The sequence below is a fragment of the Diadema setosum genome, chromosome 1, assembly GCF_964275005.1.
Source record: "Diadema setosum chromosome 1, eeDiaSeto1, whole genome shotgun sequence".
Taxonomy (NCBI): domain Eukaryota; kingdom Metazoa; phylum Echinodermata; class Echinoidea; order Diadematoida; family Diadematidae; genus Diadema; species Diadema setosum.
The window spans coordinates 3889327-4169453 of NC_092685.1; the positions used below are offsets into that span (position 1 = coordinate 3889327).

The window sequence follows — 280127 nt, forward strand, 5'->3', positions numbered from 1 at the left end:
CAGGGCCCTCATTGAAAGCAGTTTTATAACTGACGAGGCTACCCTGGTTAAATAAAACTGGAAATAAATAAAACTGGAAATATGTTGACAATTCCGTGTACGAAATAAGACCATGCAATCGACCTTTTATGCTGATACACTTTGTACAGCACTACATGTAGTACTGTAAATCATTGCACGGAGTGTGCGATGCGTGATTGGCTGCTGGGCCATCGGTTCAGTCATGTGGGGTCATAGAGCTGTATTTACATAGAGCTCTATGTGTGGGGTACACACACTACCAGTATGTAAATGCCTTGGCTGTGTTTCTGGACGAGAGATCGCTGTCATGCGCTGTGCATGCCTTCATAATAATACGAGGGTAGTCTGTATTGACGAGTGTGTGGTGAAGTATACAATGTATACACGGTACGGTACAAAATACATTCTCTATTATAGCGAGCGCAGCTGCTTCGTTCGGCTAGCTGCGGTAGATACTCTTGTCATCTGGGATCATAACAACATCTCGAACCTCCAGGACGTGGGAATGATATGTTTGTTGCTCTAGGCCGATTAAATCATGTATCCCGTACGTGTACGCTCTCTAAATTTTACATTTCGCCATGGCCAGCAGAAACAAACGACCTGTGAAATACATTTCTAAACGGGTTTGTCAAGAACAGTTTGCTTGCGACGGTGCAAACGCTTGTTTCGAGTGTCTGAATTGTGGAACTCGCCAATGCGTTGACTGTGAGAAGCTGCTTCACAAAGCAGAAAGACCAAAATTTTCTTCACACTCTAGGCGCAAAATTGAGCAACTTCCATGCGCTGTAGAGTGTGCCCTGTGTCCTTACAAGCCAGCAGAATATTCCTGTCTTGAATGCAAAACTGTGATTTGTCGAGATTGTAACAAAGAGTATCATCGAGGGAAACTAACGGGTCACCATCGCACACTTCTACCAAAACAAAAACAAGAGGTTAGCGAAGAGAGTGGTGAGCACGAGTCAAATGTACACGTGCCAGTACCAGTGGATCCACAAGCACAAGTAGTAGTCGACATGAATCCATCAAGGCCCCAAGAAGATTGTTTGCCACCCTCTCCTTTCATGGATTCTCTCAGTGAACCAACTCCATGTGAGATCAAGGAGAGGCAAACGACTTTTCTTACAGGCGACATCTCTTCTTCTGCGGCTGATCTCGGTCTGAATTTTATTGGAAGTGAATTGGAGTTTCACAGTTTGTCTCCTTTGGATGTAAGCAAAGATTCGCTCTCATCGCCTGCAAACTTGGACATAGAAAGGGATGATTTCGTGTCTTTTGAAAGCGAGGTTCAAGGTGGACCAGCCTCTCTAGAGTTTCTTTCAGGACATTTTGATAGTTTGGATAAACACCATGTTGCGCAATCCAGTGCAATCGCAGTACCTGCGCCTACAAAGAACAACAGCAAGGAGAGCAGTAGTCATGGGCGTATGACCGTGACGCATCGGGTTACCCGTGCAAGTGGTATACCCGGAAGTACCACAGAAGTAAACAAAGCAGTTGTACGGAGGAGTCAGCAGCAGAGCGAATATGGTCTTGGAGGGCATGGTTTACTCCAAAGCCAAGGGGGATCCCCAGTCAGGGGTGATGAACAAATACTTGAGGAACAATCAAAGGAACATTTCAGTTCTAGCAACACTGAAACTGTGAGCCTACGGGACAGATCTAGGTCAAACTCAACAGATTCAACTCACTCAAACCATTCCATTCTGTCTGCACACAGTTTGGAGAGTTCTGGAAAGAGAAGAATGGAGGCTATTGTCAAACCAGTGAGTAGTGTTAGAGCTGTGCCATTATCTTCAAGGGACAGAGTTCCTGTAGATGAGCCCAAAAAGATGACTGCAGCAAATGCTATGGATGAGGGATGTTACGGTACTCCGCATTGTGGTGGCATTCTGCTGGTGAATGATGCAGAGGTCCTTCAGGTAAAATATGCTGAAGAAGAAAGTAAATATTTCTGCAATTTATGTGTCACATAGATTTTTGCCCTTTTTTTGTTGTATCTTCCCTGAGCTGTAGAGTTTTTGTTTTTGTGGGTTTATTTTTTTAAACTTGCATCTTTGAGTGTGATTGGAGCCATGAAGTTTGCACATTGTGAATTCTCAACAACATTTATACTTTTATTGTCTCAGAACTGTTTACACTGTATGCATACATTCCTTCTTTTATGGCATTTGCTCCGAAGAGCATGTTTTTGCAAAGCTACAATTAATGTACTTGCATGCTTGCCCAGGGTAACTAAAACTCTGTTGTGAAAGTTAAAATTTAGGTATTTGCCCACTGGTCTTATTGGACACTTATAATGCCCATATGAGTAAATGGGGGAAATACTGTACACACCATACACACTGTACTAAGTATATTTTGTTGGCATACAAAATGTATACCATAATATTTCGCAAATTGGAACTTGCGAGACAATTTTAAGAGTCATTCTTGAATTCATGATCAAGAACCAAGAAAATATTCAAAGTATTCTCTGATGGTTAAAAGTTGTAAAATGGAGACAAAGTGTGGATTGTGAATGGGACATAAAAGATACCAACAATTGAAAAAACCTTTTGCATACATGTGCTGTTTTAGTGACTACATTGTAGCTTTGTATGCTTCCATATTGCAGGTCAAAACAGCCAAGGCATTCGTTGAGAAGCTTCAGTGCCAGGGCAAGCCACCCATCAAAGTCATTTCCATCTTTGGAAACACAGGGGACGGGAAGTCACACACATTAAACCACACTTTCTTTCATGGGCAAGAAGTGTTTCACACCTCCCCAACTCAAGAGTCATGCACGATTGGAGTCTGGGCAGCCTATGATGAGAAGACCAACATTGTTGTCTTAGATACAGAAGGCCTTCTTGGGGTATCTGCCAATGAGAACAAGAGGACAAGGCTGTTGCTGAAGGTGATTGCCATCTCTGATGTCATCATATACCGTACAAGAGCTGACCGGCTTCACAGGGACCTGTTCCAGTTCCTAGGGGATGCATCCAAGGCATACCTGAAGCACTTCACGCCAGAGCTGAAGCTTACCCTGGAGAAATGTAACATAAAGGGACCAGTTTCAACTCTAGGGCCTGCTGTTATTGTATTTCATGAGACAACACACACCCTACCCCTTGGAGCAGGTACAGTATGAACATTTCAAATATTACTCAGAACCAAAGTACAAGCAGTTCAGCATGTAGGTACAGTGTATGTTTTGTCATATTTCTGTTGTAAGTAGGAAAATCTGGCATAGACTGAAATAAGATGCAAAAAGTCATTGCTTACATTTCTTTAAACATTAGGATACATAAAAATCTTTGAGTTGGCCTTTTATCACATCTAGATGAGTCATGATAGGTATATTATGAATTATAATTCAGATGTAGTGTGTATTACATGTAGAGTCAAAACTGTCATACACGTAAGTGCTCAAAACTGGAAATATGACTAAAATTCTGTGTTTAACCTTACATGTTTGTGTTGATATTCAACTGGCATCCATGCATATTCATAACAGGTGAAGTCAGAATATTATTGGGAATCTTGAAATCAACTTACATCATTATTTTTAAAAAAAAAGTCCTCTTGAAATGTAGATTACTAGCCGTTTATAATAAATCTGTAAAGGAAGGTCATGTAATGTAGATAGCTACCAACACACACTGTTTATGCAATGCTTATTTGATTTGAACGAGTGATGATGCAACATTGTGTTACTGAAAACAGGAGATGAAACTTTTTGAAATGAAAACAAGACTTGCCTTATTATTTTGCGTAGCAGCTGCAACTCATGCTTCTGGGAGTAGGACAACGTCGGCAGACACTCTGCTACAAGAGCGCTTCAAGGAGCATGGCTGTCACATGGATGCCTTCAGCTGTGTACAGTACATTGGGGTTCAGACTATTGAAGGACCAACCAATTTCAGTACCCTCAGAACAGCCATTCTCAACCACGTCAACAATAGCTCTGTTCGGTCACCCCGACCTCCAGAAGTAGTATTTTGTGCATTAAAGGTTGGTACTATGACTGTCTGGATCTGATGTTTTTGGTAAAACCCGTTTCATTATACGTGTAAGATTGCAGTGTGAGCTATCAAAATAGTCAAAACACAAAATTCAAGATTTATGATACTTTCAGTATCAGTTATACCCCAGACACATAGAAAGCATTCCAAGTAAAGGGGTAATGATGCAATAATATCCTTGATGGTTGAATTCTTGTCAGTTGAAGCTAATTTTCATAGGTATTTATTTGTATCAATATCTCTTGAAATTGTAATTCTACAGTGATGTGCAGAACTGTATCAAAACTAGAATATTTTTTTTTTTCATTTACATGTAAAACATTCAAAATTACTTAAGTTTGATAATATGTATATGTTATCCAAACAACATTTCTACCCATGTATTCTTGATTTAAGGTAGTCTTGTTGCATGAAAAGAGAGCAACTGAATTAAAGATTCTCAAGAGTCATGAAAATATATCGTCTGTGTAGTTTACTTTTAAAATACTTTTCAAGTCATATTTCCTGTTTTTGGCCACTCCTTTAAAAGAACAAAGAAAGAACAAAAAGAAAGATGATACAGATTATGCCACTTTAAGGTATTAGGAACTAATATTACTGTACAAAGTGCCATAACAAGTTTGTAGTTATTTTTGGTTGTATTTATGTTCTGCTGCACTGTAGGGACTGAATGACAAGTTCAGTGGTGCCATTGATGGTATTGTCCCTTCACCCTTCCCTGATGAGTACTTCACCTGTTCAACACGATGTCTGTCATGTGACGCTCGCTGCACAAATACAATGAATCATTGCCAAGACAATGTTTGCCATGAGGCCCCATCCCGCTGCAAATATCAGCACCAATTTGACAACAGGGTCTACATCTGCAAGGTGAGACATCCCAAACATCTTCACTTAAATCATGATACTAAATTTATCACCAGTATGCATACTTTGCCTGATGTGTGAAGTATAGTATTATTTATTGTGGATAGCCTGATTTTAGGATTGTCCTGACTTTTGGGACCTCTTTGATAGACAAGGCACACAACATATTTCAATTTTTCTTGCTGAAATTTGTAGTGCTATGTGAATTTGATTCTTGATTTTAACTGCATGATGCACATGTAACAAGGTATTGTGTTCATGTCATACACACAAGTCACTGGGCAGCATGCATTTTTTTTTTTTGTTTTTTGATCAATAAGACTTGTAAAATCCTGTCATAGAGTAAGTGAACATATCTTGGACACAGTACATGGCACTTAGTAGCATCTGTTGGCATCCCACTTTTGATGTAAATGGCAAAATGCCTACAAGGTAAGATGTGTACTTATAGACACAGATGTTTTATCAAATGTGTACCTGATCATCACTTCTCAAAACAAACTTCATTGGTCTGGGATTTAAAGATTTAATGCTGGTTTGAAATAAGGGGATCTGTTCAGTTTTGGAGCTTCCTAAATGCCTGTGAATTAGCAGCTGTGTGATAAGAGTTGACTGAATTCTTTAGTTTGTACCATCTTAGAGAGGTTGAATCCAAGCAAAACCACAAAATAACAAAACAAAAAAAATGGTCCACCGTCCAAACTTAACCACAATATGGCAAATGCATTGGCGTACTGCAATGTCAGTAAATTTCTGTACACAGAAAGATCTATGTTATCAGGTCAGTGCTGTATTCCAAAGGTTACATGTGTTTACAATTGTGCAAACAGAGGGTCTTCACTGAGTCTTCTCTGTTGTCCTTGTGATAGTTTTCTTTTTGTTTGTTTTTTCTCTCTTTTTTTGTGTACTAAGTCCCCTTTGGGGTCAGTTTTATTCATTCTTAACAGTGTCCCAAAAGGGTTTATATCTGGTAGAGATACAAAGAGATAAATGTATTTAAACAGTGATTAAATATAAATTATGCAAACTAGGTGGCAATGATGGAGCAATGTAAACATGAAATCATGTATAGAGTGAGTTTAGGATCTGGTTTGGGAATGAAGTGTGTACAAATGTACTGTATGTTTCTATATGACATAGCCAGATATGAAAATGGTTATGATCATTACTTAGATATTTATAAAAAGCAGTGTCTGTAAGATTCCAATGAAAGAGAACTGATTAAAATGGCTACTTAGAGCTAAGAAACAATTTTCTCATATAATGTAGTCTAAGGGCTGTAGGAAAATTTGTGTTGTATTGCATGGTATTGTATGCATGAGAGGGGACATCTAGGTGGAATCAGTCTGTGAATATCACTCTAGATTCACCACAGCAGTTTGGAGAGTGTCATGTACAGACTTGACTAACGTGCTTACTCACACATTATTGGTCAGATAGATGGTTACAGTGTCCTGTGTTTCTGTCAAGTCTTGCAGGTTTTCACTATTGAACATTAGAGTGGAACACGACATGACTCCCTGGATGACTGTGTGTTGTATTTATTTCAAATGAGAGCTTCTTAATGTTATGCAGTGTATGCAATTTCATTTTGATTTTTTTTTTTTTTTTGGGGGGGGGGGAGGGGGAAGGGTTACAATATTTTTATTCATTTCTTCTTTCTGTTGACTTATCAGAAGGGTGTGTTGTGCGCATAGTCAGTCAGATATTTGGTCTCTTTGTATGTGAGCTTTTGACATTTGTGTTTGTATTTGTTACTTAAGAAATTAAATGACGCTTTATTAATTTCTTTATTATTTTTTTTTTTTTTTTTACAGTCCTGCTATCAGGGTGGAGAAGAGGTACTGGTTGTGCCCAAGATGTGCTCAGCATCAGACAACTCCTGGATGGGAATGATCAAGTATGCTGTGTCAGGGTGAGTACTTTCTTACTTTCTCAATATACAAGGAGAAGGGGGGGGGGGGGACAATTCCAAGTCAAAACTCCCACTTGAGTGGTTCTCTATAGAAGAGTGCCATTTAGCATCATTTTCTTTATACCTGGTTTACTATAATCATGCACTTATAGGCTTGGAACCAGAGATTAATTTCTTCAAATATAATTTTACACATTGTTGTTTGCATTGTGGTATTTTGAGAAGTAGTATTCAGTCATTTCACAAATTTATTTGCATTTATTAGCAAGGATGACTGTGTGTGTATTCATGCCAATCTAGTTTGAGAGGTCTAAAAGAAGGGCCTATGGCACTTGCATCTCACCATGCTGCGAATGTTGTGTTCATATTAACCAGATTTGTGCTGGAGTGCCCACACTGTGGCGTTATTTACCGCAGCCGTCAGTATTGGTATGGCAACCAGGAACCAGAGATGGAGGCAGTGCGGACGGAGATCAGACATGTCTGGCCAGGGGTTGGTTCTCTCATTGCTTGACCTGTATTTCATTGAAACTAATACAAATGATGGTCAGCTTGGATTTGATGGGGCGAGATGAATTCATAAAATATCCTGTCATTGTTGTACATTAAACTGTGTGTAATTTTGTAACTGATAATTTTGTTGTTTCGGACTCGGGTGTTAATTTAATGTTAGTTATTTTCTTCCCAGTTCTCATGTTTTGTACATGTATTTTTCTTGAAGTGCCATGAACGGCAAAAGGTGGACCTGTGAGCTATACAAGTAGCCACTGTTACTATTGTTATTAGACAATAAGGTTACAAAAAGATTATTATGTGACATCTTTAGTATATAAAATTCTGGAACAAAGAAAACTACACAAATTACTGCCAGAGAGATAGTCTAACATTTGTGCATTCATTCTCCTTTGCCCTTGAGATACATTCAGACTAATAAAAAAAAAAACAGTCTTTAGATTGTTAATAAACCTATGCTTGACTCCCTGCCCAAAGACCATCCCAAGTCCCTTGTAGTTTTGCAAACTATCCTCATGAGTACACCTGCTTTGTTTGTAGGGAAGCACCGTGCTGCAGGGAACACACAATGCTGGAAGACGTTTGTTGGATGGTATTCAACAGGTTGTGGGCGTGGTCAGTAGTGTCAGTGCCAAACCCACCAAGATGATGTCACAATGGATGATGGACCAAATAGCCCCTCCCTACTGGAGACCAAATGCAGAGATCACTGTGAGTTAATCTCCTGAAGTTAATCTAGAATTTGTTAACATTTCCCAAGTTGTTTGTTTGTTTGTTTTTTGCTTGTTTGTTTTTTTGCTTTTTTGTTTGTTGTTGTTTTCTTCACTTTTCCCTTTAATTCAACCTCATGTTAAAGTTGTAAAATCCTGTATAAGTTTTAACTTAGTCTTTAAGATAGACTTTACTTCCATACCAAGCCAGTCTCCACAGCATGGTTGGCATACGGTTATGACTACAGTTGGAAATAAGACCCAATGGATTGTTGCAAAACCCAAAACATGGTGTCGTTATTGTGATTGATACAAATAGAAACATTTTTATCTCAACGTTCCATGCTGCTTAAGATTTTATTCTTGCATGAAAATAAGTTCAAACCAAGGAGGTATACCTCCTTGTTCGAACATAACCTCCTTGATTTTGTTTTCACCTCTTCTGTGTTATATTCTTTTTAAAGTTGATATGCTTGATTAGTGTAGAAATTGGTGCATTTTTAAAATTGATATCAGTCATGCAGTGCAGTAGAATTATCAGGAAGCTTTCTCCCAGGAGTACATTGTGCTCGTTTTCTCACCACCCTTTGAGTATGACTTTATATGTATGGATACACTTTGAAATGTATATGATTAAGATTGTTAATTTGGAATGACAGACAGAACACCAATATCATAGATCCCATGGTTATTTTTTCCTCAGATGTATTGTGTGTGTGTGTGTGTGTGTGTGTGTGTGTGTGTGTGAGTTTGATCTGCTGTACAATGTATTGCCATCATTACAAGGCACTCATTTCAAGAACAGCTACCCCATATCTTTATGCTTGTTTTTCATGATCATTTAAACAGGCTTGCAAGCTGTGTCATCTGAAATTTGACACTGATGAAAGCATCCACCACTGCAGGGCCTGTGGGGAGGGGTTCTGTGATGCCTGCTCCCAACACCAACTACCGGTTCCAGAGAGAGGGTGGGGTCCAAAGCCTGTCAGAGTCTGTGATACATGTTTCAGCCAGAAAACAGAAGGTACTGTGAATTTAACAGTTACCCATCAGAGGACAAATATGTGTTGGTTTGTGTCTGTTTCTACCATGTAGGAAAGTTTTTGTGTGATCCAAATAAAGAAGGTGAAGAAGGAGAAAAAGGGAAGGGAAGAGGAAGATGAGGGGAAGAAGAGGAGGAAAAGATGAAGGAAAAGATGAAGGAAAAGAAGGAGAGAAAGAAGAATGAGAACTTTTTCTACAAAGTTACTACAAAGTTACTGTGTGTGATCAGCACTTTCATAGTCCCATTATTTTGATGTTGGATGATTATACTTCATGATATAACCCATATGTACATCATTGCACAGCACATTTTAACTTTCCAAGTATGGTCAAACTACCACAGTGCAAGCACAAGTGTGCATTAGATGACTGTTGTGTGGCTTGAGGAGTGAAATCATATCATGTGGGACAGTAGGCTTAAAGCCTGACCAAGGACTGAAGAACTTTCAGAACTGGGAATCATTTTCACTAAGTTTTGTCTTGTAGTGTAGATGTGCGGAGTGTAGTTTCAGTATTAAAATCCTTTTTATCAATCTTCCGTCATTCTCCCCACAGATGTTGGTGGAGGCAAGATGCCCATCGACCTGGAAGCTGAGATTGAGAGTGCTATGAGTGAAGAGCCCCAACCAGTGATGGCCAGGAAAGTTGGGGAGGTGCTGCAGACAACCCTAGGGGTACTGGGCTCAGCTGTGAATTACCCAGCTGGTAAGTTATGAGTATAGCATCACACACCACTGGACAGATCTTGAATGAAATGAAAACATCCAACTTCACAATGAGGGAAATATAAATGATATAAGAAGACAATGAACCTACACTGTTTCGGGATGTGTATAGAAGAGGGTCAAATTATGTGTAGTTTATAGATGACACTTCTAAAGTGTCGTACTATAGTAGACCAACACAGTTTTATTACAAATCATGCTTATGTCTTAAGTACTAAATGTATGTATACAATTTTAATACCGTAAAAGCGGAAATCTTTGAGGTGTTGAAATTTTCGCGCATTTTGCGCAACCAGAAACTAGCCGGAAAATAAAAGCATGTGAATATTTTTGTTTGCCATATGTTCAAGTAGTTGATGTCTTGATTCCGCAGAATTAAAAACACGCGAAACTCTTCTTATCCGGCCGAGCGCGAAAAATTAGTCGCGCGAAAATATCCACTTTTACAGTACTTGAGGGATGTAAATATATTGTATTCAATGTGAAGTTCCAGAAATTGTAACGTATGATGTTTTTGCATTCAGTATACTGTAAAACGAATGTTTGCGTGCATTTTAATTTTGCGAATTTCGCGAGAGCAGAGTTTCATGAAATTAAAATACACGCTAAAGATCTTGTCTACACTATATGCACTGAATGTTAGAGACAACTCGCGAAAATTTCATGCCACAAAAATATTGTGCTTTACAGTAAGTGTTCAAATTACACAAAAAGCAGGGCTTACTTGTGTCATTTATAATCTGTTAAAGGGTGTGTACAGTTCTGGTCGAGGTGAGGATTTAGCTTTTAACGTTTTGCGAGATATTCAGAAACCACTCTATGAGATGTCAAAGAGCATGTAATTCTAAGGGGGTATCAAAAGTTTATTTGATGAAAATCGGTTTTGAAATGGCTGAGATATCCAAAAACAAGGTGAAACAAAGAGATCCTAATAAAGTTGGGGCCTGTCGCCTTTTATTATTGTCACTTTTTTGGATATCTCAGCCATTTGAAAACCAATTTTCATCAAATAAACGTTGAATCCTTCTTAAAATTACATGCTCTTTCACATTTCATAAAAGGTTTCTCATTATCTCACTTGAGAATGTTCAAAACATGAATCCCCACCTCAACCAGTACTGTACAGTCCCTTTAATGTTCTGATAGAGAAACACTCTAAAGAGTCAGTAGTTTAATAAGTTTACCAGGATTTGTTGCATACCATGTAACAGCATTATTTACAAACCTCATTGTTTATTTCTTTGCTCTAAATTTGGTTTTCTTAGGAATGCTGATAGAGGCAGCAAGGCCAGCCTACTGGATTCCTGACAGTGAGATCACAGAGTGTATCGCATGCAGGGAGCCGTTTACCCCAAAGCTAAAGATCCACCACTGCAGGGCATGTGGGCAGGGAGTGTGTGCAGACTGCTCCCCAGTCTGCAGGCCAGTCCCCTCCAGGGGGTGGGACATACCAGTCAGAGTGTGCCGCCTGTGTGATGCAAAGGAGGGACAGCTGTAGAGAGGTTGTGGAATGAGGCCAGGAGGTGAAGAATACCATCATGCTCTCTTCCTGGTCACATGATTTAGGAAGTGACAGTATGAAAGAGGAGAATGATGTGATGGTCTCTCAAGAATCCGTCTTCTCAAGATGGTATGGGGTTTTCTTATTTCAGGAAAGTGAGAAGAGCTCCGGAAGGTCACTATTCGTCAGGCAATGCCCCTCATGTATGTCCATCTTATTGTGTTACCATTTATGACTGATGGAATAGGTTCATTCAGCTCCATTTTTGATGGACGGCATCTAGCGAGGTTGTCTTATAAATGCAGAGTAGAATGGAGTTGTAGACGAGGGTTGAGTTTTAACTGCTGACATGGTGGGGTCAGATAAATGGAGTCTGCTGGACTGATTTGATGGAACTTTATCTTCTGTTGAGATTGTAACTATGTGTAAATGCAACTCAATTTCTATCTGGTAAATTGTATGTGTCCACTGAGAGATGTTCACTAGTTAATATTTCATCGGTGTCAACATAACTTTGTGGAAAACGCATTGAAGGATTGAGTTGGCATCTACATCTACTGGCTCTAGATGTGTACATACGCTCACAAACATGGGCTTACAAATTCTTCAAATATTCACACCTTCAAATCTACACACCTTGGCCCGAATTCACGAAGGTGGTACAAACAAAACCATGGTCTAAACCATGGACAAAAACCATGGAGCGCCAAGTGTCAAACAGAATATTTCGTTACGAAATTGGTCATTTCGTCGACAAAATGACTGTTTCGTTAACGAAATTATCATTTCGTGGACGAAATGTTCATTTAGTTACAAAATGTTGTCATTTCTTTACAAAATAATCATTTCATTGACGAAATGACCGATTTCGTAGCGAAATATCGCATGCGACACTTGGCATTCCATGGTTTTAGTCCATGGTTTAAACCATGGTTTCATTTGTACCACCTTCGTGAATTCGGGCCCTTGTGTACATACCAAGTACAACAAAGTCATGATGATGACCTTCTACTCATTTCATGTGGCATCATGGATATTACCATACACTTTTTTTTCCTCCTTTTTTTTTTTTTGCTATATACTTATGTATGAAAGTTCTTGTGTGAAGTCCATGTATATCCTCTCTGCATACGAACTAGTTTACAGGTGATTATTATCACTTATGTGTGATGTACTAACACCATCTGAATACACAGTACTCAGAACTCCTGTGTATGTCCATGGAAGGGTAAAGTGATGTGTGATATTTGTGTGATAAATTGTTCCTTGTTGTACAGCTGCATCATATGTGGTACAGAATGAACAGCTGGCTGATTAGCATTGATTGCTTGATTATGCTAGTGTATTCTTTGTCATGGAACAAGAAAGTTCAACCAAACACACACACACACACACACACACACACACACACACACACACACACACACACAAAAAAACTTAATGGAGGTAAAGTATTCTAGCAATTGCAAGCTGATATGGAAAAGTAAAACAACAGAGGAGCTACGGTACATGTATGGCTTGAGAATGAAATTGATATGCTTCTGGCTGTTTGTGCATAAAGAACAAACATGACACAAATTATGGACATTACTTACTTCAGCAGTAATGACATGTAAATTTCACCTTTAGTAAAGTGCAATATCTGTAGCTGATGCAACACCTGTGCCCTGTTGCATGAAACCCTTACCGCTGGACTTACCGCTCCTTTCTAGCGGTAAGTCTTCAAATTAGCGGTAAAGCTTATAATCCTTGATGCTGATTGGCTGTGACGCCTAATTTTTACGGTAGTTACCATTGAAATTCAACGGTAAGTTTTATGCAATGGGCCACAGATGTATTGTAAAGAATTAGCAAGACCTTGACATTTCAAAAGAAACAAGCAATTTTGATTGGACATGATTTTACGGTCCACTACAACAAAATTTCAGACTCGAAATAAAAAAAAAAGGAGAAAACCATTAAAGCAAGGAACCAAGGTATTAAAATGTAAATAAAAATTAAAGCAATAGGATCAGTGGAAAGTTTGGCTGAGTAGGACAAATGAGGAGAAGGCTACCATCCCTAGTTTACTGCATTTCTGTTGGCTAACAAGATGTCCTATTTACTCATCAACATAACGGTAAACCTCTCGATTTTGCAATAGCAGTACTACTCATTTTCTGTTTTCAGGAAATTTTTATTACAAGTAATTCAATCGTGTCAGAATAGAAATGTCACAACTCTGCATGAAACTGATGAAAGGAAATCATGCCTGTATCTGTCTTCACAGATTAACCTCCTGCTTGGTATACACTCACTGTGTAGTTAGAATGCGTTTTGTCTTCAAAAAGAGTTTTTTGAACTTAAAATTGGCATGTACATTGTAACACTAGTGTTGTATGAATGCCTGTTGTTAAATGACTGATATTCACACTGTCATAACTTCAGTATTGGTTGTCTGATATCAGTCATATTTGCATTGATCAGCAGTGCATTACCTGCTTTCATTTCAAATTATATTCTGTTTGAGAAAATGTCATTCTAACTGATATACCTTTTCATGTTGACATTTTACATCAGTTCCTTTTGGATTTTGGATTGTAATAGAAATAACTATATAGGTTTGTGTATGAAAATAAAAGTGCAATACTACATCATGATCATCGTGAGAAATAGAATGAAACAAAACAAACAAAATGAACTAGATGGTGGATATTAAAGTGTCCCATGTTTTGATGCATCAGTGATTCAAGCTAAATCAGGCCGAAGTCAAACTGAAAGAAGCAGGCTAATTTTCTTCTTCCCCATTTGCAGATTATTATATGGATATATTATATCTTGCCAACAGGGAATCTCTCATTGCCCAATAGATTGTACAATTTGTAACTGTATTTTGTATGTATGATAAGTGAGCAACAGTGTCAGCAGTATACAGATGATAAAGAACATTATCCATGTAAATAGTAAATTAATATATTCATTGTACATTTTCCATGTTTTAATCTGCATTGCTGATGTATGGTTATAAGATTATGTCCACTACTGATTTTTTCCCCTTTGTATAGATACATGTTGAAGTGAATATGATGTGTAACATTGTTCATCAGTGGGATTTCCACACACAGAAAGAAAGAAAAAAAGAACATATGACCAATGAAATATCATTACAGACGTAAACATTTGTCCAAGCACTTTTGCCTATTAACATCTCATGAAGAAATAACACATGTGAAACCAGTTTGTTTGTTGTCACTAATTCTTTTTTTTTTTTGGGGGGGGGGGGGCAATGTGCAAAACTATCAAAGTTTCAGGGTGTCAAAAGTTCCCTGCTGTACACAGGGAAAGTTATTGTGATTACAAGGTCTGTTGGGCCACACTTAGATTGCTAGTCGGCAAGAAAGTATGTTTGTACGCAACTTGGATACATGGTGTTGGATGACAAGTTCTCTGCCCAATGGTATGTTGAGAAAAAGGCAAAAAAGTTCCTTTCTGTAGACTCTGAATGTTCTGGTGACAGCATTTGCTGTTCTTAGAGCTTAGAGTGTGAACATGTTTAAAGAGTACACTTGCCCCCAGTCACCTCACTGGAGCACATTCTTTTCAGTGTTCTCTCTGGTTAAATGCTATTTGCTTACAAGAAATATTCTGACTTCTGTTTATGGATTTTTGTAAGTGTTAGTTTTTATTAAGGGAAAGAATGGGCAAGTGTAATATAGTAACATTATGACAGAACATTGTGATCCCCATGGTATTGCACACACCTAGTACATTGTACACTTACCAGTGTGGACATGCCCAGTACACAGAAGTGTTTTCAAGCCATGTAATGTCTACCTGGTACTTAGCTAAGTTCACACTCACACTACACTCCAATCTATACATCCCAACACACTGATCTAGTCACTCCAACACACTGGTCCATGCACCCCAACATATATGAATGTGTAACCTTATACAGTCTGAGAGCAAAAGCTGTATGCTTGCTTTCAAAATATTCCATAATGCGGTATGTATTTTAGATACAAGTCATTTTATCTGTATGGTCAAGTGTTTTTGGTTCTTTCTTCTTTGTTAATATGTCATTGGCTGTCTAGATGCGAAAATACAAATACAATGTATGCTGTTATATGGTGTAATTCTTTCCCCATTGTTACATTGAAATTGACATTGTTTGGTGGTTGGCAACAGGGTACTGCTTGTGAAGAAGAAGAAGAAAAAAAGTGACTGTCCCTGGGCCATAATAGGGGTCTTCTGTTCAATTATAATGACAGTGCACACTGCTGTGTAAGTGACATGATACAGTGTAGCATAATAGAGGTACATGTATATCAAGTGTGACAATTTTGGAGAAGTGACTACACTGAATAAGTGTGTAGTTCAGCTCTTTTTGGTGCATGTCACAGCCTGTTCAGAATTTAATGCAGCTCTCGACTGGCTTGGGTTCAGTATGTTTTATGCTGTATTGCACATACAATATCCTTTGCATTATACTTTCATTATCAAAAAGGTATATGCAGGAAAAATTGGCTTAATCCTCGCCTTGGGTGTTCAGAAGAGTTATGAACAGGTCTGTCCTTTTTATTATTATCACGGACAGAAAACTGGTACAGAGTACATCTATGTACCCAAAGAATTGTCAACTGTACTATTTTAGATCCTTGCAAATATTTGCATGATGTGATATGGATAGTGTTTGGCTTCCTGTCAATCCTCTGTCACAGTAATAATGTATTCACAAAGAGAAAGTTTTCTATATTCATACAAGTGTGTTGATTGTGACTTATGTAAGTCACTCACTGCTGATATTTCCAGTCATGTGCATTGCACCAACAGCCTTTTGAATGATACAGAGTATAAACTGAATCAAAGTCAAAAGGAAGGCCTACTGGTATTATGTTTTAGCACAATTCTTTTCAATTATAGTGGTTATCAAGTATTGCAGTGTGTAACTGTAGGTTTGGTATCATACATCAAAAGTTGTACATGTACTTATACCATATTGAAATTATTGTGTTGTGTCCATTTTATATTACACTGCTTGAAAATTAATCAATTGGAACTGTACCAACATGTTAAGCAATTTTTCCTTGATATGTTTTGGTGCCAGAAAAATACTTGCTCGTGAAGTTATGTCACTGTAATCAATGGAACTTTGCTAATTAAGGCTGATACTGGGAATTTTGGTGTTGGCTGTGGCTACCTGTATTTGCTTTGCTTTGAACACGCTATTCACAACATTAAGAGGACTGTTGTTTACAAACTCCCACAATATAGGGAAAATGAGAAGATGCTTCAGTATCAAAATTTTGACAAGTTCAGTTTACATAACAAAGAAAATAATTGTTTGCACAGAAACACATTTAGTTTTAATGAGTCTTTTTGTGTGTTTTAGCAGGCCATTCATCACACGTCACTGTATCTGTTTGCTGATAAATTTTGCTAAATTTCCACTCCCTGAACCTATAGCCGAGACATTGCTCAGTAAGAGGTCAGAACATTTGTATACTTTGATGTTAGCTGTGCTTTCATCCCAGTTTATCATTTTCATCAATCATATGTAGTCTTGCAAGAGTTGATCTTGAGATCCAAGAGAGGCAACAGTTGCTTCTATTATGATGATTTTACCTCTGCCTAAAGGTACACTATGTCAGACAAGTAACTGAGTATGCCATGTCCAGTCAGTAACACTACATAACTACTGTATTTTCATATCAAAGTTGATGGACTAATACAGAAAACTAGTGCATGAACACTAATAGTACAGGAGAGCACAGTTCAGTTTGTTTAGTTCTCCTTGGGGGAAAATGAAGTAAATGACAAGCCAAACTTTGTAAATACATGATGCCCAAAGAATTGGTATTGCATTATGCTAACTCACATGAAACTGCATCATTGTAGTAAGAATTGATACTGCAGCATTTGGACTTGTTTAAAGGGAACACAAACCCAAAGAGCAATGTGGATCAAGTAAAAGCAGTAACATTAGTAGAACACATCAGTGAAAGTTTGAGGAAAATCGGACAATCGATGCAAAAGTTATGAATTTGTAAAGTTTTGGTGTTGGAACCGCTGGATGAGGAGACTACAAGAGGTTATGACGTATGAGTGGACAACAATATAGAGAAAATGTAAAAGGAATTCCACAAAAATTCACTTTTATAGCAAAATGAAAGAGTACTTGACTGGCCGCTCTTAGAAAGCAGGGGGAATAAGTGCTACCCCTAACATATGTCAGTATCAAGTTGATGGAATATGTAATTTTCATGAAAAATGAATTTTTTTATTGAATTCCCTTTATATTTTCTTTATATTGTAGTCCACTCATACGTCATAACCTCTAGTAGTCTCCTTACCCAGCAGTTCCAACACCAAAACTTTAAAAATTCATAACTTTTGCATCTATTGCCCAATTTTCCTCAAACTTTCACTGATGTGTTCTACTAATATTACTGCTTTCACTCAATCCACATTGCTCTTTGGGTTTACGTTCCCTTTAAGTATGTCTTGTATTGATGTAGGCTTCCTATGAGCTGAATCCCTCAAAGATTGATCTTAACTCATTGAGGACGGACTGATTTTGCTACAACACGCATTTCCCTTAGACACCTGCCCGAGTATTCTCGGGACTCATCTTCAACGGGTTAATTTGCACTGACTTAAACAGGATTGAACTTTAAATAACATGGATGAATATGTCATCACGATGCACAGTAATCCTCACCAGATGAATAAGATAGATGTCACAAACACACAAAGGTGATAGAGTCAACTTTTAAGACTGTATTTACTTGTTACAATTTACATGTTGTTGTAAGCTAAAATTTTTGCATGTCATTCTGATACTAATATTATTCACAGAAAAAAAAAAAAAGTAGAGGAATTTCTTGATCTAGGGGAGAAACCTTCCATCCTCAACTTATACCGGCAATGTACAATGCACACTATATCAGTGAATATATAAGCGAATAAACTGCTCTGTAGCCCACTTTGATGTCTCTGAAATATTCTTTGTCTAAAATGTGTATTTTGTTGTATGGAGTCAAAATGGGCCTGCTTTCGATCCTGGCAGAATCTTCGTTAGAGGTAAAATGACAAACAGGCAGGGAAAGCAGTCACATATAAGGACTACACGTCCACAATAAGAATAGTCAGGGGAGGGCTGGGGACAAAGAACAGATAAAACTATGGATAAGCAATTTTCAGCAGCTTTTTTTTTTGCAACATTTTGTTGTAGTACCAAGGCATCTAAGGTGTACATAGAATCATAGGGTGCGTTCGAGCGCTCTCCTAAAGTGAACTGTACCGTACCGTACCGCGCCAGGGGAGCGTTCGAACGCTCCTAAAGTGTACCGTACCGTACTGTACCGAGCCAAAAGTGGACCACTTCCCGATGTGCTCCAAAAGCGTACCAAAGCGTACCAAAAGTTCATTGTAAAGCATGCGCGTATTATGCGCATACGTCACAATGCAAAAACATCATTCTCTTTGTTCGGGACAGCTGTAAGTAGGTTAAGCGCAAGGTGAATGACCTTCTTGCTACAAACAAGCGTGACCTTTTCTAAAAATAACTCGAGAGGTACGCTTTCTCAACAGAGCATTCAAACGCTCCCAAACTAGCACAGTACGGTACGGTACGCTTTAGTTCAGTTCGCTTTGGTTCGCTTTAGAGCGTTCGAACGCACCCAAAGTCATTTGTGATCCTGCATCACAAAACCACAAAAAGTCACCAGAAAGGGAAAGATTGGTTCAGCATTATATATTGTACCTCTTACTATAACAAAATAATGGACATTAATGTTCATATGTTATACAGGTACAGGTACTAATATCATAATGGCATTTATGGATTTGTAGACCAGGCTGTCGTCATCATGGCTCCAGTCATATCATGATGACAGCCTGTCAACAAGGCCATAAATGCTAGTGAGCCCTCTCTTGTTCATATTGAGGGAACACCTGTAGTCACTTCAACTACTCCTAAAAGAAGGGAAATGTATCTCTCTTATCAAAAAACAAAACAAAAACAAAAAGACAATGTGAGCAATTGAGATTGCAATTGAATGACCCTCTGCTTGCTTCTCTTGAAATGTAAACTGGGAGTCAGAAGGGGCTTTAGCTTTCGATCCTAGCAGAATCTTTGTCAGAGGCAGGAAATGCAATCACATTATAAGGACTGCACACAATAACAGTCATGGGCAGGGAGCCCAACAAGGGAGGGGGATTAAAGCAGGAGGGTGGACAGACAATAGGCAGAGGTGGGTCAGTGATGATCCTAAGGATCCTAGGGGGCAACCTAAATTGTAGAGACAGAGTCTTTGACAGAGGCTACTGAAATTATGAATACATGTACACAATTCTCCCTATCGTATATAACTGTAAAAACTCAAACAGCGGGAGGGGATATTTGATTTTCATAGCAATGACGCGTTAACATGGCTATGCCAATGCACAGCACGAGCTCTATTTGATTGTACATGAAAAACATGGAGCACTACCTCTATCTCCAAACTGATAAAATTTTGTAGATTTTCTCGGCAGTTGATACATGCTGTGAAAAGAAACATGAAGTTATAAGCTCTGAAAATGCATTTCTATTATAAAGTGACATGCTTTAGTTATAAAAAAAAAAGGGGGGGGGGGGGGAAATAGATGCAATAACTGCATATATGCTCTGCCATGCCTGCTGTGCAGTAACTTTGCATTACTGTACTTGAAGTGCGCAAGCTAACACCTAAAGTGTGGGCACACTTGACATCCGTGTGTTGCACATGGGTGCGTAAGATCACCTCATTCATTTGCACCAGGAATGTGTACCTCCCTTTTAGCATGTAGCGTACAGACCAGGGGCGGATCCAGGAATTCTGTAAAGGGGGGGGGGGGGGGGGGGGAGGGGGGGGGGAGCAACTAATATTTCTGGTGTCACTTCCGGGTTTCATTTCATTTTTTTCTTTTCATTTCTTTTGTTTTTAACGACAAATAAAGGGGGGGGGGGGGGCATGCGCCGATTGCGCCCCCCCTCTGGATCCGCCACTGCAGACATTGAATGCATTTTCATTTACATGTGCGATAGGGAGAATCATACTCTTTTTCACACTTCACTGTACTGGAAGCCAGTCACACATGCCCTCTGTCAGTCGGCTAAAAGACAGAATTTTGCATTGCATCTCATGCATCCAGCCACTGACTTGTGAACTTCTCACATACAAAGATAAGCCTGCATACACACACCACTCATTCATACATCATCTGAAACAACAGAAAAAGGAATACACAGAATACACTGGGAATACTGTTGTTGGTTTTTTTTTTTTGTACAAAATCCGCCATCTTGCCAAACTCCACATTGGTTTTAATGTCATTATTTCAATACCAGTTTTCGTTTGTTGCTTTACTCTTGCTCATCTGAACAAATCATCAAATATATCTATACGTTGATATCAATTGATAATAAAATGACCGGAATGACATACATGTGAGGTTGATGATAATACATATATATATATATATATTTATAGATATATAGATATGTTACAAACAAAAACAAATATACATAAAGTTGTAAAAAAACCAACACACTGTACAGGATATAGTACCAACTTTTTTTTTTTTCTAATAAAACAATATCTATTCATGGTATGGAGCGAAATTATACATCAACATATGAACTCACACTGTACTGATAATCTATCATCTTTTCCTTCTCATTTGGTAATGTTGTCGCATCGCTATGCAACATGCAGAGTACTACGTCATACTTCACTTTCATACAAAGACAAAGTATTAATATTGCATGAATAACATGATTCTGTTGCTTGATAAAAATAAAAAAAACAAACAAACTGAAATGCCAAATGGAGAGTGGACCAGGTTAGACAGATGCTGAAAATGGTGAAATATGACCACTTTTGGTGAACATCACACATAACTGGAAAGAACTACCATGTCCCAACAGTGATGATCGATACCCACAGTAAAGCAATGTGATGCATATGAAATAACAGAAAATAAAGTCATGCATTGTATATATGCATGTCATCATTAGGCCTTATCATGGGAGCCCAGTGAGATTCGGTGTAAGTTAAGTTCTGAGAACTCAGCACACAAATTGGAAATAACGCTCACACAAACTAACAGGTATACGAAAGTTTAGGATTTCATGTAGCTGCTCCAGGATGAGGAAGTGCAAAATTGGCACAAAATTATCTCTGTATAAATATGGCTTTGCTCTTTAAATTTATGAACTATTAGTTTGTATGCCTTGCTCAATCCCTACAAAAATTTAGGTTAAAAAACAAAAAACAATCACTTGCCAAAACAAGTTGTTTGAACCTCTTTCTTTCTTTTGAGCATTTTGTGCGTTAATACAGCCATAATATAAAAGTGCTGGTCCGAAGCCAGGAAAAATACCCCTTTCAGTATACTAATAATAGTGCGACACAGCAACTTAAAGTCTAAATATTTAACAGTAGTTTTTCTTTTTGTTACTTTGTTTTTTTTTTTTAAAGAGCAGCACAAACATATCTCTAAAGAACAGTTCTTTGATGCCACTAAAACTAGGCAACACTACAAAGAAGGATAACAAATATGCAAATAGTCAGTGTGAATTCACACAGCTATGAGTATAATGTCTTTGTGTACAGTGGCTCATCAGAATGCAGCTTTTCATTTTATCACACTTTTGTAGAAATCAGTGGCACTATGAAATGGTGTGCATGAACTCAGAACTAAACAGGCTTCACTGAACATGTCTACAAAAAAAAAATGATAATAATAGCAAGAGAAAATAAACAGCAAATATACACTGTGCAATAAAAATGGACATGAGTGTAATACCTAGTGACCAGGGCAGGAATACCACGATAAATGTCATAACTTGTAAATTGAGCATATCTGTTGATCAAGAGGGTATCTGCCACTGACAAGTTATATTTCACAATGAAATAGCTCTTCGAAGGTAATGACCTAGTGGTTTATAGAATCACATTCTATATATTCATTTTTATGTACTTATTTCTTTTTATTTATTTATTTATTTATTTTTATTTATTTATTTTTTTTTTTGGGGGGGGGGGGGGGGGAGGGAACCACTGAACTCTCTTAAATGCTCAATGTTCTGAATAGAATGTACCAGGTTGCCAGTGTCGGTATTATTGAAATGGAATGTCACAAAGAATCCAAATACAAAGCTTGACATTAGCATAAAGACAGGAGTGGAACCCAATAAATAATTCCTTCCCATCCTCGCTAAAATCCATCCCACCTTCCCCTAAACATTATCCAAAGTGTAGATGAAAGACTACCATTAACATCAACTCTACCACAATGATAAAACAACAACAGAAAAAAAATAAAAAATCAAGAATTGACATAATATTTCATAAATACTTTCATATTACACACTTCATGAATACAAATCACAGTATAGATCAAGAGTACGGGTATAGTTACAGTATAACATTCATTTTCTGAATGGCCAGCATCATTTACCACAGGGATTAATGCTCTAAGTCTCACGTGGCAAAAGAATGCCTACTCTCAAGAAATGTTGAAGGAGTTACAGTCCTTCTCATTCTGACCTCACAATTTCTTTATCGTCTTTATTGTCTGAATTTCATGGTTTTACTGGATAACTCACACAGTACTATCTGGGGTTGTGCTCATACACTGCAGACAAGAAGGCCAATTTCTTTTTATAAGCAACAGATGTGCAGAAAATTATCAACATCAAAGCCTATGGAACCAACAGAGTGGCTACAAGTAAAACCATACTTGGCAATCATATATTATGAAGATACTACTTTGTAAAGCAATGAACACGTTCAACACTAAACATCAGCTCATATTATTTGTTCTTAGTATATAGTTGGCTGGAAAATATATCAAGATGAAGCTTACCCAGACAAAAATCACACACTGGTTATGTAAAGCATGGGAATGAAAAGAACAACATGAAATACAGTGCTCTACTTGTTTCATCATCTCATAGCAAAAATAAATCAGATATTGATGGCTACAAAATCCGACTATGGCATGGTGGAATTTTCTGAGAACACATTTATCCCATTGTTCATATACAAATCCCTCTCTTTCTTTGCCAAAAGATGACTACTGTTGGTGGCCGATAAACCATTATGAAAAAAGAAATTGAGATGTGAACTCCATGAGAAACAGACAGCCTTTCAGCAGATAGGACATAAATCCTCACACCACTCGCTCTCTGGCAACTTTCATTTTGGGGCTAGAAGGACGTGAGGCCGAAAGGAGGTGGGGGAAGGAGAGGGGTGCGAGACTTCACCACAGGAGAGCACACAAACAGGAACAGGAAATAAATACATTCTTATGGAAGGAGAACTACCAATTGAACAAGTAAACCCTAGGGACACCCTCTACAGTCCCTTTCGGTGGACCTTGGTTTGAATAAGCCAACATTTCAGCTACACCCTCCTCTGCAAAGTCAATGGACGACCCAAAATAGACAACCTGTGTGATGTAATTAAATGATTGCCATCTCATCATTTTCCCCATCCTGTTACACAACAGGTGCAACAGATAGAAGAAAATGGCGCCCCCTCCTTTCACTCAGTCCCTGCACACTAACTACAAACATGTACTGTATGTACCTAATTGCAAAGGTGCTTGATATCATGTGGAAGTGAATAGACTGGTTTACTGCCATATTCATTGTCTATGCATATCATCCAGAGACCCTGTATTGGGATTGCCTAACATAGCAATGAGAAGTACATGCAAACTGGTTTCTATGCATTGTGAATTTGACAGAATCTAGTAAATTATAAACCACTTAGTGGACAACATAGCGATAAAAAATTCAAGCAAACCGATGTCCAAGTGTTGTCTTAAATTTGGTTGGAGCGAAGTAAATAGACCGCTCTTAACTGACATAGAAATGATTGGTATACCTGTGTTACTGAGGGCACTATTGACATCCACAAGACTTGCCTAAGGCTAGCCTGACATAGCAATATCTGATATCTTGTGTGCAAGCACACACTTGTAGGTATTAAAATGTATTCAATAGACATGGGAACCACATGATTGTTTGTTAGTAAACACTCAAGGAAAATATCCATAAATTTGGATGCATATGTAAAGCAGCCCATTCAGTGGCTCATTTCTGTGTTCTCACAAGAAGCATTAGCAAACCGGCCAAACCTGCTGCTTACCAGCCACTGTCCAACATTATTACCTGTCACTGCCCTAAATGGGAAGGAAAACAAATCCCCCAACATGAGCCTCCACAAAGAGATATCGCGATGTTATCATGTTGAAGCATATTCTAAGGCCAAGCACCATTAAACAAATATCTACACCTGATGTTGATATACTTGCCTAAGTTCCAACATTCCTCTGAGCTACAGGCAAGGTTACCTCTCTGCTTCATGCATGGACAGTGATATGAATGAGACACAAGGTGTGTACTGCTACCTGAACAAGTCAATAATACACTAACAACCCTCACTTTCTCTCAACGTACAAAATAAATATCTAATTTCCACTTGACTTGTGTTCTTGACATGAAACCAGTTCCAATATCGTCATCAAACGAACAAATTTTAAACGCCAGCGACAAAACTGGACTCGTATGGAGGGTATGCAGATAAGTATTTCTTCTGAAAGAGGCACAGGCATCCCAGACAATATGGCCTGAGGAATCCAGAATGATTTACTGAACTTATACAAGGTTAACTACAAAGAAACAAAGACCCCAACAGACACAAGGAGAAGAGTAACATATTCATGATTAGCAGCCAACACACCACATAAATTGGCAGATATAAAAGATATTCAGGATTCCTAGAGCATTTTCGGGATATATGCATTCACACAACTCCAAAATATAATTTGATCAACTCTATTCTTCTTTCTTTTGCAATATATACAAACAAACATCGATAACTCTTAAAAAAAAAAAGAATGGTCACATCTGGTTGATTAGGATTCAAAAAATAAAAGCTGGAATGCAAAGTGGAATTGTATTCACTGGGAATAGAGCGTGACTGGGAAGTCAATAACTTACACATCAAGTGGCCACAATCTTCTGAAAGAATGCTGCACTAAAAATTACATTACAATACATTACATTACATTACATGAATACATCAGTGAATTCTAACAAACAAGTCACCTCAGTGACTTCTATGGTGACTTCTTTAATATATCACATATGGGAATCAACAGGTAGCATCAAATCATGCACATCAGACAATTTTGTTACTATTAATTCCTCTTGCCTACTGATAAATAAGCTCCAGGTATGGATAAAATTAGCTATGTTTGAAGCATTTGTTACTTGTGGATATCACATACAACACTTTAAAGGCTGAAATGGGACTTGGCACATGAGTCAATACTGTTGCTTACAACCTTTTGGAGTTTGAGTGGCAGAATCACAAGCATGAGCTATGACATTCTACTGTGGTTGGTTAAAAAAACAAAAAACAAACATCATACTATCTGAACATGAACATGGATATTTGAATGTCATCAACCACACTAAAGATCAAACTACTGACTGGATTTGTGAGGAGAGATAAAAGATATGTTTGATATATGCTTTAAAAAAATTAACTGACAGTTTTTGCTAAAATTTAAAGATAAACTAGAACATAAACTCTTAAGACAGCGAGACAGCAGTTTTGAATTGGGTGTCACCAATTTTACACAAGAAAGGGGTTCAAAATTCAAGATTCTGCAAAGTTATTTCTCTTTAAAAGCCTTATGCACAAGGGTTAAAACGCTTAAAGGGAAAGACATCAACATGATATCTGAGCCAGTGATCAGTAAAGATCTGCCAGATGAACACCTAACCATGGGAGAAGCCACAGAAAAGAGATAGACCATGGGGTATTTCTCTCCTGGACACTGGTAGTGACACTTTTCTCACTATCTTTTGTTACAAAATTGTTTGTTGAAATCCGCTAAAATCCTCCCCTACAAATGTTAATGTTTGTTTCAGAATCTTCTATAATAGGGGACATTAACTTTCTGCTTTGCTCTTAGGTTTCACCAATTTCACTCAGGATGAAAAAAAAAATGTGCAGGGGGGGGGGGGGAAGGGTTTAAAACTAAGTCTACAAAGAAGCTTTAAATACAATCTTCATAAAAGGGATCATGGGATCTTTGTCCAGTTGTGTTCTCTATCCTTCTTCTTTAAAAATCTATCACCCAGCTGATTTTTCATGGACTACATTATGAAGAGAAATAGTCACAGAATCATGAAATAAATACATAATCTATGAATAATCAGTTTTGCATGCATTCTAGTACATTAGGTCCAAAACATATGATTGCAAAGGTGAGCAAAATAGGTGATGCGTTCTACAAGACACATTACTAAATCATAGCCTGCATAGAACAAACAAGAGCTAACTCAGTGCCTAGAAGTAAGGCATGCTGCAAAACAATTTCGATGACACACAAACTCTGTATAAATACACCAATGCACACCACAGTCACATTCTAGACAGAAACAGAGATTCCTTTCTTTCAAACATGAGTCTGGAAGCCTTAGAAATGCCAAAACAATCCAAAATAAATGCACCATTTGATGAACACAAGTGTTTGAATGCAATTCATAAAATCAACTGAAACTATGTCAGCGGCAGCAGCAGCAAAAGAACAATTTTCATTCTGAAAGCAAAAATTACTCAGTGCAAGACAAATGGCATATTTCAAACTCTGCAGAGCTGCAGCCAAGACAACACACAAACACACACACACACACACACACACACACAGACACACAAACTTGCTCCTAAATAACGTAAATTCATTCATTGACAGTTGTGCAAATATGGCATTAATACGAGTACATATGCTCCTTATCTCCTCACTGTATTCATATTGTAGACAAGCTGCCCCTGAGGTACACGGTACATGGTATGCTTGTTAGTCTGCAGCTCTGAGCATTTTAACATCAAATTAATATCATCATTATCATATTTTTTCCTTTTCTTTTTTTTTTTTTTGAAACAGATGCATGAATATTCACATGATTGTAACTCGACTATACCACACTGATGCACCAGGATATCCAGGGATAGTCCCGACTGCACTCTGACTACTGAAGACATAAGGGGAATATTCTATTCATCAACATTTCAGTATCCAGTTTTGTCGCTTCATTCAATCTACATTGTACATTCTCTCACAATTGCCATTGTATGACGGCATCTATTCTCACCAACAGCATTACATTCACAAGACCAGCCTGGTTTCTTTGTAGCAATTGGGAACTGTCATGAAAAACTGAACTATTTTGAATGCAGTCCGACTCTGTTGCCTTTCGATAGCTTACATCAACTCACAACTACACAACTGTTCCAAGCATATAGTCCTGCATCGCTTCTAATCCCACCTTCTACATGCCACCAATAACCAGACTGATTCCCCTGCAGCACAGTGGACATGAAGCCTCCAACTTCTCAACTCATCACTGTACTCTACCACAAGAATGACCCTTCATATATATTTAAATGAAGTTCATTGACCTTGATACTTGAAACTGACCTCTAACCCTCCTTGCATGGGGGAAAATTTCACAATCTATTTGCATCTAACAGACCAAATTGCATTCCCACTAGACTAGTGATTCTGGCATTTGTATGAGGAAAGGTATAAAAATGAAGCCACTGATGATCCTACATTTGCTTTCTTGTAACTAATGATATCACGCAGAAAAAAGCTGCTAAAAATTGCTAATGCAATAATAGCGAGCAAGTGGAGTAAAACCGAGTCCAAAGGAGCCACTGGAAAAAGTGAAAAGTGTGAGTCTACAACTGTATGTTTGCCATTTTACCCCTGACGAAGATAAAAGCGCTAGGATCGGAAGCTTGGGCCCTCTTTGATTTAATGACATCAAATCCGAATTCTGTCAGGACAACCCTGTACAAATATGACTCTGACTTTTCAACAGAGTCATTTTGGGAATGCTGAACGACAACGAAAATCAAAATGGAGAGTTTTCAACATTACTTTCTCTTTACTGTTATAAAGCATATTAACCTTTTGGCCATTGCCACAAAATCACTGTGGTCATCAATTCCCTGTTTCTTGGACTTTTATTGTCCATCTTCTGGTTTGTGATGCATTACTGTTGCTGTGCAAACTTGCTTGTGAAACAGTACCTGGGGTCTGCTTGATACTGTTGTACATGATTTTGCCAGTCTCAGTTAGTTACTCTTGTGCTATGATAACACTGACACGGATGACTAGGAATGGGGCTGAAATATCTGGCAGCTCGTGTCTGATCAAATTATTTTGCGTTTTTATGAAATTATGCCACACGCTTACAAGGAATAAGATGATAAAAGATAGATAATGTACTCATATACCCTATATCACATAAATCAAACAACTGATTGATCAAGGACGTACAAGGAATGACTAGAACTGCTTTCATCTGACTTTTATGTAAGATAATGATTGTCAAGATATTCTGTTGGGGTAAAATATCTAAGTTGATAGCATCCTTTTCAATGAGCATAAAATAAACAGTTGGTGAATCATAAGTAATAATGTTCCAGATGGTGAAAGAGTTGATGAAAGAAATGCTTCTAAACTTCAACATCCAATGCAACTCCCCCTTAGTAAGGTCTACTTTCACTTAAAAAAAAATATTGAATTAAAAAAATTAAAAGCTTCCAACAAGGATATGGGCATATTGAATGAAGACATGATTTACATCCATTTTCTCTTCACTCACTAAAAACTACAAGTTTGTAATCTTGAGTTTTCTAGTACATTATTATCACTAAGGCTTTGGTCATTCTGCAATATTTTTCAAAATCCTACCATCACATATGATGTTTTCCCTGGGAAATCATGACATATAAAGGGGAATGTTGAAAAGATTTAGGGCTGTTTAAAGTGCATAATATTGAATACTAAAACTCTTATTAAGAATAGAGTTACAAAAATTGGTCTACTCTTATATCCATATATCAAAATCACTTGTAAAGGGTATGCATTTTCTGTACTTTCTTTTCTCTACATCTCTCTCTCTCTCTCTTTCTCTCTCTCTCTCTCTCTCTCTCTTGCTTACTATGTGAAAGATAGATACTGGAATCAAAAAGCATTGATTTGGCCTCAGTACTGAAAATTTCACAAAAAAAAAGAAGAAAAGAAAAAACAGCTCTTGATCAGTATTGAATACATGAAGTACTGATGGCGGTGAATCATTTTCACTAGAATACTATACTGTGCAATACATTGGCATTTACTAACACACTAGCTGCATATAACAATTTCACTACTCATTAGGAACAATAACAAAAACAAACTTGTTTTCATGACACAATGCAGCACCTTTGTAGTGATTCTCGTAATGCAGGTTTTAAAAAAAAGAGAACTAATCAAACAAACCAAAAAGTAATGTCACAAAGTTCAGTGACTGAATGGGACTTTGTGTATGACTGATACATACTCGCATTTAAGCAACTGTTGACCTAGAAGGCTATTACACACACCATGTTTTATGACTCTGGGAATAAGAAATAAGATGGCAGCACCAAATAAAACACAAAACGTCACCGAGAGCAGATTTTGAATGCTGGCATCTTTCATATTGAATGCTTCGATGTTTCTCACCAAAAGGTCTCCCATCCCATCGAAGGAGTGTGTCATATTCTAAGATGTGTTTCTTTGCAGCACTACACTACTATTACTATTACACAAAAGTTTAAGCCTTAATCATAAGAACTCTTGAATGAGTGCATTGATCGACGCCTTGGCCTCTGCTTTTGAGGGTGGGGCCTGCTTGACTGGAAGGGTGCGAGTCGGGTCTCTCTTTTGACCCTCAGTCTCCTGGTCCAGCAGGGAGGTATTGACCACCTGGTGTTGCTGCTGCTGCTGGTGATGTAGGGATGTTGGCTGGTGGTGATGGTAGCTGTACACTGACTGCTGCTGGTGTTGGGAGTGTGGCTGGTGTTGGGAGTGTGGCTGGTGTTGTGGGTGTGGTTGGTGTTGGTGCTGTTGGTGCGGCTGCTGGAAGTGATGTTGGTACAACTGCAGCTGCTGCTGGGTCTGCGGCTGGGACAGGGAGTGGTGGAAAGGGATGTGGTGCGGTGTGGTAGTAGACAGTGGCGGAGAAGTGGCACCAGATGTGTTGCTGCTGCTGTAGCTGCTGTAACTGGCTGTGGAGGAGTCGGCATGGTAACTGTGGCGTGGTGTGGTGTTTGCTGATGAAGAGACTCTTCCTGCAAATCAAAATGTAAATGACTTGTATTTAAAAACCAGTGCCACATAGAGCAGTGAAGCTCTACACACAGGAAAACAGCTGTCAACTCCAACATGAAAAAATAATAAATTCCATACCATATAAACATAATAAACTTTGCATATTGAACAGGTATTATGAGACATTATGATGATAACATCCAATACAGCAAATTAAAACTTAAATCACTGAACAGTTTAATCATTTCAATTTCTTTTCCCTCTCACAAGTGTGATCCTTTGGTTTTATCAGGAAAATCAGGTTGCATAAATATCATGCATACTGACATTGGATTACATGCAGGTTGATATTGTACCATATTGCACAATTCAGATGTAGAACATGCTACTTTTCAAGCACATTGATGTACATGTTTGCAAGCTCCACATCAAATTTTATCACAAATAGCAACCCATCCCCTCTGCAAAGAAGCAATGTGACTACGTATACATGTCATTATGGGGTAAATAAAGGGATGCACAATCATGGAAACACTTAGGCAAGCTCTGTGTGAAGGTCACTGTTTTCTCACAAAAGGCAGTAAGTATAGAGTTTGTCCATTTCCACATGAAACACAAATCACTGTCTTGTAAAGTTAATATGAAATAAACTGTGGGTTAAAACATAAGGCGATACATGTCAGCATCTACATGAAAGTTTTACATCCAAGCGATATATCTATATATTTGCATATCTGATCTGCACATTCAATCACTTTAATGATATCAAGTGTATTCCACTGCAGAAATAACACCCAGTGTTAGTCTCGATGTGGCATGACTATACTGCAATATACAGAATATATAATTGTGGTATACCATGTGATGGAGAATGTCATATACTGAAAACACCTGATTTTATAACATCCTGAAATCATTTTATAGCATGAATTTAAATGGCAAAAATGCCTTGGCAATTATTCATATGCACCAAATACTGGTATATCAACAAAAAAATAATGGCAAAAAAAAACCCCCCTCCTCCACCATCACTGTCAAACATAGAAGCTTAGCCAACGTATATCTGAAAATGACTTATATGGTTTTGTTAGAAGTAGTAAGAAATAGAGAGAAAGTGATTCTCTGTATGTGCACTGTTTAATTCCTTATATTTATATCTATGTTGGTAGTTTTGATATCACATCGCATACACTAATCAGCACATTTTTGAAACTTTGGGGAAAAAGGAAATCTCTTGAAGAAAACTTAAGTTACCAGAACTTTCTTGGGTTGGGTTTCACAACACAATTCATCAGGTACATGCATGATATCTTTAATAACCAACTCACTTGCAAGCCATCGTCATTTGACTCGAAATGCCCAAAATGAATTGATACTGAGCAAGAGACAGGTTGCATTACGACAAGTGTGCTCTTACCCTTCTATTGTCTTAACTAGTGCTTGCATTGCTGTGACACACTGAAAGTGTCATGTATTACACTGATGATATCAAGGGAGTAGCAAGTAACAATGGCCCGAATTCATGAAGGTGGTACAAACTTGTCCATGGTTTAAACCACGGACAAAGACCATGGGGCGCCAAGTGTCGCATGGAGTATTTTGTTATGAAATCAGTCATTTCGTCGACCAAATGATTATTTTGCAACAAAATGACTGATCTTGTAACGAAATATTCCATGCAACACTTGGCGCCCCATGGTCTTTGTCCATGGTTTAAACCATGGACGAGATTGTACCACCTTCATGAATTCGGACCAATGGGGTACAAACTCTATGCCACCTTGAAAGCACAGCAGTCACGGGACAAGACGCAGCAGGGAATGTATTCACACTTTTAAAATTCCAACCATGTTGTGAGATACAAAATATACATGGATTATGAAAAGTATCCTCTTAGCCTTAGCCCCCTGTTTAATAACTAACTAAAAATATAATGCACATCTAGAAGAGTATTCCATCATGATAATCTAAGATGTCTCCCACAAGGCCAGTTTTGTTGTTGAATTCACCGGGTACCAAACATATAACTGTCTCTCTACCAAGAAAGAAAATATTACTGTAAGGTAAATGATCTTAAAAATGAGAGTTTATTAAAATCACCCAGCCCTGCCCCAGAAATATTAACACCTTGAAAATTAATCACCAAGCTGTGTTTCTGTTAACACAAACAACACTCTTCATTTGGGTATCCAATAATACACACAGCAAAGCCAGAATACAAAAAGATGACAAAATGAAAATCAAGTGTATGGAATGCTGAGGAGACAAGGAAAGACAAGAATTCATATAATAAGCAGAGGAGGTATAGACAAGAAAACATAAATATTATGGAAAGCTGTGTGTAATACACTGAGAATGCTGTGAAAAATGAACAGGAATGGTGGGTGGTGCAACGCATGACACACAAACCGTGAAGATGAATACGACAACCAAACACCCCAATGCTCTTTGTGTGGTAATTCCCTTTACACTGCAGATGTTAGGACTGGCATGTCATCTTTTTAAAAAAGAATTATCATTTTGTTTTCATGCTTTCAGTGTGGCTGCTGTCTTTGTGCTAAAGGCTCTTAGAATTTGATCACAGTGCAAATATTAGAAGCTTACTATATGCACAGCAACAACATTTCATGGGAAACATCTTTTTCTTTCTCCAAAATATTCAACCACCTACCCTCAATCTTTTTTTAAAAGCCATGCATTACCCTTATGTACAGAAAATACTAAAATATTAGATGTCTTCAAAACCCATCAAGCTAATCACTGTTTAGAATATGTTTTGTCTAAAAACCAAAAAGAATCCACCCTGAATTTCATATATACTGAATACAAACTATTCTCTGCAGAGTTTTTATTGTCATAATTTTCGACCAATATTCCTGAAATTAGCAACTTTAAAAAGTATTGCCTCCTGTAACACAAACATGGTGTTCATCATCTCCATGCTAGGAAATCTATAACTTTTCTTCTAACTTAGAATAATACCTATTTCCCCTTTTGTCACTGTGGTTCTCAATTGTGAATTCAAACACTAGCAACATTGTCTTACAAATCCCAGCTAACAAAAATTTACACTCAGGATATATCTGGTGCAAACAGTAATTCATGAATGACTTAAAGATGTAAACTTCTGTACTGTTCTTGAACAGTTCTTCAAATTATACAACTATGTTTCTTTCTTCCTTTTTTTTTTATTATTATTTGGGAGAAACCATATCCTAAAATTGTTGACAAGATCTACTATTGAGAATTATAAGAGATCTGAGAGTGTTGATTTTACAAATACAGATATGATGAATACTCATCATATGAGCAAATATCACTTATGATAAATGGTCCCATAAACTCAAGCCTTTGTTTACAGCACACTATCGATTGCAATGCCCATAGCAAGTTTTCTTGTTTTAGGTCACCTCTGGATGTTGTACCAACACTTATAGTTAGGGAACTGCATAATCAGTCACTATGAAACAACAGTTTCAAAGCGAACTTCATGTTTAATTTTAGTCTACATTTCAGCAAGGGAAAGATTCACAAAACATGGCAATGTGTAATGAATGTTTAAATATAGCATAAAGAGAAACATCTAAACAAATTACACTATAGGGGCGCTTGCCATCTTATATCTTTACCAGTGTGACTGACTCTTATTCTTCACTAAGCCTGTTTAGTAATCTCACACATATTTAATTACAATATTATTTTATATTTTGCCTTACACAATTAGTGACACAGTGAACTAATGCTCACGACTAGAGGAGAGAGGTAATTTATGAACATGATGGCTGATAACAATTCATACTGAATTACTTTGTTCCGAGTTGCAGGTATCACTGTCATCTAATTACTGCTTTACTCAGGTAGTTTCAATCAGTTTTGTTGCCTTCAGCTTACTTCTAGCAGTAAACAAACCACATCCTTAAATTGTTATTTTCCCCCCCCCTCCAGAATTAGATATAAACTTTTTGTTTGAACATGTTTGCTGTTGCTCACTCTCAGCATTCCAATGAAATAACTGAAATTTGCATGCCTTGAAGTCAGAAGCATAATGTGCAGTATATCATACACCAAATGCAAAATGAAATGAGGGATCTACAGATATATATAGCTGTGACTGTGCATGAAATGAAACCACTGAAGTGTGTAACTTAAAAGCCATTTTGGGGTGTTGTTTCTTTTTTGAACAAAAATTCAATCATTCTTTTTTTTTTATAGATAAAATATTTGAGTGTCTTTGAAAGCTAAAGGTCGTGCACTGGGTAGAGAAAATGGAACAAGAATCAATTTCAAACAATCTGGCACATCTGTGCATTTTTATTAGAGGTCAAAAAGAAAAAAGAAGGAAACCTAAAAATTCAGAAAACGGGAGAAACTGTTCCTGTTCTCTATTTTCTCTTCTTCAGGGAGTGGTTTTGTTTGTGGAAAACTCACGATGAGGTGATTCATTTGCAGACTGGTTCTGTGGCGTGAGGTATACTCTGGAGTGAGGGCGGGGTCGGGCGCAGATGTCGAGTGAGGAGGGTCTCTCCATCAGCGTGTCTCCCACTGCACGACAGAGACAACACACACGCACACACGTCAGGACTCGGGCACGCCATGTGGTGCTCATGTTGGCTGAGCACCCCTTGAAATAGGTCGCTCCCTTACGCAAGGGGAGGCTTGTGGTCTCATAGGGGTATGACAGACTGTTCAGTCATTGTCTATCTGACCGGTTAACACCAATGTACCAGTGGCATAACAAACTTGTAGATGAAGTTTCTTGGGTCACATACCAGTAATTAGGGATACTCAGTAGTCCTTGATTCCAGAAGCCATTTTCCCTGCACAAAGTTCTCTGTCTATGCCCTTTAAAAAGTCCTCTTCTCTTCCTAATGTAGGTCCTCCCCTCCCCTCTCTGTCTGGGGTAGCTATTAGTGATCTGTCAACACATTTAGTGCATGGAGTGCCTCCGAGGAAAAGCACCTTTTACTACTTTCCATCTTAAAAAGGTGGAACAATGAAATGATGACTGTGGTACTACCATGTTCACACAATGTTGTGGGGCAATGCTGTGTGATGGAGGCTAATGAATGCCAATTGTGGATGCTTTACCTCTGATGTGCATGTCTCACACACACACACAGGAGGAGATGGAGCTAGTTTAATCTACTGTCACACTACAGGCTGAAATGACAAACCACTCAAAATCTGGCCAGGGTTATCAACATGCTACACTGTCCAGGCATGCCTCAAAGATATGAATAAATCTGTAAAACTCGAAACATTTATGGCTAACAGTTAAATTTCTAGGACTAAATAGATTGGACCCTATCCAACTAATGCACTTGGAAAAAACAGCTAGAAATAGGATTACCTTGTTTTCATTCTTTCAAATGCATAACTGAAATCACTTTGTTAGAAATTAAAATGACTTTTCTTTCCTCTCCATACTGATCAAAGGCAGCTGGAACAGCAAACACTCCTAGTTCCATCACTAGTAATCAAATTATTCCCTCTTTTGTCTCTGCCTATACTGAAGTCATTGCTTGCTATTGACAGCTTTTTCTTAACCCTAACTTACCTGGGCTATTTAGCGAGCTTGAATTCCTGGGGTGGGGGGGGGGGCATTATGGCCCCCCCTTCAGATCTCGGCCGTTGATCGCGCGATCGCCGCAAAATTTTGCATGAACATAAAGCCGGATGTAATCTACAAGACTGTTCAGTTAAATTTTCAAAAAATTTGCATTTTCTATTTTAAATCAATTACTTATGCAAATATATGCAAAAAAAACCTCATTTTTGTCTGTAATTGGCTTATAAAAGCTTATGGAATGCTGATTTTTGGTGTAAATATTCGTAGTGACATTCCGAACATTTGTGCGTAAAAAAAATTTCAGTATCAAAATTAATTTCTTATGTTTTTTTATTGTTTTATCAATTCTTTATGTATTTCTGTTTTTTGAACTTTTGTTTTTGTTGTTTTTTCAGCAGAATTTGTCACACACATTTTTTTGAGCATAATTATACTAAAATAAATTGATTTCAGCCATTGAAATTAAAAATATTAATCTATATATGAATTAATTGAAAAAACACAATTTGTATTGACTTTGTACACAAAATCACGTTTTTGAGCAATTTTGGGGTTGACGAAAGTTTTCTGAAGGGGTGTGGCTTCGGAACGGTATGCCTGGGCGCGACAAATTTGGTCTCAAAAGTTGCGCGAGACTTGAAATTAAAAAGTCAGCGAACAGCGCGGTCAAAAGATTTCGCGCGCCGGAATGGTCGCGGAATTCATCGAAGGGGGGGGGGGCGCCATTATGCCCCCCCAGGTAAGTTAGGGTTAATAGGCAGCTCATATGGTGTCTCATATATTGAAGGGTTATTGTCAGGTGATAATTCCTTAGTGATTTGAGAGATTTGTGCTTTTCTAATACTCCCCCCCCCCCCAATATCTGGATATCTGTTGGTACCTTTACTACCTGTTCAGCATGGATGTCTTCCGTACAAGTCGAGAGGAGGAGGATGTGAATACTGAAACATACAGTGTGTACTACAATTGGGTCAAAGTCTCTGCTGGCTTGCACAATCACTGATATGATTCATGAATGGCTTGCCCACACCTTGGCAGACTGTCTGAATTTGATGCACAACAAATCTGCCTGGCTAGTGAGTAACAAATGAGATGATATCTACTGGACATAACACATCTGAATATGGTCAGAAAAGTGTCTCACATTCTCAGGTAAGGATAAAGCTAACTTTCCATCACTTCATATTTCTACCTGAATTGTGGTGTGATGTAAGCATTCAATTGAAAATGAATACAGGAATGCATCAACATGAAGAAAGGGCTGTTGAACAGTGGGAAAAGACAGATTGAATCTCCTCCTGACTTAAATGATAGCAATGATTCACTTCTTGATATTCAAGAACTATATCTGCTGTAATCAAAGTTATAACAGCTGAACATTTGAGAAATACCTAATATAAAGGAATTCCTATGCTAGTTATGCTCTTCAACATGAGACTAATATGATAGTAAAAATTGCCTCCCAATTGCTACAGAACATTCAACTTTCTAGAATTTCTCCAGGAAAGAAAAATCGCATTTCACGTACCCACAACCCTTAGACCCGACACTCATCAGGGTGGGGCCACTGACATGAAGCACTTACCAAAGCTGGTCCGGCGTGGGGGCACCAAGGGTGCATTGCGGAATGGTGAGGACAAGTCTGATCCGGGGCTGCTCGCACTGTCCCAGCGCGTGTTGGAGGCACAGGACGGCGTAGAGCTATCTGACGGGGTTCTAGTCCTTCGCATACTACTCAGATTATCATCGGCAGACGCCGTACGCCGGTGCGTGCGCACCGAGGGGGAGGGTTGATGGTTGTTGGGCAGGGAGTCTCTGTGGTCCATGAATGCTGGGTTCTGCTTCACAGTCAGGTGGGTCTGGAGAGGTAAGTGGGGGTTACCATTGTTTGTGTCATCCCACATGCTGGTGGAGGCGGGGGCCGCCACCCAGTTCTTGGTCAGATTCGACGTCGAGCTGATGGAGATGTAGTCCTCATCCTCCAGACCGTTGATCTCGTTTTCGCTCGTCTGCGTGCTCACCTCGTCCAGGGACGACTGCTTGGCGTACTCCTTCCTCCGCTGCTCCAGCTCACCGCTCTGGTAGATGGCCAGGTTGGTTGTGCGCACGTCGTAGCCCAGGGCAACGGAGGCCAGGATGGCTGCCGCCCCATAGAGTCCCATTTCAGCCATGCCTGGTTTGCTGGGTTTGCGTCTTAGTGAATCACGCTTTGCATCGTGGTTTTCTTCAGCCCCAGGATCCAGCTGGGGGCCCACATCCGGCCAGTAGGGTTTGGGGTTGGCTAGGCTTACCTGCCAGTTCCCATCTAGTAACAGATAGATAACACATACAAATGCATGTACATCATATTACAAAGAGACAAAAAATGTAATTGACTACATTTGAAATTATGAGTGGTGTTGATAATGTCACAATGACTTTAAAACTGCATCTCCCATAAAAATGCTTTGAGACATATAGGCCTAAGGGTCACCTACCTTTTCACTCATAAAACATAGAGGTAAACTCTAACACAGCACAGCTGCTGTTCACCAACAGGACGAAATGAAGAAAGACTAATCTTTCCTTGTACTACTGACATTGCTATGTGATCCTCCTGTTCCATAAGAGTTGAAGAAAATTTCCTGCAACATTCTGGAATCATTCTGTGTCTAGTGTGTCACTGCCAATTAGAAAAACCATACCATAGAACATACCCTCAGCCAATATTCTTGGAAATGTTTTTCATCAACAGTAAATTCCTTTCAGCTTAAATCACACATCTGACAATTATTTCATTAAACAAAAAGAAAGCTTTCATTTTGCAAAATATTGAATGCACTCAGTGAAATCATAATGCAGATGTCATAAGGGGGAGTTTTTTTTTTTTTTTATATAAACAAAAATGCATCTGGAAATGGATTTTCAAGTCATTCTCAAGATGAACTCAGTTTAGACTCATTTCTGTTCACGTTATTACCCGAATCCTGAGGAATAGAAGTGTATGTATATATAGCAAAATATGTAGACTATATGGCCACAATATTGCAAGATCCACAACCTCCAATATAATACATGATTTGGTAGAAAAAATTTAAAATGATTTGGTAGAAAATTCTTAAAGGATCTAATCTTATCATCATTTCATATGAACAAGATGAAGGGAAATGAAGGTCTAGGTATGACTGTAGTGACATTAATATGCGTGCTGAGACTTCTCTTTACCATTACTGGCTCTTGTTATTCCTCTTCCTGCAATTTTTGTTTTTTGCCCCCCATCCCAAATACTGAGGGAAAAATAACAGGCATTTTCATGTTATAATGATGTGATTTATTGGGGTGATCCATCAATTCTATATGCTGATTCATTCCTATGGAATAAACTCTCTTACAAAATACTCCTAATCTGTCCTTTGTTAAAAGTAGCTTTAAGATTTAACTACAAACCTTTTTATTTAGACAAACATTTTTGCAAATATTTCCTTCATCCCTTTTCTCATATCTCTCTTCATAGATATTTTCTTTCTGCCTGTCTCTGCACCATGAGAATCTTTTCATGAAGGATACCTGCACATTACAAGTGTTATTATTATTATTTTTATTATTATTATTATTATCATTATCATTATCATTATTATTATTATTATTATTATTATTATTATTATTATTATTATTATTATTATTATTATTATCATCATCATCATCATCATTATTATCATCATCATCATTATTATTATTATTATCATCATCATTATTATCATCATTATTAATGTGAGTCCGCATTTGGGACCATGAGCACTCTACCAAGCATGGGTGACAATGGAGACATTGTGTGGATGAGATTGGGGGCACTGGTGAACTTCTTGGCCGTGGCCTCGGACAAGGTGTGCGGTCTGAACGTCTTCTGTCTCTGCTTCCGCTGCATTGTGCTTGGTCCCCATGTCTTGCCCTTGGGTTGACCTTTTGGAACTATGTCACCAAACAGGAGCAACCAGAAAAAGAGGAACATTCATCGATGATTGGCTATTTCAACAGTAGCCCTTTGAAATTTAGGTATTAAACCATATAATGTGAAAGAAACTCTCCTTCCTGTTTGGTGGTCACTTATTTCAAAATATCCACTTGGATGTATTTTTCTACATGACAGATGTATTGATTTTGGTTGAAAATTCTATCAATGTAAATAAAGTTGTATTACTGTAATTAACTGGCTGCATCTTGTATGGTACAACATTCTGTTTTGATCATATCAAATATACAAAAGGAAAATGGTTCACATTATTTAGAGAAACAGACATACAAGTGACATTTCTAGCTACATGTAGTTGCAGTTTCTGTAACATGCTAGCCTGCTAGTTGCAGCGTCTCAGTTCTGTAACATGCTTAGCCTGCTAGTTGCAGTTTAACTGTAACATGCTTTAATAGCCTGCTAGTTGCAGTTTCTGTAACATGTTTAGCCTGCTAGTTGCAGTTTCTGTAACATGCTAGCCTGTTTTTAAAAACACAGCACAGGTCTTGAGATACCTCATTTCAAAACCTACTGGCAGCATCAAACTCAAAGGGAAAGATTCTTATGTTTTATGCCATTCTATCCTATTCACAAATCATTGTCCTGACCTGTTTGGGTACTGTAAAGCAGGAAATATTTGCAAACTGACGCTGCCAGCCATTTTTGTGGCATGAAATTTTTGTGAATTACCACTGGCATCAATGCATACAGTGTAGACAAGTACTTTTGCATGCATTTTCACTTTGCAAATCCTGGCTCTCGCAAAATACTCGAAATTGAAATGCACATGAAAAATTTTGGTTTTACAGTACTCTTAATGATGCAAACAAAACGAATAGCTATTCATATGAAACTGCAAAAAGGTACTTACACTGTTATAGTTAATAATGCTACTAAGCATATGTTTCTAATATGTTTTGTGTTGGCACAACAGATGAGATTAGTTCCATTTAAAACATATGGCTGAATATGTGCTTTAATTGTAAGCAACGTTTTAAGGAGTAGTTAATAATCCCAGCACTTCAAAACTCTGAGAAATTTGCAGGAAAAAGATCCTGTAATGATGGCAGCTTGTAAAGTTCATAGGAAGTGTATCTGATCCACAAGATTGGAGAAATAGAAGAAGCAAAATCTCTCCTCTATATTCCATTCTCTAATCATCAAAGAAGTTTCTTCCAACATAAATGGGGATTAAGTCAAAATCAGTGATGAATTAAAACAATTTTGTTTCATTCTTCCTACACAAACTTTATTGTACGTCACAGCAGTAAAATTATGTTGAGAAAATATCAGTGGAAGTTCACACAAGTTCAAATTTGTAGCACTTGACAGAGGGCTTAACTCCGCCTTATGCCTCAGTAATAAGTTGAGAAATGGTGTAATTTTCCTATAAAAATGGAAACTTGAGAAATTCTCATTAACTTTTTTTTTCCCATTGTTGTACTACTTTCACATTACAAGTAGCTAGCAGGGTATCCCACTAGACAGGGCCCAATTCATCTCTTGAAACAGCTTACCCAATTTTCTCAAATTTTCACTGAATGTGATACTCGTCTAAAGGCAATTGGGAGGAACTTCCCCTTTAACCCCCCCCCCCCCCCAATTCATCTATTCCTCACCCTTCTGCCTTTACACTTTCACTGGTCTTAGAGGTACTCACGTGCAAAGACCCGTAACCTGGGGATGGGACTCTTTGGGGGGCTCTCTTCTGGACTGAGTGGGGAGCGAGGGTCTCTCCTCTCAAATGACGGATCAGCCTTTACTGTCAGCTTGTGGTGGAAGTCTGAAAGGCAGGCAAAATGGCAGGATTAATAATAATAATAATAATAATAGTAATAGTAGTAGTAGTAGTAGTAGTAGTAGTAGTAGTAATAATAATAATAATAATAATAATAATAATAATAATGATAATAATAACAATAATAATAATAATAATACAGTGTAATGATAATAATAATAATAATGTCTTATTTACCCAGGGTAGCCTCTTCAGTGTTGCCACTGATCTACCAGAGGGTCCCTGCTATCATTATACAAATGACGCACAGGTCTGAGTGCGTCAGTCGGAATTGTGTGCATAAGGTAACTATGGAATGCTTAACCCACGAGGCGAAGCCGAGTGGGTTTAGGCTAAATTCCATAGTTACCGCATGCACACTATATTCCGACTGACGCACGAAAAGACATGTGCGTCATTTGATTTATAGAATGGGTAATTTTCTTGTCAAAAACCCAGTTTTCTATCGTGTTACCCGATGACAAAATTACTGGATGCATTTCCTTTTGGCTTTCCGTAAAGGGCATGCATACCCGTACTTACCGTTTTTACTGGATGCATGGCCAGCCATGCATAAGTTTTTACTGGATGCATGGCCAAGCTGAATGCGCGAACGCTTGCTTTAGTGCGCGAACCTTTGCTACACAGGCGCGGTGGAGCACCCTAATTATCTCGCAGAAATCCATCGGCAGCCGAGCCTCATTTGCATAAAGTAAACAACATGTACTCGCGTAGTTGAGAAAAAGTAAACAACTTCTCAAGCTAATAACAATTTAAGGAAACCTATTTTCGGATTAAAATTGAGTTAGTTTGAATTTGAAAACATGTCCAAATATGCACATATAACATATTAAAGGATTTGACAATGATAAAATGTGAAATTTTAGCGAAAACCTGGCGAGCAAAATTACCAAAAATATACCTCGAAAATCATCCTAAAATTCACGAAGTGTGATTGCGGAACCAAAGCGCCATTCGAACAAAGTACACCGAAATTTATTTATCTGCTTGCATTTTAAATGTCATACCGTAATATTCCCGGCCATGGTTGCGTCGGAAAAAAACAGAAGGTGATGTTAAAAATGACACGAACGCAAAGTGTACAGGTCGGTCCCATGTATATATAATCGCGTGACTGTTACATAGCGTTGCATGTCACAGCACACACAATGCTTTGCTGCATGGAGCGTGCGCAGCAGCAGCTCAGCAGCAAAGAATCTCTTTGCTCAGCAGTCACCGCCGTGCGACTCTCAGCAAAATTGACTGCGTCACAATCATGCAAACCAACAATGAGCACGAAATCCTGAATCTCACGTACCACGCATGCCCAATATTACGGGAAAAGAAATGACGTCATTTTCAATTGTTTCGCTTACTACAATTTTCTATTCCAAACCTTGTAGAAACATGTTGATTTCTCAAAAAGTACAGGTGGAACCAAGCGAAAACTTTCACCATATATGGATTGAGGCCTGATAAACTTATGTTGCCAATTTCGGACACATTGGAGCCCGGCCATAGTCCAGTCGGAAAAAAACAGAGAGCATGTTTTGCGAGAGGTGATTTTCAAAACGCTTTAATATCTCAAGTTCTAGTGCAGCAAATTTCATAATTTTTTCATCAAAAGGAAGGTTTTTAAAAACTTAGATAGTGTGGGAAGTTTGAGTTTACTAGCGGCACGTGGATGCCCGTTGGAAATTCAAATAGAACGGGGCGATAATGAGATGCAAATTGGGGTGTTCCACCGCGCCTGTACAAGTACGCGTACTCTTGCTAAGTGCGCGATAACATGTTTACCACTGTGACTCAGCGTGCGGCCAGTAAAAATGAACACATAGCTCTCGACCAATCAGATCGCAGGATTCTCGCTACCCATTCTATAATATTACCCTAGCATTGCCAGGTACCCATTTATACACCTGGGTTGAGAGGGAGTGGGTAAAAACATCCTGTCCAAGGACGTAAGCACTGGGCAGGATTCGAACTTGGGTCCTCCGATTGGGAGTCAGGAGTCCTATCCACTATGCCACAGCGCTCCAACAATCACAGGATTAGATGCATTTTAGTTGGTATATCAATTACATGACATCTATTAGCACCTATTTGAATTTCCCGAAAAAATACTGGGTGTAGATGGTGACTAAATATCCCAATCATGTATTGAAGACAGCTTGTGGGGGTAGGATATGATAAAGTGTTTCACATGGTCTATGAATGATCATAATATCCACAAGACGGTTCAAAAAGTATGTTATTGTAATGATGCATTTATCACAATAATGTCACAAAATGGGACTGAATCAATGTTCACATTTTGCTAATAATAGTAAGAGAAAAGGGCAGATAAAAGACCAGATCATGCCAGTGAATATACGTTTCCTGGAATTATGCCGGACTTGACTTATATCCACCGACTGGAATTTATGCAAGGATGTAACAGACAGGTCTGTCCATTATTAAAGTGAATATAAATCATTCAGGACAGAGAAATCTTATCTCTGCTCTGACAGCAATGGGTCATAGGAAAAAAAAAATCCAGTCATGTGATCTGATCTCGGGTTCAACCTCAAAAAATGCCACAAAACCTCAACTTATAATATGATAGACAATAGCTGCTGGTTAGAGTTGTGGTTATACATTTCCAGGAACTGCAGAGATTAACCTGCCCACAGATGAGGTCAAATGTTCAGTTCCTTTTGATGTCTTTTTTTTTCTCCTGATTTTTTTTTAAATTACTATAGTGTATGAATGAATAAATTCTTGCAATATATATTAAAAAAAATGAAATGTCTACATGATTGGAAACTTATTTAAAATGCACTTCTCGGCCCATGTAGAAAATTGCCCTGCAAACACTGTTTGGGTGGGTGTATACTGAACAAATCTGGGCAGTCTTTGTCACTTGTACAGTCCCACATATTTGCTAGAGTAGCGATGTAGTCCCAGTGCAAACATTTGTGAGCAGTTGGTTGTATTCCAGATCCAGGGGCATTTAAGCAGGGGAACTGGGATGTTTGAGGTTAGCAAATTGAAATACTGCATGGGCTGGGTTGTGCAAGAAAAAGAACTGTCACAAGTATTTACAAGGAAAATCTTATGGTGCAGGAAATTAACACAAGGAGCATACACCTGTAAACATTGGTGTGACATGCTCACAATGAAATAATATACAATCTACAATGTCTGCTGGCCAACCGCCTCAAGCCATTAATCCCTGGATTATTTCATTCAGGTACCAGAGCTGCCAACTTTTGTAAAAGCCTTTCAGTACTATGATGGCTGAAAATCAGTAATTTGCACCTTTTTTGAGTGAAAATCAGTAATCCTTAACAGTGTTATAGAATTTATCACAGACAATGATTTCTGAAATCAGTAATTTGCTTGTAACCTTCAGTATTCTTGTCCAATTTCAGTAGAAATTACTGAAAATCAGTACTAGTTGGCAGCTCTGAGGTACCCATCTACGCTAAAAACTCTGAATATCTACTAACACACACACACATACACACAAATGTGGGTCAAATGCTTCCATGGACTTTCTTGTCGATATCATTAAAGCAGAATGACACCCAAATATATGAGTACACATAGATTGAGTGAATGCAGCAACATTAGTAAAGCACATTGATCAGTGAAGTTTGAAGAAAATCAAACAATCCATTAAAAGATCATGAATGATTCAGTGTCGCAGTCGCTGGATGAGAACACTTACAACAGTTCATGATATTTCCACAGGACAGCGATATAAAGAAAATATAAAGTGAATTCACCATATCTTGATTCTTATCCTAAATCACATATCAACTACAGGATGCCCACTTTTTACTGGAAATAAGAATACTAATATAGACAAAATGCAAACTTTTCACAGCTACACTTGTGTAATATGGAGATATATTTGTAGTCACTATTGGAAAATTTGCTGACATGGAGTGGACAAAATATTTTGAAACACACTTTATATCCTTAGCATTAGGCTTACATGAAAATTATTTGAAATTCAATCAGAATTTAGGCTCTGTTTGCATGCAATTAATGGACTCAAAATACAAAGAAGAGTATTCACAAGCTCTGTGGATTTTATTTGTTGTTTTACTGAAAATCAAAACCAAAGTTGCATCGCAATGCATTAATTGACATGAAAATCAGCAAAATCTTCATGCACATTGTGGTTTGACCTTCATGATATCATCAGATATTTCAACCATGACAAACAACTGCAGCCCAAATGACAACAGACCTGATGAGATCGTACTGCTGGCGTACCATAAATCACTCTTAAAGTATGTGAGTTTGGAGTCTCTGCTGAAGTAATGTCATATGAAAGACACATTTTTCCTGCATTTTGATGCATTTATGGGAGGATGAGTCATACACGGAGTGATGTCACAGCTAATGCATCAAAACTAGAGAGAAGTGGAATGAGTCAATCTTTAACATCTACATTTTGGGGGGGGGGGGGACGGGGGGGGGGTGGGGACTGCTGATGTATTTTGCCTATATGTGTTTTTTCTCTTTTTTTTTGTCTGTATACAGGTTTAGATGGTATAAAACGACACAACAACATTTCCTGAAGTATGCACCGCAGGGGAAATTAAGGGCACCACGCTGGTCAGTTACAACCCAAGCATTCCTTCCTTCTTCTAGACATGCACAAGTAAGTGTAACAAGGGATTTCAGCTTTGTAAACAGCATTGCAGTATGCTGAGGGTTGAAAACTGTGTTTTTAAGAGAAAAATGTTAATTTTACTTTCCTGTAATACTAATATACATGTTTGGTGAAACAATTTGGAAAAACAATATGTTCCATAAAATCTGCAGTATTTTTGGTATAAAACAGTACTAAATACTGCATTACAAAAAGTCTACACGCGAACGGTGACAAACAGATATGAGCTATGACGTAGATCCGTCATTTGCATACCACCTATCACAGTGCGTTGAGCGTTAAAGAATAATACATATTCATGATGCATTCATGCACTAATTAATGAAATCTAAATAGTAATAAAGACGCGCGCACCTATTGTCACATCACGAATTTGCATACGCGCTAAGTCATGATCACGCATTGACCCGATGCGACCTTGTAAGGCCAATGACATTTAGCCAATCAGCGTAGCATATTCAAGTGAGAAGCACGCAATTGCTTTAGTGTATGAACATATTGGTGGGTTATTCACTCAGGGCTAAACTGACATGGTTTACGAATATTGAAAAGGTACCGATGGCGAAGTTTCACCAAATTCCTCCAAACTCAGTATGAACAAGGAGGTATACCTCCTTGGTATGAATACACGTGAGTATTTGCTGCAACTTACTAGGCAGGTGCATTGTACAAATAAAACAGGTATGGCAGTAAAATAACCCTCTCAAAATGACCTTCAGGCTCACAGTTGGCACACTGCGCCATCAATGTAAAATTGCGTGTTGTCGTAGAGCTGATTGTGTTTGAGTAAGAAATGACACCTCATTTTCAACTCAAAAGATACCGATGTAATATTTTCACAAAATTCTACAAATGAGGTATGTAGAGCAAGCTTGAAATCTAGATTTTCATAAAAACCAGGTGCATTTAAGCAAAAAGACATATTCTGGCAGGTATGAGTTCGTAAAGTCGAGAGTCCGTGTAAATGTTCTATACCTGATTGTGCGCTCTGCGCAGTGCACTTAAAAACGCTCGTTTCCTATGGAGGATTTCACTGCACTTTTTGTAATGGCAAAAAAAAGTAACAGCTGGCATCTCTGTGTAACTCTTTCTCTTGCATAAAAATGGCTTAAACTGTATTTTACAAAGTCTACTATCTTTCCATATGTATTTGCATTTTTGACTGTGTTTTTGTAACGGAAATAATTGATGAGAATCTGAAGTGATACATATACTATATAAACATCAAGTTTACAAAGCATTAAAGAATGATACAAGACAGTATCTTCAGATTTCCAGTAAGGATACGAATCAAATTGATACAACAAGCATGGGAATTAAATTTAGTGTCACTGTATACAAAACACCTAATATGATATTACAAAGTGGAGAAACAATATTATGCAAGAATTTTTCATTCAGATATGTGCCAAAATGTGCATTTATGTGTGTGTGTTTATGTGTGCATGTCCGTGGGAGGGTGGAAGTCTATGAGCAATGTGTTAATCTGTGAAAGAGTTGTTTGTACAAAGTTCATGCAAGGTAAAGGGCAAATTCATTGAAAATTATGATTTTTTTTTCTTTCACACAAATTATGTAGGCAAATATGACTTTCAATGAGATATTCCAACATGGCTGACTGACTTCAATTCACAAGGAACAATGATTTGAAGAAGGAACCTCCCATACATTTCACTGCTCTGTAGTCCACACACTGTACATACTCTACATGCTTAGCACACCATAGCACACTCACTTTTCCATGCTAGTATATTAAACTTCATAAAATGTTAAACATTCCACCAGCTAATGCAGGATGTAATATTATATGCTCGCATGAGATGCTCATTCAATTCTAATGAAATTTAATGGCAATTTCCACTTCTCTCATTCATTTCAGGTAAAGTTGTTAGATGGAAGAAAAAGGGGGGGGGGGACCTCCCATTTTTTTCTTTTTGGTCACAAGCCTTGAAATATTGTTGATATATACTTTCAATGACAATGCATAGATTTAATGTCTAGTAACTGTTAGCAACTTGTTACATATACACAATGTCACGATGGCATTCAAGAGGTTTGGTAGATGAGAGGGATACACAAGATAAGGGAGTGTACAAAGAAGATGGGTGACACAAGTGACCAGCCACAGTTGCACACAAGACTTACACTATAGAATGTCCTCATTTGTTAATGACATGTCGTGACACTAGTAGTACAACCACATTACACCTTTCACTTTCAATCCATTTCCTTCACCCAACAACATCACTTTCAATAGCTCTTGCAATCTAATGAACCAGATCTTTGCTTCTGGTACTGAAAACCGCAGCTGTAGAAGATCCACGACAAAACTACATCCAATGAAAAAATAGATTAATTATTGTGAGTTTGCTGTATACAAAAAATAGAACAGGTAATCTTAAATCACTTCACCTATTGCAGATTCTGAGAAAATATTTTGGTCATTTGTTTTGTTTTTTTATTTCTTCTTTTGCAATGAAAGAAAGATTTTTCGATTGCATCATGAACAATTTTTTTTTCTTCAAAACTAGGCCATGACTGAGATATAAATCTTGGATTCTACAATGCTGTGGCTGCCAGCACACCATTGTACCAAACCCTGCCAAATAAAAAAAAAAAAAAAAAAAAAAAAAAAAAAAAAAAAAAAAAAATATATATATATATATATATATATATATATATATATATATGTGCTATGATAACAGTGGATGAGGTATTTCAATATGTATGTCAATGTCCATGTATGTATGTCAGGTATGTCAATATCAATTCTTGTCAGTTAACATGTTTGAAGGAAAACCATTCGGGAAGGCACTTTATGCAATGACGCATAAATCTACTTGTTTACCACACCTTAGATAGATTGTTCTCTTGAACAACTGCATGCAGGAAATGTTCTCTAGAGCAAATGCTTGCTGAATTGAGGTACAAAGTCGCTGTTCACACAATTTCTATGATGTGATTACAATTGTAAGATGATATGTATAGATGTTGGGGAGAAAAATAAGCATAGAAATGATGCTAATTATACCAGGTGCTGGTATGAAGTATTTACAATTGAATTCAACATTACATCTAAATTTATGTATTAAACTCTACAAAGGGGATAACATTTAACTCAAGCCTATAGCTTTCTATGTGAACTCTCTATCACATTTTATACTGTAAATATTATGTTTTTATAATTATCAATGAAGTGAAATGAATGAAGGAAACATTTAAACTTGCATTCAGTTCCCCTCAGAAGTCTGAAAAGAATAGCAGGCATCAATTGACTGATGATACAATGGATGATAATTTAATGTGGGAGAGGACCAGCCTAGGTCAATACTGGTAAACTAACCCCCAGTAGAGCTGGTGGACTACTCCTGAGAGGTACTGGTGACAGACTCAGTAGGGGTGCTGATGGGACTTTTCTCTTCAGCAGGTACTAATGGGATGACCCTGTGGGGTGCTAGCAGAGGGTTAGGGAGGACTGAATTTTGGAGATGCTAATGGACTAACCTCAGAAGGTATAAGAGAGCCAACCTTTCAGGGTGAAGGTGTTAATGGACAAACCTCGTAAGGTTACCGGTGGAACATGCCTACCCAGTGCCAGCAGACAATCTATATGACGGTGTCTGTGAGTTGAAATGTAGAGTGTGTTGATAGACAAACTCTATGAGGATACTTGTGGACTTACACCTGGGGTGCTGGTTACCTTATGAAAAGGTAGTGGTGGGCTAACCTGTGGGACCAGTGGACTGACTGCATGATGGTTCTAGTGGACAAAGCTTATGGTGCCAATGCGCTAACAATGGACTAACCTTGTGGGGTGCTGATACTCCTGTTGCTCCGGCGCAGCTTGTTGGACTTCATCTTGCCATGACGCTTCTTGGGCACCGGCTTCTCTTCCTGCTGCTGCTGGGTGATGAGGAGGTTCAATTCTCGCTCCAGGAGCTCAATTTCCCTCTCCGCCAGGTCCTGTTCCCGCCGCTTGAGGAGAGCAGCATGAAGCTTCTGTTGGATGACTGCTTGGGACAGTTCTTCTTCCCTTGTCCGCAGCTCCTGTCATTTGGGAAAATCAGAGTGGCTCATGGTTCAACTACATTGTAACTTATGGTTTATTCAAATCTTCCTATATCTTTGATTGGTTTGATCTACAGCATGAATGATTTTCAACTCTGAACAATTTGTAAAACATGCTCACAGTGTTTTAAAGACCTATACAAGTGACCTCTTATAGTAAAGGGGGGAGGGGGTGAGGAAAACTTGTATCGAAATGGCATTCATTCATCTTGATAGCTTGCTTTCTAGTACTGCAATTGAAGGGGCTCTGTATGAGCAAAAACATTGAAAAAAAAATTCAAATATCTTGCTTTCACATCTTCCTGTCAAATCTTCCCTACACCAGATGAATCTGCTTTGGGAAGACAACATATGGCTGATATAGCACAAACACTTAAAATTTGTTCCAATTAGTTTCTGAAGTCAAAAGATAATGTTTATACGACAGGATAACTGTTTCAAGAGTCTTCCTGGCAACACATGTAGTGATACAAGAAGGCTGCTCCAAACCTTTTCCTTGAGCCGTAGCTCGTCAAACATCTCCTGGATTTCCTGCTTCCAGTCCTGCTGCATGATGTGGAAGGAATCCTGTGGCGTGTTGATGAACGGCGAGTCGGCGATCACCTTGAGCTGCTGCATGATGTCTGTAAACGTCGGCCGTTCGTGAGGCTCGTAGTTCCAGCAATCTGTAAGCGGAGAGGAAGACATAATTGAGGATTTTTACTGCTGACTGACTTCTATGCTCATTCACCTCCATTGCCTACATCTGAGCACAGGAAAGACGATTATGTCTTCAAAGACATCAAGTGTTTTTCGTTGTCTGAATCAAAATATAAAACTGACACTGTGATTCATTCAACGTAAGATCAAAGTTCTTTTCATTGATGATGATGATGCAGAGAATAAGACTACATAAGCTAACTGTTGAGAGTTCCATGCAATTATTTCACAGGAACATTTTCCAGAATTGACTTGGCATGAACTGGCTATCCCATCCCCTCACCATTTTCTTTTCCTTCTACACAGAAAATATTACACATTTGAATGACAAAATTGCACCGAAAGTTTGTCAGGATTTTTGTACCTGTGGTTAAGTCCCCAAAATGCCGACAGATCGAATCATTGATCAAACATTGAAGAACGCTGCATGATACATTGGACAACACTCTAATAGACTCAAGCCAACAGGCATTACAATCATTCTGCATCAATGTCATCAAGAGTCCAGCTGGCCCTACTGACAGCAAGGGTCTAGCATAATGTAGGTGAGATCAACTCATCCATCACCGAGAACTCAGAGAGAGAGAGACGAGGGAATGCTATGGCCTGATTGTACCCCTTGTGATGGATTGCAGTCATTGACTAAATGGTTGCAGCAATAAATGTTGCTTGGTGTCATGCTTGTAACACAAATAATCACTTCCTGAAAAGCTACATCACCACTTGAATGCCGTGGGGCAGGAAAGAACGCAAGGCTCCACTGCCAACAAAATCTCCTTTTCAATGTATTCTCTCACATATTTTCACCCCCACTGCTTAAGCCATAAAACATTAACAACAACCTAAATGAGCATCTCAATTGGAAGCTAGGCATAATAGAGTAAAGAAATGCCACCCTATCATTTGAATCTTGAAGTTTCAAACTGTATTCTGTTGCACTCACAACACAGAGGTGATGCTACACACATGATAGCTCCAATCTCTCTCTGTTACCACTTGCAATCAGCTTGAATTTATCTACTCTTGCCCTTTACCTACTCCAAAGGCAAGTGCCTTGCCTCTCTTTTCTCTTCCTGCCTCTTTCTATCCACAATCCTCCAATTTGCTCTTCTGCACACTAAATTGCCGATTGAATAGTAACGCACATATAGTACGTGTATCAGTGGTAACACAATGTATGGGGCTGAATTGCTGCTAAATTGGACAGTTGAATGCATGTGACATATTGCGCTTGAGTTCCCACAGGAATTCTGAAGCACCTCACAGGGCAGGTAAAAGGAATAAGGGACTCGTAGCGTGAAATATCACCCATAATCTCCCAGCTCTGTGATTGGAATATTGAAGGTAAGGTAAGATGAACATGACAGATATTGAGATAGAAGATAGACAAGAGACACAACCCACGGGGGAATTGGAAGAATATATAGGCACTATCCTGTCCACACATCAACTTGAATAAATCTGAGACTTAAAGGAATCTGATCATAGCAAAGGAGTGTCAGTGTACAAACCTGTGGACAGAAATGGCACATTTTTATATTAATCTTGCCCATGAAAGAAAATTATCAGATTACAGCATAAAGAAATTGAATTGATACATTTTTTTCACTAAATATAGTCTATAGAGAAAGTTCTCTCTCAAACTTATTGTAGCAGCATTAAATCTGAAACAAAATGTCTTGGAGCACTCTTGGACAAATCATAGCTCTGTGGATATCAGCACCGGTGAGTCATCTGTTCATGAGGTACATATCTTGTGTTTAAACATGCAGTCATTACTATGTTGTCTGTACTTATTATGTCATTACATTGACTTAAAGCACAATATTTCCAATTTGTAAGATCCAACTTCAGAAAAAATATCATAAACATTTCATTTTGTAATGTATCCTTCTTCATAGGGGTAGTTGCATCCTTAATGGGAGCAAAATTACAGCTTTAGTAGTTGTCATTTCTTGAGAAATGGATTAAAGAAGACAGTGATATCACATTACACAATCTTGTGACCAAAATGTCTAGCTCAAGGTTAGCCTACACATGTCATGTGGGATGATGCAAATTGAATTTTTTATTTATTTATTTTTTTTTTTTTTTTTGGGGGGGAGGGGTAACAACTTTTGTTTCATTCCATAAAAAAGTACTTTTCTCCAGGTCATAAAACTTATTTTGCGTAAAAAAGAAGTACTCACAGCTATCATCAAATGTTCTGAAAACTGTAGATTTTGTCGGCCACAAATTTTCATTTTCCTGCCGCCATATCATTCAGTGAACAAAGTTCTGTTAATCATCAATCTTTTGGTAATAAATTGACAAGAGGTATCTTCTTCTTTCCATCCCAATGGCATGAGGAATCAATTCTCTCCCACATCTCCACATCATGCAGGAACTTAAAGCCTGAAACACAATGTCTCTAGGGTTACACAAATGTCATGTGTACATCCCATGTGTTTATGGTGTGAAATAACCTCTTTTTCTCCTAAAAAAATGTTTCAAATCTAACATAATTCTATTGAGCTTTATGAAATCATACTGCTCATGGGTTTTAACAACATACTACTAATCTGTTTTTAACTGGAATCGCATCCATCATAGCCCTTTCAAACCACGCTGCCACTTTGTCACACTACTGCTAAATACCAAACTATTGCTCACTATTGTTCAAAATCAAACAGATCATACCTATTTTGTACACCTCGTATAGAGGAGAGATTAATGACTGACGGAGAAATTATACTTATTTTTATTTCAATACACTAAGCATCTTCGTTTTTTGTTTAACATTGCCATTAATGGCTTTGACTTTCCCTTTAAATTTCCCCTTCCAGCAGCTCTTCTGAATCCTGTTCATCCAAAGGCACCGTTCACTGGTGACCTTTGAAGACACTAGAGACAGCTGACTGTAGCTGGTGGCCCACATTCCAATGTAAAGTGCCGATGAACAGGTGGCAAAAGGACTGAGCGGAAGAACAGCTCTCTGTGAAGAAGAGCTGTGGGTGTTAGTTTCCTCATGTGGGACTTCATGGACTGCTCCATAGAGAGTCACAACAATCCCTTGGCCGCAAACAATGCCAAACAATGCTCATGTACCAACCCCAAAGTATGCCAAATATGCAAACACTTGAAACCTGACTGTGTTTAAAAGTGACACAGAAACGGATCAAATCATTACACACCTATCTACACTGACATACATAAACATTACAGACTGAGCATATTCTACAATATTCTTGTATACTGTAGATGCTGAATATTTTGTGAATTTCGAGAGTCAAACAAATTTGTGAATAGAATTGAACAATCCACCAACATATATCGCCCTTTTGTTACACGAGCACCAGGTAGGTAATGTAACACAGGCAGGCGACAGCTGGCACAGAGATGCATAGCCTACTAAATGTATGTGTGCAAGTACAATGAGCTCAAGCCAGCAGTATGATGTTTGTATAAATATCCTATATGGTAGATCAGCGATTGCTTGGTGTAGCTGCTACCTAGTGGTGTCAGCCGGCCATCTGTGTAGCTAGCTGTAGCTGTGCATTATGTGTGTGTTCATTTTACAACAAAAATACTGTGAAACCTTTCTGCACAGATCTCTCATTCACATAATCATAATTTTTTATTTTATTTTTAGAATTAACCAGACATGTGTCAAAATGCTGCATCAAATCATGTTTTAGTGATGGGGACTTCCCTTATCAGCAGCACTGCATTGCATAAGGTAAGCCCTTGGTTCACAGGGTTTGCTTCTTTCTTCTTGCTGCATACAGTCATTTTTATTCTGGAAGTGCAGAAAAGGGTGTGGATCAGTAAGGGCTGATTGGAGCACAATATCAACATGATGTAGGATGACATAGTTTATCTTTACAGGTCTATGAGAGTTTTAGCATACAGCATATTTTGGGTTGATAATGCACCCTTAAATTTGCTGCAGATGTGCATGTTAAAAAGTGTCAAGATAGATGACTGTATATATTATCAGCTTTCCATTATGCAATCATGAAAGATTTGTAAGAATATTTGTCATTCAAATACATGCCAACTTTTTGACATTAAAAAAAATAAATAAATGGGATATCCTTAAAAAAAAAAGAAGGTAAATCAGATTGTCAGAAAATCTTGACACCACCACCAGCCCCTTGGCCATGGGCCAGTAAAATGAAAGAAAAAAAAAAATGTTTACTCTGGTAAGATAGGGCAAGTAAAATGTTGTTTCTTCATCAACATTGATAAGAAAATTGTAAAGCATCAGCATATTTCCCACCTATTTAGGCTTGTATTTTAATGTGTTTGAAGGGGTTGCAGTAATTTTGTGCCAGTAATACATCTTTCTATGTGATGAAGCAGTTTTCTGTAGTTTATACTGACTTCATCTTTTTTCTATTTGAAAGACAAAAAGTCATACTTTCAAGAGACAATATCATATTAATGTATTTCACTCTGTTTATCATACTAAATATTATAAAATCATATTGGTTGGCATCTCTGCATCCACCACAATTTTCTTGCTTATCCTACTTGGGAATATGTACCATCTGACTTTTTATAATTACTTTAAAATAGAAGGACTCCGAAAATATTTTAATCATTATTCTCACTAAAAAGGGGAACTTTTTTTTTTTTTTTTTAGTGGTATGGGGTGAGTTTTTCATTTCTTTTTGAAAAACTCTTGAGATGTATTACCCATAGATTGCATACACGATGTTGGGAGACATTATCCTTGAACAAAACAAAACTTTGTGGTGTTTGCAAAAGGGATAATATATGACCTTTAATGTGGAAATCAACTAAATGTTCAAGTCAACTTCTATAAACAGCATAAAATCATGCAAACATAACACTGAAAGCTTTTGTTTATTTAAATTTGGTTTTAAAGAAAGGAAATTAGTGGAACTTGAGAATTTCACAAATATTTTTCTTCTTGTATGAACCTCTCTCAGGTAGTTTCATTTTACTGTGCATCTCCTTGAGGAACACCCAAGATGCTAGGTAAACAAATATACAGGACAACCATGTAACAAGTTCTAAAACACCACAAAATTTGATCTAGAAGCTGGCATATTGTGGATCTGGTGATCAAGAATTGTTGAGCAATATATTCCAGTGGTACTGTTTTCAATGTCAAATGCATTAATATTTCATTTGCTGCACTGCATTTGGGAATAGAAGTTGCCTTGACAAGGTTCAACGTGCTAACATTCTGAATTAAGTCAATTTCAACATAGAGTGGAGTTTCCTTTAAGACTTATGACAAGGCGACAAGGTGGGAGCTACTCCTCTGCACTGTGTGTCATAGGAGGAATTTCACCTTCCTGGCTGAATACACAAGCCACTTTTGATTACTTCCTGAATGTTGCTACTTGTGTCACTTCATATTTGTCATTACTAAATACAGGATATCCTTTCAAAAATACAGAGCTCATAATCACTTCCTTGGAAAAATTATTCGTAGTTTGGTTTGTTCTTATATTTCTCCATTCATAATACACAGCATGTTAAAACAGATTCGACTACACACACATCATGCTCATCAATCAGAGTGTTGTTGTAATTTTCTCCCTTTTATTTTTGGCATGGAAATTTAAAAAAAAAAAAATTCTTGTTGATATCTATCCTTGCAAAATATACATTGTTATTAAAACACTGTTAACATTGTTAACACTGTTAACATTGTTAACACTCATCAGTTAAGGTATCGTAGTACAGTACTTTTCTCACTTTAAATTTCTATGCCCCCCCAAAAAAAAGGAAAAAAAAAGGAGATTGTACAATTTCCATTTTTCAACTGTTGCCAATTAAATTACACTAAAATTCTTCAACATACAATGTCATTGTTTTTTGCTGGAATTCCCATCTCTGAGTTTTCCTCTACAAACATTCATTCCAATGGTTTCTACCCTCGATACCTCTTTAAGAAACTTCCTGGACATCAGTTCAGTTAATTGCATAACTTTAAGGGTGCATTTATCTTAAAATTTCTGACACATTTTTAATAGAAACACCTATTTGAAATGCCATTTAAAGGGTGTTTTGAAATGCGTTTGAGACCACAATCGTCTTTCTGAGAGTAAATAAATGCCATGCCATTTTGAAATGCATTCATATCTCCGAGCTGCCAAAGTCAACTTCCATGCAGTATGCAACCCACAGATTACAACACGGGCCTTAGTTGACCTCTACTTCTCGGGGCGAACTGCGCAAAGCAGCTACGCAGTGACAACACTCGAATTGCGATTCGATGATGGTTAGATAAATGCAGCACAAGAATCGCATTACAAACCACGTTCGCAAATGCCATTCCAAACGTGTTTAGCAATGTGATTCTCTCTCGAGTTAGATAAATGCAGCCTAAATACTTCAGGTTTGTCCATTTATGGTTTTCCTTTGCCCAATTACACCTCAGTGTCTACTTTATTAGATCTGAAGAAGCAGATCATGTGATGATCTTCACAAATGTGATAGTAATCAAACTTACTGTGAACTCTTTTAGCACCACTATTTTCTACCAACCAATGAAAGAGCAGGAGGCTGATCTTGATTATAAATACATTGCCATAGAAACCTATACTCTGCTCTATTTTTTTTTCTTCAAGTATAGATACAGTAAAACCCTTTTTTCAGGAGGTTGTTGGTAAACTCAGCTTCTAAAGTGCTACTGCTACTTATTACTTGTGGTTTTGCGTGCGGGTGATATACATCAGAGACTTTGGTATACTGAGATACGACTCAGAAGGAAATATCCGCTTGCAGTTTCGCTGGAAACTTGACAAGTTTCTCATAAAAACTCATCACTGCACGCTGCTTGGTGCTTGTATACAATACACACATACTTTATGAGCAAACCCAAGATAGCTCGGAAACTTTTTTGGGGGTGTATTTGCTCTAATGCAAAGACTTTAGGAAATCAGGAAATCTTAAATCAGCCTTGTGTTAAAAAAAAAATAATAATAAATAAATAAAAAATTCATGTTAAATGCAAAACCAGAAAAATTCACAGCGTGGAACTTCGTAAATTTGGGCCGATAGCTGTTATCGCAGGTGGAAACTTTTGCAAATTGTGACTGGCATTCAGTGCATTGTGTGGACAAAACTTTCATGCCGAGTTTTGTTTTTTTTTTTAAATCTTGGCTCCTCACAAAATTTGTTAATGTTTTATGCACATGAAAATTTCTGGTTTTACAGTATTCATGGCCTTCAAGTCATCTGACTAAAGCATGCCTTATAATCATTTTCATCCCATGTCTTACTAACATTCTTTGCATTATAATGAATGTATTATATCTTTATCTCAAGGCAACATCATCCTATGACATAATGGCCTAACAATGAAAACAACAACTTCAAATTTACATTTACAGCTTCTAATTTAATACTGGTCTGATTCCTCAATTTTCCTTTTAAGGACAAGAAAGGTTCATTAATACTCATTTTGTCCGAGCATGCAGGCACAGCAACATTTTGTGGCCGAGAAGTCCTGTGAAAGGCAAGTGGTATAGTAAATGCCTTTCTCCGTCTTCAAGGCAAGGCTCATCAATTTGCCTGTAAGTTTACCCCATGTGTTCTCTCCCTCTCCGTGCCCCAATGCTCAATTCATCATCCATGAAAGTAAAGCAAGCAAACAACTCTCTGCTATGTGTCATCAGGACCAAATCATCTCCTCATTTCAATTCCCTTCATCAGCATTTTCACTTTTTTTTTTCTCTCATTCACATATAATTTTTCCACTGCTCTCTGCGCATGCTTCCTGCCTTGCTACGTTCGCGTGAAGACGAGAAAATATCACCCAATTTGAGGTAGCATTCATCTATGGCAGGACACCCATGCCTATTTTTGATCATCCTGATGCACTTGTCGCATCACGGCCCCACCCTATGACTCACTGTCTTGTTGAACATTGGATTTATCATGCAAGAAGCAGGCTAGGGGAACATCTTCAGCTGGCCCCAGGGATACCTCTTGTGCTTTGTCTATTTGGCTGTCTACATCCTGTACTCACAATAAAACTCATAGGATGGTCCCTTTCTCTCATTACTATCCTCACCTCCATTCAGCCAGTTCTCAACGGGGAGGGGATGAGGAGGTACTAATTTTCATTAAGATTTTTGGGAAACCTGATAAGAATTAATCAATATTCTTGCTGTTTTGTTCACTGATTAGCACACATGCTGGAGTGCTTTCTTTGCTGATTGGTACAGATGTCTGGAAACTACGTTATATCTGTCAGTGATTACAGATTACCTAATTCACCTAATCCCTTTTGTGTCACAATGGCTTTAATGATTCTCCTTGGACTGAGGCACATTGCTACACCTCAATGAGCTTACTAATCTACAACTAGGTCAAGTTTGCATGGATTACTAAATGCTCATGGGCAAACTTGGTATTGTACCCAGGCACATTAAGGGTTGAAGAACAATTAACTCACTGAGGACTGTTTGATTTGCTATAATATACATTTCCCATAGACACCTGCTCGAGTATTTTCGGGACTCGTCCTCAACGAGTTAAAAGCACGTGACTTTGGAGAATGCATGATGGAAAAGAAATAAGACATAGGAGAAAAGGGTATTGTTTGTGATTGATTATTGTTTAAGTTCAATTAATATGAAGTGAAGTAACAGAGGAATGTAGAATTGTATCTTCAAATGTAATCAACTGTCAACTGACAAAAAGCATCTGTTTTGTCCCCTAATATCTTCCTACAATTCTCTCTCTCTCACTTTCTTTCTCATCTGTCTTGTTGGCCATCATTCTTGTTTCTTGTTTCCTGATGCATCCCTGTCCCATCCAAGGATGAAATATTCATCCTTGGACGACACCCACGAGGGCATCTGATGTCTGGATGATGGGAGATTCTGGGATGAGCTCCTCCGCTCATCCCACGGTGGAAGAAAACAGGGGAGATGATGATGACTTGTGATAGGTGTTTGCCTGCTACTCTCACCTTAATTTGGGATGCACACACAACAGCAGGAAGCGTTGGCCTGATTAGTGCAAGGCTCACCACTGGAAGTCATACGGCCCCGGTTTGATTCCTTTTGACAGCAAGCATACCACACTGAAGTGGCTAATGCAGGCCCTCCCTGCTTTCACAAAACTCGGCCACACAAAAAAACAAGCACCTAATGTGCTTTTGAATCACGACACACCCAGAACTTGCCCTTGTCAAAACACCATCTCTCCTGCTCACCATGCTGCCTTCATGTTGTCTTCAAATCCTACTCACATTTTTAACACAGAAGTTACTCTTGATGAGCTTGAAGAAGGGAAGCCTACTGTAAAAGTGAAAATTTTTGCGCATTTCACGCAGCCAGAAGCTAAGGCAGAAATAAAAGCACATATTGCTCGGCATATGTTCCAGTAATTAATGTCTTGATTCCGCAGGATTGAAAACATTCAAAACTCTTCTTTCCCGGCTGAGCACCAAAAATTACTGATGCAAAAATATTCGCTCCTACAGTAATACAAAGACATCTGGTAAATGCCAGTATATTTCAAAATCCTTGAGGGAAGAACCCCACTTTAAAACTAGACAAAAGGTGTCAAATTACTAAAGACCAAGAATGTCAGGATGGAACATCTATGTGTCATACATTATGAAATTGTGTATACTCTACATTTCACTTCCTTCAATGGCAGCATCCAAACAGTTTGCTCAATTAATCCTCACTGTGCACTCAGTAACTGGCATGGCATTCCTGTTGGACTGTGGCACATTGCTACACCTGAGTGGGTTTGCTAACTTGACAACTAAATCATAGGTCAAGTTTGGATGGATTACTGACAGCTGATAAAAAACCTTGACAAGTTACGCTAAATGCCTGGGCACATAAGAGATGACTTTAAAATTTCACTATGAGATCTATTTGTTATGAAAACATGCATGAATTTACAAAATGCAGCTAGTAACCAATGGTTTTTGCCCAGATCTCTAAATGAAAATAATTATTTGTATTTTTCCCCATACCATTTCACCTGTTATTTCCCAGCATTTTGCCCCCTCTCCAGCTTCCATCTCTATCTACTCACCATCCAGCATCTTTGAGAAGACTTCAGGGCATGTGGAAGGGATGGGCAGCGTGAGCTTGTTGACTGCGATTCCATAGGCAACTGCCAGCGTGTCGATTCCTTTGTAGGGCACCTCACCAGTAAGGAGTTCCCACAGCAAGACGCCAAAGCTAGCGAGACATAAGAACAATAGTAATTCGAGGAGGTTATTGTAATACGAGAACAAATTGAATTCTGTAATGCTTCATTCTCCATAATTTTACACCTTACGCATCACGCAATGGATAAAACCTGCCAGCAATTGAGAGTGGTGTCTCTATTCAATGTAATTGTAATCACCACAAACACGCTTTGTTACTGTCACACTTTTTAAATGCAAACTTTTGTATGATTAATATCTTTACACAGCACCACTTTTACTGAACTTCATTTCAATAAATTTAAAGGACTGTACATCTTTTTCTACTTTTAAAACATTTGTGTGTTGTTATTCTCATCATGCTGGGCCAGTAAAGGGCAAAATTCCTACACCTTGACATCATATTCTACATCTATAGTATCTGAGAGCAACTTCCAACCCACACCCCCTCCCCCTCCCCCCCCCCCCCCCCAAAAAAAAAGATGTTTATGCTGTGGGCAATGATATGAATAACACTGGCTGATGTTTGACATGCACTACCCCAATTATGATATTTCATAATTACACTGATAAATATGCCAGTAATCTTATGGCTGAACTATCAAAGCTTGATAGCTAGATTATTACAATTTCATAACCTGTCATCCCTGTTTCTTAATTGATTTCCAAGGCCAAATTACCCCATCAGGGAAAACAAAGCAGACTGAAAAGGTACTGTTTTATCAACATCATCTTGAATGGGTAATTCATACTTTTCTTTGACAAGTGCATCTTTCCATTTACTTTTTTATTCAACTTAATTATAACCTCTGAAGCTTCAAAAAAGGTTTTGATAGGGCTCTAATATTCACATGAAAAATGTTGGCAGTATTCTACATAAGTTACTTAAACTTTCCCTCATTTTCCAGAAAGAGAAAATTATAACAACATACAGCGCACAACATGATGTACTTTCCATTGCTATCCAGATGTTTTCCTACCACTAGAGAGCAACTTGATATTCTGCTTCACACTCACAATCTAATGGAAACCCATTCTTTGCATACATTCAAAGCAAAACCTGATGTGCAAACACAAATGAAATGTTTTGTTAAAGAGAAACTGTTCAAATTGTGTTCTGAAATGGTTTGTAACACACATTCTCTTATATGTTCTAAGTCAATAGAACATGCAGAAACAGCATAATCCCCAAGCTTTTTGCTACTTAAAAACTACCAATATAATGGTCCCCAAAATACACAAAAGCGATCTACCTTTGTATAAGACCATAAAAACATTCAATCATACAGTGATTTTTACTTTCAAACCTTAGCTACCCAAATGTTACATGATGCCTTCTTTTACTGCTAAATGTGGCAAAATATAATTCATGCCTTGATTTTCTAGAATACATCAGAGACATCAATGAGGAACAACAGTGGGCAGTATATTCTAGTTGTAAAGCTGGTCAATTCATCTTGCTAACAAGTATGGACATTTCTGTACAAAAAAAAAAAAGGTCACTGCTATCTTATGAACACCTTACATACTTGTCTAGTTTCAATTGAATAGTAGGTATGCTGCTCATAAGCATGAACATGTACAGAGATGCATTATCAAGATAAATCCTTACAATAAAGTTGTCAGATCAAATGCCAGCATAGAGAATGAATTGCGGTGCCCTGAAGAACTGGAACAGGCAAACAGAAAACATTGACACCGGCACTCAAGAAATACTTGCACCAGCAGCAGCAACCAAGAGATGCAGAATCATTTACTGGAAGTGCATTGACCAGGTCACATCACAAATCCCTCCCTTACTCTTTTTTTCCCCTTACCCACATCCATTCCTCCCTCCCATCTCCGTCCCCTTTCTCCTGCCGACCATCCTCCATCCGTTTGATTGAAATGTTTACAGTAAGCTATTCTGCAATGCCTTCCAGCAGCGACTCTTTTTTTCTTCTCGGATTCAAATTAGGTTTGTGTGTGTGTGTGTGTACATGGTGCTTGCACTGCACTACCATGTCCACTCTCTTGCCATGCTTCTTGGTTTACATAGGCATATCTGCACATATGATCAGTAAGCTACTGGACAGAAGTATATCAAACATGCTTGTGAAGCAAATGATGAATTCTTGTCCTTTCGACTGCATATGAAGTGGCCATAAAAACAATAAAAGAATCATATGTGACGGAAAATCAAACCTCCCTGTGCATTTTAAAGATTCATTCATACGCCACACAAAGATTTGTTTTGCACAAAAGTGATATATCAGTGAAAAAATGATCGAAACACAGCAAGAACACATACATGGATGCTCAAAATAGCTGTCTTGGTCATGTGGCTTTGGTATCACATGAGTAGTCCATATATATATATATATATATATATATATATATATATATATATAATATAACCATACACACGTATATACATGTATAGGCCTACATGCTGTAAAACGAGAAGTTTTTGCATGCATTTTAATTTGGTGAATTTCGTGAGAGACAAGATTCACTAAATTTTAAATTAAAATGCACACAAAAGTTCTTGTCTACACTACATGGATGGAATGCCAGTACATGAAAATTTCAAGCCTCTAAAAAAAGGCCACCAGCTCCATTTTGCGAAAATTTCATGCCGCGAAAATTTCATGCTCTACAGTACATTTTTTTCTTTTTCAAAGCAATATACAGTTTACTTCACTTCCCATCAAATTTATAAAAGTATTTTATTTGAACTTGAGTTGCCTTCCTACTATTAAAGTTCATATGAAATCACCAAGGCTTACTCAGGAGAATTTATCTATGGTGCTGTTGTTTTATTTAGATAATGCAAGCATGTAACATCTATCCTCATTTTTATACTTAACAAATTTTTCAGTATCACTAAAATTTAGAGGAATTGCCTTCACAAGTTTAGGGAATATTAAACACAAATGTAGAGGGGAGTGATGGGCACAGCTCTGGACAATAACAACTCATTTCAGTGTTTGCAAAACTGTATCACACACACACACACACACACACACACACACACACACACACACACACACACACAAAGTTTTATATTTAAAAGCAAAAACCTCCGCATTTTCTTTTTCAAAGCCAGTCCAATTTGTATAAATCCTTTTGATATATCAGAATGTGATACTAATATGACACACAAGGCTGTCATAAATTGTATTTAAGTAGCGTAGCAAGGCACGTAGACAGTGCTGGCTGGCTGTAAACATACTGCATGGGGCCAGGCTCAACACTGTGGAATTGAATTACGTTTCGTACTTAATCTAATCATGATTAATTTGCGACAAGCCAGTAATCAGAGCATGATTCCATAAATTCATGAGCTTCATACCAGGTACAAGGTGCTTTATCCAACATGGAGTTCTGCAACTCTTCAGCAATTGCGAGAAGTAAGAGAAGACAAGGCTGAAGTGGAAAGTCCTACAATGCAAATTAGGAAGCTTACACGCTAGCAAAGGGTAACGGAATGCTCTTTTTTTTCCTCACTAGCACATACACGTAATGATATGTGCACTACTTAGTACTAAAGCCATTTTTGCACTAATCAGGGAAATTTCAACCAAATACAATTTGAACTTTTCGATCGAAGTGATGAACAGCATACAAAAAATGATTTTGAATATGTGTAGTATGAACGCCCACTTTTGTTATGTATCCAATCATTGCCTTGTTGAGGGGAAAATGAAAAACAATAACATAAATACATCCTATAAGATGCATATATTCAATTTTGTCTTTAAAAAGTACTGGAAATGGTTGGTGAATGATGAAACTATTCATGATAAGCATTTGGACAGTATCTTTAATATAAGATGTAGCTAATCCACAGATATAGATAAGTCGTTATTCTTTAGACATGCACATTATCTTCACTACAATCCTATACAAACTCTTGACATACATGCACAGTTGTCCAAAAATGAATTCTGTAAACTGCAACTCTACTTCCCAAACAACAGTATTTCTGGGGAAAAACCTGCAAGTTACCCAGTATTTTGCATATTAATGCACAATGCATGAAGTCCACAGGTGCATTCACACATGCTGAACCAAGCAGCCTTATACATATTCATGAGTGCATGTAAGCAAGCACTTTGAAATGCAAGTGAAGTTCCTCTCTGAATAATTCATGAGGTCACCTGTCAAAGTGAGGTAAATGCACCTGGGACTGATAGAGCCCTATGGTAAAACACTGACAAACTCACAGTATGAGTCTATGCACGAATCTCTCTTCTCGCTTTACTCAAGTAGTCTAAGTTCAAGGCACTAAAGTACTTTCAATTTTGTCTAGATTTCCATACCTTGCAAATAGCTTTTCTTTTCTTGTTTAATAGGCCTATATACTTTGATATGAGTCACATGGAAGAATTATATTAAGGCATGAATCGCTGATGTATCAATTTAGATATACATTGATGACACATTAATGACAAACACATTCTGTGAGCACCTAGGTGCTCATTTACTGGTAACCCTAATACTTACAACTAATACTGTACATTCCATGCGGAAGGTCAACATTGTCCCCAAATAACTGAAGAATATATAATTCGAACACAAACATAACAAAGCCATACACACTCACAATTTGTGATTCAAAACATCTGCATTCACGTGAATGAACAAAAGCTAAGAGTTCATTATCAGTTTCTAGGGATTTGTTTACCTATCACTATTGATCAACCCTATCATATTATATTGTGAGGTATGTTCATTGAAGTACCATGAGCAACTAAATTTGGCACTTTCTTTGCAAATTAAATGAAAAATAAATGATTAGATATTAATAGTGGAAATTAGGTTGCAGTCACACAGAAATAGAAAATGTATGGAGACAAGACTAAATCTGTATGACTTTTTGCTGTAAGGAGCTGGAGGATGGACAGAGTGGTTTCTCCTGCTACGAGCAATGCATCACTGCAATCTGAAGTATCCCAAGGGGGACAGTGGCTGTCATCTCATCCTAAGTAAAGTTTTCAGCACTGACCTATAAAAGCGATATCTACACTTGCAAAGGGTCAATGATATATTAATCTCTGTGTGGGGACTAAAGATCTTCTTTTCTTTTCTTTTCTTTCCTTTTTAAACCCTGCCCATCAAAATGCTGTTAATATCTTTTGGCTCAAATAAAGAATCGGCAAACAAATTGTTTTAATGATTACTTTCCTATTTGCATGTAGCATTTTGTTTGGTAATTGCTCTGAATATGAACTGTGCAATGTAAAATAAAATGCAAAAAACAGCCATATCATAAACTACAATATATCGAGCTTGGACCCTCCTACTGTTGAAAGCACCGATATCAATGTCACTACACACAACATGCAATCGTAACTGGCGATATTGAAAGTGTTGGGACTGTCCTGCCCTATTCTGTCAAACCTTTTGATTTTTATGTGCTCTTTAGAGATTTTTATCATGAACAGATTTTTTGAAAAACAATCATGCCACAGAATGGGCTGGCATCAAGCCTCTAAAATGGCTAGAGCTATCTATCATGAGCTTTGTCAGGTTGTCCAAATAAAGTCTTCTCCACAACAGACTGTATTCCAACATCTTTCTGTAAAAAAAAAAATAATAATAATAATTAAAAATAACAACTGGTATGCTTATCATTATAGAATGTCAATGAGACAAGGATGATGATCAAGGTCTATATACAGTGTAAACATCCTTCTGTACACTGACATTCCAATTTTAAGTATTTAATCAATCACTGATGAGGTATATTTTTTACTATACTCTTTACCTGGCACATTAAATTGCATTTCAATCAACACATTACTGCTTGACATTAATCATCCATCAGTGTCTTCCCTTACATTGCTGACTTTCATTTCCATTGTGATGTTCAACAAATATAAGCCAAGTGCTGATATAACACCAAATGCATGCCACTGGCTTTGTAAAGTTCCATGAGAAATCTACAGTGTCTTTAGCTCTGCTGCTGGGAATAAACATCCTATATTGATGAACTTTCTTGATTACGGAACTGATCCTCACCTCTAGGTGTGCCACAGTGTAAACACCCTGTGTGCCACATTATTCATAGACCACACACCCATGAGTGCTTTTGGAAAGCATTCTGTTTTTTAAAGCCATGTAACATTTCATAAAAACATCTATGCTAGACAGAAAGTTGCAGAGAAAATGTCAAGTTTTACTGGATGAAATTTCATGTGAATTTTATGACAAAGCTGTGCTGTGAGTGAAGTTTTTGTCATATTTAAATGGCATTTGGTAATTAACTGATTGGTTTAGGCTGTTTTCATGTAAGGCCTATGTACTATATCAACTCCCTATTGCCAGATGTTGAACTGGAATCACATTGCGATACATTTATACAACTATTATCAGGAAGTTTGATACCAATTACACCGGCCAAATATATGTTAAATTGCACATTTGCCAACTTGAGGAATGTGCATTTCTTGATAATGCAGTGATTTGCCATACACAATGAAATAATTCACCCAGGACTTCCTTGTAAACCCTTTCATGAACAACAAATCCTTCCGACAATAGCACTCTGCACAACAGGCACGTTGTCAATACAGATTGGGTAACAGCCATGCCATACCCATACACACATGTTTACATGCTGTACTGCTACGATAGAAAGCTTTCTCTGAACTCATTCTAGAGTTGGTACGCCCATGGATTGGATGTGCATAGTAAATACATAGCGCAATGGTTATTTCCCAAATGATTTTGACTAACTCTGTAATGACCACTACAAATTGGTGCATAAGGTCATTGACATTGGTTTTCTTGATAGCATTTTACAAACTCTGTGTACACTATGACCATCACAAATTTGTAAACAATGTCAATGACACTTTGTTTAATATTAATTGACTACATGTTACTCTGTAATGACCGACACCAATCCGTAATTTTTATAATCCTGAAAGAGTTAATAAAAATGTTTCCTTTCAACCTCATTCTCTTTACTATGACACAGCAAGTTAATAATTCAATCACAGAAAATAATGCATTAGTCAATTTTTCTTAAATCTATTTTTTCCCCTATTCTTATTATGATTTACATAATTCAAAGAAGAACTCATTTTTTTTCCCTATCTGCAGACAAGATCGTTCACGCACACAACATTAAAAGAAAAGACCTACCACCGAGGAGACTCCAAGCCTAAAATAACAACAACATAAAAAAGAGACAGAGATGACTCAAGATGCAGTAAATAGTCACAGTCAGTTTCTTTAATGACTAGATCATCTCCTACTCTTATATTGGCCCCTTGACAGGGAATGCACCTTGTTTTTTCAGCAAATTATTGTCATTAATGACCAGTTGGGCCCACACACGGTTAGCTTTAATTGACTGGTATGCACTGGGCATGAATTTTATATACCGGCTTTGCCTCCTGTAAACCTGCCCTTCTGCCATAAGTAGATTCCTCGAAGGCGGGGTGAACACTGGCACGGTCAATACTGTGACCTTGAGATGGTGCCACATACAGTCCATCGAAAATAAATCTATCGCGTGATTCAAGTCAACTCAGTGTGCATTTGATACCACGTTAGCTGGATTTAAAGTCTATCCATGGCAGATTGGCTGCCCACATCTTCTGTGCATTGCCAATCCATTGCATTATCACATGGGGAAATTTTCATATATTCTCTAACAATTTCAAAGAGTAGTTAGGCCCATATCAGCAGTAGTTAATAGTAGTGAAAAGGAAACAGTAGACAGTAGTATAGTTTGGTAACAGATATACACGTGTGTAATTCAAGTGAAACAAGCAAAAATACTTTCGACAATTAATAACATGATAGTAGCCATCAATCCCAACACTATAAGTGTGTGATCAGTAGACTAAAGGGGCTGGCAACTGAAACAGATTGCTCTTTAAAAAAAAAAAAAATGCTACCAAACCAACCACATGAACATGACAAAATTTTGACATCAGGAAAAGATGTGTGGGAGGACAGAGTATGGGGGTGAATTTGTTTTGTTTTTAATCTTAATACAGTTAAACTCGCATAAGTCGATCTTCTCGGGACTGAGCAAAACACATCGACTTAGGCGAGTTTCGACTTGTACGTAAGTCGAAAAAAATCGACTTAAAGTTACACCACACGTACATATGTATAATGTACATGTATGTTGTCTACTCTGGAGCCGAGAGCTGGAGCGGTGTGCCCGATATTTGCCCTTCAGCAAGACACTTTATCCACATTGATGCAGGCCAGGGCTCCACACTAACTTTTATTTTGGTGGCCCCAAAATGATTGATTTTTATTTTTTGGTGGCCCGAACAAAAAAAAAAAAAAAAAAAAAAAGCAAAACTAAATCGGTCCTACGTTCGGTCCGAAAGTTACCGTTATTTATTTCTGATTGTAAAAGCAATCATCCACCATTTACAAGTATTTTAACACCTTCCGGAGCCGAATGTTGCCGTTAATCATTTTCAAATGTAAAAACAAGCAACCGACATTCATTCTAGGATCTTACGGAGCTGAATATCATCCTCATTCATTTCCGAACGTGAAAGCAAACATCCGCTTCTTATTTCATCATCTAAATGAGCCGATTGATACCGTTAATCATTTCCAAATGTAAAAGAAACAATCTGTTACTTATTTTAGCATCGTACGGAGCAGAATATTACCGTTATTCGATCTCCAAATTCAAAAGCAAACACCCGACATTTATTTTATGATCGTAAGGAGCCGAATGTTACTGCTGTTCACTTCCGAAAGTGAAATGAATCATCTGACATTTATTTTGGCATCTTCAGGAGTCGAATGTTACATGCTATTTACTTTCGAACGTAAAAGCGAATTTTCGGCAATTATTTCATCATCGTACTGAGTTGAATACTATAGTTATTCATTTCCGAACGCCAAAGCAAACATTCAACATTTATTTTAGCATCTTCCGGAGCTGAATGTTATTGCTATTTACTTTCGAACATAAAAGCAAACATAAGACATTCATTTTATCATCGGACGGAGTTGAATACTATTGTTATTCATTAATAATGTCAAATATAAATAATATCAAACATTAACTTTACCATCAAACGCAGCTAAATGTTACTGTTATTCATTTCGAAATTTAAAAGCAAACATCCGACAGTTATTTAGCATCGTATGGAGAAGAATATTACTGCTATTCACTTCCGAACGTAAAAACAATCATCTGACATTTATTTTAGCATCTTCTGGAGCCGAATGTTATTGCTATTTACTTTCGAACGTAAAAGCAAACACCCGACATTTATCTCATCGTCGTATTATTGTTATTCATTTCCGAACGTCAAAGGGATAATTCGACATTTACTTTAGCATCTTCCGGAGCTGAATGTTAATGTTATTTACTTTCGAATGTAAAAGTAAACATCCGACATTTATTTCATCATCGTACGAAGTTGATTATTATTGTTATTCCTTTCCGAACCTCAAAGGGATAATTCGACATTTACTTTAGCATCTTCCGGAGCTGAATGTAATTGTTATTTACTTTCGAACGTAAGAGTAAACATCCGGCATTTATTTTATCATCGTATGGAGTTGAATATCATTATTTTTCATATCCGAACGTCAAAGCAAACATTCGACATTTATTTCAGCATCTTCCGGATACTTTTTTTTTATCCTTATTCATTTCCGAACGCAAAATCAAATCCCTGACATTCCATAAGTATAAGCAAACATCCGACATTTATTTTAGTATTATAAGGAATCGAATATTACCGTTATTCATTTCCAAAATTAAAAGAGCAAACATCTGACATTTATTCAGCATCTTATGGAACCGATTGTTACCGCTTCATTTCCAAAACTGAAGGCAAACATTCGGCTTTTTTGGTGGCCCGGCGTGCGTTTTTGGTGACCCCGGTCGCAAATTAACCATTCGCGAAATCGTGATTCGATTCGCGAAAAGACTCCGCTAAATATAAGGCATAGATCGCTACACTCGGCAGGGGCTACGTCGTCCTTTCACCAGGTCTCGTTACAAAACCAAAATCTCGCGTGAGTTCTTGCGTTAACTATCGTTAATGTTAACGAAACATCGTTAATTTGCGCTAGGGGTCGTTACTCATCGTTGCTACAAACGTTAATTTTCCCGATCGTTAGTTTGCGTTACTAATGATTCAGGTGAAACCGCTTGCGTGAATGAAACGTTAATCATGTTTATTTACGCAGTTTCTTTTGGTATACTAGTAATATATGGTAGCCCTACTACATATCGACCACCCTTATTGAAACCGACCGCGTATAATTCGCGCACTGAACACTTAGTACGCACTTCTCTGCGCGCATAAAACATAAAAATGGATTGGCTTTGAATGTAGATTAGGATGGTGTGGGAAAACGCGATAATTCCCTGTTCATTAATGGTTTTAATCAAGGACAAAATTTCGAATGAATATTTTCACCGAATCGTAATGACAGCACAATATAATGTCTATGGAAGTTTCTAAAAGGCTTCTAAAAAGCTTCGTACAACACGGTGTTCAATACGACTCGGTTTACGTGCATTGTCAATGCAAAATCAGCGGTCGATCCTAAAACGCGATTTACCGCGGGGAGCTGAAACGAGGCCACGCAAGTTCGTCGGCGATATTTTTGCACTGAAACTTCGAATCGAAAAGAGAACAACGGCATTTGATAGAGCTGGATTTTCTCAATCACGTAGGTCAAGTTTTTTACGTGAATTTCAGTGTTAAATATTCTTATCAAGCAAATAAACATTAGGCGGTCGATTAGTAGTAGGTCCAACCCTACTGTATGTAAACAAAAACTGGCGTCTCGTGATTTTGACAGTGATTTATTACACAATAAAATCTTATTCGACTTAGGCACAGTGAATTCAATGGCTTTTCCGTGAAAGTGTTCTTGGAATTTCATCGACTTAAGCGAGTATTCGACTTAAAAAATTCGACTTATGAGTGAATTAATACACGTAAGTCAATGGGGAAAAATCGGGACTTTTTAAAATTATCGACTTGCGCGATTATTCGACATATGCGATGTCGACTTAGGCGAGTTTAACTGTATTTCTGATCACTGACATATTTATTTTCTGTAGTTTGTTTGTTTGTTTGTCTGCTGAATCTTTGATATCACTGGCATGTTAAGTGTCTGCCCAAAATAATTATGATTGAAAGGAAATATTCATGTTGTGTCAAGTTTTTCGATGGTTTCTCTAAACAGCACACAGGCTGTAGAATGGCATATTGATCATGACATCCCCTTCATACAAATTGACTGTGGACCTGCGTCACACAAGGGACTCTGGGTGAAAAATGAAGACCATAGATTCGTGCATCAAACCTGTAGAATGCTAATTCTACCCATAAAATGATTAGTATTTTATGCTCTCCCCTAACTGCCTATCATAATGATCGCAAATGAAATTTTGTGCATCATCCTTCTGTATCCCAGTGCATGGTAAAATGGCATGCCAACCTACATGTATGCTATGCTTCCACACTAGACAACAATCTCTCTAGAAAAAAATTCTCTGAAATTATGGCTCTTTAAGAGTGAGCAAAATTAAGGGCATTGTACTTACAAGTAGGAAGTGCTTTTTCATTTTGGTGTGAATGTAATACACTGCAATACGTTGATGCCAGATTTACTTTTGACACATGATCTTATGAGGTCTGACTATCTCAGGAGTTGGAAAGTGCAACATCAGTTATCACATGTGCTACAATTTATTGCACTACTTTTCTTCACTTCTCTACTACAGACTCTACAGTGTTAAACAGGCAAAGCACAGTGACAAGTTGAAGGTTATGTACTTCCCCTTGCCCAAGCCAGAAATGGGCACACTTGGCGGACAATGAAATCATGCAGTCACCAAGAACGGTTTCATTGGTAACTCACAAACTGCTGTTATTTTAGGTGGCCAGCAAGAATATCTCACTTAATTTGTCAGCTATTTACATATGAACATGTTCCGCAAATGTGTGGATGTCACTGATTCCACTACTTCTGTGTACATAACAGCATGCCACACTTGTCATTTGGTACATAACCAGTAATATGCTATTTGCCACTGATGATATATTTCAGTCTACAATAAAGGAATGCAATCCACATTTCAAAATAATCTACAGTCTGCCATGACAAAGTGTAAGAAAGTTGGAATGTAACTTCTATCCAGCACAACTATTTGCTCATGAAAGCACTTGCCCCATGAAAATGTAGGGTTCTTAAAGAATGAAACAAAAAACAAAAACAAAAAACAAAACAAAACTAGAAAGGCACTCAGAGAGCGCAGACCTCTGCTGACAATTTTCCAATTTCCAAAAGAAGTCTTTTGCTTAAATGTCATTAGCTTTCAGCAGCGCAGTATCTCATCGGAGCAGAATACGCGCTTCAGTGTGCGTATGCAAACCTTGAATATGTTCAGCTTGAACTCCTAAGTTCATTGACCCTATATTGTATCTGTCAGAAGATGAAAAATCCTTCAAAAATTCATAAAAAATCCCAGACCACTACCAAAATTCAATCATCTGTTGTTTGTGTCATTATCAACTTTTCCCGCAAGTTTCATCCATATCTTTTCACAACTGTTTTGAGTTATTTTGCACACAGACAAAGACGAGAACATAACCTCCTTGATGTGGAGGTAATAATCAAATATTTTTACCACGCAAAAAGACATAATAACAAGGAAAAGTAGAAATTACGCGGTGCGTAATATATGTCCCCGCCGAAGTAGCATTTAGTAGCAAAATGTACAATATAGGTAAAAAGATCAAGGTCAAAGGTCAAAGAAGTCAAAGGTCAAAATTCTATGTAGAAGTTTTGAAGCCCTCACCTAGTGCCATCACATAAAGCAAACGGAATCAAAATCGGGTTAGAAATGGCGAAGGAGTAGCATTTTGTAGCCAATGTACAATATAGGTAAAAAATCAAGGTCAAAGGTCAAAGAAGTCAAAGGTCAAAATTCTGTGTAGAAGTTTTGAAGCCCTCACCTAGTGCCATCACATAAAGCAAACGGAATCGAAATCGGGTTAGAAATGGCGAAGGAGTAGCATTTGGTAGCAAAATGTACAATACAGGTCAAAAATCAAGGTCAGAGGTCAAAGAAGTCCAAGGTCAAAATTCTGTGTAGAAGTTTTGAAACCCTCACCTAGTGCCATCACTTAAAGCAAACGGAATTGAAATCGGGTTACAAATGGCGAAGGAGTAGCATTTTGTAGCAAAATGTACAATATAGGTCAAAAATCAAGGTCAAAGGTCAAAGAAGTCAAAGGTCAAAATTCTGTGTAGAAGTTTTGAAGCCCTCACCTAGTGCCATCACATAAAGCAAACGGAATCAAAATCGGGTTAGAAATGGCGAAGGAGTAGCATTTTGTAGGCAATGTACAATATAGGTCAAAAATCAAGGTCAAAGGTCAAAATTCTGTGTAGAAGTTTTGAAGCCCTCACCTAGTGCCATCATATAAAGCAAACGGAATCAAAATCGGGTTAGAAATGGCGAAGGAGTAGCATTTTGAAGCAAAATTTTTAAATCTTTTTAAAAGTTATTTGAGTAATCGTAAGCAGTTTGTATCAATTGATAAGAATGTTTCTGAATATAAAAACATAAGATGTGGAGTGCCCCAGGGATCGATCCTTGGGCCTATTTTATTTCTTTTATATATAAATGATTTGCCGAATGTTTCTAATATTTTACAATGCATTTTATTTGCCGATGACACAAGTATATTTTTGTCTCATGATAATATGGATTCTTTACAAGAGGTTTTTAATAAGGAATTGCAATATGTTACAAGTTGGCTGCGAATGAACAAATTATTAATCAATATAACAAAAACTAATTTTATGACATTTACAAAGAAAAAAATTAACATTGATACTGTATCTATTAATATGTGTGGTTCTCAAATCATGCAAGTTTCCTCACTGAAATTTCTTGGAGTTTTTATAGACACTAAGTTGAATTGGTCAAATCATATTAATTATATTTGTAATAAATTATCAAAAAATATTGGTGTAATGTACAAACTTAGTTTTCTCCCGAATTCTGTTTTGAAATCAATTTATAGTGCTATAATTTTACCTTATTTGTATTATGGAATAATTGTTTGGGGTAATGCTCATGAATGTCATATTCAAAGACTATTACTACTTCAAAAACGTGCAATACGAATCATTGCCCATGCCTCTTATCTTGCCCATACCCCACCACTCTTTTTATCCCTGAAAATATTGCAGTTGAATGATATGTATAAATACCAAGTGGGGATTTTTATGTATTTATGTAAGAACTTTATATTACCAAAAACTCTTTTGGACTTTTTCACATACAATAATCAAATTCATAATTACAATACGCGAACCGCGAGTGATTTTCACCTACCTCTATCTCGTACATCTTTTTATCAACGATCTATTCTTTACAGTGGTCCTATTCTGTGGAATTCTCTCCCCTTTGAAATACGCAATGCTAACTCATTGAATATATTTAAGTCTGGTTATAAAAAAATTCTCTTCAATAATTACAACCAAATTCATTTAAGTTAGATTATCAGTTTTTACCCTTTACGTTTTGAGACATCAGGTGTTTGTTATTGTCGTTGTGTGTTGATTGTTATGTCTTAGTCTTGTCTTGTTCTTATGTTTTACTAGTCTTGCTTCGAACACATTGGTAACAGAAATTTAACGAGTGTTTTTAGGTCAGCTGAAAATAAGGGACATTTCCTTTCTGGCTGCTGCCTACCACAGCAATTCCTTTTACACTGTTTAACTGATATTTTGTAATTGTATTCTAATGTTGTTGTATGTGTTTGTTTGTTTTTATATCTTCTTTGCTTGGTAAAATAAAGAAACTTGAATCAGTTTTAATATCAAAAAAAAATGTACAATATAGGTCAAAGGTCAAGGTCAAAGGTCACAACTGAAATTCTGTAGAGAAGTTTCAAAGCTCCCATGTAGTGCTATCATATAAAGCAAACAGAATCAAAATCGGGTTAGAAATGGCGAAGGAGTAGCATTTTGAACATTTTGATCACACACGGACGCACAGACAGACGGACAGACGGACACACGGACACACACACGTACGGAGCCCGTTTCATAGTCCCCTGCTCGAACTCGTTCGGCGGGGACAACAAAACACTGACCGATACACTTATTGTACATTGTACTGTATATATCATTTTTCTCTGGGCAAGTATTTTCTTTTTTCTATCTTGCTACTAACACACTGTCAGCCACTTCCTCAACATCTACTTACTTTTCCTATCTGTTAAAATGATGGACGCTCCATACAGACTGTAGGTAAAAACACCTACGAATTTATGCACATCTACAAACATCTGTCATTACTACATCACTACACCACCTTCAAAGGTATGCAGACAAACATGCATAGGACTCTATGTACAAGCACCCTGTTGCAAAGCCACCCCACTTTGCACTCTGCCACCTATTGTTTGCTTTGTTGCCCAACCAGTGGGCAGATTCTGACTTTCTAGCCTGGATGAGAAAAGATTTGACGTCATTAAAAAAAATCCACTTGCTCTGAACCGCCCTCAACAGAGGCGTACGTTTGGTATTTTTTCCAAGTCAGAGCTTGATAATACACTTTGCTTCTCACAAGTACAGGTCTTATATGCCCTGTTACAAGAGCTTTTTCAATTTCAGTCACAAATGTCAGAGTGAAGATGATATATAAGATAAAAAAAAGGTGATTGAACTACAGAGTATTCACATACAACGCCCATACACATTGTAAAATGATTGGTGCTTGTGTATTGCTTGAATTGTATTATTCAATCGGTTCAAAGTCTTTTCTAAGATGTTTGATACAGAAACTGCTTGTCGTGTAATGCTATTTTCAGTAGATAGATAGCTCTGTAAATGAAATAATTCCTTGTGTAATTAATACTGTACAAACCTCCTACTCAAACAGATAAATATCTCAGTCGCATTTCCTAGCGGCAACACAACAGTATGTACATAAAGTGCCTAGTTATCATTATTTAGGAAGTGATGCCCAAACATAAAATATACACAAAACATTAATTAATGAACTCTGGAAATAAAAATACAGTTGACAGGAGTAGCAAAACAAAGAAGGCAATTTACTCTTGAATATGTGATATATTAAGGAGCTTCTTTAAATGAGAGAATGTCTGTCATTACATGACATGATGCTACAGTTGTATGTCAATCTTGAAGATTTCTTTCATATTGTCAATCAAGCTTTTGTATGGGGTAGGGTAATGAAGAAATTGTTAATTATTGCTAGGCAGGATAATGGCTAAAAGAAAATAATCTGCTAAAGTGTTCCTAAACTTGTGCATGTTAGGACAACCATAAGAAATTTTACCTTTTATGTAGTGATATTTTGACAAAAGTTAGACATTTTCAACATTTTTGGGGCAGAATTGCATTTTTTTTTAAAATAAAATAAATCAGACATACCTACTGTGCATTTGCAGAAACTTTCACAACAGCCATTCTTTCAAATGAATATATATCATATTTGCTTCTTGTTTGTTGGTTCTCATAATCCCAAATGTACAGAAAAAGTGATGCTTTGCAGAAAATATTTTAGGGAATTACCCCTTCTGTTATTTCTTTTGAAACAAATTTACAATAGCTATAATGCGCTCTTTGCAGATGTAATGTGTTCACTGAACTTACCTACACTTAGTTACATTCCTCACATAGCTCTTAATTCATAGTAGTACCAAAGGTTCATTATTTGCAAATATCGGGCAGGCATTTGAACTTGCAAAATAAGAAACTTGTCACCACCCCCTCCCCCCACATACACACACACACACACAGGGGTCTCCTAAATGTGAATTAATGAGGACTTTGAGCTGAACCGTGACCAATAATAAATAACCTTACAATATGTTTCAATGACCACAAAAATCATTGCTGCTCTTCCATAAGAATACTTTGCTAACAAGGAACCTGATTGTTTTCTGGCTGTGAACCAGTTAGTGTGTGATCCATCACTGAAAAACTTGCAGAAACTATCATCTTTTATTATTGTTGTTGTTTTTGCTCCACGGCATTGTGTGTGTGTGTGTGTGTGTGTGTACCCATGCTTGCCATTGTGGCGAAAAATATCATGACATTTCACTAGCCTGACACTAAAAGCAAATTTTATTACTGCAAGACAGTACACCTACTCTTTAGCAGGCTACTACTACTGAAATAATCTATCAATCTAGAACATCTTTGATACTCCAACTGCTATGATAAATGAATATCTGGGCTGAAAGTGTGTAACGCAAAACAAACAGGAATATCTGGGATATTGATTCTCACTTTCAACAGCAAAAAAAAAAAAAAAAAAAAAAAAAAAATTGATGTCATTTATTTATATAATACAGCAAGTTGTATGATTACTGGAATGAAATTTTCAGCTACCAGTACAAAAAGGGAATCAATGCATCCGATACTTTTGAAAATAATTTTTCTTTTTTTGCATAAAATTACACACTAATTTGTGGATTCTTCACATTTGTGTCATATAAAACTTAATATACTTAACAAACATGATTATCATGTATCCTTTTTAGAACGACCAAATATGAACTATCATTTATATAGATATAACACAAGATCAAAAATTCTTGTATGTCCTTAGAACAACTAATTATCAAAGAAAACATAAATGTAACATAACAATCAATGTACTAAAAATGCCACATATGGAACAAATAGCACCCAGCTTCAGCCTATTTGAAAATGAACAAATGCTTAATACTGTATACGCCATATATTTAGCGAGTCTAAATTTTTGCGAATCGGGACTCTCCGACAATTTCGCAAGTGGTAAAATTCACGGTCGTGGAGTACTGTACTGAACGGGGAAATGTATCATGTGTGTGTCACATTCATATCTGGATCAGAGTCATTATTTTTGCGTGTCTTTAATTTTGCGAATAGCACCCGACTCTGAAATTAGCGAAAATAAAAACCTCGCGAAATATTTGTCATATACAGTATATGATGATGTTGTATTTTTGACAAATATTACAAGGTTGTAACTACATAAATAACTAGAAAAGCACTCTGAGAGCGCAGACCTCCGTCAAGCAGCTACTTTCCACTGATCTTGCTCTTCCATAGAGATCAGTGATTTCCACCCATACGTATGCATGCTGAAAAATCACCCTATTTCCCAATATAGAAGTCTTTGTTACATCATAAACCCTCAGCTGCGCGGCGCACCTCGCCCTAGCAGAAACTAGAGCATGCACTTCAGTGCGCGTACGAAAACCTCAAAAAAGCGCAGCTTGAACTCCCAAGTTCATTGACCCTACCTGCCAAAATATTGAAAATCCTTCAAAAAAAATCCATAAGAATTTCCAGATCACTACCAAAATGTTATTATCTGTTCCTTGTGTCATTCTAAACCTTCCCTGCAAGTTTCATCCAAATCTGTGCACAACTTTTTGAGTTATTTTGCACACGGAAAAACGAAACAAACTAACTAGCAAACCAAAGGTAATGAAAACATAACCTCCTCCCTTGGCGGAGGTAACAACCTTTCTTTATTAAGCTGTGTTTTTACATAGCTGTGCTTCAATGTAGCAATGACAATTTGTTCTGTTTACGTATTATCCCTACCTACCTTATACTCCCTACATTAATGAGCTTTGCTTCCACACCCTTACTTTCAAAGTGGATGGAGCCCTCCATTACTTACACAAACATGATCTGAATTCTTTCTGCCTCATTGTTGGAAGCTGTGATCAGCGTGAAGTACCCAAATCTACTTTCATAAGTGACTCCATACCCACTTATGTTTGCCCATCAGCACTTGATACTGGCATTAGGCTGATGAGCAGAGGAGGGCTGTAGCCAAGAAAATGTCAAGGCAGAATTATCACCTACCTCACACTGAGGGGAAGGGGTGGGGCAACACAACTCTGAAAGAGCTTGTTCAAATCACCATGAAGTATTCTTATCACCTGCTACGTTAAAGGAGCATGAATGCACATCATGTAGGATAGAGGATAGTCTTAACTTCTGTGCCACAACTCCTGGGCTTCTAGCTATCATCAGATTAGAGTTTATCTGTGAAGCAGGAGATGGCTGAATCAAGAGGCACACATGATCCCTGTGTGCCACGTTTGCATTATGCCACACTGAATGTCACAAGTGGTAACATCTATGGCTTTCATGAAAATAGAATTGATCTGGAGTTAAATCATGAATGACATAATGATAACACAGAAGATCAAAACAATCTGCCAATGCACAAATTAGAAGAGAAGAGCCAACTCCACTCTACCATTCCCCATAAGACTAAGAAAAGCCTTACAGAGGAACACTGCTTTTACTTCGACCTCAATTATGTTCATTTACTTGTATACTGGAGATCTCAGTATGGTGTGTACATTGAACTGGTAATTATAAGTATGTTCATGGTTTCTGCTCTTCACCAAAATCATTTGCATTCTGACCAAAAGGTGCCAAGCCAATGAAGACATCCCTACGAGAGACACTGAAGCAACCAATTACACGGATCACAACCCACTCACTGGCCAAGGAAAAGTTGGCCACCTTAAATCACACCCGAGTTTTTCACATACCTCCACACGTCACTGCTCTTCGAGAACAGCGACATCTTGATTACTTCGGGAGCCATCCAGGCATACGTCCCTGCAGCGCTCATCCGCGTTGTTTTGTACATTTCCCGCGCCAGGCCAAAGTCGGTGATTTTCAGCTGGATGTTGTACATGTTGCTATGCTCGACCTTCTGGTCAAGGAGAACTGTGAGGGAAAGAGACAACAGAAAAATAAAAGTGAGATGATGCTATGGCTTGGCACTTTGGCATTTCATCCTCTAATTCTTGGATCAGTCCAATGGATTACAGGTACAAGGTGTCATCACTATACAACGGATACCAAGATGTTATCCAACAAACTGAAAATCACAAAACATGTAGTGGAAATTGTTGGATTGTATCGTCTGAAATGTATGGATAGTGTTACAAAGTCACAAAATATGGGAGTAGCAGTAGAAAAGAAGAATTCCTTGTTATACGTTCCAGAAACATTTTCTCAGCATCAGAGCAGTCCCTAAATTTGTGATGTGACTGACAAAGAGAAAAAAAAAAAAAAAATTGGCGAAGTAATGAGCCAGTGATCAGTAACATCAGAATTAGGATTATACAGGTCAGAATTTCATGAAGGCTTGAATTATTGTTTGCACCCCTCTCCTATTCATTGTCACTCTCATCAACTTTGAGTAAGTAAACAGCCCTTTAACTGAGAGCTCTACACCAGTCCTGACTGTTCCCCAAATCAATAAATAGTGTGCAGATATGTGAGATTCCTCTCGTAATCAGTACAGTTGACTTGTACATGATTACCTTTATAAACAAAATGTTTTGCATCAAAACTTATCAAACTTGAGGGAGTTGAGAGGAATTTGAAAATGCAGTTGACAAGGGAAATCAGTTGATCGCACACTTTCATCCCTGTTGCAGAAGCAATCATTTCTAGTCATTTCATTTTTTTTGGACAAAATAAATCAAAACCCCCATAAAACCATCCACCAGGAGATTCCAAAGTGACAGCATAAATAGTAGTATTGGTATACAAACAACACAACAAGGCACAAAGGGCATTCGGCTTCAGATGAAAAAAAAAAAAAAAGCACCAAGAAATGACCTCAAAATGCCTTTGATCACTGTTTGCCACAGAGGCACAATGCCATTGTTGTTGCACTTGCAAAATTCCTGGATCACACAAAAACACACCCTCTACACTGGCTGGAATGTCAATTGTACTGCAAACTGTATGTGTATGTATGAAATGCATGGTATTCTTCTGCACAGCAGTGCATGAAGATACGTGGTGCCTTATATCATTCACACTGCAAATCTTCCCTAAAAATGTTGCACATTACAAGGCAATTATTATAAAATGACCCCCCCACCAAAAAAAAACAAAAAACACCCAACAACAAAAAACAAATCCCAACTGCTGCCTTGCAATTATGTAAAATGCAACTCTCAATAGTAAATTGTGCAGTCAGTTCCAGTGTTTCAATTCATAACATATTTTGTATTACGAATGACATTTACATGACATGTGAAACAACATGGCAGGACTATTGACATATCACCCATTAAAGATATGTTTTCAGCTGGGAAGCAGAGGGTCTTTAAACACTATACAAAAATATATATATTATATACACTGTATATGGAGCCATCTCCCTTCTTTTCCTCAATTTATCAGAGTTTGTGTTACCATGACATTTGCTCCTGTGACAATTGCTCCCATACAAGGCGTGTCTTCATCAGCCCGAAGTTTCAAGATAGCGCGCTATCTTGCGGTTACCAAACTAGTCCGATGTCAAAATAGCGCGCTATCTGTGTAGTGAAGACGCAGATAGCGCGCTATTTGATCGGGAAAATTTCCCAAAAAATCTTGGTCTAGTTCGTCAACTAGAGCGCTAATTCGTGAAATAGCGCGCTATCTTGGGTGCGTCTCCATCAGCCCAAAATTTTCTCGATCCCTCCACGCTTCTGGTTCGCCAGCTGGCAATGGAAAGCGCATGTACAAGCAGCTAGTGATTGTGTATAGTACATTACACGCACGGTGTATTCAAGGATCACATGTGTGTACTATAGGCCTACTGTTGTTGTCATCTTTAAAACCAGGGAGGTTATTTCTCTCACCTCCCTATTAAAACTCAGTGCCTTGCATGCTAGCTGGTTGTTTTTTTTTTTTTTTTTGGTAAACTTCTTCTTCTGGTCCACTCTATTCATACCTTAGCTGAAGATTCTTGCAGATTGTGTGCATTTTGGATTTGTTTAAACATTGCAATTCGTTAATTTCATATAAGATGCCTCACTGGACAGAAGAAAGAGTAGCGTTATTAATATCCCTTTGGAGAGAATTTACTGTACTGCTCACCTCCCTGGTTGTAGAATCGTACATACGGTGATATAGGAGATTTTGAGCGGGGAAATCCACTTTCGAACCGCGAGCCAGGCAGAGTAATATTGCAAAGTGCGCATGCGTCAATTTTCGGACTAATTTCCCGAAGCAGGCTGTTCGAGCTGATGAAGACGCACATTCGCTGTATCGGGCTATTTTCTAAGACCGCAAAATGTCCCGCTAGTTTGAACTTTGGGCTGATGAAGACACGCCTAAAATATCTGCAAGCTAAGATAAACATAAATTACACCCATAAACAAAACACTATCCCTAATCCTAATCCTCACATCAAACCAAACCTAAAACCCTATCACAACCCTAACCCTAACCCTAAGTCCTTGCAGGAAATAAGATCGGAGCAACTACGTCAAGAGCAAATGTCGTGTCACCAAATTTATGCATCATTATGCAACAAGTCTTTTGTTTTTGAAAAACAAAACTTGTTACTGACCCTATTCTACTTAGCTCTTTGAATGTATCAATACACTGTACATAATCCATTCTTCTATTTTGTTGCATATCTGTCAAAAAGCTTGGATAATGGCTAGCATATACGTGTATGTAATCATGAATTCATGTGTATGTGGATTACATTCCTAGTTATTCATAGAATCTAGAATGCAATTTTGACTGCACTTTACTGATCATTTGTGTCTTGGAACAAGCAATTTATAAGTCGTAGGACTCCATGGACGAGAAAGAAGAAGGTTAAAGGCATACCATGAATGGCATATTGACTTCAACAACTGGCCTTGAATAATACATATTTGCCCGCAGTTTTCATAAACTAATCAGCCGCATAAACATACCATACTCCACACATTTCCATCGATTATTCTATCTTCCTTTCTTTCTTTTAGGCACAAAAATTCCATAAATTCTGCAGCCAGACAAATAAACAAAGGATCCCAATTTACCATTGGAAGATATCACCCATCACCCTGTGTAGTGTACCTGTACCTTGGACTTTGCTTTTAACTGCTCCAATGACCTTTGAAGCTATGCCTTCAAAGACAGATTGAGTGGGCACGAATTGAATGGGGCTGTTATATCAAACCGTAATATCTTCTCCGTTATTCTCTGGTTCTTTTTTCCCATCATGCGGCAGCTCAATTTCATGCATCAGTTTTATAAGGGAGGCTATTGAGGGGGAGGAAGCGTACTTGAATGCATGCATGTGGGTAGGGGAACGCGAACAGAGGATAATATTCAGACAGTACTTTTAAATTCCCTCCCCCCCCCCCAAAAAAAAAAAAAAAAATAGAAAGAAAGACAGACCAAAGATCAAAATCAACTTTGAAATATGACACTGCAATGCTGTGTGACCACAATCGCTATGGAATAACAAATACTGTCAGCATGGGCATAGACTGATGCTAATTACAACTTCCATACATTAAAGGTTAAAAACTTTGAGCTACTGCTCAGTTTCAGAATGATACACAATGTCATTTGTAGATTTATGCAAAAGGCATTACTAATGGTGCTAAATCAGAACTTGGAGTCTTAGAGGAATTTTTTTTTTTTTAATTTTTATGACATAATTTTATGTTGGTGGAAAAATTTCTCTTCACAGAGAGCTAGCTAAAGTTTGCTTGAAACAGTCAATGACATGACATCTGGTGTACAAACATATTCTTTATTATACTGATAGGGATAATTAAACAGAGATGTCCCGATACAACAGTTGTTTTATATCTAAAATTAATGTAAAAGTTTGTGTTTACACGACATGCATTGAATACCAGTGGTATAAGTGATATTTTGCAAAAAATTCATGCACGAAAAAAGCCATCGGTTCCGATTCACAAAAATTTCAAATTCATATATCTTGCGTTACAGTGTTGTATTGATACCCAAATTTCAACAAACTCAACATAAAACATCCTGACACAGGTTGATATTCACACATGGAGACATTCATATGCATACATAAATATCTAGTCCTAAAGCTATATGGTCCTAAAAAGGAACTCATGTGCAATATGGGAGAAACCCAGCGCAGGTGGAGAGAAATCAATGCAAATCACGTTTTCTCCCGTAGTCTGCTATGTTTTGACTTAATACGCACTGCCCAATCAACCCTGAACATATGCCCTCCGTGGGGGGTATCTGTACACTCTCTCCCTGAATCCCACGATGCATCAGTCCACGCATGATACCAGTACATGGCACCTGAAAATTACAATGTGGGTACCGGTATACGAGTGGAGATGGTGCAGCGGTGCGCAGCAGCAGCTGTAAGCCAGCAGGCAGTTCCAACAAGGAGGTACTAGTACCTCCTTGGTTCCAATGTATTAACGACATGGCATAATTCACATGTGGAATATCATTGTGAATTTTTTGCAGTTTACACTAGACTACAGCACAAAGATGTAAATAATATATAACTTGAATGTATGATTAGTTAGAAAAGGCTTACTCTCCCTTTAAGAACAACAACAAAAATGCATATATATGATAAATCTTCTCGGAATTGTGGGGAAAAATTGGAAGTTGAAATCACCAGCATATATGCATCTCAAGTGAGAGTACTTCCCGAGTTTGTAAGGACATACTGTCATTTCAGATGATTGACAGAAATATAAACTTCACTTTTCTCCCGTTTTGCAAAATTTTCCAAGTGTTGTCAAGTCTTTTTGATACCGGTAGCACAAATGATGAAGATGATGAGCAGCATCTCCAGAAGAAGCAAAACCAGTGATATAACCTGATGATGCACCTTGGTGGGAGGAGGTCTCCATTTCAGACCAAGTCCACCACAGAAGTGTACAACTCTTTATAAATGCCACTGACTGGGTAAACCCTCCTTCCGTGGATGGGTAATTATAGCGGACTCTTGGTTCTTACTTCTCTCCCCCTGGAGATCAGACTCGCCTATCACTCCAGCTCATGGTAGTGGGCGTATCCATGTACATGATGCACAGGCTGGTCTCTTTTCAATACGGATGCTCTGAATCTATGATATGGCATGGTATGGTTTAATAGATAAAAATGTTCTTGCAGCCAAACACCTGAATTGCAGCATTTGCTCACAAAAATATGATACAAATTCAATTGAAAACAGAGTATTTACACATTTCAAATTATTCAGCACTATCAAAAAATTATCAGCTAATATAATTTACAATCATTATTCATTATTGAATCTACTGTATTACATTCACTACATTCAACACAACATGACGCATAGACACAAACTGAATAAAATTAATCTTTACGGTACAACTACTGTATAGCTCTTCTCTGGCAAGCCTTTCCAATTTCTGCTGGATAGCATCTGAGCAATAGCATGTAATGTCAAAACAGTGCATTATAGCATAATGGGCCTCTCTTTGCTATAGCCCATAGGCCAATATTCACAAAAGTGGTTTAAATCAAAACCATGGTATGAATTTAGTCAATGGACTAAAATAAGCGTGAAATAAATGTACCCTACACATGTGAGTACCAATGCGCAGTTATCATTGGAAGTCTCCTGGCGGGCACACTGTCACATGCATTAATGCAGAAGAAATTTGAATAAACCATGGACTAATTTAAGCCATCTTTGTATACGGGCCATAGGGGTGAGAAATGAAAGCACTGTTCAAACGACCCTTTTCCAATTTGTACGAAAGCACTGTGGCATTTCCCTATAACGTAAAGGTTACTTTGCGAAGAAATGCACCTTTGATTTGAAAGCTGTGATAAAAATAGCACAGAAATGTCCTTTGAAGCCTCTGCACAATAAGTCAAATCTGTGTAGGACATCTCCACCCTTATATGCAAATGACGGCTGCTACCTCTAACCTACAGGTTTTCAGACACAGTGCACTGATTGTCCTCAATGTTTGGGTGGAGGGTTCAGGTTAGGCTAAGCCTCCATTTTGTGTGCATGGAGGATTTACTGAAGATTATGCACCTGGTCTGTTTGCTTTTATTGGTGGTTTTGTTTATCTCAGGTGTTAAGAGTTCTAGTCTACCTGCTATTATTTCACAAAGGGGATTTTTTTTTTCCTGTCACACCAATGACACATTCAGAAGCAGCATGTTCAGAAATGTTATGCATCAATGTTTCCTGCCATTTCAAAATAATGAGATTGGGGCTTTACCTTATTATGCGATTCTGAATTCCTAAATACTGCATGTGATGACAAAATCTATAGAACACAAGAGGCCACATACAGACATTTTTTGCATTGGGATAAAGTTTGTAACTTCCTTCTTTCTTTACCTTGCTCCCTCAAAGCTTGCTTTCCTGAGTATCACTATTACTGGTATTTGTTCCACAATGGAGGCATGCACTAAAATTAAAATATAGTAACAACCTTTTCCTTATTCAATTTCTTTGATTCCAGCAACTCATCACACAAGAGCTCAATAGAAGATTCCAATGAATAACCAATTTGGGAAATAACATCTTTTAGACAATTATCACATACTGTACATACATTATGTCAGTTATTTTTGCAAATTTTGCGAATCGGGTGATATTTGCCTATTAAACAACACATGAAAATATCAACTCTGATCTCTACATGATTGTGATTTGCATGCATTCATGTTTATATTCATTTCTGTGCTCCATGATTGTGAATTTAACCACTCGCAATATTACCAGAAAGTCCTGATTCGCAAAAAATCATAGTGTAAATATCATGTGAAATCTGAATATATGGCATATAGTAATTACAAGATTTTAGTTTGCATCAACTGCTGTATCAAAAATAAATGATTAACAAATAACTACATCATGAATGTAGTCAAACAGAGAATAGCTGCCTAAACACTGCTATTCATTCTAATCCAAAATTTGCACTTGTACTGAACTTGTACTGTGCCTGGAGTGACTTGTGATATGTGCTCTTCCAGAACCAATGCCTTGAGATATCAACAATCATTCACAACATGTATCTCTTCAATACCCATCGTTTCATTGTGAGCCTAGGAATTCCAACAGATCAGACAGTTGAACTGGCTTTGCTTCATCCAACCACAGAGACTGAGCAAAAGGGGGGTATCAAACCTTTGACCCCTTACAGTACTTGTTTGCCCCTTCCCCTTCTTCAAATATTGTAAAATATTCAACAGATGGTAATGGTGTGATGCACAGCTGATTGTCTCTTTACAAAGGTCAAACATTTTCAGCTAGTGCAATTCTTGACAAGTTTATACTCTACCCTATCAATAAGATCTACATTAAATTTTTTTTCTAACTGCTTTGTTTACATATTCCTATAAAATTTCAACAAATCTTGTTTAATATACACTAGTGTAAAGAATATCTTGCTCTGTAACTAATGTATCAGTTGTATAAGCACGTTATTGTATTTTGATTGAAATTAATGATTGTTGAACTGTATTGAATTGAATGAGAATAGAAAATCTGTATACACAGTGGCAGATCCAGTTGAGGGCGCACTGGGCATGTGCCCCCTTTAATTTTTGTTAAAACAAAAGAAATTTTAAAAAATGGGGCACACCCCCTATAATTTTGTAAAGGTGCCCCTCCTTCATGGATTCCAGGATCTGCCCCATATATTCCCCGCGTTCACATTGGTCCCCGCGACATGGGGAAAGTCCCGAGCTGTGGGACTTTCTCCTCAAAAACCATAATGTGAACGCTCGCTGGGACTTGTCCCCTCATCCCCGCGAAGCAAGTCGGGTACGGGGACAAGATTTGGAGGGGAGAGTGACCTTGGCGCGCAATTGATAGCGTCCAGCTGTGGTCATCAAATGTGCGCATGCGCTATGCCTGGATTCAAGTGGCAGAGCTCACTCCAAGCCCCAAAATGCCCCCACAGCTCGGGGACAGATGAGATACCAATGTGAACGGTCAGTAGTAAAAACGATAAGATCTCTTGTGGCTGTCCCCGCGTCGCGGGGATCAATGTGAACGCGGGGACAGAGTGTCAAAAATATTCTCAGATGCAGAAAACACAAACTGCCATTGTGTGCGTCCACTGTTGGAAAAAAAGAAATATGAGGCACAATTATTCTTTAATATTCTTTTTAAAAAAAAGAGGAGATTTTGAAGGATCCACACTTTCTACCTGAACATATTTAACTTATATAGTATCAATGAACAACACCAGTCACTGTGAAACTGCAGCCACTTGCACTCATCTTGATCATCATACCACAGTGTGACAATGCTGTCCCCAGCCCTGAACACAACTCCTAAGATTATGAAATTATGAAATTCAGCGAGGATCTGGAGCAAGATAAGCTGGAGATTCCCTGCAGCTTGAAATAGATACCAGTACATGGCATGCAGTGACAGTGGAAGATTGGGGGACAGACGGGAAGGGACAGAGACACTTGGCAAAGGGACTGAGAGAAAGAGCACCTCACTGGGATTACTTCCAGAATGCATGCAATATCGCAGCTCGGTTTGAGGCAGTTCTGTGGTCCAATAATGAGTCAGTGTGGTGTGTAAGGTATCCAGACACTGCAAATCAATTTTGCCATTTTTATCTCTCTCTACAACGTGTACCCACATAGACAATAACATGAACCTTCAAATAAGATTTAGTTCAATTCTCTTCAGTGAAACCATACTTGTAAGTAGGGTCATTCTTAAAAAGAGCACTGTAGAAATGCTGAACATTTACAAAATCGTGCAATTGGTAATAATCTGACTTTCCACTGCTTTTATATGCTCATTATCATTTTTGCAGACATCATTGCATCAGTTTGCCCTGCTTTGGTACTCTGTGAGTACTACTAAACGCTTGTGTGTGTGTGTGTGTGTGTGTGTGTGTGTGTGCACCACAACCACATGATACTAATGAGATTACTGGTTTCTCAGAATCCAGTTAGCACTCGTTATTGTACCACCGCATGGTAGTCTACTGCATTGACAGTGTACAATGAATTGGAAAGCAACATTATCACTTGTAATCATCTGATGAATGACAGTAAATGTGGAAATATTTTTTGCAAATAACTTTTTGCACTTGGCAGAGTAAGATGAATTCCTGTATGTGTTTTCAATTCTGCAACATTATTAAGACATATAAATTATTAATGTAGTCTGGGGGAATACAGGAAAGCGTAACTGACAAATTGCAGGTTCTCCAAAACCATTCTCTAAGAATTATCTTGCATGTTGACTCTATGTTTCCTACAAACGACTTGTATGACACTCTACATCTTGATTGTTTGTTTGCAGGTCTAAACAATTAAGCTCACTCTCTCTGCAGAGCTGTCAGGCAGATTGGTCCCCAACGCATCATTGAACTCTTTATTTCTTGTGACACTAGTTACAATACACGATCTGGCTATTCTCAACTGAAACTTCCTAAACCCAAAACCAATTATTGCAAGCGTAGGTTCGCATATGGAGGCACTAACTGTGGAACAAGATTGAAAGATCGGTAACTCCGTCCATGTCATTTGAGGCATTTAGGCGATATGTAAATACACCGACTGAAGATGTTTTATTGCTTCATAACTTTGTTTGATTCATTGCATTTGTATTTTATGACTGCTCCATTGCTAAACTGAAATTTTGTTTTTATTATTTTGTTTTATTTTATTTACATTAATTTAGTGTCTTGCTTTTTGAAAATTTGTTTTCTGTTGTTGTGTACTCTTTGCATGGCTTTTACTTATTGTTGTTTGATGTACTGGTAAATCTATAATCGTGTAATGATGTGCAGTGTATCATACTTGTATATAGGGATTGTAATGGAATCAACATTTTTTAAATCTATTTGAAGGTGTAACTGCCATAATTAGTTGCTATAGCTGTGTTACATGTATCTTACTTCTGAATTTAAGTTTGTTCCATGTGTCTTGTATCGTTCTATATGTATTGTTGTGTTTTCATGATAATTATTTGTTTTATTCAAGATGTATGCATTTTTTGCATTTTACTGTAATTTTGTTTGTATGTGGACCCCGATGGAAACCAGCTCTGCTGATCAGGGTGTTCCACCCATGAAGTGGCAATAAATTCAATCAATCAATCAATTTTGCTTTCATAGCACAGGTCTAATATATAGTTTCAATTATTATACATTAACACACAAGCAAAATGGATCTTGCAACTCATCTGACACAATCAATTCATAGTTGTAGTTATGGGATTGGGGCTACATGGGAATCAATTAGTACACGGACGAAGCATGCAGTAATTGACTATAATAGCACTTCATGTGCTATTGATTCTCCTATGTGAGATAAACCAGTCTGCTTGTAGATATAATGTAGCACAGACTCCAGTGTAACATGCATCAGCTTCCTACACTGTTCTACAGGGACACTTTGATTAATCAGTCCATGCTCAGTACGAATACACCTACTGTAACCTCTAAGGCAGGGCACAGTGCTCTTTTTGATGTATTTTCCCCTTTCCATTTTCCCCCAATTTTTCTCCTTCTCTCCCACGGTACGCATGGTGGTCAATTAGTTCACACTTTATCACTTCAGCCAGTGCATTGGCCCAAGGCTCTAAAATAAGATTAGCACAACAGCAACACAAGCAGGAATAGACCGATGTTCCACATTGAAACTGACCTGGCCAGAGGAGCTATTTCTCTCCTGATTCTGGAGTAGCATTTTCCTTGTGATCCAATATGCACCAAAAACTAATTTCCTGCTCACATAGATATATTTGTATCTACATGATACACTGATAATATGCACTCATATTGATACAATATGTGTATCATATCATATAGGCCTACAGTCGTACGCTGTAAGTGGTAATATGATTTATACATACATTGTATAAAATGGTGTGAACATGTCTGCAAAGTGTTTTACACAATGTTTATGTACTTACACAGAATTACACATATATGGAACATTACAGAAAGAAAGAAATTACACTTGTAATTTGCCATTTGGTAAGTTACTTTAAATATAATATGATGTACCACAAACCAGAAGAATAATGTAATCAATTTGCTCTTTTCTGATACTTTTAATTTCATCTCCTAGCCTCTGTATTATGTTAAAAGTTACAGGGAACTTTGGAAAATCCACACACACACACATATGCGTCTATGGTAGAAACTGAGGACCTGTTTTACCCACAAGAATTTTACCACATAACTGAGGACCTGTGTGTGAGTAGGACTCTTGTCAACCGAGGACTCATTCCTATATTACCATATAACCAAGGACTTATTACAATAATGCTAATCGAGGACATACAAACATGTACCCCTACATGCAAAAGCAGACCGTTTGGAGTGGTCTGCGAACCGAGGACTTCCTCGGTTCTCTGTGTGTACTCACTTTAAATGTAAAGTTTGTGTGTGTGTCCTCGTTTTCCACCATGGGTAAGTGTGCACACACACACACACACACACACACACACAACAACAACGACAACAACAACATGATCTACAAACAAGCTACAGTACTATCTGCATGCTTCATCAACCACGTCCATCAAGAACATTTGAGTTTCTTACAGTTTTAAATCTAATAGGCAAAATCATTGATATTGCAGACATAAAGGCTCATGACTTCTGTCAACCTAGAATCTAATACATGCTGTACTGCAGCAAATCAGTTTTATTTCCTGGTTGTCTCCCAAGGATATAATGTGCATTAAAATGTTTTAAATGTTGTGAGGTATACAATGTAATTTCAGGGGATATCATTCTAAAGATAAATGTGCCATTAACATCATTTGAAGTATGGGTCAAGATTATAACAGGACCTTTGCGTGGATAAATTGCCAGCCTAGAAAACTTTACTTATAGTGCATAAAGCAAATCACATGGGAATGGATGGGAAACTACAATGTATTGTGTAGTCTGCATTCTCCATAGATCTATTGATGATACATGGTTGTAACATCGAACTGACTTACAATTGGATCTGGCAGACCTCCTTAAGTCAGATTATTAGTCTGCTTCAATGTCTAATTCTTCATAAAGGTGTAGATAATGAACCACCATTATTGCATACATCACATTTCCACTTGCTTTTCAGGCCTCATTGCATGAATATTCCCTACATACAACTCCACAGGAATATGATAGCCACTTGTTCAGTCCTTTGACACATTCACACAATACACGACTACACACACACACACACACACACACACGTGTATATATATATATATATATATATATATTATATATATATATATATATATATATATATATATATATATATATACATATATATATATATATATATATATATATATATATATATATATATATATATATACATACATATATATATATATATATATATATATATATATATATATATATATATATATATTCCACCCCATCCCCTTCTCTTTCTTTTAGGGGGGGGGGGGATCATATCACCGATATTCATGTATGGAATTTATGCATTCAAGAATGCATACAGTTTGCCTTTGACCTGAAAAGGGAGAAAGAAAAAAAAAAAAAAGAAGGAAAATGCTTCATGACTCTCCCTAATGGGCACTGGCAATTATGCATCATTCCATGATGCTCACTTAATAAGGCTACAGCCGTCTTTCATGTACCGCCCCGCTCTCTCTGTGTGTCGTTGTTGTTGTTGTCTTTTTTTTTTCAGAAGCCTGCCATGTCCATGAATTTACAAAGTACACTGCATCTACCATACATCATTGCCATCCCATGAGAATGTACTTTGCATCTTGCTGTAGTATGCCATGTTTAATAAATAGCAAAGTAGCCATGCACACTGACACCTCTTGGCTTTTCATTATAGTAATATACAAGTGTAGTTGTGCAGAAATTTACGGGTTCATACAGGTACAACAATCACTAATAAAGCAATGGCATATATTCCATACAGGTACTTTAAAGACACTAGTAAAAGTATTGCAAAGCTTTTCCCCAATGCAATGGTGGATTTGAAAGATTGATGATTCATTTTGATAAATGATTTTAAATACTTTTTTTTTTCCATTGAAAGTGATTGCTTCTTTGAGAATTTATCATTTATTTATGCTGGTAAAAGATTGTAATTCTAGCCCAAATGTGTGTGGGCTGAAATTTGCATATTATCATGATAATAAATATCATCTATCAACTACTGAGTATTCATTTTTGGAAATGTACATTCTTATTGAAAGAGAAGGAATCAGAGAAGAACAAGAAAAACAAGACCTTGGAAATGTTTTAAGATTTTTACAGCTAATACTGAAGACACATTATACTCTTGTGTGATCCTAATTCATGAAGATGTAAAAATGTTTCAAATGATGTTACAATATGTACAAAAATTATATCATATCATTGATCAATACATGGGTCAAATGTTTAGCCATCACAGTTGTTTCTTTATTTTTTCTTTCTGCCTTGCTCCACACTATCCATGCAAAGCATCATTATTACCCTGTAAGTGTAATGTACATTATATTCCACATACTAAGAATCTTGCTTTAGGATTGGTCAAGAGCTGATCACGTGATAAAGCGTAGTTTTGCCATCACATCACCTGAGAATAAAAGTTCGTTACACTCTAGATGATGATAGTCATTTTGTTTCGCTGATCTCTTAGTCCACACAGTCCTAACGTGTGATATAACTTACAATTTTGAGTACGCGCGAAATAAAAGTGCGTTGCACTGTGGTCTATCATTTGACCTGGGTCAAGTGATAGACCACAGTGCAACGGGGTGCGAAGCAAATTCGTTGTTTTGTCATCAACGCACATGCTATACGTCTAAAGCAAAGTAAACTATATGTAGCCTAAGCCCTGAGGATACCCTAAGACAGCTAAAATGGTTTCAGATGTGGAATAAAATGGGAATATCTAGGACCCTAGATGTGGAATATAAAGCAAATAATCAACTTTTAGTTTCAGGCAGTGAGACAAACTATCACTTCCTCTGCGATCTGAATGTGTACGCTATCTTTCTTCAGCTGCGCTTCAGGAAGATAGCTACATCCAGATCGCCTCAGAAGTGATAGTTTGTCCCATCACCTTCACCAACATTGATTATTTGCTTATTAATGGGCTTATTCATGACATCACATTTTATTGACATGCTATAACCTGGTTCAAGATTACTAAAATAACAGTGATAACTGTGTTACTGTACAGTATGTCCAAAAAAAAATTTACAATCAGATTTTCGCATTGATAATGTCACCCAGTATGATTAAATTGTCTAAATGCTACTTCAGGGTCTTAAAATATAACATTTTAGCTCTATTTTGCAGAAAACCCCCTTCGATTTGGTTAAGCGGTCACAGAGAAATGTGGATTGTTGTAAAGCATGTCATGAATCTGATTCTTCCAAGTTTAGCACTTCGATGATCTTGTGTGTGAATACAATAGACAGAACTTGGAGGGAAGGGATTCCCGACATCCTCTACAAAATTCCTCATTTCTCTTTGACCACTGAAGCAAATTGAATGGGGTTTTCTGTAAGATGTGGGCAATGAGTTATAGTTTCATACCCTGAATTTGTATTTAGACTGATTCAATATTTTTAAAGATATCATTGCAGAGGGTCCTGTTATAATTTTTTTTGGGACATACGGTATGATAAATGCGAGAAATGATTTTACATGTACTAGATCTGTTATTTTGTTGCAATGCCATAATGATAACTTGAATGTTAAGCACCACAACCTTTTGTCTTTAAATATGAGTGGAATACTGTACGAGCTGAAATTTTCGCGGTGGTTCTATTTTCGTAAATTTCGCGAATCGCCTTCGAACCGCGAAAATAACAACGCGCGATTAACTAAGTTCAGTTAGACCCTCGTAACCGCGAAATAAACAACAAGCGAAAATGTCCTCCAAGTAGCAATTCGCGAAAATATCTGTACGCGAAGATTTCAGCTCGTACAGTATTAAATTTTATTAATTCTTTTTTGGGGGGGCGAGTTCTCAAACATTTGATAACATACTGTCATGCCCATACTGAAAGGATGACACATGACTATCCATTCTTGTTTGATAGAAGTTTAGGTGAATGAACTGTTCCTTTGTTTTAATAGTGACATACATGAGGACACCAAGTAGGTCATGATGGTACAGATCAATGTGTTTGCTTGTTTTTGTTTTTTTCTCTATGAGCTCTAATACTTTATTCCAATAAACGATGTAGTTTCCCTTTGGCTGGATTATTGGGAATACATTCATGAATCTAAATGTCACACTTATCTGTAGCAGCCTTTCCTATCCTGTAAAACTAATATTTGCCATTCTACTAAACATTCTGAGACCACATTTGGCCAACACTTTACTGAAATATATCTTCAAAGTCCAGTAATATAAGATTGTCTTTCCATTATTGTATCCTTACGACAAACATCTAGCAAGGACATCGACTTCACACATTTTCCTGGGATTTATTCAAACTTTCATTACACCTCTTCACATTTGTCATTTTTATTTCACATTTTATTTCACATTTTTACATTTTATTCACTGAAAAAAATGAAGGCCTATCATAGATCTATACATATGTGCACATGAAATTACACATACTCGTAAAAACTGTCTATGTACAAAGTAATATCATTGTAAATGTACTACAGACAGATTCACCACAGCAGTATGCGATACAAAGCTACAACTCCCACTCCACTTCTAAGGTCACAGTATATGCAGCAGTTGCATTTCATACCCTTTACCATAGTGTATGCACAATAGATTTCATGCAGGCTTTTCTTATCAAATGCATCTGAGCCAGAAGGCATACATGTCCAATAAATCACATAACATAACTGCATCCAACTGTCAAGAAATCCTATCCTGACTGCAGGTTCTCGCACAACGGAGCATCCATCTGCTTTAGAGCTGCGTGGGAGACCGGCAGTCTACATGTAATATGCGATTGCATAAATCAACATACCGTATATCTCCTGTTCTATCGAGGCTTACTGAACACTTGACTTGCATCAGCCTAACATGGGTCAACAAGCAATAAATATACATCAAACATCCTTTGGCAATGTGTTCTTTCCAACACAGTTTCGTGATGGAACTCTTCAGAGAAAAGCCCAGGGCCGTGTATTTGATTCACTATTAAGCAGTCATTAGTCAAATAGTGTCCTCACTCTGATGAGAGAGACGTACAAAGAACAAATTTTATTCTCTGGCACTTCAATAGAAAGTATGACTATATCTCCAAATCATTACTGTATACAATTGTATGTCACACAACTTCCATGCATATAACAGTATATCATGTTTTATACATTGTAGTTCCAATAAAATTCTGTTAAGTTCAGCATTAAATGGAAATATCCCCTGTAGGGTATAAAAGAATCATAGGAAGTAATTGGGACTCGGAGCAGCTGTGACATACTGTAAGTCCAGTGCAAGATTTCAGTCGCACTTTGTATCATACCTTTGGCTGTATACACACGACTGTAGTAACACACAAGAACAAGCATTGTTTTTCTAATGAAAGTGTGAACAAAACAATTCTCAGGAACTTTTCTAATCATTCATCAAGATGTGAACTCCAAGACTGAGCATTCCTATTCCCTTGTATTCTTGCGATACAACAAATGTCAGCAAACTTGGCAATGATGTCGGCCACAAGCTGTGGTAATGTGCAGAGTTGTGTCTTTTATACATATGTATAGAGATATGCATAACATACCCTGCTTTAAATCTAATATGGCGCCTAATGTTGCCCAGAAAATAGTCTCACTGAAACTAAAAGCTTTGTGATATAACACCATTTTACTACTTATACAGTTCATATAAAGACAATACAATTGTACATATGTAGCTACATTGTATAGGCACACCTCCGTGTATGGCTTAAATTTCACCACAGGCTGCTGAGGGCAAGTAATGCATTTTCAATGTTCCTTCTCTTTCCTATTGGGTCACTACTCATATTTTCCTTTTGAGGATTTGTAATTGTAATGGCTAAGGGCAGCAGAGGCAATTCAAATTCTGACATGCTTTATACCCTCACTCTAAACCTTGAGACAGGAATGTTTGTAGCATTTCTTCATTCAGTTTTTGTAATTTTCCTGTCTGCTGGAATTCTGTTGTGCACAAAGCACCTTTCAAAGAAGCTGTAGGTGTACAGGCAACTGGATGGTATTATCAATTGACATTCGAACATATGCAGGTTTTTCACCTGACATAATGCACTGTGCTTTATAATAAAGGGGATGGCTAGTAACAGATCAGTGGGAATGCTGGGGGATGATTGTTCCAATTCTTGTGGGATTCATTTAAGAGTACATTATAAATCTATTGTTGTGTGAAAATTATTTGCTTCAAAACTGTCTCATATTCAAGTAATGTGCAGTTTAATGCCCCGTCACTGTACAGGCATGGTAACCTGGAAACATTAAACTGCACATTACTTGAATACTAGCAGCACCCGTGGAAATCTACGGGTCAGAGGGCTTTTTTTTTTTTCCACATTTTTAATGATGAAATAAAACAAACACTTTCCCATTCCTTCATGAAAGTGTGCTCCTCTCGTCTACCTGCCAGGTAATTGCTTTATTTATCACAGAACTTGAGTTTGGAGGGGTTAGCAGCACCCATTGAAATCCAACGGTATTGTCTTGTTTTCCCTCACCTCCCCGCTCAATATGCACACACACACACACACACACAAAATATCCACTCCCGCATAAAATAAACAAAACCAAAAACAACTTGAAAATTCAGGGAAAACTACTAAAAATGCGTTGTTATAACATTCCCAGAAAATTCTGCCAAAAGATTCTTCCTGTCGAAATGAGATTTTTACTTTGAAATTACCCACCCCCATCCCTGCGCACGTGCCTCCATAGCAGGCACCTGTGGAAATCCATGGCTCTCAGGGCCTTGTACAGCATATATTTGTTTTGTTTTGTTTTGGGTTTTTTAGGTGATCCGAGTATCCTCTCGGATCACCTTCTGTATCTGTACGGATTCTTTGTTTTTCTTCTTCTTTATTTCTCCTCAAAAGTTGTGCAGAGGTTAGCTCAGAAAGTGCAATGCCTATCAATTTCAAAATTATACCATGTATGCATCATGTCCCAAAGACGACAAATCTAATGTATCACTGTGATCAGTCGACCGTGACGTCACTATGACGTCATTATATGAAAACACATTCTCAATCATATCTCATTAATGGAAAAGAATTTTTCAATGAAATTTACGTCACATATATTTCAAGTTATGCTAATTCTGCTCATGTTCTCAAAATTCATATTTTCTCTTAAAACGTGCGCGTACGCGCGCGTTAAAATATTTGTATGCTCCAATCGAGCTCAAATTTTTTTTGCACACGTTTCAGACCATTTGGAGCATTTTTTGAAAAATTGAAAAAATCGGACGGACGCGTACGCGCGCGCACATATGCGCACACACAGCTCATATGCAATTGAAATTTCCCGTTTTTTCACACGGATCGGATGTCTGAAATGTCAAGGAATATTTATACCAAGTTTCAAGTCAATCCGACTCAATATGACGTCATACGGGCCCGTCAAAGTTGAAATTCCGCGCGCGCGTCAATGGCGATATACAGTGCAACTATGCCAAAAAACTGCCAATTTTAAATCCGATTTTACTCGTCAGGATGGACGGTGACCCCCCATTTTCTTTACATATTTTGAAAGCTGATGAGTTGTACATGTCATTTCATGGGGTGGTAATGCTGACAAAATGATTAAAAGATAGCAAATTTCTTAATAAAGTAAAAAAAGTGAATTTTCAAAATGACGTCATCAAATTTCAAGTTTATTCGAGCATATCTCACTAGTCCTTTGTCAATTTTCACCCAGATTTCAGTATGTTGTAGCTTATTTAATGTTCTTACAAACATAAAATAACAAAAATTTGATTGGATAACGGTATCACCTCGTAAAAATGGATTGAAAGTAATCTTGTCAAATTTGACCAGTTTACGTGTTATCTCTATGGGAGTGCAGTTTTTCTGGAAATGAAAATTGACATGACTATCTTTATCGAGCACTAGCTCATTTACCCTTCGATAAATTTCTCCCAGATTTTAATATGTTGTAGCTGAGACTTTACGCTACCGTAAGTGTGCCCTTCATTTTTTCATACGCTGTCGGGATCACGTCAAAATTTTTGGTTGAAATTCAGGCTTATCTTCGATGTGTTGAGATATTTCTTTCTTTCTGCAACTTTCTTTGCAATAACTCAAGAAAAACGGCCTCTATCACTTCCATATTTTGGACATGTTAAGTTCATGTCACGTAAATCATTTCATAAAATAACAACTACTTGATCAGACATCATCTTGGGTATGTAAATTAGGGTCAAAGGTCATAAGTGTTTCATCCTGTATCTTAGTGAATACATGTTCTATCTTTCCCATATTTTGCACACGCAAAGACCGTATTACAAGGATCATTTCACAAAATAACTACTTTTTACTCAGATGCCATCTTGTCTGTGCAAATTGAGGTCAAAGGTCATATGTACTTCTTTTTGTATCTTCGTTATGACGTGTTATCTCTATGGGAGGGAATTTTTTTAAATGTGAAAATTGACATGATTGTCTTTATCGAGCACTAGCTCACTTGACCTTCGGTGAATTTCTCCCAGATTTTAATATGTTGTAGCTGAGACTTTACGCTACCGATAATGTGCCCTTCGTTTTTTCATACGTTGTCGGCATCACGATAAAAAACTTGGTTGAAATTAACGCTTATCTTCTATGTATTGAGGTATTTCTTTCTTTCTGCAACTTTCTTTGCAATAACTCAAGAAAAACACGCCCTATCACCCCCATATTTTGCACATGTTTAGTTCATGTCACGTACATTATTTGATGAAATAACAACTACTAGATCGGACATCATCTTGGATATGTAAATTAGGGTCAAAGGTCATAAATGTTTCATCTTGTATCTTGGTGAATACCTGCCTTATCTTTCCCATATTTTACACACGTATAGACGATGTCGCGAGAATCATTTCACAAAATAACCACTATTTCATCAGATGCAATCTTGGGAGTGCAAAGGTGGGTCAAAGGTCATATGTACTTGTTGCTGTTTCTTCGTTATAGTGTATGCAGAATTTGGTACCAAACATGGCAGATATGACTCCCTTTGCTAAATGAGAATGCAAACATCACACGGCCAATGTCTCTAAACACAGATGGAACTTGTATGGTCATGCCTATTGCAATAAGGACTCGAATCATTGATTAAAAAAAATCGGATCACCTTAATTTGTCAGTGATGACAAATTACAATCTCTAGTTTTTCATTGATATTTCTTTTCCTGCGCATTAGAATAGAACAAATCAAATATTTTCGCCTTCGTTTGCTCCCTCCTTTTTGCTTGTTTTTTCCACCCAACTTTGTGTAATGGATCATAGAACCATCCATGTTTCTGCTTCAGACTGTTCATTATTATCATTATCTCTCTTATTGTTATTGTGATTAATATCATTAAATATAAATCACCTTTATTGTTATCTGTTATTATTATCATTTGGGGAGGGGGAGATCATTGTCATTGGGTGTTTGGACGCATTGATAAAGGGAAAAAACGGGGAAGGAAAAAAGATAAGGATTGTGAATATATTTTTTCATTCATGTAAGAGGTACTCTTCACTTAAGAGGTTCAAATAGCTTTTGATACATTTATTCTTAAACATTGAAAAAAATCGACCCGTAATATAGTGCCTCTTCCACCAAGAGGACTTTTTATCATGGGGGGGGGGGGGGGGTAGAGTCATTTAGAGTTTGGGACACAGTAATATCTACTGTATATACATATATTTAGCGATGAATCAAGGGGGAATTTGTTAATTCGGTAAGGATTGTAAAATACAGCTCGCGCCAGCTCGTAGGCTCAGGTCGCACACACAGAACTCTATACAATCTGTGGTAGCACAGTGGGCATTCTCGCTCACCCAGCTGATCGTTCGCGGAGACATGATACACGCACTATGAGTACGGGCAATATATCGCGGAGAGTGGTGAGGTGGTGTGTATGCATTGAGCCTGTTGCTGTGTTGCATTGCATATCATGATGTGTTCTCGGTACACGGGAAGCTACGAATGCCGTATTTATTTCACGAAACTACAGGATCCTCTGTATCTCGGCTAGATTGGGGAGGGGGAGATCATAGTCATTAGGTTTAATAAGCAGGCACCCGTGGGAATCCATGGGTCTCAGGGCCTCGTATTTTTTCTTTAATATTTCTTTTCCCACGTTATGGGAGAAAGAAGAATATTTTTGTCATCATTTGCTCCCTCTTTTTTATTTTTATCACCAAAACTTGGTTTGATGCACCATAGAACCACACATTTGATGTCCACTTGTAACTTCAAAAATTGGCGGTCAGCAAAGAGAGGGTTTCCTCTACGTCCGCTCGTCTTATGAATATTCATGTTTACAGCAGCCATGCAGTAAACGAATGGACAGCAGCGCGTGTAAGCTGAAATGGAAGGGCACGATCGGCAAGGATAAATATCTAAGTGGATATTTAGCCGTCCTAAACAGTCTGACTACAATGATACCCGACGTGAGAGCAAACTAAATGACGTACCTGAGCTGCATAGTATCCTGCAGTTGTTCAAAATAAAATAAAATAACAGCATTCGTTGTTTTCATTTGGGCACGCCAATGGCAAACTGAACGTAAATGCCCTTGTATGACCGCGCCGTGTATTACCATATGAGAGCCCGCAAGGAGATAGTGTTTCGTGTAACCATCGTCAATACAGGCCTGTATATCTGATATGGAAGGGCACGATCGGCAAGGACAAAATTTAAGTGGATATTTAGCCGTCGAGATCACTGCTAAACAGTCTGAGTACAATGACGTAGCTGAGCTGCACAGGATCCTGTAGTTTCGCGAAATAAAATACGGCATTCGTAGCTTCCCGTGTACCGAGAACGCATCATGATATGCAATGCATCACAGCGACAGGCTCAATGCATACACACCACCACTCTCCGCGATATATTGCCCGTACCCATTTAGTGCGTGTATCATGTCTCCGCGAACTATCAGCTGGGCGAGCGAGAATGCCCACTGTGCTACCACAGATTGTTTAGAGTTCTGTGTGTGCGACCTGAGCCTGCGAGCTGGCACGAGCTGTATATATAACCCGTATACATCGTGTGCGTGTGTGTGCAAGAACGATGATAGAGCTTTCGCCACTGAAGCGGGAGTCCAGCGCGCCAGCGCGCAAACGCTGCATGTTGTTGTCTTTTGTTTTTGTTTGTTTTTTGTACCGCTCTCGACGTCGACACGGAGGAGGAGCGCGGCCGAAACCCGGCCGACCGAATAGAAGAGACCCCCCCCCCCTGCCGACAACACCGGTCTGGGGGGCCCGGAGCCGACGGCTTCGGAGGAGATAGCTCTACAAAAAAACAGCTCTCTCGATTATAATATTAGATGAGACAATTCTGAAGCAAACAATTTGCACACAACAATGTACTTTAAATGAATCCCACAAGGATTGGAACAATCATCCCCCAGCATTCCCACTGATTCCCACTGATCAGTTACTAGCCATCCCCTTTAAAAAGATTTCCAGCTCAAGATGTCCAGCTCAAGCCATCAAACAAGTTTTACTCACAAAATTATCAAAAGTACAAAGGGCCAGCTAGGTCACTTCAAGCTTAGTCTGTCCATGGTGACACACTATTGAAAGGATGATCAGGTACAATAGCAACATGAATTTAAGATGATGGTCCTTATAAAGCCCTAGTCACACATAAACATGGATCCTCAAGGATCTACACGATGATCTAGGGAGTTCCAGGGTAGTTTCTTCCTGGATGGAGCATCGACGAGCGTTGATGACTGCGCACACCGTATCAACAGGCAGCTACACGGCATCTACTCGGCGCTTACACGGACCATACCGGACCCACCTGGCAACTACATGGTCCATGCCGGAAGAGCACGGCGTCTACAAGGATCAACACGGCAGCTACACGGCAGCCACACGGACCATCCTGGATTGCTTGGCCAACACAGCAGTCCCAGGATGACCCCAGATGTTTCTGACCTCCAAAAGTTGCCGTGTTGGCCTCCCGGTTGTCTACGGATGTCCAAGGTGTCAACACGGATCTCTCCCCAGATCACCCCAGATCAGATCTGGGGTGATCCGGCATGTCTATGTGACTGGGGCTTTAGGAGGGTTAAGTGCATGGCACGTAATTCCTAGAGAGGTCCGACATCTCCCTAGGGTATCATGTCATAATTTGACAATTCAACATGCTAAACATTATCAACGTTTTCTCAATCTGTTTTTCCCATGGGCCCTACTTTTTCAGATTTCTTACCAATTGAGTTACCCTACAGGCTATAATGATAAACAGTGTCCTCTGAGCAAGTTGTCATTTTGAAGACAGTAATTAAACATGCGGGCCACAAAACTTTAAAGATCTGCATCACAAACAGTCTATTTTTTTTTTTTCAGTGAGATCTCAAAGAATGTGGTTGTAGTAGTGTCTGATTTGAAGGCAAACTGAGTTGAAGGGCAATGACCCACCAACCTCCCCCTCCCTATGTACTTTCACACATTGTGACAGTATTGGTAAACAAAAATCCTTGAACAATTCTGATAAACAAGAAATCCAATGGATCACCAGTATTGTAAGTTGTATGCAAAGAAAAAACAAAATGAAACATAAAATTTAATCCCTTTCTGTATATGACTGTATTAAAGTTTTATCTCTTAGGATCTATTAGGGTCTATCATATCAAGGAGGTAGCTCGCCTAGTACCTCCTTGATCATACATACATGTACACTCTATTTAGCATTATGAGTCGCAATGTTAATGGGACTATCTGAGTAAAAGCTTTGACTCGGGTAATATATGGCTTGCAAAACGTGATACCGGTAATCAACAGTAACAATTTGGTCTGAGAATATCCACGTTCCGCTTAATTGTTTGTGTGCTTTGAGTGTAGATTGGTTTAGTAAACTGGCATTGTATACAGAGGCTAAAGTAGAGTTGACTTTCTACAATTATTCGATCTCTATTTTCTTTTCTTTGTTTTGTTTTGTTTTTGTTTTTGTTTTTTTTCAAGATCATGACATTCCATTTTTGGTCAGATGTGGGGTAAATCTCACTGAAGCATTCATAGAAATCTGGCAGACCTGAAGCAGAATATTGACTGTGACAGGAGCCTCTGCTTTACTCTCCTTTTGAAACTGCCTTCCTGGCACCAACCAAAAAGACAGACAGAAAGCAGAATCTGATGCTAATGATGAACATAGGAACATAAATCATTCTTTTACCTTAAAACACAGTGCAAACTGTAAATAAGGCCTACTCTGTGCTATTATGACAGAGAATTCACACAAAGAAAATGATTTGTCAAGATATTATTTGTATGTACTTTTACTTACAAAATCTTTTAAGAATAATCACATATATCATAGAAGTCAAGTATTGGCTAAAAAAAAAAAATCATGTTTAAATGTCAAACAATCTTGTACAAAACTATAAATTGCAATGTCTCACTGATGTTAAATTTCAATAGCATCTGCACACTCACATGAACTGTGGCAAGCTCCTTTTGTATGGTGAACCTGAAAATTGACACTTAACAGCAGGCGCGGTGGAGCACCCCAATTATCTCGCAGAAATCCATCGGCAGCCGAGCCTCATTTGCATAAAGTAAACAACATGTACTCGCGTAGTTGAGAAAAAGTAAACAACTTCTCAAGCTAATAACAATTTCAGGAAACCTATTTTCGGATTAAAATTGAGTTAGTTTGAATTTGAAAACATGTCCGAATATGCACATATAACATATTAAAGGATTTGACAATGATAAAATGTGAAATTTTAGCAAAAACCTGGCGAGCAAAATTACCAAAAATATGCCTCGAAAATCATCCTAAAATTCACGAAGTGTGATTGCGGAACAAAAGCGCCATTCAAACAAAGTACACCGAAATTTATTTATCTGCTTGCATTTTAAATTTCATACCATAATATTCCCGGCCATGGTTGTGTCGGAAAAAAACAGAAGGTGATGTCAAAAATGACACGAACGCAAAGCGTACAGGTCGGTCCCATGTATAATTAATCGCGTCACTGTGGCGTTGCATGTCACAGCACACACAACGCATTGCTGCATGCAGCGTGCGCGGCAGCAGCTCAGCAATCACCGCCGTGCGACACTCAGCAAAATTGACTGCGTCACATGCAAACCAACAATGAGCACGAAATCCTGAATCTCACGTACCACGCATGCCCAATATTACGGGAAAAGAAATGACGTCATTTTCAATTGTTTCGCCGACTACAATTTTCTATTCCAAACCCTAGTTGATTTCTCAAAAAGTACAGGTGGTACAAAGCGAAAACTTTCACCATATATGGATTGAGGCCTGATGAACTTATGTTGCCAGTTTCGGACACATTGGAGCCCGGCCATAGTCCAGTCGGAAAAAAACAGAGAGCATGTTTTGCGAGAGGTGATTTTCAAAACGCTTTAATATCTCAAGTTCTAGTGCAGCAAATTTCACAATTTTTTCATCAAAAGGAAGGTTTTTAAAAACTTAGATAGTGTGGGAAGTTTGAGTTTACTAGCGGCATGCATAGCGGCACGCATAGCGGCACAAGGAGAAGGTAAAGATTTGACTTTTTCATGCACACAGTTTCGGGCAGCCGTGGATGCCCGTTGGAAATTCAAATAGAATGGGGCGATAATGAGATGCAAATTGGGGTGCTCTACCGCGCCTGAACAGGTAGTGTACATGCCATGAATTTAATTTGAGATAATAGTACAATTTGCAATACAGTTGTAGGTTAAACTTGTGATCAAGAACCATGTGACAACATGAGAAAATACATTATCCTTTCTTGCAAATATCAGTTGACTGACAAAGTTTGGAAAAATAGATTATACCATGAACCATGTTTACATGAATTGCTAAGTTTTTTGTATGCAGTGGCTGTGGTGATGTATGATGTGCAATATCTTGTACATGCTGCAGTGTGTACACTGATAGCGCAATCCTTGATATTATGCAGATTGTAAACAGAATGACTGTAGGGCCTAATGATCTTTTCCATTCCCATTTCAACCCTTTTCACGCCAACATGTCACTGATTATAAAGCTAGTTAGAACATAAATGCCACTCACTGTTCTCATTTACATGGCAAAATCTTCTATGGGGACTTTAGATCTAAGACTGAAAAACCAAATAATGCTCAGAAATAAGGCAAACAAACATAGAGATCAAACAAGTCATGACCCATGATGCAGAAGTCATGAACTAGTTTGAACACATACCGTTGGTACAGCTGTACATATAGTCATGAACTGCTAAATGCTTGGGCCACTCGCTTGAGGCCGTGTCACACCAGCCTTGCGTGCGACTTGCAAAGAACAATTTTGACTACCCGGAGGTCCCCGTAGATGATCCGCACATGACAGTACCTAGCATGTATCTCAAAAGTAGTCGCCCGGAGGTGCGCACACATATTTTTTTTACCAGCAACCGTGTTTAGGCCCTGTCACACCTTTCCGGGCAAGGTACGCGGGCTTGTTATGTGTAGGGATTTTCTAGCATACCGAACATTCCTGAGGGCGGAAAAGGATTTGTGCGAGTCAGCACATGTGTCTTACTTGCTGGACGCGTTATACTTGCGAGTATACTGTGTGACCTTTGTACCAGTCGCGTGGGGGCCGACAACTCAGTGAAGGAATTCCTCTAATGGAATGGCTGAAATCTCACTGAATTTCATTATCTTGGCTGCATACGGGACTGCGAAGTACCTGCGTGGGAGTTGCCTGGGAAGTACTGCCGCTACGCGCTAGATACTGTCAGGTGCGGACCTCTCCCCCGCAAGTCAAGCCGCAGAAGTTCCCCCGTACGGTATGACAAGGCATGAATGAAAATTGCAAACATTCTTGTTCGCCCGCTGAAAATCTTCTATGTGCTGGAAACTACCTCCTCGCCACAAGCCCGTGTAGCTGGTGTGACACGGCCTTTAGTCTTGTTTTTCTTGATGTGACTCCTTTGGACTTTCATTCTCTACCAAACACTTGGATTTGGATTTGGATTTGGATTTGGATTTAAAAAAATAAACAAACATGTAACTCCCCCTTCCCCAGTACATCTTAAATATTATATCCCTTTCATCAAACCCAATTGTGTAGACAATTTCTGCATTACTTGGTTGTACAGTTGGAGCAGGATCAGAGTACTCTGTGCACTATATTTCCACTGCTATTATCTGCATAATATCCGCATCATGGCCATACTTGTAGTTTCACAATTCCAAAAGAAATGTGGATTACATCCAAGGTGCAGCCAAAAGGTCACCTCCCCTTCCCCATCATCATGGGGGTGTGTGCAGTTACCATGATGATTACACATGTTTTAAAGGTAGGGAATCCCATTTGCATGCCTTAAATGAAGAGTTGTATAAATACAGTGGTATGTTGAAGAGAGTATCATTTTAGAAACTCCCATAAAGTATTGAAAGTGGAAGGTAACACTTAGTACATTTTTATTGACCGTTATATTTTGAATTGAATTTTTTTCGGGGCTCGCCGTAAATTCCAGTACATTACTAGGCTACCTTTGCAGACCCATGCACTGCATGTGTGTCCATCATGTATATTTTGTGAAGAAAGTTCATCAAAATTTACAAACATTTTTATATACATTCTTGCCACACACTCTATATGTTATTACATCAGCTCTTATACTTTTAGATTTGTGTTTATAGATAAAAAATACAGAAGACTGCAACAAAAAGGCTTAAGTGTGGCTGACACACAGAACTACTGAGTAGTTGAGTTTTGTGCATTATTCAAGTTGTAGATAACTGTTGACTTCCAAATTTCTCAGCAGTGGCCTAAACAAGTCCCCTGAGGTTCATATTTAATGTTTTGCTGCATTTTGGGAGGTCTGTAAAAGGTATCCCCTACCTTTAAAGGATTTTTTTTTTTTTTTCAGGGGGGGGGGGGGGATAAAAAAAAAGTGTGGATTATTTTCAGAGTTTGTGAATGCAGTCTTTATTGAATTGTCTGCATTGCTCTATAATATGTGGATAGTTGGGGAATACATTTATGAAAGGTGTATAAGAGGAAAAAGAAAGCAGCACATACAAAATGCACCAAGCATACTACTCAGCAACAGCTTTACAACAAGGTTGACGTACATCGACTCTATAGGTTAGTGTGGTACATACAAAATGCACCATGTTGTTGTTGTTGTTTTAAAGAACGAAAGGAGAGAGAGAGAGAGAGAGAAAATGGGGCCCTACACAAATAATTTGCCCCAGACAGCACTTAACAGAAAACAAACATTATAAATCTTATAGACATATAAACAAGAATATTAAATATATACCAAGTCTCCACGAGGGAGCTCATATTGTCTCCACGAGGGAGCTCATATTATCTCCACAAAGGAGCTCATTAATGCACCATGCATACCACTCAGCGACAGCTTTACAACAAGGTTGTACATCGACTCTATAGGTTAGTGTGGGAGCAGAGCTCTCCTCACTCAACATCAGCTGTTTCCAATCAGCCACCTACGCGTAATCATACCAGCATGTATGACATCCTAGATGGTGGTTGGCTGTAACACATAGGCAGCTTGCTTGAATGGTGTAGGTTTGTAATTTGACCAACTGAATACCAGTGCTGTGCCAGGTCAGTCTTCATTCCTTGTTATGGAGGGAGAGGTTCATTGATAATCATCGCTAGGTTTACCAAACATGTAAGATAATTATGTATTGTTAACCTTGTCTTCAAGAAGTCAAATCTATTTGAACTGAAGAAATAGTTTTGACTTAGAGAAAAATTCTACTAAAAAGAGATTAAAATCAACAGATTATAAAGAGAACAAAACTTGAAAAGACCTTTTGACTTCTAAGGCGATTATTTGACTTCTTTTTAATACACAAGGTTGACTTCAGCAAGGTTGACTGTATGTGAGTGTGTGTGTGTGTGTGTGTGTGTGTGTGTGTGTTTTTGTTTCTGTTTCGGTTGCATCAATGTTGAGTGAGTGTATTAGTTCCCCTTTCTTTTCTTTTCTTTTTTGCAAGAGTAGCCATTTACATGTACGTCTACTATCAACTAGAAATTTGGATGCAACGGTTTGACATAATTTTAGCGACTAATACACTAATTACCAAGCTGAGCGAGAGCAAATTGTGTTCTCACCTGAATGAATTAACATTCAAAAGATCATGTATTTTCTCCTCTACAGCAAGTGGCAACTTTATTTCTTTTTCTTTACAGTGATCTAACTTCAAAATTACTTTCACTGAAAATGTATGCCATTCTCTCTGAAACACTGCAGACATATAATTTTGATATCATGCAAAGAAAGAGGCATACAATATACCATTGTCACCAAGACACTGTGGGAGTCATGATAAAGGTTTTCAGAGACAAGCACATCTGGGTCATTCAGACGGTTAACTGTTCTACAACACCATCAAAGAAAAAAGAAAAAACAATGTGAGCTGATCTACAACAACAACAACACAATTAAAAAAAGGATCAGTACTTCTGAACACAGCAAACAGTAAATAAGGCCAAGTTCTTCCTTATTCCCTAGCAGTTGCATAGAACTACTATACCAACAATGTAGCTTGCCAATCAGCAGTGGCAAGATGTGAACAATTTCTAAAACAAAGTTAGGTTTAAAAAAAGGTGCAAAAACCCTTAAAGGTATCTTAGGCCAGTGTTACTATTAAACTGCTCTGTGCATATTGTAGTTTTCTGGAATTAATGCTTTTCATTTGAGCACCTGTAGAGTCATACCAGCTCTAAGGTGATTGGGTACAAGTGACCTATTATTCCAACTCATGATACAAGTGAGACATTATATTGATTGTAACACATACAAGCAACACATTATTGAATCTAACAGGAGTACAACTGCTACATAGTACCGTATGTGCATTCATTTCACAACCATCACACATTCTCAGTTTTGGACACTAGTTGGCCAATATCACAACTGCCATATCAATATCAGAAACTCCTCATTGCAAATCATTAGTTCAACATACAAAATGTATCCTGTTGAATAAAAATGGGACATGTTTTTTTTTTTTTTTTTTTTTTTTTTTTGGGGGGGGGGGGGGAGGGGGAACATATAAAAAAAAATATTAATCCAAACCCTAATCCTACCTCAGCAAAATCTGACATCAAGACTCTGGAATCCAGCATAGACTCCATTTTTAAATACTCTAACTCTATTAATTACTGTAGGCCCTACATGGTGGGAAAATATCATTTAGAACTACAAATGTAATATACATATATTTCCTTTAATTTTGTGAGAGGGGACAAAATGAACTCTTGTATGCACGGGAATATTTTGTCTCCTCTGATTCTAGGATGTGCCTACCAGAATCATTATTAGATGTAATATGAAAATGACATAAAAATGTTAACTTACTATTGCTTGACTTGAGATCTCTGTGGATGAGAGGAATGGGAGCATCCCAGTGGAGGTAGTTCATGCCGTCAGCTATTTGGTAAGCCCAGTTTACAAGAACATTTGGTGGCATCGCCATCTTCTTGCCAACAAGCAATCTGTTGAGCGAGCCACCTCTTGCATATTCCATGACTAAACACACGTGAGGTTCCTTGAGACACGCTCCTCGGAGCGATATAATATTTGGGTGCGAGAGTAAACTGAAAAGTTTTGCTTCCTTTCTCACGTTGTCTATTGTGGACCTAATATCATCATCCTCAGGATCATGTCTAGCAGCTTTCACTGCAACTTCTTCCCCTCTCCATGACCCGCGATACACCTTACCAAATCCACCAACTCCTATGAGCTCGTTCAGTTGAATCTCTGAAAAGTTGATCTCGTTAACTCCATAATTTATTTCCTTTTCAAGTATGAAATGAGAGTCGCTAACATAGTTGCTGGGGAATAATCCTTGCTGGTCACCTACCCTTCCTGTCCACCAGCCGTCATCCCCTGAGACATCATGGTCTTTCGAGATGATTTCGACCAGGTCCCCTTTCCGGAGGTTGAGCTCGTCATCTGCTGTCGCTTCATAATCGTACATCGCCGTGCATATACTCATGACAGCGGCACTAGCAGTGGCGCTACTACTGCCACCCGAATGCGTTCTTGACAGTGCAATCTGTCCACCCCCAGCTATTGGCGAGGTGTTTACTTCATGGCTTTGCGCCATGTTGGTAGGAAGATATCGGTAATTTATGTGATTAATTCTAAACTTTAATAATCCTGCTCCCGCAATCCCAAATGGGTCGTGCCAGATACAAAGTTGACATGAATATCCGTGAACTTCATCTCACAGGGCAGCTGACTCCATTGTATTTACTGAGCAATAGCCCAACACACATGCACACACACATACACACACACACCCTTCTTCGTTTTGTTGACTTGCCCCTAATCTCGTTGTACTAGTAATCCCTTCCACGTAGCACACATTTTGGAACTTTGCGAGGCTGATCATTCTTTTCAAATTGATGGCTGATAATTGAGCTCCATGATGCGATGAAAATGGTCAGTTATGATTCCTGCTAAACTCCGACAGAGGAATATAAAAATAACTCCCAAAGTCCGGTCCCGAGCAGGTGGATGGCATATACTGTATACGACGTGTGTGAGTGGTATCCGCTTGCTCGTCAGCTAGCTAGCTAGGCAGGCAGGACGTGCATACTTGCGTGTGTGTGTGTGCATAAGAGTACAGAGCTAGAGTGTACCCACATGAATGCGTTGTGTGTGTGTGTGCACCTCCACCACACACCCACCATCACACCACTCATTCGTCGGCAAGAGTCTGTCAGGGCAGCTTATGGTTGGGCAGGCACGACGCCAAAGAAGCCATACGAAAATGCATGCAAGTCTCGAATTTACCCAGTCCTCACCACAGCATCTCGCTATGCGCGCGCGTTTGGAAAGCTGAACACCGGAGTACTCTTGGATGGCAGTTTTGCTTGGGAGCACATACACAAACCAAACCACTGTGGTCTGCCTTCTGTGCTCAAGGGGGAGAGGGAGTTGGCGCTCTTCCGAAGAAGCCACACATCCTTTCTGAAAAGAGAACCGATGACCAAGGTTCGGGGACTTCCCATCTGTCTGATTTTTTTTTAATTTTTTTTATTTTTTATTTTACATAATGAACAGGCCGTAACGAGGAGGGGGAGGGATATTCAGGGGGTTCGAATTGCCCCCCGCTTAGGTGAGTAGATTTTCAAGTAATTTGATCAGTAGGCCCCTATAAAATGAAAAAGAAAAAAGAAAATATAAATCAAGATTGTTTGGGGCTTTTCTTGCAACTTACAAAGGATTTATCAACGCATTATCGTCTTACTTTTTGGATTGAAGCTTTTCCATATTCCACCGAAGCTGTGCACCAGGCATATAGATCGCACCCCGTTACAGCCCCCCTTCTATGAAAACATTTCTGTATATACACGGCCATGAACTCGACCGATATGTCTAGGCCTATAATTGCACTCCTTCACATTCATTGAGAAAGTGATCAAACTGAAAGAGGTTGATCAGTATCAGTAGACGAAAAAGAGGTGGTGGACATCTTCAACACAAATCCAAGATGAATGATGCTGAACTGCGAAGTAGGTTAGAACACTATGTACAGACACGAATAAGATCAGAGAATTTTCTACATGGCCGATATTGTGTCAAAACAATTAAAGACGAAAAATTGATTTGATTTTACATTTAAAGATATATGCCACTCTCATCAGAGCACGCTCGGTGTATTTGTTTCACCCCCTCAAAAGGCCTGCTGTAATATTTCCAATTCTGAAAGGAATCCCCCTCCCAGAAATGTCACGGGCCTGAGGATGGGGTAAAGATTACAATGTTATTGCTATTTAAAATAACATGCCGCTATATAGGCTATAGTCCGCTTTACATTCGGCCCGCATGTTGCTATTCACTGTATATTGCCTCTAGTTAGGATTTTGAACTCCATGCGGTAAACCCCAGAAGCACCGATCGAGGATCATAGCATGGAGTTGAGATCCAGCAACATTTTAAAGTCAATGCCAGAAATGGTGCCAGAGATGGTCCCAGAACATAGGATTGCGTTTGATTTCAAATCAATCTTTAAGAAAGCAAAATAATATCAATTTAAACTTTTTTTTTTTTGGGGGGGGGGTATAATTGCTCCGCAAAAGCTGAGATTTCTTTGAAATTAATCACTTGAACTAATAAGTCAATCGTAAATTTAAGGTTGCCACGCATGGTCTTTCCAATTAATCACTAATCAGTCATTTTCGACATAAGAATCGTGAACAGGGCATCATTAGAGACGATGACATGACACTTAATCTACCATTAGAAGTAGGTATCGACAAGTGTACGAAAATACCAAAGTTAGGTATACTTTTTGTATCAGTGTTGTAAAAAATACAACACTTCAACAGATTGAAGGCAATATGTCTACAGGACCAAAGTTTGATTTTTTTTAAAAATCAAGACGAAGTCGTTTATTCATCTATGAATGAATGAATGAATGGATGAATGGATGGATGAAGACAAATATTGGTAATTAAAATCAATCGCAAGATTTATGGTATTTGAAAGTGATTTCAATCCCAAGTTTTTAGACAGAGTTCTGGTTATTCGAATGATATCAAGTAAAATTTTACTCGGTCATTCGCGATCGCGCGAGCTGAAACGTCACACAACCTCCTCTCTTTCTCTCTCTCTCTCTCTCTCTCTCTCTCTCTCTCTCTAGCTATATACAGCCATGGCAAGCGCTTTATACGCTCGCCATTATAGCACTAACACGAACCAAATACAGGACATGTTTTCCAACGGTTGAAGGCAACTGAGGATTCGAGGATTCATCAGGTTATAGAATCCAAATAGCTCCTACATCTTTTTTCTGGAATTGCCAAAGTACGATCACAAAATGCACTCATAATTTATTATGTTGTTGTTTTTTGTCTTTATTTCAATAATCTTTCTGTTTAGTCTAAGAAACATTCAAGATTCGAAATCCGAGTCAAAGTTACTTATTCCTAATAATATGCAGGTTCCACAGCACAAACTTTCCGGTATGTGCTAAGGTTGAATTTAACTTCATAGTCAATTTCTGATAGAGGTTATAGAATAATGGAATACAGTCGATTGGTCCTTAAAAGAATTAACAAACTGGACAGTATTATGACAGACAATTAAAAAAAAAAACATTTAAATATTCTTTGAGTATGTCTATCCATTTTATTATAGTCATTGTTGGTTGGGATGAACAATTAAGAAATCGCTCAAACAATAGGCGGATATAACACCAGTTAATGAATTTCTTGTTCCACTTGCAAGAATCTCTTAATAATGGAAAATAGACGAATGAATGAATGGAAAAAAAATAAGTGCATGCATGTACGTGCGTATTTTTTATTGCATTTTTCATGAGAAAAATGCTTTTGTGTGTTCATATACGGCACTGCACTTGTGACATTGAGACCAATTCGGTTTGGGCAAATGTACTGTTTTTTTAATGGTATCTAACTGGGGGCTTCAAGTAAGCCTAACAAAAGATAATTAATGCAATGACATAACAAGCAACGCAGCTGGCTGATTGCATAACCCATTGAAAGTGCTTTTGTTCTTCTTTGGAAGCTCCCCCCCCCCCTCCCCATGCAGTTATAGCCACCATAAGTTACAGTGCTTTGAAGTCGGATTTATAAAACGGACCATAACTTTGGCTAGTTTTATTGCTGTGATATGGCCCCAAAAGATAACAACAAAATACTACAAATCGCAAAAAAAGCCCCACAAAAACAATAATTCACAAATTAATCCTTGAAGCCATTTTTGAGACAATAACATAACCCTTCATTTTGTGTTTGCCACTGTAAGAAACGACAAATTCCTATTATTTTCTTATAAGCGGGAGATGGAAATTTTTGATAACACTCTTTATTTCAACGACGAATTGTAAACAAAGCGATCCTAACAAAAGGTGGGACCCATGTTTAATTAGGACCACTTTGTGTTTCTTTGTTTTGGATATCTCAGCCATTTCAAAACCAATCTTCATTAGATAAAGATCATAAACTTTTGATTGCTCTGCTCTCTAATATTTCATCTAAGTGGTTTCTGTAGTCATCTCTAAAAGTTAAAACCTGATTTATGATATTAAGTAAAACTATGTACCATCCTTTTTTAATATGTCATTGTGTTATCTACTCGCGTATGGTATTTCTGTTTTAAATTTGCTTTGTTCCTGTTTGTGTGATGTCATCATCATCATCATCATCATCATCATCATCATCATCATCATCATCATCATCATCATTATCATCATTATTCCAACTTTCTGGTCACATCCATAGGTACCTAGGCACGTAGGCAGATACTAAATTCTTTAATGTGACTTTTCGACCATCACTTACGGTCAATGGTCTGCAAAAGAAAAAGCAAATTAAAGGTAGAAGAGTGAAGAGATTAGGGAAGAAGGAGAAGGAGAATGTTTTCACTGGGCAACTCAAAGAATAAGCCATTGGGTCATTGGGATTTAAAAGTAAAGAAAGGCCTATGTTTTGCCCAATCAAGAATTGTTTCAGATAAATACTGGGGATACAATTACATTGATATCTTTTGATCCCTCGCCATGTCTTTTGTTAGTCACATCAATATCACAGAAACATGCAAGTTATGCTGTGAGTCGAGAGGAAGGTGCATTCCAATGTCTTTTGTTAAACATTTCAGTACTTTAGCAATGATTGAGAGATGATGTCATCTCAAGAATATTGGTTTGGATGGATTTTTTTTTTTTTTTTGTGGGCGTTCCCAAGTAATCTGAAGAAAAATGGAAGAAAAAAAATCGTCAAAAATATATGGAATGTTTCTAGATATTGGTTTTACAGCAAAAGTGATGTTGAGGGTATCATAAATCAACAGAAATCAACATGCATTTGGATTTTAGGGCCCCTTTAATGCTAGTTTTTGCCCAATATATGATTTTCATTTGTATAGTATACTTAGCAATTATACAACAAAAGTAACAAATAAATGTATACGCATTATTGACAGATTTTAGAAAAGAGCTCATTATAGATTTGAATTTTTGGGTTAAAAAAACTTATTAGATTTCGCGAAAAGACAACATTATGAATTAGAGCAGAAGCTGAATCATAAGATTTATATTTGATTAACTGTGGAAGCAGAAATTAATATGTTGAGGTGATATAAAGTGGTAATGTCACACTCGTGAACTTTTTAAAGGTAATTTTAGAAACTATTTGAAGCCTTCACCAACAGAGGAGTCGAAACTCATGTGATGATATTATTTTGACAAATGAATTGTTCATACCCTGATTTTTTATGTTCTTACATGTTTCTCCAAGGAGGTTTGAGAAATGGAGTAACAACAGTCTCATTCCCTTTGATCCCATGTTTCATGCCGCCACTCAGAAATATTTGAAGTATATGTGCTAAACTGGAGCTATATATACCTCACAGATAGGAAGACAATTGATTCGTGTGGCACTGCATCATGACTCGTCATTCTCAAAGGAAGATATGTCTTTTATGATGGTAATTGCTTCAAGTTCGCCGTCCCTTCATAGAAAACAAGCGGCACATTAATAGTACAGGCACGGGGATGTGCAAATAAAAATTGTACAAAAATAAATGAAATGAAAATCAAAATTACTCGTTTTTACATGACTTTACACTAATCCAACATATAGCCTAAATGAATAAAGAACTATACTCGAAAATTATAACATATCAGTTTCATTTGTCGGAAGCAATCGGAAAGTTGATAAAATTGGCTTTGTAGTGGGAGTACAGTTTCAAATATTTTCACGACATACAGCTCAGGTTAACATTTTTGCTCATAATCTTGGACGGGATTTACTGAATTTCATTTCATATGCTTTATCATTAAGAGAATATATTCATTCTATTTGACAAATAAACAAGCAGAATATTTACGATAGGCCTATAATGTTAGAGTTTAAAATGAATCTTCAGATTGCTCAAAAAGACGGCGGCATTGAACCCTGATCATCAAAGGCACAAGTGCATTCTTTTGTGCATCAATAGAAAAATGGCAGCTGTTTGAATAATTACAGCCAGTTAAACCTCCTTGGTTTCTCCCAGTGTGTTTTTTGTGAATTTTTTAGATACTCATGAAATGAAATAAAGTCCCTCGAAGGAGGATTAAGAAAAAAAAAAGTAAAGGCCTATACATAACTCATCTCATGCCAGCCATAACTGGGGTTGCTTCAAAAAAGTGAAAAGATGATTCAATGAATTACGCAATGAGTGGGGTGCATTGCTCAGTGGCGGATCCACTGGTGTCGTCAACTCTACCAAGACAGTACCACTAGACACCCGCTCAGCGGCGACAGAGAGCGGTCCCGGTGCAGGTGGTCTAGTGCACCGTAAGTCCGTGTGTACCGGTACCGTACGTACCACCACATCACACACCGACTACTGGAGTATCTGACCGTACTATTGATACCGCCATCCAGAGTTCGTGTTCGGTCTTCGTTCGTCTGCAATTTGACAAGAATACCTCGCCATGGTAGCATTTCCGCTCATCAAGCTAGGCACATTAGCTGTGAAGCAAATTAGCAAGCCTATTTCAAAATCAATCAGAGCTATGGCCAAGGGCAGTCCTTTCATGAGGAGGTACATCTGCATGCCTCCGGCACAGTGTAAGTTTTTAGAAAAATTACACGATCTGAAGTATATGGGACTGTTATGTGGTCTTGTAACGTATCTTGAGGGGTGCTGTTCGTTATTCCGAAGGTTCGCTATTCCGAAGGTTCGTTATTCTGAAGGGTCGTCTACTTGTAAAGCTTAAACTTTGAAGTTTGAAGGCGAAAATTTATCGATTTAAATTCTTATAGATATTCATCATTGACTTTAACAAATAATCTTTAGACCCTACTAAAAGTGGTGGAGATACAAATATTTAAATCACAGACCGGTAGACCACTAACTGTTAAATAAAGGGCAAAATTCACAATGATGGGGGATGCAAGATACAGTACTCAATACGTTTTGTTTTGCTTATGCATGGAGAAGCATATGGTTGCATAACTTGTATCACATTCGTAGATACTTGAGCCAGGAAGACGTTGAAACTCGCGTTCACGCATTCATTAGCAGTAGGCCTAGGCTTGATTATTGTAATGGGCTATTGTTTGGCTTGCTAGATTCACAGAAAACCAAGCTTTAGCGTGTTCAGACTGCGTGTGTGTGCAAGACTTGTGTCCAGTTCTTCAAGATTTTCACATATTACACCTGTTCTGATGAAGTTACATTGGTTGCCAGTAAGGCAGAGAATTGCATTTAAGATTTTGTTACTTACAAAGTACTGCATGGTCAAGCACCTGGTTATTTATTAGAATTAATATCACTAAAATCATATTCATATGCGCATAATTTACAAAGTACACAGGATAAGTTGCTTCTAAAGCAACCTCACTTATAAACAAAAGTAACTTTGGGGGATTGTGTCTTCAGTTGTGCTGACTCTAAAACTTTGGAATAATTTACCTGAGAAAATGAGGAAGGCCCCATCACTTGCTGTCTTCAAATCTTTGTTGAAGACTTACCTTTTATCAGAAGCCTTTGATTATAATAAATTTGTTATTTGTTCTGTGTGTGTCTAATCAGTAACAATGTTAGGAGCTCTGTTACATCACAGCGCAGTAGAGTATATATTTACATAGTACCTGCGCTCAAGATACAGATTTGTCTAATTACATTTTGTTTTGCTTATTCAATGCACTGATTGAGACTTTACATGTCAAACATAGTTTTATGTGCTGTAGAGAAGTTGAACCTCATAATACACAGCTGATTTTAAGAATCTCTCCCTCCCATTTTCTTATTGATAGTTTGCCAACTGTGTAATGAATGCATGTCATGAATACAGTGTTTTACCAGCCAGCCTTACACTTGGCTCATTTGTCTTCTTGCAGTTTATCACTGGATGGATGTCAACTTAAAGATGAGGATACTTGGTCTTGGCAAGGCAACTGAGGTCAAACCACTGAGTGAGGAGGCTGCCGTGGAACTTGGTTCAGAGATAATCGGAGAATCGTTCATTTTCTCCGTCGCTGTGGGAACTCTCGTCTTTGAGTACTGGCGATCATCCAAGAAGGAAGAGCAGCATGAAACGAAACAATCCATTGCAATCAGGGAGCTTGAGGGTAAGGTTCGTGATCTCGGACTGGCATTGGAGGAACAGGATGCCAAACTGAGGGAATTGAATAGACTTGTGGTGGAGTATGCCCCCTCCTCCAAGAAGTGAACATGATGGCAATTGACTGTAGTGATTGGGGGTAAAAGGACAGAATCCATGTTGAAGAAGTGATGCTGTGTGGATTGGTCTGCTCCAGAGTGATAGCAGCTATGAAGGCACTGTTTTCTCATACCTCTCAGTTACTATGAGCTGTTTGCCCTTAGTTACACCAGATGAAGTAATGTGGCTGGGTATTTAGCATCATATCAGCTGATTGAGGAATTTGCTACTTCTGTGTTCAAGAATAATTCATTTATGAATTGATTGATCATCCATGCAGTGGTGCAAGCAAATTTTGGTTAAATACAATAATGTGTTTTTGCAGCTAATAAGACAGCTGTATCGTGACAAATCATGATCTCCGCAATTCACCCATGGTCCTTCCAACTGAGAGGATTATATGCAGAGTTGATTAAATGCAATGATGTTCTTTTAGAAACTTCCAAAAAATTGTTTAGGCAGTGTCATTGTAAGGATATGTTTTAAGTCATGTCTAGTTTCATTGATGAAATCCAAAGATTGCATGTCAGAGGTCTGGTGTGTAATGCCCTGTATCAAAAGCAGGAGTATCCTATTTTCTAAAGAGCAGAAAATCGCTAAACATTGAAAATGTGGAAAGTGGAGGAGTGGGGCAAGGCTAAGATCTGTACATGTATTTGCATATGTACAATCAGTTACAGCCAAGTGCCAATTGTCAGTACCAGGTAGATGTATTTATTCATCAATAGGTGTTTGCTGCACTCGTGGAGAGAGATGGTAGAAAGAGTGGATCTGTCATTTCTACTTTGATGAGACCTGAAATAGATTAGCAAATTCTGTCACTAGTCTTTGGATATTTTTTTATTTTTGTTTTTAGTGGTATTATGCAAGTATATTAGATATCCATGGTAGTATTAGATGTTGTGTAGAATGGAATACAATGCCAGGCCATGCTATGAAAGGAGAAAGTTAGTTTCAGCAGACAGGTGCATACCAGTACTGTATGTGTGCCTCCCAAAATGCTAATTGTCTACGGCTAGGGCCAACAGGGATCCTTTGCTGTACTAGTAATTATTACATACACTGTCATGTCATCAGCTAAGTTTTCACTTTTGTGAAGTTGTATGGCAGCAAGTTCACACATCGCTCAAAGTATTTGATGATGTAATGGATGAGAAAAGCAATCAACGTGAACAGCCTCTTCAACCAACTCTTCCACATGTGCCTTCGATAATTCTTCTTTCTCCAAAGTTATAAGTTCAAACTACAGTTGTATATTCTATGCTTTTGTTCTGAGTGGTCAAAGCTTGTATTGGAGGATTGGGGGCATCGGCTTGCTCCCATTTTAGAAGAGAGGGGGCGATGTTGTTTATGGGAAGTGTTGATAAGGGCGAAAGAGTTAGGTTGTGGATTTTGGAAAGTAACAGAGTTGTGTTTACTGATGATGCCTTGACCACCTCATGAGAGGAATACATACTGTGGTTTGAGAATGAGGAACTAGATGTGAGTTTTCTGGGAAAGACAATATCTGTTTCCTCTAACAAAAAGGAGTCTATATTAGCCATTTTGTGACAGTTGCTATATAATATTCCCTGTCTTTGGAAAAATGGGACTCCCATTCTTATTTCATGTGGAATGGAGAAGTAGTGTCATGATAGAAAATACATTTGCACACTGAATTATTCATTTACTTGTGAAACCAACATTGGACACTATTCTAAATCAAATTAGACAGGTTCTATCATAATGGTATGGCAACATACAATGTACACCTCAATTCATGATTGATTTACACACTAATTCACTGATGAACCATTTGTTTGATACCTTCTTTAACGACACTCTGTTACATGTTAGGATTTTGTTTTGCCAAACTCAGTTGTGTCCGGAAAAGCCTTCTGAAAAGCCTTGGCCAGGTTTTGATGCATACAGAATCTTGAATTATGTGAGGTAGGTGTGGATAAAAAGATACAATTTATAGGATAGTACAAAGGTCTTTGTGAAGAAACTGTGGTTGCTACATACAACTGGCATCAGCTTAATGAGTAGGGATCTATCTACAGCGCAAGGATGTTCTTGATGGCAGTAAATATTAAGAAACTCTTATTGAAAGAGTTTTGGATTTAGTGTAAATGATGATAAACAAATGCTTGGTGCTTTGATAACACTCATTAAAAAAACAAATGAAAAGAATCCTGCTCTCCAGCAAAAATGTTGTTCTGTATGTACTGTGCAATAATGTTAATGCTGGGTTGACAGCATCATGAATAAACTTGATGAATTAATGAGGATTTTATCGTCTTCATACTGTACTCTCCTTGCTGACAGAATCTGAAGCGGAGCTGCCATGGTTCAATTGTGATGTCAGGACCTAATATTCACTACTCATGTGTCAGAATTATTAACATGACCTTCATTTTGTAAGGTATGAAATGAAATAGATGCAGTCTCAGTGTCACATGTACATACTTTGTCAATCAGAGTGTGGTGATAAATGTACTATATACGCGAATATTTCGTGAGGTTTTTATTTTCGCAAAAATATTGACTCTAATGCCGATATGAATGTGACGTACAGGTGTGTACATTTCTCCGTTCAGTACAAGACTCCATGATCACGAATTTAACCACTCGCGAAATTGTCGGGAAGTCCTGATGTGTGAAAATTTAGACTTGCAAAATATATGGCGTATACAGTAGTTAATCTCATACAAGTCTTGTGTTTTACAATTTATTGGAATCAGCTGAGTTATTCAGTCTTTTATTTGGAAGTTTATACAAATGACAAATTCTTTTATGTAAAGAAATGTATTTATGTTTTCATAGATTATTGTGATACAGCAAGTCCTTTGTGTGTTTGTTTTTTTCAAATGTTTGTAAAGTTACCAAAATTCCAAAAGTGAATACATACCGAGTAGGTAAAATGTCACAATGAGCCCATGTGAAAGCATGGAATTACAATGTATTCTGGGTCAAATGGGCTCTTCACGATTACATAAATGTACAGGTCTATCAGTAGTGCTAATTCAAACAGAGAAATATGTGTGTGTTTGCTAACAATGTTCTTAGATATCTCTGAAATGGGTAAAGTCAACAAGGTGTGTTAATTTGTCGTGATCCAATTTGATTTGTATTGCACTCTGACGTTGTCCCTTTATCTTTACTCAAATGATGTAGGTTCATAATCAACTCATAGTTCTGCATCATCACACTCCTCTGAAGTCACACTACACATACAGTTCCTTCACAGCACACAGTCTCTTATGTACTTGTGCACCTACATCAATGATCACAACCGATCACTTCCTGGTACGACTGTCTACATGTATTTGCCTATCCTGAAAAATGAACCACAAATTCAGGAGTCAGTATGGATCACATGTGTTGTCAGCTGACATGTTTTTGTAGGTTTTGTTATTGTTTTCTACTTGTGTAATGGACAAAGATTTGGCATTCAATGAAATATGCGATGCTCTATTCAATCTGGCTTCACCTCGTTGAATAGAATGCCTCCCATTTCACCTTGTGCAAAATCTTGCACCATGGCACTTGTGACCTTTCACTACGTGTATTTATATACTATGGGAGTATCTGACAGTAATTTACAGACAAGTCACTTAGTGTTGTCATGATAACAATGGCTTCATAGCCAATTTGCAACTACATGTACACTTTGACCAGCATGTGACCAGCTGAGTTTCATTATGCATATGTCCTGCTGCCTAAATTGTTGTATGTGTGTTGGTGTGTTTATTACAGTAGGATGGATTTGAATGGAATAACATGACAAGAAATAAAAATCTACATACAAGCATGTATAAAGAATGTACATCCACTCTTTGAATCCACATGATTCCCCCATCTATCTGAACAACCAAATACAAAGAATTGAGAGATACAAACTGTTCTTTACTGTCTTATACTGTTATGTGGTAAGATTGAAATCGAACCATATCCCAAACAATAGTGTGACTGTCAGCAGTAATGTTTACTATGAAAGGACAGAGGAATTTGTCTGCAAGTTTGTGGAGATTTTGTGATAATCAGACAAAGCTCATGATGACCTAGTGCTGGTTGACAGGCAAAAGGATACATATACACTCTACAGTCATAACTTCACCATGTGTAACTATGGCTTGTGATGTGTGTATGATTGAATGACAGAGTGTCTTGTTTACAATGTGGACACAGCATTCAAGGGAACATATGTGGGACTGCAATTGATGGAAGCTACATCATGTAACCCACATTTTACTGTGTTTATTATACTTTTCTTACATACCCATTTGAGATATCATACACGTTCTGTACAAAATTTACAGACTGACAGGCTGTACACACTTGTAAAAACCTATTACAACATGAAACACTGTACACCAAGTATTAAAACAATCTAATTTACAGTAATGCATAATTTACAATTAATTTTCCTTCACAGTAACAACAGTTAAGCAAGAAGTCGCTTGGCAAAACCACACCCTTTCCAGGTCCATTTAATAAACTCCCTGTGTGCAATGTAGCCTATCTGCTCCTACGCAGCTATTACTATAATACACACAAAAGGGTTCATTACCTGTTTACTACACTTAACCTCACACAAGTTGACTGCCTATAAAGTCAAAAGCAATCTATACATTGTATTATGAAAAATCACAATAAAATCCCATAAAGTTTCTGTGCTCTGAAGTCAGTCAACATAATGTACACATCAACTGAATATTGTGTGCATGTGAATGTTGACTGTTGTAATCTTCAGTCTTAAATTCAAAATACTGATGCAAGATTGATAAGTCAGATTTACATTATTGGAAAAAAATATGAAGACTTTGTTCGCAAAAACCGATAAGTCCATATTTGCCAAATGGAGATATCTGCGATTAAAGGTCAAGAAAAATAAAGAGAATAAGAAAATTTTTGCTCCTTTTGACCATAACTTCAAAAATGTACCTTTATATGTAGTGACCAATACATCATTTAAAAGGTATTATTTTGTACTTCATGACAGAGAGCGTGTACTTCAAAATCTTAAAAAATGGACTTATTGGTTTTAGCGAACAAACTCTTCATATAGAACTCTCATTCCTGACTACCATAGCATGAGTACTGACTGCAGAAGCTTATCAGTGACAAGAAAAAAAAAATCAAGTTTCATCTGGAATGGCAAAGATTAGATTAAATGAGCAATAATTCATCTGCATACTTAAAGTAAGTGATACACAGGATAATGGAGTTTGAATAGTTTGTAATAAAATTGCAGATTAAGTGGTTAAGCAGAGAGACTATTTACATGTTTGTCTAATTCTTTCAAATGCCAGGTAAACCTAATTTCCTTTGCAATTATGACACATAGAGAACGTGAACATATTTTATGTCAGAACCATGAGGCATGGTGAGATAAACAAGATATAGACAGCTACAATTTGACTTCAGTTATCCAGCCAATCACTTTTCCAGATCTATTATCTGGACATGGACTGGCATTCGATTGTCTGGAAGGAACAAAGCACAAAAGGAAGGTGTGGAAAAGAGATCTGGATGGAAAAGAATCAAAAGTTGATAAGCTTTTTTTTTTTTTTTCTGCAACCCTATCCATTCACATTTTTAACCCCTTTTTCTAAATAATACAGATAAAAGAAACGAAAGAAACAAACAATGACTACTGCTACTTGTTTATTACCTCCGCCACGGGAGGAGGTTATGTTTTCATTACCGTTGGTTTGTTTGTTTGTTTGTTAGTTTGTTTGTCCGTGAGCAAAATAACTCAAAAAGTAGTTAAACGGATTTGGATGTAACTTGCAGGAAAGGTTGAGAATGACACAAGTAACAAACGATTAAATTTTGGTAGTGATCCGAGAATTTTGGGGAAATTTATGAAGGATTTTTCATATTTTGACAGGTAGGGTCAATGAACTTGGGAGTTCAAGCTGCGCATTTTTGAGGTTTTCAAACGCGCACTAAAGTGCGTGCTCCAGTTTCTGCAGCTGGGCAAGGCACGCCATGCAGCTGAGGGATTATGACGTAACAAAGGCTTCTATAATGGGACATCGGGCGATTTTTCAGCATGTATACCTATGGTATGGGTGTGGAAATCACTGATATCTATGGAAGAGCCCAAAGAGCTTTTCCCAAGTGGTGGAGAGGAGAAAAATCTTTGGGAAGAACAAGATCATCGGTGGGAAGTAGCTCCTTGGTGGAGGTCTGCGCTCTCAGAGTGCTTTTCTAGTTTTGTATGTGTTTTGGAATGGATTACGTAGCACATGTAAACATGTATGTATTTTGTAATCATATTGTTTGTAGGAAATAAAAATCCGTTTAGGAAGATGAGGGGGGGGGGGGGGGGGACAAAAGCATCTGTGAGAGTATGTATGCATGTGTCTGTATGTGTGGATGGCATCATCCTGAATGATCATGAGATGGTTGGCATAAACAATTCTTCCTCCCATTTTCCTTGGATTTGGTATGAATCTTATTCCCCGCAAGAGAATTCAGTTTTGTTGTATACTACATATTATCCTATACTGAAGATGACTTGGAGGAAGAAGGAAAATGAAGAGAGCTGCTCACTGGTAGCTACAAAAAACATGCCCTAATCAATGATTTCCAAACATGACAACCTTAGTCCTATCTTTTCTCTTATCTTCATGAAATATGGCACTTGTGTGTGCTTCTGAATACATGAAAGCCATTGGTTCAGCTAAAGAACAGAATGGAAGCTCGGTTACACTCACATATTCACACTGTTGTTTCACTCTGTAGGCACAGGTCTACACAGCACAGCTTGTGAAATAAATGTTCATAAACAAACTCGACCAACCATTGGGATCCTGGAAGACACTACACTGATCTGCTTTCCCTTGGCACCAATAACAGGCAATGTTGCAATACATCAGAAATGCAGCATCACTCGAGCAATTCATCTGAATGAACCTTGACAATTGGAACAATTTCCCTATATTTCATTACTTATATATACATTCAGTGTAGCCGAACTATAGCATCCTCAAAGTGCAGTCTCAAGCCCCTGTGATAGTAAGCACAGTCCGAGAGGGTAGGGTGTTCATCTTCCAGCTATCTGTACTTATCCTTGTTCTGATGGACATTCACACTCTTTCACTGCCCCTGAGCAGAACAGGCTGCTTCCCTTTGCTGGCATGGTGAGTTTGTCACACTCCATGATGTCAAACCATCACTGGACAGAGGGAGTCCATTCCTGGTGGTTCGTGTCTTCACAGGTTGTGCTTCATGAATTCCTGCAGGGCACTGAGTCTCGCGTCTATCTCTGACATCTCGGCTGTCTGACCGTAGTAATCAGCTGACTGATCTGTGGCGTGGACGAAAATTTGAAAAATCCCAACAACATTATTTCTCTATGTTCCCTAGGAATGAATAGTAAAAAGCAAGAATTGGAGTTTCAAAAACTGATACAACACTCATTCCATTCACCCTTCCATTGATTTCCTTATCTACTAAGAAAGTGATACATGTCACATCTGCAATCAACTCAGTGTAAGTCAAAAATATTTAACCAGACAATAATTATAAAACTTATTGACAATTTAAATCTGGAGCATTGGACTTAAAAAGGAGAGTGCCTGTTTAGTGTTTTCATGCACGAGTCTGATTCTCATCTCATTATGACATATAACTGACAGCACAATGAAGTTTACTAACCAGAAAGGAGCTGTAACTATTAGTGAATGTTTCTTTTTCCACTTTTATATTGTCTATCTTAAGACTGCACAAGTCTTAGAAATTATTCCTACCATCCAATAGCACTCTTGATACGGTTAAAGTACCAACCTTGTCCATTGTACTCTCCCAAGGGTTGCTTCTGTCTCTTTCCTGCAGACCCTCGACGGGATGGGTAGTCTGGATCAGGAGTGCTCATTAGCGTACAAAATACCTCAGTCAAGGGAAAAGTTCATTCTATTTACCTTCCTATTCACATGCATTCACACACTGGAAGAAATAGAGTTGCGTAATCACCAGTAAAAACAGCACTTTGACTCTATACAAAACAAAACAAAACATCTCAACCCCAAAGACACAACTTAGGCATTAATAGCACACTTATACCCAATGACTAGGATTGTCTGCCTAAAGAAGCAACTCTAATGAGGTGTGAAACTGTTCTCTATGTATTTTCTACCTTTTCATCCAATTGACAAAATTTCTTGAGTTCTCTGTCTGAATTAGTGTTTGCATAATATCTGGTGTAGATGCCATCTTGTGGTATAAATTATTTGAAAAAAAAAAAACACCCTCAGATTTGTTTTTGTGAATAATATTTACTTGAACAAATATTCTTCAACACTGTACTAAAATAATAAAAGTTATACGAAAGTTCAGAGGAGATAATATTGCTACAAAACAAATTAAAGACAAGATAAACCTGGCCAGGAAAAATAAAATGACTAAACCATGAGAGTAGAAGATCATCTGTATTGGAAATTAATCTGAAATTGGTGTTAAAGTGTGATCTCAACACAAAATGCTATGAAATTTCAGCTGTCAACGCTACAGCCTTCATCAGCTAAAATGATCCATCTATGCCTCGGTCAGGAAAATATTTGGTCTTGAGATCAAAAGTTTAACATCAATTTCAGACTAAATTATGATTAGATATAATTACTAGCAAACTAGTTGGAATAAAGGAAAAGACAAGATAATTCAAAAGGATATCTCCTTGTTCCAGCTGCAGGTTTCCTTCTGAATGGCTACAAACACAGGAATGAAGTATGGTGTGAGTAGAGATGCCATTGACCCCAAAGTTGGACAAGGAGTATGGTATGGTAGTTGATGTAACATTTGTTTTCATCATGCAAATTTGATTCTAGATATTTTAAATTGTATATTTTCAAATGTTGATTCTAGATATTTTAAATTGTATATTTTCAAATGTTAATTCTAGATATTTTAAATTGTATATTTTCAAATGTTGATTCCACATAGGAATGTCCTTCCTTCCTCTCCCTCATAGATAAATGATTTACCCCCCCCCCCCCACCCAACACTAAAAGACGTTGTAATAAGTATGCCCTGAAATAAGACTGAATTTTCCTGTCTGCTACAAGAGCATCTAGCATTATCCTTGCATGATTCAACTTGTGTCATACCAGTTTTGCAAAATACTGTATTTAGAAAAGAAGGTTACATGGTACATGGGAATCCTATACCAACATTTCTATAATTGTTCTCACTAAGCATATCACAGCCTTGGCAAGATATCTGTGGACTTGAAATAAACAGCTGCATGACATGAAATGATGGAACATTCACAGCACAGGAAATTCTTTGTAATTATGAAGAAACTGCAAACAGTAAGCTTTCCTACTCACCTTAAGGGAGTACCTTGATGGAAATGTAACACACTGTATTTCATCATACTACAGCTGATGGATACCATACCTCATGGGTTTTTTCATATCACTTATAGACAGTTTGCATATTGCATCTTATTTCAGGAGACAGTAAAACATTCATTGGTAACCATATACGGCATATACTTAATAGCGAGTCTAATTTTTTGTGAATCGGAACAATTTCGCAAATGGTTAAATTTGCCATTGTGGAGTATAGTACTGAATGAAGAAAATTTGAGCAGTTTGTCACTCACCACATTGGGGCTTGCCCATGTGGTTGATGAGGACGTTCTTCCTGGCTTGAGTACCTCTTTTAATCTCCTGGAAAGTGTTCACAAGTAAAAGAATGGATAAGACAACTTACGAATATTGCAGCAGCCAAATGTTTGTGCAATAGAAATGTGGACCATTTTCAAATTTTCAAATTCGATGATGCCTTAAAAACAAACAAACAAGCACACAAACATAAACACATATCACACATAACCAACAGGCCGTTCTAAACAAGAATCAACTGACAGCAACTTCAACTTGTCAACTTGGATCCTAGGGGGATAAGATGCATAAGCAGGCAATGGTTTAATTCTCCAAGGTATTCTTAATTGGCAGACAAATTAGTGAGATGGTAGTGGGTTTTCTGTTTACATGTATTTTGTATCAAAGAGCCACATAATACACACTTACAAATGTATTTCATGAAGAAATGGAGAGACAGACAGACAGACACGGAGGTGGAGAGAGAGGGAGACGGGCAGACTGAAACAGGAAAAGAAAATCTGTGTGAGCTATGCGCATTCTTGTGACTGCCTGTTTCATTTACCTACAAATGTCTGAAAAAGAAATTAAGTAGAATTACCTCCTCCTACCCTCTGAAGCATCTGACAAAACATCAACATCACTGACTCCTCCACCTGATGATCTTCTGCTACCATGACTACCAGCTGAGGAGCTTCTTGATCGAAAACCTGGAGGCCAAGAAGATTCCTGGTCAGTTAATCAAATATATACCTGGTATATGCCACATATCCACTTACCTTTGAGTATCTGAATTCACAAGTGTGACTTTCTTTGATCATAACTTTATGTTAATGTGTATTTGAATACGTAGCATTTTTAAAACACATTCTATACAAATGGATATATGGTTGAAGATGAGTGAAATGATCTAAGCAATACAAGGCATGCTTTAGATGATAAACGTACACAAATCATGGGAAATACCTGGTATATGAATTCAAGCATAGTTAAAGTTTTATAAATAGCCATAGTAACTTGTACATAGTGAGCTGTAATGAACTTTGAATGAATATGGTGCACATGTAAACAACATGAGCTTATGATAGGGACCTAAACTATAGCCCTGGTGCTAGTATATACTGGTTCTAAAACTTGAAACTTAAATGAAAAATATATGTTTTACCAACAGACTCTTTTCTACCTTACAAGAGCATCTCTGTTCTTTATCATTTTTGTTGCAAAGGAAAATATGTCTAGTTCCTACAAGCATGGATATTTAGGTCTTCTGTAAAAGGTATTTTTTGCCATGACTGACAAAGTGACATACAAGCTTGTACATTCCACCATTTTGAGAATTGAAGAGGGCAGAAAGGACTTTCAAGAAATTACCCACCTCGGTAACCATCAGAAAGCCGCTTCCTTGGACGTCCTCTCTCTTGTGAGTTGACCAATCTCGACTTGCCACCCGACCTGACTGCACTGCGCTGTAATCTCGCACTGCTTGATAAAAATACCCACAGTGGAATAAACGTCCGACAATAACTGGTCATTTGATTGTCTAAACTCCAGAATGGGTGCTACGCAACAGATTATGTGAATGAGAGAATGAAACTTAGAACAATTAACCCAAAATACTGACATTCCAGGAGAGCCGGCTTTCTACAATCTCACACCTGCAGATACTGAGTTTGTGCATGCCCTTCAAGGGCAAAATGAGAAAGGATCATTTCTTTGTGATGTTTTCACAGAATTTGGCACCATTCTTTTAGTAGACTGAATGAACTCTCACACTGGATGTTGCTTACAGCTTTCTGTTGTTTCTGTTCAGTATTTCTCTTCTTTTTTTTTTATATTGTCCTACCATCTTGCAGTGTTATGCATAGATGCAAATGAAGTGCATTTGATATTACATCTACACATTTGGCATTTGAGAATGTGAAAAAACACATAAATCTGCTTCATGCACTCTACACATTACTTAAAAGATACAAATAAGGAGAAATCTTGCCTTTTTTGCTTTGCCTCATCTTCTCTTCTTTTCTTTTCTAAAATGTAGGCAGTAGGATCAAATCTTGGTACTCGTGCTCCTGAGGAAGATAAAAATCAAATGCATTCACTTCTGGCAATGATAATTCATCATAAAAAGTAGTACTCTAGGTAATAGTAGAATGGGCAGTAGACATCTTAAGTAACCTAGCTTGTATTCTGTATCAATTTTGATACACATTTTGCAGCCAAGCAGCAGCCCAAGAGAACCTGGGAATTTCCTCAATGTTTCCCTGAGGTCTGACTGATGTAGCAGCAACAAATTAGCAAACAATTGTAAAACAAACTTCCTGGAGTTCTAGCAAATTACTTACGGCTACTTCTTGCGTCTGTTTGCTTTTATTCCCTTTCAGTAGTTGGATTTATTTTGCCTACCTTAGTCATCTACGAGTCATGCAAGCTTTACGAGAGAATTTAGAATGGTGTCCATAACTACAAGCTTTGTGACAGAAGCATACGTAATGTGTTGATACACTGCAGAACTAAATTATTAGTAAATCTGTGAGCCATACAAAATGCTTTCATCTGTACTATATTCATTGGCTGGTTTGGAAAGATGGCATACAGAAACTAATTATTTAAAAAAAAAAATTGGATCAAAAGAAAATGAATCCATGATGATCTTAGCAATTGTAATTAGAGAAGAATTTCTCTCAAAGTTTTTATGTCACTAACTGCATTTTGTTGTTGTTGTTGTTGTCAAAAGATGCAGTTTCTAAGTGGGTCGGACATGTTCCTCTGCCTCCCCAAAGGCAAAGTAAGTCAGTTCCAAGTATCTTACCTTGAAAGCTGGGTCATACATTTGAATTCACATATTCTGAATGAACAAAATCACTGATGCTGTCAGAGAACAAACAAAGTAAAAGCATTGGTCGGTCACCTGCTGGGGATACACTGCGGCTCCTGCTACCAACCGAGGACACGCTTGACCTGCGACCTCTTGACAGTGACCTCTCTCTGCTGCTAGTGTCTACCCTTGAGCTTGGACGTGACCGTGCAATGTTGGCAGAGGGCGGTCTGCCCGTGCCTCTTCGGGATGGCCTCTGAGATACAGGTGTTGGAGCCAGAGGGGAACGGCTAGGTCGCCTTGATGAACTATGTGGTACAGTACAATGAGAAAACAAGGGGTTCTCATATGAAAGTCAATGGGATGATATTCTGTGATATAGCACTATATTCCATGGAATATCATTTTTTTAAACACTTTTTCTGCCTCAAAAAAAAACAACAACGTACAAACTTGTATACTATTAGCAGCTAGGGGACAAAACATAAAGTATCTATCTCATAGAATATTTAGAATCTAAAAGATGACATACTTTTTGATGTGAGTTGTGATGTGACACTGCCAGGGGCAAAAATATGCTAGGAGTTGACACAGCAGTGCTGCCTTCATAGCTTCGCCTGTAATATCTACAGTACAGTGCTCTGTAGCTTACAGACACTTTAGGGATATATGGGTTACAAATGTTGGTTTATACATGTGCAAACATTTGTAGTTTTTGTGTATGCTTATATGGCACTGACTTGTGCAGTTCTACTTCTACCACCATATACACTATTTGATGATTCACATACTATCCAAGGTCAATACTTACTTTCGTTTCAACATGTTCAGCTCATTTGTCAGGCTTTTCACTCGTACTTTGAGGTTCCTCTCACTTGCACGTAATTCTTCCACCTGCAACACACAGATGAGTCAACACAATACTAAAGACTTGAGGTACTTTTTTCAAATGTTTGAACAGCACTTCAAGTTACATTATTCTTAATCTTCAGAATTTCAAAATATCTCCAAGCATCTCCACAGAAACATATCTTGCATCTTGATATCACAACTAACACAAGGCGAAGTGCATGCATGAAATTACTTGACAAGGTTTGTCCCAAAATGGGAAAGGTCAACTTTCCTTTGTTTTTTTGAAGACGTTTCATTGTAGGATCTTCAATCAAGTTGGTTTCTGTAATGAGTTCAATTTGTTTGTTTGTTTGTTTTTTTCCTGTCAATGGCTAGTCCTCAGCTGCAATACACAGAATTACCTGTGTGCGTACTACTATATGAGAGCATCAAATGTAGATATGATATCTAGGCCTGACCTTGATGGCAATGATACACATACCTCCTCCAGCAATTCTCGGTAGTTCTGACTGCGTTTACTGGATGATCGCTGGTATTTCCGCCTTTCGTTGGCAAGTTCCTCCTCCAGGTTTAGTACGGCTGTCTTGAGGATGCGCACCTCTTTGGCAGCACTACCGGTGGAGGTGTTTTTCACTTCTCTCCTGTACCTCAAGAAGGCATCTTCCAGTGTCTGCTTTTCTTGTAATAATGCCTCATAGCTGGGAAAGTTTAAAGGTGGGGAAAGAAGGGGAATGCTGAAGCGACTCTAATCATAATCACTTTGCATAAGCATTTGTCATGATTTTGCTGTTTGACAATACCTCAGCAGAAAAACCCACAGGACGGGGCAGGACACAGAAATTTGAGATTAATCTCGCATAAAGGAGGGTAAATCCTTATGTACTAACCAGGTTGAACAAGTAGTATTCGTGGTTTTTCTATTTTTCATTGAGATAGATGATTATGATGTCAACGTGTCGCAAATGCCTTGTGGGCACTGAGCAATACAAAGGTGTATATAGACACTAAATGATTAGGGATGACTGATAGAATGGGCTTTTGTGTGTGACTGGGAGCTATTTACCATTTGCATCATTGCAGCACATGTCAAAAGTCATGAGCTGACTGTATACTACAATCATAACTTATCACAATACTTTTTACATGACAATTTTCAAGGATTGAAAGTGAAACAGGCATATACAAATATGTACATTACCATCAAAACACACTTTCCTTTGAAATGACAGATTCTTAATGGGGTCACATGAATTTACGCAGCAACAGAATTTTCTATAATTTTATGTTCATTGCACATTACTGACACTGTACGAGGACCATGCTATATTTACTATCCACTAGTCAAGGTAAATTATACAACATATTACACTCTCTGATCTGCTATTAACTTACTCTTTTGTAAGCTTCACAAGTTCTGTGGACTTGAAGTCTGAGTTGAGCTGTAAAAGATAAATTGGAAAATGGAAAGAAGAATGCTTTGTTGCACCCATAAACTTATGCATGAATGAAGATGAAGTAAGAATATTGTTCTTATGGCAGAAAAAAAAAGTTTTTCACATATCTACACAAATTGAACTGAAATTGTATCTTTAAAAAAATGTAAAAACTAATTCATATGATGGATTTAATAGTTATATTATATATCAATATATTACATAAACAAACTTTGTAATTATTTACGTTAATTTATTTTTTATTTTTATTTTTTTAATGGAGGTGTTATTTGTCTTCACTTTATTGCTTCTACTGACAATAATGTTCTCCTTTGGCTAGTATACACTTTGAACTGACCACTACTAATGAGCAAATGTTGAAACCATCAGTTTACCTGAGACTTCAGCAGCTTGATCTCATTTCTAAGCTCTCTGACGGTGTCCTGGAGGGCCACAGGATCTGGCTTGCCTTGGTACGGCAGTGGGAGAGGGTAGTGTATCCTAGGGACAAGAAGTACAAAAAAGAGAGGTGCTGTATAGCTGTTATTTCTGTGAGGATTTAATTTTCACCAATTTTGCAAATCACTGTCAGACAGCAAATTCAACAACACATGAATAACTCGCCCATGTGCTGGTGTGATAGTGCACTTACGAAAGCTTCACATCAATTCGCGAAAACAACATCTCGCAAAAAATGTCCAAGACCTCCTCATTCGCAAAAATAACAGCTAACACAGTATGTGGTTTAAGGAATTACAATCTCATGGCAAGAGCCTTTGATTTCACAATATAATCATTGTCATCATTTCTGTTCTGTTTAAGTGAGTGCAAAAGTTGCAATTACAAGTCACTGGCATTGTCTCAGGTTGATGTATTGTACAAGTAGTACTTAAAGCATGTGTTTTAATCAACCGTCTTGTAAGGTTTATACAACTTGTTCTTCACCTTCCTTCAGTATTGATTAATAGGTACATTTTGTACACTGGCAGTTTATGTAGGAATGATTTTCTAGGACAATTTCATCCATAATTTTCTTAAAGTAAAGAAAATATGTGAAATATTCTACAGTTATGTGTTATGAAATATTAAAAAGATCATATAAAATGAGACATAAAGGCCGGATTTTGCTCAATAGTTAAATTACACCGTGTCTTTGGTGCCATTTTGGCTACCAAAATGTTTCAGTTTAGAAAGACATATGGTTGTGAACTGAACCAATCATCCCACAAGTTAATGATGTATCAGATCATAATACATCTTTTAATTTCAAAGAAACAACCTCATATCAGATTATCTTTACCTAAAAATTTCTTACCCTTATCAACATACATATGATAGGCTTACAAAGAGGAAGCAATGATGTACCTATCAAACTCAACAGTGTATGTGACGATGAGATAGCGCTTGGTATTCAGAGCAGACTTCTGTGCTCCAGGAATGGTGCGAGTGCCAAGCCCAGCCTTGCGGTTTCGAAGTGACTCAAGGTCAGCATAGGTCAAGAGGTCAAGTGTGACTGATTCCGCACTCTGCATGAGGATGAAAGAAAACAAAAGCAAAGTTGAATATGATCTAAAATACATGACAGGATTATTACTTTGTAATGTGCAGTAGAGTATATTATTATAGTTGCTGCACAATATAAATGTCCTTTATTATCATAAATATCATTATGACATGCCATTTGGATTATGACATAATTTGCAATTAGACAGGCTGTTGGATCATGAAGCTTGATTTAAATAACATAGATACTAGTTGAATGGAACAGTTAGTATAGTCACAATATTATTCGGACTTGCTGAACATGAACATCAGTTGATGGAGCACTGTCTCTGCAATATTTCCATGGCACCTTCCTCTCCTTGTTTAATCTGGAAAAGACATCAATCTCTAAGGGACTTATTATTTTTCACCAAATTTCAATGAAATACGCAATGAGCTGAAGGAGAATTTTAAATGCAGCCATCCCTACTACGATTTGACAATCATAATAAAAAACCTTTAATATAACGGACATTTCATAGGAGCATTAAAAATGTAATCATCCGTAAGCACCATGTGTAGTCTAACTTATTAAGCCAGATAAACCTACTATCACTTCAGATGCCACAACATTGATAAAAACAGAAGACTTTTCTCGAGTAATAATCATTCAAAGTAACCAGGGAGAAAAAGATCGTGTGCAGATTTCATTTTTGTCCTTCCTTTTATAGAGCTTCCAAAGAATAATAAACAAACAAGCAAACAAGCAAAAAAAAAAAAAAATATCAATGTGAGTCAACAACTGAAGTTCAAAGTTAACAAAAGAAAGAAACAGCAAGTTGATTTAAGCAAGGGTAGTGCCAGCACATTTCTATTTCATACAAGTTTGTAGAACATATACAGCAGAATACTTAGTAGCATTTGTATAACAATTTCGTGGTAGAATGAAAAATGCATACCAGGCATTCCATCAGTAGCAGTAGTCAAGAAAAGTACTTTTCTTTAGTTGCTGAAAAAATTGAAATTTGTACATCTTCATTTTAAGTTGTATCAAAGGATTATTATTAAGACTTCAAAATTAATTTGAAATAAAAATGGCTCACTCGTCTTCAGTGAATGTTCACAGATGAAAGAGATATTAAGTGGTATTTGATCACTATTATTATTATCATTATTATTATTATTATGTTGTTGTTGTTATTACTATCATTATTGTTATCATTAAAAATAAGAATGACAAATAACACTAACATATCCATTAAGACGGATGTTTCTAAGTCCATTATTGATATGGAATGCACCTGTACAGTAGGCAACTGCATCAAAAGCAAGAAATAAATACTGAAATAATGACATATTTCAGTATTGAGTAACCTTGCTATTTTGCTTATCAAATTCAATCATATTCAAGATGATAGGTGCAAATGAGCATCACAAAAAAAGTATCTGAATAAAAGAACAACAATGAAACAATGAAGATATTTGCCTGTATCAGAGCCGACTCCAGCATGCTCACAAAAATGGAAAATTGCTTGTAGTTGCCCGTTTTATGAGTAAGGTCTTCAATGTCTGCAAGAAAATGGCGTAACAGAATGGTGGATTTAACATGATGGAAGTCAGTGTACACCATGTTACTGCACTTGGTGTATCTAATTATAGTAAGTTCAAGTACATTCGTACATACAACTAGCATATGAATATATTTCACACATCTTTGTTGTTGTTATTTTGATTTTTAAGATGCGTGTTATTCAATTGTGAATAATTAGTCTTTCTCCAAGTGTTTTGAATCTACATTTATTACGAAAAAAAAACAAAAAACGGTAGTCTCTGATGACAACAGGATGTGAAAGTATGTTCTATGTTCTCATGTAATAGCATTGCCATGGACACATAAACAAACACACACATGAAAGGAAAGCTGCTTCAACTTGGACCACATATAAAATATTCAAATAGGATAATATTACACATGGAAAATATCCCTTTACAAGTGCAGGTAAATTGATAAAGAATAAATGCCAACATTCAAAAGTTTGAGCAGATATACAGTAATCAAAATTTCAGATTACACCAAAGCAATGTCCTTCAAGTATCTTTATCTCGCATCTCATGCCTTCATCAGTACTTGTGACATAACACATGGAAGGTTACTCATTCATTTCAATTGTATTAAATACAATGTTTTATATTCACAGTTTTTATTCTAATAGCTTATATGTTTACACCATTTGACCTCTATTATAGGCCCTACATGCTAAAAGCAAAGTAATTCAGTGCACTTATACATAAGAAAATCAAGATTGTTAAAAAAAAAAAAAAAAAAAAAACAAGCATGAGAGAGGAGATATTTTTTTCCTTCACAGATTAAGTGTCATGGTTCGTTAAAAAGGGGGTCTAAGACTACAGTTCCTTGAAACGAGATTACAGATTGACTTACAAGCTGGCTCAAAGGAGCCTCTCCATTGGTCTGCTGTGAGCCGGTCCTCAACCTCTACTGTCAGGAGATTATCATCTGTCACCCACATGCTCACAATGTAGTCAACACCACGGAATGTGAAGCGCGAGCTCACCACACCACCCTGATCCTGCATGGTTCTAGTTGTGATGGATAACTTGCTGTGATAAATTTGTGTTGCAGTGTCACTCACAGATGTAGGGCCTACTGCTTTCTATAATGGATAATTTGCAATAGAGGACATATCATTTTTACAAGTAATTCTGTCACATCTGATTTCATCGTGTCATGCACTTTTGTCTTGTTAGTAGATCAAGACAGGGTATGTACAATCTGGCTTTCTTGTGAGAACCAGTTACATTATATGTTGTATCAGTTGTATGAGTTGCAATAACCAATTTGGCCTCACCTTCACCATACCAGTACTCTTAAATGAATCCCAAAAGGACTGGAACAATCTTCCCCCTAGCATTCCCACTGATCAGTTACTAGTCTTCCCCTTTAATACTTGTTACTTGTTGCAGTAATCCCATTCGCAGCTTCAAGGAAGCTATACCGGGATGAAAATCATGTCATGTGCCAATGGATGGAGGTGCCAAAGTGACAAGGTTGTGCATGTCTCTCTTAAAGGGAAGGTAAACCCAAAGAGCAATGTGGATTGAGTGAAAGCAGCAACATTAGTAGAACACATCAGTGAAAGTTTGAGAAAAATCGGACAATCGATGCAAAAGTTATGAATTTTTAAAGTTTTGGTGTTGGAACCGCTGGATGAGGAGACTACTAGAGGATATGACGTATGAGTGGACAACAATACAAAGAAAATATAAAGGATATTCAACAAAAATTCACTTTTCTAGAATTATGAAAGAGCAGTGGACCAACCGCTTTCAGAAAGCAGGGGGAATAATTGCTATCCTTAACATATGTCAATATCAAGTTGATGGAATTTGTAATTTTCATGAAAAATGGATTTTTGTAGTATTTTCTTTATATTTTCTTGATATTGCAGTCCACTCACACGTCATAACCTCTAGTAGTCTCCTCATCCAGCGGTTCCAACACCAAAACTTTAAAAATTCATAACTTTTGCATCGATTGTCCGATTTTCTTCAAACTTTCACTGATGTGTTCTACTAATGTTGCTGCTTTCACTCAATCCACATTGTTCTTGGGGTTTATCTTCCCTTTAATTGTGTACAATAAAAGCGAGTGTCAGTGCAAGTAAAAACATTGGTCCCTTTCTACAGCATGTGGAACCCAGCAGGCAGGAGGTTTCATCTTGTTGATGAAGGGCAGTCTATTAAATTACAATTATAGACCAACATAACCTACTACTTCTGGTATAGATCTGTACAGACATGGTATAATACCGGTATGATACCGAACAGCATGGTAATTATGAACATGAAAATCGCTGCGTAATGGTGAAATTCTATAGGCCTACACATGAAACTTCACAACAGACCTATCTCACCGAGCATTGTACTGGCCGAAGAAATCGTCAAAATGCGAGACAATATATGTAAAAATGCTAATTAATTCACATTTTACCTCTGATTTAAAAAAAAAAAAGATTTATCAGAAGATTTTACTGCATAAATTGTTCAAAATGTTTGTCCTTTTTTTATCGTACAATACAAAATATGAGCCTCATTTGCAATTTTTCTCTTTGTCGTCCGCTAACGTTAATTTAAAAAATGCAAAGGACCACATTTATAGAGCCTAGATTTCTTGATAAACTTAAGAAATAAATTATTTTTCAGAAATCAGCGAGAATGCAAATGCCAAATGGCCAACTGCAATTGTTCACATAATTTTGCGAAATTTGTCGAATTGTCATTATCGGGACTCGGTGAATATTACTAGTGGTAGGCCTATTGCTATTTTCGCTCAAAATTTCAGAGCAACGAAAATTAAGTGTCCGGTATTAAAGGTACTAGCCCAAATTTGCAAACCCACGAAAATCAAAACTGCATAAAACAGGTCCAATATGACTTCAAGTACAAGTTATAACAGTAACATACCTCACCTGTTGCTCTTTGTCTATACCATTCGATAAAAGAGAGAATAGAAAATCATCGTTTTAAAATCAATTTTCAAACTGGGTCAACCCGACCCAAAATCGAATTACGAGCGCGGGCTATAGCTACGTACACTGTACATGTAACACGTAAGTGGACCGGAGCTAGCGAGCGATATACGCATGCATACGGATTACGGTGCATTTTCATTTATTTTTACGAAAGTAATGGACTAAATTGGAACGAAATTTTGCACAGGTGTTACTGCAGCTGCAATCATACCCAAACTCCATGCTAACTATGATCAGAGACCAATTGCTGCAGGTTTACAAATGTGGGCTAATACCTTTAACACACAATACAATATTCATTAACCGTTAGACTCTCTCCGGTCTATAAAAGCCTACGTCGATCTCCTACATCCTACAAAAAGCAATATTATCCATTACAAAACTAACGCACATCGATATCAACACATGGGACTGACATTGCGACTGCCAACGTCCCTCACTTCATGAGTGTGATGAGGACTCGGGAAGTGCCCGGCCTGTGCAAGGATTACCTTTAAATGAATTCCCTCATGTTCAATATGTATACAAAGGGAACATAATTATAGATTACTACTATACTCACACCTGACTTGGTGAACGGAATGAGGGTGTACACAAAGAAATCTGCCGTCGGCGTCACACCGGCTCGGCTACTTGCACTCCGCCAGCTCGGCCGGTGAAAAATCAGTTTGTAATAGGCGCCTTTATTTTACATACAAGGCTCGCGGCTCAGCAGCTACCCAGCAGGCCGGATTCATGAACGTAAACGTACAAGCTTTTCGTAATGCATTTGTGTACACCGTAAACTGCATGCAGTATGTATGTGTGTGTGTGTGTGTGTGTGTGTGTGTGTGTGTGTGTGTGTGTGTGTGTGTGTGTGTGTGTGTGTGTGTGTGTGTGTGTGTGTGTGTGTGTGTGTGTGTGTGTGTGTGTGTGTGTGTGTGTGTGTGTGTGTGTGTGTGTGTTTTATTTTACACACAATATACTAGGCCTACTTCCATTCTTTTTTATTCGGTAATTGTTGTACTATTGTCATTTTATTTGTTTTATTGAAACATGAAAATGTATACTAGTAACTAATCCAGTTACCTTTAAAAGAATTATTCTCTTATGTTTGTACAGTATAAAGTACTAAAGCAAATTGATGTTTTTGTATCATTTGATTGGAGGGTGAATAAATATTAGGCCTTATTTGAAAAAAAAACAAAAAACAAAAACAAATTCTTCTCCTTCCTAAAAAAGAAAAAAGAAAAAAGAAATACATTTTTCCTTGCACAGCTTGCACAGCAGTAAAAGTTGCAGTGATGATATAATTATACAGGACATTCAGAGTCAAAATTATAGGCCTAGCCTATTTTTTATATAAAATATTGTCCAGATTTATGCACCTGAAAATCACAGACTGCAGGTGGTACACAAGACATTATCAATAAATAAAGAAAGCTCATGATTGGGACACAATTGAGTCTTATGAATCTGATATACTTTGGCAAAAAATCTTTGAATTTGTTATCCACATAACCTCTTCACAAATATATTCACACATACATTCATCCATTCACTTCATGTGTAGGCCTATATGCATGCATGTATTCAGATCAATGCAGTGGCCAATGTTATGGACCTTTATATATATATACAGTGTAAATATATATATATATATATATATATATATATATATATATATATATATACACACATATAAAACTTGGGAATGAAATAAAAACACCGCAGGAGCCAAAAAATTATATATACCAGTATATATACTTACAGGGCTCGACGCTCTTACTAATCCGGTATCATGTTCAAGCCGTTAACCTTTCAATCTGAAATGTAGTGCCCCAAATAAAAGCAAACATAACATTTCATTTTGAATCTTAAATGTCCGATCAAACCACAAAAACATGACCATTTTTTTTTAATTTGGTGGCACAATGTAAATTTTTTTGGGTCCTGTGCCACAATTAATGTCAAGTCCTGATACATAATGATAATGTATATATCATATTCTATATGGTATGTATATGTATAGGTGGTATATGAGCTTATGCATGGGCAACTACAATGCAGCCACAATCTTAGCAGAGATTATGACACTTATGGATAAGTTTTGAGGGTCAGTCAAATCAGTTGAGTGGGAACAAAGTCAAATTAACAAATAGGTGCTTTTTATTTCTGAAAAAAAAGAAGAATATCACTCAGAGAAGTGCAAGCTGTGACTTCCTCCTGTTGATACTACATGTATGTATAAACTACTGTTGCATTCCTACTTCTGGGAACTTCTTGTGTAAGCGACAAAATTTTGCTAAAATCCACCCTAGTCAAAATAGTATTGTGAGTTGCAGGCAATAGCAATACAAAGTACAACCAGTATATATACAGTACATGCATGCCCCCCCCCCCCCAAAAAAAAATAAATAAATAAATCATGCTTTTCACATTAATAATGTTCAGGGTATGAAACTATGACTTGATACCTACAACTTGCAGAAAACCCTATTTGATTTGGTTCAGTGGTCATGGAGAAATGTGGATCTTTGTTAAGCATGTCATGGGTCCCAATTTCATCCAAGTTTAGCACTTGGATGCTCTCGGCATCCACATGAATGAACATATTTTGCTCACATTTGACAGGGCAACAAACAATTGAATTCAAATTTTATGCATAACATTATATCAATATCTAACTATGCAAATGTGTAAATACGTAAATATTGCTGTCATGATCATCTTGACGGAAAAAGAGAGGAAAAAGAACAGGAAACACAAAACCGAAAAGAAAGAACACCTTAAAGGTAGGGAATCCCATTTGCATGCCTTAAATGAAGAGTTGTATAAATACAGTGGTATGTTGCAGAGAATATCATTTTAGAAACTCCCATAAAGTATTGAAAGTGGAAGGTAACATTTAATACATTTTTATTGACCGTTAGATTTTGAATTGAATTTTTTTCGGGGCTCACCGTAAATTCCAGTACATTACTAGGCTACCTTTGCAGACCCATGCACTGCATGTGTGTCCATCATGTATATTTTGTGAAGAAAGTTCATCAAAACTTACAAACATTTCTATATACATTCTTGCCACACACTCTATATGTTATTACATCAGCTCTTATACTTTTAGATTTGTGTTTATAGATAAAAAATACAGAAGACTGCAACAAAAAGGCTTAAGTGTGGCTGACACACAGAACTACTGAGTAGTTGAGTTTTGTGCATTATTCAAATTGTAGATAACTGCTGACTTCCAGATTTCTCAGCAGTGGCCTAAACAAGTCCTCCGAGGTTCATATTTAATGTTTTGCTGCATTTTGGGAGGTCTGCAAAAGGTATCCCCTACCTTTAAAATTGTCTTCAATGAGTTAAAAATTTCACATCTTACTGTAATCGTTCATTTTCACACCTTAATAATGTTTGCAAAACTAAGAAGCATGTAATTCATTTTTTAATTCTCTAGTTGATAATGAAAAAAAAAAACACTTTTTCAAGATATTTTTGTGAGAGAACACAATGAACTTCTTAAGCAAAACTTGAAGGGGACTTCTGACATGCTTTACAAAAGTCCTAATTTCTCTGTGAACACTGAAGCAAATCGAATGGGGTTTTCTGCAGGATGTAGGTAATAAGTTACAGTTTCATACCCTGAAATTACATTTTGATTGATTTACAGGTACTACTTTAAAGGTTATCATTGCAAAAAGTCCAAATGTAATTTTTGTTGGGACATACAGTATAATTATGGTACAATGCATATGTTTTGGAACCAATCTATTGAGTTTCACACTTTCTCTCATTGCTGGCACTCATCTCATTAAAACAGTGAGTAAAGTTGATTGTGTCATTTCCGGTCTAAAATATAATGTATTCAGTACAAACTGTATTATTTCATCGCATGTGAAGGATTGATGTTTGAAGGTAACACTTTGCAAACCAGTACTACCAATAAACTGCAGGTCATGCAAAGAATTCACAGATTTTCTTAGAGATTTATTGAGCATTTTTATATATCCCAATTCACAACTGATATGGCCATCCCGCAAATGACTGGACAGTACAGCAGATGACTTTAAGGTTTGTTTTGTATCTGTTAACCCATTAAGGACAGACTGATTTTGCTACAACACATTTCCCATAGATACTTGCCTGAGAATACTCAGTACTCATCCTCAACGGGTTAAAAGATGTATGAACACATAAATGAAAATGGTACACAAAGGAGCTACAATAACACTACTTTGCAATCAGTTGAATAAATTCAAGTTCTTAAGCACACATTCCTCTGAAGGAAATGTATTTAACTGTAAACAAGAGCAAAACAAAGAAGAAAAGACAAGGTATTCAAAATGCATTTGATGCTAGCCTAAAGACGACATTTGAAAAACACAGAGTACCATTTTGTGTTGAAAGGTAAAATGCATTTTGGCATGAAATACAAATTCCATACTGTGCAGTGTGGTACTTATATAAATTCAGTAGCATTTTTAACATAATGTGCTCATGGAAGTTTGAAATTAATTGTACCCTAAGGCTCTTCTCACACAGGTCTACCTCAAAATATAAAGTGTCTTATGCAGAATGCAGAATGACCGAAACAACCATATACCATGTGTTTATTTAAAAAACAAAAACACATGATTTAATAGATTTGAGTTGATTCTTTTCACATCCAACCTAAGGAAACACTGAATGCTGATAAGCAGGCAGGCCTGAAGTCTCCTTTGGACTACGTAATGATGATAAAGTGTCTAGCTCCTGTACAGGCACAACCACTGCAGCCACAGGACTCAAACCATGGACCTTATTGGATATCCATGGTCTTAGCCATTGAGCCACAAGAGAAAATCAACCTCAACATGCAAAACAGTACTCTTTTTAACATCTCCAATTTATGGAGCAAAGTTGCAGTAAACTCTTCAAAGATAAATAAAGTACTAATGTTTTCAAATTGTGCTAATACAGCTGTATTGTGATTTTCTTGAGTATATTATAAGGAAATACCACATCAGTATCAAATTGTGTTAAAATGCAATGAAGTAATTCAGTCATCATAGAGATATTCATTATGTACAACTTTATATGCTATTTTGCATTTTGTTAAAACCATATATATACATGATTAAAAATATGTATTTCAAATACAGTATTTCTTTCTTGGTACAATCTAAACCATTAACTAAGCACATAAGCAACAAGTAATTCCATTTTGCACTAAATGCAGCTTCTAAAATTCATCTAAATTCAGCACTCATTCAGACACTTAACATTCAGGTATCTTAAATAACATGTCTTACATGCATTCAAACTTTACAAAGAACACACACAAGGCACATGATTGTAACAGAATGAGAATGCTACATTATCCTACATTCAGAAGAATATATTCCAATCAAAATACAGCTCAACACTTGTAGGATCATATACATTGATAAAAAAATCTAACAGCAGCTGTAATAAACTGCATGCAGTTTATACTACAGCTGTATCTATTTATAAGCAAAATGTAGAATCATTACATTTCGTGGAATTTCATTTTGTATACTGGTGAAAAATCTCCTTGCTTCATTCATAGGTGTTTTGTTTTTATCATTTACCCACCAGATTCTTATTATGCCTTGAACATTATTTGACAACAGACAAACATACACTATCAAAGCAATGAAAGACACCCGGAACGGAAAAAGGCCACAAATTTTCATTAGAAAGACACAAATGAAAAAACAAAAACAAAAACAAAAACAAAAACCTGTCTGCAAAAAATAAATAAATAAATAAACAAAATGTTTCAGTTTCTACACTGTTGTTTTTAAGGATCCCTTTGACAGTGTAGTGTGGCATCACAGAAGGTAAAATCTCCATATATTGCCTAAAAATCAGACTGGGAAATTAATGTACCCGGTATTCATGATGCATGCATTGAATGAATTTCTCTGTATTCATAATACAAGCGATAATCACACTCCCTGAAGAGTACAGAGCTATTAAGGGAAACACATTAAATTCATCTCTCAAACACTACAGCATCATAACAGACTCCTCAATGAAAGAGGGATTATCAGGGTAACTAATTCAGAAAAAAAAAATGTGTAACAATGAATACAGCTTTTCTGTAAAAACGCAAAAAATAAATAAATAGCTTTACTATCACAGCATTAAATACAGGATAATAGGAAGGACATTCTTTTTTTTTTTTTTGAGGGAAGGGGGAGGGGGCAATCCAATCAAAATTAAAAAGATGATAAAACATATAAAGTACTGGCAGCTGCATTGAAATATTCAGCTACAATACATACACATGGACAGGTACAGTGTAACATTGTTTTGAAGTTGGATATAGTCAGATACGCTGTACCTTTATATTGAGGTAACTTTGCAGGTCTTTTATCACTGGTATAACTAGATAACAGATATAACAACAAAAATCAAACAGTCCCAAGCAGCTTGTTAACACAAGGTTCCATTGAATTGTATAACTTCAGGGGCCGTATTCTGAGGGCTTATTAAGTGTCTGATTAGCACTTAATTACCGAACTGGTATTCTGAGATCTTAATTAAGTAGGGGGTCTATAACTACCATGACAACAAGCATTTTGGTGGGAAAGTCTTACGCGCTTGCACGTATTGACACGCCTGCACTTCTAAGAGGACTTAATCACAGAGTTAATTACAAATTGGTATTCTGAGCGTGTGATTAAGTATGAAAGTTAATGGAAAACTTAATGATACCAAAGAGTGTCATTAACTACTCCGATATCACGCATTACAGCATTTTTTCTCGGCCAAAACGATGCTTAACGTCTTCCGTAACCGAGGAGCGATTGAGTCTTGTTGTCATGGTATCCACAGAATTCAGAGAAAAAAAGAAATAAAGGCGATCTTCGATGAATTTTGTCATTTTATGTGAGCTCTTCGCGTGTGTAGGTGAAGGGTTGTAATCAAAGACTGGAGTGTGCGCACCGAGCTCTTGCGTTGTAATTACAGGGGGTGTGTGGAGGAGCGCGCATGAGGGCATATTTGCGCGCGTGATCATCATTTTGGCTTCTAACAACACATCTGACTGGATGGAATAACAATTAGACGAGAGGAACCTAAGATAATTATAGGGGACTTTATCATACCTTAATTACGTCCTCAGAATATTGATTTTGCCCATGATTAAGGGCCTATTAACTTCTCGACTTAATCATGAAGTTAATTACGGCCTCAGAATACCACCCCTGGAATGTTAAATTGCATTATTCTTTCTTTCTTTTCAAGTGGTAAGACCGTAAGTATTCCTATGTATTATCCCCCCCAAAAAAAAAAAAAAAAAGTGGGGGGCAAAATGACTTTGTTTTGATGAAAAATTTCCTATAACCACCTTTGTTGTAAGCAAATTTTGCACCACGGACTTTAATGATGACAATTTTGGGGCCTGAAGTTTTACTTCATTATATAAATGAAATTTTGGTATAACAATGTTTGTTGTAATGGGAGTGTACTGTAGTACTTTTGGAGGCACCGAGGCCCATGTTCAGATGGCACTATGGGCAAAAGGTATGTGGGTTTCGTTAGCCAGTAACTGCTCTGTTGTAGAAATGAAATCCCTGTGACTATTGTTATGGATTTAGTTATCATCTTTCGACAGAAATGGGGACAACGGAAATTTTTTAGCAAAAATATGTCCCATTAAATGTGTGGTGGTTTTGATTACCCGTTAAAAATAACAGATAAAAAGTTTGTTACAGTGAATTCCAATTTTACTGTCCATCTGGAGTTGTGTTCTCACTTCTATCCAAGCCATGACTTGCCAGCACATCTCTAGCAGGGGCCTGATTACTGGCACCACAGCCCATGCCATCCTTGGAGGTATTTCTGAGAAGCTTGGTACTGCCTCTGGCTTGGGTAGCAGGGTTAGACACAAGAGCTGTACCACAGGTAACTTTGCCATCTCTTGTCTCTTGAGTATTTGGTCCTGGGGTGGTCCGGATATTGAATGAAGCAGGCAGTTGCTCAATGGAAGATAATGGTGTTGGGAAAACATCATCACAAAATGGCAAACCGCCAGACAGCTGGCTGAAAAAGGCACGAGTCAGAGGTTCAACAGCAACCAGCTCTCCGGGTTTGTCAGATTTTGGTGAAGGGGACTCGTCACATTCCATAGCTTCCACAGAGGCCTCACTACTGTGTTTCCTCTTCCCTGCTCTAATCTCCTCTTCCTTCACAAGTTCAACACAGTCATCTCGGCCTATTTCATCCAATGCCTCTCTCAACTCTGCTAAGCTTTTGAACTTCTGCTTTTCTGCTGCAAGAGTAAGGAATGCAAATCCCTGATTGGATATGTCTTTTCTCTCAATATCTCGTGAATAGTCTTCCAGGTCCCAATGTCTGGCTAGGTCAATCCAACTGGCAGCAACAGATGTCCTGCTATCTAGATGAGAGCCCAGCTGTTTCTGCAGTGACATTGGAATAATGCTGGGATTGGCTTGGAATGTCAGGCCTTTACGTTCACCCTGAACTGTCACATTACCAATGAAGAACTGAGTTACAGCAAAAGCTTGTTTGTTCAAAGAGACAGCAGTGTTTTTTCTTTCTGTATTTCCCAAGTCATCACTAATTGATAGCTGTGTATTGCAATGAGCTCTGTGTTGGTCATTTTCATTACCAACACTTGATATATCTGGCTCTAAGGGTTGCAAGGTTAGATTCAAGCTGTTGGTAGGTCTGGCAATTTGGTTATCACCAACAAATTTACTCTGGATTGGAGTACTTGTGTCATATGTGGAACCAGCTCTACAGATCCGAGGCAACACGCTTTGGTTGCGTTTGTCACTGGTATCACATCGTTGGTTGGGAAGGCCTGTCATGGTCAAAGAATTAAGAGGTGCAATTTCTGCTTCTGTACCAGATGCACATCCAGCCACTTGATCACACTTAGCCGGGGTTCTGCAATCTGAAAATGACCAAGAGAGAAGGTCTTCAGGCACATAGGGCGGTGGTGGCACAGTAGGTAGCATCACCTGGCTGACGAGGTCTCCACTGAGAGACTTGGAATCTGGGCAAGGATGGTGTTGGTTTTCCGACAGAGATTCTATTTCTTTCAAGCATGCTTTCTGTAAATCGATCTGAAAGAGAATGACAACAGGAGAAACACACATAGAAAACATACTGCACAATCTCATTGAAACTATTCTGCCCTACTTTGGCAAAAGGAAGCAAGTGACAAAAGTGACATTTCTCGTAAAAGAGCAAAATGTGTCTGTCATTTACACTGACGTCAATGGACTATCATGATGTCTTATCTAACATATCTCTTAGAAGGATGAGTGTTTCTGCATGAAATTTGGCCTGGAAGAAGAGCTCATTATGTGAATTATGAAAACATCAATAAATCAAATTCGGAGGGTATGTCACTTGCTTCCTTTTGCCAAAGTAGGGCAGTATTACTCTCACTATTGCACATCTTCCAATAAATGGTATATAAGCCCTGTATGTTATCTCTTTTTTTGTTGAACAGGCTGTAACTTGGGGTAAACACTCATGTCATAACAGCCAAACAGATGATAGCATAGAGAGAGAGAAACATTAGAAACAAATAGCGCCTTATTATTTCTACTCAGTGCTTCCTCTTGTTTCCAAACTCTTTTTAAAACCTATAAAATCTTAATCTTACCATCTGTAGTCAACTAATCAATGATTAATTAAAAAAATAATTAATTGATAAAATTAATGATGAGATAGTAACATACACTCATCAAAGAATAGTGACATTTCCAAGGGAATTCTCTGCAGGCATTTTATGTTGCATAAGATAGTATTGATATGTTTGACAGGGCTTGAACAGGACTCTCTGCTGTTTTCCTGCAAGTCCTCAAAGTCTAGTTTTGAAGCAAGTGACCTAACAATTACAGCCCTGTGATTTGATATCTGCCTGAAAGGTGCATATTTTCTACTTCTCTTTGTGATGCTTGATTCAAATGGGACTGATAACTCTGTAATCAAGACAACCAATAAATCTTGCATACGTTGACATTGCGTAAGCAGCAAATCACTAAAGTCTATACAAAAAAAAGTCATTAATCTTGGCAATGCTTTATTTCTTATCAATTCTTTGAGTAAGTAAATATTGACAAGTCAACAAACTGTTACATATATAAACAGTCAAACCTGTATATAGCAGCCATCCAAGGGAAACAACAAAAATGGCCATCATAGACAGGTCGGTGGCCATTTTGAATGTCAACACTTGCATTGTTTAATAACATAAATACATCATGTCATTCTTAAAAACAAACAAACAAACAAACAAACCAGCAAATAAGTTTGTATGTGCTGCTATTATGGGGATTTTTTGTACAATGTACCACAGCTTATCATATTTTTTTTCTACTTTTGTCCTTTTGATTTTTGAAATAACATTTTGGGCTTAAGGAACTGCACTGGTTCATACCGCTCTGCATGAATGGGGTTCACGAGTGAGTTCAAGAGGGAGCAAGACTCACGCCATAGATGTGTAGGTCTGATATGTATACTAATAACATATTTTAGTTGTTGTACCTTGTATATTTATATGATGCTCAATAGAAACATAATAACATTGTCAGTACTTACAGCCATACTGTACCTCTGAAGCACTGTAATTACCTGAATCTCCTTTGAAAAAGGCATGTGCATGACACTATCATTCCCCTCCTGATAAATCTGCATCTCACAGCGGAAGGATTTGCAATATGCAGTATTTTCCAGGTAGAGTTCCTTGACATGATGATCAAATGCCCACATTTCTCGGAATGGAATCTAGGAGGACCAACACAGAAGCAAAAAACGTGTTCATGAAATATGAAGTTTTGAGCCAAATCTTGAAAGTCATACCAATTTAATCATATACGAGTGTACTACAATATTCAGACCAAAGCTGTAAATTTTATTTAAATATTTTACACTTAATAGAAAAGTACACTTGAGGACAAATTGCACATTGCCGCCTGTGTGGTGGATCCTTGAAAAGTCTGGTCTCAGAGAAAAATATCTGGGTTCAAGTGCCGCAGAATATGTGAAAAATATGACATGTGCACTAATATTGCGGAGAAATGTACGTTCTATCGTTCATTCAGTCATAGATTGTTAGCTCACTTGTTAGATCACTTGCTTTGCTTTCATGTATTACGCGTTAAAAAAACGGTAAATATGATCTGATTTTGGCTTGCGAGAGGGGCAGGTGTTCTCTTTTGCAAAAGCTGACACATTTTGTTCCTCATTCTCAGCCACACAGCCTGTCTCTCGCCCATTAATGACTTCTTCCACTTTTACTTTTCTAAAACTACTTTATCGATTATCGATCACACTGTCCACCCCCTTTTCAGACCAGACCAATCAAATAACCTACCCCTAGTACACCTCTGTTACTCATGATTATCAACACTGACACAGGGATTTCATTAATCAGAAATGAATGTTCTTGAGCCCAAAGAAAAGATACTGTTCAAATGCAACAAATTTCAGGCTCAGAATTTTGATAAGAGAGAGAGGTCACATCCATTTCCTGTCTTCACTGATATCAATAACCTACTGTGAGTACACAACACTACATTTAATTTCAAGGTTCCTTGCGTGAGTGATAACTTTCAGTTTTGAACAGGAAATTCCTCCACACTTAGGAAGTTGAAACCACAATAGATTTCTCCCATAAATGATGTTCCCATAACATGTTCATAAATGGTAAGAAATATGAGGGGAAGTGATTACGTTTACACAGAAATGCATAAATCTATGATCAAAATATGATTGACACATTATTGCTTCAGTGTTACCATGCATTACACATCCCACAAAAGCATAATAAAGTTTTACAAGTTCTAATTTTATTCAAGGATTTTCTGAAACAGTAAGCCTTCTTGTATCCACATGTGAAGGCCAGAAATATGGGCAGAGTCTTTTTTTTTTTTTTTTGCTGAACTGTTTGTTTTTGTCCCCTAGGCTCTCTCAATGTGGTACATCAAATCTACATGAAAACTCTTTTAACCCGTTGAGGACGAGTCTCGAGTATACTCGGGCAAGGGTCTATGGGAAATGCGTGTTATAGCAAAATCAAACCGTCCTCAACGGGTTAAAAAACTCTTCTGTGCCAAAGTTTAATTGGTTCTCTGATACATGGTCGTAAATATTAACTGTGTTATGGGACAAAGTATCAGTTATTGCAGATCTATTAGAAATTAATTCTGGTGCTTTATAACCTGAGGATATTGAAGGACATGGAATATCATATGCGTCATTAGAAATTAAAATCAGACCAAGTTTATCTGTGTCTTCAAGTACGAAAAAAACAAACAAACAGAAGACAGACTGGCTGACAAAGTGTTCTGCTAAGCAATACATTTCACCTTCACGGCACTCCACATGAAGCAAACTATTTCCCAAATCTTGTGATTCTGGAGATTAATGCAGGCCATTTGATCAACACCCTCCTACTTGCAAGTAACTAGGTCCCATCCCAGAGACCCTCTTAAAGGGGCACCACTATCACTGTACAAACTACATGGTATGTTCCTTACACCTATCAATACTTCTAGCATAGTTTGGTGTCAAAGTCCAGTTCTTGGTTTACTAGAAAAGATAACATCTTAAACCAAATCATGAATATTTGCTGATTTGAGGCATCTTGGCCCTGCCCCATGGGTCCCCCTATAGGTCACTACCACCACTTGTACAAACCACACCCCCACCTCCACCCTTTTTATATGGTCAAAACAAGACACCTGTTTTCAAAAAGATGATAAAGAAAAGATAATCAAAATCAGGAAATATCCAGGCCCTGCCCCAGGGACCCAGTGGGACACCAACATTTGTACATCACAATGAACTATGATACCTACCTTTCTCTCCCCCTCCAGTTTAGTCACAAGCCAGCCACAAGTTTTCCAGAAGATGGATGAATGATCACAAAAACTACTGGAGCCATTTAGCTCAGCTGATATAAGAGATGAGCGAAACCAGGACTGCAGCCTTGCAGGCAAACCATATTTTCCTTTCGTTTCCTTTTTTTTTCAAGCTCACATTTTGCAAGGATCTGTTTCAGTTTGGTTCTACACTTTTACACATTAAACACTTCCACATACTGGTACTACATACATAGAATAAACTGGTGCTACTGGTAGCTTCATGTATACTGCAAAATTGCAATGCATACCTCGATGTCACATGTTTGTTTTGACCATCCTCGGTTGTGCCACTTTATCTTCACATTTAGGGTGCCACAGTTTCCCAGCAAGAGAAAGTTGCACTCTGCAAGTTGTTCCCCTCCAACTTCACTCTCCTTCTGCTTTACTTTCTGTGCAATGCAGTGTTTACCACATTAGAGTTGATTTGGTAATGAAAATAATAAGCAACATGTCAGAGAAACTCATTTCATAATCTGACAAATATATGTACATATATAAGAAAACATTTTGACTGAAGTGGTACATTACATTTACCTAACATGGCATCCAGCATATAACACAAAACCAAACAAAAACAAGAACCTGTCATTCCCATGACTACTGTATGACTATTAGTCCTCATTTGCTTTGATCATAGAAATGCTGACTTCCATGTTTGTTCTGTGTGTGTGTGTGTGTGTGTGTATGTGTGTGTGTGTATTTTTCATTATTTTGCTGGAACACACACCTCATGGACCGCCAAAGGGGGGGGGGGATGGGAGGGATGGGTTGGCTCACATTGTGGGCTAAAACAAACAGAAAAAAAACCTCTACATCCCCACTCAGTAGATCCCTTTTAAAATCAAGGGTTTCCTAAGCAAACTTACAACCCACATGATTTTCCAAGGGATCTACCCTCATATGGATGCACCACGCCATATCCCAGGTTACATTGTTGTGTAGCGCCACATTGTGCCGGCAAGATGTACAGCGGACAGTTTTGTGCACTGCCATCAAGGCGGGCAAATTTTATCTGTTGTCAGTAATGATCCCAATGCCAATTCAGCCATACTATGACTTCTTTGAAAAAAAAACAGTAATTACAAAGATAATAATAATAACGACACATTTTGATGATTATTTTGAAACATAATGAGATTGTTTAGTCCACAATCTTTTTCTGATGATTATTTATTTCATGTCTTCTGTGGACTGGTAGTTTATAGTGCAGTGTTGTCGTCTGTGTGTGACACTGAGATCACTGATGTAGTGTGTGATGAGCAGCACCGATGTTATGACGCTGCTTTATTGCTGAGCACAGTGCTGCAACAATCCTTCTTCTTCTCTTTTTCAATAAAGCACTGAAAATTACTTTCACTCATTATTTGATAACCCGGGGTACTGCGCTAAAAACATATCAAACGAAATGGTAGATTTCTATTTGATATCGCAGGGTACCAAAAACCACATCTTATGACTGTACATTGTATCTTGGACTTTCTTAGTCTGAACTGCTGTAAGGAAGAACATGTCTTTGAAACATCTTCAGCTGGGAAGCTGTCATTCCCATGACTACTGTATGACTATTAGTAGTCATTTGCTTTGATCATAGAAATGCTGAGAAGCAAAGTTACTAATATCATGTAATGTTGTTGAAATGATGACATTTCAAGAAAGAACATGTGAGGAGCTTAAAGGAAAATGACTGTTATGGTCACATCATCAAGACAGTGTTCATTATCATAACACCCTAAGAACATGTGGTCTGCTCATGCTCCGACAGATCAAACAACCACACATGATATTTCCGAGTCATAGTCTGAATGTCCTTAAATTCTATTAATTCTGCTCTTATGCCTTTATGTCCATCATTGAAACTGATTTTGTTTTGTAGTGAACTACACTCATCATGAGGAAAATTTATACCTAAAGTACTTTAAACACAAGAAAAATTTGGTGACATCAGTGTTCACACTTATAAAGTAGAATCAGGGAAAAATACTTAAAATAAGCTAGTTGATCTGGATGTTATGTTGTTAGAAGGGCAGAGGTATTGAGTAAAGGGAAACAAAGAGGTTTTGTGTCCTACAGTAGTATACAAATAGTGGATGGTCATGAGTGCGATGGTACAAGATTTCACACGAGGTGAAAGATAGAGGCGCTCTATTCAACGAGGCCAAGCTGAGTTCAATAGTGCGCCTCATCTTTCACCTCGTGTGAAGTCTTGTTCCATTGCACTAGTAAAGACCATACACTATTTGTTTTATACAACACCTCGAACGCCAACAGATGTGGTCCACACAGATTCTTGAATTTAGCACAGAAATGGCAACCATTTTCTATGAAAGACAAATGAGTAGCCGCACAGTCACCATCATGTACGTATGTACGCGAAACGACGTTGTTTACAACAAGGCAAGTGCCAAAATGTGTCTCGGCCATTCGCAGAGAAGAAATTGTTTTTCTAAATCCCGGAAGTTCATTGACCCCGCCTATGACCTTTGACCTTGTGGTGACCTTCAACTCCCCAAGGGACATTTACAAGCCAAGTTTGGTCACAAACAGACATAGGGATCAAAAGTTATGAGCCATAATCGAAATGTGCCGTAAAAACTTAACATTGGGCCCTAAAAGTTTGTTAAACACCGGTCTGTGACCTTTGACCTTGTGGTGACCTTCAACTCCCCAAGGGATATCTACCATCCAAGTTTGGTCACCAACGGACATATACATCAAAAGTTATGAGCCGTAATTGAAACATGCCGTAAAAACTTGACATTGGGCCCTAAAGTTCATTGACCCCTGCCTGAGACCTTTGGCCTTGAAGTGACCTTCATGTTTGGTAAAATGTGTAACTTTGTATAACCACTCTTCCCTCCAAGTTTGATTGAAATTAAAGTCCTCAGTAGAGAGATAATCAAGTTTTTGAAGCGTTACGGACGGACGACGGATGCCGCAGGCGATCCCTTAGCCTCCCCATAACTCCGGTGGGCTCGACAAAAATGAGTGACAAAAGTATGTGCTTGTAATTGTTGAGTGCGCGCGGCATATGTTTGTTTATTGTAACATCAGAGTCATGCAATGGAACAAAATCTTGGGGGTCAATCGTAGGTTTAAAACGGGAGTCAACGGAAATGGGTGACATCAGCCATGCGCTATCCATTTTTGCTCAAACAAAATTGCATGGCTGACAGCCAGAGCGTGCAATGGAACTTTTCACTAAATTTCACGTGATGGGCAATCGACAAATCGGATGGCTACATTCTAAATAGGTGTTGTATAATGTGTCATGGATAACATGATGCTCACAGATGTCTCTTACCTCTTCTGTTGCTTCAACTGCATCGATGATGTGGACTCGGATCTTCAGATCCTGCCCATAGTTTGCTGCACTTGAATATGGAATGATGCAGATCTTTTTGGCATCAACCTTTGTGCCATCAGGCAGCTGCACAGTCACAAAGCAGAAATTGCTGATTTTGATGTCTATGGTTCTCTCCTTCAAGGTGAAGTTTGTGGGATGAATTTCACTTTCTTCCCACCTTGGCTGTTCTCCTGCATGTTTAGAATGCATCAAACATGATCTTACTGATTACATCATATAATTGGTGTATCGTAATAGTGCCGCAAGTGCAAGCTACCAGTAATCAAATGGGCATATAAAATGTTGAACAATGACCTAACAATAAACGTGGAGAAGTCCTAATCTGTTCCTGTTTATCAATATGCACATGAAAAATAATAGTGGCATAATGGTAGACAAATTCTCCACTTCTCAGATTTGATATCTAATCACACCATGCCTCGAATAACTCAATGACACATCCATTTTGTAGTCAATTCAAGATTTCATTCTTCCCGTACAGGTTTCTCAAGCTACCCATACTACCGGTACCATTTACCAGCACACTCCACAGCATCACATCTTACCTTCCTTGTGGTGGCTACTGAGGAGAACTGGCTGGATCATCTTTTTCTGGTCTGGGCTAACCACAAGGCAGTGTGGCACGGTCAACAGCACAGGTTTCTGAAAGACTACACCTGATGGCTCACAGCTCACTATGGCTGTCATTTGATAGCCTGTTGGTGGCGTGGGTCTGAATCTGGCATCCCACACCAACCCAAAGTCAACTGTTGTGGGACTAGAGACAGCTCCTTCTGGAAATGTAAGAACATTGCCATAGATTTCCAATGAGCCTCCTTCAGGGCCAATAAGGGCCCTCTTGGCTGGGCCAGTGGGGGTTAACTGCACCGGAACTTCAGGTGTGAAATGTGACAGCACTTTCTCGTAAACAGGTGACTGAGAAATGCTAGCTGCACAACTTGTCTCCTCACAGATGCTTGATGCTGAATGAGTGCTACCAGGTATTCCCTTTGGTACCAGCTCTTTGTAGCTCTGTGTTAAACTTGGGGCAGGGCAATCAGTCTAAGATGTAAATTGAACAAAAACACAAGCAAAACAGAGGATAAACATAAACTTCAGATGACCAGCATCAGTCTAACAAGCAAAATAGGTGAATGATCCCTATGTGACTTTTCTTGGATTAGGATCTAAAACACCATGTCAATAGAAGCTACACAGTGTATGGGAACAAGAAGACACATTTTTCTATAGTCACAAGATTTTTCAACACTTTTCAATTCTGGACCAAAGACTTCATTCCCTTGACCTTCACATGGAATATATCAGCCATTGAGCACAAATTTCCATTACTATGCTTAAGACTTCCCCTCAAATTCATGAATTCATCTCTGTCACACTGTTTAACCCGTTGAGGACAAGTCCCGAGTATACTTGGGCAAGCGTCTATATGGGAAATGCATGTTGTACCTAAATCAAACCATCCTCAACGGGTTAAAGTTTTCATCAAACATTTAAGACTATGGTTTTAAAGTTCACATGATTTTCAAAAACAGATAATGAATAGAGAAAGAGAATGTAGAAACAGCTACTGAGATGGCTATTAAATGGTAATTTTTTTTGTTCACCCTAAACCGTACCTAGATGAGTCCTCCCCTACTTAAGTATGCATCTCACCTGATCTTCAAACCGGGACCTTTCAGCCTGTCTTGCTGCAGAGGGAAAACACAAAGAGAAAGATGGGATTACTGTGGCAGCACAATCTCTTGATGCACCATGGCATGAGTGCATTTAATAGCTTATTAGCAGTCAGTAGTGGTGACTGTAGCAGTGATGAAACATGGCTCTACAGTAGTGCTTGCCTAAGTTCTCTTGTCAGGCAGGTAAAATAAAAAAAAATGTAGGGCAAGAAAAATTTTGTTTGTAAAATGAGGGGGAAAGCAAGAGAAATGTCACTATGGTGGCAGATATGAGTCTGCTATCTTGCATCATTCTCTCAAGAGGACTTTATTCAGGGGTGAATCCAGGAATTCCATAAAGGGGGGGGGGGGGCACAAACAACATTTCTGGTGCTACTTCTGAGTTTCATTTCATTTTTTTCTTTTTATTTCTTTTGTTTAGAAAAACAAATAAAGGGGGCGCCCGGTGCGCCCCAATCTAAATCCGCCACTGTTATTTATACATCTGAATTTAAAGAGTGAGATGACAGTTTCAACATGGGTCATGAATAAAAAAAAAAAAAAAAAGTCTTACTCATAGTCATAGTGGGTAGAGCAAAATTGATGTGGAGATTTTGATGAAGGAAGGCATTTATAAAGTTGGTTTAACACTACAGGTCTAGATTTAAAATAATAAAGATAGTAAAGAGATAGAATTCAAACTGACACAGTACCGTCCGTAGGCAGGGAGGTGTGGCGAGAGCGATCACACCCCTCCCTGGTCTGCCCTGGTATAAACTTCAAGAGACGTCACAGATCAGTCAACATAAAAAGCAGACGTCTTATATATCCCAAAGGTCCCAAAGGTACACGGCTGTCTGTGTCCACCCAAGTTATCAGATAACTCCTTGGTATACTAATACTATAATCTAACCGCACGAACGTATTACAAAGTGCTTTCATACTAGCACCCCTGGCTGGGCCGGCTTACCAGTCGCTGTAGGTAGATACGGCTTTCCACGAGGGCAGCGCAACAACTACCATTACTTATTACTATGTTTGTCTCCCGACACCTTGAACTAGACTATAATTTATTTAGGTCGATACTAAACTAAGGGCAAAGGCTTTTCAACTTACCGGTTTTTGTTCTCGTTGAAATGGTTGAACGCTGAATCCCAGCGTGGTAGGCTGGTGGTCGATTCTGAAACTCCATCTCACCTCACTGACTGGCATACAAGACGATTTTCACACAATCAACGCCATGCATGATATAGTCATGCACGTCTCGCCAGCTTCTGTGTATTGACGACAGATTTTTGTCTACCCCGGCGCGGGGAGCTGTAACCAGTAAGTACGGGTTGGGGTCGCTGCTGCGGTTAATTTTTGTCCAGCTCAGAAGCTTAGGGCCTACAATGAACTTATTCCGCGTTCCTGCTCAGGAAGAGACAGAGCTTGTTCCACTTTTCAGTATTGTCAGAAGAATACGTATGGTTTTAATACTTGTTCGCCGCGTTTACAGGACAAAATATTCCCGGGAAAACGTGATGAGAGATGCTACCTGTAACTGGTACTCTCGAACCACCATCGAGGAATGCCAATTATCATCTCATCACTCCCTAGGCCCTGCCCACATTCATGCTATCTAGCTATCTGGATGCGTGTTGCTGGCCTGCTAGCTAGCTGCTGCTAAAGAGGTTCTATTACAAACCCTAAAGACTCTTTGGCTGCTGCTTGGTACGGTGTGTAGCATGATGGATGGACGCGCGATTGATTGGGGGAATCACCAATATGGCAAATGACCAATCAGAGAGCTTTGTTGTGACGTAATAGTACTGTAGATAGTTCCTCGCAAGTACATGTATAGTAGTGGAGTCGCATGGATGAACACCTTCCGTGTTGGACAATACAAAAACATTTGTGAAATATAGTACATGTAAATTGTTGATTATTTGTGAATATATTGTGGAATTATTGTAGTTTGTGTGTGTGTGTGTGTGTGTGTGTGTGTGTGTGTGTGTGTGTGTGTGTGTGTGTGTGTGTGTGACAGAAAAAAGAGTATCAAATGTCCCTTCAAATTTGTGGGCAAGTCAGCATTCTATGTCATATTCATTCATTCGTTCATTCATTCATTCATTTATTCATTTATTCACCCATTCATTTGGCAAAATAAAAAACAACATACAAGTGACAACAGGAAAGCAAATATAACAAGGCCAGGACTCCTAAGAAACAATAATGTGCTTGTAGCTGGAGCCCTTAAACAACAACAACAACAACAAAAAGGTAAAGCACATTTCAACCATCATTAAAATTTTGTTGTGACATGGACCAAAGCATACACAAAATCGGTCCAACTTGAAATAACGAATACATGTGCATAATTCATCAGTTGACAGAAACAAAAATACATGTAGGCCTACATGTAGGCCTATACCTAAATTTGTCGGCACACACACTCACTCAATCACACATCTATCCTAAATGCACACAGAATAAGATATGGGAGAAAGAAAGGCAAAGGCAGAAAGAAAGTCTAGTCAGTCACGGATACCACCACACTCTATTTGTATAGAACTTTAAATCTGGAAAGCGTGTTTCTTGACTCCAGAGAAACGAATACATTGCAATCTTAGATTTTAATTATGTCAAAGGTCGTTGCGAAAATTATAGCGTTCCCGGGCGGAATATATACGAGTGGAATGACGAATTCATCTGAAACATATACTGTAGTCGAATACTTCAGGCAGCATCTTTTGATTGTATGTAAACATAAACAACAAAACATTACGAGTGACAAGATAGAAATTGAAAATGCCTAAAACTGCATAAAGAGTGGTGAAATTGAACAAATAATGACTATTGCTTATCATAATCCTTGGTCTCGAAGCACAATCTGTTAATATAGGCCAATATACTCTGTATGTGTTCCCCCATATTTCATTGCAGTGCTTATGAAGTAAAATTGTTGCATTATAGATATTTACCAAACTACTGGAAGGCAATGTACTTCTTGATTTGAATAAAACACCTTCATTTCTTGACAACATTGTAACATGATACTTCCAAGCAAGGGATTCATGAATAGGAACCCCTAGAAAAGATATCGACTCAGCTCTATCAATGGAGATATTACCAACCATAACATTTGGATACGAGAAAACAATATCATCTACCTCTTCGCTGGAATATCATATGTTTTGTTTTTCTAAAGTTTAAAAACAATTTATTACTCTTATACCATTTACTCAATATTTCAAGTTCATTTTTTATTGTGGAGATTAATAAGGATATAACTTTATGAGAAAAAAACACAACAGTATCGTCGGAAAATGATAAAAGATTTCAAAATTTGATTTGATTTTGATTTTATTTCATTGTTCCACATCTCAAACACAAATAACATGATATAATCGATTGAACATAAGACTAGGCATAGCATTGTAATTGAAAGAGAAGACAAGAGAAGAAAAATTTTACAAACATGAAATGTGGGGAGACCTACTAAAAAGCAGAGCTTGTATTGTATAAGTCCCTTGATGAAAATGTTTATCTTGTTAAACAAACAACCTAGAAACGAAAACTATGAAAGGATAGAAATGGACGTAAAGGAAAGGAGAACAAAAAAAAAAAAGCAAAAGAAAAAATAACAAAATACATAAAAAATAACAAGATAACCACCTGTAGTTATACGCTTACAAGATTTCTCGTCACCCGAGCAACATAGTCACGTATAACTGTAACAATGCGCAAGATGCAAATGATACATAATGATTCATGAATTCAGGAATACTAGTAACCTTTATGATATGAACGAATCTGTATAAAGAACGAAAAGCAAACCAGGAATACCTATAAATAAACAACAAATCTGATAAAGAAAAGGAAGTCGGAATAAAGTTACATGCTATGATTAAACGTAAGCCTGCACGAGGGATGGCAACGATTCAGAGATGTTAGAGTCAAGGCTGTAATATCTTCCTTTGATGTACACCTTATATTATGTATGTACATAAAATATCGTTTAGGAAATTATGTTGTCTTTTTGATAACATTGTTAATGAAGCTTTCTAAGGTGGAGTAGCTACACTGATTTCTATCCGAGAGTATAGAGATGAGTGAGCAGCTTCATTTTTAAAGCATGAACGCTCTAAAAATAGCATGGCAGGGAAAGCGGACCACTTTTTATGTTTTGTTTTTGTTTTTTTTTTAAAGGAAGGATACTGGAACCAACTCCCCCCCACCCACCCCACTCCCTTTGCTCCCCATCGATTCGTTGCCCATATGTTTAAACCTATTTGGTTTTAAACACTGTAACTTGACGGCTATATGGGTGGGAGGAAGGGGGCTTCCAAAATAAGAAGAAAATATGATTCATTTGGGTTATGCAATAAGTCAGGCGCATTGCTATGTCTGTGCATGCATCAAATCTAGTTCTAATTGCCATACTGATGTCTCCCTGTGGCCCAGCTATGGTTGACAAAGACATTGACATAATAGATTAGACCTTAAACCAACCAGGTCTATGGAGCATGTTGTCTTGATTCTCTTGAACAAGACATATCGACCTTTACTTACTATAATTATAAGACTGTCGTAAGCACGAAAAACAACACGATATTACATTGTAACCACAACAGATTCAAAACTTCAAAGGCGGTTGAGCTATATGTAAGTAAAAGCACCATTCATGTTAGCCCGACTAGACGCCGTGCGACACTTGTGTACAGCGACAGGGCTGTATATAGTTACATTCATATGTCTTGAAAAGTGACATCATGTAAGTTTGGAGAATGAATGGAGAGTCCATTAGTACCGCTGACCTCCTGTATAAGTCAAATGATATAGAGCCCATGACAAGTTGAACTTGGATTTCTGAATTATGAACAGTGTTAACTTGCCATTTGAAGGTTTATAGAATAACCCTGATGTCACAGACAAAAATAATATTTTAGGGTTTGTTAAAACAGCATATAGTCGGTGAGTTCGACTCGAGACAATACCATCGTCCCTCAATAGCATTCTTAAATTCCTTGGTTGGATCATTCGATATCATGCTTATCTATCTGATCTCTACCCACATTCTGTGTTAGCATGGCTTCTGATGAATGCAAAGTCCTAAAATTGCTTGACTCTGCTCTATCATGTGTATACAGAAATGCCGACGAGTTACAGTGCGGTTCAGAGGACGAGCCTCATTTGGTGCGCGTCAATATTATCACATGCAGCATCCTCCATTCGCAGCGGGTGTGAGCAACTATAGCCTAATCGAGGGATGTCAAAGTGAATGCTGAGCTTTATACCTTTTCGAAAGTGATAATGATGAGGACAATAAACATATATTTTGAGACCGGAAAAAAAAACAAACAACAGCAACACATCTGAACAAATGGTACAGTCAAATATGCGGGGGTTAAAATTTGTAACCAACAGTTGCTTCAAATGGCATCGGCTCAGGAAAGTGACAGAAAAGTTCAAGTGCGCATTGTTTGCAGCAGACCAAAGGGCATTTTAGAGAGATTCTTTTCCTTGATACCTTTGGTATTATACGTATTCAAGCGGTAGGCCTATACATGTATATTAACATCGACATTCAACGCGTTTCTTCAACGACGGAAAATATATTCTGTCAAACCTGTCGAACCTATACTCAAAATCATGGAGATATCCCTGTCGATGTCTTGGCCATTGTTTTGGACAGTAGTAGCTCTCATCTTCGCGTGAGTTTGAAGAGTCACATCATTTTTTACTTGCAGAAAATTATCTTTTCATTTGCTTGAATGGCTGAAAAAGGTGGGACATCACATAAGCCTCTCGTGATTGTAGAGATCTGCATGTGCAGAGGCACAACAATATAGAAATATACTGAGGAGTGCACGGGGTTTAATAGCTTTAGGTATAACAACTGTGTCATAAAGGTATTTCCAGGGAAGTGCTAGAAACTTTCCACCTCATGGTATTTCAAATCCAGAGGTATTCAGTATCACGTAGGTACGGAGGTACAGCTGATCATAGTGAACTGAAATGGTATAATTGTTAGAGGTGCCTTATATTTGCACGATAACTGACTAGCAATATTAAAAAGATAGACAGGCGCAATCAACATTGACGAACCGGCATCGAACCATGAAGTGACAAAGAATCGGATGCAAAGAAACTGGTACATAGATATAGATGTTGATATAGGTCTGCAGAAGGAATGTTAGCTGTAATTAAAGTAGCGTATGTACACGTGAGCGTACACTGCAGAGGCCGCAAAACTTTTTTTTTAGGGGGGGTGGGGCTCTAGGTCAGTGCTTATAGTATAGGATCAAGGGTCAACGGACCCTGTGGGACGGAACCCTTGGAAAGTCATTTATAGGTTTTACTGTGAATTTTACAAATCATTGGCATGATTTGCTCGTTTTCTGGTGTAGGCAGAAATAGGTCAAGCTTACATAGGCCTAAGCATGATGATGTGACAGAAGATGGGATAAAAAGAACACGCTATCATTATAATATCCTATATTGCTTAGCTTTGAACGCCATGTACACATTACAGATGGACAAGGCAAGTTTGCACTATTCTTCTTGAAGGTTGCACCATGCAACACTAGTATCTTTTAGTGAATTACATATGCAATTCTCCGGGAGACTGCATTACAAACATATTTATTTTTCGCTCTTATCATTGTTATATTATTAATTTAAATGATTTCGTTCTGTATTTTGTGCAGGCGCGAAATATGGAACATGTTATATTTCAAAAGACGTGGGATTCCAGGTCCCACACCGCTGCCTTTTCTTGGAAATACTTTGGAACTAGCAAAGGTAGGAATGGTCAACAAAAAGTATAGCATCAGAAACAACAGAACGTAGATTGATAGAACAAGACATCTTTTTCTTTTTTTTTTCGCCCATTCGATGTTTGGGTCAAATTCTATAAAGCGTTTCTTCCAGCATTTATGGACACCAGAGGTGCTATTCAGTCTTCAGTCTGTCTTTCTGTCATTTTCACATTTTTTATTGGTCTCTTAAACAAAAACAAAGTAATTGACGTTTGAGACTTCGCAACGTCTGCCCATTGCCAACTTTCATTTTTCTGAACATGACAGTAGTTAAAGGGGACAGATATGACCCCGCATGTAGTTATGACGAACTCATCACCGATCATGATTATCAATCAAATTTCGTTTGTTTTTTATTTTTATTAACAAAAATTGACAAGCAGTTTGAGTTTAGATGTCAGTGTATATGCGTTTCACGTTGCCGTACTGCTATAATAATTATCAGTATATCGGAATGGAATGTTTTTAAGTTCACGTGAGCATGATATCGATTTGTACCCAAATCCCCAAATGGTGTTCTTTTCCCCTTATGATTAAGAAGTGTCTGTCGCTATTGAATATTGACTTCCAATCACTGTAAAAAATGACTTATTGTAACTATTGCATAAGAAAGAATTGGACATGAAATCTGAATTGATTGAATGGAATTAAACTAAACACTAAATGGAATGCAGTGAAATTGATTTCGATTAATGGACTACTGAATGGATTAATGAATAGTTTGAAAAAATTATATACGGATGTGTCTCATGGATAAGTCATACACAATAACACAAGTAATAGAGGGAACGAAAAAGCCGATCACAAACATGTTATATAAAGTGTTGAAAAATTCGACAAGAATGAGTGCAAGTACGACTAGGATAATGCGTACTATTTCGATTGTTATTTTTTTTCCTGATTTCTTTGTTTCTTTTTTTTTTCAGGGACTCCATCACTCCATGACGAAGTATTCCAAGAAATACGATGATGTTTGTGGGTGAGCTACAAAATCTTACAATCTCAGAGGAGTGCATCTATTAACTGAGAGAATGCTGAGAATGAGGAATATTCGATCATTTATGTTTATATGACACCAACAATGCATTCGAACTGGCGCTTGCCCTTCCAAGGTGTAATCATACACTGTACTAAATACGTGACATGCAGTGTTGCAGGCCTTAGACAACAGACATTGTTTCGCTGATGTTTTATCCAAGTCTTATTATTGGCTTGCTATATTCACGCATCATGCATTTTGTATACAAGTCTGGAATCTGCATTCAATAAAACAAACAAACAAACAAACAAACGAACAAACAAACACCCCACAACTCACAATACGTTTGTAAGCAAAAAGTATAATCATAATTGTATGATGTGCTACTTAAGTTTGAAGGGGATGGGGACAGGGTAAACAGGAGACAAATAGTTATAATTATCTATATATAGACGTGATCCGCTGGGCATTGTCTTCAAAGGGCTTGATCGTAGCGTTTGGAAGAATTTGGATTTGGTTGTGTAATGAGTTGTGTCTGTCGAGTGAATGCACATTATGAATTTTTTCCTCTTTTGCCAGATTTAAGATTCTCGATCAAATTTGGTTATAGAGTTCACATGAATTAATTAATGCCATATGCAGCGGAAACGTTAAACTTATGTTCGTACATGCTTTTGACATTTCATCTTGTGTAAGCTATATGTTTTAAATACATGCAATATCTGTACACTATACAGCTGACCTATATCACCGATACTATCATATTCACAATTCTCGGTCATGTTTACATAAATTATATCTGTATCTACAGTGGTCTGCGAATAATATGCATCAGAAAAGGCTGACCATTGTACTTTCCTGTATGCATGAACACAACAATCTCTTCTCTACTTTTCCCTTGTGCGTTCGGAATTTCTCGACACTATATATGCCTATAAATGACGAGTATTGCAACTTTAGTATAAAACAGTTCCATTAATGTGAAATACAAATGCAAATGAGAATATCGTGTCAATTGTCTATAGTCATTGTTCTTTCCACTGAAAAGAGATGCAGCTATCAGGAGCTAAGTTCACTGTTACGAATTTATTTGAAACAATATACTGCTGAGAAGTCAAGTCTTCTATGAACAACGTTCATACAGTCGGTTTGATATTTAGATCACTTAACGTCAAAAGTTCTCCCTGTGGCGTTGCCACAGAAAGCAGTTATTGTGTAACAGGATAAAGGATACAGCAACCTTTGTAGAACCTGGATATGTACTTGACAAAACGATAGTTTGTATAGGCCGATTTATAGCAGAAACAACAAGGACACATGACAATCAAACTGAGGACGGGTATATACGTGATTAACGTGAATTGGTAAACTAAGGAGTCTTGAAGGTTCTATCATCAGTTTTCTCCTCTTCCTTCTTCTTCTTCTTCTTCTTCTCCTTCTTTTTCAGTATTTTCCTCTTTCGTCGGCCCGCCTTCCTTGTGTTTGACATCGAAGTGATCAAGCAAATCATGGTGAAGGACTTTGGCAACTTTGTCGATCGTGCTGTAAGTTCTCTGTGGTGTTATAGTCTTACAACAATCAACCAATCTTTTTGCAACTCTTGTGCGCAAGGGCCTTTTGATTGAAAAAAAGAAGAAGAAACAAACAAACAAAAACTCATGTGTGTCTATGTTAAATGCACCAAACCGCTAATATTATGCAGATGATAATATCTGACCCAGACTGAGTCTGTTCCATCCCACAAATAAATGTATAGTTTGCTGTTTCTTTCGGGCGTTTACTATATGAAACACGACACGTCCTAAATGACGTTGTGGTATATCGTATTGAATTATAAATATCAAATAATAGTAGTCACTCAGATTCCATATGTTATTCACTGCGTATACTGTTTGAACCGTTCTATTGTCATCTTTAACTCACCATACATTGTCCACTATACTTCTATGGTGTTTGTACCTCAATACAGACAGATTTCTGTTTTCAGGTGAATTTTCGTCTTTGGTCAATTCAAAATCATTCCGACCTCCATATTAAAAGACTTAAAATTGATAATTACTTGGAAACCTGTAATTCCCACAAGCTTGAGCTTTTCGGACGTTTCCTTCATATTTTTTTTCTCTCTCTGCTCTGTCCTTTTGCATCTGTAATATCAGCAAATGAGATTTAGTGTATAATTTTTATTTAATATTTTTGAAGACGTGTTTTGCGCATGTTTTTTTTTTATCATGACTTACCATTAGTTGTCAGCATTTCATCAGACAAAAGTAACAAAAAATGTGTTATGTTTACCCTTTGTTGCTCCTATCGTAATGTACCCGGTACTTGTAATATGTCACAGATGCATATGTACTGATAATTGCTTACATTGTAGAAAAATACAATAAAGCTATAATGTGCAGTACCTTTTTGTATGTATGATAATTATGATTGATAATATTGCTGCGGGAAAAAAGTAATTATAAATGAGGTGCCACACAGAGAATATATAAATCAAATCAAATCAAATTAAATTAAATTAAATTGAATGTGTTTGTTTCTATTGCAGGATTTTCCCAAATTATCTTTCATTAGACTTGACTGGACCTTTAGCTGATTTTCAAATTTGCAACATATTAAAAAAATCAAACTTCTTTTTCCTCTCTTTACTAGCAAAATGTATGCAGATTTTGTGCACCAATCTATCGAGCTCCATTTATCATCTTTCTTTTATTTAAGATGTACAGGAAAATTTAAAAGTGTAAATGATTTATAAAGGACAAGGTGATAAATTCTACTTTTGATTCCCAATGACTTTAATAATAGACGGGTTAAAAAGTAGAGCCGTTTTTATGTCATTCCAGCCGGACGTTCTGAAAGTGAGTCCATTTGATAAGATGATAACCCAACTCAAAGGAGATCACTGGCGGAATGTGCGAAACCTTCTCTCACCGACATTTACCGCTTCAAAGATGAAGATGGCGAGTATTTTCTTTTGAATCCATCACCATAAAAGTCCGGAGACCACATTTTGCGTTGTGTGATGCTGTATATATCACAATGATTCTTATCGTTCACTCCTAATATTTCACACGGTTGAACAAAACTCTAATATAAGTATAAAAAAGGAAAAGTAATCCTGCTTTTCATTTCCTATTCAAAAAAAAAAAAAAGAAGACCCGATGCAAAATACTGAGTACTACAAATCTTTTGAATGACTAATGTTATAATTTCATTCTTAAATTGGAAATACATTTTACAAGATTAGAGGTTGATATTTCTGCCTCAAATTGACATTTTTAAATTCTTTCAGAGTTTGTGACAGTTAAAGGAATTCATATGTTCCATCTTATAATTGTTTGCAAAGTTCTGAGTTGTCAATTCATATTACTACATTTATGATTTTCGCTGAAAAAAAAAGATATATCCCACTACTTGATGTAGGGTTGAAATGCCATATTCATGTGCAGGCTTAATTTGGTGTCCACTGTACTTGAGAGCCTTAGCAGTTACACGCTGCAATGCCAGATGAGTATAGGCCCAACCATCATAATATTGTACTCTCCTATTGCTAATATATAGACATGTAAATAATGAAAGTAGAATATTTAGGGCAGCACTGAAATACATGCCATGCATAAGGTCTACGTAATATAGTATAGTCGTGCAAAATACTAATTTCTCTGATGTGGTCTGCCTGTTATCAATGTATACAGATTTAACAATCATGATTCAATCACTTGGCGAACATCGTAGAATATTACGCAAGTATTAGGCTTGTTGATCTTTGTATTTCTTTGTCGGTAAAAACTGCAACTGTAAGGTAAATACGATTTCGCTACTTCTCGATATTTTGTACTCATTAGATGTCAAGTCTTGTGAATGAGTGCTGTGACAAACTCGTCCACAACATCGGCAAACTACAGGCAGAAAACAACCGATTTGAATGTTTTTCGTGAGTGTTTATTTTTTTTTTTCATGAGCGGGACCAGTTAACCAATTTGTATTTCGACGACAGAATGATATAAATGAAGTTTTATCAACATAGTGCTGTTTTTTTTTTCTAAAGGGTGTATAAATTTGTTAGAGTGTTTAGAGGGTATCTAATATTGCTCTATAACTACTTGTAGTTGCTTACAACAGACTGTGAGCCAACTTCTCTATATAACATTATCATTCAGGACTATAACTTGGAAAGTAAAGTGTATGCACGTCCATATTTTCGTTTCAGTTGAATTTCGCAATTTAACTCACTTAAGCAGCAAAACACCCTCATAATGGATCCATGCTTGTTTTTGTGCGGATGACTATGTATGGGTATACATATGCTTCCAGTTATGTTGTAGAAAATGGACGTGCTTTGAACCAAGATTCTGATACGAAATAAATTGACTAAATGGGGCTAAGCTGCAGAGTGATTATCATTTACGTCTCTATAGGCCTAAAGCTCACTATTTATTGGAAAAGGTGAATGTTTAAAGTTGTTTCTAAAATGATTGATGAAAATACAGAACTTTTGGTCGCTTCTCCATGGATGGTATTGCCCGGTGTGCCTTCGGACTTCAGGTGGACTCTCAGAGCAACCCAGACGACCCGTTTGTTGAGAACGCGCGAGAGTTGGTCAATGGCTTTGCTGCGATCAACACGAACGCGACCAACCCGCTCTTGGTGCTTGCTGGTGAGATCGAGAAATCCCTCCCGGGACTATGGCTCTTAGATACTGTTGACGGCTGGTAACCAGCGAACGAAAGAAAGGGGTTGGAGAGGACCAACAGACCCCTCTGCTAATATGGGCAGCAACACTCACAACGGTCCATTTTCAATGTTATTGATGATAAATATCTATAAATCACACAGGTGTCAAATTCAATGCTTGTCAAGCGTGTCATGATGGGGTCCATTTGCGTTTATGTAAACCTGTGAGTACTATAAATGATCTGTTCCGTGATAAAAGTGACACACTAATAAAGTGTAATCAAGCATGCAATAATAATATTGTGTGCCTGGCACACAGCATAAAAATGAAACCTACTTTGAATAGCACTCTTCATAAAAGTTTTCCTATATACACACAGCAGATTGGAATAATTATCATTCTCAATTTCTCATTTTCAAGCCATCTTCCCTGCATTCAGGAACGTCCTTAACTTCCTAGACTACAAGGGATTTCCCCGAAAATTCTTAGATTTCTTCACGTCGGTGATCAACGAGACCCTCTCTCTGAAGCGGAGTCCCCAATCTGGACAGGTGCTTATTTAATGAGATGATTGACTCACAGATCTAAACTGTATCCTAACATAGCACAGCCATCTCAACCAGTGACGCACTCGCTGATCATCGTGGGGCGTTAAAATCAAACTTAACTATGTTCTGGTGAAAAAAAAAAGGACCAAAAACACAAACGCAAAGGAGCAGTGAAAGCTTTAAAAAGAACGGTCAGAGAGTCATAGCATTTCACAAAATTATGATTTCCGCCACGTCATGATTGTGTAAATCAGAAAAGGCTATTATTATGTCACTGACTCAGACGTGCATGCATGTTATAATGTCGATATATCATGCATCTATGATATTAGAATATATTAGTAGCAGAATGTATATAATATGTATATATATCCTGCCTATATAAATACATACACACGCACACACACACACACACACACTTATATATATATAATCCTGACATGACTGTCTGTGTGTGTTTACACATACATGCATCCCTATTGATTTAGTTTTAAAGCATCGCCACCAGCTAGTAAAGTTGGGAAGGAAGCTATGTTTTAGTTGTTGTTGCGGTATATAATCTGGTAGAAAAATCTCGGGAGGGATGAAAACTATTATCATATAATTATGATTATCTTCTCCCCCTCCTCCTCCCTCCTTCATATCATCAACATCATCGTCATCATCAATGTTGTCGCCGTTGTATAATCAAAGCATCGAAAAGACTTCCTGCAGCTTCTACAAGACGTGTTAAACGACAACGACGTCGAGATTGATCCGACTGCCAAGACTGAAGACCTCCACGACTTGGTTGATGAGCACCACGGCATGACCGAGTACTTCATGAGCAAGACACGCGCCAAAGCCAACATGACAAGAGATGAGATATTGGCCCAGGTTTGAAATGCTTTGGTTCTGATTTTCTCTGGCATGTTTATGAAGTGTATGAATCGCCTGACACATGGCGGTTGGCAACGCATAGCTCCGATGGTGAGCAGTTCCTCGCCTCGTTAAGTTGATGTAATTGAGTTTATCTCTATCCATTTAACCATCTAACCAATGTGAGAATGAGTGTGAGAAAAACTGGTGAATGTATTGAAACAAAAAAGACAAGCAAGTTAAAACTCTTCGAAGTGCTGAGAACATTACTGATATTTCAGTCTATAAAATGGTGAATCAGATGTACAGATATTGTTGCTGACACACACACACACACACAATACAGGTATATTTTATATATATATATATATATATATATATATATATATATATATATATATATATATATATATATGTATATATATATATATTTTTTTTTTTTTGAGTAGGTTGTCCACGTGTTTGCAAGATAAAAAGATAAAAAACAAAACTGGAACAATGTTCATGCTGTATTCACCAACGGTTTATTTCTGTACACAAATTTCCGAGCGACTCGCTCTACAACACATGATCAACACTTGAGAAAGAGCGAGTCGCTCGAAAATTTGTTTACTGAAGAAATAAGCCGTTGGTGAATACAGCATGAACTTTGTTCCAATTTTGTTTTTATCTTTATATATATATATATATATATATATATATATATATATATATATATATATATATATATGTACTACTACTACTACTACTACTACTACTACTACTACTAATTCGAGGGCATGTATTAGCTTCAGCCGATGCCAACTCGGGTTCCATAAACAAAGTTGCGCCTCCAAACCTCTCGATCTAACATGACTGTCCTTGGGTCATTAATGCTATCAAGGCCTGCGTCCTTCTTCAGTACTCTGCTTTTTGCAATTCCCTGTTTATAGGCTCCCAGAGTACGAGGGAATTGGCAGATAGCTCAGGGTGTTGCGCACAGTGTCCCGCTAATCTCATCCTTCTCTCACGCACTTTGTCAGAAACCTTTGGCAATGTACCATACAAGTCATCATTTCTAACGTAGTCACTCCATGACACATTAAGGGCTATCCTGAGCATGCGTGTGTACACTCCGTCCAATGCTTTCTCTAGTCTGGTTGTATATAAGTGTCCACGTCTCTGCTCCATACAGTAATACAGACTCAACTGTTGTGACAAAAAGTCGCCGTTTTATGTCGTCGCTAAGCTGGGATTTCCACACTTTCCTCATACTGTGCAAAGCATTCAAAGCGTGGCCACGTCTGATCCTGATGCAGGGCCGGCGGAGCGTTTTCAAAAGTGTGGGGGCCCACTTCCGGGTTTCATGAGCTAACAAGCAAAAAAAAAAAGGTCCTTTCCATTTCCGGGTTTCTCCAGCTGACAAGCAAAAAAAAAAAAAAAAAAAAAAAAAAAGAAAAGAAAAAAAAAAGAAAAGGTCTTCAGTGCAAAAACGTAACTTACTGCGCTCACACTTCAAGATCTCTATCTATGTCTATTTAGTGCCACTTACGTACTTCCGGGTTTTAAAAAAGTGTGGGGGCCCAAAGTGATGACACCTTATTATTCCTTTGTAATGTGCACAAAAAGTGTGGGGGCCCGAGCCCCCAATGGCCCCCACGGCTCCGCCGGCCATATGATGTCTTGTTTTGTCGAGGCAATCCAGGAGCCCAGATACTTGAAGTCGTTCTTCACATCGATTACTGCGCCGTCATAAGGTTGTGATAGTGGTGCCGTCGATATTAAATGCCATCACCTTTGTCTTCTTTGCATTGAGCCGTAGACCAATTTTATTCTTCTTGCACTCCTTTTCCACTGCAAATAGCAGCTCCCTTGCCTTTTCAGTCGTATCTGATATTAAGGCAATATCGTCAGCAAAATCAAGGTCAGTGACCATTACAGGCGGAACACGACGGCTTTGACGGGGCACCAATGTAAATCCAAGCTCCTCCTCCTTGCCATTGATGGCAAGCCTCAAAGCATAGTCAAGGGCTACAATAAACAGAAAGGGTGCCCTCCCTGAAGTACCCCAGCCAGTATATCAAAATACTAATGTCTCTCCATCAGGCGAGCAAGCGTTGAGAATCTCAATGCACACACACACACACACATACACACACACATACACACACACACACACACACACACACACACACACACACACACACACACATATATATATATATATATATATATATATATATATATATATATATATATGTGTGTGTGTGTGTGTGTGTGTGTGTGTGTGATAAGAGCAAAATATATCTAGTCTCAAATTAAACTTTCGATCTTTCGATCGTCGTCTTCAACCCACCATGTTGTCACTGTCTTGACATGCAGAGATAATTTTTTTTTTTTTTTTTTTTATCGATGAACCATCTCGTGTATAGTTGCAGGATATCGGCCTACATTCTGAAAAAGGACTGGATGGGACCAGTGCCACTATGAACCGATCTTTGTTACTCACTGAGTCTTTGACTATGCAAGGTGCATCTTAATCATGTTGATAACGTATAACAGGGGCGGATCCAGGAATTCCGCAAAGGGGAGGCGCCTTTACAAAAGTAAAGGGGGCGCACCTCCCCCACCTTTTTTTTTTCTTTTTATTTCTCTTGTTATACCCCCGCCACGTGGATTGAATAACTTCCACATCATTCAAGAAATTAAGGTCAAATTTAATATGTATGATGATCGGGAGGTGTAGTTATGCAAGACATCAATGTGTTAATGTAAGAAAAATGTGTTGCCATGGTAACCACTCATTTTTGTATAGAATTGAACCATTTAATCTATGAAGGTGAAATTTGGTGTGTATGATGCTCTTTAAGTGTAGTTTTGCAAAATGTCCTTTGTATTTGTATCGGGCAATGCGTTGCCATGGTAACCGCATGTTTCTAAAATCCTGTGGAGTGAACTTCTTCCACAGTTTTCAAGCAATTGAAACCAAATTGGTAGGCATTATGGCCCTGAGGTATAGATGTGCAACACATAATTTTTGTTTGAAGTTTGAAGTTTGAAGTTTGAAGTTTTATTAACAACAACATTTGAACATGTACATTTCAATTATTATACAATTGTATTTACATACATGTATGGAGAAAAAAAAGTACTTATCTATTACTCCTATACAATAACATGATTAAATGAAGACATTTGAGATTTAAATGTGATACATGTAGCGTAATTCTACAAAGTTGTTGTTGTTAACAAGGAAACCAAAAGTTAGCACACGTGCTAGTCGAGATTGGTCACACAAACCGTTGCCATGGTAACCACAATTTTACCAAAACCTTGCAGATCGAATAACTTTTCCATCATTCAAGCAATTAAAGTCAAATTTATGTATCATGATCTAGAAGTATAGTTTTGCTAGACACCAATGTGTTAGTTTAAGGAAAGTGTGTTGCCATGGTAACCACTCGTTTTTGTATCAAAATAAACCATTCAAGCTATGAAGGTTAAATTTGGTGTGTATGGTGGTCTTTAAGTGTAGTGATGGTGGGGGAAAGCATGTTTCCATTTGCTGTAAGTTTTATACTCAGTGTCAACTCTGTAATTGTACAGTAAACTAAAATTATTCTGTTTCCAATTCGACAAGTGCACAAACTTGGTATTAACGTCATTGCCCTCATGACATCACATACTATAAAGCAACACTAGGGGCGGGGGTATTAATCACCTTCAGTGATAATTCTAGTTAAAAGAAAATAATAATAAAGAGGGGGTGCTGTCCCGGTGCGCCCCCTCTGGATCCGCCACTGTGCTTTGAAGTGAATGTCATTCTTAATAGGCTCTGGTGTTCTTCCTTGGAGGATACGAAACGACAAGCACCCTTCTCGGCTTCGTTGCCTACTCCCTGGCCACTAACCCCGCCGTGCAGGAGAAACTCATCGAGGAGGTCGACGATTTAACACCGACCAGGGATTCGGTAGATTACACCTCTGTTGCCAAGATGCCCTATCTCGATGGTGTGATCTGTGAAGCTCTTCGAGTTTACCCACCTGGACCAGCGTGAGTTTTCAAGTTTTATCCCATGCTTGTACAAATTGGCCCTAAGTAAAACGAAACATAGAAAATCATACAAGTTTTATCAATATTGGATCTAAATGATTACTTCTTGTTTTTACAAGTGTGATATTTTGTAGCTGTATATAGACATAGATGGCAAAACAAGTCTCGCAAAGGCACAAATCTTCACTATATTTTTTGTTTTCAACATGAAATCAAACAGAAAGTGAAAATACTTCTTAGCAAATTTTTTCATGTTGCAAGAACTTAGCATTGCCGATATAAGGGGGTATAATTACAGGATTGTACACATTATACTTGTAGAATTTATCGATCCAAAATAATTTCTATAATATTTCTGTGTAAAATCCAATGGCAGATGTTGCTATCATCACATGAGCAATATCGATGTATAGTTATTATTGTTGATTTCTATTCTTCAATATTCTTCAATATGGAAAGTGTGTTAGAAAAAAAAACCCAACTACTTATCAGCTAGTTTTCTTTGTTTGGTAAATTTCTTTTTAATATCTGATTTTCGATTAGTATTTCAAATGATATTGCTATAATGTCTAAGTATATTCATAATACAATTATGTTCTCCAGAATCTATTCAAATATCTAGAGGTGACAACTTTCGTTCTGAGCCAGACGTGGAAAGATGTTTCAATATGGTAACGTCTTCACAACACTGATTGCGAATTTTCATAATATGCTCATTTCGAAATCAGAGTGAATGCCCCATATAATAACCTCTCCTTGCATCGTTTTGTACAGAGTCGATCGTTTGTGCAACGAGACTCTCACTTGTAATGGCTTGACTATACCCAAAGGCAGTCAAGTCTTCATACCGATTTACGTGATACACCACAGCGAGAAGTACTGGCCCAACCCAGACAGATTCGATCCAACGAGGTGACCGATTATATCTCTTATTGTCGATTGTTTGTGCCGACATCGATTGAAGATGTCGGGGTGACTATCAAGCAGTCACAATGAAGATAATCTGTGAATTTGTTCAATTCATCTCATTGAAGATACGACAACAGTGTCACAAACATAGACCTAGAATGAGTATGGATTTAGAGTGTAAAAAAAAAATAGTCTGAATAGTCGAGCTGAAAACAAACAAGCAAACAAACAAACAAACAACGCGGCTACAATTACTTTGAAATTATGAATAATCTTTAATTATAGCGAACGCGTTGTATTCGTGAAGTCAAGATTATTTACTCAGCTCTATATGACACGAATGTAAGAAATATGATTCCATTTTGTCGTGCATTCTTTTCGATAAAAGACTGTGAGGGGCAAATCTTACGGTCTGGAACAAAAATATATTCATATAAAAACTATGCTTTCAGGTTTTCGAAGGAGAATCGAGAAGGGCGCCACCCACTGGCCTGGATGCCCTTTGGCGCCGGTCCGCGGAACTGCATTGGAATGAGGTTCGCGCTCATGGAATCTAAAATGGCGGTCGTGCGCTTGCTGCAGAACTACCGCTTTGAGGTGGCACCAGAAACAACGGTACACAGGATTTGAAACATCTCTTGTACTCGGATTCTATGTAGAACCAGGGAGGTTACCACATCAACGGCGTAAATCCGTACTGAGGAGTGGGGGGGGGGGGGGATGGTCACCATCACCACGATTACAAGCCCATAACCGGACCGGCTTGGGGGGGGGGGGGGTGGGGGGGGGGTGGGGGGGGTGGGGGGGGGGAGAAGCTTGGTTTCCCTCCCCCCCCACACACACACACACGCACACACTTTACAGGGATCGGATGTCCAACTCTTTTGCATGAAATATAAAGTGGGAGGAAAGTTGTTCTTGTTGCTTTTTTTTTTTTTTTTTTTGCTTGTCAGATGACTTTCGGCGGAAAATCAGACCTTAAAATAATGAAAACATTTGTTGTTGGTTTTTTTTAATACCTGTGAGAGGGAGCGGAATGACCGAACGGGGGAAGGGTATGTGGGGGGGGGGGGGGGATCCCTCTCCCACACGTGGAAGATTTTGCATTTTCAGACCTGAAATTCAGCGATCTGGTGCACACTTTTGGTGAAAATTTTTTCTTTTTTTTTAAATACCAATAAGAAAATGAAATATTCACAATATATTATTGAATGACTAAATCGTGGTATTCTTGCTCCGCCTGTGCGACATCACTGTGAAGGCCTACTAAATAATGGGGCCTATCACCGGCGTATATAGACAGGATTTGATCTTAGGGGGAGCGGTTATGTGAGGGAGCGAAGCAAGCGAGGGGGGGGGGAGGGTATGGTAGGGGGATTTCCCCCTCCCACGGTGAAAATCTTTTTGCCTTGAAAATTTTGACATTTTATTTTTACAGTCCCAAAACTGCCGTATATTCTTCGCTTTGGAAATTAAGGGGGCGGGGGCACACCGGGTGAAAACTGCTGGCAATTACTGGCAGCAACATCAGGAGAATGGCATAGCGATTAAATGCGAGCGAGCGAAGCGAGCGAGCTTGAAAATTTTGATTACAGTCCCAAAACTGCCGTTTGTAGCTATATTTTTCGCTTTGGAAATTAAGGGGGGCGCACCGGGCGAAAACTGATGGCAATTACTGGCAGCAACATCAGGAGAATTGAATAATGATTAAATGCGAGCGAGCGAAGCGAGCGAGCTTGAAAATGTTGACATTTTACAGTCCCCAAACTGCCGATTGAAGCTATATTTTTCGCTTTGGAAACTAAGGGGGGCGCACCGGGCGAAAACTGCTGGCAATTACTGGCAGCAACATCAGGAGAATGGAATAATGATTCAATGCGAGCGAGCGAAGCGAGCGAGCTTGAAAATTTTGATATTTTACAGTCCCAAAACTGCCGTATCATAGCTATATTTTTCGCTTTGGAAATGAAGGGGGGGGGGGGGCGCACCGGGCGAAAACTGATGGCAATTACTGGCAGCAACATCAGGAGAATGGAATAATGATTAAATGCGAGCGAGCGAGCTTGAAAATGTTGACATTTTACAGTCCCAAAACTGCCGATTGAAGCTATATTTTTCGCTTTGGAAACTAAGGGGGGCGCACCGGGCGAAAACTGCTGGCAATTACTGCAGCAACATCAGGAGAATGGAATAATGATTAAATGCGAGCGAGCGAAGCGAGTGAATTTGAGAATTTTGACATTTTACAGTCCCAAAAACTGCCGTTTGTAGCTATATTTTTCGCTTTGGAAATTAAGGGGGGGGGGGGGGGGCGCACCGGGCGAAAACTGCTGGCAACTACTGGCAACAACATCAGGAGAATGGAATAATGATTAATGCGAGCGATGGAAGAGAGCGAGCTTGAAAATTTTGACATTTTACAGTCCCAAAACTGCCGTTTGTAGCTATATTTTTCGCTTTGGAAATTAAGGGGGGCGCACTGGGCGCAACTGCTGTCAGTCACGATCAGCAACATCAGGAGAATGGCATGGCGGTTAATGCGAGCGAGCGGAGCGAGCGAGCTTGAAAATTTTGACATTTTACACTCAAAAAACTGCCGTTTGTAGCTATATTTTTCGCTTTTGTTCGTCCCACTTTATCCGGGAACCATCCCCCCCCCCCCATCGACGCCTCTGCATATGAGGGTGCTTTTGTTAAGTGAAAGATCTGCTGCACACTCTTTGATAAATTAGGGAAATATACGTCAATGTCAAAATATTGAACAAAGTTTATCGAAAGGGATCCTGTATAGTGAAGCTTTTGCATGTTTATGATTGCAATACAACGATCTGGTGCAGAGTTCTGGCGCCTTTTCGACAATTTTCCATTAAGAAAGTTCGAGATTTGTCCTCATCTCGGGAATTGCTTGGGGGATGATAGTATTATTTGTCTGCCTAAACACTTCCGCAGGGGCGGGGCAAATGCCCCTTGCCCCCCCCCCCCCCAAATAGATTCGACGCCCCTGATCTTCCCTGGGTATGCCCATAGATGATTGTATCCTGACTGAGTCATTAGTCACTGTCGTTTCTCAGGAATGATTCAGGAAATGGAGGGGGTTCAGTTATGGCGATATAGTTTTTGTTATTGTTTGTTTGTTTGTTTTCGTACATATTTTGCAGATGGTCCCCAGTTACTCGCGCATGTTTAGGCCTACATGTAGGCCTATATTGACGTTGTAGGCCTATATTGACGCTTGAGAAAGTTATGTACAATTTGTATACATTTTCCTACAAGATAGAATACTGTTCAGCTCTGTTACCTGTCTGAAGGCCGGCGTACAAACGTCATGCAATATGCCAAAATTGATACAATCACATTTCTGCTTCCTCCATTTTTCCCCTCAAAATTCAGGGGGGGATGATTGTACAGGCCATCCCCCCCCTCCTCCATTTCAGGGGGGGGGGATATATCCCCCCATCCCCCCCGGGATTTACGCCCATGTACCACATAAGGGATCTTGCAAGCAATTTTAACAAACTAACATCACGTTAGAGGAGGAAACATGAATCACAATTAAGTGATAAGAAATACTCTAAATTCTACGATATTTGATCAAAAATCGTAAAGAAGAATAAGTTCTAATGAATGAAATAGCAAACAGAATGGAAGGGTGTTCGTCAAAGTCAAACTTGCAGTAAAAGTAATTTGAAATTTTGAAGTTCCGCCTGTCGTTATACATGAAACGGTGATATTAGTGAAGCAACTCAACAAACACTTGATAAGAGGTATACCACGTCTTTATTCAACGTAAAAACCCTATAAAATACAATGAAGATTTTCATGCGTATCATGAGGCTCAAGTGTGAAGCGGTAACATCATCATTCTATACTGATTTAACCCTATTCTAACTGGGCTATTTGAGACCAAGTTTTTACTGAGGGGGGGGGGGGGTCAATTTGACCCCCCCCCCTTCAGATCTCGGCCGCCGATCGTACGATCGCCGCGAAATTTTGCCTGAAGATAGAGCTGGATGTCAACTACAAGATTACATGGTCATACAATAGAAAAATATTGCCTTTCTATTTTTAATAAATTAATTATGCAAATTTGTGCATGAAATCATATTTTCATCTATAACTCCATTAAAAAGACTGGAGGATTGCTAAATTTTTGTGTCAGAATTCCTCAAGACACATCAAACAATTTTCTTGTAAAAAATTAGCACAATCGAAATCAATTTCTTTTGTTTTTTATTGTTTTGTTAATTTCTTATGTATTTTATTGTTTTTTCGACCTTTTGTTTTCCATTGTTTTTTTGCCAAAATTTGTTGCAGGCACTTTTTCAGGCTTATCTACACTAGAATTGATTAATTTCAATGGTTAAAAGTTGAAATAATCTAATTTATATCAATTTAACCAAAAAACACAATTTGCATTGGATTTGCACACGATATCATGAATTTGAGCTGTTTTTTAGTTGACATGCATATTATGCAAAACATTACGTAACTTCAAAACGGTGTACCCGGACATCGCAAATTTGGTCTCAAAATATGCGGGAGACTTCAATGAAAAAAGTCGTGAAACGACGCGGCAAAATCTTTGCGCAGTGCGAAATCGTGGCGCGAAACGTCGAGGGGGGGGGTCAATTTGACCCCCCCCCCAGTTAGAATAGGGTTAATCTTTGTAAATTATGCAATGCATTCGTTCCAATAGTAGGCATGACTGTTTTGTGAAAAAGTATTCGTCACTTTGTTCGTGTAAATAGTCATTTTGAACATAACTATGGTAGAAATTCATGATGAGGATTATAGGAGGGACCCCCCCCCCCAAAAAAAAAAAAAAGGAGAAGAAGAAAGAAAAGTTCGTGGTAAAAATGACAGAACAATCAAAACATAGGCCTACATCAACCTACGTGTAAAAAAAGTTGATTAGTGATATCTCGGCCACAAATCGTTGCAAGTTGCCTATTACGGTATAAGTCATCTGAATTAAAAATACATCACAGAACCCACATATTATCTTCTTCTTTCGTCAATGCAGTTATTATTCTTCAAATTACAGATCCCGATTAAACTGGGAACTACCCTTGTGAAACCTCCAGAGGGCGTCCTACTGAGAGTCAGTGCGAGGAAATCCTGAACATGGAGCTACACTTACCAAGAGCTACTGTTTATATAGCAGCTAAAGCATAGACTAACTGAAGGGACAGTGGAACGTCTATTATAGGGCTCACACGGGTAAATAATTCCCCATAGAGACGTGTGTTAAAAATCAAAATTCAAAAAATTCTGTAAAATAGCTGGAAGAAATGAGATGTTTCATCTTCACTAACCTGATAAGTGAGATATTCGGCTCAAACTCTGTCCAAGGGTCCGCAAAGACAGACTACGGGTTCTTTTCACTCAAAAAATCACCTATTTTCTGCACATGCACCCAATGAAATATAGTCCATTCAAATTCCATGAGAAAAGCTTTCATCTTCCAACCAAAATGCAGTTTGTAGAGGAATTCATACTCAATATCTGCAGCTATTCAGTTTTTTTGCCAAACTGCATTATTGATTTTTATTTTTAATCTTTTTCTTCATTTATTTTATTCATAGTATCTTTGGTATGAATTTGTGAAAGGGTCTGGGACATTTCATTTTATTTACAGGTGTGAGCCCTTTAATATGGTTGAGAGTGGGGATGAGGGCGGCAAGGGTTGATGATCTTACCCGTCATCAACCCCCGACCCCCCCCCCTTCCGTTTCGACGGAAAGTCATGTGTTCTGTTGTAATTTCTTTGTTATTTTGGATTCGTGTGTATTATGTGTGTACATGACTAGAATCCCCTAATAATATAGAGGGTATAAAAGGAAATAATTTTGTAGAACGAGAGTCGCTTTGACAAAGGGACTCGACTTCTGAGTAGAACGGGGGAGTGACATCGTCTCATCTTCCACTTAGTCGCTAGAGGGAGCTATTGTTAGTTTCTCGCCACGGCACTGTTTCTCGCTCTTTAACCAGTCGACAGACGAAAAAAAAAAAAAAAAAAAAAAAAAAAATATATATATATATATATATATATAGGGATTACATATATATATATTGTGAGCCGTGCACCGTGTGCCCTTCTCAGTTCAAAATAGTTTTGTTTGTTCATTTTCCATCTGAGAAGATTTTTAACTGGTAGTGGCTTTTGAATCAGAAAAGTGGAGGCATCACAGACATCTCATAGTGACATGTGTCTGTCTTGTAAATACTCTTGCTTAAAATCGTTAACAGTTGGGAAACAGGCCTAAAGGTGATTACATATGCTCTGTTACAAAAGTCGTATGCAGCTCCCTAAAAGCCCCATTGGCTGTCACAACCTCAACTCCTCATTAGCCTGACGTGTGTATTGATATCATGGGGTCATGGCCTTCGGAGGGTTGCACTGGACGTGTTGCAGAATCTTTTGAACATTTTCGCTTCCTCATAATCCTCACGGATGTAGTTTATAATAGCATTGACTAGTCCTGCATACACCACAGCACCGTGTTCTGTAGGTAGATTAAAGGAGCCCTGAAATCCAAATGCATGTTGATTTGTGTTGATTTATGATACCCTCAACATCACATTTGCGGTGAAACGAATCAATCCATATATTTTTAACGATTTTTTTCTTCTATTTTTCTTCAGATTACTTGGGAACGCCCACAAAAAATCCTTCCAAACCAATATTCTTGAGATGACCTCATCTGTCAATCATTACTAAAGTATAATATACTGAAATGTTTAACAAAAGACATTGGAATGCATCTTCCCCTCGACTCAGCATAACTTGCATGTTCCCTCGCCATGTCTTTTGTTAGTCACATTAATATCACAGAAACATGCAAGTTATGCTGAGTCGAGAGGAAGGTGTATTCCATGGTCTTTTGTTAAACATTTCAGTACTTTTTTTTGGTGGGCGTTCCCAAATCTGAAGAAAAACAGAAGAAAAAAATCATTAAAAATATATGGAATGTTTCTAGATATTCGTTTCACCGCAAAAGTGATGCTGAAGGTATCATAAATCAACACAAATCAACATGCATTTGGATTTCAGGGCCCCTTTAAAGAATGACAAGTGATATTAAAAAAAAAATGTGTTTGGTGCCTCGCTGTAAAAACAGTAATTGCAATTAAGATGGCATACAAGGTGGCCTCTGAGAGTGAAAGCTTGAGTGAGTGTAGAGGTCTGACACGGTCTGAGTCACAACACTCCCAAGAATAAGTCATTATTGATCTGGAAACTAGTGCTGTTTATACAATATTGCTGTTTATATTCGTTCACAATTGTACTCGAGGAAATGCCACTCATTCCAATAATTGCTAGAGGTATTTTTGAAAGGAGCGCTTTTTGCTGAAAAATACATGATGCACGGCTATTGGTACATCACGTGGGCTGTTAAAGCAGTTGAAAACGCATTATGTGTTTCACCATACGTCAGCGTCACGGATTACCAGTATATCCATATTCTAGATGTAATTTGAAGTCAAAACGAAAAATCAAAACAAACTCAAATGCAGAACTAACTAACTAAATGAATAGAATATAACATGAATAAAGAAAGAACGACTGTAAGGGGATTTCCACACACATTCCACCGACTGGACAAAATGAGATACAATGATTAAATCTTAATGGCCTATACACACTTTACAATACGTTTGATAATGAATGCAAGAGATTACAGGTATATATTTTAAGCAGAGGGGTAAAGATTTAGGTACGATTTTTCTTCAGTTTGTCTCCTTCTGTTGCGATTATACAAATTTCATTTGTACAGAGGGATACAAATTGACGAAAATTCATACCTCACGTTTGATCATGTCATGTTAATTATTGTACGATGTATACCTTTTATTTGTTTTCTTTCATGAGAAAATAATAGCTAAGCTCTCACTGTATCATGTTATTCTAGCATACTCTCTTTCTTTCTCACTTTTGAAAATGAACTTTCCAAGAAATGCCATCAATGATAGAAGCGCAAATAAAAGAGAAAGAAAAATAGCACTTTCCTCTTGGACCACGTCACCGAATTCTTTTATCAAAAACTTATCAAAGCCTGTGGGAATCGAAATCACATCTATGGTGACAGTAAACAATGCTTCTTTTTGAAATATGTACATCAATGGATTGACAGTGCTAAACGTTCTTTGATTATTCATTTTTGTTAGTATTCATCTTACAACGTCAATGCGAACATGCAAATGAATATGCTAGGGCTTTTCATATTTATCAATTTAGACTGCCTGACACAAAGAAAAGAGACCTTTATGTTAATATGCTGCTCTTTGAATACAATTTTTCAGCTGATGAAACTTATTGATTTTTTTTTTTACAGTTAAATGTACTTCTTTGTAATCTTTGCAACAATTTTACGTAAGACGGTTATACAGTGTTTATTCAAAATGAGTGTGTTTAGGGTTAACGTATTTGGATTGCACAGCACAGAATGTTTATGAATGCAGTGAGTGCGTTTATGTGTGTCTATATAGGGTAAGATATACACGACATAGAGAGAGAGGGAGAGAGGGGAGAGTATAATAAGGGATGCGGAGGAGGAGGAGGAGGATAGAGTCAAGGGAAGGGGATTTCGGTGATTTTTATGATTCTTTTAACAAAAATTAATGACCTGCGTTCGGGACACATTTGCTGTGGGTGATGAATTACAGTGCCCTGAGGGGATTATGCGGATATGAAAAATAAGCGTTGATATATTTCATAGCTTTGCCAATTATCTATTGTAATAGTTAAACATATAGGCACACCGATGAATAGTTTTAATAAAGTTAAAGGAGCTTTTATATAGTTTCAACTTGCCCATTATATATACGAGAGTAAGGAGGCGGTAGATGTTGCTTTGAATCCTCACAAGTGATTTTACTTCAAGCTTTCGGGCTTTCTGCCCTTTGTCAAGACTGAGGACAAATCGGACAAAATACAAAACATGGATATCATATACATGACAAAACAATAGTGAAAATAATAACGACTGTGATAGAGGCAGAGACGGCAGAGAGTAAATACACGGATGGGAGTGTATATATATGCATCAATCTTACATAATACAATAACTTGCATACATACAATCACAAACAAGCATACATAATATTATAAGCATTTACAAATACGTATGACTAAACATCTGCGCTGCACATAATTATTATAGATACGGATATGTACGCACAAACGCACGTGTGAATCTCCTCGCGTACTATTATGTCAAAGCAGGCAACCAAATAACGGCAATTAATAAAATCATAATAGTAATTGAATCAAGGAGTGTATATAAATAAACGGAACATAAATAAACGGAACATACATGTGCTTGTTATGTATGCAATGCGCTCTAACTTTATATAGTTTTGTGTTCTGTTCTTTTTTCTGGATCTGATAGCTATAGAACAAAGGTCTATTCATCACGCTACTGTTTACTGCTCTATGCTGACGTTGCGTACCGTCTCCGTGTTCAGAAGAAGTAGAATTTCTCACGCTCATAGGTTATACTGCTTTGAAAATGAAAAATTTGCCAGATATTAGCCTATACAGTTCTGGTCTAAAATAGTCTGAATTGTGTTTGTGCAAAACATTTAGAAGAGGTGATTGCACTGGATTGTGGTTGAGTTTAAACTTTCATGAATGTTTGTCTCAAGTGTTGACAATAACTGAACGACTCAGGAGTCCACATGACAACGTTCGCTTTAATCAGGGAGGTGATTTTGTCTCACCTCCCTGCTTTAATGAACCATTCATCCACACACAAATCATTGTGATCCCCTTCAGCCGAGCCTGTCCGCTCTATTGAATATCCGACCTGGCAGTAGTGTCCTTCATGATCACCTGAGCAGATCTGAAGATGCTAGTCACGGTTTCATGCTTAAATACAGTACCGCTCTGAAAAGCTATACAGTACCACATAAACATACTGAATACAGAAATCCGTGCATTTTTTTTTTTGCCACCGCGTTTAAGGCTGTATATACGTAAAAAAATGATAAAGAAAAAAAAAATGACTGCGTAATATGATAAGATTAACTTTCAAATGAGAACTTTGAACTTCTATCTCATTTCTGCCGACTGCTTGTGAATGATGAATACGTGCAGTATACATTAAGCCCAAGAATTAAGATTCTGTATATCAAAATATTATAGAATACAAGTCACATGCCAGGCTACATAAACGTAATCAAGTAATCTTTATCCACCATCTGTGGGGTTGTAAAACAACAATGTATACACAGCGATATAAGTGTTAAAACTTGGACAGAATCTTTGCAATCTTGGCCAATAGGCAGAGGACATCTACTATATTGTTTGAATCAATAGCACATCTTGAAAACTCAGTGGCGTATTCTAAACTTCTGATAAATACATTTCAGCCTCTATCATCTAAAAAGAAATGACATTCAAGCTGTAATGACTATGCACTCACCTCGAAAGTGATGATTGCAAAAATATATTATTTTGCTCTGTTTATGCATGTTGTCATTATGATTTTACACAACATGTGATTGTGCCCCTTAGACAAGAGTTATTCGCTGTTTTCAGTTGTTATGATATCGCCCAGTATGATTCGACTTTCACATTTTCTTTGAAACTCATATGATTAATACATTGCCCATTTTCCTGCACTTCAGTTTGCAGATATTGTTAATCGTTTTTCTTTTAATCTTTCAAATGCCCTTTTGACCTTTACTGTGCCCTGCTCACACTATGATTTCTGCACAAAGTCAAAATGACTTGACTGAAAAACAGTTTGAGTTATCATCATGCAAAGCTATGCAATTCGTATGTTAACAGATAGCTTCTATTGATTCAGGAATACCCACAGAGAGACAAAATTGATGTTATAGTATTTGTACCACGTCATGGGTGATTGGAGGAAAAAAAACATCTCTCGGCCATGTGTTCAAGTCAAATAATCCCATTAGTCAAAAATACTGAATATTCGGGATCTCATAATTATACAGTAGTCAATGTACTAAATGCAATAGGAGTAAACACCCGTACACATGAATCAAAATCACACACTTCGTAGAAGTGAAGTTTATTATCTGTCTATATTCACATGTTTACATGGCATAATACATAACAAAAGACACATGCATGAATACAGGCTGAAAGGTATCAGAAAATAGTACGAATGCCAATCAAGTCCGATACTTGTCTGATACAAAGGAAGTAATCTAGATGACAAAATTGTTGTACACTGTATATTGTACAAGTACAATGCATGTTAATATTAGTAGGACTACGTACGACTGTATCTTTTATGTTGTTCATTTCTTTTTTTTTTCATTCTGACTCTATCATGTTCGTGTAGGCGTACACTATGCGAGCCAATCAAAAGCCGACAGACGGGGTCGAGCCTCCAAGGAGGAATGTGATCGTCCCGCTATCTCATGAGTGGCGCGTGTTAGACCATGGTTATCATTGCATGCGGTAGTCACGTCACAAGAGTGCCGTGCTGATACCGAGAGCACACTAGCGTGTGAGAACGAAGCGGTATTCCGATCCTACGTGTATATCCGCGAACAGGTTCGGTACACCGTACCGGTATCCTTTTGCCTGCGTGACGTCTCGCTTGGCAATCAGCCTCCCGTTCTGTCCTACTGAGGTGTGCTCCGATGTGAACAACATCCTTCAGATATAGATAGTACGCCGGTCTGATTTTATTACCGGTAGTTAATTTTAAAAAACTTATTGTATTTCTTCTTTCGTTATAATTACACCAAGGTATTATTTAGCATAATCTCAACGATCCACAGTGCACAGACAGCATCTGCCATCGTCAGCACTCACACTTGCACACGAGGAAAGAATCACACAACGTAAGTACATTGTATGTAAACGCCATCAATAATTTTGCATGAACTCTGTTGACCGGACCGTCTGTCTGAGCAGCAGTGACAAGACGCAACCGCAAATTGTATGAATACTGTCGAGTGTCATCTTTCAGCCGGGTTAAACTTCAAATCAAGTAACGGTTAGGAAATCGGAAAGTACAAGCAATCCTGATGTTTGGGATTATAATCTAGTTCATCTGGATCTAGATTATTTTATTTTAAGTTGCTGCATGACAAATTATGCTAACCTCTTCATTTTGTGCACACGCCTGTCACTGTACAGCACAGGCTGTATCACTAGTAACTACTGTTGGTCCGTAGCTTTTGGTCAATCATCACATATCAATAAGAATGTCATCGCTATCTTATTAGTTCTCATTAACAGAAAAAGGCTATTGGATTGCAGTAGAGTCTTTAAACAATCTTATTAAATTAGTTGGTTAAAAATGCTATCCTCGTATTAGTCATAATGCTAGAGTTTACTACAATTATTTACCCATAAAGTGATGATGGAAAGGTGTCTTTCGGAAATTTTAAGGCATACAAGTCTACTACTCATCGACCTCCTATTTTTAATTCGACCACCCTCACACAATGACTTTCTCATGTAGTCTATAAATCAAAAGTACGCATGGGCCGGGGCGCAATACACTGGAACATTCGAACATGAATACAAATCAAAAGAAATTAGGGGATACAGGTAAATAACCTGAGGAAACAAGAGGAAAACATTGAAGAAAATCCTCATTTAGTAATACACGCAGTTATTGTTAACATGTAAGTTTGCCCATTCACTGGATTTACATGCTTTTCAATGGGAAAATGGGTGGTCGATTAAAATGATGAGCTTGCGCCGGTGTAAAGAATGTCACTTGTGTTTGTCGCCGAGTATTCTGCGCGTATGGTACGAGTCAGAAATCTGAGCCCGGGATATGAATCTGCAGTATTTTCTGCCTCAAGTGGAATGAAATTAAGGTGAAACTGAGGGATATTTTCTAAGATACGAGGTATTTAATAAAAAAGTGGTCGATGAGTCCAACTATAAGCGATTGCAGTAACATTATTATACATGTAGTCTTTTATTCAGCCATTTGGTTCAACTATCACAATCACATTTTAAAGGACAAGTTCACCTTCATAGACATGTGGGTTTAGTGAATGCAGCAATATTAGTAGAACACATCAGTGAGAGTTTGAGGAAAATCGGACAATCCGTTCAAAAGCTATGAATTTTTGAAGTTTCTGTTCAGTCACAACTAGATGAGAAGACTACTATAGCCTGTGATATCACATGCGTACAACGATATAAAGAAAGAATAAAGAAAATTCAGCATATTTCCATTTTTCTCACATAACGAAAGAACACTGTACTTCTTTCTTTCAGAAGGCAGGGGGAATACACTGTAATATTACCCTTAACATACGTCAGTAGCAAGTCAAAGAAATGTGCACTTTATTCAAAAAGTAAAGTTTTTGTGAAATTCTCTTCATATTTTCCTTTTATCGTACGCATGTGACATCATACACTGTAGTAGTCTTCTCATTCAGCAGTGACTGCGCAGATACTTCAACAAATTCATAACTTTTGAACGGATTGTGTGATTTTCCTCAAACTTTCACTGATGTGTCCTACTAATATTGCTGCATTTTCTTAATCCTTGTGTATATGAAGGTGGACTTGTCCTTTAAGCCAGTTCATAATTACCTCATGTGCACATACAATGTATGTACATTTAACTTTTCTCTTTTTATGGTTGGTTTATACGTAGTATATGTAACTTACATGACTTGCATTTATGGAATTCATGTTCACACAAAGAATGACCCTTTTGTAGATTAGGTGACAAGAATGTTCCCTCATTTAACACTTCGGTAAGCATCACATTCACTGTTTTGCATTGAATGAGTTAGCAAACATTCCAAATACTTTGCTCAGATGAACACTTTGTTGCTGTCCCTGACAAGCACCATATAAAAATTATTTGAATAATTGTTACATCATGGATGCTTACATGTATCTCAGTGAGCGTAGAAACCAACTTGTTTGTTACTACAAATTATCTTTTGTTGCTCATACCCAAAGTGGAACTACAAACTAGCTTTTAGAATGGCATTTTAAAGCCAGGGCATCAGTTTGCTGTGTGAGCATGCAAGGCTGCCACAATGTATAGATAGCTGCAGTTCAGGCATTTTGAAATCTTTCTGTAATTCGTCAGCATACATAAAAACACATTTGTTTTGAATAGGACAATGCATGTGACTTCAACCCTCAATAATAATAGAACTTGCTGAGAAAGCATTTAATGGTTTTGTTTGTACACCCAATACAGAATGGCCAAAAAGAGCAAGGTGTAGACAGAATGCAGGGCCCATGAATCCTGCAGGGAGGTGTGCACTCTCTGAATCATGGCCATATTGCTAGCTTTGATGTTGATGTGCCTGTCCCTTTTTTTAAATGCAACCAGGGAGGTGTGCTCACCTCCCTGATGCAACAGACGCGTTGTTTTCCCTCTTCAAGGCTCGGCTCATTGGCCCCTGGCAATTCATCTGCTATCTCACTCTGTCATGGGCCATAACGCCTTTCCGGTCACCAATTTCTCTGCCCACTGTACCTCCCCCCTCCCCCCACCCAAATTTCCCATCTGTCTGTTGTTGTAAAAATTGTGTACTTCTAGAGAAAATCAATAGATAAATACATGTCCAAACAAACTCACGTCCTTTGGGTTATTTGAGACAAAATACAAAATGAAGGATAATGATGATACTACTGCTAACCTGCTTGTATTTTGCCACTACAGCAGCTATCAATAATGATGATAATATTGATGAGAATGATGATACTCGGTGATTACAACGAATGGCTGATTTGGAGATGTCATGTGCAACTCTAACTGCATACAAATGATCCTACTGTATGAGAAATACATTAAAGTTGGATTTTTCTCTCTTTTCTATTGTTGTTGAAGTTCAGTTTGCAGGAATTCTCGGTTTGTTTGTTGCTTGTTTGTCTGTTTGATTGTAAGAGTGGTATCTCTAATGAATATGTAGAGTTTCATTAAGCCAAGGAAATTGTCATTGTGCATAGTTACCACACCAGGACTGTTATTTCCAGCACAGTGGCAAACTTTGTACTCTCCCATTAATTGAAAAATGAAATCAGATTCCACATACCAGAGAAATATGTCTTCTCATGCAGGAAAGTGGGCTGATATTTTCAATGACATCATCATCATCATTGGCCCAGGCTATGTGTGTATGGTGTTAGATGGGTATGGAGTTTGGTTTCATGTTAGAAATATAATACCAATTTTAGCATGGTGCCCATTTCAATGTCACCACAGGGGCGGATCCAGGAATTCTGTAAAGGGGGAGGGGGGCACGCACCCCTCCCCCATTTTTCTTTTATTTCTTCCATTTTACAAAAAATAAAAAATAAAGGGGGGGGGGGTGCATGCCCTGTGCAGTCCTCCCTGGATCGCCCACTGATGCAACTACCGTAACTACTCCTGCAGCCTTGCAGCTGACCACTTCCAGTCAGCTGCAGTTTGCGGTGCCATGGTGAATGCTGCTATATTGTATTGTGTATTATGTGATTTCAGGACACATCTCTCTCTCTCTCTCTCTCTTTTGACGTGCCCAGAAGTACTGCATTTTTGGAAATGCAGTACATTTTATAGCTAAGTAACTTAGATCTTGTGCAATAGGGAGAAAATATCAAGCCAAAAAGTCTGATGTTAGCATGTTATATTCACAGTTTCTGAACATATATGGGGTGAGGGTGGGGTTGGAATGTGCACTGTCTTGCTGAGATGGGATAGTGCTAGGTTTGATGATGTCATGTGATAGACTTTCATTAGTCAGAGTACTCTTTAGTTTGAACAGGGAGATACAGTTAAACTCGCCTAAGTCGACATCGCATATGTCGAATAATCGCGCAAGTCGATCATTTTAAAAAGTCCCGATTTTTCCCCATTGACTTACGTGTATTAATTCACTCATAAGTCGAATTTTTTAAGTCGAATACTCGCTTAAGTCGATGAAATTCCAAGAACACTTTCACGGAAAAACCATTGAATTCACTGTGCCTAAGTCGAATAAGATTTTATTGTGTAATAAATCACTGTCAAAATCACGAGACGCCAGTTTTTGTTTACATACAGTATATACCAAAAGAAACTGCGTAAATAAACATTAACGTTTCATTAACGCAAGCGGTTTCACCTGAATCGTTAGTAACGCAAACTAACGATCGGGAAAATTAACGTTTGTAGCAACGATGAGTAACGATCCCTAGCGCAAATTAACGATGTTTCGTTAACATTAACGATAGGTAACGCAAGAACTCACGCGAGATTTTGGTTTTGTAACGAGACCTGGTGAAAGGACGACGTAGCCCCTGCCGAGTGTAGCGATCTATGCCTTATATTTAGCGGAGTCTTTTCGCGAATCGAATCACGATTTCGCGAATGGTTAATTTGCGACCGGGGTCACCAAAAACGCACGCCGGGCCACCAAAAAAGCCAAATGTTTGCCTTCAGTTTTGGAAATGAAGCGGTAACAATCGGTTCCATAAGATGCTGAATAAATGTCAGATGTTTGCTCTTTTAATTTTGGAAATGAATAACGGTAATATTCGATTCCGTATAATACTAAAATAAATGTCGGATGTTTGCTTACACTTTTGGAATGTCAGAGATTTGATTTTGCGTTCGGAAATGAATAAGGATTAAAAAAAAAGTATCCGGAAGATGCTGAAATAAATGTCGAATGTTTGCTTTGACGTTCGGATATGAAAAATAATGATATTCAACTCCATACAATGATAAAATAAATGCCGGATGTTTACTTTTACGTTCGAAAGTAAATAACAATTACATTCAGCTCCGGAAGATGCTAAAGTAAATGTCGAATTATCCCTTTGACGTTCGGAAATGAATAACAATAATAATCAACTTCGTACGATGATGAAATAAATGTCGGATGTTTACTTTTACGTTCGAAAGTAAATAACATTAACATTCAGCTCCGGAAGATGCTAAAGTAAATGTCGAATTATCCCTTTGACGTTCGGAAATGAATAACAATAATAATCAACTTCGTACGACGATGAGATAGATGTCGGGTGTTTGCTTTTACTTTCGAAAGTAAATAGCAATAAAATTCGGCTCCAGAAGATGGTAGAATAAATGTCAGATGATTGTTTTTACGTTCGGAAGTGAATAGCAGTAATATTCTTCTCCATACGATGCTAAATAACTGTCGGATGTTTGCTTTTAAATTTCGAAATGAATAACAGTAACATTTAGCTGCGTTTGATGGTAAAGTTAATGTTTGATATTTGCTTTAACGTTCGGAAATGAATAACAATAGTATTAAACTCCGTCCGATGATAAAATGAATGTCTTATGTTTGCTTTTATGTTCGAAAGTAAATAGCAATAACATTCAGCTCCGGAAGATGCTAAAATAAATGTTGAATGTTTGCTTTGGCGTTCGGAAATGAATAACTATAGTATTCAACTCAGTACGATGATGAAATAATTGCCGAAAGTTCGCTTTTTACGTTCGAAAGTAAATAGCATGTAACATTCGACTCCTGAAGATGCCAAAATAAATGTCAGATGATTCATTTCACTTTCGGAAGTGGACAGCAGTAACATTCGGCTCCTTACGATCATAAAATAAATGTCGGGTGTTTGCTTTTGAATTTGGAGATCGAATAACGGTAATATTCTGCTCCGTACGATGCTAAAATAAGTAACAGACTGTTTCTTTTACATTTGGAAATGATTAACGGTATCAATCGGCTCATTTAGATGATGAAATAAAAAGCGGATGTTTGCTTTCACGTTCGGAAATGAATAAGGATGATATTCAGCTCCGTAAGATCCTAGAATGAATGTCGGTTGCTTGTTTTTACATTTGAAAATGATTAACGGCAACATTTGGCTCCGGAAGGTGTTAAAATACTTGTAAATGGTGGATGATTGCTTTTACAATCAGAAATAAATAACGGTAACTTTCGGACCGAACGTAGGACCGATTTAGTTTTGCTTGTTTTTTTTTTTTTTTTTTTGTTCGATCCACCAAGAAATAAAAATCAATCATTTTGGGGCCACCAAAATAAAAGTTATAGTGTGGAGCCCTGGCCTGCATCAATGTGGATAAAGTGTCTTGCTGAAGGGCAAATATCGGGCACACCGCTCCAGCTCTCGGCTCCAGAGTAGACAACATACATGTACATTATACATATGTACGTGTGGTGTAACTTTAAGTCAATTTTTTCGACTTACGTACAAGTCGAAACTCGCCTAAGTCGATGTGTTTTGCTCAGTCCCGAGAAGATCGACTTATGCGAGTTTAACTGTAGGTGGCTAGTCCTTGAATGACAGCACAACCATACAGATTGACATCCTGTCGGAAAAAAAGGGAAAACAAAATGATGAAAACAAGGCTGAATATGATACATATTCTGATGACGAGCTGTCGTAGCTCCATGGTTGAAGTCAACTCACAGATAGCCAAGGCTACAAATGTGATGGTAAATGGTTCCTGCAGAATTTGTACTCTTATATGGAATGTGCTACATCCTGTTATGTTACAGCTGTGGATTAATGTTCACCAATTTAATGAAGATGTAAAATGCAAGTTCATTTGTGTGTATGTAATTTGATTTTAGAAAATGAGACGAGATCAGATTGTTGTAACTAAACACTGTATTTCTTCCCTTTAATAGAGTTCAGCGGAGACTGGCTTGATTGACAGTATGGCACTTCACTACTAAAGAGCAGAACAGGATTGGATCTCCAGGCTTTCCAATGGCAGCAGACTTTATTGCAGGGACAATAGGAGGTGAGTAATACATCTAGTGAAATTGTAGTTTTCTTGGGTTACTGTGCTTCGGTTTGAAGAGTTATTTTAAAATTTTACTTTTTCTGTGGTCAAATTTCACTTAAGTATTCAAAGCAAAGATGTAACCATTTCTACCTGCACACAGCTAGAAAACTGAGTAAAGTCAGATGACATTAAAAAAGAATTTTAGTGGAAGTGAAGACAAGCTCAGCTATTACCAAGGTGGTGATCACTATTATTAATAACAGTTAAGTGAAAGTGTGTCTTCTTAGGCTCTTGAAAGACACGTACCAAGTAGATCAGTAGGAGAATGAAAAATTGTTTTTAGTTGTTGATGTGAATGTTACACCATGTCATCTATTGCTGCTTGTAGCTAAACTTCAAAGAAGCCATGTTTTTGTCAATTGATAAGATCACATGCATTTTTTTTTTTTGGTCTCTTCAAGAGGCAATGTTTTTTCCCTTAACTTGGAGGGAGGCTTTTTTAAATGAAATAAATTGACATTTCTTGTACAAACACACTGGAAGTGCAGCAAAGCTGACATCAGAGTGTTTGCTATCTCCCTGGTAAACAAACTACAGTGTACTGTAGTGTAAATCTCATACTGTTCATCTGATTTTTTTTTTTTTCATTTTTTTTTTTTTAAATGAATACACTCGCAAATAAGCTGTTGAGTAACTTACTTCAAATATGTGTATTCTCTGGTGTAGGATCGAACTTGAGCAATTCTGCACATACGATTTGTAGGGCATATTGTTGTTACATACATCTACATTCCACAGAAGTCATGATTCTATGCTTCCTTTTCATGCGTGGTCACACCAGTGCATTGAAAACCTGTGTGTATTTTCACCTCAACATGATTTTAAGTGAGAACCTAGCTAACATTGATCTGGGAATGCATGAATTGAATGAGATAGGACTTGAAATGTACAACTGTAGCAATTGAGTGATTGTTGAATAAAAAATAATAGAAAGCTACATATTGTATGTACAACACTTTATGATGTCACATGAGTGGAATATTGTTGCGATAATGTAAAAAGAATTCCACATATTTCCATTTTTCTGGCTTAGTGAAAGAGCACTTTGCTGTATAGTGGGTAGGGAGAATTATGTTACCCTTATCAGTGATGTCTATGAAAAGTTGAGGGGATGTGTATTTTGCATTATGAAAAAAAAAAGGAAAAGAAAATTTAATGAATTCTATTCATTCTTGTTTAATAGTGTTGTACCACCATGTAGTACATGATGTACATACGTATTGCAGCCTTCCCATCCATTGATGTCTAAATGTTATGTTTGATGTAGATTTCCCTTTGCTGAGGATTAAAAAAAAAAAAATTATCATGTGTAGGCCAGAGCCTGTATCTCTTAGCTTAAATTTGGTTTTCAGCAGAAAATCTCTCCATTCACAATCAAAGAAGTGCAACAATACATGACAAGCATGTGGAGAACTTTGTGGGATGAGCAAAATTTGCACCTGAACCATACTTCCAATCATCAGATTTTTCAGTATTGTAGAATCTGAATTGTCCAAGAAACCTTTTTCTGTGTTGGTTCATATGTGGATAACATTAAAAAGTTAGTGGTTACTTTTGAAGTTGATAGTGATCAGAAATTTGTGGATATTTGATTGATTGACAACAGCAAAGTAAGTGTAACCAGTTCCCCTGTCATAAAGTTTATTCTTGGAATAAAAAGAAGTGAAGAGGATTTAGCAAACAGTAGATACCTATAACTGTCCATAATATCTCAAAGTGTCAACACTGATGTGATCTTATCAGGTAACCAAATAGAATTAAACAAGATTTCTTGACACTTCTGGATAGGCCAGAAGTACCTCTTATCTCTGAATAGAGAAGTGTGTACTTTAAATGGATGGTATAGTATTGGTTGAAATGAGGATTCAGCTTTTAAATCTTTTAAGATACTTAGAAGCCACTTTATGAAATGTTAAAGAGCACATAATTCAGTTCATTTGACAAAAATTGGTTTTGAAATCGCTGAGATATCTGAAAACAAAGTAAAACAAAGCAATCCTGATAAAAGGTGGGTCCCACCTTATATTGGGATCACATTGCTTTGGATATCTCAACCACTTCAAAACCAATTTTCACCAAATAAACTTTGAATTCCTCTTAGAATTATATGCTCTTTTGTATTTTATAAGAGGTATCTCATTATCTGACAAAAAAGTTAGAAACCTGAAGCCCCATCTCAACCAAAACTATACCATCCCTTTAATGAGTGGATCTCAGTATTAAAGGTAAAAATCTTTTATTCTAGTATGAGTTCAGAAAATAAGATATCTGAAAGGAATTCCAGATGATTTTCATTGTTGTAATAGTGGACTGATTCAATGATGAACAGATACAGGGTTGTTTAACAATAAATTTGTAACAACTTTAATCCACAAGTTTACAAACGAGCATCATGGTAATGACTGCTGCTCTGACCATATCACTCAGTAATAGAATACATATGATATGCATACACTTGTGATACAAAATGTAGTGTGCTCATAATACAACATTCATAATTTCAGATCATGTTGTAGTACATGTTAAAATTGATAGTGTCATGTATAGATTTGTGGAATTTATTATGGTCGTTGATCACATAAACCAATGCTCTGAAAAACCCAAAACAAATTACACTGAACAAGGATGATGACATAGTGGCTCACATGTTCTCGTAATACAGTTCGACCTCGATTATCCAGCCTCCTTTTATCTGGAAATCTCTATTATCCGGACACATTTTTCTCTGAAAATTGAGAAAAAAAAAGTGACTTTAACATCTTTTCATGGATCTATTTCACTAATTTCATATTAAAGATGTGCATGATAGGTTTCTCAATATCTAATGAGGTAAAACATGTACATGATTTTCACATAAAGATATATTTTATTCTTGTGAAGAAGGGACTACAATTTTGCGCAGGCTAGCTAGATTACACCGGACACATTTTTCTCCGAAAATTGAGAAAAAAAAGTGACTTTAACATCTTTTCATGGATCTATTTCACTAATTTCATATTAAAAATGTGCATGATAGGTTTCTCAATATCTAATGAGGTAAAACATGTACATGATTTTCACATAAAGATATACTGTAAAACGAGAAATGTTCGCGTGCATTTTAATTTCGCGAATTTCGCGAGCGCCAAGATTCGCGAAATTAAAATGCACGCAAAATTTCTTATCTACATTATATGCATTGAACGCAAGTGGCAATTCGCGAAAATTTCTTGCCGCGAAAAAGGCCGTCGGCTCCAATTCGCGAAAATTTCGTGCCGCGAATATATCATGTTTTACAGTACTTTATTTTTGTGAAGAAGGGACTACAATTTTGCGCAGGCTAGCATAGATTACACCACCATTGCGGTGTACGCTACCTGCCTAGCTGCCAGTGCACTGGGACGGCAGCTTGGATGGCAGCTATATACATTAACATTGTGTCTCCCATATCCGGCCAATTTGCTTATCTGGATGAGCGCAGGTCCCGACATTGCCGGATAATCGAGGTCGAACTGTACAGCAATGTAATTCCATTACTCTACTACTTCAAAAAAATCATCCAGAGTTCTCCTTTAACTCTATGACCCCGTTTACAGTGTGAGGCTCGGCCGCCACCTTCATTTCAGTGTAAATGCGCAAAAGGCCAAATGCGAGGCCAAAATTGGTCTCGCATTTGGCCACGCTCTGGAGGTGGTCTCGGCCGCGGCCGAGCCCGGCCTTTTCTCAGTGTAAACGTAAACTGGAAACTGGGCCAAATGCGCGGCCAATTTTAGTCTGGCTTCCACACCCTCTGCCTGTACTATTTCGCTATTCAGGATATTAACCCCCTCAACGCAAAAACTAGTATAGTTTAAGGTGGTTTTGTCCTGCAAACGATTTTTTCCTTCGGCAAAGGCCTTTGCCCAAACGGCGACTTCGTCGCCACGGAATCCAGTTGGCAAAGAGTCTGAAAACCAGACTATACCAAATTGCGTTTGTTTACAAGCAGAGCGCCACTACAACAAAATATTGAAAGGTTTGAATCAAAAGCGCGGCCGAGCCCAGCAGTGTAAACGGACAAAATTGCGCGGCTTGGCCGCGGCTTGGCCCAGCCCTGCACTGTAAACGGGGTCTTAATGAGCCACGGTGTTAAACCCCTGTGTGCTGTGTGCCACATTATTCTGAGACAGCAACGAAGTCATGCTTTAGAAAAAGATTCTTTTTTTTTCAAATCTATGTAACTTTTATAGATTTCTGTTACTGTGGACATACATTGTACTATGAGCAAAGTTGTAGAGAAAATGCCAAGCTTGGCTTTGATGTAAAACTATATGACAAATCTGTACGATTGTTTTTCTTTGAAATGACCAGTACAACTGTAGCTACATTATTGTTGTTTACCTCCCTAATTATTGTAGAGGCAGGACTTTTGAACAGAAAACAATGACTGAAACTTAGAATTTACCCAAAAGTCAGTAGAGAACACAGCTTGATAGTCAATGTAGTCATGTAAAATGCAAGCTTCATACGATTGTGACAGGAATGGAATCACAAGAAACACTTTTATTGTACTGTGCTATTTGGCAATATATTGATTGGTTTGAGCGGGTTTGTGCGTTTGTGCAGAGTATTTGTGTGCAAGCTTGCCACGCAGTTGTTGGGCGTGGGAACATGGCACGTAAAGGCCCGAATTCATGAAGGTGGTACAAATGAAACCATGGTTTTAACCATGGACAAAAACCATGGAACGCCAAGTGTCGCGGGGAATATCTCGTTACAAAATCAGTCATTTCGTCGATGAAATGATTATTTTGTAACGAAATGACAACATTTTGTAACAAAATGAACATTTCGTCCATGAAATGCTAATTTTGTTAACGAAGTGGTCATTTTGTCGACGAAATGACCAATTTTGTAACGAAATATTCCGTGCGACACTTGGCGATCCATGGTTTTTGTCCATGGTTTAAACCATGGTTTAATTTGTACCACCTTCGTGAATTCGGGCCTATGAGTGAAGCCATACTAGTACAATGTATGTGGAATTAATATACAATTTTATGCCTGGAAAGTGAACACATAGTTTCCTCAGTTTCATGATTTCTGCTGTCAAATTTAAAGGTAATGATGTTTTGAATGAAAAATTTTTCATGATACACTGTAGTTCTTGAATAAATTATTGATTCAGTGGTTTAGGACGCAAATGCTTTTATGTACGCGTACATAATAATTTTTTTTTTTTTTTTTTGTAAGCCTACAGTTCACTCAGATTTTAGTTGAAATAGGCAAGTCATGAATTTATAACTTACATTGTACAATGTAAATCAATTTCTGAATTTGAAATGTGATAGTGTTTCATGTACAGTATAGTAACTATTACTGAAAGAGTAGAATACACTGCCAGTGCCAGTGGTGCTACATGTATTTCCACTGAAGGAAACCAAAAGTACAATGTAGTAGGTCTGTTGATGAGTGGCTATCAAATTATACATCAGGTAGAGGGCCACAAATCATTTTTGTTGTCACAAATGGAATGCTAGTTGTACAAGTACAGTAGATTAATGTCACACATGCTGTAAAATGTTTTATCCATTGACCTAATTACTTACATGTACTGTAACTGCCACTGAGCTACAGCATACATTGTAAACAGCTGTAGGTCCTTCGCTGTGTGCCATGTACACTGTAGTAAATGTGCATATAATGTGTGAGTAAATGGGCCGAATACATAAACGCTAGCAATTGCTTGTACTAGCCTTTTGCTAGAATCCGTATGCATAAAAACAAGCAATTGCTTGCGAGCAGAAGCTTTTGCTAGCAAGCACAAGCAATTGCTTGCTGCTCGCAAGCAATTGCTTAGAGACCAAGCATTTGCTTAAAAACGTATGCATAAAACATACCTTTTGCTAGTTCTTGCTAGCATTTGCTTACGATTTTCCAAGCTCTGTAAAATGAGCTTGAGCTTTTGCTTAAACGGAACGTACCCTTTTAAGTATCCTTTTCATATTTATGAAAGAAAGACCACACTTGTGAAGGAGTGGTATAAATCTACAAGAAATTACTCATAAGTATGATAAGAAACTTTTTCATTTCAACAACAGGAATTTCCAGTGGTTAGCAAGCAAAATGTGATGAAAAACAGGTAGGATGTCTGACTTCGGTGGAGAGCAAGGAGACCTCTCTCCGCGTGCGATCTGGCAGATCTGGGCTACTGTAAGCTGCAGTGATGGGAATCAGCCAGTAATACGTGTGTGTGTATAGATGTGTGTGTATGTGTCTGTGTGTGCATTTCATAGCTCTTCTGCTATGTCAGGAAAGTTTCCACACAGACATGCCCTTTCAAATACATGCTGCCACACTCGCCTTTGTTCTTGTGTTCGCACAGGCGTGATGTCCCTTCTGTTGAAAACGCAAGCAATTGCTTGTGCGGGACGAGCAAAAGGTACATGTATTAGCATAAGCAAAAGGTTATGCATATGGATTTAAGCAATTGCTTGAGCTAGACCTTTTGCTAGACGAGCTTGTGCTTTTACTTAAAGCAATTGCTTACAAGCAATTGCTTGTTTTATGCATTCGGCCCATTGTTAATGTGTAATAATATAATACTTGGAATCTTCATGCATATAGCCCTACATGTACTGTGTCATGTAACCACACATTGAATTCAGGTCTTAAGTTTTTTAGATGTGTGTAAACGAAACAAAACAAAAAAAATTCCAGATGGAAGAAGGATAAACTACAAGGTAGCATCTCTTAGCATGTTCAAACAGTAGAAGAGCTATCAAACAGATCAAGTTCAGGCACTTTCTTCCTTTTTCTTTTTTATGATCATAAGGTAGACAAGTTATAATAATTGTCAATTTGGTATTTCTTTCTGTTTTTAGCATATTTTGCTGATATTATCACACTGTGAGAAGAAAATTAATTTTCTCTGTGGTGATGTCTTCCAAAAGCAGAGAGTTCCAGTAGAGTACTGCATGGTGATGAAATCCAAATGAGAAGGAGCAGTGGATGAAACTTGAGAGAAAATGCCTGGAAAAGGAAGATGTGCTTGGTTACATGAATTTCAATGAAACATGCATCATTTAGCATGTTGAAAGTTGTTTTGACCAGACTGTCATTTGTGGTGAAATCTTCATTCCTCATGCTAAAAAAAAAAAAAACTCAAAGAAACCAAAACAACCCCCAAACAAAGAAACAAAACTCACCTTACTGGGAAGACTTCCCCTGTGTGTTCATTGCCTGCAGTGCCTTGACATGATTGGATACTATCATGCCAGAGAGATATCATACATTTGTTTGTGTGTATGTCTGTATCCATCTATCCATCAGTCTGTCTTCTACTGCTGTGTTTCTAAAAATATCTATAACTATATAGATGGATGGATAGGCAGATAGACAGATTTATAGGGAGGTAGATAGATGAATAGATAAGAGGATAAATGGATGAATAAATGATAAATAACTAGATATATGCAATATGTGTGTCAAGTAACAACTGAGTTATTTGATCTTTTTTGCTTTCAACAGGGGCAGCAGGAGTCCTTGTAGGTCATCCTTTTGACACAGTCAAGGTATGTGTGTGTGTGTGTTTGTGTGTTCCATGTTCATCGTGTCACTGCCGGCAACCAGGGACAGCCTGGTGGTAGTGTTGCTGCCCGGAAAGCAGTAGATGACAGGTTCGAGTCCCACTGGTTCCTTTTTTCTGACATGTTTGTTATTTTACAGATCAGCAGTTGCGATTTTAACAAATTTAATTTGTAGAGGGAGACAAAGTGAAAAAACTTGCACCTGGATTCAACATTTATTTGATGAAAATTGGTTTTCAAATGGCTGAGATATCCAAAAAGTGATAATAATAAAAGGCGACAGGCCACGCCTTTTATTAGGATCTCTTTGTTTCACCTTGTTTTTTTGATATCTCAGCCATTTCAAAACAGATTTTCATAAAATAAACTTTTGATACCCCTTAGAATTGCATGCTCTTTGACATCTCATAGAGTGGTTTCTGAATATCTTGCAAAACGTCAAAAGCTAAATCCTCACCTCGACCAGAACTGTACACACCCTTTAATTCGTAGAGGGAGACAAATTGAAGAAACTTACACCTGGAACATATATGATATTGGTAGCAATAGCATATGCAAATTGCAGGTGTGGTTAGTATGTAACAAAAAAAAAAAAGACATCTGTACCAGATGTATAAAATATTAAATACAGATTCTTTTTTTTTTTTTTCAACATTGCCGTATGGTGTAATGTTATGTTTTTCATTGTATCTGTTTCACTGAGGACAAGGGAGACTTGATTCACTCAGCTTTATTATGGAATTTCTGTAGAATTACTCACCCACAGTGAATATATCTCTTTCTTTTCTATTCATGGGCAGGTTCGCCTTCAGATGCAGAGCTCCCTTGCGCCTAAATACAATGGCATCATACACTGCTTTGTTACCATTGCAAAGCAAGAAACGGTGAGTGCAGTTTGGGCCTGTTATTTCTCTTTTCTCTATCTTTTTGTTGTTGTAGTTTAAAATCTTGCAGGCAGTTTATTGGTTTCTCCTCCTCAGTACAGCATTTATTTACAAGGTACATCAGTCTGGAGTTAAGACTACCCCCTCCCCCCCCCCCCCCCCTTTCTCGAATTGACAGCTATCCCACACCAAACTTTGAGTAATAATTCTGGGGAAAGAAATCTGTCGACAGAATGTAATGAAATTAAAGTGGAGTATATTTCAAAGGTAAAAAATATAAGTTATGGCCATAAATACTCATCCATGAATGATACAGCAATAAATCAAATACAACATTTCTCTCTCTCTCTCTCTCTCTCTCTCTCTCTTTCTCTCTTTCTCACTCAGCATTAATTTGTAGGTAAGGGGTTGGTGCACACATTCTATTTTGAATGATAAATGCCACTAAAACTAAAACAGCAAAGTCTCTCTCTCTCTCTCTCTCTCTCCACCCATCTTAAAGATTAGGGATTTGAAAATATCAAGAGGTCTCATTTCTCTGTAGAGAGAGCCATTTACATGTACATGTATGTATTGCGTTGGATTAGATAGGGATGAGGAATGGACATCCTACAGTGTCTTGAATACATTACCATTCTGTATTCGTTTAGCCTTGCCTCAGGCTTTTCCACAGAGATAACAATGTATTAAACCCCCTGTACAGCACTCATTTTTAGTTTGATTCACACTGAAATAAAATCTACAAAATTATAGTACTAATTGTACAAAATGTAATTCCCCTGACTATCCACAGTGAAGCGTGTGTTGCTCTGAGTTTTGTCGCTACAAGTTCGGCAGGCTTGATAGACTAGAAGCAAGGATTATTATTAACCCTATTAAAGCTGCTAATGGCCTGTCAAAAATGACTCAAAATGATGACAAGATTACTTCTTTTTGATTAGCTATGATAAACACAACAATTGTTCATTAAGATGAATGTATGGTATTAGTGCAGTATATCAGTGCCATGCTGAGGTCTGAGCTGTGAAGTCAGTGTGGCTGTACCAAAATCAGGTAGCACAGAGTTTCATTTACTGTTGTTTAGTTGGCTTCAACTCTTTCTCTGCTGATGTATGTCATTTGAATTGTAGATCAATTTGGCTTATTCGTTTTTGCTGTAATTTGCTGTGCTCTTTATAGATCACAGTTTTGTCACAGGCGCTATGGGAGGTGTTATTTTCATAAGCTCCGACCAGTGCATTTAAAGTGCTTGGCAAGGCTGAATCATTTATAGCCATTGGAAGTGAGTGAATATAATAGCTATACACACAGCTCTCTGTTGTCCTAGTTTGCTTGAGTTCACCTATTATCAGCTTTCCACCAACAAATGGAGTTGGGATCTGCCTGCACATCTTTTGTAAACTCTTTTTTTTTTTTTTTTTAAATGTTACAGATTATGCTTAAATAACTTATTAAAACTTTCTTCATACAATTCTGTGCATGATCTTCATGCAAACTCAAAAAGTAGATATGATACTGTTTTAACTGTGTTTTCCTATTGCTGTCCTACTGTGTGCTAACAAGTGAGATGCTGAAAAAGTGGAAATTTTCACTTATTTTGCGCAACCAGAAACCGGTGCGAAATTAAAAGTATGCGTGTATTTTTGCTTGCCATATGCTCCAGTAGTTCATGTCTAGATTCTGTAGAATTAAAAACATGTGAAACTCATCACCTGCATCACTGTTTATTTATTGCTCAGTAGAAACAGTACTGGTAGTCATAAAATATGAGGTGATGGGGGGGGGGGGGGAATAAAGATTCGCGGTGATGGAGGTGATACATGGTGTCCCTTAGAAACATACTCTTTATCATGGTGTAGAATCCATTGTAATGGAAAGTGATACAGGAAAAGCTAAAATCTGCAGTAGTAGGGAGCCCATTTGAACTGGATTACCAGTTGAATTTTAATGTTTGTAATCAATCATCACTTTCATGGAAATTTTGTAGTTATCTTGCATTATGTGGGGTTTCCAGTCAGTCACAAAGCCTGCAAAAAGACATTTTGAAGCACAAACAGGGTTGCACATAATCACTGAAATGCTGCATTGTGATTTATGGGAGATCACATGGTGCATGATTTGATGGTAGTGATTTGAAGCTGTGGCTTTGGAATGCAGATGTCACGAGATATCAGTGAGTTTTCCAACTTTTATGTACAGATGCTATAAAAGTATGAAAAGGGAAACAGACATATTATGTGTTTTATGTTGTGCATAAATGAAGATTTTCCCCGGAACAGTACTGTACTTGAAGTAAAGCAAATTTGTACCACATGTTATGGCTCTGGATAGTGTACCATAAACTTCCTCCAAGTTCTCCAAATGTTTTCTTATGAAGTAAGAGGAATATAAAGTGAAAAACAGAATATATCAGATTTGATTTGGTTTTCTTGCAAAGATAAACAAAATAAAAGTTCTTCATAGTTGAAGGAAAACTGATGTTCAACTGTAGGAGATACTTTATGAGCTTGTTTTTTTAGCTCTCAAAAAGGCACAAAAAAAAAAAATGTGATACAAAGGGTGCCTTAAAAGTACCGCTTCTTTACAGCCATATATAAATTTCTGAAAAATGAATTAGCCCCCAAACTTGAAACCTGATATAAACTATAACGAACATGAAGTTGTGTTATAGTGTTTGACCCCCCAAAACAAAAAACAACAACAAACGGGATATTTAGGAAAGAGGTAACATCAAGTTAAGGTCTGATTTTTTTTTTTTTTCTATAGGCTATGTTATGAGTATAACTTGTGAAATAAATTTTCAAATCAGTTTGGGGAAATACCTAACACAGGGAAATGGTCAAGGTAAAATCCTGAAACTCTTTGATATTACAATTGTGTAAGAGAAAAGTTCTGGTGACATTTAAATGAGGTTATCTATACAATACTTCCCATGTTATCTCAGGGTCACAGTTCAAGATGAAATTCTATGACTTCTATGTGTCTTTTTCTTTTTTTGACCTGCAATCATGGAAAATGTTGGATTACATTTGATATGTTTGGAGGGATCAGAGAGTTCAGTGAAAGAGATTTGATTAGCATCATCTGCAGAGGCACTGATCAAAGAAGATGGGTAATATGTGCGTTAGCTGAGTGGCAGGAGTTGAACATACATGTAGACTTATTGGATGGATTAAAGAGATGGATTGATAGTTAAGATACAATATAGATGGAGACTGAGTTATGGCTGTTTTTGCTACAACACACATTTCCCATAGACACGCAGATACTCACTCCTGCGAAAAAAGTGGAAATATGTTAAATTTTCATGATATCAAATCTAAAGAATTATAGTACTAATTGTACAAAATGTAATTCCCCTGACTATCCACAGTTAAGCGTGTGCTGCTCTGAGTTTTGTCGCTATAAGTTCGGCAGGCTTGATAGACTAGAAGCAAGGATTATTATTAACCCTATTAAAGCTGCTAATGGCCTGTCAAAAATGACTCAAAATGATGACAAGATTACTTCTTTTTGATTAGCTATGATAAACACAACAATTGTTCATTAAGATGAATGTATGGTATTAGTGCAGTATATCAGTGCCATGCTGAGGTCTGAGCTGTGTAGTCAGTGTGGCTGTACCAAAATCAGGTAGCACAGAGTTTCATTTGTTGTTGTTTAGTTGGCTTCAACTCTTTCTCTGCTGATGTATGTCATTTGAATTGTAGATCAATTTGGCTTATTTGTTTTTGCTGTAATTTGCTGTGCTCTTTATAGATCACAGTTTTGTCACAGGCGCTATGGGAGGTGTTTTTTTCATAAGCTCCGACCAGTGCATTTAAAGTGCTTGGCAAGGCTGAATCATTTATAGCCATTGGAAGTGAGTGAATATAATAGCTATACACACAGCTCTCTGTTGTCCTAGCAGGGAGGTGGATCCACCTCCCTGGTCCTAGTTTGCTTGAGTTCACCTATTATCAGCTTTCCACCAACAAATGGAGTTGTGGTCTGCCTGCACATCTTTTTGTAAACTCTTTTTTTTTTTTTTTTTTAAATGTCATCAGATTATGCTTAAATAACTTATTAAAACTTTCTTCATACAATTCTGTGCATGATCTTCATGCAAACTCAAAAAGTAGATATGATACTGTTTTAACTGTGTTTTCCTATTGCTGATCTACTGTGTGCTAACAAGTGAGATGCTGAAAAAGTGGAAATTTTCACTTATTTTGCGCAACCAGAAACCGGTGCGAAATTAAAAGTATGCGTGTATTTTTGCTTGCCATATGCTCCAGTAGTTCATGTCTTGATTCTGTAGAATTAAAAACATGTGAAACTCATCACCTGCATCACTGTTTATTTATTGCTCAGTAGAAACAGTACTGGTAGTCATAAAATATGAGGTGATGGGGGGGGGGGGGGGGAATAAAGATTCGCGGTGATGGAGGTGATACAAGGTGTCCCTTAGAAACATACTCTTTATCATGGTGTAGAATCCATTGTAATGGAAAGTGATACAGGAAAAGCTAAAATCTGCAGTAGTAGGGAGCCCATTTGAACTGGATTACCAGTTGAATTTTAATGTTTGTAATCAATCATCACTTTCATGGAAATTTTGTAGTTATCTTGCATTATGTGGGGTTTCCAGTCAGTCACAAAGCCTGCAAAAAGACATTTTGAAGCACAAACAGGGTTGCACATAATCACTGAAATGCTGCATTGTGATTTATGGGAGATCACATGGTGCATGATTTGATGGTAGTGATTTGAAGCTGTGGCGTTGGAATGCAGATGTCACAAAATATCAGTGAGTTTTCCCACTTTTATGTACAGATGCTATAAAATTATGAAAAGGGAAACAGACATATTATGTGTTTTATGTTGTGCATAAATGAAGATTTTCCCCGGAACAGTACTGTACTTGAAGTAAAGCAAATTTGTACCACATATTATGGCTCTGGATAGTGTACCATAAACTTCCTCCAAGTTCTCCAAATGTTTTCTTATGAAGTAAGAGGAATATAAAGTGAAAAACAGAATATATCAGATTTGATCTGGTTTTCTTGCAAAGATAAACAAAATAAAAGTTCTTCATAGTTGAAGGAAAACCGATTTTCAACTGTAGGAGACTTTATACTTTATGAGCTTGTTTTTTTAGCTCTCAAAAAGACACACACAAAAATATAGTGTGATTCAAAGGGTGTCTTAAAAGTACCGCTTCTTACAGCCATATATAAATTTCTGAAAAATAAATCAACCCAAACATAAAACTGGCAAAGTCATGTTATAGTGTTTGACCAAAAAACAAAACAAACAAAACAAAAACCAACAACAATATGGATCCTTAGGAAAGATGTAACATCAAGTTAAGGTCTGATTTTTTTTTTTTTTTTTTTAATGTTACGAGTATAACTTGTGAAATAAATTTTCAGATCAGTTTGGGGAAATACCTAAAACAGGGAAATGGTCAAGGTAAAAAGGTAAAATCCTGAAACTGTGTGACGTTGCGATTGCGTAAAAGAAAAGTTCTGGTGACACAATTTACATGAGGTTAACTAAACAATACGTTCCATGTTATCTCAGGGTCACAGTTCAAAATGAAATTCTATGACTTCTACAATGTATTTGTCTTCTTTCTTTTTTTTTTGAACCTGCAATCCTGGAAAATGTTGGATTACATTTGATTAGATTTGATTGGATCTGAGAGTTCAGTGAAAGAGATTTGATTAGCATCACCTGCAAAGGCACTGATCAAAGAAGATGTGTAATATGTGTGTTAGCTGAGTAGCAGGAGATAAAACACAGACTGATTGGATGTATTAAAGAGATGGATTGATAGTGAAGGTACTTTATAACAATGTAAATGGAGACTGAGTTATGGCTGATTTTGCTACAACACACGTTTCCCATAGACACGCAAATACTCACTCCTGCGAAAAAAGTGGAAATATGTTCAATTTTCATGATATCATTCTTGGCAGGTGACAGCACAAACTGTAGTTTAACAATCTTCTTATCCAGTGATGGCGGCACTGAAATATCTAGGAATTCTGAACTTAAGAACTAATGGTCTAATTTTCCTCAAACCTTCAGTGGTGTGTGAATGGGTGCACGTCACAAGACTGACACCCTGGAGTCATACAGCTCACGAGTCATACAGCCCATGAGTTATATAGCTCACAAGTCATACAGCCCATGAGTTATACAGCTCACGAGTCATACGGCCCATTATTTTGACACTAAGAAGGTTCATGTTCAATCATGTTCAGTCATGTTCACATGATTGAACATGATTGAATAAAACCTTTATTGAATTGAATTGAATTGAATAAGGTGACAAGGCCCACGAGACAGACACATTAAAGGGAAGGTAAACCCAAAGAGCAATGTGGATTGAGTGAAAGCAGCAACATTAGTAGAACACATCAGTGAAAGTTTGAGAAAAATCGGACAATCGATGCAAAAGTTATGAATTTGTAAAGTTTTGGTGTTGGAACCGCTGGATGAGGAGACTACTAGAGGATATGACGTATGAGTGGACAACAATACAAAGAAAATATAAAGGATATTCAACAAAAATTCACTTTTCTAGAATTATGAAAGAGCAGTGGACCAACCGCTTTCAGAAAGCAGGGGGAATAATTGCTACCCTTAACATATGTCAATATGAAGTTGATGGAATTTGTAATTTTCATGAAAAATTGATTTTTGTAGTATTTTCTTTATATTTTCTTGATATTGTAGTCCACTCATACGTCATAACCTGTAGTAGTCTCCTCATCCAGCGGTTCCAACACCAAAACTTTAAAAATTCATAACTTTTGCATCAATTGTCCGATTTTCTTCAAACTTTCACTGATGTGTTCTAATAATGTTGCTGCTTTCACTCAATCCACATTGTTCTTGGGGTTTATCTTCCCTTTAAGCCCCGTGTTTTATCTGTCGAACTTGTGGGCTGTTTTTACCTAGTGTCAAACTCATTGGCTTTATTTGCCTAGTGTGGAACTCATGGGCTATATGACTTGTGAGCTGTATGACTCATGGACCTGTTTTCAATGTCGAACTCGTGGGTGTCAATCTAGTGGGATGACCCCATGTAAACTACTAGTATTGCTGCATTCACACAATCCACATGTAAACTCCTCAAAAAAAAAAAGTCCTGCAATTTCAATTTGAGTTATCATATTTCTCTTATAACTACATCATTTCATTCAAATGTGACATCAAAAGAAAGCCTGATTAATTTTCTTTGCATCGGCAACTTACTTGTTTACATTATGCATTCCTGGAATGCACAGTACGACTGAGTATGAGGAAAGGTCAAATGTGAAATATTGCAAAATAGAGCAAAGGTGTGATGTCAAACAGTATAATTCCCATTTGCTTTGCTATTTCAGGGAAGGAATGTGCTTGAAAAAAATGCATTTTGAGATTATCATTAGATTCCAAGCTTCATCCATGAATTTAAAACTGCAGTAGTATCTGCAGATTAAAATTAATCATAAAGATTTACCAAACAGTCATCTAGGGAGTTTTGAAAGTGCTCTCATTTCAGCAATGCTTATTCTAGTGGTCTTTTTTCATCAAAACTGTACTTTATCAATAGCAGAATTGTTGCAACTTTTTACTGCTTTTGATCTGTCCCCATACTCAGCTGTTTTGCACATTCCAAGAACACCCAATCATAGCAAGTGAGGTGTCATTTTAAAGATAAATAATCAGGCTTTCGTTGATGTCAAATTTAATGAAGATAATGCCAGGATAAGAAAAATATATGTTATGTCAAACTTGAATTGCAGAACTTATTTTGAGGGGTTTACTTTAGGTGAACATTTCCTTTAAGTATGCAAGCATCTGAAGTAGTGTATCCTTCAAGTGTTCAGAGAGCCAGCAGAATGTGCAGCAATACATTTCACCTTTTCACAGCGGCAGCTGAGCTAAGAGCTTTCTCGATAATGATGCTGGAGGTAGTTAATACATGTAGGCAGTGCATGCAATTTAGGTGTCATCAGATAACTTGTCATTGTATGTGTGTTGTTCCATGAAGAAGGCTGAGTCTTATTAGTTTGGATGCTAGAAGCTTTTCAAAAGTCCAGTGACCTTCTCCCAAAAGCCACTTGCTGTGCATTTCATTTTATGTGTGTGTGTGTGTGTGTGTGTGTGGGGGGGGGGGGGGGGTTACTGATATCACTGATGTCAAGTCTTGTGAAATTTGTCAATGAAATCTAAATGTAATAACAGTGTTTGTGTTACATTCAGATTTGTTTTATGAAATTAGAAGTAATGAAGTATGAAAACATAATACAAAATAAAAAAGCATTACACATGTTCAAATGAATTGAATGTTGTTTTTGTGAAGGAAACACCAGAAAATGGAGGTCACCCTTAGAGAGTGTATTTGAATATTTATTCGTTTGGAAAGGTCTATGTATCTCACGATTTGTTGGTGATCTAATCATTTCCTGGTGGGTCTAAAACTATTCTCTTCACACCTACCTTCTTCTACCCCACAACCTCCCCACCCCCCCCCCCTCCAAAAAAAAAAAAGAAAAAAAAAGGGGGGGGGGGTTGCAGGGGAGTGTCTAGACTGTTGTACTCCCTTTGCTTTGAATGGAGTACACATAAGTAGATGATTGAAGCCAACAAAGAGCTTATAGACTGGAGAAACATTGTATTTCCTCCTAGCGCTGGACTATTTGTTGAATGGGAGTTCTAATCATTTTCTGTCTTGTCAAAGGACGGATTATGGAGAGTCGGTGAACATCCGACTGAAATTGTTCCACCCACTTCCACTGCCCAACCAGCTAATCTTGTACTAACTGAGGCTAAGATAGAGTCTAGTGTTAGCATGACTACCAGTGGAGGATCCAGGGGGAGCGCACTGGGCGTGTGCGCCCCTCCCCCCCCCCCAACTTGTTTAAAACAAAAGAAATAAGAAAAAATGGAGGGGGGGGGGTATGTGCACCCCCTTTAATTTTGTAAAGGCACCCCCCCCCCCCTTTATGGAATTGTTGGATCTGCCTCTGACTACCGGTAGTAGTTTGCCAAGATTGTCTAGCACCTCATTTATACACAAGCCGTTCTAGCGCTCCATGAGCACCCCTGAAGTGCTCTAAACTCTCTACGAGGTATAAATGGTCACCAACGTTTAGAGCACTCGGGAAGAGAAATGTGCCACACGCACACTGTGCATACTTTTTATCTGTTCGCACTCCCCAGGCTCGCGAAGGTTGCCATGACAGTTATGCCTCGCTCAGCCACTTTGTGTTTGGTCTGGGCCGGCAGTGATTCTCTATGAACAAACTCAAATGGGCATTTAAGACCCCGTTTACAGTGCGAGGCTCGGCCGTGGCCAAGCCGCGGCCGAGCCCACCTTCAATTCAGTGTAAATGTGCAAAAGGCCAAATGCGAGGCCAAAATTGGCCTCGCATTTGGCCTTGCTCTGGAGGTGGTCTCGGCCGCGGCCGAGCCCGGCCTTTTCTTGGTGTAAATGCAAACTGGGCCAAATGCGCGGCCAATTTTAGTCTGGCTTCCAAATCCTCTGCCTGTATCTTTCGCTATTCAGGATATTAACCCCCTCAACGTCGAAAACTAGTATAGTTTAAGGTGGTTTTGTCCTTCAAAGGATTTTTTCCTTCGGCAAAGACCTTTGCCAGAACGGCGACTTTGTCACCACGGAATTCAGTTGGCAAAGGGTCTGAAAACCAGACAATGCCAATTTGCGTTTGTTTACAAGCAGAACGCCACTACGACAAAATATTGAAAGGTTTGAATCAAAAGCGCAGCTGAGCCCGGCAGTGTAAACGGACAAAATTGCGGGGCTCGGCCTTGCAGTTGAGGCTGGGCTCGGCCGCGGCTCGGCCCAGCCCCGCACTGTAAACGGGGTCTTAGTTGAAGCACTTCAGGAGTGCTCCTGTGCCCTGCTTTGTGTACCAAATGGGGGTATGAACTGACTAGAGCAAGATGTACTTTACATAATGGCACTGTCCTATGATAGGGTTCTGACCAGGGAGGTGGGAGCCACCTCCCTGTTCTGACCGTCTTTTTTCTCAGAAGAAGCTAATGGTCAATGCTTGAATAAAGGAAGTGAAAACCCAGGAGGTAGGCCTAGATACAATGGCTGGTGACTGAATGATAGAAACGAAGCCAAGCTTCTCATTGTTGAATGACCCTGTGCTACATAAATAGCAGCAGTACCATGTCAGAAAAGAAAAAAGCAGTGAAACTTTGCTGTGATAATGTTTCATAGAAATGTATAATGTGTCATGGAAGAAAGTTCCAGGACTGATTATAGTGTACTATGAGCAGTTGATACATTCTGAAGAGTCCTTCATGCAGCACTTCATGCAGTTTAGTGGGTTTGTGGTATCATGGGCCATTTGCTGAGATGTGTTAGGCAAGACTTGGCTTGATGGACATAGATGGATTTAGTCAAGGCTCATTTCCTGCTTTGTGCTCTGACGACCCTGCCGACAAACATGTCTACATTGCCTTGCATTAATTTGTTTTCTGTTTGATCCAGCTCTGCTATTAAATTTTCACGGTTGACATGTTGATATTTCTGAAAATTGAAATTTGATAGCTGCAGAAAAATAAGGGGTGGTATTCTGAAACTCTGAAATTCTTCGTAGGAAGATTTTTCTTCCTAAGTCAGGGCTTTTTCTAAAGTGGTATTCTGAAAATCTTCCTAACCTTCTTCCTGACTTTCATCCTAACCTTTTTCATATACTTAGAAAGAAAGGTGGGAATATATGTTGTTGTTGTTTTTTTTTTCTCCTCTAATGGGGGATAACTTAGACAATTTATTGTGTATGTATGCATGTCCACACAACACTGTAACCAGTGAATTGGAAATCAGTAGGTAGTAGATATTCTACATATTTCATGATTTACTGTTATTGTATCTTGAAATCTTGAAGAAACAAATATTAAACATACAGTGCACTCTCGTTATAACGAACACAGTTATGACAAGATCCTGTTCACAACGAAGTGAAAATTCGGGCTGCAATGTTATCCACTCTATGTATTTTTATTGTGTATTTGTTTGCTTATAACAAAATTTCAATATACTGATATATAATGAAAGAAAACTGCTGGACCAGAGGACTTTGTTATAACGGGAGTCCACTGTATTGGATAACTGTAGCATTTACCTGATTTAGCAGCCAAATGTTAAACACTGAGCTCCTCTTGTGACAATGTCTGCAGCAAATTACAGCATATATTGAGCAGCAAAAATATGCAGCTTGGCATATCATGTGAATGAATGGTGATGTTTGGATGATGCATTGTCCTTTTAGGAATGGAATCCCGTGAAACTTTTGCCTTCATAATGACACTTTTGATTTCTCATGATATTTGTGCTCTTAAATTCTCTGTTTTTACTAGACATTTTGAGATGAGGAAATTGATTGTCAATCAACTGATAGTGAAATGTATTACTCCATTCCATTTCTTGCATTAGCACTACAGGTTGTCTGCATTACTGATAATGCATGACTAAAATATTGCACATAACTTCACACACCACCACTTTACTTTACAGAGTAATAAAAGATAATGTGAAAAACAAAACAAACAAACCTCTGTAATGCACATTGCAAAAAAAACCAACAACAACAAAAAGCAATGAGCTCTGTAAACCTACAACGTACAAAAACTGCTGTACTGTAAAGTGTATAAAAAAAAACCTTCTGAAAGAGCTTTAACAAAACAAATGGTATTTGGTAATGGTTGAATATTTAAATTTGTGTTCTTATTGTTTATTAGCAAAGTCTTTGTTAATGTTGCTCTTTGATAAGGTTCCTCTATTGTTTCTTCCCAAGCATTGAATGAAAGGGACTCGCATGGTAGAGAATGTATTCGAGCAGAACATTTTCTCTTTAACTCAGCAAGAGATTGTGTAATATTTGCTTGCTGTTGCATGATGTGGCAATGATTGTCTGGAATGCTCAGTGTGACATTCTATATTTAAAATAATTTCCTGCTGTTTGGAAAGAAACATCACAAGAATTCCAGAACTCTACTGCCAGTGTTGTATGGAAAAAAGAAATCATTACTTGGCTAACTTTAGATATGATCTGACAAGTAAATGAGCAATAACACCGCTTGTTGACAGAGTTTGTCAATTATTTCTTCCTTGTCAATAGTAAGCCCTACACAGGGCTGTGAGATGGATTTTGCTACTCTTCTGCATCTGCATACGTATTATGATATGCTTAATCAGTATGTGCAAGTGTGAAAGAAATATTTGATCATCAGAGAATAGTTAAACAGACATCCTCTACACTCACAAAGCACTTCTACACAACTCCAGGCCAGAAAAAGGAAAAATACAAACAAACAAAAAGAAAAAAAGGAAGTGAAGGAAATTGTGTGGTGGTGCTATACATTGTTGCCAAGTAATTTGTAAATTCAGAAGTCTCAATTTTTGGACTTATGCCATAGGTCATCAATGGATGAAATGCCCTGAACCTATAGAAGTGCTTGGATTAGAGAGTCTACTTTACCAGGAACACCTCTTGCTCTGGATATCATTACTTGTTTCTACGTGGATGCATCATATAGTGCAATGATGTACTTTGATGTCCTCATTTAGAGTGCCTCCTGTTGCCCCAGAAACTCAGACATGAGACATCCTTTATTACCACTGTCTCACCTCACCATGGGGCCTGTTTTAGCTCTGTTGGTTTTTATCATCTCTATTCATGTATTGTGCATAGCTGAACAGGGCCCTGTGGCATGAAGCCATTGTGTGGTAATTGTCACAGAATAATTCTGAAAATTTTGACATAAAACAAAATGGTGACATGAATCCAGAAGTGAAGAAAGCATGCATGTTACTCAATTTAGGGATGATAAGGTGATCCCTTCTGTTTGTTTTTTGTTTTGTTTTTTCATAGGTTTTGTGTAAGATTTCAATCAAAATCAGATGTGACAGTTTCTTTTCAGAAGCTTGGTGTATATCAGGACTCCGTTGCATAAAGCTATGGTAACTTTACAATAATTATGGTAACACTGCAATCAATGGTAACTACCTTGACAACACTCTTCCATAGACAATGAAAGCCAACAAATCATACCATTGATTGCAGAGTTACCATTAATTGTAAAGTTACCATAGCTAAATGCAACGGGGCCCAGATTTATTGTCTGTAATGCAAATGGCTTAATTGACTTTTTTTTTTTAAATTCTGTCAGGTGTTTGGCCTATTCAAGGGCATGGCATCCCCTCTGCTGGGTCTCACATTCATCAACACCATCGTCTTCGGCGTACAAGGCAACATCATGCGTCGCTTTGAGGAGCCCACCCTCTTCAGCCATTTTCTAGCAGGAGCCACTGCAGGAGCAGTGCAGTCCACCATTGCAGGCCCAATGGAACTAGCCAAAACCAGGGTGCAGGTACAGCGCAAGGGGACTGCACGCTACCATGGCTCCCTGGATGCCATCTACAAGATATACAAGAGTGAAGGTCTAAGAGGCTGCTACAGGGGCTTTGCCCTGACGGCCATGAGAGACACGCCCGGATTCGCAGTCTACTTCATGGCATATGAGTTTTATTGCAGCCACCTGGCGAATCTCCATCCACAGGGTCAGATCGGGGTGCTAGGCCTGCTGACCGCCGGGGGACTGAGCGGGATGACCTCTTGGGTCATGGCGTACAACTTGGACGTCATGAAGACGCGTATCCAGGCGGACGGGATGGAAGGGAAAAACAAGTACAATGGAATCATTGACGTATTCAGGAAAAGCTACCGTGCTGAGGGGATTTCAGTCATGACCAAAGGACTGGGTGCAACTCTCCTGCGTGCCTTCCCCGTCAATGCAGCCACATTTACTGGGGCAACACTGACACTGCAGCTGCTAGGACAGACCAATAATAACAGCAGTAGTAATGGCAAGAGAGAGTCATGATGACTATTTACCATGGTCACATATTCATCAAGTCCAACGGCCTTGGAATAATACAAGCTGTTAGTCACCTTGATGACTTGCACACTTAGTGCATTTTTTTTTTTTTTTTTATGCCTCCGCCACGAAGTGGTGCCGGAGGCATTATGTTTTCGGGTTGTCCGTCCGTCCGTCCGTCCGTACGTCCGTACGTACGTCCGTCCGCTTTCGTTTACGCGATAACTTGAGTAATATTTACTGGAATTTTACCAAACTTGGTCCAAGTATGAAGTATGATGGGGCAATTATTTGATTAGATTTTGGGTGAAATCGGCTGAAGGTCAAAGGTCAAAGGTCAAGGTCAAATCATGAAATTGTATCCGTTTACGCGATAACTCAAGACTGGATGGAGCAAATTTCACCAAACTTTGTTGGAGGATGATGTATGATGGGACAATTACTTGATCAGTTTTTCAGTGAAATCGGACAGAGGTCAAAGGTCAAAGATCAAGGTCAAATCCTAAAATTTATCTGTTTACGTGATAACTCAAAACTGGATGAAGCAGCTTTCACCAAACTTGGTCCAAGGATGATGTATGATGGGACAATTAGTGGAGTAGATTTTAGTGACATTGGCAAGAGGTCAAAGGTCAAAAGGTCATGGTCAAATGCTACAAATGTTGCAATTTCCCCCATATCTATGCAATGCCCGAAGGTATTTTCCTGAAACTTGGTGTGGACATGTACTACTGCGTAAAGATTCTCCAGAGAGAGTTTCATGTCATAAGGTCAAAGGTCAAAAGGTCAAAGGTTAGGTGAAAAAGTTGCAATATTACTTTTCTCTCAAATGCTTCAGTGTATCTTCGTGGAACTTGGTACATATGCATGTACTGTCTGGCAGGGATTATCTAGGGAATTTAGGGGTCATGGGTCAATAGTCAGGGGTCAAAGGTCAAGGTCAACTCCTCAAAATTTTACTATTTCCCTCATATACTAGTATATGCAATGCTTGCATTATTAGTTTCAAAACTTAATACATGCATTACCTAATGGAGATTCTCTGGGAAATTTCCAGCCAGAAGGTCAAAGGTTAAGGGTCAAAGGCCAGGTTTCAATGCCCCCCCCCCCCAAAAAAAAAAAAAAAAAAATCTATTTTGTACCGTCATCACACTCTTTCTTCGTACCTTGGAAATTACTCATTGCATAAACTTTCCCAAAATTCCCCAAATATGTGTACCTGCACTCTTAGAAAATTATAGCAAACCCAGTTCAAGACATTTCTGACAAACCTGTCATTTCAATATTTTGCCAGTTATGTGAAACTGTCATGGATCACACATTGTGAAGACATTGTACTATACGCCTATTGGGAGAATCATGCATTATGGCGGAGGCATCAGTCGCCATAGCGACATTTCTAGTTTTAAAGATATGATTACAAGTAGTTTATGCCATGGTTACATCAGGACACATGCTATCCTTGAATCTTCCATTCTTTTGTATTCAGAGGTGATCCTGCCTTTAGCGAAATAAAGCGATTTAAATATTACGCAATAACATTTTGATTTTCAGATGTATAAGTACATATATGTAGTATGTAGTGTACAAAAGTACTGTAGACTTAATATTAGTGATTGCCATTGTTGTGAAATAAATATTTTGTGTATATCACTTTTATATGTAATGCATTTTTAAGTCTTCATCAAAAAAACAAAAGTGAGATAAGATGACTTCATTGATGTCTCTAAATATAAAGTAAGTACAGTACTGATGAGTGGGATTTATTCAACAAAAGTGATGTATTTCATCGTGCAATCAAAGATTCATTTGTAATTTGGTCTCTGCAAATTAAAGAGACATATGATATATATAATTATATGACTTCACACTGTGCTTGGATTCATTCGTGCAGCTGCAGATCAATGGCACATGTCATACAGGTGTGTGCAAGTGTTTTACATTGCCGTAATTATTGGTACAGTTACAACAGCAACAGCTCACATATTCTCAATGGATTTGATGTTCCGCGGCTCCTGCAAGTATTTTAACCTATGATGATTATTTCACAGCTCTCCAGGAAATGGGCCCCAGGTGTGTTGTACAGAATCCCATAATGTGGGTGATCATTTGCTGATGAGGCTGGGGGTTTCAAGATTACTTTATAGCCTGGAAATGGTTGATGTTGCTTGTCAAAGTACCAGAAAGGAAGCATTTAAAATCTAATGACTTGAAGAAATTATTTTCAGCAGCTGTTCTTGTTTTAGTGTATCTGATACTCTGCACACATACAACTTGTTTGGCACTAGGTACAGAATGTTCTGGAAAGAGCAAACAATCATTGAGATTGCCAACATCTACCACCAAATTGTTATTTTCAGCTCTCCTCAAGATTCCACTAACTTTGGTCTAGGTATTCACTGAAAGTTTTCATTGTCTGCATACTTTATGAGTTTGATATTTCATGTACATGTTGATCATGAATCAAACAATGTTGTTCATTGATGACTCATTTGCCATAAAGTTTCTTTATAGTTCTGTTGTGTTACAAAATTCCCCACAGAGTGTAGCAAACAGTGCAACTGCTGCTCTTAAACTGTTTTTAGTTTGCTGTTGACTGTGAATTTCTTTTCTCTTTCCTTGACAATTATGTTGAAGTCTTGGAACCAATTGCACAAGCCAGAGAGGTAAGGCTGAGGTCCATTATTAAAAATGTGATTGATGAGGTACCTTATTCATGTGAAAGCCAACATGTCCAGACGAAGAAATAGGTACAACAGATTATTATGTACCGAGTTTGTTTTAGCCCCTTGTATGAAAGGGATAGGAGGGGTTAATGGGGGGGGGGGTTGTCCTGATATAATTCTCTCGTGGTGTAGTTGGTGTTTTTCTCTTGCAATTTATGTGTGTGTTCATTGTGATCCTTTACTCTTAGGTCTTGCAAACTTGTTTTTTTATGTAAAGTTTGTCTGCCATCTGGGTGTTATACCACAGAATGTGTACTCTTGACTCCTAAATAATTGTATTCAGGCATAGGGTCGAAAGGAATGAGCACTTGCAGTTATACACTTGACACGGAAATGCTAGGTATCATTTGATACATACTGGCAACTTTTGGAACTATAAAATACAGAACAATAATCAATAGACCAGAGATGTTATCATCTGCTTAAAGCCTTTTCAGCCCAAATCAATATTTGACTATTGCTGTAAAACTTAAAACTGTTTAATCACAAGAATTACTTGTTTGATCTCCACAGGCTTTGACATTGATTGTATACATAGAATGGGAGCATTTACAGTCAGAACCACACCAGGCATTCAGCATTATGCTTATCTTGAAATATATGACAAATGATGATATTGTGTAGGAAAACATTGTGCTGGACATCATGAGTTATGCCATACATGTAAAAAAGTTTAATCAGTTGCAGCATGTAAAAAAGCTTATCATTAACTTATTACCTAGTAGCCAAAATGGGAGGCAAAGAGCCCAAATTAATAAATTCTTACAAATCTTCTTCTCTAGAACCAGAAGGGATCAAGTTAGTTCTACGAGTACAATATAAATAGATTGATGACTTTCATTTCAGGTTCGTTCGGGGCAAATCCAGAGATCCAGGGATGGGTCATGTGGGGGGTTGTTGGAACTACATTTAGGTCCAATTCTTACATATTTTCTTCTTTAAATTGCATGGTTAGATTTTCACAAAACTTGGCAGGTATTACCGCAGATCCTAGAATGTATATTTTAAAAATTTCCCAATTGGGAGTAAGTAGATTTGTGACCAGAGTTTCAATTTTGTTTAAGGCAGATCCAAGCATGGGTCCTCTGGGGACCAAATTGGGGGCTTAATTTTCACATTTTCATCTTCTTGAAAAATACATGGTCAAATTTGTCACCAAACTTGGCAAGCATCACCACTAAAAGGTGACAGAATATGATATCTATACAAATGGGCACCATGCCCCCACCCCCTTGGGGAGCTACAGACGATGCTATGTTCTTAGCTGATAGTCTGCATGAACGCGTGAAAGGTAAACTTGCGATACTGTGCTAGACCCCCTGGGTCTCTTGTTTTGGGTTGTCATGGGTTATGAGCATCACTAGGCTGTGGCTTGGTTGGGTATTGTGAGAAGAATGGAGATGTCACAAGCAATTTAGAATCATATAAAACAGAACAAATGAAAAGAAAAAGACCTCAGACTTCTAAAATTGGAAAAAAGGAAGGCCTTTTCTTCTTTTTGGTAGGAGGGGAGGGATGTGGATCCCTTGTGCACTGTTTGCATCATAAGACTTCACAATGGTGAATCCTGTGCTATAGTGCATGGAAACGTGTCCAGCCACTGTATATCAAATCACGACCTTCTACTGTGTATTAAATCATGACCTTAAGTCACTCCTTGCCAGTTGACGAGGATATAAATGCATTCCATGATTAATCTGTTTCACACATGAACCAACCATGCAGTGTAATGGTTAAAGCTGGCGCTGATATTGGGAATGAGGTATCCACACATGCATAATATGTGGATGGAAAAAAAAAAGAGCAAAAAGTTATGATGTGCTGTGAACTGCACAGAGATGAATTTGCAGATGCTTGTTTGCTGGCACTATTTAATGATTGAGTGCATAGTTGGCAAATATATCTATAACTGAAATGGAACAAGTTACTTGAGTTCTTTTCTTGTTGCTCTGATGGAACAGTGTATAGAGTTTTGTTTTGTCATTAGTGATTATAATCTATTGATTTTAAGCCTGCCATTGATAATCAGTCATATGAAACAATAAGCCTGTAGGCTATACCCTGACCAAATCATCCATGCTCTAGACCTTGAAAAGGCTGGTATGGATGTAAAGATGTTTGAGGCTGTTGTCATGACAGTAAGGCAGATGTATTTACAGATCATTGTGCATGGGAATAATATACCCCTCGCAGATACTGATTGTGCATAGTTTCCTGTTGATTCAGGATGTGACCAATTTGTGACCTGGAATCTATAGGCAAATGGGCTCTGACTGTGAAAAGGCGACACAAAAGATTTTCTAGGGAGAGTTTTGGGCCATTCGGCCAAAGGTCAAGTGAAAATGCTGAAATGTCACCTTTTTTCTCTATATCTGGAGAAATGGCTTGAGGTGTCTTCATGAAACTTAGCACAAATGCATGTACTGCCTGACAGTGATTCTCTTGGAAATATTTTTGGGTCATAAGGTCAAAGATCAAAGGACAGGTTAAAAAGCTGAAATTCTACTATTTAATGCTGAAAAGTGCACTATTTCTTTGTCCATTGGAAATTAGTCAGTGCATGCATTTACCTAAACTAAATGTATATAATAATGCATTACTGCACAGTGATTCTGTGGGGAAAGATTTTGGTCATGAGGTCAAAGGTCAAATCAAATTATTAAACTGTTTCAGTTTTTTCCCACATTTTGAAAATGGCTCAGTGTTGTCACGAAATTTACAGATAGATATTAAAGGTATTGTTTACCATCGGGGAGCAGCGGTTTAAAGATTTTTTGAGTTGTCACATCTGATGCATATGTGTAGGTCAGTTGTATCACAAAACATCCTACCATATAAAATTTTTGCAATAGAGTCTAAAATATTAGGAGATATCATTATTTTTCTCATTAAAGGGAAGATAAACCCCAAGAACAATGTGGATTGAGTGAAAGCAGCAACATTAGTAGAACACATCAGTGAAAGTTTGAAGAAAATCGGACAATCGATGCAAAAGTTATGAATTTTTAAAGTTTTGATGTTGGAACCGCTGGATGAGGAGACTACTGGAGGTTATGACGTATGAGTGGACAACAATACCAAGAAAATATAAAGAAAATACTACAAAAATCAATTTTTCATGAAAATTACAAATTCCATCAACTTGATATTGACATATGTTAAGGGTAGCAATTATTCCCCCTGCTTTCTGAAAGCGTTTGGTCCACTGCTCTTTCATAATTCTAGAAAAGTGAATTTTTGTTGAATTTCCTTTATATTTTCTTTGAATTGTTGTCCACTCATACGTCATATCCTCTAGTAGTCTCCCCATCCAGCGGTTCCAACACCAAAACTTTAAAAATTCATAACTTTTGCATCGATTGTCCGATTTTCCTCAAACTTTCATTGATGTGTTCTACTAATGTTGCTGCTTTCACTCAATCCACATTGTTCTTGGGGTTTATCTTCCCTTTAAACTATAACTGTAGACAGTTTATTCTAGAAACAATTTTATAATAACTGTTGTTCGCATTCTGTATATTTAACAATACTTAATATTGATTATACTGATAAATATTTTACATTGGTTGTTCCTATCCCTAACCCACGTTTTAGAACTATTCTGGAGCACAAAAACTGGATTTTGTTTCATCTGCAAATGGTAAATAATGCCTTGAAAAGTATTTTTAAAGAAGGTTGTGGACCATTAATGCAAGTAATCAGCCAATGGTGTGCTATGTAGAATTACACCGGAGAGCTAGAAAACCTGGTGTGCGCAGTGTAAGTATACACCTGCCTGCCTGTAGATGAGGAATCATTGCTTAGAGTGTAGGTAACAGTAAAGTGCACAAGTATAAACTTGGAGACGTTGATGTTGCTGACACTTGATCTATTAAGTGCATAGTTGGCAACTAAGTTTGTAGAGACAGATGAAATGGAAAAAAGTTATTTGAGTTCTTTTCCAGGTGCTATGATGGAACATCATCATGTATAGTGTTTTGTTTTGTTACTTACGATACAATCTATTGATTGTAATTTATTGATTTTAATCCCGCTGTGGATGATCAGTCACATGAAACTATAAGCCTGTAGGCTATACCCTGACTGAATCGACCATGCCCTAGACCTTGAAAAGACTGGCATGGATGTAACAGGTGTTTGAGGTTTTTGTTATGACAGTCAGGCAGGTGTATTCTCAGTTGTATTGTGCATTGGAATAATATACCCTCTGCAGTTTAATACTGAATGTGCTTAGTTTCCTTATTGTTTCAGGGTGCAACCATTTTGTGACCCAGGAATCTCTGGATGAATCAATGCCTCTGACCTTGAAGATGGAAGACAAAAATTGTAGCCTGCAATTGGTCAATGTCATTTGCACATGAGACACATCTTGAAAGACAGAATTAAGAGCGTGTCACATAAATTGACTATTTTATTGATTGATATTCACTGCTTCCATAGAGCATGGCATGCATCTTTTTTAAAGATATCTCTGTGGTCTTGTTACCCTAGATTTTGGACTGTTTGTCCATTTTCTAGCCATTGTCATAGCACGACACACACTACATGTTTTGTGCAGTGTGATCCTGTATATCTGTGAGACATTGCTCTTTTTGGTATCAGGCATTTATACCTCTTGATGTGACTAGTGTGTTATACATTATTATGATAAGGAAAATGATATCAAAATAGTCCAGAATCTATGCTGTGGCATTGCAGTTGATGCTATGTTGAAAGGTCCAAGTGCCCAATGCATTTCATAACCAAGAATACTTTATATGTATGTTATACTGTACAGTGCTTTTGTACTCCAGATTTCTCAAGTAGACCAACAACTTGCACAAATATTGAGTCCCACACAGTGCATAATGTAATAGGATGTAGGTGGGATATCATAAACATTTCTTTTGAAAAGGGATGATATATTTTTTTTCTCTCATGGCATCAATGTGGTTCTCAATCACAAAGTCAGCTACACACAAACTTGTCTCTCAAAGGTCCCTATTTGCAAAATATTATACTTGTGCATTAATGGCATGTACAGTTTGCAGGTAAGATTAAGGAGACACAGAATGAGTATTGTCCAAAGGATTACACTCGTGCGTTACTCAAGCTGTTCTAGGGAACTTACACGATAGCCACACAGAGCAGTGGGCCTGTCATTAATCAGCCAATGATGTGCTTCCTAGCATCACATCTCACTGAGAGCCATAAACCTCATGTGTGAGGTGTAAGTTATGTCCTTTATGTCTGTGAGGAATCATTGCTAAGATTTATGGACAGCAATATTTTTTTTTTTTTTTTTTTTTTTTTTAGATAGGTGATGGTGATACGAGTAAAGCTCAAGTGCCATATTCTATAGGGCCTAAAAAGATGTCTGTAATTTAGGGCAAACACAGCTCTACACTCCCCCTCCCCCCCCCCCCCCAGAATGGGGGGGGGGGGGGGATGTTTTAAAGCTGCCGTGATACAAGCAGTTTCTAGAACAGAAAATCCTGGAGGTATGAATCACAGAAGAACAACACATAATCATTATTTTTTCTTCTTGATAGAATTTTGTCATTTCTACTTTTTAAAAAAAAAAAATCTGTGATATTCACGGAAATGATTCAGTGTATAGAATCCAGTGTGTTTGAATTTCCAGCGTACTGAATGCAGGCATAAATACTTGTCATACATCAGCTGAACTCTTTTGCCAAGAATCCAATATGCGAAATGAGTGATATGTTTCATTATCAAGCATTTTGATATTTTTGTTCTATATCATCTTTCTCTCTTTCTTCTCTCTCTCTTGTAGTGTAGGCTTTACACTTTTATGTGTTTGATTGTCATTCTTGATATGTTTCTATGCTGTATAAAGAGAGGGCAGTGATTATTTTCCATTTGTAGCTTATTACAGTGCGATTCAGGAATATTTTGTGATTTTTTGACAGGGTTCAATTCTAATATGATGGCAGCTTGTGCGCAAGATTTATCAGTAATTGCCACAGAGTATATAAACTGGAAATTGAATGTATTCATATGTGGTAAGTAGCTGTAAGGGTCTTGCAAGTGCATGATACCATGTGTGGTTTATATAGTCACCTGTTTTCTCGTATAATGAAACAGGTGCCATGTGCTGTATAGCTGTAGACAGTATATATAATCCTGAGCATTTTACTGACAACTGACAAGTAGAAATTTTGAAATGTATTGGCCCAAGATAAAAGGAAACATAAAAGTCTGTTTTGTATCTTCGTTGCCCAATCTGACCACCTAAAGATATTCTTTTTGGAAGTCTGTTGGCCCGACATTAATTTTTAATGGCTCATGGCCATCAGGTCACTGCTCATGTTTAGCCCTGTTACTCAACATACACCGGAATTATTGTTCCAAAGGTCATTAAAACAACTTTCATCTTAAAAAAAACCCCCAAAAGTGTACTTATCCCTAGATTGATATGTCATCTCACAACGAGGTAGATTGCATTGACTATTTTCAGAGATAGTTGATATTATGAGTATTTTTTTTTTTTTTTTTGCACATGGGTCAGTGGTACATGGTAAATAACCAACTAAGCGGTGTATACTTACTATGCAAATTTTGTTATTTGCTATTAGGTTTTGCATGTTGGAATGGTAAAGGTTGAATATCAACAATTTGTCCCTCTCCTTTTCAGGGAGGGGGGGGGGGGAGGGGTCTGGCTCCTTATTTAATACCAAATGTCCTACAGGTATCGAGCTTTTCATGTCGTCTCCATTGTATATGCATATTGGAAAAGGGGAGGGGGCAGATACTGTACGAGCTGAAATTTTCGCGGTGGTTTTATTTTTGCAAATTTCGCGAATTGCCTTTGAACCGCAAAAATAACAACATGCGAAAATAACAACGCGCAAATAATTAAGTTCAGTTAGACCCTCGCAACCGTGAAAATATCTGTACGCGAAAATTTCAGCTCGTACAGTATTGAACTCAATTCATTGTGCCTTCTCTCACAAAGTGTTCATCATGTTTCTCATTTTACTGTCACATTCTTATTCTCTCTCACTCTCTTGGCTAGTTTCTCAATCCATGTACTAAACATGTCTTCCAATCTCTCTTTTTCTCTTGTATATTAATCTCTATTCATGTGCTTTCTCATTTCTGACTGAAATCTGATGTGTTTTACAGAGTTTAAAGGCTGATTACTTAATCATGAAGGTGTGCCAGTGGGCATTTGAAAGTTTTCTCATTTTCAGTATAAGGAATGAATAAAATCTAATGTAAGTATGCGAGTGGTACCTTTGAATATGAGATGAGGCTTCATCTTGCATGAATTGACTGAAATCAAAGTGTAGATAATACCATTTTGTGTGTCATTTGAGACCATATGTGCCTGTTCATCGCACAAGTTGACATATAATGTCAAAAATCATGTATATTTATTTTCTTTCTCTTTTTTTTTTTTTTGGGGGGGGGGGGTTGATCTTTATATTCATACATGTATGTATACTTAATTAAGTTGAGAGTTACAATGTTGTTCAGTATGACCAACAGACTATAGGGTGTGTTTAATTTGCAGATATGTATGCACATCCAAGCTTGGAAGACAGATCTTGGTTTGATTGTTACATAATCAGTTACATTGATAAGTTCAATTTCAGATATTGGTGGCATTATGTTATCATTGTTAAATTGTCTTACAACGGTGTCTATGATTCCTTTATGTGGAGGATTCCAATGTCAGCAAAACAAAATAAGATAGAGCTGTTTAAAAAAAGTTTTCCAAGACTAGTATGTGTAGAAATGCGTACATTTGTATTGATGTAATCCATATATGCTTTATGTAGTGCTGGCCTGAAAGTAAGAGAAAAAGTTCACATTTGAAAAGTACAGTTTACCATTGGGAGCAGTGATTTAAAAAAAAAAAAAAATTCAAGTTATCACATTTGATGCATATGCATAAGTCAGTTGTATCACAAAGCATCCTACCATCTAAAAATTTTGCAATAAAGCCTAAAATATAAGGAGATATTACTATTTTTTCAATAAACCATAACTGTATACGGTTTATTCTAGAAACAATTTTATTATAACAATTGTTCACATTTTGTATATCTAACAATACTTAACATTGATTATACCGATTAACATTTTACATTGGGTATTTCTATCTCTATTTTGAAGCACTGAAGCTGGGTTTTGTTTCATCTGCAAATGGTAAATGATGCCTTCAATGGTAACTATTATATTGATCATGTCACCAAAAGTGGTAAAGAAAATGAAGTTGTGAAGGTTTGGTAGCAAATATTCCCTTGTGGTTCATTGTGATGAACATACTGTAACATAGGGTTGTGTAGAGGAAGAAAATATGAGATTGCTTCAGGCTAATGTTAAATTGTATTGTTATCAGTATCATAATAATTGTAACCATGGTGGCAACAATGATAGTTATGAAATAATGTGTGCAAGGACAAAAATGCTAATAACTAAAATAAGGAATATGTTATGTGTTGGGGAGCATGTGTTGTTGTGGGTTATATTTAGAGTTGCAACTGTAGATGTTTTAAAGGTGTGATGTAATAATGGTTATGGCTGATGATAAATTCTGTGATTATGCTTGTATTGTTTAATTTCTTTGTTTAACAAGGTTTGCAAGTAGTCTTGCTGCATATGGCCAATTTTGAGACCTGTACGGGTGTTGTCACTTTACCGCACAAAGCACAGCTCAGTACTGCGGGGCATTTTTTCTCTCTGATCACATGGACCAGCCAGGGACAGAATGTGGTTAACATGCCTGACTAGCTGTGTGCTATGCAGCTTTTACTGTGCCAGTCAAAACAGTCAATGAATTATCTTGATTTTAGTCTTGCAAGGTGTTCAGATGCAAAACATTTACACAAGAATGGTATAGCTATACCAAAACGATATAGCTATATGATGAATTTATACGTCTGAACGCTGACTAACGAAACAACGTATAACGAAACGACGTATAGCGAAATAACGAATCAGCATTCCATCATGTCCATTGTTCATCTGAACGTATGGCGACCGTAGAACGGTATAACTGGGCGTGGCCTAATGGGAGCAAGCACAAAAGGTGACCCTATACCTGTCACTCATGATCATAACGACAGGCGCAGTGAGAAACTGCACATCTATACAACATTTTTCCAGAATGGTTGAAATTAACGTCTGAACGGTCTGTTGGGAATACAATGATTCTTTATACGTCATTCCTTTATTGAGTTTTGGTATAAACTGGCTTACGTCTGAGCAAGGGGTTGGATAAGTCAAGCATTGGTTATTGAGTGGGTGAGGAGACATTTTGCCATATTATATCTCTGTCTAGTGATGAGACAATAAGTCTTCATATTACCCAGCCTTTGATGACTTTGAAGCACTCATATTCTCTCCATGTCTATCTTTGGAAAAAAAGGTGTCCCAGTTTGAACTCGGGGCATTAAAAATGGTGCTTTATGTTAACAATTTCTCAAGTATGCATGTATTTGAGGGTAATCTTGCTAATGAAATATATTTTATGATTGAGTAATTCTCATGAAATAAATTAGAAACTTTTAACATCAAACAATTTTAGTTGTTTCCATGTGTCCATTTTCCCTTTTGTCATTTGTCCCATTCTGTCATGTTATATAAAGTATATCTGCTGAGAGCATACACTATTTGCTATTATATAACACCTAATTAGATCCTTGTCATTTGATTGGTTGTTTGACATTGATTGGTCGGCCCATTTCACTATGATGTCATCATCCTTGCAATTGTGGCTCCATTTACCGTGCAATTTTGGATCCATACGATTTGCTCCATTGCACGCACTCCGAGAGCCCGGCACACTACGCATGTAAAACGCTTGCATTTGCATTGTGTATGTGGCAGCGCGCTAGCGTAAAGCCCTCAGTGAGCACTCTCTCAATCTCAGATCCGGCACATTCTCTCGTTTCTAAATTCATAAAACACCAAATAACAAGGATTTATTTTAGGCGTTACATAAAACAAATAATAAATGTTTTTCATTCGTGCAATGGACAGAATATTCCATTTGATGAAAAATGAAATCTTTGATCCATACAACTCAGCTACGCCTCGTTGAATGGATCGTGTCATCTTTCACCTCATGAAATATTCTGTCCATTGCACTCATAAACATTCATTATTTGTATAACATTGCTCATTGGGTCATAGTCATATACACGTACATTGAATTTATTAAAGGGGCTTGCCAGGCCGAAGAAAACTTTTGTTTATCTATTTGGCTGTGGAAACTCCACCAAATGCCAGTGAAGTATATCTAACATAGCTTTGATTGCTGTGAAGAGAAAACCAAGAAATGATTATGAGCAATTATGGAATTTATCTACTAGATAAAGTCCATTTGTCAGTTTGTGCAATTTGGATGATACATGTAGGTCCAGTGCTCAATTTACATTGCTTCAAAATAATGAAATCCACCTATGGTGGGTGTAGACTTCCAAATTATCATGCATGCATGTATGATGGTTGTGATTGGGTGGGTGCATGAAAAGGCCAGTGATATATCTCTGTGTGTTTCATTGATAGTCTTGGATGATGTATCAATACGGAGCATCAACCTGGCAAAGATTGCTCAAATGTTAGCCTTTTGCAGTATTGAGATGAAAATGGTTGATATTATGTTTGTGAGTGGTTTATCTGTCGTATACAGGGGCGGATCCAGGAATTCCAAACAGAGGGGGCACACACCCCACCCCCAATTTTTCTTTTTATTTCTTTGTTTTAACAAAAAACGGGGGGGGGGGGCACCCGATGCACCCCCGCCTGGATCCGCCATTGGCACAGCAGAAAGGAATTCTTGCTCTGACCCAAAATATATACAGTGTATACCGATGATGTGGTTCAATGAATGCAGAAATATTTATACATGTAGTGGAACATATAAGGAAGTTTTGGTTGAAACTGTGCAATCATTTCCGGATATGGCAACTACAAAACTGTAATATCACAGTATGGGAATGATATATAAAATATATAGGATTTCATGTGTTTTTTTTTTTTCATAGCATAATGAAAGAGCTCATGACCTACTTCTGCAGAAGGCAGAGGGATTCATAATTATTACCATAGGGATATCTTGGTAACAACATGAGAGAATATGGGCTTTGTCCAAAAAAAAAAAAAAAAAAAAAAAAAATAATGAAAAAAAAAAAACAACTTGTGGATCATGCGATGCCTTTTTAGAAGAGTATTTTACCCTAAATGAAAACTGGCAAGTGTGATCTGTGCTGATTTTCTTTACTTTGTTTTGAACAGATTTCTGTTTTCATATCACAAAGTGTAACACTAGATGTAACAAGTTACAAGTTACAAATGCAGCTATTCTGATAGTTAACTGTAGAGGGAGACATGTCATAGTTGTGGATTAAGCCCATCTAGTCCCAGAATACACTACTGATATGCACTCAAGCAAACTTTTCTTTCAAATATATACATTTACAGATCACAATGGTAATAAACACTAATGCAAGATTTTTTTTTTTTTTTTTTTTTTTTTTTTTACTGTGAGAAGAGTTTTTAAGTTACAGATTTCTTTATTATTTGTAGCCATTTATATTCATGATGCATCTCACTTGATACATTGAGAACACTAAATTTTGAGAGTGCTTACCGAGATTTCATCAGGAGAGGATTTACCAGTAAAATATCATTTACTTTACTTCATTCACCAATTGTAAAAAGATTGAAATAAGGGGAACACTGGTTGTGCAGTGTAAATAAGTCTCGCGTCTGTTGCAGTCAGTATGCAGCATAATATTTGCAAATTTACACACTTAGTCACAGGAGAAGATGTGACTGCTTCTTAAGCTATGAGCAGATGCTTCCACTCAAATATAAATCATGGAATTCCTTAAAAAATCAAGTCGTGGGAAATAAGTCGAGCAGTCCCCCCCCCCCCCCCATATCTATCTTCATAATGTTTATAAGGGCCTACATTCTATTGTACCTCCAAACCCACTGATATGGTAATACAGTGCACTCCCGTTATAACGAACACGGTTATAATGAAATTCCTGTCACAACGAAATACAAATTTAGGCCGTAACATTATCCTCTCTATGTTTTTTATTCTTTATTTGTTCGGTTATAACGAAATTTCAATATAACGAAAGAAAATTGCCGGTCCCAAGGACTTCATTATAACAGGAGTCCACTGTACATGTACTACATGTATAATCTCCAAATATAGCTCTTTATCAGTCAATATGTCAGATAAGTACAGGGACAAGCCCAGTCACGTAGTTTTGATTTCTTTTTTGTCAATCTTTCCACAATTTCTGCTCCGACATTCCCGTGTCCTAATCATTACACATGTATATGAAGGCCCTATTCCCTCATCTTTTGTAACTTGGTAGGGATGGAAAAGAGTAATTACACACACTGTACCATCATGAAGACATAAATTATCTTCCTTCATACACGTCTCTCTCATCTGACTATGACAAAGGACTTCGCAGGATATTGTCGGGGTACCATGTACAAAGGATGACTTCACTTAGTACTAACAAATTTCACAATTTGATGGTGGTTGTTTCTATTTCATTCAGGTTTGTGGCTGTGAAGTTCACTTTCTATTTTTAATGATGCTTACTGCCGGTTCTATTCAATTAAACTTTTGTGCTAAAAGGGATGTTTTGCTGAGTGGCCTCTATCTACAGGAAGTAAAATTGTTACTGAATGTTGTGTAACTAAAGGCAATCACTGTACTGTACTATCACTACCATCTACAAATAAATTCCTAGTATCACTGTCAGTATTAGTAGACACACATAATATATATGCACAGACATGCAAGGAAAGACAGATGTAGAGCACATTATCACATATCAGCTCCACTTTTGACATATACAACACACACAAGACTATGGTCCTTGTATAACCATGCAATCCATTTATTGTACAATATGTGTGTCATTTACAATTGGTTGACAGTATTTTCAGACTTGGAAACCACTTTGATCACAATAAATGTATAAAATAGTCATCATTTTGCACCTGAAGTACAACAACGTAGCCCTTTTTGTGTAAGCTTAACCTATTCAGACGAGAATGAAATAAAAACAAACAACAAAAACATAAAAATTATCCATCATGACTCATCATTAGCTTTACACTACAGGTCACATTGATACAGTATGGGAAAAAGATGAATGGTAGAACATGCGGAGTCCAAGAAGTAAAAGCTATGCATCAGACTCAGACAAATGATTGAACTGTTCAGTCTGTTCTGATATATAATGTTGAATTAATTCTAAAAGCACAGTGAAGTTAATGGAGGAGCAGTTTACGTAAAAGAAAAATGAATTACCAATGCTGATCTTAGAACCCGTATTACTTCAGCATTGGGTGAAGCAATGTCATGTTATCAGCACCTTTTTTTTCTTTTTTTTTGCAGGGAAAATTAAATATAAGATGGGAATAAAGATAAAAGCAAATGATGCACCATGCTATACCCCAGGTTGCAGCGTTGTGTCGCGCCATATTGTGTTTATAAGATATTCAGCTTCACCCTGCCATCATTTTCCCCAAATTTTAGCATCTGCGATAATGACACAAATGACAAGTCTGCCCTGTTGTGACTTTCTTTTTCACCATAGTTAAAATAATGATAATAAAAATACTCTTTTTTTTTTTTTTTTTCCAAACATATTATTACAATATTGAATTGTAATTCACAATGAGACTATTTCAATCCATGAACCTGTCCCATGATAACTAATACTTTTACATTTCCATGGACTGGTAATGCATAGTGTGGTGCTGCTGCCTACAGAGTGTGACACAGAGATCACTGGTGTAGTGTGTGATGAGCAGCACTGATGTTATGATGCTAAAACTGCACTGTTGAGCTCATTGTTGCAAGAAAAAAAAAATCACTGTCACCCATTTGTTGGTAATCCAGGTAAAGCATCAAAAAACAAATAATTCAACAAAATGGCAGATTTCATTTTGGTACCCCAGGGTACCACAAAGGTACCACAAACTGCATCATATAAACCATTCCCACTGTTAAAACAAGAGTCCCTAAAACCCCCAGAACAACAAAACACCTATAGTTGGATGCTTGGTCAATACATGAGCGTCTTGGTTCACAGATCAAATGTTGTATACATTGTTTCAAAATAAGCTTAGACAGGACAGTACGATATATAATGTATTTCTCACATGTATAGGGCTACTACAGATATCCAGTCATGGAAAACTGGAGAACAACATTCAAAGAAGTGGACGGTTTGCAAGCGGCTCCACACATCATAATACAGTACAGTCACGAGAAGATAGAAACTCCACAATAAACTTGACATAATTTAAAATGTATGGGGCAGCACAATCCTCTTTTGACTTGGCAGGCACTCAGCCAATATCAACAGAGGTTAGTATGTATCACATTCAGTCTTTCTCTCGACAGGGACTCACCTGTTCCAAGACAAGACACTTACCAAACACAGAACATCTCACCAGTTCAAGGGTTGTTACCTTGTTCACTGTTGAAACTCTATATTCCATATTTATTTACACGAACCTGTAACATGCCTCATGATCATACACAAATATAATGCACTTTACAAAGACCAACAACAGCAAATTATAACCACTTTATTACTCAATCGAACTTGGATCATATACTGCAATACATTGCGAGTGAAATTTCCTGGCTTCACAGACATTATTTGAGTTATTCAAGCGAATACATGTATTACCCTTTCAAGCTGCTTTCAGGGAGGGAGACATCAGGAAAAAAAAAAATAAATAACAACATGTGCAGCACCAGTGCATGCATTGATAATGATATGCCAGGTAATAGATACATCTTAGCAGATGTATTTGCCTTTACAGTTAAACAGAATAATCACATGTTCACTTTATCACACATAAGCTATAATGGATGAAACAAAAACTTATATTATCTGTTGAACCCGTATACCAGATTATTATTTTTTTTTTTTTGACTGCTAAATTACTATGAAATCCCATGCATGCTTCTTGTAGCGTTATAAAGTGAGAGCACAATACCATATCAGTATTCAATTAGGGCTTACGATGCCATAAGGATGTCATAGAATGTTAAATACCTACACAGTCCTGGTGTCTTGTGTATATTCCTCTACAAGTTTACAAAATGAACAAGGATAACTTGTGACCAGAAAATTTATGTCCTCTCAGAGAGAGAATTGAAGCCATTAAACACAATCCCTTGGGCAATTTTTTTTTCTTCCACTAATCATAATATAGTTTGAAGGCATCGCATTTCCATTAAACATCCGACTTTTAGTTCACACAGTGTATATTTGCATGACAGGTTCAAGCAGGGAGGTGGGAAGTGTGGATATTGCTTTACTAGTATGTAATACCTTCATCATGTTATGCCTATTAACCCTAATCAGGCTGGGCTTTTTTGGCTATGCTATATCGGGGGGGGGGGGATTCCGCCCCCCCTTCAGATCTCGCCTATGGAACGCGCGATTGCGCCGAAAATCGGCACACGTGACGCCCGCGACGTATTCTATCAAAATGTATGGTTGCTTTCTCCGAAAAATTTTTCTTATATTTTATATTAATTAATTATTGTAATTTATGCATAAAATCAGTTTTGGGCTCTAAATCACTTATTAATGCTCCAATTAAGCTAATTTCTTTTTTCAAATGTTTCTTGTATCATTCTTCTTAGACATAGGATAAAAAAAAATCTGTATCGAAATTAATTTCTTATGTATTTTATTGTTCTTTGAATTTCTTATGTATATCTTTGTTTTTTGTTTGTTGTTTGGCCAAAATTTGTCACAGACATTTTTCGAAGCATTAGTATGCTAAAATGAATTTATTTCGGCTATTCTAAGTGAAGATATGAATTTTTATGTGAACTAATTGAAAAAACACAATTTGCATTGGATTTGTACACAAAATCACGTTTTGGAGCGATTTTGGGGTTGACAAACTTTTTTCGAACGGGCGTCGCGTCAAAACGGTACGCGCGGGCGCAACAATTTGGGTCTCAAAAGTTGCGCGATACTTGAAAGAAAAAAGTCATGAAACATCACGGCGGGAGCTTATCGCGTTGCGAAGATATTGCGCGAAACGTCGAGGGGGGGGGGGGGCAGATTCCGCCCCCCAGCCTGATTAGGGTGAAATCACTTAAAAATGTCACTTTTGAGTATGTGACAAATATAACATATTAACACTAAAGGGAAAGTGAATACAAAAAAGTATCTGGACAAAGGAGAGGAGACGACAATTTTCTTAAGCAAATTACTAACGATACCAAAAAAAGAGTCAGTAGGGATAGCCCTTGTCTGAGTATGACAGTATAATCTATGGGCCAGCTCTAAACCCGCTCCTAAATCTCACCAACAACAGACTTTCCTGATGGAATATTTGCTAGGTCTAAATTACCCCTATGACAGACACAAAATCAAGAATGACCACACAAAATAAATAAATAAATAAATAAATGAATAAATAAATAAAAATAAAAAATAAAGGGTGATAATTCTCCAAGCTGATTCAATTCATATCTCTGCCACTGGACACTTGCCCTGCAAGACCAATTAGGGACCATTCACTGACTGCCTGTGATTTTTATTTTTATTCATCCATCAAGGCACTTGCAAGTTGATGTAAATTATGCTCCAACAATTGAGGATCCAGAGGAATAGTCATAACCAATAAAAACAACAACATCAACAATGTGGCAATAAATCCCTCATTAAACAGGGGTCCTTGTAACCACTTGAGCTCATCTGTAATGTCATGGATGATTCACAACAATATTGGATAAAAATGTACACGTGCAATTTCCCAGAGTTTAACAGAATGCCTACACAGAGTATAAAGTATGCCATATTTCAATTGTTTACATAAAACCTCAGTGACGGAAGCTGCATATGATACGGTTACATCTCTGAATGCTATAAATAGATTACTAGTGTCTGTAAAGGGTATCCTAGTAGCCTGTGCACTGGAATCATGTAGAAATGCAACCAGCCTCTAGGATCAAACCACATTGCACAATGTACATTAACGCAAGGGACATTACCAAAATCTGATCAGCTAAAAAAAGAAAAAGAAAAAGACAGAGAGATAAGAACAATATAAAAGTTCTTCAAATAAGGGGCTGCACTGCTTGTCACTTGTTGCACATTACATTAACACAAAGAACATTAGTGTCTTTTGTGGTGACAGATAGAAACAAAGAAAATTCAATATTGTAATATCAGCTACAATGTTTCTGCATACCTTGTAGCATTTACCTGCTGCCATTAAATATTGACTTCATACAATCCCTGTCATGCCCCTAACTTGCCAAATCATTACTCTTTTTATTTCATTTCGATTTTTTAACACAGCAAAACTCTTGCTGAATTATAGCATATTATTCTTGAAATTCCCTTTTGTGCACTATTCAGTTTGTGTACAGAGCAACCACACGATGCATATAATTTCCTGAGTAGCAGAAGCTGATGTTCATGTTTGACTCCTACTCTATGGTTTGCTAAATGTCATATTGTTTCATGTACTTCATCATACCATACACGATGAAATCAGACACACTGAATAAGAGGGGATCGGCTTTGCCCAGGCTAAACTGCATACTGCTTGATGGGAAAGTATTTCGATTTCAACAAACTCCCATAAGAATTGGGAAAAGGCAATTTCGCAGTCAATGGTAGTTTCTGAAAAGCCTACACTGGCTGTGAGTAAATATGAAGATTTTCACCTTGACTTCACACCATTTTTATATTCTGCTGCACATGACACTGATGGATCACTCTGCTGTACTATCCATGAACAAAGCTACATGACAATTACTGTATACTAGATATTGCTCCACAGTGGGCTTTAAAGCTGAATCCTTAACATTGATGGTGACTTTTGTATGATGCTTCTCAACAATAACAAAATATTGCTCGGTCAATAGTGCCAGCTAAGATGAAATTTGACTTGGTATTTCTTTGGTTACCTCGTAAACAAAAACAACCATGACAATCTCGATATCTGGACAGACAGTGCAAGACTGCAACACCTTCTGCATTCCTGGCCAAAAAAAAAAAAAAAAAAAAAAGCGAAAGTACTGGTCATGTCACACATCAGTGTAGTATATATATACAGAGTTTGTTAGGATCCCGTATCCTCCAGATAAAAGTTGTACGTCAACTTGCATGTCTTTCATTCCTCCTCATATTGAGTTATCATTCTACACAAACCAGAACTGCCAAGAATGGGGTTATCTGTGCATGAATGGAAACATGGATACTGGGATCAGAGATGGGGAGAGTGCAGTCAAGGAAACATTAAGGAGGTGGATGTTAGTGGCAGATCCACAACCCCTTTAGGGGGTTGCAATTTGCTTTGTTATTAGCAGCTACATATGACATTAGCCAACTTGGCAATTTTCTCTTGGCAAATCTCATTACTGGGTATGATATTGACAGGTGTAAGACTACTTTGAAAAACATTCTAGCATGGAAGTGTGTCCTGCAAATAACTGCCATGGACACATAACTTTGTAATCGCTGTGCTTGTGTTGGTCCCGACAGTGCGTCAACATGGAAAATATGACTGTAGTGTGGATGTCACGCAGACTGATTATCAGAAACAAAGCCAACTGCAGAGCAATGCTCTCAAGAATCAAAAGAAAAACAGAAATCCTTCACAAACTGATAATCTTCATGCAATGCGTGCAGTCAAGTTGATGAGACTCAGAGAGGCAGTGTAACGACGACGGTTTGCTGCTGCTGTTTGGCCTTGGCATGAGTGAGTATGTGTGACTTGAGGTTTGTGGACTGGGCAAACTTCTTGTTGCAGCCATCAAAGGGGCAGACGTACGGCCGGTCGCCGGTGTGGATTCTGACGTGGGTACGCAGATTGAAGTCCAAAGAGAACCGCTTGCCGCATCCTTCAAAGGTGCACTAGAGAATTGAACGCAAGGATAACATCACAATTAAAGGTAAAATGACAACGGTACACATTACAACAACATTGAGTGGTGTGACATGTATCAGCACCCAAAATATCTCTTTGACATTTGTGAGCAGCCCTCATCCAGAAAGAGGTATCACTATCAGGGTTTTGATTTTCATGACAAATGGCCTTTTTGCCTAATGTGTCTAGAGCTGTACATCCTTTTGAAACAACCCTTCTCTAATCTATGTGTTCACAGGAAAGATTTATGTGTACATTCCAAATTTTCAGGATGAAATTTTTATCTTACTTGCCCACGGTTCACAGAACTTCTTAAAATATAAATACAATGTACCTGTACAATGTAGCCTACCTCTAAGAACATGGTTTTGAGAAAGAGCACATAGCACAAGCATTATCACTGACAAATAACACTGAAAACTGAAGGGGATTATTTGTAAAGCCATCACATTACATTTTCTGTTTCATATGCTGTCCTGCTTTATTCTTTTCTTTGTACTAAACTGTCTTCTCCTTTGTCATATTACTGGCACCAATTCCCTGTAAACACAATCATCTGTGTAGAATTAGCTGGTGATTGTTCTACTCTGTTCCAAGGGCTTTTCTCATAACAGCATAGACAAGGCTCTTGTGTGTTTGTATCAGCCTTTTATGTTGCCCTCTTGTGTTCACTATCTGCATTAGCCAACGAAAAAAGGACAAGGCAACTTTGGCACCACCGCTGGTTCTAATGAGGTTCATTGTCTCCGCCCACTGGCCCGTCAGTCACGCGCATAGGGTCCAAATATGGCTTATGCGTAAAAGTGCTCTTCATGCTTTTTGTATGTGCAGTAGGTCCTGTTACTGTCCTGGTACTGTTGACAGGCACTTCAGAAAACCAATGGGAAATGTTACCTCTAAACTTGCAAATTGTCCCCCAAAAATACCAGGTGGTATTACAAGCTGCCCTTTCTGTTATTGAGCTACAGAGGGCGTTATTGCTTTGGAAAATACTGCCTGGGCAGCGGGCTATTAACAGCACAGCTGCCAGGTATCCCCTTTGCTGCAGGGGACTTCCTGAGAACTTCAAGATATCTTCATGTCTAGATGAGAGAATATAAAAATCTTCTTGATTCTGAAAGTGTTTTGCCCATTGAAATGCATGCATTAAGTAAATGTCTTCCAGATGGCTCTTTGGAGTCTCCTTGATTTCAGAGGGTGAATGTTAACAGCTGTGTAACAGTGGAGCCGATCATTACCTGGAAAGGTTTCTCGCCAGTGTGAACCAGCTGGTGTCTCTTTAGTTTGGAGCTCTCCACGAAGGCCTTCCCACACTCAGCGCAGACATGTACCCTGGGTCCGTGGGTGTGCAGGTGCTTCCGCATGGCGGAGTTATCACGGAACATTTTTGTACAGCCCTGGGTGATGAATAAACAGTTACCAATTCATAAACATTAGTAAAGCATACCACTTCAATGCCAACCATATGCTGATCTAATATAATCAGCAAAATCAATGTCATCAGTTGGACTGACCAATTCTGCTTGTGCATTCCTCCATGCCATCTCCAAGAATCATCCGAGACAGACTGGAAGTCCAGTGTCTCCTTTACATTACACTGTAGTTTCAAGTTGATTTTTATTTCACAGTTTGTTTTGTTTTGTTTTGTTTTTTAACCAGGCTCCCTCCCTCCCCCACCCCAAATACACACAAAATACAAACACTGCATGTTACTTAAAAAATTAAAGAAAACATGGACATTGGCACAGCAAATGCTCCAAATGAAATAACAATTAAAATTCCATATCCTTCCAGAGATTTATATGGGGCAACATAAACCATTTTTGAACATTTTTTCATACAAATATTCATCAAGATTTGCAAATTTTGCAAACAAAGCAAAAACTATGTTTTCCTCCTTGCTTTGACTACAATTGGTTGCCGAATAAATCTTTGCACATGATTATGACTGTCTAAAGTATCTCTAACTGGGAAGGGAAGGAGGCGCAAAGTAACACAACACAAATGGTACTACTGTATACATACCTTGTGAGGACATGCTATTGTACGAGGTACGTCATCATCCTTCGGCTTTTTGGGCTTGATTCTAGCAAGAAAAATACAAAATAATGATGGTAAAGAAATAGCGCATGCGACCATACTCTTTAAAAAAAAAGAAAAAAAAAAGAAGGAAGTTAACCTAGCTTGAGCCAAAATGTGAACAAAGAGCAGAGGCATTTTACTTCCTTTCCATGAAGCTGATGACAGGGCTGTAAACCTTAAAGCCTCACATAGCTGTTTAATAAAAACATTAGTGTTTGGAACAATGGCTCTGTCAACAGGTTCAGTTTTTGATAAACATCTCACTTTTTTGCATAACATAAACATTCAAGGAATCAGACTCCAAACAGCTTTATCACATTTCTGCTGTCACATAACTCCAGCAAAATTAGTCTACTTGGTAATGTCATACACTTTGTACATGTATTGTACATGTATGCTCTGAAAGTTTTGTTTGGTTTCAGTCACTTACTAACAGCAGATCTCATTAAGAAGGGCTGCCTATTGTCTATAAAAATGCACACAAACAGATACAATAAACATACACAGCACACAATCTACTTTGGGTATGAGGATGACACAGAAAAAATAATAATAATAATGGGGAAAAAAGCTAATCTGACAGAAAGACCGGGGAGGAAAGAAAGACAGGGATTTTAAGTGTTTGTGTTTATGCAAGTGTATGTGTGTGTATCAACTAGCATTTAACTCAAGTCTGGTTATAAGCCAGATTCATAATCATAATAATTTAATATTGCAGAAGATAAACATTGATTTTGGCAAAAAACAAACAAACAAACAAATAACCAAATCTATCCAAATTTGACAACTGCAGTAATAGCGGTTACTAAAGGAATATGCATTTACAGTATATGATACAGATATATTATACAAGTACACTGTACAGTGTACATGTACAATACTAGTAATCATGTCTTTTGAACATGTAAATATTTGCAGCCACTGGCACTGATAGCACTGACCATGACAATGTCTCAAGGAGGGGAAACTTTGAACTTTTATGAATGATAAAAAACAGGACTGCCAATTTGAGAGGTTCCAAAGAGCCACTACAAAGAAACAATGTTCTTGTGTGTTACATGAATATAACTACCGGTACACACTGTCGTAATTCACGAATTAGGAAGTTTTATATTTTGTTTTTGTTTTTCTTTTGTCAGGACATCTGTCTTTACTGCTTTGTTTTGTTTGTTTGTTTTTATCCAGGGTGCCTCCTCTTCCTGTACAATCAGGAATACTTGGTGGGACTGTAGTATCTATGTAGCAGCACAATAATACCCCCCCCCCCCTCAAAAAAAAAAAAAAAATGTCCACACAAGAGACACAAATAGATCTGTATACACATGTAAACATTTGGGTCACTTTCCATAAAAGATGTTAGGATAGCAAATCTTGCTAAATTGTAGAATAGCAACTTCCCGTAGCAACAGCCAATCAGAGAGCAGGATTCTTACCATAACCATGACACTTGACATTGCAGCAAGAGTTGCTATCATAGCAACTTCATATGAAATTGGACCCTGATGTACTTAAAAAAAAGTAAAAAAAAAGAAAAAAAGAAAAGGTCAATGTAAACATGTACACAAGTATAACCTATAAGACCATACAGGATGTCGGAAGTTACACATTGACACTCTGGACACACTGCACTGTTTGTACAGAACAAAACACCTCTAAGGAGAGACAACATGAGACACTAAAGACAAACTACATACACAGATTAATGGGGTTGACATACAACTTCACAAATACAACTGTACGTAGTGTACAATACCAACATAAAGACACACACACACACTAGACAAATGCTATTACAAAAGTATGATGGATATAGATGTACATACAATTGTAGTAAGATGTATAAGATGTATAAGATGTATAAGGGATAAATCAGTATAAATGCTCATGGTGTGATACATGTATATTCATGTATTTGCACATGTATAGAGTATGTGTTTTTTTGCACATGTATAGAGTATGTGTTTTTATATAAATAACCATGTTAAATCTGTCTGCTCTGTTGACCATCCATTTCCTACAACAAAGTGCACAAATTAGAAGTACATTTGTACATGTATTGTGTACCTGTACAGAAGTGCCTCATACTTGAAGTGGAGTACTTTAGGATATGTGTAATGGGATAAATATTATTAATAACTTAAGATCATTTTCTGGAAAAGAGCATTTTTGCATTGCAGATTCTAAATAGATTAAGCAACCCATGATGTTAATGTAACTTTCCCAATTTATGATTGTAAGATTACTGAAACAACAACACTTTCAGGTATCATGTGGATATATCTCTTTGGTCTACCCCTAGACATTTGTCTCTTCCTCCAATTTCATGTCTAAATTATCATTGAGTGATCTCTTTTGCACCAAAGCAAAATACTAAGTAATTGAAGACCCTACATCCAAAATTTGTCCCCACCTCCTCACAGATGATTGTTGGATAGAATGGGTTAGTGGGGACAAGACCATTCACAAACTACACACACCTTGCACACCTTGCAAATTCGGCCAACTGTTTGGGATCACTGAGATCGATTCCCGGGATCCCACCAGGAGGGAGCTTCTTCCCTGTCAGGTACTCCGAGTAGTCCGGTGGTTCGCACTCAAAACCCAGTGATCTGTCCGTGGCTGGAGGGGCGATAACTTGCTGTGGTGGTGTGACAGGGTCATCTGACAGCTGCTTCTTCTCTTCTGTTTTAGGAATCACAAGGGGGAAAAGTAGAATGACAAAAAAGTTAAAAACAGTTCACTGATGGAAGGTTGATTTTCCTTTCTAAATATCCTGAATGGTATGTCAGAATATGCGCTATATGTAGTGTTCAAAATCTTATGTGTCAGTACAGTATGTGACTTTAGCCACAAATGTGGAATACAGTGGTTATACTGTACTTGTACACAACATGTACATGCTTCTGTGTACTGAAAAAGAAATGAAGAAGAGTAAGACAGAGTACAGTATACCCCTTTGGTTTAGGTACAATTTCACACTAAATGACGATAGTTACTAATATGAATAAAAGTCAGTTCTTAGAACGCATAATACCATAAGATCTCTAAGAGTCTCTAGAGGAGATGCGTGTACAAATGGAAACAAAATCTTTCAGATATTTCTCTAATGTGGTGAAAGAGTATGGATAGCGGTAAGCCATTGTGTAATTGGAAAGACAATCCCCCTCCCAACCCTCCCCCTTTTAACTACAGATTTTACCTACAGTATTGTTACTTGCAAAATATTCAAATAGTTTTAATGAAATGGCACCTCTATCATTCTTGATTACTGGGACTTTAAGGACTTTAACAAGAATCTGGAAATAACAATGAAAACTAGCTGGATCTGACAACATTGCTATGATGGGATTCCCCTGAAAAAGGACATTTGATAACATTTGAATGCAAGGACACTACAAAGTACGTACATCTGGTAATAAAGGTGAGAAAACTTGTGTGTTGATACTCAAATTAAACATGCAACTCAAATTAAACATGCAACTAAAATGAAAAAAAAAATAATGAAAACAAGTAACCTCGAATTACACTGTATAAGATGATAATTCATTAATCCTTCTTCATACAAGAATTTAATCTTAAAATTTCTTTTTCCAATGCCACACGTACTGTACTGTAGTGTGTAATATTAAAGGTCATGTAATTTTCAGCTGATATATTTCTATTTTTTATTTGTGCTTGTCCTGGTAAGATGACTTTTGTGCATTTTTAATTCCCTGGAATGAAAACATTTAATACCCTACCGTTACATATTCAAGCAATATGTTGAGGTAGCATACTGTATGAGCTGAAATTTTCGCGTACAGATATTTTCGCGCATTGCTACGTAGGAGGACATTTTCACGTGTTGTTAATTTCGCGGTTGTGAGGTCTAACTGTACTTACAATGTACATTGTATCTACAACTGTATTCGCACGTTGTTATTTTCGCGGTTCAAAGGTGATTCACGAAAATAAAACCACCGCGAAAATTTCAGCTCGTACAGTACAATGTGTACTTTAATTTTTTGCACTATGTAGTTTCAGGTCACACAAAATGAGTAAAAATTTCCACACCATGAAGATTTTCACTTTTATAATACAGTGTACAATTGTATGTTGTACAGTTGTATAAACCGTTAAATGTACAGTCAGCAAAATTATTTATCTTTACTGGTGTTTCAGGAAGTCCAGCTCAATTTAAGAATGACTAAAAATTATGGCATGCCACTGGTTTCCTTGTTTAATTTCATTAGCCTAATCATCACCTACATGTACTTCAAATTATTATTGTTTACAGAATAATTCCATGAAATTTATTTATCTGTATTATCAATGGTTACATTAAAAAGGTCTCCAAAATCTTTATTTTCATTACAAAGTCGAGCAACATTAAAGAAACACACAGCATACCATGATTTTTTAGTCAATCTTAAATTTTAAGTTTCAACTAAAAGCACTTGCGCTAACTTTTGGTTTCCTTGTGAACAGCAACTTTGTAGAATTATGCTACATGTATCATATTTAACTCTCAAATATCATAATTTAATCATGTTATTGTAAAGGAGTAACAGATAAGTATATTTTTTCACATATGTATGTAGATACAATTGTGTTATGATTCAAAATGTTCAAAATGTTGTTGCTAATAAAACTTCAAACTTCAACTTCGACTTATTCGTGAAACAACCCCAGATACATTGTACATTTGTATACAGTTTACTTTGAATATGCACCCCATGGATCAGAATGGAAGTCATGCAATATTCTTTTGATAGAATGCAAAAGTATCAATATTTTCCCAAACTCAAAAAAGGTATCCAGGGGCGGGCTGGGTACGTACTAATCCCTTGGTACATGTCATAATCGATGTACCGCATAGGAGGAAAGCTCGCGGACCCATGTCGCTGGTGTTTAGGAGAGCACTAAGCCACACGCTAGCTGTGTGTGCAATGACGTCGGGATCACACTGGTACATGGTCCTGGGGGGTGTTTCACAAAGATTTAAGTTTGACTTAACTCATGCGTAAATCCCCAAACCTTGCATAAATCCCCAAGTCCTGCGTAAATTTACGCAGGACTTTGAATCCTGTTTCACAAAGCTTAAGTCATGCGTAAGTCCCACCAAGTCCTGCGTAACTCTACGCATGGCCTGAAGCCATGCGTAAAGTCAGACTTAAATTCCAAAATGGGAAGTTCAAAAGCATAATCAACTCCTAATATTCATTAATTTCTTCCACTTTATCTTATCCTGAGTGAGATGGCAGTATTTTTAACAAACTAGATTAAGTAGAGAATCACTAGTTTCGTAGAGGGTCTACTCCTACACTATTTACTGAACAATGTTCCAAATTAAAAATAGTCATAAAAATAGATCCCTACCTACAAATGTACTGATAGCTTGAATTAAAGTTAAACCAAAATTTTAGCTCATAAAGAGCTATATAATCTACATGTATCTGGACTTTGGAAATTAATTATATTTCTACCAATCCTTTCTTGCCTGTGTTATCTTCTTAGCTGCTTACCCATGAATATTAATGCATGCCTATCCATTATAAATATCATGCATTCACAACAAATTAGAAAAACCTAACAAATTAGTTAGACCTATACTTGTTAGAAATATTATACCTCTTGTATACAGGACGGGGCTGTGTCTATCTACACTAACTGGTTAGACCGATAAATTGTCTCTTGTTCGGTAGCCTAATTGTATCTGTACAGTCTGTAATACGGTCGACTGCATTAGCGACCGTATAAATACAGTTAACAAGAGGCTACCCGACAAGAGGCAGATTTATTGGTCTACCTCTACACGTGACTGCCAATGAAATTAGCCAAGTTTCCATTTCTACGGTACCAGTTACATCTTAATGAATGCTCTTTTTTTTTTTCCTGGAAGCAAAAAACAAAACAAAATAAGACATAACAACCCCCCCCCCCCAGCATTTTGTGTCAGTTAGAGGAAACGGTTAGCCAATAGACGGTCACCTCTGCCTCGCATCAAAGGCTACAGTAACGTATACACGGAAAACGTTAGAGGTCTAGTAGTTTCTATGCCTAATCTTGATTGATGCAGTTCTCAAACACTTTCCAAAATCCGAAAACACATAAATTCATCAATTACTTCCCAATTCAACTCAGGGCCCAGCAATTGGACTTTAAAATTTGACCAATTGATAGCCATTAGCCATGATTTATTATGGTTTAACTAACCTTATACATGCAGTCTAGGGCAATCATGCACTTTGTTTTCTTCAAAATCGTGAAGATGTGGCACTGTGCCCCTATCTTGATTAATAACACAGTGCACAGACTCTACACTAACTGTTAGGCATGCCATGTTTAATTGATAGTCATACTAATACTATTCTACAACTGATAAGAGTTTTAGTAGACATAACTATACACAGCCTAGTTATTCGCACAGCGTATTAACAGCGTCTGGTCGGGCTAATGTACCGTTAGTGCACCAGTTTTCAACAGGACCCAGATTTCGACACCCAGCAGATAATTCTTATAAAATTTCATACTCAATACAAATGTCTGACTTCAGCAATCAACCAAGTTATCAATCACATTTCTAGTCTTATATAAACACCGTTTGTCACTTGTCATCATAATCCGACGGTAGAATATTTAGGAGAAAAGCAACACAGTGTCAGCGGAAATGTTAATGTCAGCCATTTTTAGGGGTTCAATACAATATGACGCATTTTGTATACATCGCCGTAAAATTAAATTCACCCGTGCCGGTTATCTTGCTTAAGTATCAGTTTGTTTGCCAAATCTTGATGTTTGATTTCGTAATCGTCTTTAGTAATTTCATGGCTGAATTCGTGATAAATGAGCAAACTTGTAGAAAGAGTTGGCTTTGAGAATGTGGCACCAGATTTCGACATTTCCATATCAAGACACGTTATAGAGGAAACAACAAGTTCTTACGCCGGTATGATTGCTAGTTTGCGTCCACAATGCAGTGTACGCGTACTGTACGCGCCGTGTGATTTCTGTGTGATGCGCGCTGTGATTGTGTTGAAAAATGATGCTGGGTGTCGAAATCTGATGCCAGCGACGGCGTGACGGAAATCGCTTAAAAATTGAACGCGAGTGCATTCAAATGGAATTCGTTTAAGGCATATTATTATTGGCCTTTGTAGCTCAACTTCATATCGAAATTCCGAGGTAAAACGGTGCAGTATTGATGGTAAACAAGGAAATGTGCTAAAGTGTCGAAAACCGGTGCCCTTACTGTAGACATTGTCTAATGACATGATATTAGTAATGAGCAGAGTCTACAAATTACAATACAGAAGTACCGGTACAACACACACAGAGTTCATAATATTCAGTCCCTTCCTAACCTTCGATGAATCATCTCTTGCTCAAATTACATAATTTCAAGGACCTACCTAATGACTAACAGATTAAGCTATATACACTCACTTCTGTAGTTACGACAAACCCTAGCTAGTTGGAAAAGAAAAATTCTCTTCGTGTGCAACAAGAGGCTAGCCAGAATCCTCTTCTTGTCTACCAAGGTCCACAGTTACCTTGTACCAATTGTGCAATGTGAATGGTTGTACAGAATGCAGAGATCTCAGTGCCAGCTAGCTGCTGCGAGCTGCGCGAGCAACCCCATTCATCCGGACTTTCACACAGTCCAATATAAACATGTGGGACTGGATTAAAGAGGCCTCATGCACAAAACATCTCTTATATCAAAATAATCATCAAACGAGCGGCTATTCATGTACAAAAGAGTCAGTAAATGAGCACTGTGAATAACGAATGATACAGTAATGTCATATGAATCGTAGTTGCAGAAAATCAAAGCAATTTCCCTTCCAGAAATTACTCAAAAATCATCAGCAGACAACAAATGGCTAATTTGCATATTTTTGGCTCGTCCATTATTATTCAAATTGAATAAGTCAGTCTTAGCCTAAGATTGACTTTGTGAAACAGACTTAAAAAGTCGCACTTAGACTAAGATTGACTAGCGCCAAGTCTGACTTACTAAGTGCGACCTTTGTGAAACAGGCCCCTGTATTACGCCTAGTACAGCGTGTGAGTGTACGCGGGAACTGAATTATGCTATGTATACTGTAGAATGTAGGGCCAAGCAGGTCGAGGCGCCCACTTCTAACAGGGCGTACTCAACAATGGCAGAATCTGCGTCCGAGATGAAATGTAATCTTCAATATTATCAGCAATTTTCACCTCAAAATCGCCAAAATTCAATACTAGTCATATCACAAACTCTTTAAACGCAATCTCCGTTTCACGAGAGATATTCAAAACTATAACATAATGCTCAAACTAGACAAAGAACGAAGAGCATCGTTGCGATATCGGTCACAAAAAAATCGCCATTTTGAAATCGCCATTTTGAAATATGGCTGCGCCCATGCACCAAACATGGCGTAAAAGATGGCCGAAATTGCACCAAAACAAACGAAATAACATGTGATTATTTCCGAAACCGAAGTTGAAATACCACTGTCATGGTTGATATGTGATATGAGTACTGAAACACACACAATACTTCATGGAGATGCATTACATATTTCGCGAACGGTCAAAAAGTCCTGCGACTTGCGAGTTCGTGCGCTTGCTATCACTCGTACGGCAACACACCATTCTCGTGCATGTACGCAAGCCTAGACAATTCCGCATTGATCGCACACAGTTAGCAGAGCACCACAGCAGCAGCACACAAGCGAGAGGAGTGGAAGTACCTCGCTGCAAGAAATTAGGTCTTCCTTACATTCGTGTCGGTATTTGTTTTGAAATAGTTCGAGTAGATCAGAGTAAAAATACTCACCCGAAGCCCACATTGTCACTGAAAATTCTCCCTCTAGAGTTTTGATTTGAACTTGCTTGTGCTCCCATTTTCTAGTGCTTTTTTCCGAGTCGAACGACAGCTCTCCACTTGCTAGGACTCTCGTTCGTGAATTTTTCTTTCCTTTCTTCCGTCGACTTGGGCCGGCTAGAGTTTCGTCAGATAAATCTGAAGTTGGTACAGGAACCGGTACAGAATCCGAATCAATAATATAACTAGATCCCAAGTCATCAACATCTCCAACAATTTCTTCACGAGTCTGAAGGACAATTTCTTCACGATCTGATAAATGTTGAAGAGAAATAGGTTGGCATTCGATCGCTTCCACCGTCTCACATTCAACCGTTTCCACTTGTCCAATTCCATCAACCGGTATTGTGACAATATTCGTTTCTGGCATGGCTTCTATGTGTTCCATTGGTATACTCTCTATTTCCACCTCCTGCACAGGCAGTTCAATTTCAGTGTCAATGATATCCGGATCATCCGCCATTTTGGTAGAAATGTATGGTAGCTCGATATCAACCTCGTCGGCGTCCATTTTGGATTACTTCCGTAGCTCGCTCCCCTGTTTTCTCGGCAGCCACTTCGTCACTCTTCGCAGGGGGTCGTGACGCGGGCATGAAAATCTCGCAGTTTCTCGTTTATAGGTCACGTGATTACCAAGTTAATGATCTCTCAGATTGATTGGCTTTTGATCTCCACTCTCTTTCACCGGGAAGAAATCAGTGATCTTGATCTTGATCTTGATGTCATTGATGAACAAACGCCAAACTGTGGCTATCCCGTACATATTGGCAATGCATAAGTCGGAGAAATATCTGGGAGCAGTGATTACAAAAATGTTCAAGATATCACTTTTGTTGCATTATGTGTAGGTCAGTTGTATCACAAAATATCCTACCATTTAATCATTTTTTTTTTGCAATAAAGCCTAAAATAAAAGGAGATATTCCTACTTTTCTCATTAAACCATAACTGTAAATGGTTTAGTCTGGAAACATTTTTATTATAATTATTGTTCACATTTTGTATATTTAACAATACTTAACATCGATTATACTGGATCAAATTTTTACATTCGTTGTTTCTGTCCCTAACTCACATTTTACTGTTTTGAAGCACTACCAAGTTTTTGTTTTATCTGCAAACGGTAAATTGTTTTCATGGAGGTCTTTAAATTTTTGGACTGTAGGAGCTTCCCTTCCTTCATCTGGGAGGTCATTCCACTGGGGTAAGGTTTAAATCTATACTTCATTAGTGTATATGAATACATATATACATGTATATAATATGCCTGGCAAGATGAAAATTTGGATATAAATGCCTGTTCCACCAGCCTACCGACAGTCAACTGAGCGGTTTTCTGACGAGTTTTTGTTTTTGTTTTTGTTTTGGTTTCGGGGGGGGGGGGGGGAAGGGACGTACAACGCACTCTGCCATTGGAGCGACACAGATATGACGGCAGCCAAGAGTATATATACTGACGGTGCTTCTACAATTAAAGTAATTGCTGCTGTATAAGCACAATCATCGAAACTTCAATAGTTGCAAGCAACAACAACAAGAACAAGAAAATAATAGTTGCAAGCAACAACAACAAAACAAGAGAGAGATTTAGCATTTTCAGAATTGAAATTCAGCGATCTGATGCATACTTTTGATGAAATACTTAAAATTACTTCTATCGAAAAAAAAAAAAGGTAAGAAAAATAAACATTCAGGACAAGTTTAACCTCTAAATCACGGTATCTGCTCGGGGTTATCTGCAGATGCAGTCATCTCTAGTCTTGTTCCTCGTGTATTACTCATCCCGCGTGTGTAAGTTAATGGGAGTGGACAGAGCCGGGGGGGGGGGGGGGGGGTTCCTGTCCCTCTCCCGCACGCTGGAGGTTTTTATTTTGTTTTGTTTTTAGTATTGACATGTAACCCTCTGATGCACATTTTTGTGAAATACACTGTATTTGGAATAGTTCTCGGTTCCCAAGGTGTACCATTATTCAACTCCTGAGAATGGAGGAGGATCGAGATAGGGGAGTGTATGTGGGAGGGGATATTATATCTTCTATTATAGAGCCTACTCGGTACCAAGCAAGGGGAGGGTGGGTGGGAGGGGTTGTGGGAGTGGGTATCCCCATCATTTCATTTCATTTTCATTTATTTATTTCAGCACGGCACCATGATTCAGCCAGACGGCTGTTCTTCCTCATGTCCGTGAAACACTAATGAGGTAACGTGTAATTCCAGAATTTGAATTTGAAGATTTGTGCACACTTTGGGTGATATACCGTATGTCTCCCCCCCCCCCCCCAAAAAAAAAAGCAAAGAAGAAAAGATAAATAACTAAATAAAAATACAACGGGACCCTCCGCAATGATACATTTTAAGATAGTGAATCAATCCAAATACAATTTCAGGGTATGAAACTATAATTCATTGCCCACATCTTATACAGAAAACCCCATTCGATTTGCTTCACTGGTCAAAATGAGGAATTTTGTAGAGCATGTCAGGAATCTCTTCCCTCCAAGTTCTGTCTATTGTGTTTACACATTGACATGCAGTTCCGTGTCCAAGAGCATCCAAGTGCTAAACTTAGAAGAATCAGACTTTTGACATGCTTTACAACCATCTACATTTCTCTGTAACCGCTTAACCAAATTGAATGGGGTTTCTGTAAAATAGAGCTAAGATGTTATATTCTAAGACCCTGAGGTAGCATTTGGACAATTTAAAGGGATCGTATAGTTTTGGTTGAGACCTAATTTCAGGTTTCTAACATTTTTTGGTGAGATAACGAGAAACCTCTTATGAAATATGAAAGAGCACGTAATTCTATGAGGAATTCAACATTTATTTGATGAAAAATTGTTTTGAAATGGCTGAGATATCCAAAAAAAGAGCAATTCTAATAAAGTGTGGGACCCACACTTTATTACGATCACTTTGTTTTACCTTTGTTTTTGGATGTTTCAGTCATTCCAAACCCGATTTTCATCAAATAAAATTTGAATTCCTCTTAAAATGGTATGCTCTGTACTATATCATAAGTGTTTTCTTGGTATCTCGCAAAAAGTTAAAAGCCCAATTCTCATCTCCACCAATACTGTACCATCCCTTTAATCATATTGGGTGTTATCAATGCGAAAATCCGATTGAATTTTTTGGACATACTGTATTCAGATTTGGACAACTTTGTTTTATCAAGAAAGTGTGAAAATTAGGTAGGCCTATACATGGAAAATGAAAATAGCTCCCTCATAGGGGCTGTCAACTCTTGTTCTGTGCACTGATGATATGATACTGCACTTAAATCTACTTGGATGATCTGGATTGTCATTCAAATCATATATAATGCTTTATAATGCACTTATTCTTCCTCATTGACTTATTGTAATGTTTGGGGTAATTGTAATAAGACGCGGGTAAATTTGTTATTTTTATCGCAAAAGAAGGCAATCATTATGTTCACACTCTGCATACGTAGCGCATACGACCCCGTTAAAGCAGATAATGTAATAAAATTGATGATACAAGTGTATACATACGTTTGAAACTTCTGTATTCGTGTACAAATATAAAAAAAAAGAATGCTGCCGTAGTCCTTAAAACTTTTTCGATTATACGGTACAAACATTCATTCGTACCCTATACAAGACACTCGAGAGATTTCCATTTTCATATAATCCAAAATCCCCTTCTTAGATCACAGGTCAGTGAGGCATCATGGACCAGATACGTGGAATACCTTACCCGACTCCCTGGAAACACGAACATCACTGTTTTTCCTTAAAGGGGAAATTCAGTCCAAATATATATAAGTTAGTCTGATAAGAAAGAGTAAAATATTACGAGTTCAACGGTACAATTTTGATTGAAATCGGATGAAAAATAAGGAAGTTATGGCACTTTGAAGTTTCACTATTTTTGGAGGAAACAGTTCTTGAACAGTCAATATAGATATACAAATGGCAAAGTGGGCATGTCATATTCCCTCAAAACTTACCATATAGTTAGTATGCATAAAATTTTAAAATTTCCATTTTTTTTATTCAAACGCAATTATGCCCGAGGCTCAAATCCTCGTATATCTGTCTGATCACTATTCGAAAGTTATTCAACTATAGGAATAGCAGCATGTTTCAAACTTCAATGACAGAAACATTGAATTTTTGTATTTTTTTTGTACACGATCAATGGAAAATTGTGAGGGTAAACATGGTTAGCTCACTCATTTGCATATTAATATCATTTGCAAATTTGAATTTGCATTGAATTTTTGTATTTTTTTTTGTACACGATCAATGGAAAATTGTGAGGGTAAACATGGTTAGCTCACTCATTTGCATATTAATATCCGCTGGACAAGAACTGTTTTGCAGAAATTAGCAAAACTTCAAAATGCCATAACTTTCTTATTTTTCATCCGATTTCAGTCAAACTTTTACCGTTGAACTCGTAAGATTTTACTCTTTTTTATAAGACTAACTTTTATTTGGACTAGATTTCCTCTTTAAAGCTATAGTTTAAAGCAATATGTTTTAACCCAATATATTAAGCTTAATATATTAATATTAATGAAACATAATTATTGATATAATTCTGTTTAATTTTTGGTTTCACTTTGTTAGTATTATCGTATTGATATATTGAAGAATAGCATGGCTCCAACACATCATACTGCACACGCCCAGCACTCACTCACGTCATCTTCTTCTCTTTTTTTCCACTAAAACATATACTGTTGCGATTAAAAAAAAAAATACTTTTCGTGAGAGTCAATTAACCTGAGCTACATTCCCAATGAGGCCATCAGCCCAGTCAAGCCATGTTTATATGCTGACGGTCTCCTGCTTCCTTATTGAATCAATTGTATAACTGTCTTTCTTGTATTATACGTAATCATAAACATTTTACAATGATTTTGTTATGCATGTAGTAAACTGCACTTTTGTATTAATTGTTCATTTGTCATTTGCTTATGTTTTGTATGAATTTATCACATTTATGTAATTTATTTTGATTTGATTTGAGAAGTAAACTAAATACGAACGAACGAATATTAAGCTTTGACTTGTAGATATATCATGCGGTTATCGTTGTGATTCCTTTGAAATTAACGAGCACATGCAAAAAGAGGAGCATCTCTTGCATTCTGTGACATCGGAAAGATGAAGAAGAAGAAGAAGAAGAAGAAGAAGAAACTACCACCATACTGAAAAACCTGGAAAGGATGTCAAACACTTACCCACATGCTATTATCATTAAGATAAAATATCTCTTTTTTTGTTTTCGTTTTTGGATAATCCTAAGAGAAGCTATGAGAAATCAGTGAAGCCAGTTGAGAAATCCGACATAACTCTAAGAAAAAAATGACGTAAATGTGAGACACTAACTAGAATATGCAATATATTTATGTACATTTATAATACAACCATTCACACATATAAGACTACATAATTATATTTATACACAATTTATGTACAAAATATACATATTTATGATACATGATATCATATTACCATAACTTATGTTTTATGTACACATACCTAAGATGCGTTTACACTGCTTAAAAGACGAACTGATATAGTTCATAGTCACATGGTATTAGCGGAGTCAAGATTCTGCACCCACTTCTGTGTCCTGATCCATAGCAGTCCGCATATAAGTTAATCTAATATTAAAAAAAAGAGGAAGATTTTACGAATTCAACGGTAAAAATTTGACTGAAATCGAATGAAAAATAAGGAGGTTATGACATTTTGAAGTTTTGCTAATTTCTGCAAAAACAGTTTTTGTACAGTGGAGATGAATATGTAAATGAGTGAGCCAACCATGTCATACCCTCACAATTTTCCATTGATCATGTACAAAAAAAAAAAAAAAAAAATGACGAAAATTCACTGTTTCTGTCTTTGACATCTGAAACATGACGTTATTCCTGATTGAATAACTTCAAAACGAGGATTTGAGCCTTGGGCATAATTGCGTTTTAATGAAAATCTGTGCCCTGTTGCATAAAACCCTTACCGCTGGACTTACCGCTCCTTTCTAGCGGTAAGTCTTCAGATTAGCGGTAAATTTTATAATCCTTGATGCTGATTGGCTGTGACGCCTAATTTTGACAGTAGTTACCATTAAAATTCAACGGTAAGTTTTATGCAACGGGCCACTGGAAATTTCCAAATTTTATGTACAAACTGCAGTATAATTATGGTAAGTTGTGAGGGAATGACAGGCTCACTTTTCCATTTGCATATTCCACTGTTCAAGAACTGTTCCCCCTCCAAAAAAAAAAAAAAAAATATATATATATATATAATAATAATAATAACGAAACTTCAAAATGTCATTTTTTTCCCTCCATATTTCCATCCGATTTCGATCAAATCTATACAGTTGAACTCGTAATATTTTACTCTTTCTTATCAGACTAACTTCTATTTGGACTGGATTTCCCCTTTAAATGCGTAACAAGTATAAAATAACTGACTCCAAGAAAATGGAGCGCTCCGAATGATTGCAAGTGAACATTACGCTGAGTATACACTGGGACATTTACGTCACCTTGGCCAACCTTCGACACTATATATATATTTTTTTTTTTTTTTCAAATCATGAAATTTAATTTTTGGTGACCCGACGATGAAATTTTATGGTCCTAAAATAGCTAAAAAACCTAAAAGATAACGTTAATCCATAAAACATTAAATCAATATGATAACCATGATAATCATGTGTAAATTGACAGGTAGATGATAAAGTGCTTCAGATACCTTATAATGTGGTTATAACAGAAATATATACTTCAAACGAAGTTTAATTTGATAAAATAGTATATTTATATGATAATAAACCATGAAAATCATGTAAAAATGGCGGGTATATGACAAAGGGCTTCAAATAAGACACGTAGGCCTATAGCTATGAGTAAACTTACTAAGTCTAAAATGTTAAATTAAAATCAGTGTTGAATTGAGGCATAAGCATGATTTTTCCATGAAACCCCATAGCTCACGAAACGATTATATTTAATACAGGGATCTACCTTCCTCTACTTATAGGTAGATAAAAATTGCTTTAGCCCTGTGACTTTGACCATCAGCGACGATCTGGCAAAATAGTTGCGACAGCTGGTTGAAATTCGTGCTGTTATCACCCAAGCTCTTATAGCCGCGAGTTATTCTTCCCTTTTCTGGATGAGAAAAAGACATAAACACAATCTGTAGACACACACACACACACACACACACACACATACACATACATATACACGATTCTTATTAGTTCTTCATAGATAACATGATCCGACAGCTATTTCTTTCTAGTTGCCCTATGGGCCACGGGGCCATTGCAAATATTGAACCTTGCCTTATAGCTGTCATGCACTGTATCCACAGGTGTGTAATGGGATACAATCATCATCGTCATCGTTTGACATGCAATGTTCAAGTGAAGAACTCTAGGTGTACAATGTTTGGGAAAACAAGCGGATAAGAAAGCATTGTACCCCCGCAATTATGTGTTTTATTGTGTTATTAGGACAACCAGATTGTCGCACACTTCAACCCCTGGTTCCCTTGAAACGGTTTTCCAACAGAGATGATACCGCAAAATCTGCCATTTCATTGTTGACAAGCACTTGTTACGTGAACCCTGCTATGGCGACCCCTCGAAGCCACTCCCCCTCTTCTCTCAACACATGGCTTTCGAATACTACAGTACACATGTAACTGTATCCATGTCTTGGAGACGCAAAGAAACATTTTTTCCCCCAAGCCCCCATGACTAGTTCCCTAATGCTGCGCGCTCCGGCCCTTCCACTCCGGGGTCGGAGGGACCGCCTTGGTGCATGTTCCCTAAATCTCCGTTATGAGCATAGAGGCGTACTTTTCGCAAGACGAAATCTTGCCCAAGGGTATGCATCCAGGGGCGGATCCATGAATTCCGTAAAGGGAAGGCGTCTTAACAAAATTAAAGGTGGCCGGATGTGCCCCCATTTTTTCTTATCATATTTGCGCTCCTCCCCCTCCCCGCCTTTACGGAATTCCTGGATCCGCCCCTGTTAACAGCATGGCGCCACAATCATATCGGGGGGGGGGGGGGGGGAGGGGATCTGAGCATGACATTATTGTGTTCTATAAAAGGTAAATGTTTATTCTTCAGTATAGATCGCGTAGACGTCAAAACGCATGGCCATGGGCTGTGCTTTCCCCGGGAGCACATTAGGCTCTTCTAATTCTATACACGCCTTACAATCAGACGAAGGAGATACGCTGGTTAGACGTTATTGTATTCAACTGAAGACTGCAGAGACGGCATTCTGTTCCCACGCTCCAAGCGCTCACAAGTGAATCACGCGCTCTTTGTTAGGAATATCAGGGCTAGGATTCTGGCGAGGTCCACTAGAACAAGCGATAGGTAAGACAGTTAAGCTTAATATATCAATGCGTATAATATTGGCCTACATCATTTTTTCTCATTAAACCATAGACGGTTTAATCTGGAAGCATTTTTATTAGAACCATTGTTCATAATATTTGTATATTAAACAATACTTAACATCGATTATACGGGTTCAAATTTTTACATTGGTTATTTGTATCCCTAACTCATATATCATAGAACTATTTTGAAGCGCTAATGCTGGGTTTTTGTTTTTCTGCAAATGGTAAATTATGCATTAAACTGGAAGTGTTTGTTGTGTTGTAAAAGGGATTGTCGAAACTGAGCCAGATAAATCTACTCATAAGCCATTAGAGTGTGTGACGGGAACGTCTCTCAAGCCATTGATAATGATGGTGATGATGATGATGATAATGATAATAATAATAATAATAATAATAATAATGTCTTATTCACCCAAGGTAGCCTCTTCAGTGTTGCCACTGCTCTACCAGACGACCATGCTATTATCATTACCCTAGCATTGCCAGGTACCCGGCCATGACTTCTGTGTCGGACGTAAGCACTGATGGGCGGGATTCAAACTCGGGTCCTCCGGGGATTGGGAGTCGGGAGTCTTCTCCACTTATGCCATAGCGCCGCCATTGATATATACTCCTTTATTCAGGAGGTGTTCTACAGAGTTAAGAACAATATTTACAGTTTCATAATTATGTGTGGGGTTAATGTGAAGAAATTAAGACTAAATAGTATTTGTGTGATTTCCTTATGTCGTCACACCATGATGATTAAAATCGGTTGCCAACTTGAATGTTTCTCTGATTGACAATCAGCAATCGGCATTCAAAAAGTGGACAGATGATTTGATTATTTCCTTCCTTCCATTTAAACTTGTACTTGCAATGCATGTCACTCTTGTTTTACATGGCGTTTTGGTCAATGCTTAAACAATTCTGCATTTCTCTCTCTATTAAACCAGACACAATTTGTTAAAAATGGCGGATGACTCAGAGTTGTCCTATGTCCGACGTATCCATGCCTATGACGGAATTAACTACGGAAATCTGATCCTAGATTCTAGCATCGAAGCTATGCGGACATTTGAAGTTCGTCCTGATGACACATGGGTCATAACATATCCAAAAGCAGGTGAGTTGTTGATTATGCTTAGCGACTTGGAAAAAATGCAATAACTTTATACTACACTGTGTGAATCATCGCATTGTTAAAGGGCAAGTCCACCTTCATATACATGTGTATTGAGTGAATGCAGCAATATTTGGAGAACACATCAGTGAGAGTTTGAGGAAAATCGGACAATCCGTTCAAATGTTATGAATTTTTAAAGTTTTTGCTCAGTCAAGGCTGGATGAGAAGACTACAACAGCTTGTGATGTCACATGTGTACAACGATATAAAGAAAGAATAAAGAAAATTCAACATATTCTCACTTTTCTCGTATAACAAAAGAACACTTGACTTCTCTCTTTCAGGATGCAGGGGGAATAATATTACCCTTATAATATGTCAGTAACAAGTCAAAAAAATGTGCACTTTATTCAAAAAGTGAAGTTTTGTCAAATTTTCTTTTTATTTTCTTTATATCGCTGTACGCATATGACATCATACACTGTAGTAGTCTTCTAATCCAGCAGTGACTGCGCAGAAACTTTAAAAATTCATAACTTTTGAACGGATTGTCCGATTTTCCCCAAACTTTCACTGGTGTGTTGTACTAATAATGCTGCATTCACTCAATCCACATGTATATAAATATGAACTTGTCCTTTAAAGAAACTGTACAGTACTGGTTGAGGTGAGGATTCAGCTTGTAACGTTTTGCGAGATATTTAGAAACTACTCTATGAAAATGTTAAAGAGCATATAATTCTAGGGGAATCAAAAGTTTATTTGCTGAAAATCGATTTTGAAATGACTGAGATATCTGAAAACAAGGTAACAAAAAAAGAGATCCTAATAAAAGTCGTGGCCTGTCAATTTTATTAGGATCGCTTTTTTGGATATCTTAGCAATTTTAAGAACAATTTTCATCAAATAAACGTTGAATCCTTCTTGAAACTACATGCTCTTTCATATTTCATAAGAAGTTTTTCATTATCTCACCAAAAATGTTATAAATCTGAATCCTCACCTCAACCAGTACTGCACAGTCCCTTTAAAGTAATGTTTACCGGTTTCAAGCATTGATTTATAAAGCTCAGCTATGAAATATTTGGCAAAACATACACGATGTAGCACTTTACAATGATGATCATTTCGGATGTGGGCTCATGTTCTTTGATGAAGCACAGTCACTTGTTTAAAAAGACATTATGCTTATTGTAGCTGTACATTGTCTCGTTCAAGAATTTTACTCCAGATTATAAAAGCTGCTATAATCTGCGGGATAACGTGGAAGTATTATATGAATAATAAGATCCAATGTTTCTTTAACCTGCAGGAACCCACTGGATGTTGGAAATTGTTGGTCTCATCCTCTCTGACGGCTACCCAGAGAAAATTGACCGCTCTTCCAGCTCTACTCTGATTGAAATGATCGACCTGGACCAAAAACTGCCGGACACTAAGGAGGAGGAAGAACAGAATCCTCCGGACATGACGCCATTCATGGAGAAGATAAAGAAAGCGCCCTCACCGAGAGTCATCCAAACTCATCTCAGACTAAAATACATGCCCCAAGACTTGCTTGAAAAAGGAAAGGTCAGCATTATGAAACGAATGGAGGGCTGGGGTGGGGAATTTCATCGACTTATTCTGAATGCACGCTTCACGTGTGTCGCATGAAACTACAACATATCATATTTCTGTGTTGTTATTTTTTTTTTCCATCATAGGCCTTCTCGTTAGATTGTCATCCAAAGATAAGTCATGCGGATTTTGTGTAAATGCTATGTGGAGATTGTCAACATATTTCAAAATAGGTTTGATGTATATTATATATTTCCAGCAGGCATATATCATATTTAAGAATAGCAAAATAAATGAATATATTGAGGTAAATACTGGTAAGTGTAAACAGTAAGAGTAGTAAGAGAAAGGTAAGAGTAAATTATCATATACACGGTTAGGGTGAGGTTTAAGGTTAGAGTTTGCGTTAGGGTTAGGAATAGGTTCAGGATTAGGATCACAATGGTTATCGTAAAGAAAAGGGTACGTGTATGGGGTGATTGTCCATTGGGTAATTGCCCTAGAACCACATAAAAGCAGGTTCCTCAAACATGCAAAACGTTTCATTGTTTCATGTTGTATATAAAGACACTCCACAAGTTGAAAAGTGACTGAGACACAAAAAAAAAAAGAAGAAGAAGAAGAGAAAATGACCATATTAAGCAAACAAGCTTGTGCTTGATCAGCCTGACGTCCACGAACTTTAGAGCAAGTAAGAAGGAAAGTAAAACATAAACAAGCAAGCAAAAAAGCCGGGATACTATGGCATGGAAACTGGATGTAAACAAGAAAGTGCTTGACAACACTGGTCCCAGTGTTGTCTAGCACTTTTCTTCGTTCATTTTCGGAATAACGAACTTCATTTTTGGATTAACGACCCTTCGGAACAACGCACATATTCGTTTTCGGATTAGTGAATATTCAGAACAACGAACCTTCCGAATAACGAATCTTCGGTGTACGATGCTTCATAATACCGAACCTTCGAATAATGAACTGTAACGTCATGGATTTCTGCCTTAGAAGCCAGCAAGAAGTCTTTGGGGTTGATGTGCGTCATGAGACTGATCAAACAGGCAACTGCATGCAGACCTTTGGTGGCTAATAATACATCCTGATCGAAGCATAAAGTGCATGTACCTTACGTTTTCGATGTTATGCAGTTCATGTTTTGTTTCTCCTTGTTATGTCACCCCATTATGATATAATTGTTATTACATGTATAATGGAGAAAGTGGCAAAATAGCCTAATTATTACTTTCACGCGTTGACTGCATCAATGCTTATGACCTAAAACCCTAAAAGTCGACCCATACGTAAGCTTCCCATTCACACAAATCATAATCATGAACACGTATGCAATGAAAGTATTATAGGCATTGTTTTAATTGGCAAGCCAACAGTGTATAATGTAAGTCTTGTCGCTTTGATAGCCGTGCCTGCACAAAGTAGCAAAGTTCGTCTCGTAATGCGAATATCTAATATTAACGATATCACGGCACGTAATCACTTAGAATAAGGCACACTGAATCAACGATGAGTATAATTGTTGTCGTCATATTTATGCAGGTAATCTACGTAGCTCGGAACCCAAAAGACACTGCAGTGTCATGGTACAACTTTACGAAGAACTACCCCAGAGACATTCCTTTCTCGTGGGAGAAAAATATTGAGCAGTTTGTCGACGGAAGTGAGTATAAGTTGTCTAAATTCGGTAAATATTTTTCTAAATCAACATTCAGAGCTCCAGACGTAAAGGTCAATTGGAACCATCCGACCGCCTGCCATCTTTTCCGCACATCAAGCTTTGGACCAGAAACATCTGGAGAAAGTTCAGCTTTTACATGAAAGTGTAGTATAAATAGCAGAACATAAATCTTTTTTTTTTCTCGAATTAGATTACATTTGTAGTCAATGCGTCCAAACTCTTTATTTTCATCGTTACATCAAAGCTAACTCCAGTAATTGTGATGTGAAATGAATAAACTGTTCTGAAATCCCACCAGTAATTGAAAGAATATGAAGAGAGTTATGTGTCATCAGCGTTTCGAAAAGGTAAAATAGTTGTCACACTCGCATTTGCATATTAGTGGATGACGTCATCGCACGTCAAACAAACAGTCGATTTCCCTTGTTGAAAGGAATTTAGAAATAAAAATATTTTACATGCATGTGATAAATGACTTCACAGGTTTTGACTGGTTAAGCAATGATGAGATTTTGAGGCGATGATATCATGAGGGTATCATACACTGAAAGTAAATAAATTGTATAATGTCCACCTGTTTTTTTTTTTTATTAGTTGGTTTTTCAATCAATATTTGCAGCAAATCTTTTTACCTAAGAGGGGCCCACATTCTACAAGCTCTGTCTTTTTAGTGGGTCCCTCCGTTTGTTGTTTTCACACAGTGTATATTGACTATCACTTCTCTTTCGTTACTTTGCCAACCATTGTAATGTATCCTTATTGTAAGTTTTTAATCATTGTTTTCTTTGCACAAGTTTACATGCTTCATTTTTGTCACTGAAGAAAGTTAGATTTATGTCTATATATTATTTCATTGTAAAAAAAAACAAAAAAAAAAAACGAAATAAATTTGAACTAAACTGAACTGAACAGAAGGTACTGTTTACCATTTGGGAGCAGTGATTTAAAAATGTTAGAGATATCACATTATTTTGATGCATAGGTCAGTTGTATCACAAAACATCCATAAAAATTTAGCAAGAAAACATAAAATGTAAGGAAATATCACTATTTTTCTCAATAAACCATGACTGTCGATGGTTTAGTCTAGAAACATTTTTATAACAACTATTGTTCTCATTTTGTATTCTTAACAAAACTTATCAATTGTACTGATTCAATTTTCACATTGGTTGTTTCTATCCCTGACTCACATTTAAGAACTATTTTGAAGCACTAAAGCTGGGTATTTGTTTCATCCGCTAATAGTAAATAATGCCTTTAACCAGGGAGATGAGAGAAGTCACCTCCTTGCTTGATTATAAAGGAGAGTCTTAGGGCCTATATAAAAAAAAAAAGAAGAAAATTGTCAGTCAGCTCTGCTGAAAGTGTTCTGAGAATTGGTAATATTATTTGTTCTTTCAGGTATAGAATATGGACCCTGGGCGGATCACCTGAAAGAATTTTGGGAGATTCGACAAGTGAAAAACTTGCTGTTTGTGTGGTACGAAGACATCTTGCGGGTATGTAAGACTTTTTCGTTGATGAAATCCACGAAGAAATCGTTACTGCTGTGTTGAAAGGGTTTTTAATGATACCTTATTATAGCTATAGTTACAGTTCAGTTACAGGAGGGAAGGGGGGGGGGGACAACGACCTTTATTTCATTTTTAGGATGAACGAATATACTGTCTATAATTGTATAGACACATGTATAGGACGTTTTGGCCCGAATTCACGAAGGTGGTACAAATGAAACCATGGTTTAAACCATGGACAAAGACCACGGAGCGCCAAGTGTCGCACGGAATTATTTCGTTACGGAAGTGGTCATTTCGTCGACAAAATGACCATTTCGTTAACGAAATTATCACGTCGTTGACGAAATGTTCATTTAGTTACAAAATGTTGTCATTTCGTTACAGAATATTTCATCGACGAAATGACTGAATTCGTAATGAAATATTCCATGCGACTCTTGGCGCTCCATGGTTTTTGTCCGTGGTTTACACCATGGTTTCATTCGTACCACCTTCGTGAATTCGGGCCTGTTTGTGTTTAGGAATGAACAACCTTCGAAATAACGAACCGTATTTTGTCTTACATTAATGAGCCCTTGCGTTTATGCAATGTCGAATGTCAGCAAACAGTTCAGTGAAAGCAACTACCATTATTAGGTGATCAGAGTATCCTCTCGGATCACCTTCTGTATCTGTACGGATTCTTTCTTCTTCTTCTTCTTTCTTTATTTCTCCCCAAAAGTTGTGCAGAGGTTAGCTCAGAAAGTGCTATGCCTATCAAGTTCAAACTTATACCATGTATGTATCGTGTCCCAAAGACGACAGATCTAGTTAACAATTATTCAGTCTGATTTCTAATGGCTTAGATGTTATTTAGTATCGGCTGACGTTTCTCTGGCAACATGTTAGAAACAACGACAATGCATGATATATTTTTATATAAAATGAACTGAAATTTGTCGTCAGGATCCTGTGAAATACATTCGAATGGTGGCTGAGCACATTGGACGCCCTCTATCGGATGAGGTTTTACAGAGGGTCGTTGAGAACAGCTCTCTGTCCTCCATGCAGAAGACCTACAAGAAGAAAGCTGATGAACATAAAGAACAGCAGGCAGAGACGCTTAGGCTCACTTTTCTCTTTAAAGGTAAGATTCTCTATATACTTGGTAATGAATTTAACAGGATTAAGTTTATCTTAGCTCAACAACTACAGATAACGCCCCTATACACTTGAAGTCCAGTAAGCACGGTAAGAGCCCTTAAAGGGGACCTCCGGATGATTTTCAGACTTTTACATTTTAACAACTATAAATTAGTTAAACTGAGTACAGAGTTTCAGAATTTATAGTGATTGGGATGAGGAATGAGAATGTTTTCAAAATTTATAACAAATTGCAATGAACAAGGATGATGACATGGCAGCCTCACCATAAGAATGTAGGATTTGGGGCTCAAGGAAGCAGAACAAAAGAAGAAGGCATGCATAGATTTTTCACAGGTGAACTTGTTGAGCATGTGGTATTGTAATGGAATTACACTGCTACATTTCTGAAATATATATGAGGCTCCGATGTCATCAACACTGTTCAGTGTAATTTGTTTAAGATTTTAAATTCATTGGTTTCTCTGCTCAAGGACCACAATAAATTCCACGAATCTATACACGGAGCTGTCGATTTATGTACTGCATGATGTGAAATTATGAAAATCGTCCAGAATGCCCCTTTAATGACACCGTCATGGGGGAGGGGGCTGCAGAAATCACCACATACACACTCTACACACACGCTCTTGACTCTTAAAAACAACAACAAAAAAGTAAAACGGGAAAATCTCGCCAAAACAAACACACACACACACACACACACACACACACACATGTATACACGAACACAAGAAATCCCATGAATAATGAACAACCATGACAGTTATATAATATGCACTAAGATTCTTTCCATCGGTAGCGGAGAAGGGAAACGAATTAACTATCAGACTACTAGTTAGTCCATGGGCCAAGACCCGAAAAATGGATATTGGTATCACCTGAGGTGGCAAAACCTTTTTGGTGTCATTTTGTTTGTCGGACATAGATATGCTCATCAAGCTATGATAGCATTTCCAAATGAGTAGCTTAGTCATAATAAATGAATTTTTAACCAATTTGGTCTCGTTTTTATATCCCTATACAAAAAAGAGCACTGTCTTCTGTATGTCCACAGGTGTTCCGTAAACGCGGTGCACTTAGTCTTTATTCAAGGCAGCGAAGGGAATATCCAAAGGGTTATGATGTCCACAGTTGTCACGCGGTGCGCTTAGTCTTTATCTAGAACAATGTACCGTTATCATATCTAAAGTTCCTAATAAAGAGGATTATCTATACTGTTTTTATGCTACTCTCTCAACAAATACATCAGTTTTAAACAAAATTCACTCTGTTCATTTATGTATTGTAGTGTACCGGTACATTGTTTTTGCATTATCTTTCATTGTTGGATGGAAATAAAGCGACATTGGCGGGGTATTAGCGTTTTCATGGTAGCGTTTTCACCGGAAAATGATAAATAATTGAAAAATACGGTAAAATTCACGAGGAATTACTATTGTTGTTGTTGTTGTCTTTAGATTAAGGGATATACACTGTATTATAAGCTTTGGATATTCCCTTCGCCGTCTTGAATAAAGACTAAGCGCTGTGGACATCATAACCTTTGGATATTCCCTTCGCTGCCTTGAATAAAGACTAAATGCACCGCGTTTACAACAGAACACCTGTGAACATACAGAAAACAGTGCTGTTCTTTGTATAGCGGTTATTCTCGATTCAAAAGTATAGGGCTATAACAACGAGACCAAATTGTTTAAAAACCCATTTATTATGACTAAGCTACTCATTTGGAAATGCTATCATAGCTTGATAAGCATATCCATGCCCGACAAACAAAATGACACCGAAAAGGTTTTGCCACCTCGGGTGGTACCAATATCTGGCCTGGCCCATGGACTAAGTATCCAAAAACACTCTTTTGTCCCGTTTACTTGACTTCGTCATTATCTCTTTTACAGGGAAGAAAGGGAAGTGGAAAGACTATTTCACCGTGGCGCAACACGAGATGTTTGAAGATTGGTTCCAGAAGGAGATGGAGGGGTCTGCCATCAAGGTGCCATTCGAATGAGATCAGATCATTACTGTGGCAAAATTCTGGATTTTCCCCCATTTTCGTGATATGGAATGAGACATATGATTAACACCTTTTGTTTCAGTGATTCGTTCATAGTGTTTTTTTCACAGCTTCCATCATTTCTGCTCGTAATTTTTGTGTGCAGCGATTGAGATGTCAAAGATCAATGCGCAATATTTAAAATTCCTTACACACAATACTGTCTTTGACACGAATGATGCATATCTTTTCTGTATAACCTTTAAATAAGAAATCAATTCCCAAAAATGAATAAGTACTTTGAAAGAAAGAGAAAAATATAACATATAGAATGATACAAAAATGAAAAAAAAAATCGGTTTAAAACAAGGGAGATAAGATTATGACACTTTGAAATTTCACATTTTTGTTTCCTGAAAACGTTCCTTGACCATCAGTCATTGCGAATAATATTATTCAAAATTATGAGCGAGTGGATTATGTCATTCCCTCACAATTTTTTCATGTATGTTAAAAATGAAATTCTTATTTTTAGGTAATACAAGCAAAAGCATGTTCCCATACTAAGATATATCAGAGTTGCCATTTGTTCTTTTTTATTTTGGGTGGCGTTAAGACAAGTTTTTTTTATTTATACAACTGAAATATGAGATTTTTTTTGTCATTTCTGTATATAAAAATGACTGAGAAAACGTGAGAGTACGACATCGTCAAATTGCTGATTTGAATATTCATAAGGACTGGTCAAGAAATGTCTTCCAAAAAAAAATTGCAATTTCAAAATGTCATATCTTTCTTATTTTTTATCCGTTTTTTTTTTGTCATTTTGTATCGTTCTGTAGGGAAATTTTTTTCTCTTTCTTTTGTAGTTTATCTATTTTTTGGGATAGATTCCCTCTTTAATGGTAGTCTGCAGTATTAATTTGTGACGAATCATTGTATTGATAATATCATGGTATCGAATCATTATAGATCCATATCCAGATACCATATCTTAAAGACACGTATATCTATCACTGACAAGCCAAGATGTAATCAATGACTAATGAATGAAATGCAGAATAGTCAAAAGCACATAAAGTTTAAACCTATCATTAGAATTATGTAGTGAATGTTTATCAACATGCACTCATTATCATCATGATAGGATGGCTGGTTTATCCTGTGGGGCTTGATGTTAAAGATTTATGTATGGATGGCAATGGATTTCTAAAAAAAAAAAAAAAAATAGATAAATAGATTGGTACTGAATATGGTCTATAGCCTGACAAAATGTATTGAGTGAACTATCAGTGTGTTTTAAGGATGTATATATCATAGCAAAAATGGCAGCCAGAGTGAAATACACTGGAGCCTCATTAAAATAAAACGAACGTATACGAGTGCTTAGGGAGCACTTAAAACCATTAATATGAATTTTGTTCCAATTGACAGGTTTCCGGTCAGAGAGGTCACTCCAAAATAATACATGATTTTCAGAAATGTATATAATGTGCCAAAGATGACATTGTAAGCATATTTAGGATTCTGTGTGTGTCTTTATATTAAGCAAATAATCAAGGTGTCATGGGACAAAGTAACTATCACTCCCGAGGCGATCTGGATGTAGCTATCTTTCGTATACACATCCAGATCGCCGAGGAAATGATAATTTTTTGTCTCATTGCCTGAAACTAAAAGTTGATTATTTGCTTTATATTCCAAATCTAGGGTCCTGGCAATTCCCATTTTATTCCACATCTTTTACCTGTCTTTAGGTATCCTCGTGGCTTAGGCTACGACATTATTTTAGACGTATGCGCGTAGATGACAAAACAAAGAATTTGCTCCGCGCCCCGCGCGTGGCACCGAAATAAAAGTGCATTGCACTGTGGTCTATCACTTGACCCAGGTCAAATGATAAACCACAGAAGAAATGATAGACCACAGTTCAGCACACTTTTATACAACGTCCAAGTAGATCCTTGTAATTTGATTGGAGGATTGTTGGTGACGTGATGTTAAATAAGTACTCCATTCAACGCGCCGTGCAATTTTGGTTCTATTTTTGCGTGCAACTTGGTTCGATTTTTTCGTTCTATTCCACGGTTCGAGAAATTGTACGGTACTGCGTGTACTGTGTGCTGCATATTGGGGATCGCATGCAGCTAGCGCAGGTACGTGTGCGGTACATGCATAGTGCTAGTGTATAGTGCATATGCATTACATGCTTATAACTTAATTGGTAAGTCTTCAAATTGAAGAATTTTTTGGATTTTAAGTTGATATTACCCGCGATACTAAATCTGTCATGATCCTGTTAGCTACAATGCGAATCCCCATTTAGCTATGCGTATGGGGCTGCTGGTCGCAGTTAGCTACTCAGTATGCGTATGGGGCTGCACGCTGCTGGTCGCAGTTATCATGCAGTAATGGTTTTGTACAATACGTGTACTACCTCGCCGCCGTACGGCGGCGGCTCTTTTACGAAACCATTATTGCATGATTACTAAGACATGAGAGCACTTTGGGGCGAGTAAGTCTCACAGTGTTAGTTATATGAAAGGTACTTTAACCTGAAACACAAACTAAGACAAGGAAATTCAGGGAAACTTTTGAGGTAATACCAAAACTTTTTATTATCTTTAAGCGAATCCCAAATGTAAGCGAATCCCAAATCTTTTGTAGTTACCTATTTCGAGCAACAAAACAACAATCATACCTTTTTTTATATACTTAATTTGTTGATGTCGTTAAGGTCTCAGCATAATTATTATAAGCTGATAAAATCTCGTTGATTTTTTTTTTTGCTATTGCTTAAAGTTTAATTATTGTAACGAAAAGCACCCATGATTTTAACGATTTTTATTCATTGCTGTCGTCTGTTTGTGATGTATTTGTTGCAACCTGGTTTTGTATGATCCTTTCATGACCGAAATGAAATACAGGCACCGAAGTGCTGAAGAACAGTGGTTTTTGTTTGTTTGTTATTGCTTTATTTGCGGGATTATCTGGTCCATGTCGACAAGCGCAGGCTGGGTGACGTCAGTGAAGATAGGTATATTCGGTAGGACCTGAGTGTGTTTTGCAAAGGATTTAACATTATTAGTAATTAAGATTGAGATCAACTTAAAATGATGGTCTGCTGCAACGGCGTAAATCCATACTGAGGAGTAGGGGGGATGGTCACCATCACCACGATTACAAGCCCATAACCGGACCGGCGCAGCCCTTTTTTTTTTGGGGGGGGGGGTGGGGGTGGGTGGGGGGAGAAGCTTTGTGCCCCCCTCCCCCCCCCCCCCACACACACACACACTTTACAGGGATCGGATGCCCCACTCTTTTGCATGAAATATAAATTGGGAGAAAAGTGGCAGCAACAACATAAAGACTTTTTGTTCTCGTTGCTTTTTTTTTTTTTTTTTTTTTTTTTTTTTTTTTTTTTTGCTTGTCAGACGACTTTCGGCGGAAAATCAGACCTTAAAAGTATGATTTTTTTTTTTTTTTTTTTTGGAAATATCTGTGAGAGGGAGCGGAACGACCGAACGGGGGAAGGGTGTGTATGGGGGGTATCCCTCTCCCACACGAGGAAGATTTTGCATTTTCAGACCTGAAATTCAGCGATCTGGTGCTCACTTGTGGTGAAAATTTTGTTTTCTTTTCTTTAAAAAACAATAAGAAAATGAAATATTCACAATATATTATTGAATGACAAAATCGTGGTATTTCAGCTCTTGCTGTGCGACATCACTGTGAAGGCCTACTAAATAATGGGGCCTATCATCGGCGTAGACAGGATTTGATCTTAGGAGGAGCGGTTATGTTGTGAGGGAACGAATCAAGCGAGGGGGGAGGGTATGGCATAGGGGGGTTTCCCCCTCCTACGGTGAAATCTCTTTGCGTTGAAAATTTTGACATTTTTCAGTCCAAAACTGCCGTTTGTAGCTATATTCTTCGCTTTGGAAATTAAGGGGGGCACACCAGGCACAACTGCTGTCAATCACTGGCAGCAACATCAGTAGAATGGCATAGCGATTAAATGCGAGCGAGCGGAGCGAGTGAGCATGAAAATTTTAACATTTTACAGTCTAAAAACTGCCGTTTGTAGCTATACTTTCTCGCTTTGGAAATTAAGGGGGGCCGCATCAGGCGCAACGGCTGGCAATTACTGGCAGCAACATCAGGAGAATGGCATAGCAGTTAAATGCGAGCGAGCGGGGCGAGCGAGCTTGAAAAATTTTGACATTTTACAGTCCAAAGACTGCCGTTTGTGGCTGTATTTTTTCGCTTTGGAAATTATGGGGGCACACCGGGCGCAACTGCCGGCAATCGGGCAGCAACATCAGAATGGCATAACGATTAAATGCGAGCGAGCGAAGCGAGTGAGCTTGAAAATTTTGATATTTTACAGTCCCACATGCCCTTTGTGGCTGTACTAGTATTTTTTCGCTTTGGAAATTAAGGGGGGGGGGGCGCACCGGGCGAAAACTGCTGGCAATTACTGGCAGCAACATCAGGAGAATGGCATAATGATTAAATGCGAGCGAGCGAAGCGAATGAGCTTGAAAGTTTTGACATTTTCCAGTCCCAAAAACTGTCGTTTGTGGCTGTATTTTTTCGCTTTGGAAATTAAGGGGGGGCGCACCGGGCAAAAACTGTTGGCAATTACTGGCAGCAACATCAGGAGAATGGCATAATGATTAAATGCGAGCGAGCGAAGCGAGCGAGCTTTAAAATTTTGACATTTGACAGTCCAAAAACTGCCGTTTGTAGCTATATTTTTCGCTTTGGAAATTAAGGGGGCACACCGGGCGAAAACTGCTGGCAATTACTGGCAGCAACATCAGGAGAATGGAATAATAATTAAATGCGAGCGAGCTTCAAAAATTTGACATTTTACAGTCCCCAAACTGCCGTTTGTAGCTATATTTTTCGCTTTGGAAATTAAGGGGGCGCACCTGCTCACAATAAAACCAAAGTAAATGTTATTTTTCTTTTACAGAAAAAGGCAATAAGAATATGTACCAAGTCACATTATCTAGAACATACTGATCCATTATTCCTTAGACTAAAAGTTCTTAAAGTTGACGATATACACAAATTTCAAACAGCAATATTTATGTTCAGATACACGCAAAATCTACTCCCACTCTTCCACAACGCATTTTCCCTGAACAGGGATGTCCATGCTTACCCCACGCGCTATCGTAATGATTTCCATTTGAATAACCCTAAACTCCTATTAGCTCAAAAATCAATTCGGCATAACGGGCCTGATATTTGGAATTCACTCCCTCTCCACATAAAACAGTGCACATCTCTTTATTCCTTTAAGGCAAATACAAAGAAATATTTCTTGGCACAATATCATACGGTACAGTAATCATTAAACATGTACCTCTTATACTCAACAACAAGGCAATATTTGGTCCACCCCCTTTTCCTTTTCTTTTACTTTGCTGCTTGACCCTTCGCCCATATTATAACATATCCAATCATTTTCTTAGAAGTGCTGACCATCAACACTTTCGCGCTTCATCACCTGCACACGCACTCACAGGCACCACTCCTGTTTACCAAGTAATTGTATAAAACTGGATTTACACGCACTTTAACATGGCCCATCTGTATTAGTGTTCAAGTACTACAATAAAAAATGGTAATTTAACTCTGGCTGTCCGTCTGTTCAAGCACGGCTTATAACGGCGGCCCTCTGCATCATATGTATATATTATATATTGTACTGTGAATTAAGTCATTATTGGCCATATAAACATTTTGTATGTCATTTAACGTTTCATTTGTCTTTACATACAAAATATGACTTACTATGTAATATGTCAATAATTTTCAGAATTGTATTTGTGTAATTGAACCTGCCTTTGTTATTTTTGTTATTCTGAAAGAAAATATGAAATGCAGAAAATAAAATCTTTTCAAACAAAATCTTTTCAAACAAACAATCACTGGCAGCAACATCAGGAGAATGGCATAGCGATTAAATGCGAGCCAGCGGAGCGAGCGAGCTTGAAAATTTTGACATTACAGTCTAAAAACTGCCGTTTGTAGCTATACTTTTTCGCTTTGGAAATTTAGGGGGCACACCGAGTGCAACTGCCGGCAATTACTGGCAGCAACATCAGGAGAATGGCATAGCGGTTAAATGCGAGCGAGCGGAGCGAGCGAGCTTGAAAATTTTGACATTTTACAGTCCAAAGACTGCCGTTTGTGGCTGTATTTTTTCGCTTTGGAAATTAAGGGGGTACACCGGGCGCAACTGCCGGCAATTACTGGCAGCAACATCAGGAGAATGGCATACTGATTAAATGCTAGCGAGCGAAGCGAGTGAGCTTGAAAAATTTGACATTTTCCAGTCCTAAAAACTGTCGTTTGTAGCTATATTTTCGCTTTGGAAATTAAGGGGGGCGCACCGGGTGCATCTGCTGTCAATCACTTGCAGCAACATCAGGAGAATGGCATAGCGGTTAAATGCGAGCGAGCGGAGCGAGCGAGCTTTAAAATTTTAAAATTTTACACTCCAAAAACTGCCGTTTGTAGCTATATATTTTCGCTTTTGTTTGTCCCACTTTTATTTGAGAACCATTCCCCCCCCCCCCCCATCGACGCCTCTATACATATTAGGTTGCTTTTGTTAAATGAAAGATCTGCTGCACACTCTTTGATAAATTAGGGAATATACGTCTATGTCAAAAGTGTACAAAGTTTATCCCTTATCCTGTATAGCGGACTTTTTGCATGTTCATGATTGCAATACAACGATCTGGTGCATAGTTCTGGAGATATTTGGACAATTTTCCATTAAGAAAGTTCGAGATTTGTCCTCATCTCGGCAATTGCTTGGGGGATAAATGATTTTTCTGTCTAAACACTTCCTTTGGGGCGGGGCAAATGCCCCTTTGCCCCCCCCCCCATAGATTCGACGTCCCTGATCTTCCCTTGGCATACCCATAGATGTATCCTGACGTCGTTTCTCAGGAATGATTCAGGAAATGGAGGGGATTCAATTATGGCGATAAAGTTGTTGTTATTGTTGTTTGTATGTTTTCGTGCATATTATTTTGCAGATGGTCCCAGTTACTCGCGTCATAGCATGTTTACATGTAGACCTATACTATTTGACGTTGTCAACGCCTGAGCCATACCTTACAGTGTATGTCGATGTTATACTTTCTTCGCGAGCGAGCGAAGCGAGCGAGCGCTTGAGAAAATTATACATTTTTTCCCCTCAAAATTCAGGGGGGGGGGGATGATTGTACAGGCCATCCCCCCCTCCTCCATTTCAGGGGGGGGGGGGGATATATCCCCCCATCCCCCCCGGGATTTACGCCCATGACACTTTTGGTGAAATTTTGTTTTCTTTTCTTTAAAAAACAATAAGAAAATGAAATATCCACAATATATTATTGAATGACTAAATCGTGGTATTTCAGCTCTTGCTCCGCCTGTGCGACGTCACTGTGAAGGCCTACTAATGGGGCCTATCACCGGCGTAGACAGGATTTGATCTTAGGAGGAGCGGTATGTCCCACGGAGGGAGCGAATTAGCAAGCGAGGGGGGGGGGTATGGTAGGGAGGTTTCCCCTCCTACGATTAAATCTTTTTGCATTAATATTACAATTTAGACATTTTACAGTCCCAAAACTGTCGTTTGTAGCTATATTTTTCGCTTTGGAAACTAAGGGGGGCCGCACCGGGCGCAACTGCTGTCAATCACTGGCAGCAACATCAGGAAAATGCGAGCGAGCGGAGCGAGCGAGCTTGAAAATTTTTGACATTTTACAGTCCAAAGACTGCCGTTTGTGGCTGTATTTTTTCGCTTTCGAAATTAAGGGGGGGGGGGGGCACACCGGGCGCAACTCCTGGCAATTACTGGCAGCAACATCAGGAAAATGGCATAACGATTAAATGTGAGCGAACGAAGCGAGTGAGCTTGAAAATTTTGATATTTTACAGTCTAAAAACTGTCCTTTGTGGCTGTATTTTTTTGCTTTGGAAATTAAGGGGGGCGCACCGGGCGTAAACTGCTGGCAATTTACTGGCAGCAACATCATGAGAATGGCATAATGATTAAATGCGAGGGAGCGAAGCGAGTAAGCTTGAAAATTTTGACATTTTACAGTCTAAAAACTGTCGTTTGTGGCTGTATTTTTTCGCTTTGGAAATTAAGGGGGCGCACCGGGCGAAAACTACTGGCAATTACTGGCAGCAGCATCAGGAGGATGGCATAATGGTTAAATGCGAGCGAGCGAAGCGATCGAGCTTCAAAATTTTGACATTTTGCAGTCCCAAAACAGCCGCTTGTAGTTATATTTTTCCCTTTGGAAATTAAGGGGGGGGGGCGCACCGGGCGAAAACTGCTGGCAATTACTGGCAGCAACACAAGGAGAATGGAATAATGATTAGTAATGCGAGCGAGCGAAGCGAGAGAGCTTCAAAATTTTGACATTTTACAGTCCCAAAACTGCCGTTTGTAGCTATATTTTTCGCTTTGGCAATTTAGGGGGCCCACCGGGCGCAACTGCTGTCAGTCACTGGCAGCAACATCAGGAGAATGGCATAGCGGTTAAATGCGAGCGAGCAGAGCGAGCGAGCTTAAAATTTTGACATTTTACACTCCAAAAACTGCCGTTTGTAGCTATATTTTTCGCTTTTGTTTGTCCCACTTTTATGGGGGAACCCCCCCCCCCCCCCATCGACACCTCTTCATAATATGAGGGTGCTTTTGTTAAAGGACAAGTTCACCTTCATAAACTTAAGGATTGAGAGAATGCAGCAATATTAGTAGAACACATCAGTGAAAGTTTGAGGAAAATAAATTGGACAATCGATGCAAAAGTTATGAATTTTTAAATTTTTTGTGTTGGAACCGCTGGATGAGGAGACTACTACAGCTTGTGAGTCATATGCGTACATTAAAAATGTATTAAAAATGCATTAAAACTTCAAAAATTCATAACTTTTGAACGGATTGTCCGATTTTCCTCAAACTTTCAATTATGTGTTCTGCTAATATTGCTACATTCTCTCAATCCTTATGTTTATGAAGGTGAACTTGTCCTTTAAGTGAAAGATCTGCTCCACACTCTTTGATAAATTAGGGAAATATACGTCAATATCAAAAGTGTATTACAAAGTTTATCGAAAGGGATCCTGTATAGCAGAGCATTTGCATGTTTATGATTGCAATACAACGATCTGGTGCATAATTCTGGAGATATAATATTATTTGGACAATATCTTCCATTAAAAAATTCGAGATTTGTCCTCATCTCGGGAATGGTATTGCTTGGGGATAAATGATTTGTCTGCTTAAACACATCCGTATAGGGGCGGGGCAAATGCCCCTTTGCCCCCCCCCCCCCCCCAATAGATTCGACGCCCTGATCTTCCCTGGGTATGCCCATAGATGTATCCTGACTGAGTCATCAGTCACTGTCGTTTCTCAATAATGATTCAGGAAATGGAGGGGGTTCAATTATGGCGATATATTTTTTGTTATTGTTTGTTTGTTTGTTTTCGTACATATTTTGCAGATGGTCCCCAGTTACTCGCGTCATAGGATGTTTACATGACAGTAGGCCTATACTATTTGACGTTGTCAACGTCTGAGCCATACCTCGCAGTGTATACATGTCGATGTTACTTTCTTCGCGAGCGAGCGCCTGAGAAAATTGTGTATACATTTTCCTACAAGATAGCATATTGTTCAGCTCTGTTACCTGTCTGAAGGCCGGCGTACAAACGTCATGCAATATGCCAAAATTGATACATATCACATTTTCTGCTTCCTCCATTTTTTTCCTAAAAATTCAGGGGGGGGGGGGGTGATTGTACAGGCCATCCCCCTCCTCCACTTCAGGGGGGGGGGGGATATATTCCCCCCATCCCCCGGGATTTTACGCCCATGGTGGTCACCTCTGTGATGTTGTTACCTGATTGCCATATTACACAATCGTCGGCGTATAGACTTTGGGGTGGGCCTAACTGGAATATCCCTGAGCATCAGGTTGAACAGATAGTGCATTGCCCACACGCACCTGAAAGGTGCGCTTTGACAGCATGTTTGCTATTATGTAGCAAATTCCCGCGAATGCTTGCGTTCCAGACTGATACATGTAGGTTGAGACGGTCATTTTTACCAAGTGCAACGATGCTTTATAATAGCAAATTTAGCAGAGAAGGTGGATAATGTCTGTCATGCAAACAATGTCTGACTCTTAAATCGTACAGGTGAAGGGTAATGCGCCCATGTGTGGTTTTATTCTGGCAATATACGGCAATCAATTGGAGATAAATTGACGTTTATATAAAGCAGCAACACACACACACACATATAACTGGATGCACCCATACTTATTGACACACAAATATTTGGTTTGAATAATTTAAGGCGGTATATGAGAATACAATTATCACACTTTTTGTTACTCTTTATTTATTTATTTGTATCACACTGTTAGAAGCTACATTGTGTGTATTGCATACCGTATATTATGTTGTAGTAGTAGTAGCGCCCCCTGGTGGTTGCTGGTTAAACCCCCTACCCAAAAGGGGAGCGAGCACATATGAATTAAAAGGGGCAACATTTCTGGCGCCCGCCAGTTGTGACCTGGAACCTGATTGGAAGACATACTGACTGAGCTACAAAACAAGTTACAGTTGCAACTCACCAGTAGTGCCGGTAAGTACTGCCGTTACTACAACAGTGGCGTCACGGACAATTATTGTCCTACTTCCTGTGCCATTGTTTTCGTGGACATAGAGCCAGTACGCTGATACACCTCATGGTGGACTGTACTATACTAGAAGAAGAGCCGGATTTTAGGCTGACTCCGCTGCCGCTATTATTTTCGCCAACAGGCGTTGCACTCCTATACCGCAACGATACGCGAAGGGTGGAGCACATATGCGACGGAGCCGAGGCGAGAGCTCTTGGCAGCGCGAGGGAGCTTGGCGGTGTCCACGTTGGTCGATTGTCCTTGTAACGTTCATTGTCTGTGCTTGTTTTGTCTAATTGTCTTGGTGTAATCGTTTTCATTGGTAATTTTGCTTCAATTGTTGGGGAGGAGGAGTGTGCCGATTGTTTGAGTGACAGTGCGTGATTTGTAACATCTTGCACTAGACCAGGCCCACCTGTATTCAGGGAGGCCCCAAATTCATTGAAATATCAT

At 37.8% G+C, this 280127-nt stretch overlaps 9 protein-coding genes across 10 annotated transcripts; 5 read left to right on the plus strand and 4 right to left on the minus strand.

Moving 5' to 3' along the window:
• The first annotated feature begins 602 nt into the window (after window positions 1–602).
• Window positions 603–11754, plus strand: LOC140246681 (zinc finger FYVE domain-containing protein 1-like). The gene is made up of 10 exons (XM_072326024.1): window positions 603–1943; window positions 2639–3143; window positions 3785–4017; window positions 4692–4898; window positions 6713–6810; window positions 7186–7303; window positions 7864–8034; window positions 8883–9057; window positions 9633–9782; window positions 11068–11754. The coding sequence occupies exons 1-10, from the start codon at window positions 603–605 to the stop codon at window positions 11298–11300; spliced, it is 3231 nt and encodes a 1076-aa protein (XP_072182125.1). The 3' UTR covers window positions 11301–11754.
• A 17723-nt stretch (window positions 11755–29477) lies between these two features.
• LOC140246689 (mitogen-activated protein kinase kinase kinase 11-like) lies at window positions 29478–112684 on the minus strand. The gene is made up of 9 exons (XM_072326031.1): window positions 111611–112684; window positions 80953–81133; window positions 61276–61424; window positions 51040–51215; window positions 50289–50529; window positions 41697–41819; window positions 39832–39996; window positions 37634–38353; window positions 29478–30499 (listed from the first exon to the last, which is right to left on the minus strand). The coding sequence occupies exons 1-9, from the start codon at window positions 112359–112361 to the stop codon at window positions 29994–29996; spliced, it is 3012 nt and encodes a 1003-aa protein (XP_072182132.1). The 5' UTR covers window positions 112362–112684; the 3' UTR covers window positions 29478–29993.
• A 5955-nt stretch (window positions 112685–118639) lies between these two features.
• LOC140233362 (putative OPA3-like protein CG13603) lies at window positions 118640–123500 on the plus strand. Its single transcript, XM_072313470.1, has 2 exons — window positions 118640–118842; window positions 120118–123500. The coding sequence occupies exons 1-2, from the start codon at window positions 118707–118709 to the stop codon at window positions 120447–120449; spliced, it is 468 nt and encodes a 155-aa protein (XP_072169571.1). The 5' UTR covers window positions 118640–118706; the 3' UTR covers window positions 120450–123500.
• A 1139-nt stretch (window positions 123501–124639) lies between these two features.
• Window positions 124640–141785, minus strand: LOC140233354 (centrosomal protein CCDC61-like). Its single transcript, XM_072313462.1, has 16 exons — window positions 141731–141785; window positions 139059–139290; window positions 138105–138187; window positions 136502–136662; window positions 135532–135637; window positions 135096–135142; window positions 134185–134401; window positions 133663–133745; window positions 132945–133159; window positions 132027–132105; window positions 131412–131515; window positions 130638–130746; window positions 130036–130102; window positions 129102–129136; window positions 128220–128311; window positions 124640–127740 (listed from the first exon to the last, which is right to left on the minus strand). The coding sequence occupies exons 2-16, from the start codon at window positions 139210–139212 to the stop codon at window positions 127646–127648; spliced, it is 1647 nt and encodes a 548-aa protein (XP_072169563.1). The 5' UTR covers window positions 139213–139290; window positions 141731–141785; the 3' UTR covers window positions 124640–127645.
• A 7101-nt stretch (window positions 141786–148886) lies between these two features.
• On the minus strand, window positions 148887–160354 carry LOC140232840 (uncharacterized). The gene is made up of 7 exons (XM_072312958.1): window positions 160200–160354; window positions 159082–159116; window positions 157974–158469; window positions 157366–157598; window positions 154313–154453; window positions 151771–151923; window positions 148887–150251 (listed from the first exon to the last, which is right to left on the minus strand). The coding sequence occupies exons 1-7, from the start codon at window positions 160273–160275 to the stop codon at window positions 148887–148889; spliced, it is 2499 nt and encodes an 832-aa protein (XP_072169059.1). The 5' UTR covers window positions 160276–160354.
• Window positions 160355–164659: 4305 nt separating this feature from the next.
• On the plus strand, window positions 164660–183016 carry LOC140232850 (cytochrome P450 3A7-like). Its single transcript, XM_072312966.1, has 13 exons — window positions 164660–164779; window positions 165776–165869; window positions 166813–166865; window positions 168313–168409; window positions 169709–169825; window positions 170711–170799; window positions 171356–171577; window positions 171980–172091; window positions 172782–172964; window positions 176758–176978; window positions 177753–177890; window positions 178340–178502; window positions 182932–183016. The coding sequence occupies exons 1-13, from the start codon at window positions 164718–164720 to the stop codon at window positions 183007–183009; spliced, it is 1629 nt and encodes a 542-aa protein (XP_072169067.1). The 5' UTR covers window positions 164660–164717; the 3' UTR covers window positions 183010–183016.
• Window positions 183017–196545: 13529 nt separating this feature from the next.
• Window positions 196546–218954, plus strand: LOC140246698 (mitochondrial basic amino acids transporter-like). Its single transcript, XM_072326039.1, has 4 exons — window positions 196546–196579; window positions 204113–204156; window positions 204972–205055; window positions 218241–218954. Exons 1-4 carry the CDS (start codon window positions 196546–196548, stop codon window positions 218952–218954), a joined length of 876 nt encoding a protein of 291 aa, XP_072182140.1.
• A 19192-nt stretch (window positions 218955–238146) lies between these two features.
• LOC140246706 (transcription factor YY2-like) lies at window positions 238147–252046 on the minus strand. 2 transcript variants are annotated; one of them, XM_072326055.1, is made up of 5 exons: window positions 251478–252046; window positions 245158–245353; window positions 242615–242675; window positions 241828–241986; window positions 238147–240576 (listed from the first exon to the last, which is right to left on the minus strand). In XM_072326055.1, exons 1-5 carry the CDS (start codon window positions 252034–252036, stop codon window positions 240367–240369), a joined length of 1185 nt encoding a protein of 394 aa, XP_072182156.1. In that variant the 5' UTR covers window positions 252037–252046; the 3' UTR covers window positions 238147–240366. The 2 variants fall into 2 exon arrangements, with proteins under 2 accessions (XP_072182156.1, XP_072182148.1); XM_072326047.1 differs by having other exon boundaries at window positions 245149–245353.
• Window positions 252047–260896: 8850 nt separating this feature from the next.
• On the plus strand, window positions 260897–268971 carry LOC140246723 (sulfotransferase 1A1-like). The gene is made up of 6 exons (XM_072326065.1): window positions 260897–261050; window positions 262363–262622; window positions 264159–264279; window positions 265702–265799; window positions 266763–266943; window positions 268862–268971. The coding sequence occupies exons 1-6, from the start codon at window positions 260897–260899 to the stop codon at window positions 268969–268971; spliced, it is 924 nt and encodes a 307-aa protein (XP_072182166.1).
• The last annotated feature ends 11156 nt before the right edge of the window (window positions 268972–280127 follow it).

Bases quoted from the DNA above. Each gene is read 5' to 3' on its own strand.
- LOC140246681 (XM_072326024.1), top strand. From the start codon at position 603: ATGGCCAGCAGAAACAAACGACCTGTGAAATACATTTCTAAACGGGTT. The intron at 4,018-4,691 runs GTTGGTACTATG...GCTGCACTGTAG, and splicing joins TAGTATTTTGTGCATTAAAG to GGACTGAATGACAAGTTCAG. The intron at 6,811-7,185 runs GTGAGTACTTTC...CATATTAACCAG, and splicing joins ATCAAGTATGCTGTGTCAGG to ATTTGTGCTGGAGTGCCCAC.
- LOC140246689 (XM_072326031.1), bottom strand. From the start codon at position 112,361: ATGGCGCAAAGCCATGAAGTAAACACCTCGCCAATAGCTGGGGGTGGA. The intron at 51,216-61,275 runs GTGAGTAGATAG...CTCCGCTTACAG, and splicing joins CTTCTCAAAGATGCTGGATG to ATTGCTGGAACTACGAGCCT. The intron at 39,997-41,696 runs GTGAGTACCTCT...TTGGTGACATAG, and splicing joins CAGGTTACGGGTCTTTGCAC to TTCCAAAAGGTCAACCCAAG.
- LOC140233362 (XM_072313470.1), top strand. From the start codon at position 118,707: ATGGTAGCATTTCCGCTCATCAAGCTAGGCACATTAGCTGTGAAGCAA. The intron at 118,843-120,117 runs GTAAGTTTTTAG...GTCTTCTTGCAG, and splicing joins CTGCATGCCTCCGGCACAGT to TTTATCACTGGATGGATGTC.
- LOC140233354 (XM_072313462.1), bottom strand. From the start codon at position 139,212: ATGCAGGATCAGGGTGGTGTGGTGAGCTCGCGCTTCACATTCCGTGGT. The intron at 138,188-139,058 runs GTAAGTCAATCT...ATTTTCTTGCAG, and splicing joins AGGCTCCTTTGAGCCAGCTT to ACATTGAAGACCTTACTCAT. The intron at 135,143-135,531 runs GTAAACTGATGG...TATCTTTTACAG, and splicing joins TCAAGCTGCTGAAGTCTCAG to CTCAACTCAGACTTCAAGTC.
- LOC140232840 (XM_072312958.1), bottom strand. From the start codon at position 160,275: ATGGAGTTTCAGAATCGACCACCAGCCTACCACGCTGGGATTCAGCGT. The intron at 154,454-157,365 runs GTAAGAGACATC...TGCATTGCACAG, and splicing joins CAGTTGAAGCAACAGAAGAG to AAAGTAAAGCAGAAGGAGAG. The intron at 151,924-154,312 runs GTATGCATTGCA...TGGTCCTCCTAG, and splicing joins AACAAACATGTGACATCGAG to ATTCCATTCCGAGAAATGTG.
- LOC140232850 (XM_072312966.1), top strand. From the start codon at position 164,718: ATGGAGATATCCCTGTCGATGTCTTGGCCATTGTTTTGGACAGTAGTA. The intron at 168,410-169,708 runs GTAAGTTCTCTG...ATGTCATTCCAG, and splicing joins GCAACTTTGTCGATCGTGCT to CCGGACGTTCTGAAAGTGAG. The intron at 169,826-170,710 runs GCGAGTATTTTC...TGTACTCATTAG, and splicing joins CCGCTTCAAAGATGAAGATG to ATGTCAAGTCTTGTGAATGA.
- LOC140246698 (XM_072326039.1), top strand. From the start codon at position 196,546: ATGGCAGCAGACTTTATTGCAGGGACAATAGGAG. The intron at 196,580-204,112 runs GTGAGTAATACA...TGCTTTCAACAG, and splicing joins TATTGCAGGGACAATAGGAG to GGGCAGCAGGAGTCCTTGTA. The intron at 205,056-218,240 runs GTGAGTGCAGTT...AAATTCTGTCAG, and splicing joins CCATTGCAAAGCAAGAAACG to GTGTTTGGCCTATTCAAGGG.
- LOC140246706 (XM_072326047.1), bottom strand. From the start codon at position 252,036: ATGGACGCCGACGAGGTTGATATCGAGCTACCATACATTTCTACCAAA. The intron at 245,354-251,477 runs GTGAGTATTTTT...TTCCTAAAACAG, and splicing joins AGTGACAATGTGGGCTTCGG to AAGAGAAGAAGCAGCTGTCA. The intron at 242,676-245,148 runs GTGTGTGTAGTT...TTTTCTTGCTAG, and splicing joins GAATTTGCAAGGTGTGCAAG to AATCAAGCCCAAAAAGCCGA.
- LOC140246723 (XM_072326065.1), top strand. From the start codon at position 260,897: ATGGCGGATGACTCAGAGTTGTCCTATGTCCGACGTATCCATGCCTAT. The intron at 262,623-264,158 runs GTCAGCATTATG...ATATTTATGCAG, and splicing joins ACTTGCTTGAAAAAGGAAAG to GTAATCTACGTAGCTCGGAA. The intron at 265,800-266,762 runs GTATGTAAGACT...ATTTGTCGTCAG, and splicing joins GGTACGAAGACATCTTGCGG to GATCCTGTGAAATACATTCG.